This window comes from Lichenostomus cassidix, chromosome 21 (assembly GCF_008360975.1).
Source record: "Lichenostomus cassidix isolate B80296 chromosome 21, HeHo_3.0, whole genome shotgun sequence".
Classification (NCBI taxonomy): Eukaryota; Metazoa; Chordata; class Aves; order Passeriformes; family Meliphagidae; genus Lichenostomus; species Lichenostomus cassidix.
Genome location: NC_139501.1, coordinates 4975263 through 5220580, shown reverse-complemented (window position 1 = coordinate 5220580; position 245318 = coordinate 4975263). Strand labels below are relative to the sequence as shown.

At 44.7% G+C, this 245318-nt stretch overlaps 6 protein-coding genes and 1 long non-coding RNA gene across 15 annotated transcripts; 4 read left to right on the top strand and 3 right to left on the bottom strand.

Moving 5' to 3' along the window:
- Positions 1 to 7608: 7608 nt before the first annotated feature.
- SRM (spermidine synthase) lies at positions 7609 to 13656 on the bottom strand. Its single transcript, XM_085079871.1, has 8 exons — positions 13378 to 13656; positions 13130 to 13250; positions 12854 to 12946; positions 11546 to 11699; positions 10747 to 10830; positions 10308 to 10453; positions 9339 to 9461; positions 7609 to 8776 (listed from the first exon to the last, which is right to left on the bottom strand). Exons 1-8 carry the CDS (start codon positions 13521 to 13523, stop codon positions 8759 to 8761), a joined length of 885 nt encoding a protein of 294 aa, XP_084935997.1. The 5' UTR covers positions 13524 to 13656; the 3' UTR covers positions 7609 to 8758.
- A 2253-nt stretch (positions 13657 to 15909) lies between these two features.
- EXOSC10 (exosome component 10) lies at positions 15910 to 30553 on the bottom strand. The gene is made up of 25 exons (XM_085079827.1): positions 30248 to 30553; positions 29177 to 29313; positions 28604 to 28727; positions 28016 to 28120; positions 27489 to 27654; positions 26643 to 26754; positions 26292 to 26367; positions 26045 to 26155; positions 25470 to 25613; positions 24959 to 25149; positions 24085 to 24241; positions 23336 to 23484; positions 23024 to 23074; positions 22197 to 22308; positions 21531 to 21581; positions 20937 to 21015; positions 20652 to 20773; positions 20240 to 20335; positions 19536 to 19610; positions 19012 to 19099; positions 18726 to 18799; positions 17968 to 18160; positions 17399 to 17460; positions 16658 to 16731; positions 15910 to 16098 (listed from the first exon to the last, which is right to left on the bottom strand). Exons 1-25 carry the CDS (start codon positions 30536 to 30538, stop codon positions 16068 to 16070), a joined length of 2871 nt encoding a protein of 956 aa, XP_084935953.1. The 5' UTR covers positions 30539 to 30553; the 3' UTR covers positions 15910 to 16067.
- A 1160-nt stretch (positions 30554 to 31713) lies between these two features.
- On the bottom strand, positions 31714 to 94783 carry MTOR (mechanistic target of rapamycin kinase). 4 transcript variants are annotated; one of them, XM_085079974.1, is made up of 60 exons: positions 94639 to 94783; positions 93438 to 93600; positions 92949 to 93057; positions 91424 to 91656; positions 90867 to 91067; positions 90012 to 90146; positions 89317 to 89592; positions 88895 to 89003; positions 87894 to 88080; positions 87594 to 87722; positions 86535 to 86779; positions 86165 to 86380; positions 85316 to 85521; positions 84688 to 84810; positions 84285 to 84374; positions 84105 to 84197; positions 83475 to 83609; positions 83021 to 83150; positions 82580 to 82830; positions 81678 to 81719; positions 80492 to 80578; positions 79726 to 79893; positions 78794 to 78906; positions 78191 to 78353; positions 77843 to 77935; positions 77027 to 77173; positions 76092 to 76234; positions 75357 to 75519; positions 75083 to 75228; positions 59406 to 59481; positions 57386 to 57525; positions 54916 to 55016; positions 53957 to 54072; positions 52540 to 52617; positions 52051 to 52158; positions 49904 to 50029; positions 49147 to 49278; positions 48740 to 48781; positions 46170 to 46285; positions 44789 to 44906; positions 43804 to 44010; positions 43227 to 43327; positions 42835 to 42931; positions 42096 to 42194; positions 41417 to 41539; positions 40575 to 40757; positions 39843 to 39977; positions 39388 to 39562; positions 39034 to 39169; positions 38226 to 38373; positions 37448 to 37570; positions 36916 to 36998; positions 35889 to 35961; positions 35314 to 35388; positions 34713 to 34848; positions 34346 to 34411; positions 34123 to 34203; positions 33752 to 33832; positions 33226 to 33331; positions 31714 to 32729 (listed from the first exon to the last, which is right to left on the bottom strand). In XM_085079974.1, exons 2-60 carry the CDS (start codon positions 93555 to 93557, stop codon positions 32714 to 32716), a joined length of 7650 nt encoding a protein of 2549 aa, XP_084936100.1. In that variant the 5' UTR covers positions 93558 to 93600; positions 94639 to 94783; the 3' UTR covers positions 31714 to 32713. The 4 variants fall into 4 exon arrangements, with proteins under 4 accessions (XP_084936100.1, XP_084936101.1, XP_084936102.1 ...); XM_085079975.1 differs by lacking the exon at positions 48740 to 48781; XM_085079976.1 differs by lacking the exon at positions 81678 to 81719.
- Positions 67934 to 74278, top strand: ANGPTL7 (angiopoietin like 7). Of its 2 annotated transcripts, none has more exons than XM_085080044.1 (5): positions 67934 to 68481; positions 70219 to 70319; positions 70645 to 70839; positions 71614 to 71812; positions 72750 to 74278. In XM_085080044.1, the coding sequence occupies exons 1-5, from the start codon at positions 68103 to 68105 to the stop codon at positions 72917 to 72919; spliced, it is 1044 nt and encodes a 347-aa protein (XP_084936170.1). In that variant the 5' UTR covers positions 67934 to 68102; the 3' UTR covers positions 72920 to 74278. The 2 variants fall into 2 exon arrangements, with proteins under 2 accessions (XP_084936170.1, XP_084936168.1); XM_085080042.1 differs by having other exon boundaries at positions 70216 to 70319.
- Positions 94784 to 94964: 181 nt separating the features above from the next.
- UBIAD1 (UbiA prenyltransferase domain containing 1) lies at positions 94965 to 101177 on the top strand. 2 transcript variants are annotated; one of them, XM_085079983.1, is made up of 3 exons: positions 94965 to 95941; positions 96092 to 96644; positions 97532 to 101177. In XM_085079983.1, the coding sequence occupies exons 2-3, from the start codon at positions 96122 to 96124 to the stop codon at positions 98017 to 98019; spliced, it is 1011 nt and encodes a 336-aa protein (XP_084936109.1). In that variant the 5' UTR covers positions 94965 to 95941; positions 96092 to 96121; the 3' UTR covers positions 98020 to 101177. The 2 variants fall into 2 exon arrangements, with proteins under 2 accessions (XP_084936109.1, XP_084936108.1); XM_085079982.1 differs by having other exon boundaries at positions 94966 to 95862.
- A 24015-nt stretch (positions 101178 to 125192) lies between these two features.
- Positions 125193 to 151883, top strand: LOC146428342 (uncharacterized). Its single transcript, XR_014856134.1, has 3 exons — positions 125193 to 125315; positions 151198 to 151270; positions 151845 to 151883. It is a non-coding gene; the product is annotated as an uncharacterized LOC146428342 (long non-coding RNA).
- A 34216-nt stretch (positions 151884 to 186099) lies between these two features.
- Positions 186100 to 221686, top strand: DISP3 (dispatched RND transporter family member 3). 4 transcript variants are annotated; one of them, XM_085079980.1, is made up of 21 exons: positions 186100 to 186446; positions 203040 to 203964; positions 205155 to 205374; positions 206839 to 206975; positions 207374 to 207508; positions 207737 to 207897; positions 208404 to 208543; positions 209279 to 209424; positions 210853 to 211014; positions 211389 to 211550; positions 211979 to 212101; positions 212694 to 212830; positions 213744 to 213925; positions 214348 to 214478; positions 214601 to 214776; positions 215458 to 215584; positions 216386 to 216531; positions 216845 to 217004; positions 217648 to 217761; positions 218735 to 218901; positions 219558 to 221686. In XM_085079980.1, the coding sequence occupies exons 2-21, from the start codon at positions 203049 to 203051 to the stop codon at positions 219918 to 219920; spliced, it is 4005 nt and encodes a 1334-aa protein (XP_084936106.1). In that variant the 5' UTR covers positions 186100 to 186446; positions 203040 to 203048; the 3' UTR covers positions 219921 to 221686. The 4 variants fall into 4 exon arrangements, with proteins under 4 accessions (XP_084936106.1, XP_084936105.1, XP_084936104.1 ...); XM_085079979.1 differs by lacking the exon at positions 186100 to 186446 and adding an exon at positions 193167 to 193270 and having other exon boundaries at positions 214604 to 214776; XM_085079978.1 differs by lacking the exon at positions 186100 to 186446 and adding an exon at positions 193167 to 193270.
- The last annotated feature ends 23632 nt before the right edge of the window (positions 221687 to 245318 follow it).

The following is a 245318-nucleotide window of genomic DNA, read 5'->3' as shown; positions in this document are numbered from 1 at the left end:
CTTCTAATCACTACTCTTTATTTTGCTAGCTTTAATATAGCTACCTTGATATCATGCACTGTTTTATGTTAAGGTATAATCTACTAATATATTTTTTAAAATTTAGTCCTGGGTAGTAAGTAACTCTGATTAAGATCTCTCATCTGTTATCTCCTGTCTGTTTAATAAATAAATTATTTTATAAGTAGACCTGATCTGCCATCCTTAGAACTTGCAGGCCAGGGTGATTTCTAAAATGTAAACTGTTGCCCTGTGGACAAGCATCATTCTTCAGAGCATGCACTGTGGAGGAAAATGGGATTGCCTCCTAAAACTCTGAATATCCAAGGACTGCTCCCAGATGAAGCTACCAGGGCTGTTGGGTCTGGATGGCCTTGGCCTCCCAGGGGCTGAAATGCTTCTCACACACTGAAATGCTTCTCACACACATTGAAAAGCCTCTAACACACACTGAAATGCTTCTCATACTGAAATTCCAAGTTTTCCTTCCTGTGGAAAAGAACCATCCTGTGCAGCCAAGAGCTTGTGGCCAAAACTGGGATTGTGCCTCCTGAAACTGCAACCAGCTGAGGATTGCTCCCAGTGAAAAAATTACATATCTGGCTGGCAATTGCCTCCCAACAGCCTTGCAGAGACATTGGTGCACATGGCTTTGCTTCCTTTGGAAAATCATCATAATTTTCGGCCCATTGCACAAAGGGGGATTTCACCTCCTAAAATGGTGAATATCCAAGGACTCCTCCCAGAAAAATCCTGCCAGGACCAGCAGTTCTAGCTGGCCTTGTCCTCCCAGGGCCACCTCTCAGCCACCAACACACCAAGGTGCAAAGCTTTCCCTCCTATGCAAAAGAGCCACCTTGCCCAGCCAGGCACCCAGGGGAAAAAGTGGGCTTGCACCTCCTAAAATTCCAAACATCCAAGGATTGCTCCCAGATGAAAACATCCAGGACCAATAGGTCTGGCTGGTGTTGGCCTCCTGGGATCCTCAAGCAATTTGGGCACAGGGCTTTCCTTCCTGTCCAAAAGAGCCTTCCACCTCCTGTGGCCTAAAGCAGGATCCTCTTCCAAAGTTCTGTACATGCCAGGATTGTTCCCAGAAGAAAGCTGCCAGGATCAGTGCAGCTGGCTGGCCTTGGTTTCCTGGAGGTCACTTCTCAGCTGCCCCTGAGACAACAGGACATCAGGTTTTCCTTCCTGCGGAAAAGTGATGTCCTTTGCAGCTTGGGATCCTGCATCCCCAAGCTGGGATGGGCTGAGGATTGCTCTCTGAGGGACACTGCCAGAAACAAGGGGCTCTGCCTGTGGGACTCTGTGGTGCCAGGAATCATTTCCTGTGGAAAAGAGCTGTTCTTCTTGTCCAGATGCTCATGGCCAAAATTGGGATGCCAGGATGGCATCCACTGTCACCTCCTTGTGAGCTGCAGAGGCTGAGCTGAGATCTCATAATCTCATCTCATCTCATCTCATCTCATCTCATCTCATCTCAATCTCATCTCATCACCAGCCCTTCCTCCAGAATCACTCACCCCATAGCAAGTCCTTCCCTGACCCCAACAACAAATGACAGCCAAAAGGTAAATTGTTATCCTAATTTAGCACCAAAAAAATAACCACAGAGAGGTGACTTGGCCTGGGGATGCTGTGGCAGAGCTAAGAACAGAAGGCAGAAAAACCTGTTTGTTAGTTCTACCTCTCACCAGCATTACAGCTCCTGGAAGCAGCATAATGGAAATTTGCCTGCAAATAATCCAGGTCCTATTGCCAGGTATGTCACCTTGGATGCTCTTGAGGGAAAAGATGCTATCAATGCCATGCATACTGTAAAGGAAATGCTAGAATCTGTCACTGGAAGGTAGAAAAAAACCTTTTCTGAGTCACAGAGCCTTGTGGGGACAAATGACATTCTATTAATTTATAGATGTAAATTTACCTTAGAAAACTGTGCAAACCTCATTGTTTCTTCCCCTTTCCCTGCACCATACCCAGATTAAACTTTAGCTGTTTCCTTTTAAACTGATCATGCTGGTTTATCAGTGTCACTGTGTTAATCCTGTGTGATATTTTGTCAAACACTTCCCACTCTGGGGCTGAGAAAAAGCCCTGAAGCACCTGGTGCTTCACAGGAGCAGACAAACCACAGGGATGTACCAAATAACCCACAGCCAGTTGTCTTCTTTGCCAATATTCTTATTACAGAATATTGTAAAATGCCTGAAAAGTGTCGCAAAGAAAGCTATTTGCTTCAGGAGAGGGAAAAGTGGGAGAAGGGAAAATGGAGAAAGTACACCTGGTTGCTCAAGAGGAGCAAAGGGCAGCTGCCCAGGGGTGTGGGATGTGCCTGGGTGAGTCCCACTCTGGGGTGTGAGGCAGGAATTCCCCTCGTGGTCCCACTGGCCCCAAAGCAGGCAGGCAGCTCTCCATGCTGGGCTCCATCTGCTCCACCTAAACTGCTTGTTCCACAAACACAGCTTTGTGTGCCACTTGCTGATGGAATTGGATGTTTTTTGTAGTGTTCCATGCGGCCAACAGGGTCACCAGTGGGAAATGCTCCTACCAGAAAGGGGAGGATGTGCTGAGCCAGAAATCAGCTTTTAGGGAGAGCAGGCTGCTGTGAATATGTTCTGGCATTAAAGGGCAGTGATAAAATAACTGTTACCTTGAGAGCAGGGTGACTTTGGAGAGTTTCTGCACAGGTTCAGCCTGTGGCTCTGCTGACAAGCACAGCACAGCCAAAACCTGCATGTCTGGCCTGGGTGAGGCTCTGAGCTGTTCACTCTTCCCAGCTGGGACTGAACAGGGTCACATCAGAGCACTTCCATTCCAGTGCCCACAGGAGGAATGGATCTCTAAATCCAGACAAATTCCCCCTGAGTTCTGCTACAGCTTCCCTCAATATCAGGCACCTCTTTTCCAGATTCCTCCATACTCCCTAGTGCCTTTCCCTTTCCTCACATTCCCTCTGCTGCTTCCTCTAGCATAGTTTATCCTCCAGCCTCTTTGCAGCTGCTGCTGACCAGCTCCAGATATAGCACCATCTCCTTCTCCAAAAGGAAAATAACTCTCTGGTGATAACACTTGCTTTGTTTTGTAATCAGATAGAGTTCAATATATATCACCAGCATTGTTCTTCATTGCTACTATTCCTATTCCGTCTGCATTCACTCTCTGACCTTTAAGAAGACCTCTTTTTTTTTCTTCTTCTTTTTTTTTTCTTTTGCTAACCCTTGAATGCTTATAACCCTGTACAGGAAATGGTAAAGGTCTTCCCTTGGATCAATAACCATTTCTGGTTATTCTTTCCCCTTACCACTTTCTCTGCTATCTGACTCACCCCTTTGGGAATCATGTTCCTTGATGCTCTCCTGCCCTCAGCTGCACATGGCCTGAGTGGATTTTTGGCACTTCACACTGAGGGCAAATCTCTCTGAAATCACCTGTGAGCACAGCCATGGGAACCTGGGGTGGAATTGCTCCAAAAGGAATTTCTGCATACAGGAACCAGAAAAGGCTAGTTTTTGTCTCCCAGCTAGCATGGCTGCAGCAGAGATGCAGAGTGGGTTCAGAAGTACAGCAGAATAAACTTCCACAATCGTTTGAGAGAACCTCCATCATTTTGTGATGAAAGCTGTGCATAAAACATGCAGGAGAGGTTTTATCATCCAAGAAAGAGCCCCCTGACCTCTCCTCAGTGTGTCTGTGCAGCAGCAAAGGCTGCAGGGACACAGAGCTGTCACTTTGTCACCAAATGCCACATTAAGGAATGAGATAACATCTCAATTGCTCTCCTCTACAGCCTGGATATTTGCTGTCTTTTGCCTGTTTATTTCCTGCTCTGGGTTCAGGTCAGCATGTCTGGAAGCACCTAGCAGAACCACCCCAGGCTTCCAGAAGTTTCTGGTTCCCAAAAGCACTTGGCTGCAGCTGGAGGAAGAGGCGAAACACCTTCCTGCCACTGGAACCTTTGCTCTCTGCCCTCGAGTCACAAAGGCAAAGGCAATAAATAAAGCAGCAGTTAGCTGAGAGTTGTGAGTCTTCCTGGAAGGGGAAATCAATTTGTTCATAGGCTTGAAACTGCAGCTCTGCCTCTACTCTACTCTGCTCCCCAGGAAGAGTACAACAGCAGGTGGCTGGTTTAGCCATGGCTTTCCATTGGCACCAACCTGACAAACCCAGGGGAGAGAAGGCAGGAGATTCATCCCTGCTCAGAGCAGGAGGAGGAGGAGGAAGGACCACAGGGATGCTGCTATCATAGCATTCATGACCACCAGCCTGTCATGGCTCTCTGGGGAGGGGGAGTTGTGTTCCCTTCTCTGTCTGCCAACCCCAAAGGGACTGCAGAAGGATGAGGGGAGGGCAAGAAAAATGCTTCAGTGGTTTGCTCAAAGCCTTTTGTTGTCTGACTGCATGCAAAGGTGAACATATCGGTTATTCCACCAAAAATCTTCCTCAAAAATATCTACTCACTATGAAACACTTCTACTTAAAAATATGTGTTTTCCACTAAAACATTTTGCCTGGCTCCAAGCAGGAGGCATTTCAGGCTGAGCAGTCTGGGGTTGTTATCTACTGCCATGCACTGACCTCTGTTATACCAGATCTGTCCCACTGGTGGCAAGACTGGCTGGACAAGAGCTGGACAGAAATGCTCCTTTACCATTTGGATAACCTGAGGGATTCCTCATGCTCTACACGTTGTGGGAATTCCAGAGCTCACCAGGGACCTGTGAGACTGTCAGCATACAGAAGGCACTGCTTGGCTGGGAGAGCCTCAATCAGGAACTGCAGACACTGTGGGGCTCTAGTTACTCCTCTCCTACAGCTTAAGGAGGCAAAACATGCAGGGAAATCACATAAATCACATACATCACCTTGTTCCTAACCCTGGCAAACAAAATTAGCTTTGTTTAGTGAATTCCTTGCTGGAGGTGCCAACTGTGGGTTGCTGCAGCAGCCCTTAAGGACCAAGGAGAAACCTCCTGTGGGGTCCCTGTGGGGTCCCTGCCTGGGCAGCCCTTGGCACTTCAAGCCCCATTAGCCATGAAGCTGCTGTCCTTGATCTGCACTGAGATCCCTAACATTTGTAATAACACCCCATCCTTATCTGCCTCACACATCTCAGTGCTCTAACTGCAATCCCCTGGCTCCAGTTCCCCATCCTTTGCATGTGTTAAAAGCACTGAACTCCATCCTACACGAGTAGAAAAGAACATTCCCCAGACTTCTCAGTATTTAACTTGGTTAGGTTGCTCATCCTACTTTGTAACAGCATTTCCTCTGGCTCCTCTGCCAGACCCAAGCTGTCATTTCATGTTGTCCACACTTTTCCCTCTTCTTCCCCCATCATTTTAACAAGGGAAACTTTCCTCTCCCTGAACCTGGTTTAATTAAAAAGAACTTTTTAATACTTTTTTGACTGCTTGCTTGCTGAGACTGCTGTTCTGATGAAAGATGAATGTCATTCTTCAGCAGCTCTTGCTCCAGCCATGCTCCATCAATAATCCAGCCAGCCTTCAATAACATTAGCTCTGGGTGAATACAACACTCATGCCAATTAACTGACTGAAAAGGCTCAAGAGACACAGGCAAGAGGTTTAATTTTTTTGAAACTCTTTTCTGAGCTCCTAAAAATTGAGTCCAATGAATAAAGCCCAGAGCAGTGTGACACAGCTCAGAAAGTGCCAAGAGACTTGAGCAATGGATGTGCTAAAGCCCATCAGGCTCCATTCCCCTGCTTGTCTCCACCTGCTTTGACATTATTGTACACTAGCTGGGACAAAGCCTCTCCCTGCTCATCCACTCCTGGCTTAATCAGATGCTGGAACACGACTGCAGCATGTCTAGACAAACATCACCTTTGTGACTCTCTGCCTGTGAACAGCCTTGCTCAGCTAGCCTCAGGCAAAAGGCAGCTAAAAGTCTGAAAAAGGTTGCTCAGGTGTTTTAGTTGCCCACCTGGAGAGACTGCAAAAGTCACTTTGAAGTGGTTGGTGCTCAGTTCTACATGAGACCCTGCAGTTCCCTCCTGCTGAGCATTTCCCAAATTTCCAGTGTCTCTTCAACCCCCAGAGTCCTTGGTCACCACATCCTGCAACTCAACAGCTCAGAGCCAAATTTGGGGATGATCAGTCTGTAGCCACAACTGCCTTGCAGGTGCCAAACACCATCCCAGCAGCTCTCAGAGCTGTGGCAGTGCTCAGCACAGGGGGATTTGTTAGTCCTGAAGCTCAGAGCTGCTCAGGTGGAATGAGCTATAGCTGCACAACTCCCTGCTCCCTCTCCTGCTGCATTCATTCAATGAGTGCTTCATTCAGGCACTGATCTCTGTCTTCTCACGTTGAAGGCACTGAAGTATTTGGAACTGTCTGGAGAACAGTGACTTGGAACCATTCAAAAAAAGTGTATACAGGGCCCTGTGGACAGAGTACGTGTGACCTGGATGGGAAACAGTCTTGTCTTCCTGCTTTCATCACTGGCCACTTGCTGAACTCACACTTTTGGAGAGCTGAATGAGAAGGAATAATTAGCTGTGTGGAAGCCAACAGGTTTGAGGAAGCTCTTTCCCTCCTGGGCATTGCTGTACTCACCCTGGGTGGGTGAAAGGCTTGAACTTGTTACTAGTTGGCTGCTGCTCTAGACCTTCCTGGACTACAGTCCTGGTCTGGATTCCCATTCCAGGGGAAAGTGCCACAGCTAGCTCTCTGCCAAGGATGAAGGGCTGAGTGAGGTTCAGGTCCCACAGGAATCAAACAGGAGGAACTAGAACCAACCCCCATTACTGCTCTGCTCCTTATAAAAATACAAGAGTTGAGCAATGAAAATGCCTCATTAGCCCAAACTAATTGGTAGCTGTGTGAGAAACACATTTAATTGTCACCCAGACTGTTCAAACAGGTGTTATCTGCTCAGCAGAAAAATGCAGAGATCTACACTCAGCTGTGCAGCTCAGCAATGCTTTGCAAACCCTTGGGACCACAAAGGAACTGTAGAGATCCTGGTGGCAGAAGGGACAGTGGGAAAGAACTTTCTCCTCAAAGCCCGGAGAAAGCAGAGCACTGACCTCACAGATCTCTGCTGGGCACAGTGGCTGACCAGCTACAGTCTGCAGGATCACTGTTATGGCAAAGCTCAACCCCAACCTTTGCTAAACTCTGCTTTTTCCAGTTCTCTTACCAAACCGAAAAGCCTCTCAGAAGCAGCATTTTTGTCTTCTTCTGATGCCACCTAGTGCTTTCCCCAGCCTGCTCAGCTGCAGCTCAGTGGTTCAGCCCTCAGAGCTGCTCTGCCACCACCATGGAGATGGGCAGCTGGGAAACCACCTGGAAAACTGTACCAGAGGCACCATTTGGACTGGAGAATAGCTTGGACAGCAGGTAGTGAGTCTGCAGCACAGAGGAGCTATTGGACAGCTAAGCTAAAATACAAAACATGTATTGTATGTTGCAATTGCAATGGCATCACTCTTCAGAGCTTACTTTTGATGGGAACTTGTCATCCCAAAAGTGAGAGAGGCAGTCAGACCAACCAGAGTGCAGCTGGAAGCACAGCAAACCTTCAGCATGTCTGTTTTCCCTCCCCACTCTCCCCAAAGAACTCTGACCCACACTGCTGTCACCTTAACCAGAGCCAAGTGTTTAATCGAGTGCAAGGGAGTGACAATGGCACAGTGCTGGTTGATCCCCACTGTGCTGGGGTGTGGAGTCTTCAAACAGAAGTGAAGAAGTGGAGGCAGATCCATCTTACAGAGTACAATGAAAAACAACTTATGCATCTGGAGGCAGCATTAGGAATAATGATGTCTCCTAAGGATTTGCAAATACCCAGGCCTGAGGCACCTCAGCATGACTGAGATGAGAGATTTTGTCAGCACAACTGACTCCCCAACATCACTACTGAACAGCAGGCAATGGAGCTAAGGTTTGTTTTTTATACATATATATTTATATTTTTATATATATATATATAAAGCGCCTATCACCATATTGATAAACATTCTCTGGAACCACTCTGAGGGCAGAGGTAAGGACAGGAGTCAGCCTGTTGGTACCTCAGCACTTCTGTTTCTAACCAATTAAAAAAAAAATTAACAATCAGGAAAAAAAAAAAAAAAAAGCCACAAGACTGCTGCCAGCCTGCCTGGCTGGTGTTTAATACTGCTACTCCATCAGGGTTGGAGGGAGACCTACTGTGAATGGCAACAGTTTGCACTGTGACTTCTCCAGCTGTGCTGCAGAGCAGGGCAGAGTCACAGCAGGGCAGTGGGACACAAAAAGGCTCAGACCTGTCACCAGTCAGAATGTCTCAGCAGCAGAGAGCTCCACAGGGAGAGAGTGAGCTAGCTGAGCACAAAGCTCTCTCTCTGTGCTTAAGGCTGAGTCAGGAACCCTCTGGACTCTTCCCAGACCACCAGACAGAAATATGTGTCAGTTATAAATATATCAGGTCAGTCAGGGGTAGGAGGAATGGTTGGGATGGGAGAATTTAGAATGGCTGCAGGGAGGGGAGGAAGGAAAAAGACATCTTACGTTTCCAGCACTGGAAAGAACAGTTTTGACCTCACGCAATAAGTCACTGGACCTGTTCAATAGTCTGATCTGGCTTATGCCCCATCATGTTTAACACATCAGAGGGAATGTTGGCTGGCCAAGGGTTAAACAATCCCACACAGTGGAGAGCAAATCCACAGTCTGCTGAGAAGGTCCCAACCACACCACTGACGATCTCAGGGTCCAACTTGAAGGAAGGAAGCAGCTTTTCAGTCTCACACATCACTCAGGGCCTGCAGAGAGCCAAAGAAAGTGTCAGGATGGAGCTGCCAGAGCTCTACCAGTCCCCAGCAGAAACATGAATCACCTCTGCAACAGTTATGGCGTTTGCCTTCATCCCTATGACACTCTAAGGAGGTTTTTTCTGGAACCTGCAGTTGCAGCCCAGTGGGGAGATGATGGAATAATGCAGAAATGCAGACTATCCTTCAAGAAGCATAGATTGAACTGTGCTGGAGCATCCTTTCTTTACCCTCTGGTCTGCGCTAGAAACCACAACCACATCTTATCTCAGACTTTTGGAGCTTTTTAGTGGGAAACACCAGTTCTGCAGGCTGTTGGGCCTGGCTTTGGGAGGTGAAGGAGTGATCTGTCATCAAGGCACAGGACATCAGCCCAGAGCACAGCTCCTAAATGAACTCCAGTCTTCCCTGACTGACTCATACTCTGCTCTGTCATACAAATCTCTGTCCTGCTCTGACTTGCCCACAGAAGTCTCTGGGGCTGCAGGAAACCCTCAGTCCTGTCTACTCCCACTCATGCTTGAGGCAGGAGCTGTGGCCCAACCTGGCTTACCTTCCGTGCAAACTCTGGCAGAACGAATGCTGCTCGGTGAACATCAGAGTTGTAGTATTTCAGATTCCTCTCCTCTACTTGCTGCTGGGAGAGCTGCTGCACAGGCTCCCGGAAATTTGTGTTCTGTGAAAACAAAGCCAGGTAGCTCTGAGAATCTGTGACAGGAGCCCAAGGCTGTGTGACAGGCAGGCACCCTGACGTGTGGCAGAGAACTGAGAGGATTCACAGGAAAACAAGTAACTTTCTGTTCCAGCATGAGGTCAAAGGTTCTGTGCAGCCCCAGTGCCAAGGGCTGGGTTATGCTCTGGAGCTCCTGTGAGCAGCTCTTGTGCACAGATGGCAGTGCATGAGGTCACACTGCATGAGCCATGGGCCAGATGAGGCTGGGACAGTGCCTGAGCATCCAAGCAGCAAGGCTCTGCTCTTGAAAGGAGGATCCATGTTTGTGTTGAGTTTGGAGCAGAGCATGCTGCCAGCACCCCAATTAATCAATGCTGGCACCCCAAACCCATCTGACAGTCACAATGAAGCAGACTGGGGAAACAGCAAACTTCAGTGGTCTGACAGAGTTACCAGCCCACATCCTAACACCAGCTCTCCTTGGAGGCCTCTGTGAGCAGATGATCACCAGCCACAGGCTGATTCTCAGCACTTTCTAACAGTCAGCATCAATAAGCCAAAGCCTTGATGTGCTCTGGAAATTGCTAGTGCCTTCCTCCCTTCTGAGTTTTTTGCACTAGACAGATAATTATGACCATTTCTACAGCAACTAGTCAGTTCTGCACTTCACTCAGCACTGAGCAGGCTGTATTGCAGCTCTGGGGCTCTGGGCTGGCAGATCCAACACCCATCAAGAATCCTGAGGCCCCACAGCTGGCAGAGCTCAGTGCCACAGCAAGGCACAGCCTCAGGCTGTCTGCAGGTGCTTCTAGGGAATGGAAAAGAGCACTTGAGGTGCCTGAGACTCACCGGGTTCTTGCTGCAGAGCATGAAGCCAATCTGCCCACTGGGGTAGGTGGGGATGGTGCAATAGGCATATTCCACCACTGGGAACAGAGACTTGCAGAACTGACGCATCTCCTTAATGAGATCCAGGTGCAGCCACTGGCACTCACCTGCAGGGAGAAGGGAAATCCAGGAGCTGAGAGCTGCCCTTCTCCTCTGCACAGAACTGGGCCAGGCTCACAGTGGCTCTGTCTCAACCTGTGCAGCTCATGTGGTGTCAAACACAAAACCCTCATGCCAGTTTTGCTAAGCCCAGGCCAGCAATTAGTGAGCTGACACAGATCAAAACCACTGCTTTACCTGGGAGATGATTGTTTTATTCCCTGCATCACATCTCCCCAAGAAGAGTCCCCTCTGTGCTTCACACTTGGCATCAGCCTCTGCCCAGGGGCAGCACCCTCACCTTGGCAGCACAGAATCCCATCTTCTCTCAGGGCTGTCTTCATCAGCTGGTAGTAAGATTCTTTGAACAAACTTTCTGCAGGACCTGGGAGAGAGGTGAGTAAAGAAAAGTTTTGACCCTGGGTGAACCCCAGCCTGCATCTAGCAGGGCAAAACAGCCATGATTTAAGCTTTGCTAAATAGCAAACCCAGGTCCTCTACCAAACAAAGTCCTAGCAGCTGCCTCTTGCTTCACAGAGCATTTTTTAATCAGAACTCCTGCTCCAAACTGCCTTTTAGAGATGCCTCTCTATGTGTGGACTAGAGCAAGACTGAAGGTGACTCAGGCACTTGTTGGGCTCCTAAAATGAGGTGTCATATCTCCATTTAGTCCCTCTGTACCTCAGTTTTCCCCTTCAGAAATACAGCAGCTTCACCACAGCCATCTTCAGAGCAGAAAAAATGCACCAGCAGTGAGTGAGGCACTGCTCTGTCAGCAGGCCTGGGTGCAAAGCTGCCCTTGCCAGCATGGAGCTGTATCTCCATGGCATTGCTGGAGTCAGGAAACAACTCTGCCAGGAGAAATACCTGCTGGAGTTGAATTTTTGAGGAGAGAAACATAACAGATGGCTTGAAGGCCTGCTAATATAATTTTATGGTTTCCATCCTTCCACTTCCCTCCTCAAAGAACCAAGTCAAGAACAGATTTTTCACTTGAAAGGATCCTGAGCAGGCTGGCATGACTTCCAAGAGGTGGGCAGAAGAAAAAGAACAGAGGTGATGTGTGGAAAGCAGTGCCCTTTTATGGCCAGGATTCTTACCCATGGGGTCAGATGAGTCTGTGATAATCACATCAAAGGCTTCTTGATTTTGCTTCATGAACTCAAAACCATCTCCTACATGCAAGGTCAGCTTAGCACTGGAATACCCCACTGCCATCCCTGGGAGGTATTTTTTAGACACCTGGATCACATCCTGCAAAAAGATAGCACAAGTGAGTCAGAGGGGCTTACAAGAAGCTGCTTCTCTACGGTGCAGTTGCAACTGGAAGAACAGAATAGTGAGTCATTTCCTTCCATACCTTCAGCACAAATCTGACTTGCCAGTGAAATCCACAGGAGCTGCCAGCATCTTCAGCCAGCAAGCTACACTCAGCCCTTTCCCTGGAGCCTCAGGGTTCAGTGACACTGCTGGTCTCTCCATGCCAAACTCAACAAAAACCTGGAGCTTCAAAAGCTCCCTGAGGAACTCAGCAAATATGATTAGAGGTCAGGCTGCTCTGTGCTCCTTCTCCCTACAGGACATCACTTGCATAGGTGATCTCAGCTAAATCAATTTATTTTTCTTTCTAAGTAAAACTATGCCAGCGGGTTTCTGAATGCAAGATGAGAAATATCCCCATCTGTGCACCATAACCATTGTATCAGTCACCCTAGAAGATACAGTTTTCTCTCTAAAATTGCTAGACAGCCACTGCCCCAGGCCCAGCAATTGTACTGAACACTACCAGCTTCTCACAGCTGGCAGAAACAAAAAAACATGCTGGTGTCAGGCAGTGCTTGCTCAAAACCAGGCACGTTTGCCTACTTAGCTGGCAGACAGAGCACACAGCCTCCCATGTGATTCCATTCTTAACAGAGCTTGGCTCTCAGCAAAACTTTCTCAGAAAGTCAAACATCAGAACCAAGTGGCTGAGAGGAGGACTAGTCCATCTATCACAGAAACAAACCCTCACTGCTTATTTCCTGCTTTTGGCTGCAAGAGATTGCTCAACAGAGCAGCCATCCAGGAGCAGTACAGCGATCAGCAGCGAGGCAGAGGGAAATGCAGCACCTCCACAAAGGCAGGGCACTCCTCCAGATCCCGTGCTTGGCCCACGACCGCCTGGAAGGGCCTCAATCGTGTGTGTGTGAAAGAAATCACATGCAAGAGGCAGCCAGCTGCCACGTAGATGACTTCTAAGGCAAAGAGATGGCGCTGTCATTGTCACGCCAGCAGCGCCAGCAGCAAACGCGCCCGGTGCTGGCGGGAGACAGCAGGTGAACCGCAGCTCCGGGGGATGCTGAGCGGTCGGGCTGGTTCTGCCGGAGCCCACCCAGCCCTCCCTCCGCGCGGGGAGCCCCACGCACCTCATCGATCTCGCACTGCACCACGGACTCCACGGTGGGGTGTTTGACCACCTCCCGCAGCACTCCCCCGTCGCCGCCGCCGATGATGAGCACCTGGCGGGGAAGAGGGCAAGGGGCTGTCAGCGGGGCTGCTGGGGCGAGTTCCGCCGGGCGATGGCTGCGGGCCGAGCTGCCCGGGATAGCCGCGGGGCCCACGAGGCTGCCAGCCCGCTCGCCCCGCTCGCCCGGCAGGCCCTGCAGGGTCTGCACACCCCGGGCCGGGCCGGAGCGACTCACCTTGCGGGGGTCGGGGTGGCTGCAGAGGGGCAGGTTGGCGATCATTTCCTGGTAGGAGAACTCGTCCCGCTCCGTGCACTGGATCACCCCGTCCAGGACCAGCACGTTGCCGTACGTGGTGCTGGGCAGAGGGGAAGCGGGCTTGGAGCCGGCCTGGGGCCGCGCTCCCCCGCCCCTCGCCCCGCGCCGCCACCGCATGGCGCTGCCCGGCCCCGCCGCCCCCCGCCGCCCCGGCCCGCCCGCCGCACCTGCGGAAGACGAGGATCTCCTGGTAGCGGGAGCGCTGGTGGTGCAGCAGCTCCTCCACCTGCAGCGACATGGCCTGCCCGGGCCACAGGCGGCACGTCTCGCGGAACCAGCCCTCGTGGATCAGCGCCCTGGCGCCGCGCTCCATGCCGCAGCGAGCGGAGCAGCAGCAGCAGCAGCAGCAGCAGCAGCAGCAGCCGCTCCCGGCCCGCCGGCGCTGCTCTCTCCCGCCGCTCTCCCGCCGCCCCGCCGCCTGACCCCGCCGGCGCGGGAGCCGCGCGCACAGCCCCGCGCGCACAGCCCCGCCCCGCCCGCGAGCAACGCCATTGGCCCGCGCCGCCCGTGACGTCAGAGCACGTGGTGCCGCTGGGGGCGGAGCTGCGCCGCCACGGAGGAAGGGCGCGCCCGAGCCGAGCCGAGTAGAGCCGAGCCGTGCCGTACCGTACCGCAGCACAGCACAGCATCGCAGCACAGCCACAGCCACAGCCACAGCCACAGCCACAGCCACAGCCACAGCCACAGCCACAGCCACAGCCACAGCCTCAGCCACAGCCACAGCCTGGGCTCCGGGGCACCGAGCGCCCCGCACGGCACAGCCCCGCACGGCACAGGGGACCGGCTCCGGGGAAACGGGAAGGCGGATTGGGGTGGTTGTGGTGGGATGAGGAGGGATGGTGTGAGATTGCACGAGGATGACTGGGGGAGCATCTCTCAGGAAAGGCTGAGGCTGTTGGGCCTGTTGTGGCTTGAGAAGAGATGGGTAAGAGGTGATCTCGTTAATGGGTGTAAATATCTGAAGGGGGAATGCTAAGAAAAGAGAACCAGGCTCTGCTTAGTGGTGCCAAGCACTGGGACACCAGGCAATGGGCAGAAGTCCCACCTGGACTTAGGCAGAACTTTCCTGTGCAGGTGACAGAGGACTGGAATGGATTGCCCTGACAGTGTGGAGTCTTTCTCCCTGGACACATTCCAGACCCATCTGGACACAATCCTGTGCCATGTGCTCTAGGATGACCCTGCTTTGGCAGGGAGATTGGACCAGATGACCCACTGTGGTCCCTACCAACCTCACCCCTCCTGTGCTTCTGTGGATGTCACAAAAGCACTCAGTTCTAGTGCTGGTGGGCCCAGGTGAGGACTCAGCAGTGTGACAGAATGTGGTGTGTGCTGTGCCAAGCAGACTTTAGGAGAAATGCACCAAAGTTACACTGAGAATGGTTCTCCAACCAAAGATCTCCAACAACTGCTACACAACAGTGAAACAACCTCACAGTAGGGGACTCCAGTGCTACTTCACGAGCACAACCAAGTGAATAAAACATGTGTAGTTGCTAGTCACTTCCATTAACAACATTTTAAAAACCTATGGCAACTCATAAAGGGAAAACAGAAAAGGATTAAAATTAGGATCATCCTTGAAATGTCACCTGGCTTGGAATTTTAAGCAGAGGATTTAAACCACAGAGATTTTAATATCCCCGGGGCCAATGGAGCTTTTGCTAACTTACTAGTTCTTCAAGTTAAAGAAATAAGAACTGGTAAAGCTGACAAGGAAGGAATTGGCAGCCCCTGCAAATGCACTTGGAGACAATTGCTATTTAACTGCCTCTTTACAAAAACATTCTCCAACATTGAGCCATGCAAGCAGATTTTATAAGCAGAGACTCTGTTCTACCATTACAATGCTGCTTAGTTGGCACTGTTCACACGAAGATACCTAAGGAGGAAAACCCCTCTTCTGTTCCTTCCACTCCCTATTTCCCAGGAACAGGGAGTGAAAACAAACTAAATCTCAAGCCTCCTCGTAGTCTTTGAAAATAAAGCCCTGTTAAAATGTCATGTCCCCTACCTCTCCACAGCAGCATTACCTGTCAGAGGTCTACATTAGAATAAGTCACTGACCCATCAAATACTGATGATACTGTTTCTGACACTCTACAAAGACTTAAGGATAACTCACTGTGGCTATTTAAAACTTGGAGATGTTAGTTTAGCTGTAGAGATTCAGCTACAGCACAGAACCCTTTACCTTTCCTCACGACAACACTGCCAATCCATGTTTTTCCCTTCTGCCTATTACTTTCACTCTGTAACTTAGTGGTGAAACCATTGGTCTCCTATACCTCTTTTTTTTTTTTCCTTAAAATACAATCTTTCCTCTAAAATACACAAACACTGTGAGGTAAACACTCTTTTTCTGTATTGCTTTGTCTTGTAAGAGATGAGCTATGCAGTTCAATTTGTAAGCAAGGTCTATCAAAAAAGACACTCTGGCCTCATTTCCTGCTCTGAACTGCTGCAGTTGGAGTCACATCTACTGCACCTCTGTTATTTCTGTGCTGCTTCTAGAGATGCCAAGAGGTTCCTCCCATACTCCAGTGATGTGCCAGTTCTGCACTTCAGGCAGCTCCAAGAAGTGACAAGTTTAGCCTAATTGTGTTTGAGGACACAGTATAAACTTTAAAAATTATAAACAAAGCAACACTGTATAATTAGAAAAAAAAGCAATGTGAATATAACAAAAATGACATCAATTCAGATATTTTTCCTTTCGGAAAAAAAGGATTTTAATGATTTTAAAAACTTTTCTGTACAAAAACTGATCAACGACCGGTATTTGCTTTCCCATGGTGACAACATTTCTAACTTTTTTTTCATTCAGCAGCAACTCAAACAGGTCCTGTAACAAAGATTATCTCTTTGGCCAGTGGTGTGAGGAACCCCTGCAAAAGAGTTAAAGAAACACTTTAACTCTCGCTCTAAATTCACTCAAGATTGAAAACTGACGATGTGAGAGTGATTTTATCAAGAAAGGGTCGTTAAGGCAGACAGAACCCTTCTCCCTCCTCCAGTGCTGCCCTTAGGCAGTGTTGCTCTTTTATGACTAACAGGCAAGAATCAAATCCTATAAGCTAAACATTAAGTAGCTATTCAGAACACGAATATTCATACTCATCAGTACTGTTATTTCTCCCAAGCTAGGCAGATGTTCTCTCCACTTCCACCTATCTCTGATCAAAGAAAGCAACTCCCACACCCTTTAACACATACTTTTACGTCAGCATTTCAAACCTTCCACCCAGACTCGTCTTTGATTGCATTAATCCTAAATTGTCGGGTTTTTTTCCTTTTTTCTCTTTAAAAAGATGTCAGGCTGTGATACAACCTCTTCCACTAAACATATGCTAAAGCTCCCACAGCAGTAGAGGACAATAGCCAAACTGTGCCCATGGCTCTGGGGCAGGGCTGTGCAAACTGGATGAGAACAGGCTGATAACACACCTTTCAGCTTTCCCCGCCAGGTAGGACATGCTCCGGTTTCCAGACTGTTGAAGTTTGTTAGCTCCAGCAAACTTCTGCACAAACAAATAAACAAACAAATAAAACACTACCACAGTGAGGTTCCTGCCAGGCATATTCCATGAGATTCATGAGCTGCCAGATCTTTCCAACCTCACAGAAATCTGCTCGTTGATGTCTCTGTGCTGATCACAGGCTTCCTTAAGTGTGCATAAAAAGGCAGCACAAAACATTGTGTCTGTTCATCAGCAAGCCATGGTTTGATCGTTAATGGCTTTTTTTCTTCTTTTCAATCTCAATTAGCAATAAGTTAGAAGTCTCTGACTGTTCCTAATAACAGTACTTGGAGAAGAACGTGAGCAACATGCAAACCTGGCATGTCCTGGAACTACTGGAATGCCTGTGATTTTTGAGAATTGAATTGGTACTGGGGATTTGTGGTGGTTTGCTGTGGTCCAAGTGTCATGTTTGTGATGTGTAGAGGTGTTAGGTGTGAGCAACAAGGTGAGAAACAAGAGAGTCTGAAAGGCTCCAAGGAAGAGCCTCCTGAATGGGAAGAGGTATTAATACAAAGCATGAACATGTGATTGAAAGCTGCATCTCTGCAGATGTTAGAGAACATTCTGCAAATGCAGAAAATATCAAGTGCCCTCCCAGAGAGCCCCCAGCTGGGTACATACTGTCACCCACATTTCTGCTCTTCCTTTCTTTCCAAGCCCATACCTTGCCTGTGTAAGCTTGCTTGGCAGGATCAAATTGTGGTGACTGTTTTGATTTGCTGCTTCCTAATGGAGAGAGGAGAGAAGCTGTCACTAACATTTTCTATGAAGAACAATGCATTCCACAGTATTCCTCTGATGATATGGAGGTTTCACTACAGTTTCCTATACTGTAAAATCCAGAACAATCTTTTAAGGGCAGGAGATGTTTTTGAATAGGTGCTTTTTTACAAACGAGTCAAATCTCCTTTGCTTCCTAGATTCTGGGTCCAATTACACAGAGAGAGGAAAGAAACAAAATCCAAATCCACAACCCACTCAGCCAATGGCTTCAGGGTTTTGTTTCCCAGTCAGAAAAGGGATACCTAAGTATCCCTCAAGTCAATAGGGATACTAAAGTATCCCTCAAGGTACAATCCTCAAGTCAGTTTCTTCAATTATTTCCCCACTGTAAGGTAAGATCATTGTAACAGTCTGTACTGCACTGACACCCACACTCGTGCAGCCTCCTCAAAGCTCAGCTGCCAACGTTCTCCACAGCATGCAGCACTCTAGCAAGGGATCAGATCTTACCTGCAAACACTTTGAAGTTGGAATTGCTGTAATCAAAGGGGGTAAACTGCTTCGGTGCTTCCAGCTCCTCTGGTTGCTGATGGTTTTTCTGCCGTTTCTTTTCTTGTGGTGGCAACTCTGCTCCTGTTTCTGCTCCTGTTTCTGCTCCTGTTTCACTTGTGTCTCTCTCCCTCTTCCTATTAGCTTGTTCCTGCTGTGAAAGCAACCCAGAAAAAAGGGTAAGTTGGAGAAAGGAGAATGAAACATTGCAGAGGCACCAGTGTGCAGATTAACTGCCCAGAGCCCCAGTGACTGCTCTTGCCTTTGGCAATAATAGCACGGGGAGAAAGCTCTGTGCTCTTCCTGGGGCCTAAACTGCTATTTTTTTTTCTCCTCACTGTAGGGACTTTCATGAAAAGCCATGCTGTCATTTCACAGGATACAGGAAGGCTGATATCTGCCATGGCCCCATTGGCATATTTGGGGGGGACCTATGCAGAACAACTAAGGAACCTCAAAGAAAGTGAGGAGCAGAGGTGCATCGGTGGAAAACATTCCCTACTGAGCCCATTCAGGGATGTGACAATGTGCACAGCACAATTAACAAGGGTTTGCTGTTACACCTGGGGCAGCACCACAGAAAGACCACTATCAAAACCCTGTCATTCAGCTATTTTCCTGAATATATATATTCCGTTACAGGGCTCAGAGTTTCATTCTGAACTATGTTCTAGCAGTCAAGGTGAGCAATGGCTGGAAGGAGGAATTCAATGACATACCATGGCTTGCTGACGAACAGATACAATGTTCTCTGTTGCCTTTTTATGTAACTTCTCTGCCTGGACACGAGCAGCTATGGAGACAAACAAGCATTACTGTAAAAAGTAGGAGTAAGTTAGCCAGGGGCTTAGAAAAAGCAACAAAGCAACTTGTATCAAACTAACTAGGGTAAAATGTTAACAAATAATGTCATTCATCAGGAAATCCATCATCTACAGGAAGCAACCTATGTGCCTCGGGAAAAGCATGCTGGCAGACACATGAGGAAGGGAGGAATGGCTGTACCTGATTGCTGGGCTGCTTTCTTATTGGTTTCGTTCTTGGACTTCTTCTGTCCTGGTGCCTGACTCATCAACTTCCATCGATTGCTGATCTGCAGTGAAAAAATATTACCTGGAAACACCTTCTTTAAAGTTTTATGGCAAGATGTTTTTTATAAACTTGCTAACACATGCTGGTCTTCATTAAGAGTATAATAGATCAAATTGGACTGTAAAAGAGATTAAGATCTGCTGCACCAGGTGAAGTAAAACCAAATGCTTTAAAAGTTCTGAGCTACAAACAAGCCTTGAGAACAAATGCACATACTTCAGTAGAGTTTTCAGCTTTGACAGACAGGGACTATACAGCAGAATGCTCCAATCCCTGGTTCTTCAAAGGATATGAATGTCACAGAAACATGTTAAGTTTCTCAAGAAGTATCCAAGGATAAAAATAAAAATCTATAGTGCTGAGGCTCCTGATGGAAAACAAACTACTTATTTGTTTCTTTTGTACTACTTGGCAGGAAATTTTAGCACCAGTCTTACTTCATAAATTTTTGATGATGGGTCAAACTTTGCAGATTGTGAGACATAGGCAGAATTCTCCTCAGGAGGTAGAAACTGTAGAGAGGAAAATAATTTTGCTTTAAACACAGCACATGACATTTAGCTCATTGCTAAAATGCTACTTGTTGTAAATCAGTGAGTTCATTTGAAGAAGGATTCTACAGATAGAACACCTTGTGGATATAAGAAGTTACCGCAGCTATGGCCAAGAGAAAAAAAAACAACTAAAAGCCCCTCCCCACAAAACCAAAACACCCCCAACAAACCATCAACCACATACCAGAAAAAGTTTTGATATTATTTTCTAGTAATTTACCACTCCAAATGTGTAACAGTATTCGACTGTTCTTCTGATTCATTAAAAGAGTAAAATTAGCTCATTAACCCTAGCTGTAAAGTACAGATAAAAATGTGATGCAAACCTGAAAAACCTAAAACTAGCTTAAAAAAACCTAGTGAAAGGTCTGTTTATGTAGAAAGACCATATGTAGACTTATATCCAAGAAATATTTAAATTGTTCTGGAAACAAGTCCACACACGTGTCTTTGCAAGAAGGACAATCCCTTGATTCCAGTCAGAGAGCAGCAGCTGATGCTCTATCAAGCTCTTCAAGCCTAGAAAACTAGCTCAGAGCATCCTCTGCACTCAGTAGTTTTTGAGTACCACTATTGGGAGCTTTTACCATTTTAAATGGATTTTCAAAGGACTCCATTATTAGCTGAGCTTTCCGCTGTGCAGTGGTTAAAGTCTTCTTATTTCCTTCATTTTCATCACATTCCTTAAAAGAAAGAAAGAGAAAAAAAAAGAAATATTAACACTAATATTCTTCTGGTTTGGTTACTGCCATTTCATGCCATGCTGCTTCTCACCCTGAAATCCCACTGACAGCAGTGACCCTTCAGAGATATGTAAATTAACCTGCTGGTCTCCTAGCCCCTTTGTCTTAATTAGGCCATTTGCCTGACAGAAATCAGTACCACTGCATTGCATTCCCACCTTATTATTTCTTTCAACACTTCCACACAGTTTTATCAGATTATTAAGTCTGTTTTCTAATAATTCAATACTGACACTGTCACAAACAAACTGCTTACACTGAATATGCTGACAGTGGCAGTAGCAACAAGACATGTTGACTCTGGCTGACTTCCTTGAATATCCATTGTCCTCTCGCTGTCTGAAAAGAGACAAGCATCTTCCAAAACTGGTGCAGGGTCTGCATGAGAAGGAGACAAAATTTTTATTAGATTCTTGTATGTTTTACTGCTCTTTTGTGTCACAACATTTCCCTGAAAAGTTTTTCAGGACTGCTTATTTCCCCCATGTCAAAGCCCCATCACTGCAGTATTAGCACAGCTTTTAGGTTAACTCTAAATTACCCAAGGCAGAGTTATTCTGAAAATCATCCGTAGGAATCCGTGAGCTGTCATGTGGTCCAAAGAGAGCATTCTCCAGCTTCTGCAGAGAGATTCAAATGACAAACACCATTAATACCTTACAGCTATGAATCAATTATTTTCACATACTGCAGGGACACTTTAATGACAATTCCAAAAAAAGGGATGAAATTCAGAGATGGAATATTCTTAGAATCTGGCATCAAAAGGCTACCTGTGCAAACACCTATGGGCTAATGAGATGCTTTACTTCATACATATGACAAGAGAGAACAAGTCAGCCTTAGAAACTCATCTGAAACCTCTTTTCTTAAAGCTCAGCCAATATATTCTAACATACATGAAACTGTCCAGCAGCCAGAGGGTTTGCTGATGAAACCTTAAGTGCTGCTTTATGGTGGTTTGTAAAATACCAATTTACAGCTCGTAATATTATGAGTCTAGCACAAAAAAGTACCATTAAGCTAAAGCAGAGAGACTTGTAAAATGGATTAGAGCAATTTACTACCAAGTAAAATTTTGCTACATTTGTTTCCAAGTTTAAGACACTAGGTAAAAATATTATGCAAACAGTACCTCAGGGTTGGGTAAAGGTGCTTTCTTCTTGGCTGCCAAAGTAGTCTCTGACTAGAATGGGAGAGAAAGGTAAGTCACTTAAAAGCCAATCTTCTAGGCTGGCCAACCTATCAATGTTTTCAACACATTTATTACAAGCTAGCAGGTTAATAAAATTACTTTTTCTCCTGCAATATTTGCACTTGGCTGTCCATTTAAACACTTCAGACAGAAAGGGCACATTCTTGCTCACAGACTTTTTTTCACTACAGGAGGAAAGCTGTATTAGGATCAACACGCTGATGACATATTTTAACTAACGAACTTCTTACACCTAGGCTGGTTTTTTTTGCCTCACCATAGCTGTAAACAATTATGAGTCCATTTACATGGCCAGCAAATTCCACAAGGTGCAGTTCTTCCTCACACAGGCAAATGTGATATTTAGTATAAGACAGACAATTCTGTTCAAGCAGTGTCTGTTTGTTTACTGCTCCAGTTTTCCAGGAGACTACACTGTGTGTAAACCATCACATAGCAGACTGGCAAGAAATTGGAACACATCTTTCTGCTCTACTACAGAACACTACATTCAGTGCTCAAAAAAGCAAACTTCAGCATACACATCATCACATTCAGTTCCAGGGCCTGGCTTAGGGAATCCTGTGTGGTATGAGCAACTCTCACCTTGACAAGAGGCATCTCCCTGGCCTGCTGAATGAGCAGATGTAATTCATTGATCTGCTGGCGAACAAGTGGTGGGACAGGGTTACAGCAAGCAATGATACCCTGGAATTCTCTGAAGAGAGAGGAGGAAAATTCAGTGTAAGGTATTTATAGTGAAATATTGGGTATTTGCATTCAAAGGATGTGCAACTGGATATGACCACTGTCCTGACTGTGACAGAGCACGACAAGTCAGATTAATGTCTTGTGATGAAATTCTGCACCAGGTTTGTGCAGATGAGGAGTCAGCTCTCCTCTCACTTAATTTTTCTGTGCTCTGTCTGTCCTCATAATCATTTCATTCAGTATTCACCTATGAAAGCTGAGCCCAGCAGTGGACCTGCCTTCAAAGATGCATTTTTGTTATTCTCAAGTACGGATGTTAGATGATGAGAGCCAAATGTTTGAGGAAAATGTTGTATAAATTTGGTGTTTTAAGGGATCTGTCCCTTGCCCTCCCCACCCCTTTAGGAACTGCAAAAAAATTCAAATAAATTCTGGGGGAAGTCACCCCTCTCTTGCTCTGTAAAAGTGATGGAATCTCAGGGGGAATGTGTGACATAGAGCAATGCAAAGGAATGTGGTTTATTAGTGCAAAAAAATCCAAGTCTGGAGCCCTCTGAAGCAGTGCTGCTACTTGTATGCTACTTCCAAACTGAACAACTATAGAGAAAAGCAGTACTGACAGCTGGAAGGAAGGGACCAACTGCAGAAGTAATTACATACTAGGAAGTGACTTGCTGGATATTAAAATCAAGTAAGACTCCTTCAGGGTGAACAAAACTTACTTGGGCAGCTCCTCTGCAATCTTCAACAGCATATGATTTGGCAGCACATATCTACAACACAAGGAGGTGGTGTGAATGTAACAGAATGTTAAAAACATTTAAAAACACCTTCAAAGTATACAACTCTGCACCAATTACAAGGTCTGAGAAGATGGAATCAGTAGAAAAGAAACATAACAGGACTTCTGTGTAACAAGCAGCCTGAGGTAGTACAGTAATTTCTACAGGTAACAAGGCAGTCCCATCTCAGGGGTGGAAATGAAGAGATTTATTGAAGTATTAAGACAGTGTCCACAAAAAAAGACTTCCTACCCTGTGCTCTCGTCCTCTTGACGTGCTAGCTTGTCTCTCCATGCAAACAGCAGCCTGAATGCTGCCAGCTGCTGAGTGTCAAGGTGTTTTTTCTGCCTCCTGTAGAGATCAAGGTAGGATTCATCTGTAAAGAGGGGCTTGATGTATTTCTGGACAAGAAAAAAAGAAGCACTTGTGAGCTGTTTTGTGTCTCTCAGACTGAATCTCACACAGACATCAGGGGACTGAATACACTCTGGTACAATCTGTCTTGAGCTTTTTATCCTAAACTATTGGTAGGAACCTATTCCTGAAAAACATACATCTCATCCATTGCTAGGGGAAATCCATCCTCATTAAATCTGGGAGCAGCTTTACTATCTTCAAACTTCTCTACATTACACAAAGCCTACTTTCATAGACAGTGTTCTCCATAGGCACAATACAGTTGTCTCAGAACGCAACTCCAGTGAGGCCTTGAACTTCTAGGACCATCCAGCAGAACTGGAAATGTAACATCTTAGAAAACACGCATCTCAATGTATTATGAAGACAAGGAATACTAGCATTCAAAAAAGAGCAGGAAGGCATCTGAATCCAAGGACCTTAGCTAGTGAAACAAGGGATTGCACATGACTGAGTCAAGAGTTTATACAGCTAGTTTCAGACACACAAAAAGGAAGAGACGTAGAATAGGCAAAGGATCTTCTTTCCTAATGCCATAATCAAATAATGGGATTATTTGATAATTAAATCAGGTGAAGCTTTACCTTCAGGCAGATGTCCCTGCTGCGCTGCCACACAACCTGCAGCTGTGTGGGCTGCTCATTCCCTCTCTCCCACAGCAACTCCCTCAGTTTATCATAGATGTAGAGCAAGTAGTGAGTGTCATCACGGGCATAGCGGACCATTTCTTCTGGCAAAGGGCTAGAAAAAGAGCCACAATTATACTAACACATTTCAGTTCTCTCGCCAACCTGTTGCTTTCCTCTTGCAAGGCATATTAGGGCAACTGCATGTGAGGTATGCTAAGAACTAACATGGAAATTCTGTTTTCTTACTGAAGGATTGGTTGGGCAACAGCAGTAAAATGCTGTGCACTCTCCAACTCAGATTCCTGTTCATGTGCCAGAGAGCAGGACTGTCATGTAGCTGTCACACAGCAGAACTGCTTGCTATGGTATTTGTTATAGCTCTCTTCTTTCTGCAGAGCCTACAAAAGCAGACTTGGGATCTCTTTGGTGTGCAGGCTTTTAGTTTAATCTGCACAACTGCATAGCCAAGCTCACTGCTCCAACACCATCTGCTCTACCTTGCAGAGGTGACTAAATGTTTTTGTGGGGACATTAGAGGAGCAAATACTGTCTCCAAAACACTGCAGTGGTTAAGAACTGCTCCTAAGAAGTGGACTCCCAGGAGATTTTCATTACTTCATTTTTTCAGATCTTTCCAAAAAGAATTAATTTTCTAAAAAACACTGGGAAATCTAACACTCAAAAACTTCAGGCACAGCCAGATAAACGCTGTGCTCATTCACTTTGAGACTAACCTATAACTATGTGTCCTGCAAGCAGAAGCTCTAGCAATGCAAACAAGGAGAAGTGCTACCTTGCAGCTCCAGCCCATTTAGGGGTCAATTTTTACCGTATCCTCCAGTCAGCCAGCTGGTACTTCTTGTCAGCATCTACACTGCAATACAGCTTTAGCAAGTGGTCCAAAGAATGTCTGCCAAGATTGAGGAGACGAGCAGCTTGGTGAGTATCAAACACATTCACCAAGTACAGACCAAAGTCTCTTTGTAGCCATTCCACGTCTGAATCAGCACCATGAACGACCTTGAAAAGCATAAAAATTTGGGAATGATATGAAGAACACTTCTACTCCAGGCTGGTAGTGCTGTGCTTTCATATTCATGTGTTTAGGACCAGATTTCTTTTCTCTGGTTTTTACTGTTAAGTGTAGAACTACTAAATGAGTGCACCTGGCAAGTAATTCACCACTAATATCAAGGAAACAGGGCCCTGAACAAATGATAGTGAAAGCAGAATCAAGTGACCAAGACAGAGCACACAGCATGATTTTAACTATATTAAAGCTTAAAATAAACCAATAATGTTAATTAAAAAAAACAAATCTGGTGAATTTGGCAGCTGACCTTGACAATTGCAGGGTCTGTGAAGGTCTCATTGAGGATGTTCATGTCACTGCGCAGCTCCAGTGTGTCAATAATGAAATCTTCTGTTCGGGTGGAAATCTGCATCAGACATGTCAAGCCGAGGAAACTCCTGTAGGAATGGTGCTGAAAACAGGGAAGAGAGATGAAAGCTAGGATTCATTACAGAAAAGATACGATAAAATAAACAGCATCCCAAGTGAGGGAAGAGAGAACAAGGACTTCTTTGAGAAAAAAGACAACTGGATGAGCAAACTTTCTCTTTGCAGTCACTGAGGTGACATAAAAAACCCTTAGGATTAATTGAAAAAAGATCAAATTCACAAAGAATTGTGCAGCATGTCCTGCCATTGGAAAACTTTTAATACTGACACAGTTTAAATCAACCTTATAGATAATATCTGACAGATCAGGGGTCAGGAACTATCTTTTTATGTCAGGGAGTGCAAAAACCAGGATAAACCACAAAAAACCCCTAGAAGAATATAATGGTCTCCTAGCTCCTAAAAGTACATGTGTACTTTTAAACTTTTAAACAGAAAAGGCAATTTGATTACCTCTAAGTCCAAGGCAAATTCTTTACAAGTCATAAGTTTTTCATTTAGTTCTACCAACTCATCCAGCGTGGTGATAAAATGACAGGGTGTTTCCTCAATGGGCCTGTACATCTGGCAGAGCAAATGAATTAGGCATGATATGTTCACTGTCAATTCCCATCCCAACCTCCACCCTCAAACCCAAAATTTGTCAAGTATGGCTGCAAATGTACTGCAGCTGTAGTTTAAAATTAACGTGGGCACCAACCTGGAGCTCAGGCTTCTTGAGAACTTCATCTGGTGGAGAAAAATGCTCCAGTTCATACTGGTAAGGGTGAGCAAACCTGTGGATATTAGGAAGAGACAAGCACAGACTAAATTCCAGTCCTCTTTATGAGGACAGAGCACAGAGGCTTTGAGAGCTGCGGTAGTTTCCCTATTCTGTCTCTTTTTAAGCAGAGGTTTAACGCAACTGCAGAGGTCTAAAGCAAATCGCACACAACGTAGTGTGGACACAAACACATGCAGAACTGTTATACATGATGAGCATCAGCACAATCCGACCACACAGGTTCACCCAGGGGACTCCAAGCACCTTGCTGTCAGGTTTGTTTCTTACATGTCTTGCTCAGTTTTCTGTGTCCTCTGCTGATGTATGAAGTCTGCCAAAGCAGCTGGCACATCCAAGTCCTCAGGGCGCTCCTTTCGCTGCCGTCCACTTTTTGTGAGGGCTGAACAACCAATATGGAATAACTGGACTGGGTCCCCCACATAATATGTTCTCAGCCTACTACTATCTTCCCCTCCACCCACCACAAGGTTCTATGAAGTATCAAAAATCTTAAAAATTTAGTGCTGCTGCTTTTGCTGTCATTTTGTGCCTCAAATAACAACTCAGTTACTTGGCTGTTATTATGCAAGACACAAGGTTGTTTTGCTCAAAAGCTGGGATGGAGATTGAAAAATCTTCAGAAAAATTTTTCAATCATTCCCGGTTACTGAAAGTACAACTAGCTCAGTACAAAATACAGAGGAACTGGCAGCAGCAGAGTATGTTACTGAGACAGGGTACTAGCAGCACTGATAAAGCACTAAAAACAAAGGTAGGTCTCTCCACACACCTGGTGCAGCTCACTCATCTGAAAGAATATCTGTACAGCCAGCTTGACTAGTCAAGACTTCCCATGCAAAAGTGACTCTCATGTATGTTCAAGGTGGTAAAAAGCAGCAGCAGATTATCTGTTTGGAACAGATTATTTGCTGTATACCAGCAAGAAGATACTGTATGCTGACCTACCCTGACATCACACATATGGAAACAACAGTGTCACCGAGATCACTACACTCAAATGTCCAGCATCTCCTGCTAGTTGTTTTTAGAGTCAATGATTTCTCCTCTAGACTGTGAGGACTGGTTTGTGTCAAATACTCACAACAAACTACCCAACAAAAATAAATCCCTTACCTTCAGGCAGAGGCTTCAAAGCATTTGGTTTGATAAAAAGTTTAGGTACAAAAGGAGTGTTGGAATTATCAATCTTTTCACGAAACTTAAGCTGTGGTCGAGAAATATTCTTGGCATGAAGTAGTCGGAATGTTTCAGACTGAGCTCTCTTGTGGAATTCTCCTGCCTATTAAAAAACCCACAGGTAAAACCAACATGACTTATCAGGCATTCAGAGCTTCTTTTACTCAGTCTGATTCAACATTCAGAGAAGAGTTATACTCCACATGTAAAACTGAGTCACGATTTTCAGTGAGGAGTGAAAGTGTTCGGACTCAAGATCCTGAATTCATAAGCCCAAGAAAGGTTGTTGAGCACATGAAACTGAAATGGCAATTGAAAGCACATAGATTTCAGAATCAAGTTTGAATCAATAGGAAAAAGAAAAAAAGAGAGAGGTACGTAGAATGTGTGAAAAAACATAAGAGCACATTTAACTACTCAACTCCACTGGAGAACAGCTGAGCTAACACAGCAAACTTACTCACCTTACGGTTCCAGCTGGAAACAATCATCTGTGGGGGCTGCAACCCAGCTGGCAGGACTGGCTGCTGGTTTCTGTTCACTCCTGATGCTTCATCCAATAAAATACTCTAAAATCCAGAAAAATAATGGGAAAGACCTGTTAAATTACCACACTCAGACACTCTAGTCAGACTGAGTAAAGAAAGTCATGCAGGTAGGTATTTCCAAAACCATCTCCCCCAAATTCTGTGCAACACAAGACAGACAAACATGGGATGAGTATGTTGAACATCAGGAGTGGGAAGAGTTTCTTCAGAGAAGCACTGTAAAAATGTACAAATGTTCTCAGGCTGTGAGGATTTTATGTCAAACCGCATTTAGTTTCCCCACACATCACATATTACCTTCCCTCCCTTAGACCCACCTGCCTTTGCTGCTGCAATCTCTGGCCTAGCATATGGAAGGGTTTTTAAAATAAAAAGGGAATACATCAGATTGAGGAAATAGTGACTAATTGTGAAAACACTACCACTAAAGTTCTTGCAGTGAAAAAGAAAACTTGTGGCAAATGAACACTTTATAAGAACCACATCCAGAAATACTTTGCTTACCACTCTTTCAAGAATGACGTCATTGGAGTCAACCAGCATATCAAACTTATCTTCCAGCCCTGTCACTTTGCTGGAATCTTTCATGAGGCTCCGGCAGCCATGGTACTGCATCACCTGGCTCATGCTTGCAAGAGAACAGCACAGCTGTCAGCAATCTGAAAGCAGGCAATCTGAACACTGAAACATCCAATTCTCTTTGACTTTCTACACTTTAAAGTCTGAAAATAAACTAAATTATAGATATTGCCACATGAGCAGTACATAGAAAAAGCACCTATACAGTATTAAGTGTTAGAATTAGCTTCTCACAAACATGACTTTTAAAATGGACAGCCTAATGTATTCAGTATCAGGTGCTCCTCTCTACAAAGCTCTTCATGGCAATCATTATGAAAGGCCCTCTTTAAGCTTATCACTTCAGATACCAAGCGCTAAAAAAGCAGCTAGAATCAGGTGTGTGAAATAAACCACCTTTTTACCCATGGCAAATCTGGAGTTGCCAAAAAGGGGGCTACCTTCTGGTTTGGACTGAGAGCTACTAGCAACAGCCCAGAGATGCAAAAGGAGCCTTACCAGTGGAGCAGGCGGTCGCCCTGTGTGTTGCAGTATGCGCGGAAACCAGGGAAGCTGCAGTAGAAATCATACTCGTCGCCAGGCTGGGGGAGCCCATTAGATGCCTTTGTTGCAGCCACCACTGTGCCCAGAGCGTACTGTGCAGGAATTAACAGCATTTTGTCAGTATTTTATTCCTCTTTACCCAGGATACTCTTTGATAGAAATGCATTTGTCTGGCTGGTTGGAACTGCATGGTTCCAATGTGTGGTGTTGTGGGGCTTTTCACCGGGAGTAACTTAACACAGCTCATTTAGACAGCTTTAAATGATCAAAGTCTAAAAACTAGATTTGTAACTCAGTCTATGATTACAGATTTGACCTGAAGTTGGGGAGGTTTATGTTGCATATCAGGAAAAGGTTCTTCCCCCAGAGGGTGCTGGGGCACTGCCCAGGCTCCCCAGGGAATGGTCATGGCCCCAAGGCTGCCAGAGCTCCAGGAGTGTTTGGACAATGCTCTGAGGCACAAGGTGGGACTGTTGGGGTGTCTGTGCAGGGCCAGCAGCTGGACTCGATGATCCTTATGGGAGCCTTCCAGCTCAGAATATTCTACAATTCTAAATCACCAGCAACGCAGATAATTACTTTATTACTTCAACAAAATACCCCAAATCCCTGCAACGCTTCCTACTTGAGACGTGGCAGCCTCTCTAGAAGCAGCATCGTGCACAGGTAAAACACACGGGGGCCAACGCTGCCATTTATAAGGGCAGGGACAATTCTCATCGCGACAGGCCCTCAGGAGGTCCCGATTCATTGGCATTCCCAGGAATCCCCGGTGGCTGACAGGGCCAGGGCCCGACTCAGGCCGCTAACAGGCCCCGATACACCTCTCTGGACCCCGCACCCGCCGGCCCAGCCCACACCCTCCCTCCCGCACTGAGGGACACCCCGCGGGTGTCACCAGCTCGGGCTGGGGTCCCCACGCAGCCCCCGCGGGGCAGAACTACAGCTCCCGGCATGGCCCGAGCGCACACGGCACGCCGGGAGCGGTAGTGCCCGCCTCGCCCCCCCGCCGCTCCCCGACCGCACCTTGACGAAGGCTTCGGGGTTGTCGAAGCCGGGCACGGCTGACATCGCGCTGCTTCCCGCGGCCTCCATGAACATCCTGGAGGTGCCCGGCTGCGCATCCCAGCTCTCCTCAGGGGCGGCAGCCGCCATGTTGATGCGCGGCGCTGTCGCGAGGATCGCGCGCTGCTGCGAGAGCGGAGAGCTGGCGGCGGGAAGGGCGGGGAGAGCGGCGGGGAGCGCGGGCGCCCCTAGCGGCAGGACAGGGCGGGACAAGGGCTGTGAGGGGTGGGAGGCTCTGAGGAGAGCCCTCATGGCCAGCCGGCTGGGCTGCAGGGCGGGGCAAGCCCTGTGTGCGATGGGAGGCTCTGAGGAGAGCCCTCATGGTCACCCGGCTGCGCTTCGGTGCGATACCACCCTAGTGTGCAATGGGAGGCTCTGAGGAGAGCCCTCATGGCCAGCCGGCTGGGCTGCAGGGCGGGACAAGCCCTGTGTGCGATGGGAGGCTCTGAGGAGAGCCCTCATGGCCACCCGGCTGGGCTGCAGGGCGGGACAAGCCCTGTGTGCGATGGGAGGCTCTGAGGAGAGCCCTGACGGCCACCCGGCTGCGCTTCGGGGCGGCACAGCCGGCCTTTCCCCCACAAACACGCACCAGGCGGATCTACAGAATCACAGAAGAGCCTGAGAGGGAAGGGACCCAGAGGGATGGCTGAGTCCCACTGCTGGCCCTGCACAGACACCCCAACAATGCTACCTTATGCCTCAAAGCACTGTCCAAACGCTCCTGGAGCTGTGGCAGCTTTGGGCCATGACCATTCCCTGGGGAGCCTGGGCAGTGCTCAGCCACCCTCTGGGGGAAGGTTTCTTCATATCCAGCCTCAAACTCCCCTGACACAACTCCAGCTGTCTCCTGGGGTCCTGTCCATGGTCACCACTGAGGAAAGATCAATGCGTGCCCCTCCTCTTCCCCTGAAGATCAGTTTGCCCCTCAGTCTCCTCCAGGCTGTGCCTTAAGCACTCCTCTTCACCTCCACGCTCTTCACCATCTTTGTGTCCCTCCTTTGGACACTCTCTAGCAGCTTAATAATCTTACACTGTGGTACCCAGACCCTTTGACAGGCACACCAGTGCCCAGCAAAGGGCTAGGCCAATACCCAAATTCATAATTGCCACCTCCCCATTTCCTATTTTTGGAGTGCAGCACTTGCACAATCATGCTGTGACCCTGAGCCCAAGGAAGCTGATTTCTTATCACACAGATGACATCACATCTCCTGGAAACAAAAATTTACAGGTTGTACAGTCATGGTTTTTTCATACAACTGACAGACTTCATTCGGCTGCTATCAGAAGGGAAGTAAAGCCAACCACCTGGACTGATGCACAAGAAGACAAATCAATGGCAACACGAACCTTAAAAAAAATTGTAATCTGCTTCCCTGTCCCTGCCTAAGAAAGACTTTGGAAAAAACAGGAACACAGCCAAAGTGTTTACATTTTGATGTAATTTATTGGCACAAAAATATTCAAATACAACATGGCATCTAAACATGGCTACTCTGTTGTATTTTGTGCATTGTTTTTAATATTTTTAATTCATAAATCATAACTTTATCTTCAACCTCATGTTTAATAACCATTATTTTCTGTTTCAAGTTACAACCAGTTCTCCCCCCAGTCTGCCTCCTGTGCCAAACCCTAACTTTCCCTAATTACTTCCCAATACTGCTTTTTAACCCAGACACTGCAGGAAGCTCCCAAATGGTATTTATCTGTACCCTGCATGCAGTCTGCCACCAATCACTCTGCACAGAGGCACCCTAACTTTGCTCAGCTCAAGGTCTTCAAAATCTTGGATGTGCTCAAAACCCTGATCTAGTCAGAAACACAAATCCTGAACTAGCGTCATGAGCAGATAGACAATTTCCAATTTTGGGACAGGAATCAAGTTTGAAAACAAGGTACAGGAGGAAACAATGGTAAAGTTCTACTTCTCATTCTTTCCAGTTATGCAACTCCCCCCAAACCTAAATGAAGCCTCCTGCACTGAGCTCACTGCACCCACATCAACAGGAATGACCAGGGCAAGAATTAATCTGCAAGTTACTTAGTTACCTTGACCAAGGCGTCGGGGCTGTCGAAGCTTAGTTACTTACATTGCAAAGTAAGTGAAAACCCGTATAGTTATTTTTAATGGATCTCCAGTTCCCCAAAGACCAAGTGGAACCATAGACATCTGTGGTACAATCAGTCTTCACTGTCCTGGAAACCCAAATCAAGTGTTGTGTTTCAGACAGCTTGATTTTCCAACAGCAGCTATACATTGGCTTACACCAACTTTTAATATACAATAACTCTTTTCATTTACATTTAAAAATATTTGACAAAGGCTGTATTTCAGTCCAACGTTCAGTTTGTGTTTGTAGAAGAGCAAGTTTGGAGTGAAAAAGCCTCCAGAATAAAAGGCTGTGCATACTCTGGAATCTTCTGTTACCAGAAAGGACACCTGAAGAAAATAAATATATTGTGTTAATGTTGAGTTGGATGTAGTTTCCCAAAGATAACGCTGAGAAGGGCTGAGATTCCATACAGACTAGGCACCATTTTAGCACAGGAAAAGCTGCCAGGTGATCCCCATGCTCCTTTACAATTTTTAAACATTAGCAGGAAAGAGATCTATTTCCTTAAGCATAGTTCAAAGTTAGCTAGCTCTCAAAATGACACTAAATCATCTTTCTTTGGTTCTTCACTGTAACTGAAAGCAATGATCACCACATTCCTTATTTGAAACACTTAAAATGTAAAATCCCTGTCACTACTTGTAACAGCAACTTTCCTCAAGGAGTCTATGGCATCAGCATGGGCTTTCAAAATCAGAGCAGATGCAGTATGTGGTAAGACTCCTACAAATAACTAACTACACAAGTGAGGTTCTCTTTAGCAGTTCCCTGCTCAGACTATTCCAGAAGAGTTTTGCCACGTTAGCTGAATGACAAACTCACCATCCAATGTAGCACTGGCACAGGTTCTCATGAGAAGTTGCTTGTTTAATGAGCAGCTCTACTTGTGTGGGTACATCGAGAGTTTCATCATGAGAGAAGTCTCGACCTTTGAAATTAAAGGATGAAAAAATCCATTAAAGGAGTCACAAATCCTGGTCCTAATCCCTTCAAGTATATTATCTGGCAGGTGGGGAGTAATTTCTTACAGACTTTAAAAGTGTAAAGTTTTGCAACTAAATGCTGCAAATTATGAAGCCAGGACAGTAGAAGCTCAACTTCCACTAACAAGCTGAGACATGCAAATTATTAAGTCTTCGTAGTTACAAACACCTCTGTACTTTTCAAATCACATTTGTATCTAAACGCAGGCACAGTACTTAGGTTTTCAACAAAAACAGGAAAATGGCCTCATCCACTTAATGAGAGTATGTTAAATTCAAGGATTAACACAAAATACAAATACTAAGGACAGTGCTGATCTATCAGATTTTATGTTTCTTTTATATAAACATAACCACATGCTCACCAGTGAGCTTATCTCGAACTCTGTTGATGATTTGAATTGCCTTCTTGTTTAGAGCTTCTGGCTTCACCAGCCCATCTCCTACTGAAAGACAGAAATAGACACAGAATTAGGACTTCATCTGAACAATTAAAGCCTTTGTACTGTTGTTAGATGTGCCCTTTCCAAATACCATTTTGAGAGCAAACCTAGATGCATTTTCTATAGATACATCTCTTTTTGTTGGAGTTGAGAACACAGGTAATTATATTCCTCTTTTATGCTGACAAGAGGCTGTATCTGTCCCATCTTATATAATTGCATTTGGATCATGATGAAATTTTCTGATCTAAGAACAGTTTCTGGATCAGTATAGAAACAACAATGAAACTTACTGAAGGAATGGATGGATTCAGGCACTGTGGTCCCAGTTTTTTTATGGGCTGTCTCACCCAATTCCACACTGTCCAACATTTCTATTGAAGAAAATATGAAAACACAAAAGCATAAATGTGAAGCTGAAAAGCAGCTGAAATATTCTTCTGGAAACATTAGCACAACTGTTAATCAGCTAATTTTAAAAGCATATTTGTGGCGTCTCCCATCTTTTCTACTCACCTACTGACTGACTGGCTGAGTAGGAATCTGTTCTTGTTCGTGAGCGCTTATTGCCCTTTGTATTTGCTGCAAGAAAACAAGGAGTTGAAAAACATAAACTAGAGTTTCAGAGCAAATTTGTCCACAAACAATACAGGTTTGGCTGCCCTTCTCCTTCTCTAGATTTGATGTCACCTGAAAATAATTTCCATCTCCTGATCACTGCTGTAATTTTATATTAAAATCCCTAAAACCATGTGCACACAGAAATAGCACATGCAAATGAACAGTTTAATCAGATTGTTTGAAAACAGGCATTGGACTTCAGCCTTCTTGATTTCTGATCTGAATACTCTCTTGTTGTCACTATTTTATCAGAATCACTTACTGTCCATCAACCTCCAGTTCAATAAGGGATCATACACAAAGGCTTCCAGCACAGCCATGACACTGTCCTTGTGTTCCCTCAGTACTTCCATCACCGTGTGACAGGTGATTCTGTAGTTCCCATCAAGGCCTGTCACCTTTGGAAGGAAAAGAAGTCAATCAACCACTGCTTTGGTCACTCTGCAGCTCTAACCCCAACATTCAGGGAGCAGGAAGTAGCTTTGAAATGGAGTTCACTGTGCTTTGTTCATTAGGAGAACAAGACAGACATTAATTACAAACTAAGAACCTCTCTTCTCCATGAAGATGATCTTTGTGAAGTGCCAAGCAAGTGACTGTGTCTGGTTGATAGAAACAGCTATTTGAAATGGGGAAACTAAGGAAGGCCTAAGAAATTGGAGGAATTTCAGGGTAGTTTATTCTCTAGCTAAAAAGTCCTTTTCCACTGTAATGTACCACAAATATCACAGGAGCTATTTTAACTCACAGAAAATTAGGCTGAAATACTAACACCTCTGGTTCTTACAACAAAAAATACAAGAAAAACTGAGAAATGGTTGCCATTTTCCCTAGGAACAGTCTCCTCCAGAGGGGATGCTTACCTCCATAGCATTTGTCAGCATCCTTGTTAACCTAAATGGAATCTTCTCAGGGAACTTTTCTCTTGTCATTGCAACCTAAACACACAGTGATGGAGAAGGTGTAAATTAATAGCTAATTACTCTTTAAAAGTTACTAAGTACTGGGATCTTTTTGCTACAATCTTAAAGATTTTATTCCAAATAGGAAATAACGTCACAGCTTTATGTTCCTCAGTTTTCCCAAATTATTGGGAGAAGCTAGATGATTAACTTGATAACAAAGGGAAAACTCAAGCATGTGCCCAGCAACACAGACTGCCTATCAGCAGCTTAAATTGTTCCAAGAAATTTCATGGAAGTGATGTTAGCACTTCTTTGCTTGTTCCAGTGGTCAGCTAATCCCCAAGACATGTTTTTGAGATAAAGTGTCTATTATTTTCATCATGCCTGTAGGTAAAAGGAAGGTCAAAAGAGAGCCAAAGGGTTTGCCCAGGATCAGACTCCAAGGTCAGTTTGTCCTGGCTTACAGATTAATTTCTGTTCCACCAGAAAATGTGAAATTACTAAAAATTTCATATCCAAATATGAAGACTTACCTCAAAACAGTCCCCAAAGTCGATATGCAGAATCTTTCCACTCAGCCTGTCTAACATCAGATTGGAAGGGTGTCTTTGGTGAAGGAGTGGGAGAAAAAACAGACCATGGGTGACAGAGCATTACAAAAACCCAGACTCAATCACAGCAGCTCCAGTCTGAAAAGATATTTATCTTCATGATCAAGAACAGCCAGTTACAGCTTGCTTGTCTGAGATGTTCAATCTCAGGATGAACAGGAAACCTTCCAGACACTGCATTTGTCACATTACTTTTGTAATTATCTCTCAGAAGTTAGACCTTCTCACCTTGGAAGATAAATAACCTCCTGGACCAAAACAATCAGTACATTTCTTGGATATGAATGTTTATGAATGTTTATTTTTCAGTTAGCATAAGTTTTTCTGCTTGTTTTATGCTTTTTCATTTTTTTCAGTATAGAAAAATGTAATGCATTATGCTACACAGGAAGTAACACAAGTTCTTTTACCACCAACAGAGAAGAAAATCAGTCCAGACTAGCAAAACTACAGTGCTGTATTCATGCTTATGTCTTCCAATTTTGTTTCAATTCAATTTTCAAAAGTTTATAATTTCATGTTAGGGACTTTTAAGTTCAGCAGTAAGAACCCTTGTTATTGAAACATTTAAGGGTTTAGCTGTTTTTTGCATTACAGAATTTAAATCTAATATACATTGCCTTTAAAAGTGCTTTGGAAGTTATATTGTTAATAAAATGGATGGAGAAAGATTTACCATTCTGTGAAAGGGCAAAATTAGAACTTATGGTCCTTGATGTAGTTTCATGTGTATTCATTTCAAAAAGGAAGAAAGTCTAATTTGTACTCAGGATTCACAAACTCTGCATATCATGCCTGCAGTGCTGAGAATAACAGCAGCACAATTAGGAGCTGAAAGATGTAATCACTACAGCTCAGCAGTAACCACAATGGAAGATGTTATCACAAGAATGAACTCATAGCCCTTCACAGTCTGTGCTTTTAAATAAACCTTTACAGCTTTACTTACCTGTCCCCAAGGCCCAAAATGTACCCAACCATTGACATCACAGCTAGTGAACGAGTGTAATTCGTTCTTCTGTCAAACCACACCTACAAGTGGAGACAAAATAGAAAAAGCTAGATAGGCATGTTGCATGTTTCAGATTATATTTTAATTTATCCATTAATCATTTGCATTTCACACAAAGCAGAACTGTGATATCCTTAGGCTCAGTATTCCATAAGTTTGAGGGGATTCAAACATCCTGTGTCCTTAGAATTAGATGTCTAAGTCATTAAGAGAAAATATTCTGAGGCTTCTGCTTTTCTCTCCCTTGCAGAGTATATGGAGACTGAAATCTCCAGTCTTGTGCTTTGCACTTCACTTGGGCTCTGAGCCTTGTAAGGCCCCTTGTGTGGGGAAAATGTGTGGATAAATGTGTGATACATGTTCTGCAGAGATTCAGCTGGTTTAGGATGAATAAACTACATCTCTCACTCATTCTGCAGGGAAGATAATTACACATTCTGCTGTTTGCCAGTACCTGTGCTGAACTCACCTCTGAGCTTGGACTTTTCAACCACAGCAGTTTGGCAAGGTCATCCCCAGCTGTGTTATTGACAGCATGTTCAAATACCTCTACTTTCTGCATCAGGGTCAGGTGGTCATAGTCTGGAGCCATCTACAATTCAGAAGTGACATTCAGCAAATTAAAAAGCCACCCCCAGTAGCCTCTGTGAGAAACACAGTAATCATAAATAATTTCATATCAAGTTTATACTTGAATTATTTGTAGACTGAGCAGTTTCAAACACAGTGAGATGATCACACAACAGTGAGGAATTATTTTTAAATGAGATAGCACATGATTTAGTATCCAGAAAATCAGTAGCCCACAGCTCTATTTAGCTAAAAATCTGCAAAGGTAAGTACTTTTCAGAAACCATTATCTATATAATTCTTCTGGGCTGGCACATGCTTTCCTTTTTGGTAGGGAATTGCAAATTTTCTAGTAGTGTTCAGTTTCTCCAGTCTGTCTAATTTTGGCCCTGCTGCTTAGACCCAATGTTTGCAATGCCAGCAGCACAGCACCTTGTATGAGGCACACCACAGTTAAACAAAATTCCAAACACATATCAGTCACCAGATGGCAACAACTCGTGGTCACTGCTAAAACTGGAAAGGAGAAACAAAAAAACATATGGCAAGCTATAACCCTTATCTAATATTTTTTATTAATTGTAACAATCAGAAAAGATGCAGAGGAAGAAGCCTGGCACTATTTTCTTCCATCAAGACATTGGTTTACCAAAACCTGGGCCAGCTTTGCCCCTTACCCTCAGCATGATGCGATGCTCAATGTTGAGCAGGATCTTCTTCTTCTCTCTGTAGTCTCGGATGAGTGCATGCAGGGTGTCACAGTGGGGCACCCAGCCAATGAGGCCTGAATTTGTAGACAGTGGAATAACAGCATATCTCTGGATGCTGTGGGAAAAATGGAGAATCAGAGCTCGAATTGTTGTATATTGTGAATTACTAGATTTTGAGATGCTTGAAACAACTACTGTTAAATCTGATTCTGGTCCAAATTGTCTTATCAATAGTTGTTCTGCTTGTCTTTTCAAACAGACTTAAATATCCACTTGTAGAGATTGCTGCCAGATGATCCACAGACAAACTCAAAGTTTATGTGGTTTTCACTGAACAGCTGCCTTCAGAAGGTACATGTGATAATCTGTTATTTGCATATGATATTTGATGTGTTCTTGCTTGAAAGACACTGTGCAGAATTGCACTCAGTGACTCTTCACCAAGCTATTTAGTGACTATAATAAAAAAATCCTTGGCAAAACCCCATTCTCAGGCTCCTAAGGCAGCAATCAAGGTATCTTGAAATAGGGGTTGCTTCAAAGACCATAACAATTTACAAGATGGGACTTCAATTAAAAAAACCCAAAGAAACAACCTCCTCAGACACATTTCCTCCATGTCTGAATTCTAGGAATGCTATTTTTCTTTTCATTGAACTTAGTTCCAAGATTTGCCATTTCTTCACAAACCAGCTGCTTGTGCCAAGGTTTATTTGCAAAGCTGCACCCATGCAAGAAGTCACAAGCACTTCCAGTGATTACTCAGAGCACTCACCTGAGGTTTTTACGAAGAGAAGTTGGGTCATTTGCTAGCAGAGTGTTGACCAACCCAAACAGCTGCATCACTCTTTCATCTTGGCGAAGGTCTTCGTGACCTTTCAGAAGGAATACAAACTCATGCCCATTGCTGCCTGCAAAAGAATTAGTGCACAGGAGTTTATTCTCATTAAACAAACAGACAAGAGTAAATACACCCAAAAACTGGAAAGTGTGGCAGTCAGACTGACTAAGAAAAATCTCACTTGAAAGGAAACATTGGAGAGGTTTTACCAGGTAAATATGTAGTTTGACCTAAGAGCAACAACTGTTTAAATACTGGAATAGCTAAGTGAAAAGTGCTCTCTCTTACCCATTAGTGTCAATTTCCTGGGCCGCTGCTTGGAGGTGATGACCTGCAGAGAGGGTGCGATGGACTGAATCCGTATGATGGGCTGGTTGGGATCATATGTTCCTGGCACTGCCAGCTCCAGATCCCGGCACATTAGGAGTTTGGGTGACACATACTGGAGTTCCAAAGAAGTGAGCTACCAAAACAAAAAGAAATACAACCCCTTAGAACTTCAGTTCAATCTCACAGAAGCATCTGAAGAGTTCATGCGGTCAAAGGACATAAAACAGTTCAGGCAGTGATTTCAGGTACTTGTAGGAAGTGCTGCATAAAGACCAAATTTGCAGCAAACCCTATGTGGTTATTTCCAGAATACTTAAGTTTCATGTTTTGAATAACCAGAAAACATAAAGCAAAGGTTGGTATTGACAATTTACACAGTAAGACCCACAAAAGAACTGAATCTTCCCCCTCACCTGTGGCAGCTGCTTTGAGATACGTCGGAACACGTGGTAATAGAGATCCCACGCCTGAGTTAGGTCTTTGACATTTCCTGATTTCATGTACTTCCTGCACCACTCTTGAGCTTCCATAAGATCTCTGCCATAGGCCTAGGGAGGAAAACAACAGAGAAAAGAATTTCAACAGACTGCAGTGTAACAGGTGGAGACCACTTAACACCTACAAAGAGCATCAGAGGCTCTTTTCAAATTGCACTACAAATACTTGATCTCACATTTTTATAGCAGATCAGAATTAAAGATCCAGAAATTCCTGGATCCAAGATCCACACTGAATTTATCAAACAACATTGCTTGCAAGTAGATGTCATTATAGGAGGCAACTGAATGCTTAGAATCACCCTTTACCAGTAGGCTCACAAGCTCAGTTAATTCTCTGTTATCCGTGCTTACTGTAAGCAAAGCAGAATAATCAACTGCAAAGCACTAGTTGTTTTCAGGTCCCTATCAGACACCCTGCCAATACAAGACTCCAGGGCAATCTGGACTACCATGGCCACTTAGAGTCACCAAAAGTGACACAAAGCTGAAGATAAACATCATAGAGCTGAAGATAAATAATGAAATCTGCAGCTAATACAACGAGTCCAAAGAGATTCACTCTTTGTGTTAGATGGCAAAGGCTCTTGTAACACATCTGGGCAGGTGGCTGTCCTGCAGAACAGCCTCTTGGCCATCTGCTGATACCTGATTGAAGGATGTCTCCTTTAGAGTCTGAGGCCCACGCTCCATCATTGCATGAAGTGGTTCCAGCACCTCAAACATTCCCTTGACATTTCTTTCTCCAAAATACAGACGAGATGCTTCTTCCAGCCCTTCGTGCCACATCTCGTGCCATAGGATGGCCACACGGATTAGCTCTTCACTCACCTGTTTTAGAGCAGAAAAAAAAATTAAATGCCCCCAAAAAAATCCTGCAACTGTGTCTTGACTTAAAAATGCAAAACTACTTTCTTCTCTAATGTTATGAAGTATTTGTTCCTGGCAGCCAGAGGGAGCCACAAGAAGTACCACAGTGATGGCACATTTTTTTCTGCAAGAAGCCGACCAGGCTTTTCTCACCTTATTTGTTACCTTTGATATTTTCTATATGCTTGTGTAGCTTGGCCTGAAGGCATTATTTTCTGCTTATTCATAAAAATCTTTACTAAATTAATTGAATTACTTTTTTCAGGCTATGCTCAGTAAGTTTTGTTTCTACTCTCCATTAAGCAAAAACACCTCTTTATGGAACAAAGATTTTTTATGCATTTCTTCTCTAAGTTTATTCATTAGGAAACACAAAAACTCAGTGTGTGAATTATTTTTAAATTAAAGCATTCTCTTGAAATTACACTATATACTGTATATATACACTATATATACTATATATATGTGTACACACACTAAATACTGTAACTTCTACCAGTTGAAAATACCCCAAATTAATTGTACTTGAACAGAATCAACAGTGAATAGCCACTTTGTGTTGTTATAACTGATTTACAGTTATCTAACATAAAACACTTAATGGTACACTGAGCACTCACCATCATTGCCTGCTGCACCAGAGTGTTGCTGTGCTCACACATGTTTTTCAAGATCTTATTTGCAGCGTTGTGTCGAGCAGTAGTTGTAGATTTAGAAGCCACAGTCAAAGGATAAATCAAAGCCTGCAAGGGACAGCAATTAGTAATACTTTAGAACCACAAAGAAGAGCTACATAAATTTAAATAATTAGCAAAGCATTAACAAACAGCAGCCTTAGGGATAAACAAGAGGAAGCAAGCTTGCTTCTGGAAAGTAGTGATATGAGTTTGTTACTGAAAGTTTTCTGTTCCAAAAGGCTTTCAAGACTTTTAATTCACTGAGTAGCAGAATGAAGAACAAAAATGGGTCTTAGGATTTTGTGATATTCCACACTGTAGAAAGAAATTTAGATAAAACCTGTGAGGTAGGTTCTTAGTAGTCACTTAAAGACATTTCAGGTGATTTGCACTACTCAGTAGACATAAAACTGCACGAGACAAAGAGTTCTTCCCAGGCTGCACGGCTCATTCACCTCTTCCTGTTTTTATGTGAACAGTGCTGAGGCAAAAGCAGCAGCAGCACAAATAGTCCCCATCCTCACTGTGATGTGAATTCCCACACAGCCATCTGGACTTGGAGCAATGGCACCCAGGAAAGGCACCTGACACCAGGGAAACTGCTCCTCTGAGCTACACTCACCTGGGGATGGTAGCGCCCAATGTCTGTGAGCAGCTGATGGATCAGACGTCCCACCAGAGGCCTAGGGGTGTCAATTCTGGCAATGAGCTGAGGGATAACCTAGCAGTGAGGATAAGGAAAATAAACATCTCTCTTATCTTATGTGGTCAGTGCAGCAGCTGTTCTGCCCTCTCCTACAGACCTCACAGCCTCTAAAGGGGGCAGGGAAGCCCAGCACTCGTTTTTGAGATGGTCAGAGGGTAACACAAGGTTCCAAACAGAAATGTACAACAGCTCAATGAGATCACAAGTGTTCTGTGCAGAACTGTTACAGGATTCTGCTATGGAAAGATGCATCTTGAAGTATAATGCTTAAATAGGAAATAAAGTATTTTTTAATTTAATTACAAGAGTCATTCTACAAGGCAACCCTGAAACAGACTGTGAACTACATCAGAGGAGGACAGTGGTGTTTTATACTTGATCACTACTGAATGCACATCATCTTTAATTTAAGAATTTTTATTCTTTCTCATTAATATGCACTAATTTGCATATAAATACAGAAACATTTCTCATTTTTCTGTTCAAGATGCTTGTTAAATCAGTTACAGACTACTACTATAGTAATGCAATGAGATAAACTCTCAGCGTTTATCTACAAGAGATTGTTTAGCAAAGGATCATCATGGATATTATGCAGCAAATCCCCAAACTATCCCCAGAACTGGGATTTCTCCTAGCCCTTTGTGTTCCTTACCTGCAGCCAAGTGTCTATTTGGATTGCCTTGACTCCTTCTACCAAAGCCTCATTCACATCAGGCCAGTGACCATAGTCAAACCACAGAGTAAGGACTCTGAAAAAGAGAAATACTTCTGTTGGGAACAAACAAACAAATGAACACACAACAAAAAAACCCCAAAAACCCAAAACCAGAAACCCACCAACCAAAAAACCAAGACTCATTTACAAGCAATTTTTCTTCCCAGAACCCTCAGATAGCAGGGATAATCCATCTATAACAAAAATTAGCCTGCACTGAACATTCACTTAATTCAACCATAACAAAAAAGCAGAAATGTGTTCTACCTATTCTGAAACCTCATGTTCTTACCAGCTGGATTTCATTTACTGTGTGCTTTATTGTGTACCTTAGAGTGTCCTGTAGGTTGTTTCCTCGAGACAGAGAGATGGACCGGAAGAAACCCTGGACAGCAGGGACTGTGTACATCAAGAGGGTCTTGGATAAATCCTTTTGGAATGAAAATTGCTGCATTAGTTCTATGTAAGCACATCAGCCCACACGAATCCTAAACTCAACAAGGCGTGAGAGGAAGAAATATGTGGAAATATAGACCCAATCCCCACTGTAGCTGATTTCTGCTCATACTCTTCCCAGGACATGTTGCTCCTGGAATTTATGTTTTGCTTGACTACACTGAGGTCATTCAGCCTGGCAGGGAAAACACTGTGGTTTTATACTTTTTGTTTGCAAAGCTACAGACAGCAAAGCAGCCTAAAAATTACCATCTTGCTATAACTGGTAAATGAAAGAGATTACAGCCTTCCATGAAGGGTTTAAGCAGCAGAACTCATCAATGCACTGCATCACCTCAGCCTCTGCTTTATGTCACAGCTAATACTTATTAATTAAACCCATAACATCTTCCTGTGTCTAAAAGCAGTAAGTACCAATCTCTCAGCATGAAGAGGGAGGAAGGAGGATACCTCAGTGACTTTTTTCTGCACAGGGGAGGGGATGGGGCTGTTCTCAGTGCTCTCTGCATCGCTCTCACTGTTGCTGCCCTCGGTGTTGGCGCTGGTGATGCTTGCTCCACTGGCATGGCGGAGTTTCTTCTTCTCATCTCTGGCCTGGTTTTGGTGTTTATAGTGAAGCACTGCTTCAAAGTTCATCACTGCCCAGGCATGCCAGGCCTGCCAACAGGGGAGAACAGAAGTCAGAAGGATGATGACTCCTTTCTGCAACATGCACTTTCTAATTGTTACAGATAATCCAACCTTTCAGTGTCTGCAGACAATAGCAGTATCACCCTGCAGACAACACAATGCTTGGATTTCTCTGCTTGTAATTTGAACTTTATTACTACTGTATTTAGTATCTTAAATAATATCATGTTGAGTTCCTGGCCAGGAACTCCCTGTTGAATATATTAAAGCAACTAAGCTCTGTACCAAAAATTAAATGAAATTTGCATATACCTTAATTTTTCAAAGGCTAAAGTGGAAATTAGTATATTAGCACTCGGGCATGTGTAATGGGAAAAAATACATGAGATGGCTGCCCCAGATAAGATCTGGCACCAAATATTAATTGAAATATCACAACTCTGAAATCAAAGGCTCTTTGGAGAATTAACAAGGCTACTTTCCTGGTTCAAGTATACTAACTGAGAACAAGTTAAATTTTTCCATTTTCTTTCTCCTTCATTGCTGACAGGAGACAGACTCAAAAGCAAGACCAGAAACAGAAATTGTGGCCTAGTTTTACCAACCAGTTAAAATTCTAAACAAGAACACCCAAGCATGGTTGCCTTGGACCACTTTCTCTGTTTTTTGGTTTTTTTTTGTTTTGTTTTTTTAATCCTACTGGCAGTAACAAGGCAGACAGTTATAGGAGATCTTCCAATGAACATCTTCCTTTGCTGCAGTATGGGATTTGATCAAATTGATCAGGAAATTTTCCTGCAATGACCTTGTACCAGTTGCGATCATGCTCCGTTGCAGCACTGTAGTATTGCAGCACTTTGGGGATGGTGCTCTCATTGATGCCTTGCAGGTTCAGCTGCCACTCCCCCAGCTTCAGGAAACACCTGGTTAAGCAAAGGGATTATTGAGTCAAAACCTAAAATGAAAACAAAGCCTCTGGATTAAAAGGCTAACTTATTATCTGGAGTCTGAGAGATATTCCATGTGGTGAACCCAGTCAGGAAGCTTCTCCTGCAGGATGGATCCAAAAATCAAAATACCTCTATCTTGCTTGTAGTGTGGAACTAACTAGCTGAAGGTTTAATTTAAGAGGAAAGGTGGGGATCAAACTTGGTTCCTCATTTATACAAATTATAAAATAAATGTAAGAAGTAGGTAATAGCAACATCTAAATACTGCATCAGTCTGTGCTGATAAAATACAGATTTTACACAGTGTAAATGAAATACACAGTGCTGGTGAACTGTACTGAGCACCATATAAATGAGCCTTCTGAGGAGAACACTGACAGACAGACATTGGAAACACAGAGGAACTGTTTTTCCCCCAGCCAGAACCCCATTAAGTCATTCCCTCCTAGAGCAAAGGAAAAACAACACATTTTTACTGCAGCAGGGTGGGGTTGTCAAGGTTTGTGCAAAACTTAATACTTTGTTCCCTCAGCAGGCTTTAAATGCCACAGTTACATGGCTGTCCTTTCTGTATTTTGAGTTTTCCAGAAAGCATTGTGCAAGACAAACATGGTATGCAAATCATTACTAATTTGTCTTCCATGACAGTCACTGAACAAATAAGACAATGGTGTTACCACATTCCCATCCTCATAAAAGCAAACTGAGTGCATGCCTACCTTCAGAAAAAGCAAACCTTCAATAGAGAGCACTACACAATTTTTAATTTAAACTGAAAAACCAGATATGGCACTTACAGATCCACAGAGAAAAATGGAGATAGGGATTTTAGTGCACCAATATTCTAAGAGACATGCTGGGCACCTCCTGCCCAAAGCAGTCCTGTTGTGCTTGGCAGCCTGGGCACTTCATACAGATGTGCCAGGCATGGGGGGAGGATTTCTTTCCTAGTGACTGAATCTCCTGAAAACCAAAGAAACAGCCATGCTGAGAGCTCTGCCTTCTGCCAGCGAGCCACGGTGCTGGAAAAATACAACCAGAGAGCAGCAACAAACACAAGCTTGTTCAGGCTGATGTGTCCCACTGACACTTACTGCACACTGCATGGCAGATAAGAAATCTCCTGTTCTTTTAATCAAAGCATGAGCTTTGTCTGAGCTGTGTCACCTGCAGGGACCCTGAACCCCAGGAGAGGTGACTCTCAGTGCAGAGCTAACCCCAGGAGGCTATGCTGACCTTGCCATGAGCTTGTGGAGCTCCTGCTTGTGCTGCTGGTCCTCGGTGGCGATGGCATGCTGGGCCTGCTGCTGCATGGTCTGCACAAACTGCTGCATGTGCTGGAATGCATCAATCTGCAAAGGCATGGAGGAGGCAGTGAGTGCCACAGGGCTCCAATGCAGCTTGTCAAGGGAGGGAGACAACGTGGAAATGAATTGTTGTTGGAATGAAAATATATGGTGTTGTGTTCTTTCAAAGCTTTTTAGCCATTGACATCCTTCTAAAGTCACTTTGTGCTTTAAATATGTCCTCTGATCAGGACAATACAGTAACAGACAGGATCACAGATCCACAGAAACCTACCTGCAATATGCTATGACCATAAAAACCAGAAAAGACCATAAGAAACAAACAAAACCCAAGCCAAACCAAACCAAATAAAAAACCCCAAACAAACCAGCCAAACAAAAAACCAACCAACCAACCAAAACCACCAAAAACAAACAAAAAACCCCCAAACCCCAAAAGAAAACAAAAAAACAACAAACCAAAAAAACAACCAAAAAACCCCCCAGAAAACCACCCACCCAAAAACTACCCCACAAAATCAAAAAAACCAAAAACCAAAAAAACCCACCCCAAGATAATTTGAGAAAACAGTGCCTGAAGGAAAACTTGCAGCTTCCTGATCTACCCTCCTAACCTTTCAGCTTTGGCTAGGCTTGAAATATACACCACAGGACATTAACTTTGAGTTGTTTCAAGAAATTAAAGTTTAGTTTTCTCCTAAGGTTACTGAAGAAATACAAATGTGCATTGCTCCTTTGCCACAACATTACATAAGGCAGTAGTGCTAAAGCAACTTGCACTACCAAATTCTGAAGGAAAAAAAAATCTTTTTAAAATTCCTTGGAAAGAATTCTGGAGTAGTAAACCCCAAAATTAACAATTTAAGAAAAAAGTATGCACACTTCACTGGAAAGAATTAAGAGTAAAGCTCCTGCAATTTGCAAGGTCATTTTAGGTTAGGAACTGCAGAATATGCTGTTAGAAACCTGATTTACTCCTGTGCATCTACAGGAATGAGCTATGTTGGAGGCAAGAACCACCTGAGCTCAAAATGCCTCATCTATCCCATTTAAATGTCAGCTTGCACAACTCAGTGGGGAGGAAAAAGGGAATTAGCCCAGGGTGAAATAAAAGAAAATATACTCTTAACATTAACGTGGGGCATTCCACAGCTGGTAACCTAGATAGAAGGGACTGGGGGGAGTAAATAACAGTCTTATAAATAGTAAATAGTTACACCAGACATCTATTAAAAATAGACAAAATATATTGCCAAACAGTATTAGTACAGAATGTTACCTTTTTATTATGTGCCTCTCTCATATCTAGACACACCCAACAATGTGCTCTTCAATTTCTATTAATATTGAAAACTGATGGCCATAAACTGACAGACAGAACATTTCAGACTGAAAGCAGTAAGTTTGCTGGAACAACTGAATTCCTGAGTTTGTATGCAAGCCTTTTTATGGGATATGGCTTAGAATGCAGCTGCTGGCAAAGGTTCTTGTTACAAGAAATGTAATAGGGTTTACTTATCCTTTTTTATCTGTTGTTTAAGAAATGACTGTTGTGGAGCTCTGCAAGTTTCCTTCTAGATGCCAGCTTTTTTCCTGCTGGATTTGCCAAATGCCAAAATGGCAGTACTGAAAACATTTTAGATCAACAAAGCAACCCTGAACTGCTCAGTTAGAAAAAAAAAGGTCATTTCCCATCTATACCAGCCTACACCAGCACCTTATTAATTAGGATACCAAACCAAGTGAACACACAGAGTTATATAAAACTAGACACATCATCAGGTGTAACTATGTATGATTTATCTATTTCAGTATTATTTTTCCCCATCTTCATGAGCTTGACCTATTCTCGCATCAGTAAATGTTACATATGTTCTCCCATCCCCTTAATCTTTGTGCTTTCTCCCATTCTGCTTTCCACCAGTGTCCTGCACCATGTCCATCTATTAATTTCTTGACCACAAGACAAACACCATAAAACACATTTTCCCTCACAGAGATCCCACATACTTCTGGGGTCATTTACTGAAGAAGGTGAGAGACAATTTCACTGTTTTACAGAGCCAACAGAACAGGGCTTCAGCAACAGCTCCTTCTGTCTTTTTAATTCAAATAAAAAATAGTTAGGTCATGGCAATATTCCCACAGCAATGGCTCTGCTTCAGTGCTGGCAATCCCAAAGGCAGAAAAAATAAAAAAGATGTGGCAGAATATGAGGGTAAATGGAGGCTTTAATGTATATTAAAAAAAAAGATAACTGATCCAGTCTGGAGCTTATTGGATTTGATTATGTAAATTCTCCCTGTGTTGCAATGTCAAAAACATTCACCCTGGGCTCTCTGGAGCCAAATTGTTCCCATGACAAAACCCCATGCATTTTTCAGCTGTCTTTCAGTTAGAAATTTCCAATAACCTCTTAGTAAAAGTCAGTTCTGCTCAGCAACTAAGTGAAAACTATTCAGGACACTTCTAAAACCAGTAATAAAGCCCCTTACTTACTTCTTTTAGCATGTCACCTGACCATGGGTACAGTGTAGAGACCTGGCAATCAGAACAGTGGGTAAAAAGTCAAGTACCAAACCTACACAGGACAAAAAAGCTACTATTGACCATTAATCTTGGCTGCATCCTTTGGGTCCCAGCTACTGGTTTAGCAAAAATAATCTTTCCACCTATGAAATAAAATTAGGACCAGGCTTTCTCTGCCTTACGGAGTTTTAAAGAAAAAATAATTTACTTTTTTTTACTATCTGAATACCAATAAAGAATTAAGGAATTAGTTACTCTCTTTTAGGGGGGCTAAAGTAAAACCTCCAGCCTTGCATTTCAGCTGTGAGGAAGATGAAGAGCTACCATGTGTGGCATTGCACAGATCTGAGCAGTGAACAGTTCTGTTTCTGCTGTACCTTCCGGGCACTTTTCCACATGTGCTTCATGTAGGCATAAGTCACTTGGGGATGCACTGTGGGCAGAGGGTGATCCAGCTGCCGAGATGGATCCACTCCCAACAGCAGCACGAGGGTCTTGTGGGCCAAAGCCTGCAGAAAGGGGCAAAGAAAAAGCAGGTTAAAGCAAGCTCATTGTCACCTCCACAGCTTATGTTGCTTCAGAATTGCTCAACACTAAACAAGTACATCTGACCCTCCAGATAGAACACAGCAGTCCCTGGACTCCTGAGAACACCACATGATAAACCATATGTCTCCCTTTGGATCAGAGCATTACACGCTCATTTCAGAAGTCAGTAGAAAGTATAAAGTCTCTGTTTCAAGTATTTGATGATAAATTTTGTGGTGAACATTAAAATAGGACTGTTATGTTCAACAGTAACATCACATTCTAGATTTGACTCCCTGCTCTAGCAGAAAGAGCTAATAACAATCTCCAGTGCTACATAAAAACTTCCAGTTATAGCATGCAATAAAAAATTGGCTCAGGGCCTCACACATATAATAACAGTCCCAAAAAACAACCTTGGCTACAACCAGGAACACTACACTGGTTACAATTTTAGCATTTCAACACTTTCTGACTAGTTTCCTCCTCAGAGGAGAGCCCATCCCACCTGGGCAATGAAAGCATTTAGGAATCAAGGTTGAAGCAGCACAGCAAAGCCAATGAACCAAAAACCTGCTGTAGAGGACAGAGCCTGACAATGCTCACCAGCCTCCCACTCTTGCCACACAAGCTGGCATACTTGAGCCAAGTTCTCATGTCCTCATGGGGGTTCACAACAAGAGATCTGACCATCAGTATTCTCTGCCAGTCCTCCACGATCCGCTGACAGCCCTGGGAGGAAATGGAAGGGAGAATCTGTTACTGTTTGGTCTCCAGTGTGGTGCACAGAGCCTTGATTCAGGATCTGAAGGGACTTCCATCAAGATAAGAGACTCCTGTACCTATAATTCACAGCAGAGCAACTTCAGAACTATTTCTTTAACACTGCAGTGTGTGAAGAAGGTTCAGTTCCTTCCTCTCACAACCTGCAGTTAGCTCAGTGCTTGCAGTCTAACAATATCCTCTAATGGAAAAAGGAGAAAAGCTCCTAAAGCTGAAACAGATCCAAAAATCAGGAAAGCTCTTCATACAATTCCAAAGTGAGTCAAAGTGCCTTCCAAAGTGCCTTCTTAACCTAGTTTTAAAGCCTGTTTTTGGTTCAAATGGTGACAAATCTCGACATGGAGATGGTAGGAAACCAAACTGTTGCAAAGATTATTTTTGTTATTGCCCTTTTACTTTTCCTTGCATGCATTGCTTTCAGAGGCTGGAACCTCTAAACTGGTTTTCTGCCAGAAACTGCAGCTCCAACTGCTGTGCTGCTTGTGCAAGCATTGTCTGGGTCTTGTCTGTCTGATGGGAGAGGTGCAACACTGTCAGCGCAGATTGAGTCTAATATTTCAAATATTCAAGGATGCTACAGAGAAGAAGAACTGTGGAAGGGACAGAGAACAACCAAATCCATGGTGCTTGATATAGTGGCCAAGTACAGGGTAACAGTGATACTCCAAAGTTTCTATTCAGCCAGAGACTAGTCAGTTTTGAGGTAAACAAGAGATTTTCCAAACAGCAAAAAGGACCTCAGCACCAAAACTATTCCTTCCCTTTCTGCTTTTCCCCAAAGTTGAGGAGTGGGAAGTTGGGCAAAGCTTGTTCCCTAACACCCAAATAAACTTCTTCCAATAGGCATTTAAAAATTATTAAAGAACAGCTATAAAATGTTCAGGAACTGTATGTATTGCTTTCAGGACTATAAAAAGCTGTATTCAGACATTACACTTCCTGCCAACTTCAGTCCCTCTACCCCAGTGGAATGGTCCTGAGCTTTTCCAGACAGGAACGCAGATGGGAGACTAAAAGCTTTGTCACAGTTTCCCAAACAGCTAAAAAATATACAGCAGGCTTTCATAAGGTGGCAGATTATAGCAGTCCCAGTGAAGAATGCTGCACAGGAAAAAGTTCTTCCTCCAAGGAGCATTTTACCTTAGTTATGCCTTTTTTTTCTTTTACCCCCTTCTCTTGCAGAAATCACCTCTTTAAACAGTATTCCTGTATGTACAACTGCATCTGAGGATGTTCACTTTCACTGTAGGGGTGCCTTTGCAAGGAAATAGTGTCAAATATTTGTCTGATTTAAATTCCCAGAGGTACTTTGGATTTTTCATGTTTAGAGTAAGAGAGGCACAAACTTCTCTTTCAATACAGGAAAATCAATATTGCTAAAGGTCACTTCTGAAAGGTCAAAGTTAATCATAGCATCATTTGGATTGGAAAAGACTTTTTCTTAAGTCCAACCATAAACCTAACACTGCCAATTCCACCACTAAGCCATGGTCCTTAAGTGTCACCAATCAGCTGGAAATGTTCTTGTAAGAGGTCCAAAAGGAACAGGATAATCTTTTATTTTACAAGCATGTGAATTCTCTGACCAGTTTTCCAGCATTTGGAGAGAATTCACTTTTGAAAATGCAGACAGCCAGGTAAAAAGTTCAAACTAGCCTGATCCAAACCAGTATTTCCAGATGTAACCCAATATTGAGATAAGCAGCCTTGGGGATGTTACCAGTGTCTCTCTTCTGCACACATCTATTTCAAGGTTTAGGTCTCTCTTTCAAAGTGTCATACCAGCAGAGACCTCAGGAACATTAACTTAAAAAAGAAAAAAAAGCCCATAAAACCCCAGGCAAGCAGGACAAGCACAAAGGAGATGGAAAGAGACATGGAAAGATTTGCTGAGCCACCACACTGACTCCAAAGGAAGCTGCTCATGCCAGCCCATCAGCATCTCCATCCTTGACCTTTCCATGCTGTACCTGCAGTCGTTCCCACCAGATCTGGCGGATGATCTCCCGGCGCTCTGGTACAAGTTTATACTGGATAACCTCTTCCAGCTCTGACAGCATCTGGCAGGACACCATAGCCTGAAGGGGAAAAATCACATTCCATCCCAATCACTACAGAACGAATCTGTAATTAAGGAGCAGTATTTTGGCATCAAAATCTTAAGTACATAGGCTGCCCAACAGATAAAGGACCAACTGCTAAACACTGGTACTGAGACGACCTGCTGATTTAAACTCCCTAAATATCAATTCTTATTTCTTTTGAGGGAGATCACTTCCCTTTTAGTTTGTCCCAAAGCTGCTCCTGCAAAGTTATATTTCTTATCTGACAAAAGGCATTTAGCTTGTGAGCCTACACATGTCTTATGCTTGAGACAAGAACTACTTGAAGTTTTATGCAATTTTTAGGGATAGTCTGAAGCAGCAATGAGAGGAAGGAAGGCTGAGAGCTACACTTACCCCATAGGCTCGACTGTAACTCTCTCCTGCCATGGCAGTCAGCTCAGCATCCAGCAGGTCTCTGGCTTTGTCAATGCACTGAAATAGAGCAAGATTTTGGGGCTAAGGTGGTGTGTTTTATCTGGAGTCAGCTGTTGAAACTGCTGTGCAGCTGTTCCACCTCATGGACAAAGCTGGTGTTGTTCCCACTCTCCAACAAGAACCAGGAAAGAATCTTATCAACAGAAAGATTTGACAGGAAAACAGTGTCCAGGGTATAAATAGGGGAAGTCAAGGGACCTTTATTCATCACCTGCACAGTTTGAGGCTTGTCTTCCCACAAAATCAAAGTTTGGAGTATTTCTAATCCTACTGTCATTGTAGAGATCAGCATTAACAACATTTGCAGAGAAAAAGTCCACATTTTAGTGCAAGAGAGTTGGTTACAAAAAAGAACCTCAAGAAATGTCTCTTGATACCATACAGTGAAAGAAAATAGCTTTCACTGTTTTACATAACCCAACAGGATTTTGTGAATTTTACAGGACAGTAAATTCCATTTCTCATCCTCAAACTAACACAGGCTCTTCAAGCATGAAATAAATCCTGCTCTAGTTCTACTCATTATATAATCTCTCACCTATAGCTTTTCCTGTTCAAAATGTTAAAGGTTAATCACAGACTCTACCCTTTTGAATGCCTGGTTAATTTTACTGTGCACATCGCCCAAAATTCTATGTATGGGTTTTGACAGCACAGATTGAATTACTCCTTTATCTAAGTTGGCAAGCCAGCACAGAATTCTGAGAAATGGGACTTGAGCTTCCCTTGAAAGTAAATGACATTTTTCACATCTCCAGAGTCACTCTGCAAATCTCCTCTGTGACAAACAAGCATTACCAACACAGCTCTGTTTAACAGACTCATTCCTTGCCTTGCTACCTCAATCTAAGATTTGAGATTTATCAATGCTACTGGAAAAATTACAGTTATTGTACATGATCTATATGAGTCCTTCACTGAAAAAGCTGTAAGAGACAGAAATGCACAAAAATCCATTAGGAATCTTACAGGTATCTCAGGCATTCCTGGCAATTTACAATCAGTGCCTTGTAGAATGGAATATCTGCTGAGATAATCCTTGTGCCCTACCTGTCTAGAAAAGAGGCACTGAAGTAAAAAAAGCCATAAAATGACTAAGGCATTCTTATGCTCTTCAGCACTGGACCAATACTATCTGGATATGCATTCACTGCTATGTTTCTGGAAATACAAGGTAAGATTTATCACCCAGGTCTAACACATCCATGCAAAAAACATTATTGGGCAATTCATAGGTTACAGCCAACTGCTTTAAAACAGCCTGTCTTCCCCTGAAACCCTAGAGCCTAGTACATCTTAAAGCAGGTTTTGGAATGCCAACAAGGAGGATAATTACCTGCTGAGCCAATGAGAACAGGTCCTGATGCAGTGCCAGCACAGCCCTGTAGAAAGCACCATCGTGGGTGTCCCTGGGGATCATGCAGGTGTATTCTTCCATGCTGTCCCACTGACCTGCAGAGACACAGAGACCCTCAGTGACACAACAGCCTTCTCTGCAACGGGAGAACAAAACTATCATGTTGTGCTTAGACATCACTGCCTAGGTCTGAGTGCTGAGTGGTATTTCTGCATTTAAGTCAGCTTTCCAACAGCTTTTCTTTGGCAGGGACACTCTGTTTATGTTTATACATAAACCTTATAAAAATATGGCTTATTATGCTATTTATTTATAGTTATAGATAAGAAAAACATAGGCATTTTGATTCTAGACAAATTGTTACCCTTGTGGAAAAGGTTCTTTCATTCTTTTTGATGAAAACGTTAAAATTCTGTTACTTCCAGAACATTTGAATGAATTAGTGCCCTACAAAGCAAAAGATGTTTTTTTCTCAGCAAAGGCTGGCAGGGAGCAAGTGATTCATAAGCTTCTCTAGTAAATATCTCGCTATCAACATAAATTGACATTTGGATTACTATAAATTTATTCCACTTAAGATTGTCTACTCAGCAGACACAACCTCTCAAAATGCCCAACAGATACTGTTCTTGTTTGTAAACAAGAGTCTGCCACAAATCTGAGCAAGTCCATGAATCTCATTGCCAGCCTGAGCTCTGTTCAGTGCAAAGCCAAGCAAAAGGGAGCATTTCAGCAACTGCTCATCTGCTCAGACACTCTGTTACTGGAGACCACTCTGGGAGACTTGATGCAAATGCAGGTTTTCCAAAAGGCTTCAATATGGAATGCTGCTTACTTCATTTCCCAGTGTAAATAATGTGGTTCCTTGATGTTGCTGTTCCTGTATTCTGTAGTTCTGAGCTGAATTAAATCTATCTGTGCACAGGAGGATACATTACCCAGACCCCAGGCAGCAGCAGCAGCCATCCTGGCCATCTTAGCTTGAGTTTCATCATTCACCTGGGTCCACTTTTCACAGCATTGCTGGTGGAGCTGCCCCCTGAGAAGAATCCACAATTTCTGGTCAGCAAAAAGCATCTTCCAAGAGTTCTGCCTCATTAAACAACCACTTCCCACTGGTCAGCCAAGAACAAGCCCCATTGTTCTTTTTACACTGAGTGGAGAACAGGATTTGACTCCTCTGGCCAACTCAACCATGCTAGTCTGACAACAAATATCCTATCATCAGAAAATAATTTTAAGGCACACTTTGTTTGGAAAACACACATTCAAAGAGAATTTTGCATTTGTTCCTCAGCAGCTGTTAATGCCTACTTTACAAACTGGACTGATGATGCCAGGGTACAAATACAGAAAAAAAAAATATTCTCAAGAAAACAAACAACCACCACCAAAAAAAGGATGCTTAAAATTTTTTGCAAGTGTCAGTAGAAGAAACATATGATCTGAATAGCTTGGGCATGGCTCCTACTATCAAGCATTTTGAATTAACACATCAAATCTGAAAACAAAGACTGCAGGATGAATGTTGCTGTAACCTCACATGAAGACTTGCCATGGCAAGATCTCAGGGGGCATCTGAATCTTTCATCTCCAGCGGAGAGGAAGCATCAGGATTTTTTATATTATTTCCTTCAAATCAACTGTGAATGCTCCACTAATCAAACCAATTACTGTGGGTGTTGCAGTTCCAGGATTTCTTAGGCTGGATACTCTGTAGCAGTGAAACAGCTGCCAACTGTGAAGCAGAATTACTTACCTTCCCTACTGTCATCCTCTCCCCTCCCAGAAAGGAAGACGAGTTAGTCAAACAGAACCAATGGGCTGCTACAGGCAAGATAGTCATTCTGACAGCTTAATGGGCCAGGAGGAAAAAAACCCAAAGGAAATGAAAAACCAAGCCAAACCCAGCAACAGCAGTAAATCAAAACCTCACAGATGCTGATATAGCACTATGGGTCCTACAGGAGTAACTGCATGAGGAGACAAATGGCTAAGAATGTTTTGGCTGTGCTCTCAAAATATCATAAAATATAATTCTATATTATCTGCCTTATCCTGTCAAGCAGACTCCAGCAGCACAAACAGTCAAACTGAGTGCTACTGAAGAGTAACAGCAGCCAAACTATGGAATCCTCAGCCTCAGGATGACATCTCTAGAGTCAGCTGCAAGGCAGCAGACAGCACTTTGAAAAAGTACTTCTGAATTGTAAAATCATCTGCACAGTTGGAATTCAGTTCCACAACAGAATTTGGAGACTCTGATTGCTCTCATCAGTACAGACTATCAATAGATCCATGACATCTCACTCCAACAAAAGAAAATTGTCTGTTGTTGTTCCATAGATTTGTTGCTGATACATGAATAAGTAGGAGGTTCAGAAAGGACACCCTGCACAAATACACATCCTGCAGGAGGGAAAAAGTTTTCAAATCCCTAGTGAGAGCTGCCTACTCCTGGAAAAGCTGACTGAGGAATGCTCAATCAATCTATTTTCCCTCCTGGAAAAGCTGCAGCCTATATGCCTCACTCTCATTCAGAAACAGAAAGGGCAGAAAAATGCTGCCAGAGTCAGGTTTCTCAAGCAGCCCTATTTCTAGCAGTAAAATGACTTTAGTGCAGAGGAATCTCCTTGCTGTGATGCCATCCTGTGGGTTCACTTCAGGACCCAACAGCAGAGAGCTCGTGACAGGCAAAGTTCAGCGGCAAGGCAGGACCTGGATGAACTCACACCTGCCCTGGGGAGAGCTGCACGCCACAGTGAGCAGGGTGCCTTCTGCAATTATCTTCTTGGAATTGAGCAGCAAGAGAAAACAGAAGCCCCCAGTTAGGCAGCAAGCTGGAAGTCACCAGCAGATCACCCTCTCACAAATAGTGACTTGAGTCAAGTTGTGTGTTGGCAACACTTTTGACACAAAGCTTGAAAGACTAAATGTCCATAAAGACAAGGCTTAAGAAATGCTGGAAAAGACTAATAAGGAAAATCTCATCCTTCTACAAGGCATAGGTCTGACACTGAATAAACACAGATCTCTCATGTTTTAATCAGTTTAAAAAAGAGGGTCACAATGAGCTCCGTTTATGACTGTTTCTGACAAGTTCTGCTCAGTTAATGTTTCCTCTATTTACAATGTCTTTTTCTCTTATAAATGGGGTTGACCTGATGGTAAGATTGCAGATTCTCTTCCAGAGAGACCTTACCTCACCAGATGACCAATCCCAAAACGCTTAGAGATGTTATTACCAATTCTGACTTCAATGAACAAAAAGAGATACCACAGAAATATTCACACTATTGTGTAAGCAAGAGTAAATAGGAATTGAGGCAAAAAAATTGCACTTGAGTGACAGCATCCAGGGAAAAGACAAACACAACTTTCCTCAGTCTTCAGGAATTCCCCTCTTACCATTCCCCAAGTGCTTCCAAGCAGCGCATCCTGCCCAGCATCAGCTCAGGGTCATCTTTGTTTGTGTCCATCTTCTTGTCATAGGCCACCAGAGCATCTTCCCATTCATGCAGCTTTTCATACCAGGTAGCTTGAATTTCCTATGGGAAGGGGGGAAAAAAGTAAAAATAAACAGCAGGATTAATATTGATCACTTCATATTAACTACTACAGCTCTTCCTGAAAAATTCTGTGTCTGTGTTGGTCACTTCACCCTTTTTTCATTCTAAATATCCTCACAGAATTCTGTGCTACAAAGAAGAGCCTTGAGCTGGTGTGAAAACTAGAATCCTGGCACTGCTCTACTTGCACAGAAATGAATTCAGGTTTACCAGAGGGATTAATCCAACATCATCCCCTTACTCAGTGCCACTGAAATACCAGCTCAGTAGCTGGTGCTTCCCTTTTTGGAGAAGTGGAGTGAGTGGAATAGGAAAAAAGGTAAATCTGTAATATATTCCACTTCCCATTGTTGCACATGCCTGCATTCAAACATGAAAAACAGCCTTGTGTTCAGGGATGGAGTGACTAACTAGAAAAAACCCCCAGGCTTTGATGTGGCTACTGCTAGGCAGTTATCTAATACAGCAGGTAGTATGAAGTTGGGGTTCACTCACACCCTTCACAAGGCAAGGCTATGGTTTGTACCAAAGCCATTAAAAGTTAGCCAAGCACTGATCCTTTATCAGCTAACACTTTTCTTCAGTCTTTGTTTCTAGATTTTGCTTCTCATTTTCAAGAAATGAAATGCCTAATATATTTCCATCCTTTTCCCTGCCAGTGTTTTTCTGCTCAGTCCTTGGCAGCTCATGTCTTGACAGAGGCTGCAGAACAGATTCTTTTCCCAGACCTCTGGGCAGAGTCACTATAAACCATGCTCTGTATGCCAGGTCTTCCACTTAGCCCTTTAACTTCTCAGCTAAGTCATATTTCAATTAAGTCCCGGAAAACAGAGCTCACAGCTCCTCTTAGTTTCTTTTCACTGCCTACTCTGGCAAGCTGTGTGCTTTGAACTACATTTACTGCTAGAACTATATTGCTGCTGAAGAGTGAAGTCAGAATTAGGTAATGCAGAACTTTGCTCAACCCACCCAAGGAATTATAAGAAGCTGCAAAGATGTTCTGAAGTCTGTACTTCTCCCAGAAAGGATTTATTTTCCAGTCTAGGTCAAAACCACACGTAATCCTACAGCAGAGGACTTCCACCATTTTGTCTTTACTCCCACTTTCTAGCCATTACCACTTCAACAGGGTGATCTACTGTCTTTCCAGGGTTGCCTTCCTTTTCCTAACCCTCCCAAAACACTGCAACAATTACCACTGCAAAATCATCTTTTTACCCATAGAATTGTCAGGAGAGCATGGGTGGTTTGGTCCTTGAACACAAATTAAATTCCTTATAAAATTAAAAAAAAAAAAGGTAAATCATGCTGAGAAAGACACAGAAGAAATACATAATGGGGTTATTTCATTTCAGTGAGCAGTCTAAATTGTAAGGGATTGGTTAATTTGCTAGTCTAAATAATACCTGTGAACACTTTTGAAAGAGACTAGAGGCCTGACTTCCATTAAATCCTTACCTGGAAGGTGTTGATACAGTTTCTCAAATCCTTGAAGCCTAGAACAGGAACTTATTCCCTCCCTTCCCAGCTTATCCTAAATAAGCTTGACTAATGTTGTCAACTTGACTTGTGGCGACATAACTTATGTTGTGAAGTTGCTAGTTGCTCACAGCTGCATTTAGTATCAACAGGAGCTGCAAAATTCTCCTCCAAATCAAGTTCTTGCAGCCAATTTGCTGCAAAGAGCCCACTGAACATCCCTGTAGGCAGCAAGGCCCTTCACTATGAACAATGAAATGCTATAAGCAGAACCTTGATGTGATTGATTGAAAAAACCACACCACCACCCAGCAAAAAACGAACCACAGAAACCATGAAAACACAAGACACGAAGGAGTGAATTATCCAGCAGGACTCACCAGCTCCCCAAAGTGCTTCATGGCATATTCCAGCACCCCAGCAGCTGCTTCTGGCTGTTGGAGTTTGTTGTTAATGCTGGAAAGGCAGAAAAAGAGAGATGATTTAACACAGTTGGCATAGCAGGAGCTGGTACAAGCTTCTAGTAGATCATTCCAAGCTCTATCATTTAGAAAAACCAATAGAACACTCTATTTTTTTTTGTTTAAGACTTCCATATGATCAATTAAACCACATAAGGCACACAATGATTATATATTTGAAAACAACAGGTGCACACCTGTTTCTCTGCACATAATCTCAAGACTTGTTACACAAACCAGAGATTGTGTATGATTATCAGTTCTAAATAACAGCTTGCATAGCAAGAAGAATATTTGACAATAATTTTAAAGGCATGATTTTTCAAACAGCTGCACTTAAGAGCTTTACAATACTAACTTTTTTCCTCCCTTCCTCTTAAACAGGCCACCAACTCCCTTAAAAATCAGAATAGAGATTTCACTGATGCAGCAAACAGTCTATATCATTAAAACAGCTGACAAATGTCACCAGGACATTACATACAAAGTGTGCAACCCTAATTTCAGTTTCACATTTCATCCAAAGCCTCTACATTGGTACCAACCAGCACTGGCACTTTTCTTTTGCTGATTTTCAAGAACACACCAGAAACTTCTCCCATCACAACCAATCCTCAGTCTGTACCTTGCTTTGCAAGGCCAGCTGAATGGGATGAAGCACAAGCAAATAGGCTATTCTTGAGCCTGATTCTCTAGTTCATGATGTACAGCTGTTCTCTTAAATAATTTCTATTTCACATTGGTTTTCTTATCTTACTATCAGAAATTGGGTACTCAGTGATGAGCACTTCTCCTAAACCCCAATTTAATGAGGACATTTTTAATGAAGCTTTTACTATTTTATAAAGCTGTTTATAAACAGCCTCTGGTTCATTGCCCTCCTCTTCCCCTAGTGACACTGGAGAACCAGAAGTGCAAATTGCTCAAAGCAACATCACAACACCTGAGCACCTCCAACACATCCTACAAGCCCAATACTAACGGTAGTTAATGTCTGGAATGTAACAGAATAATTAACAAAACAAAACATGGCAACAGAGCAGTGCAAAGAGACTTTCAGTGGTCTTTGATCAGGACCAGAGCCACAGGCAGCTCTCAGAAATGCTCTTTCATATCTGCCATCATCAGAATGGCTGCATGATTTCCCTCTCGTAAGAGGGCATAAGGGATCAGTAGGAGATAAGAAAATCTAAAGTATTAGAGGGATTAATAAACAGACAAAAAAGGGGGAAATTTTCAAATGAATGCTACATTTCTTCTGTCCCTGGAAACCTCCTGACAAGTAAGGAATCAAGTTCCTAGATACCTAGATATATTCTCAATACCTGGGAAGGTCAAGTGAAATACTTTTGGAAACAGGACCTCAGACTGGGGGAGCTGTATTTAGATTTAGCCAGACTAAAAACACACCATAATCACAGTTCAAGATGACAGACACCCAACAATGGGAAGCACTTGAAACAGCTCCATGTCATTTTTTAACAGGATAGTCAAAGATCTCACCACCTCCAGCCAGCTTCCCAAGGGAAAGCCTGGCAGCAGCCTCATCAAAGTGACAAATGGCTGTCATATTTCATGCCCTGATGACTTAAAGAGCCATTGGCAGCACATAACTTCCAGCATGTCACACAGTTAATTTCTTCCAAGTTATCTTCCTTGTCAACACTTCCTGACAAAACTGGCTGCTAACTTTTATTACCCAACAATTAGCACTGCTCTTCTGTTGATTCTCCCCACTGCACTCAATAACTCCTTTTGTTATAACTAAAATAAACTACTAACTACTTTCTTGTCTGTCCAAAGCAGAATTAAGAGTCTCAAATCTCTTTATGGTTAGGTTTAAGTAAAGGGAAGGAAAAGATGGGGAGGGAAAGGAGAAAGACTTTGATTTATAATAATACAAAGCAGTAGTTGTTAATAATCATACATTACTCTCCTGTAACAAGTGATCTAGAGCCCAGTGAGCAGTGACAGGTAATTTTGTGGACTAGGAGAAGCCTCTGCCTGGGGTATCTCCTGGCAGCTGCTTTTCCCTGTGCTTAGGATGATTTCTGTAAAAGCAGGAAATGCTGTGGCTCCTCAGTCCCAGCCCATTTTGTGTTCACACTATTTTCACCTGATACATTCAAAAAACACCTTTAGAAAATACAACATTCTATGCTTTCCTTCCCTTTCACCTTCCTTCCTTCCTTCCTTCCTTCCTGCCCCTCTCCTTGCAGACCTGAGCAGTCAGTCTGTGCTCAGACAGAATCTTCCAAAATGTCATTACACTCTTAAAATCCCTCCAGAGCTGTTTTCTAGCCACCACACTGGAGATTGAACAAAAATACTGCAGAAAAGCACCCAGGCACTCAGAAAAGGCCCCAAGGCTAATATTTCAGCCAGGCAGAGTTGCCAGGGGTTTTGAGTCACAGTGCTGCTGCTGGAAATCAGGGCAGTTTACTGGATTAGAATCAAGGGGATGGGTTTTTCTCCTTGTAGCTGGAAAAAGATAATTAGAAAATCTCTCTGGATGAAAGGAGGAGGTGGGAAAACATCTCTCAAGATAGAAACAATGCTGTTGGCTAACTTGCCAGACAGTAACTTAAGTCTTTGCAACTAGCAGACATCCTTGCAATTCCTCCTAGTTCAGAATATTAAGTTAAATATTTAAGGAAAAGATCAATTGTTCTCCATGTCCTCTGAGGGAAGAACATATTCATCAGTTCATTTTTGTTAAAAAGCTAGAACAAAACCCCACCACTATCTCCTACTTGAAGGCTTGTCAGCAGGGCACAAAAGAACATTTTTAGGGCATTTAGAATGTTTTAGGTATGGGTTTGGTAGGTCATAGATTACATCTCATCTCTCAGGAAAAGCCCAAGTATTCAGCTCTGCTGCCTGCCTTGGGCTGGCAGAGCCTGGAAGGACTAATGCTCAAGGAAAAGATTTCAAAATTGTATATTTTCAATGCTAAGGTACTTACCTAAAATATTCTGAGGCTAGTTCAACACAGAGCTGTCCTATGCTTGCAAGAAGAGTATTAAAGTGGGAGACCACAGAAATAACAAGATTTCCTACGTAATTTCAACCAGACTTATTATGCTTTGAATTAATGCTGCATGAACTTTAAATGAACTAATTTCAGCTTAATACCCTCCATTTTGTTTCACATTTTATTCAATAAGAAAAAGTGATCAGAAAAAAACAGCAAAACAACTGAAGATGCTTATGCTTTCCCTCTAAATGAGTACAAATCAGTTGCAAAACTAATCCTCATCAATAAAGCTTGGTATGAGTTCAGCCCACCTGGGCTCACTGCATAATTAGATCATGCAGAACAGTATAATTTAAATTTCCCCTCCTGTTTATTAAACAGTATCTGTACTGTAGCTAGAATAATGTCCAACCCTGAGCTATTTGTAGTGGGATATTAAAATGTAAACAAGCCTCCTGATGAAAAACATTTTCCAATTGCTATGTCACTCTATCCCTGCAAGAAGTGATGACCCTTGGCAAACTCCCTAATATAAAAATCTTGGTCAAAAATCTTAAATCTTCGAATTTTATTAGTAGTGAAAGGCTACCTAAGCCTACTGCTTATTAAGATATCAAAATTGTAGGTTTTACATGTACACTGAGCTAGAATCACAAAAAAGGGCAATATTTAAGAGAAATAAATTCCTATTGCTTGTATATTTTAAAGGTTATTTAAACAGAAACCAGACATGAACTGGGAATCAAAACCAACTTTATTGTCTTCAGTGGGAAGAGAACTCAAATGATAGACTTTTCTCCTCCACAAACCCGAGGCATAAATGTCTAATGTTTACTAGAAATGTCCTATTTTACACAGTCCTGGGGGCTTTCCAGTCTTCCATTATCTTTGATATTGACAATACTCTCTGTCACTCAAAATATATTAAATTTTCAGGAGCTCAGAAGCAACCAGACTCTCCCCATCTTCTCATAAAAATTATTAAATGAAAACCCTTTATTTTAAGCCTTTTCAAGCAGTCCCAAACTATTCCACGAGGGAACAACACATTTCCTACTGCCAGAATGCATCCCAAAACATGGCAGAGAAACTTCATTTTTGCAATAAAGCACCTTGTGTGCAGAGTCTATACAAGAAGATAAACTCTTCTTTCTCTCAGTCTCCTCTAGTTTGTTTAAAAAGATTCTCCATGTGAGAGATTTTACCAGCCTCAGTCAAGCTTGTTTTTCCCTCTGAAGAAGTGCTGAGAGCTGCATCTGGGATTGGAAGGCATTTCTACTTTGTGGAGACTTGGGGGAACAGATAATCCCCTGGCAAAAGGAATTGGCTTTGTTGGCCATTTTCCCCAATTCTAGAATTTATTTGTGTTCAGGCATCCCCCAGTCCTTGACTCGAGAAACCTCAGAAAACAACCTACAGTCCCTAAAACAACTCAGCAAACCAATGCATGTCCATCATGCCACTGGAAATTATTCCCATTCCGGGAACAAATCTGTTGGAGAAACTGATACCAGGAAAGAGCTGTTTTTAATAAAGAGTTGAGATGGGTGAGTGATTCCAGCCAGAGCAGCCCCTTCAGCTCCCAACAAGGACACAATTGCTCACAGGCATCCAAACTGCCCAGATTCCCAATCTTGATATAAATGCTTGCAAATCAAATAAAAACATGCATCGGCTTTGAAAGAAAAATCAGCGAAAAATGTCACAATGAATTTCTTAGCCAGCCCTGCTGTTTAGGCTGCAAAAAGTTTTGGATCATCTATTTTTCATTAATCAGAAAGCAGAGAAGAAAATGATTGCTAAGCAAGATATTTAGCAAAAAAAAGGGTGAAACACAGAGGCAGTCTTTGTGCACTGCTTATGCAAAGAGGGGATGCCTCAAATAAAAAAGAAATCACAAAAGACAGCAGGAAGTAGTTTTGTTTCTCATAGAGCCACCTGTGTCCCATAGAACTTCAGAGATTTACAATACAATCCTGACCATAAAGCTGCAGCAGAGTGAATGCTGGAGTATTTATGAGCATCTCCAGAGCCAAAGGTGAACATTTCCACACTTCCTGGGAGGGCAAAGTGATATTTCAGAGCTCTGACCAAGTGTGGACCCTGTGATAGGCCAGCTGAGAGCTGATGGGAGCCTTTGCCATCTCAGCAAGCACCAGGAATGCCAGAATCTAAGCATTTGCCAGATGCATATTAAGGGTTTTGCAATGAATGGCTACCAAATAAATAGCCACAGGGCACTGAGCTTTTCTTCTTGTCTCAGCTTTGCAGACACCTGCCAGAACAGCTTCCCAGAGAAGGCAATCATTTAAACTCACCTCTTTTAATCTGGCCCTCCAGGGACAGGAGATAACTGGTTCTAATCAAGTAATCCTAATATATTTGAATGTAATAACATCAATCAACATTATAAACATATGGCACATACAAACTGAAACCATATTTAGCCTCAGTTCTCACAACCACTTCAGAACAACATCATGAAGGAAGTCAAAAAGGATTTGTCTCATGTTCTTGACTTTAGGATCTTGTGTTTCTAGCTATGATGTACCACAGTATTTCCACATGCTAAATATAATATGAAAACTAGGGTGATGAATTTCAGGCCAAATGATGCTCAATTTCTCCATCAGCATTGGGGAAAAGGAAAGAACAGAACCCACTCAGTAATCATGGAACTCATTTCTCCCCAGCTATTCCCCAAACTATACCTCTTTACAAAAGGTACCAGGATCCTGAATTCAGATCCTAAAAAGAACAGTACAGAGTGGAACAGCTTTTGTCACCTCCAACTACTGACCTACCCTGGCAATGCCTACCACCTGTAGCTATTGCTGCCTCAGTGACCACATTCAGCTCTCCATGAAGGTGGGAAAGACCCACCTTTCAAATACTAATAAAGAAGTCAAATTCCACTGAGGCTGAGATCTCTGCCAAGAGATGTCTCTGCCCAAATCTCCTTTAATGATTTCTCAAAAGTAACGACAGATGGGAAGATTTGTGCTCTTCTCCATTCCTGCATATGTCTGCTGTCACCCTCTTACAGAGAACGAAGTATTCTCTTTTTAAACAGGTAAATCAAAGTACCCAGAAGGAAGATGGCTTGCATACAGATATACAAATTGGGAGTCAAATCCAAAATAAAACCCTGGCTGTCTCATTTCCAATGAAATACTCCACTTTAGAGAAGGGATTCAGAGGCCTTTTTGCAGTGTTTTGTAACATGTGTATTCAACTGGATCTTGGATCCTCCCAAAATTTGTATAAAGAGGGAAAGCATGGAGTTACAAGTGGCTCCTCTCTTCCACATCTGCCCAAGACAGGAGAGTTATGATGAGTGGGAGCAGCAGCAGAATGGATTGAAGTCCTGTGTAACACAATAGGGGAGTTAGCAGGGTGGCTTTTTGGGGCAGAGAAGCAGAGTCTGGCCTGTCCTGTTCTCTGTTCCAACTTTGACAAAAACACGTTTCTCATCACAGGAAGCCGGAGAAGAATTTGCCCCTGGGAATGACAGAAGCTCCAGCTGGAAGAGGGCTCAGACAGGATTAGAGGCAGAACAAAAAGGTCAGCCTTTCATCTGTGTGCAGTGGCACTTTCTGGTCTGAAGTATAAAAAGCAATTTTGCTATGGAAGGTTTCTGGAATGTCCACAACAAAAATTGACTGAAGCCTATGGTCTGCTGTGGAGGTCTCCTCAGTGCTTTTATCAAATTCTACTTGCATGTCTCTGGCAATATCTCAGCTCACCAATCCCACACAGTGGCTTCACCAGCTGACATGACAGACCCAGAGGTTTTCTCTAGAGCACAGAACACAGTCAGTCACCCCCAGACAACTGCTTGTTTGGAGAGCTCTAGTTCTGACCTCCTCCTAAAGACCCCCTCCTTTCTCTAGGAAAATTCAGGTTTATGAGACACCTGTGTTCATATTCCACTCCTGCTGTGCTTTGATCCTTCATCTCCCAAAATCTTTGCATTCTTGTTGGGTCTGTTTTGGTGAAAAACTATTAGCCAGCCCTGGTGCAAATCAGAGGAATAACAAAGCATCAGGCAACAAGTGTACCAGAGCTGAGGAGGGAGAGAAACTGCATCAACAAGCAGTTGTGCTTTCTATTTCTTTAAAGGCAAATATCAGGTCAGCAAGGATTTCCTACTGGCTCCTAATCAAGCAGAAATCCTGCAGCCACTTTGGATCAGTTAGAGAAGCCCAGATGGGACAGTGTGTGTCAGTTGGGTTTGTCTAATGTCCTTTGTTAGAGGTGCAAGATTGGCTTTCTTTTGTTTCCTTGGACATCAAGAAGCTTTCACAGCCTTTATGCAAAGAGCATGAAGCATTTAATCTTTTATTTCATCTTATTTCTGCCCATTATCACAATCAGAAGTTTTGCAGGAAGATGCAAGAACCCACATGTTAGGCAATTACAGAGCAGCTGGCCTGGGGAGAAACAACTTATTCTGAAGGATCTAGAACTAAGACCTCTTGTAAAAGGCTGCACCTTTCTTGAAATGGTTTTATTTGGGGATCAAACTGCTATAATAAAATTCTGTACTGTTGAGAGACATAAAAGAGGAGAGGAAGTTGTTATCTCAACCATCTGGGACTGGATCAATACTCTGAAGGTCTAAAAATTTAAAGTTTACTCTAAAATCTGCTCTTTATGTAACTACGAATGTTTAATCACTCACAGATTTTCCTCTCAAAATCTTATTAATAAACTGGCCTCCATAACACTGGAGTTAGATCATATTGTCTGTAAAAACAACAACCTTGCATCAGTTGTAGGTAGACTCTCACCATTACTTAGTGTCCTTTCACTAGCCCTCTATGAATAAACAGAAGAATGGATTTTTATTTACATATTCTGCAGGTTTCATTCCATCCCAGATACCCCATCTCTAAAAAAAGAGCACAGGATTTTACAACATTAACAGTGCAGAGACCCCAGTATCCAGAGAGAAGAGGATTAGATGCCTAACTAATTAATTTGCTAAAATATTGTCTAAATTAAGAAATACTGCAAGCACAGAGTTACTCCCTACACCTTCTGGGGAATATATTAGTAGGATTTGTAGCAGCCAGGGCTACCTTCTGGGGAGCTGCCTTCCTTGAACTTCTATAAACTCACCCATTTTGAACAGCCTTTTCACATTCTGGATCTCTAACACTCTCATGTTATTAAAGTGCCAGAACTAGTCACCAGGAGGGCTCCAATCCAATAGGCAATAACTGCTGGAAATTCTCTTTTCCTAGCCCTCTCCTACACCCCTTGAGGACACAACTGAGGGAAGCCTCTCCTGCTCTCCCCAACCTTTCCTGGCTGAAACCTGTTCCAGTTTCACCCTGTAAACACCTGACATGAACACAAGAACTGGGAGGGGCCAGCCAGCTCTACATAGTTCCAGGGGGGTGGAGGTAAACAGAAAAATAGTATATAAGATTCTTTTGAGACAGACTTCCCAAAGTGCATAGACTCTGACAGGAGGGGTCTGAAAAAAAGCCACTTCTTCAGGCTCCACCTTCAGAGCCTCACTCCACTGGAAGCAAGGAAGGTACCAGGCTGCTGCAGGGAATTTCATACCTACCCCAGCTGCATTCAGACTGCTGCAGTCAGCTGGAAGGTTTCTGTTGCTGTAAGCAAAAATGCCAGCAAGAGCCACGGTTCAGCTGGCATGGCTCTGCATTGTCACAGTGTCTGTGGCCATCTACCCAGCCCTGCTGCAGAAACCTCCCAAGAGGAGGATGATCAGTGGGAATGCACAGCCCAAACTGCCAGGCTGCTGCGAGGAGATCAAGGAGCTGAAGCTGCAGGTGGCAAACCTGAGCAGAATGCTGCAGGAGCTGAGCAAGAAGCAGGAAGGGGACTGGGTGAACGTGGTGATGCAGGTGATGGAGCTGGAAGGGAGCACCAAGCAGATGGAGTCTCGGCTCATCGACGCCGAGAGCAAATACTCCGAGATGAACAACCAGATAGACATCATGCAGCTGCAGGCAGCTCAGACTGTCACCCAGACCTCAGCTGGTAAGGAGGGAGTCACCAAGCTCCCACATGCACCCCTCAATGCTCAAATAATGCCTAGTTCCTAGTGCTAGCATGTCCTGCTAATGTGGTTGGCAAGGATGCAAACTGAGTATTGACTGCTGCTTAGGCAATGATCCTGAGAAAACTGGTTTGAATTTGTATTTTTATGTCTGTGTCTGTTCTCAGGGAGTACAGAAACTGAACAGGTACTGCTTTTCTACAGTGAAATGCAGTCTGTTCAGTCTAATATTTCATTTTCTGAGCACTACAGTACCAATCCTAAAAGAAAGCTGGCTTTGTAAGGGAATGGCTTTGGCAGCAATAACCTCTGAGTTCACAGTGCTGACAGGAAACTAGAAATTGCTAAAACAATCAGAAATGCTCACCAGGAATTACTGAAGATTTGTAAAGTATCTTTATGACTATCTCTGAGTAAGAAAGAGTGATTAATTATTTTAAGGGTAATTCTTATAAATTCAAGGCTGTAGATGAGGCAAGATACAAACTGGGATATAAGCCTAGCCAGACCACAGTTAAATTCTTCAAAATTCTCTTCCCTGAGGGAAAATTTCACTGCACACAGTGATTGCACAGGCCTGTACTAAATGTGGAATGCAGGTGCATTTTTAGGTCAGCTACCTGTAAAGGCACTTCTACAAGAAAGCATCCTCTTTGTTGACTTTTCTCTTCAAACGAAATTCACTGCAAAGAACTTAAATTGTCTCACTCTGAGACAATTTAGTTTGCCAAAAGACTTCATCTGGATTTTTTTTTAATATTAAGGAAAAGCTTCTCAATCTATTTACTTAATTCTTCTTCTAAAATAATTCCACCTGGTTAGTTTTGACACATCACTATTCACAGGACTTAAAAAAATTACTTCATCTGGATTTTTTTTAATATTAAGGAAAAGCTTCTCAATCTATTTACTTAATTCTTCCTCTAAAATAGGAAGAAACCCTCTAAACCTGGGTAGTTCTGACACATCACTATTTACAGGCCTTAAAAAACAGTCACACCATAACAAGTCTCTTTGAAGGTATAGAAAAAACACTTACACACTGCAGAAACTGCCCAGAAGGTATTTAAGACACATTAAGGTAATACCTCTCACCAGGTAAGAGGCATTTTTGAAAACTGTCAGACAGGATAAAGCTTTGCTTCAGCTCATTTATCCCCCTCAGAATAGCTGTGCATTTTACCATCTTCAAGTCAGTTCCTGCACCAGGCGGAAAAGAGCTTTTCACAGACTGGCTGAGTGCAGCTAAAATGCATTTTCTCTGTGACAGACAGCAATGCAGAAAGGGCTGAACAAACATCCCTCAGCCACAAACTTGGCCAACCTGTTCACACACTCAAAAGAGACACCTGGCAGCAGCTTGGCCACCCCACTAGAGAAGTCTTAATTACTTATTTATATTACTTTATTACTTAAATGTATTATATCTTCCAGCACAGACACACAGTGGCAATGTGAAGAGAAAGCAGAGATGTCCTTTTGCATAGCAGAGGTTAAAAAAAAATTAAAATAAGAATTAATAAAAATCACAAAATCTCAGTGTTATGCCACCTTTTGCCAATGCATAAACTACTTAAAAGGTCTTTTCAGGAAAACATTTGACTTGTGGAAAGTGGTCTTCATTACACCTTGTACCACAAACTAAATTTTGCAGAAACCACCTTAACAGGAGAGTTCTTGCTATTTAGATTCTCACTTTCTGGTTCTGATTCAAGTAGATGCTGTTTATGACTGCTCATCCCTTTACCAGAGGAACTACCGAATTTCTGGTGTTTACAAGCTACCTCCTGATGAATTTTTGGGAATTCCAGATCTGGAGGTAAGGATGTTAAGTACACAATGTATATTATATGTCTGTTAAAGTATAATCAAGGAATACTTATCTACAGAGGTGAAATGAGCACACACTAAATTTTGCTACCCCACACTTGTCATCAGCATCTTTATGTAAGCAAACTTCAAGGAAGGAAAGAGTGTAAGATAGAAAATAGAAAAAGGGTTTATCTAATAATATTTTGCCACAGGTTTTAAACAAAATAGAAATTTCTTCAAGTTGTGAAACCTGGAATGATATCTTGTGTTAAGAGGACTGAACCTTCCCAAGTCTACTGCCAAGTAACCACTGCCTTTTTTCCCTGTTCCAGGTGTTCTGTGACATGGAGACAGATGGAGGTGGCTGGACTATCATCCAAAGACGTAAAGTTGGTTTGACATCTTTCAATAGGGACTGGAAACAATACAGGGAAGGATTTGGCAATATTAGGGGAGATTTTTGGCTGGGAAATGAAAATATCTACCGACTTTCCAGACGCCCCACTGTTCTGCGAGTGGAGTTGGAGGTAATTAATATGCTCTTAATTGCAGCAGCAAAAGGCTTTTTGTACAAAGTGATTCCCCAGTACCAGATACCATCTCCTAACTCTGTAGGAAGCCCAAAGAATTTGCATGCTTTAATTACAGAAGGAAGCAGGATCAAGCATGGGATGCATTCAAGCACAGACAGAAGAGTGTCCTTCCCTGTGCAAAGTCAGTGACACAACCTTCTGTCTGCACACAGATTGTGTCTTCAGAGTGCTTGGGGTTCTAGGAAATCCTGCAGAAGCCAGTGCAGACAGAGATCAAATTGCTGACCATCTCAGATTTAAAAATTCAAAAGAGATGTCCCATAAATTTTTCAAGTCTCTGAGTCTTTTTGTTTTGCAGCACTTCTTTTCAGCCTGGGCACAAGAGTTTGCATTGAATTACCCTTAATTTCTTCAGTCTGCTAAAGGTTTGGGTTTGACTTAGACTAATTTATAGCTGGCACAATAGCTTTGAGGGATGGGATATGTATAAACTGAAAGGCTTTATATCTAAAAGTCACTGTTTCAGGTGAAAAAAAATTACTTGAGGCTACTGACACAAGGATATTGAATGCAAGAGCTGCACATCAGGTTTCCTACATATTGTACAATACCAGTGTAGGTAATATGCTTTGCTCTGGGAAGGTCCTTTGCCTTAACAGAGCAGTTTCTGCAGTCTGAGACAGTAAAAATGTGTATATAACCCTGTATGTTGGAGTCTTTTCATAACCATTCTGACAGAACTGATTTCTTCTCCCCTGTTCTGGGCAGGACTGGGAAGGTAACACACGCTTTGCCCAATACCGGCAATTCACCCTGAGCAATGAAATCAACAGCTACAGGCTGTTTGTGGGGAATTACACTGGGAACACAGGCAGAGATTCCCTGAGGTACCACAACAACACAGCCTTCAGCACGAAGGACAAGGACAATGACAAGTGTGTGGATGACTGTGCTCAGTTCCGGAAAGGTAAAACACACAAACCCCTTCCTGTGCCGAGAGCTGCTTGGGTTGTTGTAGAGAGGCAAATACTCCTCTTTCCATGCAAATAGTAACATCTGCATGGCAAATCAAGGGAAAGGTGACCAATTCTGGAAAATACACTTAATGTGGGGAATATGGCAGTTAAAGCTGATTTATAAAGAGCCAGACTGTGTGTTACAGACATTGGTATTCTTAAATAACTTGGTATTATGCACTATGCACAGTTCCCAGCCCTAATATTATAGTATCTGCCAGACTATCTCACATGCTGATGCAATACAGTGATACAGGAAGTTTTTCCTTAATATCTACCAGGTTGGTTTTTTTCTTATATTTTTGTAAGTTTTCAAGTCTTACTATTAGGCACCTGTAATTCTTCTTCTGTATTCACCTCCACATTCAACCTGACTTGTGATCTTTATTCCTACCCTATTGCAAGCCCCTAATGAGGTTACTCTCTTCATTTAATTTAGTATCTTTATTTTAATTCTGTCAAAGATAATTACCTTCATTATGTCTTGCTCTTTAATTTTCCCATTGTGTCCCACACAACACACAAATAAAACTGTTGATCTCAGTCTCAGTAAATACTCACAGAGTTCAGGGACTTTTTAAACACCTTAAGATGCTCTAGTGAATTATCCAAATTCATTTCCTATGCTAATTTACTGAGTCAGAGTCAAAGACATGTCAAGGAAATATTCTAAGAGAAGTGAACAACTAATTGAAAAGCTACTAGACTAATTTGACTGTAGAACTGTAAGTTCTTAAATATCTATGTTAAGATTTGAATTTACCTGCAACCCCAGGGAATGCATTTAACCCCATTGAATGCTCTGTTCTGCTCACTGTCCTCCAGCAAAAGCAGTAATCATTGATACAAATGACTCACCAGGAATCTATTGATTTGTTTCCTGGCAAGGTGGCTATTGGTACAACTGCTGCACAGACTCCAACCTGAATGGGGTTTACTACCGCAAAGGAGAACACACCAAGAACATGGATGGCATCACCTGGTATGGCTGGCATGGATCCACCTACTCACTCAAGAGAGTGGAGATGAAGATCAGACCAGAGGATTTCAAACCATAGAAGGAGTCAGTGTTTGATTGCACAGCTGCATGATGCCAACACACAAAGGTGGGCAATGAACAGCCAAATCACTTCTCATTTCATCCAATACATGCACCAGCCACGTGCTGGTGATGTACTGCCACACCAGCCACAGCCACCAGTGTTAGCAGGGCTCAGGCTGATCTCCTCCTCTTCAGGCTCTTTCCAAAGGGAAAAATATTGTGTTAGAATAGGTTAGAACTGAATGCACTTATAGCACCTTCAGAGAACCTACGGGTGTGTTTTCACTAGCAGTGTGACTAGTGGGTTGCCTTAGTATTATTAACCAGATAGGCAGGGACTGAAAAGCAAAAGCCTCTTGGCTGCCTTTCCTGCAGTGCTGAGCAAGCACTGCTGAGCAACTCCTTTCTAGAGGGACTCAAATCACAATTTATAGACTCATTTCAAGCCAGAGGAATTAATCACAAGTGTCCCTGATGCACCTTTCTTCAGTGTATACTAAGTGGCTTACTTTCCCACCGAGGAAAGAACAAAGCTTAAAGGAGTTGCATTAATTAGCATTATCCAGATTCTTCCCTGAAGTTTTACTGCCACCTCCTGCTGCTGCCTCAAATAATCCCCACTGAAAGCTGCCCTAACACACAGTAATGCTGGAGGAGGATTTGTCCCATGTGCCCTCTGGTGTTTATTTCTATCCACACAGATCACCTAAATGCTGATAAACTAGAAAAGCAACTTTCTGGGCTGTCCCCAAATTATGTTCAGGTTAGAAAACTAACATGCTGTATATCAGTAAGGCAGAGAGTGAATAGCAGGTTAGTCAAAAAAGTCCAGACTCAGCCAAAAAACTCAACTCCAACACTTAAAACCAATATATTCATGAGCAGAACACTAGTACACACCAGAGAATCCCTAAGTGCCAAAAGCTGTTTTAACATAAGGGAATGTTTGCTAGCACAGCACACTGAGGAATATCAAAATCTGTTTTGAAAACTATCCCAGTTGGAAGTTATCTAGAGATGATCTGTCAAAAATAGCACATTTCTCCCTTATGTAAAAGAGTGTTAAAGATAACAGTTAAAAAGGAATGAGACTCCTCCTATAGCTGTACCATTGTTTGAATACATTGGAAAAGATCATTAATATTTCTGTTTTTATTCACCTTGAAGAGAGTTTGAATCTAGATTAGATTGTTCAGTCTTATGTGAAATGGAAGATAAAGGTGTCTTGGGAATTACCTTACATATGTTCAACTATTCATACTGCAAATTTCAACTGTGTGGAACTATAGCTGGAACTATTTTAACTGTGGTCTATAAAATGGATTTTTAAAGGTTTCTAAAACTTTTCCTTTCTAATAAATTGTTTCATTTTTAAGCGTGCTTTACGTCAATTCTTTGCTCCTTAACTTGCTTTTTGATACACAAAGAAACAACTGCACGAGCAACTGAGACCAAGAAAAATACACTGAATTTTCTATTTTCCTCAATAACATGAGGCAGAACAAAGGGTGAAAGAATAAAAGAGGAGAAAAAAATCAGAAAATGCAATTCCAAGGAGGAATAGGAGGGCTGAAAAATTCACTGCATGAAGAAAAAGTTCTGATTTTGCTCAACCAAAAATCAATTTGTTCATCTCAAATGGCTGAGCTAACGTTTCTGTGATATGGAACAGAGATTCATATTTTAAAACATGTAATTTAGCACCAAATCCTGTGCAGTTATTTCAGGCTAACATCTGTGTTGCCAACAAAGCTCAGAAACAACACATACTTTAGAATCATCTTCTATTTGACGTATAAGCAATGAGACCTATCTAAGCTAAATCAGCAGAATGTGATAAGAAATTTTAATTAAGAACTTCCAAGTTTTCAAACTGATTTATATGCAGATGTAGAAATCTGTTTCATTTAACCTGCAGCCATTTCATAGTGAACTTGAAGGGTGAGAGGCAGAAATCAGAATTTTTTCCTGCACTTCTCCCCACAAAACTTCCCTGGGTTTCTATCACAGCTCTAACCACACAGGAGAAGGACAGAACTCAGCAGTTAAAAGTGCATATTTGCAAGTAGTTTAACAACATCTTGTGACAGACAGTGAAATCCAAAGAATTGCCTGGATTAATCCTAGTGGTACCTTAAATTGTAGCTACTGCAAGAAATCTCACCAGTTGTGGTCCTACCTGATGAGCGACTCTAGAATAGCTGGGGTGGGACCCTTTTGAAACTCCAGCTCTTTGTAGTGAAGGGCCTTGGCATATGCTCGACATTTGGCAGCTCTTTCCCCCAGAAGGACAATGCCATTGTCATCTCTCAAAGGCAGTGGGCCCTGGGAAGGAGCACACATCAAAATTATTGTGTTACAAAGTAGTACAAAGTAGTCACAAACATGTCACACCTCTTCCACGGAGGAGCCACCAGCCAGAACTAGAAGGAGCTGCACAACAGCATCTCTACCTTGTCACTGTGCTCCATGAATTCTGCCAAGTTCAGTAGAGTCTGAGTGACTTCTGCGATATCCTGAGAAGTCAGGGCCAACTCAATGCTTCTGATCAGCTCATCCTGCTGGTCTTCATTCAGTTCAGACCAGCATGAAACAAAAGCAGCGTTGAAAAGGTCTCTGGGGAGGAACATGAAAGAGTGAGAGGTGGGGATTCATGAGAAAAAGTCTGTTTGACAGTGGGCTTGCCTTCTTATTCAGAGAAAGAGAGCTATAAACTACACTTACATGCCTACCTGCAATAAATAGTGATTAGTTTTTACAAAGCTAACTTCTGTGAAACCTTAATTTAAAATATATAGAATAGGCTGGTATACTACAATAATAGAAATACTGTACTATCATATGCTATCAAAGCAAAAAAAGCACTGCAGCTTATTGCACTCAGAGGCATTTTTATTCCTCACAGTAAATACTCATAACTATTTCATACTCTGCTGTTTTTCCAGCTTCACTTCTGTGCCTTATTTCTAGACTAATATTCAGAATTCCAATGAAAGATTTTGTGCACATCGTGGAGCAGCCAATTGGGAAGGGTGGAAATGAAATCAAGCTGTTGGCTCTTTGATTTATCCCAAAGCAGGAACTATTTCTATGAAACCTAAGAGCTTCTAAGTAACTTTTTTTTTTCCTTATAATATCTGGCTTGCATCTTCCACTTCAAGTGAGATAGAAAACCAGAAATACCATACCGAGCCATGGGATTATAGGCCTGAGCTAAAGCCCAACAGGAGCGCAGGGATGGTGAGGAGGAATCTTTCAGCAGCTCCAAACTCAGTCTCCTTAACCACTCCAACCAGTCATCCTTGGAAACTCTTCTTGCTGCTCCCCAGGCCTGCAGGACAAAGCAAGACAATTCACCTACCAAACAAAGCACTAGCCAAGAGCAGAAGAAATCCATCAGCAGGCAGCTTTACTTTACAGCTCCAAACCACCTGCTGAGAATCCCTTTTCAATTTCCTGAAATCCATTACCTTGAGCAGATAATCTGCAGTACTTGAGTCTCATTTCTAAGAAATCTTCCCTAAATGTATTCCTGTCATGACATGGCAAGTATTTAACACGAATAATCCTTTCTCTACAAAAATAGATGTAGAGCTGAAGCCACTGTTGAAATATCAGTTTAAAAATGCTTAGTGCATTTAGAATTACATTTTTAAGTCCAGCATTTTCAAACCAATTCATCCCATTACTGAACTGAGTGCTACATGCATGTACTGTTCAAACTAGCCAGTGCTTAGCTATTAAATTCTGCCTTCAAGATAATATAAAACTAAGATATAAGAGGAGCAAAAATATGAAAAAAGACAGAGATTCTGAAATAGATATCTCTAATAGGAAGAGAGTCTTCATTGTGATCTAGAAAGTCTTGCTCATACCTAACAAGCAAGTGTAAAGATTACTTCACAGCCATTAACAATCTGATGGTTCAAGGTCTCCTATCTTCTAAGTTGCTCAGCACCTTCTAATTTTAAAGCCTCAGACACTGCTTTGACCTCAGTTTTGTACAGCACAGAAAAACAACATAAATAAATGTAGTTCAATTGCACCAGACAAACGCCTTCAGTGTGACACATCAGCTCCTCCCTTCAGCAGCAAATCCATGCTGTGAGGGCTCCAGTCTCACCTTCTGCAGGTTGATGGTGCTCACGTGTAATTTCTTCATGGGACCTGTTTCCACAGGACCACTGGCCAAAGTTTCTCCCTGGTTGCTTCTCAACATTCGATGCTGATAAATCAGGGGATCCTCCTCTTCATCAGCAAGAGTGTAACCCTGCAAGAATTGGTTTACAGTGAAGATCACACCCACCCATACAGAGGCAATTCTCTACAAGCCAAACAGATGATAAAGTCAGAGCACTTGCAGCAAAATCTGTGAGGCAAACAAGCATGTTTCATTGTAATGATTACACCTTATAAGCCAGGGAACTCTAAACGATATCCCTTTGCTACTCAAGGTAACTGTTAAGAACTCTCAGCTCTTAGTATAAAAAGCCAAAATAATATACAAGAAAGCACTCTTGCCTATTTGACTTGCTAGCTGCTTGTTCCACACATACTGTAAACCAGTTACTAAATTTTTAAAATGTAAGATATTCTACAGAAAATACTGAGATAACAAGGTCTCCTCAAGTCCTGAAACTGTGGAAAAAATAGGATAAATCCACATTTAAGAACTACCAAGAAAACAGTCATGACACTGGCTACAAGTCTATGTTCTTGCCTAGAACTTGCTGTGATCTTTCTATAGGAAATATTTAATACCAGTAGACAAAAATTTTCCCAGTGCAATCCCGAAGTTTCCTTAAAAAGCTGCACTTAACACAGAAACAGAGCAACAACCATTCCTCATTGTGTAACTCCAAGTGAAGCTTCCACCTATGTCTGTTTTAACATGACAACACCCCAAAAAGTGCAAACAACTACATACTTGTCAACTTACCTTTACAATTCTGCAGATGAGAACATCATAGCGCTGATGGTTAATTCTGTGTCGCACCAGGACTTTGTTCACCATCGGGATAAAAATCTGGTACTGTACAAGGGAATGCATCAGAAACTTGTTACTCAGTGGCACCCAGAGCAGTAAAACTCCATCACATTGTTTCATTGATAAGAAACCAATTCTGACAGTTTGCTTTCAGTAACTATCAATTCCAGAAACAACAAAGAGAAGCAAAATCAGTTCTCTTGAAAATCTGAGAGTACATTACAAAACTTCAGCTTTAAAGCCTTGATCTTTGGGAGAATCACTCCTTCTGTGAGCTTTCAAGCCAAAGAACAATATTACCTTCTTTCCCAGCTGGAACACCAAAGAGGAGAGGGTGTCCATGGCAGTTGTTCTTAGCTCAGGGCTCTGATCTAGTGTTCGTACAATGGGATGAATAATTCTTGATGCATAATCTGTGAAATCCAGGGACTCTGTCAAGCGGTCCACTGTTTCTAGAGCAGCTCTAAAGGCAGAGCAAAAAGAGGGAAGGATATATCTTACAGAATGTTTAGAAGGAAGAAATAAGACTGAAAAATATTTAAGTGCTCAGTCCTCCTGGGATTAATAATAACAGGAAAAACAGGCCACCAGAACTCTGTTAATGCAGCTAGTACTTGCAGGACAGTTTGCAAGTGACAAAAATACTGGCAGGCAAGAATCAGAAATATGTTAAAACATTTTAAAAACTCCAAGAAACAAACAAACAACAACAACAACAAAAAAAATCAACCAAGAACCCAGTGCTGCAATGTCCAAACAAAAATAACCTTCCACAATGATTTAACACCGAAAAGCTGAGGAAGGGACTAAGTGCTAACTCATTATAAACGTTCAGCCAGTGCAGAACTTGCATATCACAGGTAAAACTGCAAAAAGAGAGACTGCAAAGCCAGCAGCACTTACTTGCGAGCCACCACTGGAACATCTGGGGCATCAAATAGCTTTACAATGGGAGGTAGTAACAAATGAAGGTAGTCATCCAGGTTAGCTCCAAAGAGCTGGATGGCATTAAGTAGCTGGAGAGAAAAATCACAGAACAGTAGAATGTCAAGGGGCTTGAATGGATCTTAAAGATCATCTAGTCACAACTGCCCTGCCATGAGGGGACAATCCCCCTAGTCACAACTCCCCCAGCCTTTGACTAGACCAGGTTGCTCAAGGCCATATCCAACCTGACCTTGAACACTGCCAAGGCTGGGGCATCCCTAACTTCCGTGGGCAACCTGTTCCAGTGTCTCATTACCTCACAGTAAAGAATTTCTTCCTAATATCTAACCTAAATTTCCCCTCTTTCAATTTGTACCTGTTACTCCTTTTCCTGTCACTACAGTTCCTGATAAAGAGTCTCTCTCTGGCTGCCCTGTAGCCCCTTTCATATACTGGGTCTCCACACAACCTCTTCTCCAGGTTGAACAGCCCCAACTTTCTCAGCCTGTCTTCATAGATGCTCCAGTCCTCTCATCAACTTTGTGGCCTCGTCAGGACCTCCTCCAACCATGTGCTTCTTATGCTGATGACACCAGAACTGCACACAGTGCTCCAGGTGTGTTCTCACAAGAGCACAGTAGAGGGAGAGAATCACATCCTTCAACCAAAACGACCTACTGTGCCTCAGTCATGGATGAGATCCATTTTAAACAAGTCAATATCCTCTCAAAAGTTGCTTCAACCCTGTACTTTAGACAACTGTGTGCATCACTTCACACCAAGCCTGAACTGCACCCATCCCCTGTGATTGTGCAACATGCAGGCAATATGCTGAGCATGGCACACTGGGAACACAGCTGGAACACAGCTGGTGCCCAAACCAAGGCAGCTGCTGCAGTCCCACTCACCTTCACAGAAACAATGCGACCCTGACTGTTGTCATGCATGAAAACCCGTAACATGTGAGGGATGAGCTGAGGCAGGTAGAGCTTGAATTCACCTCCTAGAGCTACCACAATCTGCTCAATAAGTAGGATAATTGTGCTCTGTATGGAGTTGTTCATAACCCAGAAGTCCTGCAGAAGAAAGGATAAAAGGGAAAAAAATATCCAGCAGTTCTTCAGCTGAGCTGTAACAATTACAAGAAAAGCAAGCTGGAGGAGACAGTCTGTAGATGAATTCAAGATTGCAGGGAAGGACTATAATTTCTGTTTTTAAAACTCTCTGCACTTCCAGTATATTTATAGTTGTTGAAAACAACCTCTGGACAACTGATTTTTTTCTTAATCCTTATACAAATTTGCAAACATTTAGTGAAAATGAAGTGAAATGACACCTATTTATGAACTCCAGACATCTCTTGCTGAAACTATGTTTCTGAAAGAGGTAAGTGAACAAAATCCAAATGCTGAAAAGAACTCAGTCACCATCAGAACCTGGAGCTACACTCACTGCAGTAATAACCAATAATGTATAATTGTGACTTCAAATTACATGGTATTTCAAAATACAATTATTACTTCAAATATAGAAACTTCAATTATTACTTCAAATATAAGTGCAATTCTGCACTTCATATGAACTTACAAAGTAACTGATACTTTTGATAATGTATTTGATAAACACTGTCCACCTTTCTGTGACAGTAAAGTAGTGGCTTAAAGATGTACTCACTCTCATCAGAGTGACAATTTCATCCATATAGGGCCGAATATGACTTCTCACAAAGGACACCAACATTCCTAGCTGCTGGAACAGGAACTGGAAGGAAGAAATGTGTAATCATCAGTGTAGCTTATCCAAATAGCAAAGCCACTGGGTGAAGAGTTTCACACACAATTGCAAGCTCATTTACCAAACAAGCAGCATGCATAACTCCTATGTGCGCAAAATCTGGGGCTAAATTCTTGGCAGCTTCAGCTCAGCAGTTTGGGTTGGTAGGGTTTTGTGGGTTTTAGGTTTTTGGTTAATTCTTGTTGTTGCTCTTGTTCTTCAAGAGGGGAGTGGGGAAGAAAAGTGGTTTTGGGTTTATTGATTGGGTTTCCTCCCTGCTTTCATGAAAAAACTTTGTACTCAAAGCCTCAGACAGTCAAGCACACAAACAGGGGTTTATAAAGTGCCAGCAAATCTGTAGTGTCAGAACAGACTTGCAAGCACAGACACCACAATTACGGAGCATTGTAATTTAGGTTTGAAGGAAGCTTCCAAAAATTTAGCCCCTAGTCTTTTCCCCCTGCCTGAAAACCAAACCGACACACATTTTAAGATACTCTTTCTGTTCTCTTTCCCATCCTCACCAAGATATATGGGTGAAAAGTTACTGGGGAATGCAGTTAGGTCCTTGCCAGAAACAGCACAATTTTTTAAAAGATGGTTGATTGCACCATCTCTCCTTCACCACCAAGAAGAATTTTGACTTAGACAATTTTATTTGGATATACTATGACAGTTTTGAAATTCCTTTTGCCACAATACAATCTTAAACATTCAATTGTGACAATGAATTTATTCTTTAAATTGGTATGAAATCGTGTGGGCTAAATTGCTTTGATGTAGATAGTATATGATAACTTACATTTTCCTGGTTTTTCTAGAGAAAATAGACTAAATTTCATTTCTTCAGGCAGTTTTTGAAGACTACAGTGACAAAATACAACACAGAGCTCATAAAAAGAGGTAACACCTTTGTGAGAACTAAATAAGAAATATTCTCAGTTTCTTTAGTGAGAGCAGCAAACATACATTTACCAAAAATGAACTCTGAGCTCCCATACTGTGCCTATTTTTTGGTGTAGTGAGAGAATGCTTACATACAGGACAAGGACCTTCCTCTTTTAGGCTTTATGTCACGCATACCCACCTCAGCTCTTCTCCCCAGTACACTTTCACCATCTTCTTTTACCTGAAAATTTTTAAACAGAGTGTGCACAACTGCATAGCTTTGAAGCAAGTTAGATCAGTCAGGTCTAGGAGCTCAGCCAACCCAGACGTGAGATGTTTTCCTTTCAATCTGAGTAGCAGTTCAGGCTGGGAGAAAACAGCAGTTCTATAGCAAAGATTCTGCTAAGGGAGCACCCATCCCACCTGTGAAACCTATAAAACAGCAGCAGTAAGGAGAAAAAACTGCCCTTCACACCCCAGAGCATTCGGCTGCCTGAAGAAAAGCCTTGGCAAACAGCAGCCATCTCTGGTTTAGTGAACCTTAAGCTCGTCATCATCTTCACACAATTCTCATTTCCTTCTAAAACTGTAACTGAAGTGGGAAGGAAGAGAAAGCACTGCTGTGGAATCACTACCCACGCTGCTCTAAATATTAGCAGACTGTATCAAATTGAGTTTTCCTTCTCAGAGATGAGCCAAAGTACATGGTTGCACCACAAATTTGAAGAATCTACCCCTATTATTTAATAACACTGTTTGCCACAGAGTGTTAACACAGGGATCACTGAAAGCTCTGGAAGCTGCACAGGTGTTTTCCTGAACAAGAACAGCTTGATGAAAACACAGAATCAAATACTGGCCTTCCGAGGATTATGCTCAGAAGCAGCTGTTTCAATAAAAAGCAGAAAAATTGTTTGCATTGGACATTCCAGCAAATGCTCACAGGAGGGAAAAAGCAAAGCTGAACCTCACTTCTGCAGCATGCTTGGCAGCAACACATAGCACAGCAATGCCCAAAGACAGTCACACTCTTTTCAAGGAAATCAATTCTTCATTTCAGACAGTGGAACAGGAAGGAGGAGCTGTCCCTGGCACACTCACCTCTCGGATGGCACCATCACAAACCCGTATTACATTCAGGAACGTTGGCATGACCTGGGGCAGGAACTGCACACACTTCAGTCCAAGGGATTTGAAGATAAAGGTGATTGCCTGAACTACCATAGTGTGGTGTTGGGACAAGGATTGGTCTCGGAAAATTCTCATCAGTGCCACCATGGAGACAGCTGGATAGAACTCATCCAGAGGGAGGTTCCCCATGTTCACCAACATCTCACTGGTGCTGTAGTCAGCTAGGAGAAAGAAGGCAGTGTCATGAGCTAGGTATTAAATGGTCTTGAATATGGGTTCAGGAACAGCTGAGTGTAGGTTGAAAAGCTGTACACTAATCATATTTTAAGAGGAGACAAGCTGGTAACAAAACAGTCAAGATCTGTTTGGAGATCACAAAGCTATCTATCTGAAAGGAACTGAAATGCTTACAAGAATCCTGGCTGGATTTGGACTCAGAGAGGCTAACAGCTGAAGCATCTCGTGATTGATCAATCATGCCAATGTTCACTTTGTGTTTGTAAGGATCCAAAGCACCCAGCAGCCCTAGCACACGAATAGCCTGAAAAGACAGACACAAAATTCACCAGAACTTCATCACTAAGGCAAAGGACAACACATGAACCCCCATATTTGAAAAGATCCTGATGATATAAGAGGGAAAGTCTGGAACTAAAGTGACTGCCTGGAAAAAACAGTGCTTTCCATTCAGCTGCTGAAGGCATCACTGACTCAACACATGCACCCTCTTAATTCTGCTTATTGTATTTGGCTCAGCCACAACAATGATCTCTCCCTCCCTGCCTCAAATCTATGCAGGCACATTTATTTGGCAGCTCTCTCTTCCCAAAAAGCTTTTCTAAGTGTGATAGTTTCAGGTTCATACCTCTCTGCGAGTGCCCTGGTTTTGCTCAGTCTTCAGGAAGTTCAGCAGCACCTCCAGCAAAGTTGGGTACTTCCTGTATGGTTCTACCACATAACCAGTGCTAGCCACGAGCTGCCCCAGTGTCCAAAGAGCCACCTACCAAGATAAAGCCCAGAGAAGATTAGTTTTGACCAGGGAATTTGTTATGCCCTCTGACACATCAGTCATTCAACTTCTGTAAATTTTCTTTGAGCATTTTAGGATCACACTACAAACCACAGTGCATGGTTGGAAATCCTCCACAAAGAACATTTTTCAGTAAGCAATAGTAAAGAAGTAATAATCAGCAGTATCTTGGGCTGCCACAACTGCTCTCACTCAGAGGTATAATTCAAATAAGCATTCAATTCAGTGAGTCAAAGCCTTCCAATCAAAATAGCTTTTTTTTCCTTCTTCATTTTCCTCTAACAGCTCTGTACTATGTCACAACAGGCACTGCAATCCTTCGCCTGTGTGCCCTAAGTGCAACTCTATTAGAGAGACTTGAGTGATTTAAAGGTTCATTGTAGCAGCTGGGATGGGACATGTGGATATTTTGTCACAGCTCTGGTCACAGCTGCTGTCAAGTTCAGCGCAATTGTAAACACTTACTTGTCTTTTAGCCAGCAGGGAGGAGTCCTGTAGCATGTCCATAATTATAATGAAGAGCTCATCCACCCATTTCCTCATCTCCAGCCCACTGACCTATTGAAAGATAAAAATTCATCCTTCATCTAGCATTGCCAGAACCTTAACAAGCATGGCAAAGAGGTAGCTGCAGTATATCCCTACCTGTGCAAGCTCCCCTATGGTAGCCAGGACATTGTTAATCACACCTGGATTGGGATCTGGATCAGGATCTTTCAGTTTCACAATCAGTGCCTGGTGGGTGACAGTGGGACAAATTAGAATGTGTTTAAAGAGTACTCAAAATTATCTTTCCTTTTGTTTACACCTGAAATTGACCCCACAATGCATCATAGTGAGCATTTCAACAGTAAAAGAAACTTGGGTGTCACAAACTTTATGCAAATCTGGAATTAAAGTCACCTACATGGGTTACTGTGGGTAACATCCACACCAATCTGTTTTTTTCCTGCTATGATGAAGCAAAAGAACTGCAGCTCCTGAGGGTCATGTAACCATTTGCTGTGTCATCTCATTCCAAAGTCACCAGGAAATGCAGAGACTCTACCTTAAGGATAGGCTCCATGTAAGGACGGATGAGGCGTGGAGCGTTAGAAACGAGGTGACCCAACATCCTGGCACTTTGCTCTTTAATTCTGCCAACACCACTGTGCTCCAGCTCTGTTAGGATCTGCACAAGAGACAATGGAAGAAAGCAAACTGGGAAGATAAAGGTAGGTAAAAATTCTTTGCATTTCCTTCTGTCACAACTCAGCACTTGTAAAGGCTGTTCTACATTTCACTCTGCTTTCGTTTATTCTAAATTAAACTAAAATTAATTAGCATGAAAGGGAATGGATGGCTTCAAAATCTTCTGTGTTGATGAAGAGGTACCATGCATTCACCTAAAAGCATCACAGAATATTCTTCCTCAACAGAGATGGAAAGCACTCTGGCATGATGACTAGGGGTGAAACAACTGCTCTCCTTCCCTTCCAATACATCCATAGAGCTTCGGCCCAAATATCACTAGAAAGACTTGCTGAAACCCACTAAGCTGGGCAATAACTATTTTCCAAAAGAGATTGATTCCCCCACTCTCCATGCATTTACAGCTAGATAGCCCAGTTCTGTACCACCACCTTAGTCTCAATATCAACTGCTCTGTTTTCCCTGCAGACAGCTCTCCTCCTTACCTGGATTAACATCTTGCGCAGGAAAGGCATGACAAAGGCAGGGTTCATGCTGCTCAGACGCCCCACAGTGCAGATGGCCAACTCTCGGATTTCAAACACTTGATCATTCAAGGCCACAAAAAGAGCTTGCAAGTTTTCAGCCTGGGCAAGGTGAGCATCAAACCGCTCATCCAGGGAAGCCAACACGCAGAAACGTATGTCAGGGTCTGCAAGAACACGTTTATTTCTCTTTAAATGCACTGAATTCCTGTTCCTCTTTTTGCCTCTGTTCACAGAACAGCCTCAAAAATTCTTCACAAGAGCTTCCCCAGAGCAAGACATAGTATCAGTGTTTCACACACAAAACCAGGATGTGTCAGCCCAGAAATCTCTTGTGCCATTGTACCACCAGGTGCCCCAATAACCAGGTCAGTACACTGCCAACCTCTTGCACCTACAAGTGTCACTTTTGGATGCTATGTGGCAACCTGAGATGAGTTCAACTGAAAGAGTAAAAAAATCAACTAAGAAGATTCAACAAGAAAGACCAATTCCTTCCCAAACTACAAAATTGAATGCCAAGACCGAGAACAGCAGCACAAGGGGTCTCAGGGCTCTGCTTCGTTCAAAGGATTCCCAAGGGCACAGTTGGAGCATTCTTCACTAGTGTTCTACTAAAACCTCAGAAACCAAGATGTGGAAAAAGAAATTGGGAGACTTTTTTAGCATTTACCAAGAATGACAGCTTAGTTTAGTGGCAAATACGTCCCAATTCTATTAAAAATTCCATTTCTATTCTTAATATCATCACCTGCTCACACGATAAAATTAGCATGTAGGAGAACCCTTTCCTCTGAACCCCACACTAACCTGGGTCAGTTATTCCAACCACAAGCAGTTTGCTGAGAACATCAGCCACGACCTGCACTGCTGTCTGACTGACCACATGGGCATGGCCACTGATCAGGTGGATGGAGGGTGTGAGCAAACGAGAGCAAGTCCGGGCTGCTTCCATGCGGATCTCCTTGTGCTCGCTGTTCAGGAAGTGGTCTGCGCAGTGCCGAACAAACTGAGTCAGGGAGTGGCCTGGACAGAGGAAGATGGGGAGTCAAACACAGGTTTACACCTCAATTACCAGTTTTACTTTGAAGAACATGCTCCCAGAATTTCCTTGCTGCTTGTACTCCACTCCAATGCACCAATAACCCATTTGGCCCCCTGCTTCCTTATTTCATCTTACCTTCAAACTCAAAGCTACCAAGTGTGCGAAGGGCAAGAGTGATGCTGCCCACATCACTGGCCTCTGGGATGTTGGTGAGGCTGGGGGAGGCCAGCTGGTGGGCAAGGCCTTTTGGCATGCCTGGATGTCGCAGAGGCTTGTGCATCAGAACAAGAGAGAGCATTTTCAGCAGCCCATCCTGGATATCCTTCTTCAGCTGTGGGATCTGACGGCTCAAGTCGTACAGCACAGCTGTTAGAGCAGGGCTGAGGGCAAGGAGGAAGCAAAAATCATTAGAAAAGAAACAATGATGTGCATATTTCACTTTTTTATTTATGCCTTTGCCAATCAGAATGTAATTGTGGGTGTTTGCACATGACAGCAACACCTGCCAGCAGAGCACAGGGTCCCTGTGTGAACTGAGGCACAACTGACCTTGCTGTATAAACCTGGTGAGCAAAGTCCTAGGACTGCTGCACACATCACTACATTAGGCAGTATTGCTATAATGCTGTTACAAATCTAAATGACTTCTTATGCTTCTGTTTTTTAAATGTAAGAGCAACTAAATTCACTTCCAGGTGGCAATATTAATATAATTTAAACAGCCTTGTGCTACCTGAAAATTTTCTCCACACCTTTCCATACTAACAACTTCCTTAATTCCTCCAATAGGAACTGTCAGTTCCACAGGTGAAAGAAGCCAGGAGCAAATATTTAGCACTTCATCTCTCCTTCCCTGCCAGTTTGATATGGCACAAGTCTGCTGGCTGTCAGATGCTTTCAAAAATTTTGCAGGTTGCTGCCAAATGTGTTTGAATACTAGAAAATAAAGGAGGCTGATTTTGAACTTGGTGTTCTACAAAAAGATTTCTTTACCGAGATATGAATGCTCTTAAATAATTTAACAGACACATTAACAGTTAAAACATACCATTCTACTGAAACAGCTATACTGATCTTCTGAAAGATCAGTTAAAAGCAATAATCTTCCTTCTCAATCTGAAAACTTTGAAGGTCTCACTCTGTGTGGTCAACAATGCCATCCTGTGGCTAACAGGAAAATATATTAATGCTTACCTCAGGCCCACAGCCAGCATGGGCTCCAAAAGCTCTTTGATGTCCTGCTGAATACTGGGGCCCATGGCTCGTGCCAACATACTAATGCAGGTGAAGACTGTGGCATCAACCTGCACAGACTTCTGCCTCCTGGAAAGGGACCACAGAATTACAAGGAGTTGCTACTTTTCAAACATCTTTCCTCATCCTACTTCTGTGTTATCAGTCTTCTGATTTTAATACAAGAATTTGATCCCACACTACAAAAAATATATAAAGAGCAGGTGTTTCTATTTCTTCCTCTAATTTTCACACACTTACTTGTGGGCAAAGTCCTTTGGGGGAAGAGCTGCTTTTATGATTTCAAGGACTTTTGGCAGGTAAGCTTGAAATTCAGACCTCACAGCCACAGAAAGCAAACCCAAGGCCTGGAAGGCTGCTGTTCGCTCCTTCTCCTTCTTCACACAACTGAGAACATGATTCATGGTGTCTGGAAGATACTGATCAGCTGCCCACAGGAGAAAACAATACAGATATTAGAATTCATTTAGGCTTATATGGTTGCATAAATTTGCAACTAAACCTTTACAAGTGTAAAACGAGAAAACAGACACAGTCATATTAAATTTGCTGACATGATCAGTGGCAAACGTGTCATCATATAATAAAAATTTCAAACTACAGAAGGCTTTGTTTTTAAAAAGAAAAATCACCAGAATAGAAGAGCTATAAAAAACCCCCTCTCCAACAAGTTTTATACACATATAAGATCCAAGCCTCTTGGTTTCATAGTGATTGATTGGAAATTTGGAATAATTAACAGAAAGATTGTTCCAACCCACTAAGAGCAGCTTGGTGACTTGTCTACAACTCTGATAGTCTCTTAAACTTGCTTGATACATCAATTAAACTGCTTTAAAGCTGGCAGGTATTTCCTAGCACATGCAAGAGAGAAAAAGGAAGGGAACTCTAATGATATTCGGGATATACTGAGTCAGAGCAAGAGACAATTCTCCTCTAAGTCTGACATACTGAGGAGAAAACATGAAAAGGAGGTTTTTATGTCTTATGGTATTGATCACCAAATCAGACAATAGGTTTCAATCCATTTTCTTCATCAGAGCAACATTTTGGCATCAGCTATCAAGTCACACTTATTCAGAAAACAAGACTGTCCTCCCACAGGGGAATGTGCTCATCTCACAAGCACCACATTGGGTGTGCTGCACTGCTTGCACAAGTTCATTTGGACCAAAGAGAGCTGGATAACTTCCAGCCCATATTCAGCAGCATTTCTAACATCCAGCCATCTGTTTTGTCACCTGTGAATGCTGAAGGACGGAAAGCTGCCAACCGCGGGAGCAGATTGAGAACTGTCATCTGGATCAAAGAATTTTTGCTGGTTCTGCACTTGAGAACCCACTGGCAGACCTAGAAGGAAATAGATTAGGCTTTGAAGGATAGCCATTGGCAGTAATGCACCAATGTTTATTACCTGTGTGCTTTTAGGCACATTCTACTGACATTTGACTTTAGAGTCCATCAGAGAGATGGATAATTAAGACTGCTTCCAAAGGAAGTAAATCACTTGCCCCAAGACAGACAATGACAAAGCCACAATACATGTAATTATAGAGATTTGAATGCTCAGTTCAATACTAGGCAGTATTGCCTGCTAGTATAATTCCTCTGCAAGAACAGATGTTGAGAACATTGGCAGACAAGCTGAAGAACAAACACTTACCTGATCAAATTTCTCTTCCATTAGATCCCTGCAGCAGCGACTTTCAACCAAAGTAGACTTTGCTGGGACAGGTGAGGTTGCAAACCCCATAATTCCTTGGTGAGCACTGTACCCCAGCAGACCAGCCAAAGCATTTGACTGAGAGGGCTGAAGAGACTGAAAGCTGGTGAAGGGAGTGATGTGGCGAGGCTTGGTACTGAAGCCCATCAGGTCTTTGCAGTACTTGTCATGCACAAGCTGCTGCTGAGTGATCTCTTCCATCTCCTCTCTAAGGCGCTGGACAAAGTAGAGAAGCATTAAAAAAATTAAAAGTTCCTGAATAAGATACTCCCAGTAAAGTGCTAACCAAATGTTCTGAATTGCATCCTGTATAATCGATATCCAAATGGCTGTAAAACATCAACTGAGTAAAATACAGCAAAAATATCTGGGTGTCTAACATGCAACAGAGTCCTCATTCCATAGAAAAATATTTTTCATTGTAATTAATGCAGTTAACAGCCTTTTCATCAGAGCTTAATACCTCCTCAGCCCAAACTTGTGTCTGTTATTTCTCTGACACACTTCAATGCTCTGACTCCATGTTCAGATGAGTTTTCCACCCAACAACCCCACTGCAAACACTATGGGGTATTTCCACAGACTGCAGAGCTGCTATACCATTCCCATAATCCCCACCTTGTTTCTTGGCTCACCTCTCCCTCCATACTGCTGATTCTCACGAGCTCATTGAGGATCAGTAAGGCACCATGGATTCGATCATCACGGTTCATTCCTTTCTCTTTGGCCAAAGTCTCATCAAAGCCCTTCTCAGCCTCTTCATATGTATGCTTGAGGGAAAAGAAAAAAAATCTCAGTGATAATGCAGAAACAAAGCCTGTGGAAATGAAGTAGTACTTCCAGTCAAGAGTTACTGATGTTCTGAATTTTCCAAGAGTAGCCAAAAACCTCAATTGAGTAATAACAGAAGTATAACACACCAAAATTCTGATTAAACCAAAAGCTGTGGACTCTGCTGCAAACCATTTCCAACAGCACTAATCAAACAGCATGGTATCAGCTTCATCAATATCTGCAGCACTTATTTGACTACAAGAAATGCAAGTTCATGACATTTGACTGCACTGTCCAAAACTTACTTGATATCACAAAGCTTGAATTCATGTGACAATGGCAGCAAAGAGAAGACAAAAGAATTCTTGCCTTTCTCACTTAGGTTTTATCTACACTAATAAAACCATCTACTAGTAAGAGATGACGCTAGATAACTGCATGGCTGCAAAACTAGGTCAAGTTCAACAGCTGAAGATGAGGTGCAGATAGAACAGTGGATTCTTGAAGGACTTAAGTCTTGCTTACTTTTACAGTAGTAGGCTAAAGGAACTGCACACTTTGGAAGCCACCATATTTTCAACCCTTTCAAGGAGAGACGGTTTTTTACTGACAAAGGCAACACAGGTTCTTAGCCTAGCCAGCTCTTCTGAAAACTGGCACTTCATCATCTACATTGCATTATGAGGAGCTGCTTCAAAACAAAGTTACTTTCTTACTCTGTACCACTGGGGCTTCTGCATCTCTTTTGGCTCCCGTTGCGTGGTGAGGATAAGGCAGGCTCTTAAGGCAGAGACAGCTCCCTCTCGGATGGCCTGCTTGGGATCCCACACAGCTACAAAGATGTTGTCAAAGAATGGCTGCACTTGTTGGAAGAAGAATGTAGGCACGCTGATTGCCAGCTCACGCAGAACAAGAACCTGAAGATGGGGAGGGAAAAAGTACAAATCTGGAAGATGAGCACACAGAGACAAACCTCATAACTTTCACAGTGTAATACCATTTGTTTAGACTGTTGGTGTCTGTGAGCTGCTTCCATCCCCACACTCTGACAATTCCTAGCATAACAGTGTCTCCATCTTCATTAGTCACTAATGGGGCTAATGGACAAGCAATGAAGCAGCACTGTCTGCCATCAGAGCATTACAGGTTCTCAGACATGGACTGGCAGCCATTCCCACCCCGACCAAAGCTTTTCTGCAGATTTCTGTGCATATTTCCTACCACTGTTCACTACTCCCAACTACCCCATGCCAACAGAAAAGGGATCACTTACAGCTGCATGTCTACGACCTTCATTCCTGTCAGCTCCCAGCCACTCCAGAGCTCTTTTCACCTCAAATTCCACATACTCAGCTGTGAAGGTGTCCCCAGCCATTGCAAGCCGCCCGATAGCCTTGGAAGCCATCTCCATCACCACAGGGTCATTGGATGGCAAGAGGTTCCTCAGGTAGTTGGCAAACCTGCCAATACGGGTGGCATTGCCTCCTTCAACACCGATAAGGCTTGCTGCAGAGAAAGGGAACAATGCTGCAGTTCTCCCCAGGAGTCAGTGAGGCAGACAGTAGGTAATCTCTGGATGAGAGCTAATATTCCCTGCATGGTCCTTAAAGATTCCCATTAAGTCCTCCTAAATTGCAAATCCACAGGAAAAAAAAAATCAAGCAATAGGAAAGGGCCATCATTCTTTTGAGCTTGAACTTTTTAAGTGAGAGGGAAAATGCATCTGGAAGCCTCATAGACTTTCCCCATTTTTAGTTTTAAAAGAGAAAAAAATAATTCACCCTGTGATCACAGACCCATTCCTAATAGAAAGGCATCCATCCACATGCAACTTTTATGGCTGGTCCACCTCACAAGAAAAGTCAAAGACCAAATGGACCAAGGAAATATTCTCTTCCTCAGCCTGAGAGACAGTCTCTCCTGGCCAAGGTGGAGACACTTCATCAGGCAGCAGCATGGCAAAAGCTTTCACTGCCAGTGCCTGGGTTGTACCTGCTCTGTAGATAAAGAAGCCATCAGTGTCCAGGGTTGTTAAGCTGGCACCTTTCAACAGCACTAAATTTACAGAAACAATTTGAAAGTGATACTGTCAGCTTAATATCTGATATTATCAACAATGATTTCTCTAAGGGATTTACACTGCCTTCAAATACATTGGGATTGGATGATTATGTCTATGAGCCTAAACTATAAACATCTCTTTGGTTATTAAAAAGTAACTGCTACAATACAGGCCACTTGCTTGGAAGGCAAAGTATTTTTGCAAGCTGACTTCCCTAAGACTGGGGATGCAGGCAGCTCTGCAATCTCACTGCAAACACACAGCCAGAGCCTCTGATGGAGAGGCTGACCAGAATCAAAGCAGAAGCTATGTGAGCCCCTCCTGGGGATGGAAGCTCTGTTATGGAGCCAGGTAAATATAAATAACAAGCACCAATCTCAGCAGATGGAAGAGAGTTGAGAAAGTCAGCCCACCCTGATACATTTAAATGGGCAGCACAAAGTGTTCTCAGCTGAGCTCCAGAACAGAATTTTCACATGCTCAGCATTCACATTTGATGCTCGACTCCCAGAAGAGCTCAGGGCCCATTAAGGATCAGGTTTTCAGCCACTCACAGCAGCTCCTCTGCTGACACTTCACACAGATTTTCAAAGCCCAGCAACTACAACACACCCAGTGTATTGAGCAGTCAGACATCAGGCCTCAAATATAAAAGCTCATTCCTTTTGAAAATCTGTCCCTAAAGATACTTGCATGAAGAAAAAACTCACCAGAGGCACTACACACTTCCACTCACCTATAGCCAGAATGCCACCCTTCCTTTCATTTGCATCAGAGCTAGAGACCAGCTCAAATATGTGATGGTTCAGCTGATCATAAAACCTGGTAGATTCTTCCTGACTCATCTGTAAAAGCAAAAAGTTCAAATCAGCTGTCAGCATTCTCTCCCTCTGCCCTGCCCCAAAACCTCCATAAAGACAATGCTTCTTATGCCATTTAAACAGAAAGAAATTAAATCAACCATACATTACGAACACAGAATAGCTTCTCTCACTTGCCCTATATGTGGTAAGTTTATTTATTCTGGCACTTGAGTACCAGTTTGTGTCATCAACTCACCTCTCCCACATGCCAGGGGGCAGAGATAAGCTCCCTGCTGTGCCCCAGCTCCTCTCTAAGAGCAGCTTCCATATCCCAAAACTCTCCATTGCCAATGCACCCAGCCCATCCATACCCTACACTCACACAATCCACAAGGATAAACATTCCCATTTGCAGCACTCACCTCACGCAGCTCCATGGTGACATAATGCTGCAAGTCCTTGGCAGCTTTGGCCCTTGTCTCTTCGCTGCGACTCTTCAAGCCATTGGCAAACTGCTGGAGAATGGACACAGTGCCCGACATGGTGGTAGTGCACTGGCCTCGGGGGCATCAAGTCCTGTAAATCCTTCAGAGAGACACATTTTTTAGTGCTTGAATTGAAATCTCTCAGCTTCTTTCTTAAGGCTGTCCCTCCTGATTCTTTCCAAAATACACATGAAGATGCTGGGTCAGTACACCATAAAATTACAAGTAATGACTATATTCCTTAGGCTTTACACTCCATGATAAAATTGTATCAACACATATCACATAGCTTGACCCCCAGCCTATTTGCTCTCTAATTCCTCAAATACCAAAATGAGTTGCAGTAGGTCAGGTGCCCTGTGGTGATCTAATCCTAAATCAAGGGTCATGCAACAGCTGAAAAGAGCAGGGTCAAACTAGGGTTTGCAATTACCTATAATAAGTAAGCACAATCATTCCCAGGATTGTATTGCTACAAGTTTCTCCACAGACACCTCAGTGTTACACCAACACAAGGGAGACTCAGCACCCAGGGCCTGGCAAGTGTTACATCCTCCAGCAGATATTTAGAGATGGGAAGTCCAGTTATAGCAACACCAGTCATTGCAACAGGGGGTTTCCTAGCATAACACATCAACAAACTTTCTCAGGAGCCTTTCTTTACGTCAAAACCATTCCAGATGCTTGACGTCCCTCCCGATATTCAGATTACATAAGACCAAACCAAGCACTGACACTATAAATTCAAGTGCTTCTCCCCAGATATTCCACACACGGTCAGAGATATCCAGCGGGACCGTAGGTGAGGTGGCTGCTGGCAGGAGCCAGGAGAGGCTCCCCCGGATCAAGGAGCAGCGAGGGGTGCTGCTGCCCATCGCCCCAGCCCGCTGTCCTGCCGGGGATTCCCTGAGGGCCGCAGACCCGGCGGGCAGGACCGGCAGGCCCGATCCGGGGGTGGGGGGGCTCCGCAGGCCGGGAGGGAGGGAGGGCTGAGGCGGGGAAAGGCAGGCACGGCCGGCGGGGCCGCAGGCGGCAGCGCCGCGCGGCTGGGGGCTCGGGCAGGCCGGGCCGGGCGGGCAGCGGGAGGCGAAGGGAAGGGAAGGCGATGATGATGGGAGGCACCGCCGCTCTCACTCACCCGCCGCCGCCCCGGCCGCCGCCGGCTCCCCTGCTCCGGGCCCCGCGACCGCCCCGCTGCCGCGCCTGCCGCGCCGGCCAGACGCCGCTGGCCAATAGGCTCCCGGGAACGCCGTGATCGACATCACCGCTAACCAATAGAAAAAGAGGAAAGGGAAGAAACGCCCAAAGCTCCGCCCCTTCCCCGAGGAACCGCAAGGACAGTCTTCTTCCGACCAATCACCAAGGCAATCATTCCTGAGTGGCGGCAGGCCTGACCAATGAGATGGCTGGGCTTGCTGAGTAGGCCCGCCTTCCCGATGCCGGCTTCCGCCCTTCCGTGAGGCGCCGGCTGTGGCGGGCTGTGCATGGGGATGGGGCAGAGCAACCGGCAGCGTCTGCCTGGGCCTGTGCGGAGCGTTCCGCCCTGTCCGCAGGGCATCCTGCTCTCTGAACTGGGGAGACATGGATTTGACGGATGGACCACTCGGTGGATAAAGGACTAGCTGGAGAGCCGCACGTAAAGAGTTGCCGTCAGCGGCTCGTTTCCCACACGGGGAGCAGGGACCAGTGGTGTCACTCAGGGGTGAAACTGGGGTTGATTAGTGTTCAGCAACTTTGTCGGCGACACAGGCAAAGGGATTGAGGCACCCTCAGCAACTGACACCGAGCTGTGTGGTGCTGTCACACGGCGGAGCTACGAGATGGGACTGCTAGAGCATCTCCTCCGTGGCAGAAGAGATTGTGTGGAAATCTCAGAGCAGCCTTGCAGTATCTGGAAGGGCCTACAAGGAGGCCGAGGAGGGACTCTTCATCACGAATTGTAGTGACAGACAAGGGAGAACGAGCTCAGACTGAAAGAGGAAATTCAGTTTATATGTTGGGAAAATGTGAGGGTGGTGAGGTCCTGGCAGAGGTTGTTCAGAGAAGCTGTGGCTGTCCCATCCGTGGAATTGTCCAAGGCCAGGTTGGATGAGGCAGCCTTGGCTAGTGGAAGGTGTCCCTGCTATGGCAGGAGTAAAAACTGATGAGTTTTAATTTTACTGTCCTTCCCAGCGCGAACCATGCTGGGGCTGTGCGCGCCGTGCGCATGCGCGCAGTGAGCAGGGCGCTGCCGCTCGCGCTGTGCTCCGCTGAAATGTGTCCGGCTGCCCGCGACAGCACCAGGGCGGGCTGTGGCCGCGCCGGGCTCCGGACACTCCGCGGCCGCTATGACGTGAATCGTGCTGCTGGTGTGCGCTGCGAGGTGACCCCTCGTCGCCGCGCGTGACGCCGTGGGCCGCTTAATTTTCCTTTTAATTGATAACAGCGGGAGGTGCCGGCGGGTGCGGAACCCCTGGCGCAGGGCCGCGGGGGTGGCTGGCGGCCGGGCAATGGCGGCGCTCCCGCCTCGCCCTCAGGCCGCCATGGCGGCGGCGCTGCCCGCTCCCCCCGCGCCCCGCGGCTCTGCTAACGCGCGGCCCTTCCCCTTCTAGGTGCTGCTGCTGCGACACGGCGGGCCGAGCATGGGGCCGGCAGACCCGGTGCAGAAGATCAACATCAGCGCCGAGAGCCCCCGCGGCGGCGAGAGGAACGGCAGCGGCGCAGCGCCGGCGGGTGTCGATGGAGCCTCCGGCGGCAGCTGGAGACACAAGTGTGCGGCCTACGTGCTGGCGCTGCGGCCCTGGAGCTTCAGCGCCTCGCTGACCCCCGTGGCGCTGGGCAGCGCGCTGGCCTACCGAGCGGAGGGAACGCTCGACCCCGGGCTGCTGCTGGGGAGCGCCGTGACCGTCCTGGCTGTGCACGGCGCCGGCAACTTGGTGAATACCTACTATGATTTCTCCAAAGGCATCGATCACAAGAAGAGTGATGACAGGACTTTGGTGGACCAGATTTTGGAGCCGCAGGATGTAGTCCGGTTTGGAGTCTTCCTGTACACCGTGGGCTGTATCTTTGCTGCTGGGCTCTACGCTGTCTCCACGCTCAAGCTGGAGCATCTCGCCTTGATTTACTTTGGAGGTCTTTCCAGCTCCTTCCTGTATACCGGAGGTAAGTGCTGCATCCCGTTTGTTGTGAATCTGAATGGAGATGTGATGGAATCGGCTGAATTGTCAAATGTTTCTGGAAGACACACGTGATCTATCTAGTGCACTGCCGTAAAATATTTGTGGTATTTCCTGAAGTGTTGGTACTTAAACTTGTATTCTTTGCCATTGAATGTTGTGGGAAGAGTCGTACTGAGATTTTCAGTTGGATAATAGTGTTGAAGCATTATTATTTACATATATAACTTTGAATGCTTATTAAAACTATTGCTGAATCTTTTTGTGATGTTTATCTCATCTTGTTTAGCAGTGTATCTAATGACATCTTTTCTTGCCTTTGGAGGGAATGTTACTTATTGTTATTCTTTAGATAGAGCTTCACTGTGAATGCTGAACAGTTTGTGATTTTTCTTAAGACAAGGATATTTTAATGTCTTCATGTGTTGGATAGATACAAACATCATTACTAGGAGAAGAAAAAGCAATTTAGTTTCAGATTGTCTGACTTTCAGTTATGTGGGTTTCCCTGAAAGAGTCTTGTCAGTTTTGCATTTTGTTCCGAGCATTTTCTAGATTTCTTCAGGATCAGGTTCTAGTAAGCATGAAACGTATCTTATTTCTACAGGTTTCTGTAGAATTAGGTACTTCTAGATGGGTATTAAAACCTGGCCCTTAATTTCTGTTACATTGTTTGTCTGGAGAAATCTGCAAACTGCTTTTCCTTTGTTATGTTTGAAAAGAGAGATAATATGTTTCTTGTCCATAGCTGTGTGTCCATTGGTTGTTTTGCAGTATTGTTGTGGGAAAGGGCTGAACTGTTCTGTCATCCATTCTCTTGTGTCACTTGAGCAGTTTGATGATGCTTGACTTTATCCTTGTGTCTTGCCACAGGAATTGGATTTAAATACGTCGCGCTTGGCGATGTGGTGATCCTGATCACCTTTGGGCCCCTGGCTGTCATGTTTGCCCACGCAGTGCAGGTCGGGTACCTGTCTGTGTCACCCCTGCTCTACGCTGTCCCTCTGGCCCTCAGCACTGAGGCCATCCTGCACAGCAACAACACCCGCGACATGGAGTCGGACCGGCAGGCGGGAATTGTCACCTTGGCCATCCTCATCGGCCCCACCTTCTCCTACATCCTCTACACTGTGCTGCTCTTCTTGCCCTACCTGATCTTCTGTGTGCTGGCCACACGCTATACCATCAGCATGGCGTTGCCACTGCTCACCATCCCCATGGCCTTTTCCCTGGAAAGACAATTCCGGAGTCAGAGCTTCAGCAAAATTCCTCAGCGGACAGCCAAACTCAATCTCCTGCTGGGGCTTTTCTACGTTTTTGGCATTACACTGGCACCAGCTGGTGCTCTGCCCAAACTGTGATAGCAGCTGTAGAGTGTCAGGCCTCAAAATTCACTGTTCATGCCAATTAACAGTGGATGTTATGAGTAAATGACCTGTTATGGACAGTGAGAAGAATGGAAAGACCACCTTGCACTCCTGATAGTGAATGTTATGACTTCTGGTCTTGGATAGCTTGTACAACAGACTTCAAAAAAGTGTATTGTCAGTTTTTCAAAAGGGATGAACTGTATGGCTTTGCTTTGAGGAGCAAGGTGACATGAGGTCAAGGAAAATTTTTTCACTGTCAGTTCAATGAAAGATAGAGCCTCCAACCACACTCTCCATTCACTTCACAAGCACAATGATAGCTCTTACCATGGTGAAGGAGTCCAGTGGCTCTCATATGGGAATCAGAAAACACTGCCAAATGTTTAGCATCACAACAATGTAGATGCCCTTACTTCACTCCCTTGTAAGCATAGTTCATCTGTTGTATGTTTTAATTTTTTTGTTTTTCCTAGCCAAATTTTAAGCTTTTATTTCCAAGCCCCCTGAAATGTACTAGATGCTGATTCATGAGCTATTGCTTCTGCTTGTTCCATATAGTCTAGAAATTTCAAAGTTACAAACCTCTGTGGGTTGTGGTGCTAAAATGGAGCACATTTAGCCCACTGCACAAACTTTAACCCCCAAGCAGTAAATCTGTATTCTGCTACAAGCACTGAAGCTGTAAATGCAAACCATGCAACTGGAAAGCCCTCAATGGGTAGAAAAACAAGTGGTTTCCGTTTTTGTATTTGCTTAGAATTTACTCTCTGAAAGGACAGTTTTTGAGTTAATGGGAAGCTGACAGAGTGCCAGATTCCTGTGAATAGCTGTGGATTAATAGATACATAGGTGAAAGAACCAATTCATTATTTTAAAAAATATTTATGTTTTTTCATTTGTTTTTTCTCTGTTTATTTAGAGGCCCACAGTATTGTAGTGAAATGTTTTATAAGAAGCCCAGTTCAGCAAAGAAGAAAGATATAGTGTTAGAAAATGCAAATCTGGATTGTTGCATTGCCTCTACATAAAAATTAGGTCTGGAAACAGGAAGAAACCAATGTTGTTGACAAGGTTTTTCTTAATAAAATCCAGAGTTTGTGTCACTGAATCACAAGTAAGTGATCTCTGAAGGGAAGTTCCCCACCTCTTCCCTCTATACCTTACAGTGTTGCTTTGTTTTCTCCTGCAGATCTTGCCACTTGCTGTTCTTGTGGCCCTCTGGAGAGCTGATGGTTTCAGCAGTTATGTAGCTGTGTGAAAAACATGCCAAACATAATGGGGAAAACGTGTGCCTTCCAGTGCAAAAATGGCTTTTATCCATACCATAATACTGAGTGGCAACTGAATTCGGTGTTATTTAGTACCTGTATGCAGGTTTTGGTGAAAAGCTTCTTTGCAGGAGCTGTGAGAAGCTCAGAGGAATTGTCAGAGGTGTTGAGCTGGAGCTGCTGGTGCCAAGTCACAGCTTTGCTTTGGAACAAGTGGGTGAACCACTGTATGAAGGGCTTTTACACACAAGCAATAAGCTAGCAATAAACTCCCATGGTGTTACCCTGCCTCTGTCACAGGTGAGTTATGCCCTCGTGGTGTTCATCTGAAAGAGCCACTTGTCTCATCAGTGGTTTGTACTGGCAGCAGTACAGCTGGGTTGATGGTACCAGGTTACATGGATCAGCTATTTAGAGATTGTTTTCACAGCTTCATGTTATGCAGTGTTACATCTGAGCTGAAATTTATAAGAAGGAGTCTTTGCACGCCTATTTAATGAGGCACAGTTTCATCTGTTATTTATTAAAATGGGCAAATCATCTCTCTGATCTGGCTAGGGGCAGGACAAGAAGAGATAGAGTTCTGCAACTGCTTTCTACAGCAAAATCTTTGTTTAGATTAAAAACACAAAGAGAAAATGCAAAAGTTCAGCTCAGGTGAATGGAGGGAGATACCCAGAAGATTTTGGAAAATTTTTTCTACACAGATATACACAACTGAGTTTCTACTGTTACTTCTTTGTAACAGTATTCTTCTACAGAATGAAGAAGAGCTTGGCTCCAAAACCCATTTCACACTTCTGCAAACCAAAAGCTTTTGTAGGGATAAGGGCTGAGCTGACACATCTGTTAACCTTGCAGTTGGGGATACACAGTTTTATTGGGTAATCCTGCCCTTTGTAGCAGCTGTGTGCTTCATTTCAGTGATAGCTTGGTTCTGAATAGCTTTCAGTTTCAAAGAATGGTTAGTTATCTTTTCTCTACTTCTTTTACAAAAACTAGAGTACTTCAGCTAAATTCCTTACAGTAACTTGGCTTGTATCTTTGATAATTGTAATTGTAATGATGGGAAGATCATTGGTGGCATAGAGTATGTAAATCTTACTGTATTTTGGTTGCCCTTTCCTGGGTAGGATGTCTACTTAGGGCTGGAAAGGACCAGTGCTTTTTGTTACTGAGAGGAAACAGCTCATTAGTACAAAAATATATGTGTGGAACAATTTCTGAGGCAGGGAGGATTCTAAGTGTTTAAGTACTAAAAATGAGATGACACTGTGGAAATTCCTTACAAGCAGATGCTCCAATTCCCTCTCTTTGAAAAACAGTATCATTCCAGGTTCTTAAGGATATTAGTAATAACTAACACATTCTTCACCATAGCTGTGAGGAAGTAATTTAACTTCTCTGTGTCTCAGCAAGCAGCTGATTTTTGCCTACCTCACAGGGATGTTGAGCTGACATCATTGTCATAGAGAGCTTTGAAAGTAAAAAGTGCTTTATCTCTGTGTGCTTTCCAAAAAGCTTGTTAGTACTAGGAAACATTTTAGGTATGAACTAACATAAAGGCTGACTTAACCCATGTAATTAGGCCAAAATAATCTTCACATACAATCCTTGAGTAATAAGTGAGGTTCATTTATTGGTTTGCTTTGTGGTGAAGATGCTGAGTCTCCTCCTACCCCTGTTCTCCCTGTCCCATGCTACTTTTCATGAATATAAACTTTAGAAACTTCTTTCAGGTCTCTCTTGATGAGCTGTGTTGCAGTGTGATGAGTTTGCACTGGTAGTTGAACAGATCTGTAGCCCATCTGTTAATGTGTCCTAAAGCACCTCCTGGCCTTTCTTCTTACCCAATAAACTGTCTGAATGTTACTCTGTTAATTATGCCGTGTTTGATTCTTTTCTATTAGTCAAGTTGTATTTTTGCACATGGATTAAAACATGGCCACTAAAGAAAGAGGATCTTCATCTGCCATGTTTAAGTGCCTGAAAAATCATACTTTTTTTGTGTAAAAGTCCTTTCATGAATCACATATTCCTGTCCTTCCCTATCACAAGGCAAAGAGTTCTGTAGCAGTGATCATCTCCTACTAATGGCAGACTTAAAATAGTTCCAGTGTGTTCATCAATGTGCAGAATTTTCTCTGATGCAGTTTTCTGTGCCATGTACTGCTCAGCTTTTCTAAGGAGGTTTCAGCTGAACTTTAGTATCTTTAATAAAGATGAACTTTTTCATCCTCACCAGTGTGTTCTGCCAATTTTCCAGTGCCATGTCACTACTCCACAGAACTGTGCAGAGTGCCTCCCATGTGTGTTGTAAATGAGCCTAAAGCATGGTTTGAAATTTTCCTGCCTTGGCCAGTGGTGCAGTGTGTTCCGCAAATGCATTTGGGCATAATTACAAAGGATAAAATGCAGATAACATAACATCAATACGTGGTCTGATCCCAAATCAGGAAGCTGCATTTCCGAGTGTCTGCAGATGGCAGAGTTGCTCTTCCATTGCTGCTGCAGTGCCTTTTCTCTATAGGAACCCACGAGCTGGGTTTGCAATGGTTTTTTTAGTGTTTGGTTTTATCTCACTGGGTCTCCTCTGGTTCTCCTTCTGGAACTTGGAAGATAAATGTCTGCAAGTGAATTTCTATTGTGCATATTATGACTGGACAGGTATGTGTTGTGCATATTTATATTGTGCATATTATGACCTGGCCTAGGCAGGTACTGGCAGAAACAGGCATTTGAAGAAAGCTAGTCAGCTCTTAAATTATAAAGCTTTTGTCGATGGCTTAACAAGCTTTCTGGTCAGATGCTGAGGACTGAGCTTTCACCAGAGCACAGGCAAGCTGTGCATGAGGGGCAGTGCACTCGTGGGGGGAAGAATGCAGTGTCTGCACACTATGTGTGACTCTTCAGTCAATTGCTTTTAACACATCTTGAATCCCCAGTGGAAAATCTTAATGCTTTTATAGTGTTTTTGGGAGCTTGGACTCTATTCTCACTATTGCTTGGGTGAGTAGACTGAGTCACTGCTGCTTATTCAAGGTGATGCTCTTTGGAGGAGAGTTCTGCTTTCCAGTCTGAAACCTTAATAACTTGGCCTTTCCCCTCACATCTTGCTTTGTCTGGTCACTGGTAGATTATTTTTATTTGAATCACCTTCAGTCGCTTTATACTTTGATTTTGAGCCTGCTTAATTACGTGTTTAAGGAAGGAAATGCTGTGCTGGGTTCTTAAGGCTATTTTTCATTTTAAGGTGGAGTTAAATGTCCAACCAAGATAAAATCAATGGCTCTCAGCATTGCCTAAAAATGTGTAAGTTTCAGTAAAGCTCAGCAGGGCTGGCTTATTGCAGCTGTATGTGTAAAGGAAACATTCTCAGTGCTGGGCAGGATCATGCCCATGTTTTATTGTTTGAAACAAGGTCTTTGTGCTTTTCTGAACTCAGAGTAAGACCCAAAATGAACAAATTTGTCAAGGGATTTTTTTTTTACACTGTCTTCTGATGATAACTCTCAATGCTGTCAATGTTTATTCTTGCTACATCATGAGGAAAACCCATGTTCTAATCCAGATGTTTCACCAGGATTTGTCTGCTTGACAAAAACTTGAAGCACATAGTTAAGCATTCCTTTGGGGTCAGAGAGAGTGTGACTTGCTCCAACATTTATCTCCCTAATCTGCAGGAACAGTGGGTTATCAGCCAAGTTTATCCATTCCCTCGGAAAGAATCTTGTGTTTGCACATCTTTTCCAGGCTTCATGCACACACTATCCTGAGTGAGGAGTTCACACCAGAGTTCACAACCTCTCCAAGGGTTTTTTAAAAGCAGAGCAAATCTGAACAAACTATAACCCCTGTCTGTCCACTTCTTAATTCCCATTGGCTTGCCAGGACCTGAGTGATTTGAAGAATTAAAAATCTATGGCACCATCATGCTACTTCATCATGAAACAGCAAGGAGGAGAAGCTGCTCCTTAATGAGATGGCTGTGTCAATAACAGATCAAGATGAACATGCTGGCTGACAGATGTGTCACAGGTGGTTTGTCAGGAAGCAAGGAAAGCAGTGAGAACCTCGCTAAAACACTGGATCTGAAATGCTGTTCTAGGGGCTTGAAAGTGTAGAGAGTGCTTAGAAACAAGAGGTTAGGTTCTGCCTCCCCCAGTCTGCCTCCTGGTTGGCACCTTTCAGATGTCTTGTCCTAGGCTAGGGTAGCACTGGGCAGCTCTGCCAGTCTGGCAGTGATTTTAGGTGCTAATTGAGGTGGGAGATCCTGGCAGCTGATCTTTGTTCTAGTGCTAGGTCCATGACCAGTTTGGCAATTTTAATAAAGCCTAGAGTCTTTAGGATGGACAGAATGGAAAGTTCTTTTAGGGAGTGGTTTGGTTTGTGTGCCCTGTCACTGATGTAGTACAAAGAGTAAAGATGATGCATGCTTTTAGGTGTGCCAGCAAGCCAAAAAACAAAGCCTGTGCCCCAAATAAGCTGGTAAGGGAATAAACCAAATGCTGGTTTGATATAAGGGGCAAATCCAGGCGATTTACATTTCATGCAGTGTTTGTAAATACATCTGCACAAATCACTGTGCTGTGGGAAATGAGCAGTTTCTCAGACTTTGACCTAATGGAAAGAGAGTCTAATAAACCATCTTCCCAGTCTCGTTAGCCATTCTCCCAAGGGTTGATGAAATTACTTCAGAGAGAGTATAAATTACTTTCTGTATGACATGAGGCCACAGTATGCCCCAGCTGAGTCATATTTTAACCTGTGGGGGATAACTCTACTGCTGTATAAACCTTAGATCCAGTCAATATAAATAAAGGAGAGTTTGGGAATAACATGCTAGGGATTCATGTGCTTTTGGGTGTGTGTGTTAGTGTGTGTTCTAGAGCTCATTAAAGGCTTAAGAATATACTTGGTGCTGTGCTGTGTGATGCCATTCTTCTTTCTGAAATTAGTCCTTAAGTAGAATTTAATTAGCCACCAAGAAACACAAAGCTGCCTCCCCAGTGATGTGCTGTAGGCTTTCTGTAAAGCTCCTTTCTGAATGAATCCTCTGCAGCATCTCTGCTTCTTCAAACCTTTGTAGCTGAGGTTTCCAGGAAAAGGTGAAACAACGTTTGCACATGGGGAGAGGAGGATTAAAGGCAAAAATCGAGAAGGGAGTTGGAGAGGACAGCTATATGATTATGGACTGCAGAAGCTGAAATCCTGGTTACTTTACGTCAAAAGATTTTTCTTTTTTTACCACCAGCTTACATGGCAGGAATCACCTGCTATTCTGTGAGCAGCAGTGGGCCTCTGTCCTCCTTTCAGCAGTGATAGACTGGATTTTAAAATCTATATCCTAATTTACCTAGTTTTCAAGGTCATTGGATCCCAGGATTTTAACTTGCTCAAATGCAAGGGAAAGGATGAGCTGGGGAAGCTGAATCTAAACTACTCCAGGTGTAGTTGTAGTTCTGTCAGTATCCCTGCATAAGATGTGGATACACAGAAACTCAGGTGTTATAGAGGAAAAAAAAATCTTATATGTAGGGAATTTTAGCTGTGTTATACAGTGCTGCTTTATCCAGAGGTATTCAGCATTTTCACAAAGCTGGTTGTGTGGTTCTTAGACTAAAGAGCCTGGGATTTGGAGAAGGGAGATGACTTGGCTCAGTGCATGAATTTCACATCTGCCTCTGAGACTGCAAGTCCTCTGCATCTGCCTACTGTCCTTCTCCTTGTCTTCTGAAGAGCTATATCCTGGGAAATCCTTAAACAGGAAATTGGTCTGTTTCCAGTGTCTCTGTATAGGAATATTCAATTTTAAAGATTGTTCATGGCCAGAAACAGCCATTCCTAAATTCCTATCACAGAGGAGTGTTGGGCTAAGAAGGGTTGAATGCAAAGTACAATGTGCTCACATGAGTGATTCCCACTAAGAGTTAACTCATCTCCAGATGGTGAAGAAACAAATCCAAGTAATTTAGGAGCCCTGCATGTCTCCTGAGGATTGAGACATAAAAAGGAGAATATCAAGCTCTCTAGCAAGCTGACTCACAGGAGGGAAAAGAAATGGTTGTTTTCTAGAGATCCATATGTTTTTTGTGTGTGAGAGAGAATGTGTGTTGCATTCTGACTTGTCTAAAAAAGCATCTTCTGGAGGAAAAGTTTAAGGGAAGAAATGTTTTCCTCGTTTACTAAAGTAAGGCTTTGTACTTTCTAGGGGAAATGGAATGTGATGTAGATTTTTTCTCTTACTTAAAACCTCACCATTCTAGTCACCATTCTCCTGCTAACACTTCTGGGGGAAAATCTGAAATCCTGTGAATCCTGTCTGTGTATGGGGGAAGGGACAGGGAATAGTTTGAGCTGCAGGGAGGTAATGCAGTAGAAATGTCTGTGCTGCAATGGGAATAGTGAAAATGGACTGTTCAATTTTCATCTGCCAAACAAGAACTTCAACAGTAAAATTGACCCAAACTCTCAGGCTATGGAGGTGCATACAGAAATGTGGGATTTGGAACTTGTGTTAAGATGTTTGTCTGAAATAAATGTCATAAAATGCCTTGAAGCTGTGGCTGACACTGATGGAAAGGGTCACCATCAATACAAGTGTGCCAATCCAGTCAGAAACTGCCTTCTGGGGCAGGAGTGCTGTTCACAATACTAGCTCAGGCATTTGTAAAATGTCAGTGGCCAAGCACAGCCTGTGCTCCATTTTTCTGTCCATGACATGAGCCAGTTGTCCAAAGAGACTGTGGTGTTCCATGGCTTCAGCAGGCATTGCTTCCCCTTTCCTGGGGTGACAGGGGAAGAGAAGAACACTTGAGTGCTGGGAGCTTTGAGCTCTACATGTGATACCTGTCTGTGAAGGATGCAAGCAGCTGTGTTCTTGTGGTAATGAATTGGAAGGAGTCATTTATAATGACAAAGCTGATGTGGGTGGGCACAGGAATAAAGATGAAGGCAATGCCTGGTGAAAATCTGAAGTTCTTTCAATGCATTTCCAGAGCCCATTCCTGTCTGCAGTTTCACAGGTGACACCTGAATCAGAGATGGAAATGAAATAGTTTCATTATCGAGTCCTTACCCTTCAATTTGCTATAAATTGTTCCAGTCACTGCCAAGTGAGTGACAGTGAAGAGAATCCCCAGGCTTGCTGCCTGGGCTGTGAATTTAGCTTCAGTCAGAGCTCACCATGCACGTCCTGGATGGGCAGAACAGCCTGGCTGTGTGGTTACCAGGCAGGACTGAAGTGAGCTGGAAGAGCTGCATGTGGGGAATGTGGAATATGGCTGAAAGGATCTGACAGAGCTCTGTACAGCCTGGCAGAGCTGCTGGGATGTGTTGGAGTCCTGGTGACAAGGGAGCTGGCAGGAGCCTGCTGTGCTCCCCTCTGATCCCTGGTACCTCCCAGCATCACTGCTGGCCCTGGCCTTTGTCCTTTGTCTGCAGTGGTGTTGCAGCTTCTGTCTTATTGCCTCACCAATTGGGATTCTGTGCTAGGGCTATAAAAATCTGTTCCATTCTGAATTCTGCCATAAAACTTGTTACACACGAATGGATGTATTTACCAGGCTGCATAGAGAATTAAGCTCAGCCCTTGATGAAGGAGAAAGTCTTGGTTTCTGACAGTTTTTTGCTTTTTTTAAGTTCCAGTATAACCTTAAAAAGTCTCCATAATTTTATTTTGCAAGCTGTTAGCATAATTAGAAAAAACTGCACACCTTTGTGGTCTGCAGTGAAGTGAAAAAAAAAGACAACAAAATGTCATCCCTGAGTTAGCACTGGTATGTGAGAGGATTCAGACAAGATCCCTGGCTGCTCAAAAAGTCTAATTAAGAACTTACAAAATCATCTGGGTGCAACAAGCCTTACCCATATTAACCAATTAATGGGTTTGATTTATCTTCAGAAACTACAAGGGTTGAATTTTCTTTCTGCAATGCTCCATATGCTGACACAGTCACTTTAGGTACCTGGAAGGTGACATAGGTTTGCCTGATTTTGCGTAATCTTTATTCTTCTCTTGACACCATTCTTTGCCTAGTGCCTCATTCAGAAAGGAGCAGTTCCTTGAGCACGCTTTCCTTTCCAGAGACACATTCCTTCTCCTTATTCAATAGCAGAGTCTTTGCATGAAACATTCAGTGCTTGTTGGTAGCACTAATTGTACTAAGAACACACCAGGTGTGATCTGGACTGTGACCTTAATGAGTTTTTGTGAGGTGATGCTTCACACATCAGTGCTGATTTTAGCTCCTGATTTTTTGTTTTGGTGGTTTTTTGGTGCTGATGGTGGTGATGGTTGTTTTTGTTGTTTTTGTTGTTGTTTAGGACGAGATTTAAGCCCACTGGTAGTTCCTGTTAGCTCCCTACAGAGAAGGGCATAGTGTGTTTTGTTCTGTGTTTTGTTCTGCATTTGTGAAGATGTTTTACAAGAGGTTGATCCCACTGTATTTACAAGCTCCTCTGTGCTGTAGCCAAACACTTCACAGTCCTTAAGAGATTATTTTGTGATTTAATATGGGTTCTCTATAAAGAAGGGAGCACCTCCCCTTCCTCCATGCTTTCCTGCTAATGGTATTGCCTTTCACTGCCAGAGCCTTGAGGAAAAGCTGCCAACACAGAGCAATGCTGCTCAGCCAAGGTGGGCAGCCAGGTCTGGGCTGCAGAGGTTGTACCCAGCCCTGTCTAGACAGGAACAGACTCTTCCATATGAGCTATCCCACCCGCAACCTTTGGCAAAAGGATTTTATCATCCTTTGTGTTTGTGGATGTTGTGAGGTGTTGTTTTACAGTACCTGGGAGAAACCTGTTCCCACCTCGTTCCTCCAGTGGGAACACAAGACAGAGCTGGTCTACCAGAGCCTGACTTCCTTGTACCTGCAACATCTTTATTTTTTCCCTGTGATGATTTACAAGTTGCTACCTTGCAGGCAATGCAGAAGCCTGTGCTGCATCATGTCATAAAAGACTAATTGGGCACCTTCTGTCCCAGCACAGTAAACTGAGATCATGACCTTTCAGGGATTAGGAATCCAATTATCTGGAGAAACAGTTCCCAGACTGAAATACCCTTCTAACCTCTTATTGCTTAGTATTCTAAATCGGTACCGTCTTTCTGTACTGGAAATTTCAAAAGTCACCTAATAAAAAAGATTGGAATTACCCTTAAACAGCTTCCATAAAGGTTATTATTACCTAGTGATAATTCCATCTCTGAGCCTGTTTTGAGTACTTTCTGGATCCAGATGAGCCAAAGAGGAATAATGATTTTAAAAGATTACACTTATTTGCAGGCTCTCTAGGGTGAGGCAGAGAGCTTGTGCGACTAACTGCATTTCAGAAGTTTGAATTTGCTTCTTCCAAGAAGCAAGCACCCTATGAATTGTTTTTAAAGCAACACAGAGGTGTGCTTTGCTTTTGTGTGCAAGACAGAAAATATTAACACAACAGGCAATGCTGGATCAGTTGTTGAATCAGTTGTTCCTTAACCTGGCCACTGCTGGTTCTCTGTAGGATACTGTGGTACATAGTGGGAAGTTTACCACCAAAGGAGTTAGGAACATACAGAGTTTGTTTTTGTCTGGGATTTGAGTCCAGAGGTTGCTAGGAGTGTTGGTTTTACTAGTTTTATGTGTTGAAGTCCATAAATATATACTGGGACCCAGGTGGGACAGATGAGATGTGACTAAGTTCTTAGATGATTGATAATGAGCAGGGACTGGAAAATCAATTGTGTTAATTCCTGGCTTGTCACTGGGACGGAGAATTAATGAGAAAATCCCTCTAACTTAATGGCATTTGCACATTATACAGACTGTGATAAAATGGTCTTCAGGCACTGCTTGGCATCACAATTATGGGATTATTGTAGGTCTAGAGGCAGAAACAAAAATCCACAAGCACAAAAACTCCTTTCACAAACAGCCACCAAGCAAAGACACAGACTAGCGAAGAGACCTGAAGAGAAAACAAAGAGGCATCATCTTTTGCTACTTGTACTGTGCATTTGGGAACATATGGTAGGGGTTGTGGCATTGGTGTGTGATGGTTGATACTGTGAGTGGTGCTGTGCTACTGAGAAACACTCCATCCCATGGGAATCCATCCCTCCAGGGGTCTTACAGCACTCTGTAGGCAACAGGGAGGCCACTTGTCTTACACTGCAGTGGTTTCTAGGAAGCTGTTGAAAACACCTGAAAGATTTTAGTCCCCATCTTCCTCTGAGCTCAGGAATGGCTGGCAGTTACGCCCACTGAGCAGGAAGTTTGTGCCAGCCCAGCAGCAGTGTTGTGGCACAGAGGGTGACCCAGTGGTGCCAACTTCCCTGGGCTGAGCTGCCAAAAAGCCAGGCAGGGAAGCAGCAGATGGCCAATGGACCTCTGGAGCAATTTGTGATGCTGTCAGTAACTCCTCTGCAGAGCTGAGCACACATGTACCTATTTGGACGAGTGGGGAATGTTGGTCTTGATCATGACTGACAGAAAAGTGGATTCATCCCTGCAGCTGCCTCCTGTCTGCCAGGAGTTCATCCAGCTGAGACAGCAGCAGTGTAATTGATGGTGTATTACTGAGTAAGTCATCCATAAACCTTGTGTACTCAGAACACCTGCATCCCTCTTGCTTGTCTTGTCAACCTTCCTGTCCTTGCTGTTGTACTTCACATGCCCTCCCATTCTCCAGTCTGCATTGAGGTATGCTGAGTGCTTAAAATCCCAGAAGCTCCCAGGGCTGTCAAAAGGGGAGTAAAAGGAGATGCTGTACAGACAGTGACACTAAATTTGTTTAGTGTTTTCTCTTTGAAGATTTGGTGCAGGCTCTTTTCTTTCCATCTCAACGTGTCAAGGTTTTAGTTGTGTTGGAAAAGTTTTGGAAGGGAATGATTAAAAGTTCCCCTTTCTAAAAGGCAGACAACTACAAGGATCAGAGTCAGAGCAATAGGCCAGACCTCAGATGCTCCCAGAGCTGAACTCTGCAGGTTCTTGGGCTGCCTGAACTGCTTCTGTATAGCTACATCTATAGCCTAGAGGTCCCAGTTTGCAAATTTAATTTTTTTAGGAGAGTTCCTACAGGACAGATCCTAGTTATCTCTCCTAGGTTGTGTTATTCTCAGGTTTTCTACAAGAATCTCTAAACTTTCAGTGCATTTCTTTGTATTAGCCAGATCCTATTGCTACCAAGAGATCTTGCTCTAAGGAGCATCTTTCTGCTACAGTCTACTTGGTCAGAAAGCTCCCAGATTTGTCACAGTTTGCAGACTGCTCTAGAAAAGATTCCTGGGCTGTTTTCTCTCTTTGCAGGTTTTGAAATTATAGCTGGGTTGTATGCACTGTGAGACTTGTGTGACAGTGATTGTTTCAGAGATCACATGCTAGACAGATCCAACATGCTGGTGGGCAATGAGCAGGGACAGGCTTTCCAAACCTCTACAGTACCTAATCTGCTATGAGTGTGGGACATACCTTTTTGAGATACAAATTTATTTAAATCTTAATCTTTGTCAAGATTAAGATTTAAATACATTTTTTCACAGTGCTCAGTAAAATCCTAAACTCAGGCAGAGACAACCTGTGCTATGGCAATATTTAAATGCTAGAAAGGAATTACCATAGCACCATGGAGAAAAGCAGCTGAGAGTTCTCAGATTTGATTTCTACCTCATCCATAGCTGAGGCGGAAATTTTTCCATTGTTTCTCTGTATGTTGCCTTACCTGAGAGGAATTGCTAACACTGTAAAACAATATTTCTAGGGTGTGATTATGTTATGCCTGGCAAGAGATTTAAGATTAATTCCTTCCAGCTCTCAAAGCATCCAGGAGAATCTCTCTTAAATGCCAGTATAAATACACCTGTAATACATGGCTTGACTGGCTCTGATGCTCTCTACTGGAGGAGAAGAGCTTGCCTGCATCTTCTCAGCTTCACTACAACTTCCCCCAGAGCCAGCAGGGAAATTCAGGAGTAGTGAGCTGAAGCAGCACACAGTGAATTGGTGTTGCAGATATAAGGACTGGGAAGGGACATTATTTAATGGCCCTTTACTTTTTTTGGTTGTCATAAGATGGGTCTGGAGGTAAGGAGAGCAATTAGGGATCATTCTTTGCCAAAATGCACTGAGGAATCTCTAAACCTAAAGGTTTTGCTGCTGTACTATTCCTGTCACTTGGAATTCCTCACAAAGGAAGCAGCTGCCCAGAGTTGCTTTGAACATATGGCCACAGTGATTTGGATTTTAGGAAGACATGTTGCATTGCCTTCTGAATGTAATTGAATTCAACCCTGACAAAGCCAAATGAGGTGGCCACTGTGGTTGCCAACTGGAATTAAGAACAGAATGCTCTGTGAGGAAAAAGAAAGTGAAATCACAGTGCCTAAATATGCATTTGGATTGCCCCAAACTGGATCACTTGGGTGAGGCAAAGGAATCATGAAGCTGTGAGATCAATCTGTAATTGTGAAAAACGAAGTTTCACTCTCCTGTTAGAATTTTAGGAGTTTAATAAAGGACAATAGGGGACAAAGACAATAAAGCAAAAGTAACAGCACTGGGTGCTTGGCCCTTAGCCAAAAGCACACTGTGACCATAGAGCACCTCCTATACACAGGTTAATTATTGCATCATCCAATGCATATTCATAGACAATTATGCATATTCAAACATTTCTTCAAACTAGTTTACATGTTCCAGGAACCTTTTAGCATGGTCCCTCCTCTGTCTCCCCTTTTTTGAGCGTGCATGGTAGTTTTGTTGAGTCCTGGATCTCCCCTCTGTTCCATGTTTCAGCAGGTGACAGGAGCTGATAGAAATGTCAGAGGCAGGGATCCTTGTCACGCCCACTTTTCAGATGTTATCCAACTAAGCAGGTGGTTTAATTATTGTAAGGTAACTATAAGTATTCTAAAACAACTATGTTAGCTATTTCACCACTATATCTATGTTAGTTGCAAAGACAAATAAAGGCATTTAGTTATTATTATATAACAAAGCCACTTCTGTAAGAATCAACATTATACACATAGCATCCATTTTGGTATTTGTGAAAAGCCAATACTATAATATGTACTTATTGCACCATCCAAGGAGATCATGTGCCTTGTTCCCCAATGCTGCAAGTGAAAACTACACTGATATGTTGTGGGACAGGATTCTCAGCACTGAAAATCTCCAACAGCAAAACTCAGTGCAGATCTATGAGAAGAAGGACAAATGCTATTGAGGGAGAGAAAGACTTGCTCCATATTGAGGTGTAAGAGATAAATTCTAGAAGCAGCTAGTGGCTAAGGCATTAGTCTGCAGCTCGCAGGCTCATGCTAAATTCTTTGCTCAGTATCTGGTTTTGTGTATAATAGTGGATCACATTTCCTTTTCTGGTCTCCGTTCCTGATCTGTAAAATAGGAATAATGGTTTTCAGCTTGCCAGAGCACTGTCATGACACATCTGTTGATACTGTGAGCTACATAGACACTGTTGGGATGAAAGCTTCTGTCAGTAATGAAAATGGCAGTTTAAATATTTTCCTGGGTGATCTCCCCAGCCCTGGTTCTGGGGAAGCACTTGCTGACAAGGGGCTGAATCAGGACTTCCTTTCTTTTGCTCTGCTCTCGGCTGCAGGGGAATTCTACCTCCTTCTCTTTGGGGCTTAATCACTGGAAATGCTGCAGTGCATGATAAGGCTGTGAAGAAACAGAGATAAAAAAGCAAAAGGATTAATATCTAAAGGGCTCATCCACTGTGTGCTCTGGAGAATCTGCTCAAACTGAAGCCTCTTGGAGAAGCTGTATATATCTCTATATTAGTTCTGACAAGAACATCTCTGTATCTCTATTACTGAGGTTCAGCAGCTGTGCTCCTGGACCCTGGACAGCATTTACTTTCTTCAGACCATGGCCTGGAGGGAACATTGAAGATATGGCATGGAAAGCTGGAAGCTTAGACTGAAAATCTAGGTCGTAAGCAATAGAGTATATTTTATAGGGTTAACCTTGTTTTATTTTTTTGGGAAATCATGACAAGATTTCCTTTGATTTGTTGTTTGTTTTCTTTTGAAAAGATCTTAAATATTGTGGACTGACAATGAGCCTGTCTTGTGACACAATGCAGGCAGCTCCACCATGCCAGCTCTCCTTTGGGAAGTGAGTAGGACTTAGCCCAAGCACTGCATCTCAGCTCTGACAGTCTGCAGGAGGGAAGCCTCTGGTCTGCCAAGCATGGAGTTTGTAGTTAATCATTGAGAGAATTCCTTGACATTAATAGGAAAAATTGCTTAGGAATTGAGAATGAGTGGTGAGAAGGGAAAACGAGAGCATGAAATGGGTTCAGGAAGAAAATCTTGTGTTAAAGAATAGTCAATAGTCAAATCTCAGCATTCTTTTTGCTGCACAGGAGTTATACTTGGATGAGTCCTCAATTCAGCCTGAACTGAATGCTGAACTGAATGCTGTCAGTGCATCAGTAAGTAATTTGTGGTGGTAATAGTCCTGAATTTACTTTCAGGAAAAGCTACCTTTGCTTAATTCTTCAAGGGCTGGAGAACTTGTAGAAATTCATTATCTGGTTTCAGAGGTTCCCTTCATCCAACTCGACTGCTGTCTTAACAAAGGATTGATATGTCATCTGCCTGGCTTCTAACTTAGGATGGGAAAATGGAAAATGATGAATATGATGGAGTAGAAAAACGTGATGTTCATCTTTGTGAAGCAGATATTAAAATCCTTCAACAAAAAAGAATCTGTGCTTCAAAAGTCTGAGCTGGCTGAGGGTTGATGAAATGTAACAATAGGAATAAGGGGAAGGTTTATTAGCAATATTCCAGCAACTCAGAGTAGCTGAATAACTCATAAATCTTTCATGAATTTTACAAAAATGAGGGATGAAATCCTAAACACTGTAGAGAGATATACAGAGAGATATATTTCTTTTGCCTGCTAATATCTTGGTAAATTATTGTCTCTTGAAATTAAGAAACTCTCTGGTTTGGGTTTATACTATTTTTCTGGAGTCTAAGAATCTATTGACCACTTTGTCTCAGAGTACTGTGATCTCCCTCCATAGAATGAATGGGGAGGGAGAACAATTTGAATACTAAACAACAGATTTGGCTGTGAAATTGTTATTCTGAAATGAAAATGGGATAAAGCAGGTAAATTGCATTGCACTCCAATTTACTGTGGAACCTCTGTGATTTCAGCTTGCAGTAAGTAATGTGTTTTGTATCCCTTATTCCCTGCTGATGTCCCAGTAAATGCCTCCAGGAAGCCAAATTTGCCTCCCAAAAAGGGAGAGAGTGAGGGACAGCAGCTGGAGCAAATCTAAATGTGCATTTCTCTTTCTGTCTGCATTCCTATGTTACAGTTGTCATTGCAAGGGGGTCTGAACCAGATCTCCCAGCAGTCTGTGCTCAGAACTGAGTCCCCAATGGGGTCCTGACCAAAAAGAGGACAGGCAATGATGCAGGACAGGATAACTCCCTGGAAACCACAGGCTGAGGGTTTAGTGGAGAAAGGCCATTGAAGAAAAGAGGTTAGTTGGAGATTTGCAGTCCTACGGAAAGTTCTGTCTTGATCCAAGAAACTGTATTTCATCCCCTCCTGGGAACCTGATCCTCCTGGATATTCAGAGCTTTGCCTGGGACTCCAAAAGTGTGTCAGCCTCAAAGCCAGCTTCCTAGGAGTGTGTGGGGGACAAGTGATCAAAAGTCAGCATGAAATGCAATACAGCAGCCCTGTGGCACCACAGTTTGAGAACTTCCACCAAATCCTGGTCACACTGGAACTGTCCTCTCCTCATGGTGCTGTGCTTTCCACATCAGTGTTGCATGCAGTTATGGAGTCAGAAATGCAGGGGAAAAAGCTGCTTTATTCTTCTGTGACATCTTTTTATTGGCCTCTGATGTTCAATTTTAACAAGTTCTGATGGAAAAATCTGTGCTGGCAGCAGGGGAAGCCTGAGTGCTCTGCTGCTGCAGATGATGAGAAATCAGTTTCTCTCAGGCTGCTCAGTCAGTGTGGTTAAACCAAATCTGCAAGATCCTTCCTGCAGCACCAGGAGAGCAGCCTGTTCTGTGTGTGACTGCTGGAAAGGCACTGCTCCAAAAGGATTAGCTCCTGGCAGATGTAGCAGGAAGCTGGGATAGGAGAAATGTCTCATTGCAGCTGCCAGGACCTGTCTGTGATGGATATGGAGGCTGCTGGGCCTTGTTGCCCCATTTTCCTCTTGCCTTCTGCCTGGCTCACACAGCAGCTCTTGCAGTTACAGATCTCCTGAAGGAAATTCCAATAGGCAGAAAGGCATTTTATCCTGGTGCTGTTCAATCCCAGCTCCCTTGTTTCCAGCACTAAATACCTTGCAGGCACTGTGAAGATTGGCTGGAGATCAGGATCCAGTTACACACTAGATGGAGCTCAAAACATAAGAAGTACTTAACTTAGAAGAGCCAAATGCTATTATTGACTAAACTGGTTGGTTTAGAAGGGGTTGGTGTGTGAGAGTGGCAAATTAACATGTGGGGAAAAGATGGAATGTGAAGTGAATGGAGCGTGGAGGGTACTGAAGGATGGGGATGAGGAAGCACAAAGCTGAGAGGTGTTACTTTGGGGTTGCAATTCAGTGAGACACTGAGGATCTGCTGGATCACATCTTTCTGGGCAGTTTGGGCACCTGTCCTAAGAGCATGTTGTGGGACTATTTCTGGTAAAAACAACTGCTGCAGGACGATGACATCTCATACAGCACAGGTGTATGTGAGCACATTGTCTCTTCAAGCACATGCCCATCACAGAATAAATAGACAAATAGTTATGTTTGCATCAGTTTATTTTGGCCTTTCTTACTCCAGGCAAGTTGTCTCACTGATATCACTGGGAGGAACATACTTTCTTTATGAGAGAGGCATCCAGATTGATTCCTTTGTGTCCACTTTCTGTAACATTCACATCATCCAATCATACTAGGCAGGAGGAAAAGTGTTATATTCAATTTCTGTCAGTATCAACATCAGAATCAATCAGAGAACTCATCATTTGTCAAGTCACGGAGCAAAAATAATTCCAAATGACAATTGTAACTAAGCAACCTAGCGTGACAAGTGAGAAGGAATGAAAAAGAAATTAGTGAAACATTTTACTAACTGATTTCAAGTAACAAATCTGTCAGGGGGAAAAAAAAAATCTCCCTCTCTCCGGAGACATTCTGCAAAAGAAGGAAGAGAAACTTGCTGAAAGTTTTTTGTTGTGATTTGAATGGCTGGTAAATTCTTTGTGGCAGGGATCATCAGGGGCCTCATTTTCTATCAAGCACATGGACTGCTCTCTGCCATTGTGAGTATGCATAAAAATACATTCAAACCAATAAAAATGCACTACAGCCAGATTAAGGTATTGCACAAATATCTTAGCATGTCTAGAGTCTCAGTATTACATGTTAGGGGTTGGCATAAGGCACTTGCATCATGATAAATATTTAGCAAAATCTCCACTCACTTCTGAATGGATAGATCTTTCATGCTTGGTAATCACATTATGAATGCACTTCCAACATACACAATGATGGAATGTTGATGTGAGCAGCACCAGGACAATTGTGCTGATGAACTCCTCACAAAACCTTGCCCATGCCTTGGGATATGTGACTGGAGTTGGCTTCACATTTGAATAATACTATCTTTTCTAGATATAAATCAAGATGGAAACCTCGTGGGCCAAAATCACTTTTGCCATGCTTGAAATTACTCAAGAAGAATCATACTAAGGATGAATTTGTTCTTTTCTGCTATCTCTCAGCATCCCAGGGGCTTTAAAGCCAGCATGGGAGAGATGGTGTTTGTTGCTGCCCTCATATCTCTTTGAAGTTGGCATCTTTCTTATGCCTTGGGCATTAGCATCCTCCTCCACAGCCAGACAGTGACAGCAGCAGCATGTAGTGCCTGTCGTGTCATTCTTTAGTTTCTGTAGCTGGGTATAATGACTAACTCTGTTACCATATCACTGACACAGAGCGTTCCTAATTATGATGATTAATGGCTTTAATTTACTTCGAAAGAATAATGTGCAATAATTCCATTGTCAAAGCTGAAAATCTGGAGTTCCAGCTTCAGATCCTGTCAGTACTGTTGTTACAAACCCTTTTGTGCAAGGCAAAAATCATTCAGAGATATTATTTCCCATGTTTTAGAATACAAGCTGCCTTGGGAATTTTCCACTGATAAGCCTGCTTTGCCTTGAAAAAAGCTTTTAGGAAAAATCCTGCCTTACTTGTTCTTTACTGTGCAGAAAATTTTCTGTAATGATGCTTTTATAAACAGAAAGAAATATTTATTACCTGTTGTGTGGAAGTAAAGGAGTCTGCTGGCTTTTTTTTGTAGTGGTAGGTGAGAGACAGCTGTTGGTGGTAAGGAATATGAATGGTATTGGTTCATTTGAGGCTAGACAGGCCCTGCAGTGCTGTTTTCTGTCTCCCAGGCTACCTGGGACTGCCTGGTGCAGCTCTGCCTGTCTCCTAAGCTTGAAGGAGCAAGATTGGAAGGAACTGCTCACACCAGGGGAGTTTCATGCTATCCTTGTTGATGTGCAGTTTGAAAAAATCATAGCAATTGCTTGCAGTGTCAAAGTCTCTAAGGAAGGTTTGGGCTCCAGCTGAGCTGTCTCAAAGGTGGTATAACCCCTGTACACCTCATACCTCTCTAGGACAACCTGGCTGCTTTTCCAGTTTCTTCTCACTACCTAGGTTTGGCTGGCTGTGATTTTCATCCACCAGTCAAGTTTCTTAGATCAGCAATCAGCTCTTTGCTCAGTGAACAAGGCAGAAGAGGTCAGACACAATGCAGCATTGTCTGTGATTCAGGAATCTTTACGTCTTTGTTGATTTAATTATGTCTTCTTGTGAGCAAGAAACATTCGCCAGAGGTAAAACAATAAAAAAAATTCCCCATTTCCTTTCCCAGCTGTCATTCTGAGATCCTGGAACTCTGTGCTCACAGCAGCTATAAATAAGCTGTGCTAAAGCTCTAGTGACTGTTGTGAACTAGTGAGTCACACAGTCGACTCAGTTTTAATCTGTGTATCTCTGCTTCTTCCCATTACTTACCCAGGATCACATTTTGTGATCTATGCTCATGGCAGTACTTTGCATCAGTCTGGCAAAGAAATAGCTCACATGTCCACAGCACTGTCTGTCAAGCCTTAATGATGCAGAAGCACTAACAAATTAATTGTTCTGTGATTGAGGGGAAACCAAGGCAGGGAAAGGTTATCCAAGGCTTCCCAACTGATTGTTGACAGTGCAGCTTTCTAGCTGAAACCTTGTCTAATCTGTGCTGCACATGACAGAGGTGTTTGACCTTTCTTCCAAAATCTCCTTGTAAGCTGCTGTCCAGAGCAGTTGCCCTTTAATATTGATGCACATGAAGGTCACAGTTGCTTGATCATGCTCCTTGATAGGAGGATGGTATTTTTCAGGTACACTTGAGGAAGGAAAACAGAGTTATTAAAAATATTTAGCAAGGAGTTGTCAAAAATGTGTGATTTTCCCAGTCAAGTCTCACTGAAGCCTATACTCAGATTTTTCTGGCTTCAACAGGAGTTGTATGAAGCTGTTGTGCTGCCAGCTGTGGTGTGGTGAGGTGCTTAATGCATTTAAATAGGTTACATTTCTCCCCACTTTCTGCCCATTGATGGACTAGTACCAGAGGCTTGTTGAAGTGAAAGCTGTGTATGAGAAATAAGCAAAAAATTGTGTCTGTTGTCCTCTGTCCAACTTTTTCTCTGTTTTTAGGTGAAGTCTCTGAGGTGTTGATACAGAAGAGACACAGTGCAGCAGGGCTCTGGTTTAATTTGAGATCCTTAAGAATGCTGTAATATCCAAGGGGATATTTCGTGGCAGAAAAGAGGAAGATGTTGAACTCTATGTGATTACCTTCTGGCTCAGCTTTTATTCAAGTATCCGTTAGTTTCCCCTCAAATGAGGCAGAATCTTCACCACCATTTCCCTTATGCTCCACTGAAAGAGTTAATAGATAATGTTCCTGTTTATAGCCCTGCCAGGATATTTTTAATTACCTGCATTGTTTTATTGCATAACAGTGATATTTGCTCCATTAGGCTATTGGCATCTTTGCAGGAAGCAAACAAACCTACTGGCATCCATCAGGCTGAGTAATTACAGGGAGTTTGTTTATTTTTTACAGGTTTCCTGATCAATACTGGCATTAGCTTTGCAGCCTGGGCTCCAAGCCTGGCTGCTCATGCAGCCAGCTTATCCTGCTGCCTTAGCAGTCAGCTTTTTGGGAGATGATGAGGGTTTGATCATCCTGTAAAAACAGGAGTGGGAGAGATAAATGCTGTAGGATCATTCCCAAGAGTCTAAGCACAGGCAATGAATGCCCAGACTGTGCCCTGATCTCTTCCTGTAGAATTTTGCAGCTCATGGAATGTAAACTTTTGAACCACAGGGAGCTGGGAGGTGCCTTTTTCTGGTTGTGTTTATTGGTATCTGTGGGTTTCTATTCAGTGAAGCCTCCTGGGTTGGATGTGTTTCATGTTTATCCCCCATTATAGGATGGGTCCACTCTCCCAGCTCCTGCCTTTCAGGAGCTTCTTTCTTTCTTCTATGTTTAGAAGAAAAAACCTGAAAAATCAGAGCCCAAGTGTATTCCCCTTCATCTTCTCAGCTCCACATGCTCAATTATACTTGTCCAAATCAGGTGTGAAATTTTGCCTAGCAGAAGGGAAGCTTTTTGTATTGCAGTAGCAATAAGGTGCAAAGTGGGAACAGCCTAATCCAAGGCATGGACACAACGTCACTCTGTTTTTCAATCCTTGCAGTGCATTGCTGGGGATTTGTCCCAGCCAGCCATCTGTAGAAGTGAAACACTTCAATGACAGACCAAATGCATCCTTAGGAGAGGAAGAAATAAGACATCATCATGGTAGAAGTGGCATCTCAGGCATTTGCACTCCTTTCATGACTTGTTCATACAAATGCTCCAGTGGGACACTGCTGGGTTGGGGAGACTTGTGGAAGCAGAAAACCCTATTCAGAAGGAGATGGAAGAAGCTAGGGACAGCAGAAAGTTCTGACTCCTTTTCCAGTGAGGGTAGAAAGGGAAAGAAAGGACCAGACATTGAACTAAGTGGTTTCCTTGGTAGAAAGAAACAACTTCTGTGTGCAGAGACAAAACCTCCTCCATCTGTGCTAGAATTTAATTGGCAGGTCTTGGTAAAGTGTAAGGACTGTGCAGCCTGACCCTCAGCTGGAAAGTGTTCGTTAAAGGAGAGCTCAGTGTCATCCCTGTTTGAGCAGAGATGTGGTACAGCCTAACAACAATGATTGCCTGCAGAGAAAGGAAGATGCAGTGAGCTCTGAAAGGAGGTGGGCAGACCTAGCAAGGATGGCAAAAGAGGAGAATAATTCACATAAATGGCAGTGCTTTAACCCTCATTTCCGAGGCGTGATGAGGTCGATGCCCTGATACAAGAGCATGTCTGTGGAGATAACTACAAAAAGTCATATATTTCCCCTCTCAGGCTGCCTCCTTTCCTCCCCACACTGAGAGCCTGTGGGAAGTGGAACAAAGCCTTATGTGCTGCCTTGCTGTTGATCTGAAAAGTGCTGTGTCTTGGAAAATTAGAGCAAAGGTTCATAAATGAATCCAGAAGGTGCAGGGACCCAGCTTGAAGGCTGATTGGTATGCAGTCCTGGTGCAAAGTGCCTGAGAAAAAACTTATTAATTTCTCCTTCCACAAAGAGCAAGAGTGCGACAGTAATCACAGTATCGAGTCATAAAAATAAAAAAAACTCCATTGAAAATAGATGTTGAGACTCTGGAGGGATCAGCAGGGGAAGATTGTATTAAGATAAAGTAGATTATAATACTGGTGGACATTAAAGGTTGTCATTGTATGGTAAATCACATCAGGAAGTCACAATAACTGCTCTTTACACAGTCACGGATAGAACTCTCTGATATAGCACTTGATTTATTCTCTCCTTGTTACACCTAACAAACAAACATGTAGGTAGAAAGAGGAGAGGAAGAAGGGAGAGGCTTGCCAGCTAGACTAGATTTCTGAGCTGTGGTTTTGGGGAAGGTGGGTGGGACTGCTGTGGAGCCAGAGACATCCTTCCCCTCCCCTTCTGCCACATGCTGGGGCTCTCTGCATTGTCCTGCATTGCAAAGCATGGATTGAAACTTTCCCCAAAACACTTCTCTCCTGTGGGGTAGCAGCAGTGATCTGAGCAGGATCCACATGGTTCTGGAGCTGTGTGTCCCACAGGGAGCATCTTGTGCTCCCCTTGCTGATGGAAGCTGCCTGCTGTGCTCCTTCACTGCAGACTGTCTCAGCAGCATCCCCAGTCCCAAATATGTGCACATCCAGCCTGGAACATTCCCCAACCCAATCCACAGCATCCCAAAAGTGTCCCAAGCACTCATACCTACCTCTCAGCAGTCCAAGCACTTTCAAAACTCGCCCTCTCCCTTCTCTGCCCAGAGTAAATTGCCAAAATCTCTTTATTCTTTGCTTAGCAGTTACAACCCAGGAACAAGGCAAGAACACATTTAAATCTGCCAGACATCTCCTGATGGTATTTTACACATCACATAGCCTGAGCAAAGTCCTTTCGCTGTGGGAAGTGTGTTGGGAAATGGGCAAGACAAGGACTACTGTCTCTCTCCTCCCTGGCCAATGCTTCATGTGCATCTTCCCAGGAGTGTGACCCAATTCTGTCTCAGAAATGGATTAAACTAACGCCAAAAATCACCCTATTCCCATTTTGCAGCTGAGTGCTTTCAAACTCCTGCCTGTCATAGTTCTGTATCCTTGACAGATATGCAGTTGAAAGTCACTTTGTATTCTGCCCCAGATCTAAAGTGTTTACCAGATAGCCTTACCAGCAAGAGCTGGGAAAAATCACAGACAGGTCCTGTGATTTCCTTTTGTACAGACACTACTGGCACCTGCAAAAAGGTCTTTTGCTAGTGCAGCTTGTGTGGCTTTTGCAGGTGGTTTAACAGTAGCAGCACTGAATTTCTCCTAACCATCAGAGTTAGGTTTGGTTTGGAAAGCTGTATGGAAGCCATATCTCTCCACCTTTGCTAAACTTGCACAAATGTATCTTTTATAAGATATATGTGCTAATAAAGGTGCTTCTGCAACTAATATGTATGTTTTTTCTGGTCTTTGCAGCCTTCTCTCTCTACTTCCAGGTGAAGAGTCAGTATGCTGCTTTCATTAGTGTTTCTGAGTATTACAATCCTGAGAAATGAAGCCAAAGGCATATAAAGCATAATAAGCTTTTGCTGAGATGAATGTTAGCTTGTGTAGATTAACTGAGTTGTTTCCCCGCCTAATATGCACATTTAGAAACAATTTCAGAGTGTGAAAACATTTAAAAGGCTAATCTCAAGCTGAGGGAAGTGTGTTCATTTATAGAATAAGAAAGCCAGGATTGACCAGGTAAGAGGTGAACTGAGTTAATTCTGAATCTTCTGGTTCAGCTGCATTGTTCTGTTTGTTAAAGTATTTCTGATCCTTTGCCCATTGTGCTGCTTTATGAGCTCTCATGTGGTGGAGGGAGAAGAGAAATAAGACTCAACTTTCCTAAAAAATGTCAAGGGAAAAATGAGAAGAAAAAAATGAAAGCTGAAAACCAGCCAAAGAGCTGGAATGAGGGTAGAATAGCAGGCTGCACATTGCAAACAAGCACTGTGATTATACTGCATGATTTCAGCTAACTTACTAAGGCATGGTTTCCCAAAGGGCAGCCTGGATTCACCCAAGTGCTGAGCTGTGCTCAAAATCTGAATCTGTTTGCATGTTTTGCCAAAGTCATATTGCCCCTCCTGTTAAAAGCAGAAGAATGTTAGGGAAAACCTGACTCTCAGTTTGCTCTGATACTTCTTTTCCCAAATATTGAAGTAGGTGCCTTTTGCTGGTACAGAGGTTTTTGGAAGTAATTTGAAGCTTCATGCACAAGCACTCAGAGGAGTCAGCATGAACAGCTACACACTTCTGTGCTCTTTAATTGAAACTGTTCTATATGACTTGTGTGGTCAATAGCAAAGGAATAACTGCTCAAGCCAGTGAATTTTTATCAAAATTTTATGTCCACTACAGAAAAACTCAGTAAACAGCTCTGAATAATGACTCCAGTTCTGGAAACTCTTGTTTTCCATCATGGTAGAATCACAACTTGTATATATTTATCCTTATACCACTCTGGGAAATTTGACAGGGCCAAGAAGTTGCATCTGATTATACACAGGAAGCTAAAGAGGTGACTTGATCACAGTCTGTAAGTACAAGGAAAAGATTTCTGATAATAGAAAACTCATTAATCTAGCAGACAGTGGCCACAGGGAGATCCAGTGCCTGGCAGCTGAATAGCTGCAAATCTGACCCATGCTGGGAATAATATCTAAACAAGGAGATCATTGGGCACTGGAGCAATTTCCCTCTGATTGTGGTGGATTGTGTCTAAATATGAGTCTTTGAGTCAGCCTGAGGGTCCTTCCAAAAAATGTGTGATCTCTTAGATGGCCTGGCTTGCTGAAGGAACTCAGTGGTTTTTGTCTGGAATAGCTGGGAGCCTTGCTTGTGCTTCCACATCCCTTCTACCTTTTTCTGCCATTCTACAGGCTGTATAGAGGGACGGTGGCTAACATCCCACAGTGTCCCTAAAATCAGTGGTGGGTTGGTCATCAGCATCAGAGGCATCAGGATTTTACTCCTTGTTTTATTGGTGAGTTTGGTTCCTCCAGCCTTGGTCCATTGCAGGAGAGCTGTGCCTCGTGCTCTTCTGCTGGCTGGGCAGGACTGCTCTTCACCCATCTGAAAACCATTTCTGAGTTTGCAGCTAATGACACTCTTTCCATGCAGCTGCAGTGTGTCCCTAACTGGACTCTGGCTATCCATTACAGTTCTGTTTCTCTATTAATATTTTTATTAGAAACAGCAGAGAGGCCTCAGGTCAAAACCCCAGGACAAGAAGAGTTATGATCTAGAATAGAACATCCAGAAGTGTTTTGTTTGAAGTTTCCCTGACAAAACTGAGCTCTGTGTGCTTTCCTGACATTGGGAAGCTGAAGAAACTGTTTAGTCTACTCATCTCTTCCTGCTTCATGTAAACTATTTTCCAGCTCTCTGAGCATTCTGTCTTGCTTCCTTTAGACAGATTCCTACATGATTTTCAAAGGAAATTTCCCTCTGAATCTTGTGCCAGACCTGTATTGCTCACATGCTGGGAAGTATAGCATACCCAGCCTGAAACTGCATATGCAAACACAATCATGAGGCTGTGTGTTTGAGGCCTTAGTTCCATCATCTGTTGTCAGAAGCCTAATGAGCTGTGTTATTAAATGCTCTACATTGTTACCTTGTGCTGGTGACAAACGTGGCCAGCGGGCAAAGAGGAGTTCAGCTTCCCAATGGGATTGATTTCTCCTGTGCTCACAAATCTGGATTGCATGGCTGACAGGGAGTTGGTTCTGCACTTTCGTGACTTCAGTGACTACCCAGAGCCTCATCCCACCCAGGGAAGGCAAACCTGACTACAAAACTTGCTACTAACTAGGCAAAGAGCTCAGCACATCTGTCTCAGAGGTAATGTATCCTCTATGTTTTGAATCCAACCTAAGAGCTCCCCAAGGTGGTGAATTTCCCTGAAGATGTCCCCTTGCTCAGCCCAGGCTCCTGCTCTGTTAGACGCTGAGAGGTTCTTACTTCCCACAGTGTGGTTCAGGTAGGGAACATGGGCAGTGGAGAGGTGGAGAAACAAAGCTGTGCACTGCCTTGCTTGTCCATTTTCTCTCACCTTGGGTGGTTATTCCAGCCCAGCTGTTGCATGTTAAATTGTTAAGCTGCAGTTCCTTACATGTCTGAATGGCAGGTGTGCTGCAGGCAGTAACTGCAAACCTGAGGCTGATGAGGTGCTCACAGTAACACCCAAGCACCTACCTGATTACTGCAGCCCTCCTGAGAGGAACTAGCCATGAAAGGGACATGTCAGAGCCTGCTCCAAGGGCAGGAGGTAGGAGTTAGCACTTGGAAACAAAACTGAGTTGGCCTCATTACTGAGTAGCCAGTTTTTGATAACTCCCATTCTTTCTGGCTCTGAGGGAAGGACTCAGTGTCCAAGTATTTCTAAGTCTTTTAAGGCCAGTTTTGATTTAGGAGAGAGGAGCAGGAAATAACAGCAGTCTGAGAGACAGGTAATGCCATTATGATGATATAAAACTAACAACAGGCACATCCTGAGTGACAGAATGAGGCTGAACTGTGTCTGGAGTGTGGCAGAATGGTACCTAACTTTCCATTTGCCTCCCTTGCCTCATGGTGGGATGTGCTGGAGGGAGCTGGAGCACCAGCAAGGGGTTGACAGGGCTGTGAAGGAAATAAATGTACCTGTACAGAGTGCTGCCCCCGTGGATGGCTGGCTATTAATAACGGTAATAACACATGCCAGGATGTGGAAGAAACATCTTTTGTAAAGTGCTGATCACTGCCACTATCTGGGGTAGAAACAAATTGGAAAAAACCCGCTTTCATTATTTTATAACACACAGTAATGCCACTTTTGTATTTTTCATTGCGTTTCATTGTGTTTAAATTTTGTGTGTGGGAGAGCTGTTTGTTTTTATAAAGGCCAGGCTGCAGATTGGCAGCTAAATTGGGGTGCTGTGGGAGGTAGGATGCTCAGCAGCCCCAGACAGCCATCACCAGAGTTAGCCAGAACAGAAAGGTCACAGAAACTTGCTGCTCTGGAGTTTTATCCACTGAGACATGTAATGGTCAACTTGTCCTCCCTCTGCCCCAGTTACACTGCAAAAGGAACAATTTGGAATGCAGCCCAAATCCCACTGGAACTATGGGGATGCAGATGGCAAGGAAAGCTGAAGGGGATTTCCTCCTCTCCTTCTGCCATACTAAATAGATATGATACAAAGAGAAAAACTTTCCCTATTCGTAGGAAGTAGGGGCAGGGGAAGAGAGATGAGCAGAATTTAGGCAATTCTTGGACCAAAATCTGTCCAAATTTTCTGCTGTTCTGCTGAAAGTGAGTTGCCTGCAAGATCAAGGGATGTCTGTCCCTGGGATTAAAGCACATGTGGACTCAATGAATTGCCTGATAATCCTAAGCATGTTGCACTGCTCTCTGCTCTGCCCTTTAACTCTACCACGGGTGAAGAGTACCCTAACAGCATGTTACAGGTATGTTACATGTATGTTACAGGTATGAGATGGCAAAGAACATGCCAAGCAACTTCTTAAGGTTTCAGGTCTCTTTTCCTCTCCCAGGCAGCAGCTGAAATGGCTCTGCTTTTTCCTGCTGTGCTTCACCCACCAGAACTCCCCTTACCTGTGTTATCTGTGTGGTCATAAAGAAATAGCAGTAAGAGACAAAAAAGAGGGAGTTTTTCCTTTTTCTGGGGCTGAGACACAAAGCTCTATGTGTGGTTTTCTCTTTTCTCTCTCCTTTTTTAACTCTTCTATTTTAAATGAGATGCACAATGCAAGGAGAAAAATCAAATTTAACTAGAAAGCCCTTCCTCCCCTCTGCCTTTCCGGCCTGGGAAGTGCAATCATCCCCGCTTTGATGCAAGAATGAATTCAGCAGCATGCATTTTTAAGTTATTATTTATTTAAAATGAGAGGAGATTACTTTCAGTTCAGTGCCAATTTCTAACTCAGTGAGAACAGCAAGGGGAGGAAATAAACCAGCAGCACTTTCAGAGGCAGCACCACATATATATATGTGTGTGAATATCCATAGCTGATAGAGGGGTTGGGTTCTGACCCTCATCCCCATCTCTCTTGCACCTACTGAGTCTTACCCACCTTGTGATGTACAAATATATTTGTTGTCTCTACTTGCAGCTTCTGAATCCTTTTGTTTGTTTGATATTTGTTTTTTTGCTAAATTTTCTGCTGTTCTGAGAGGTCCCAACACATCCTCCATCTTTCTCAAGGTTTGGGAGAATATGCTTAACCTGTAATCAGCATGACTCAAAATAACAACACTGTCTGTCCATGAAGCAAAAAGAAATAATGTGCCTTGTTCTGCTGCTCTCTATTCAAAGATAAATTGCTTTTCTTTCCTCTAAGAGCAGAAGCTCTCTTCTTTACTTTACCCCTCTCCCTGGTATCTAACACAAATTTAGGAGAAATCACATTCTCTGGTTTTTTTTATGGAGTTTGAGATGGAGAGGAGTTGTGTTACTGGGGAACCTGAAGTGTCTTTTATCATTGAGCTGTGGACCAAAAACATACAGCAAGAGCATGTATGCTCTGTATTCATACTGGCACTGCAGAGAGGAGTGTCTGTCTGCATCTTCTGCAGTTCTGCCATACCTGGAGGTTCCAGATCTCAGTCTCTGTGTTTTCCCCTTCTCTTGTGTTTGCTGACCTGCTGCACATGTATTTTTCTGAACTTGGGTGTCTCTATGGGCTTGGTGTAAGATCCTGTGTGGTTTTGTGTCCTTGTTGGTCTGGGATGCTCATATCTGTGAGTCTGAATTCTTTGGAGGAACAGCTTGGCTCCTGCTGAGGTGCCAGCTTTAGGTCAGAGTACCAACTCCAGAGCTGTACAGCCACATGCTGCAGCTTGTTTTATATTTCTTGAGCTCTAGGGCATCACCTTTCTCCTCTGCAGTAGAGCTAGGCTGGATTCCTTCTGCCAGTGGCAGTTCCTGAACAAAAAAATGTCCTTGCCTTCAAAACCATGCAGTTGTCATACCTGGAAGTGAGTAATACCTACCTCAAAGCTAGCAAATGGGAAAACAATTTTTGAATACTGCTGACACTGGAAAGCCCTGCTCAGCTGTGTGAGGCATTGTAATTTGTGGCTTTGAAGCAGGACCACCTCAGTTTCCAAAAACTCAAAAAAATATGTCTCTCATCTTGCTTTACTTCCATGGCTTTGAAGCTCTGAGGAATCCTGGGTGGATTGTTTACTCCCTGCTCACTCCATCTCCATCTTTTCCCTTTGTTTCTCCTTCCGCCTCTGCAAAGGTGTCACCATGATGAAGCTCTTGATGGATTCCTGGGTGACTCTCAGCCACTGCTGATGGATTGCTGTGCTTTTTGCTGCATGTTCCAGCTGTCTGTGCAGTTCACTCTGCTGGACTGACAGGGTCTATACATTATTCTTGGAAGGAAAGGTGCTCTGAGAGCTCTGGCCCCATTTGGGATGTGCTCATGTGACACAGCCTCACATACACCACTTGGACAGATTGGGGAGGATGGGGATCTCAGATGTGACTGCCAGGCTCTCATATGCCCCAATTTGGATTTGAGAGGGCTAGGTTAGAAGGATTGGGAACTTGCTGTTTGTCCTGCTGCTGTTTCCTTTCTGTGCACGGAATTTAAAAGGAAGGAGCTGTGATCTGAAGAAATTGTGGAGGAGAATTGGGCCAGCAGCTGATGTGTCATGCAGACACCTGTGGAACCTTTTCACAGAAAATGTGGATAGCAAGCAGGGAAAGGGAAGAGCTGGATGGTGCTGCTACCTTTTGCTTAGTCCTCCCTTTGCCTTTTCTTTGTGTGAAATAGAGGGAGCTGAAAATCACAGTGAAGAAGGAGCCTTGGGGGAAAGAAAAAGGGAATCCTAGCAAGGCAAGCAGGTCAAGCTGCACATTTGACTATCCCAGAATGCAAGAGATGCTCAATCATTGCCTGTGTCAGGAATTAGCCAAGGATGTCCCTGGGAGCCTCTGCAGCAGAGGCACTTCATCCTCCTGGTTCTCCATGGTGATGTCACAGACACCACTAGTTTTTCCTGTAAAGCATCTGAACATCTTCCTTGCAAATCCTGAAGTTATTTAATGGAAATTCCCTGGTTTCTTTACCTCTGGGTCTCAGGAGGGTAATGCCAGCCTCACTCTTTAACCACCACACCAGCTGTGGTCTTGTGCACATCTGGAGTTGTCCCCAACAATTGGGGGTCACCATTTTCCACAGGGTGGCAGCAGCATGCTTTCAATTTCCATGCTGAGGGATCCCACTTGGGTGCTTCTCTGTCAAGGTTCTGGCTGAGATAAAACCTGAGAAGAGAAATGTATCTAGAAGGGAGAGAAGGAATTTGCACACACTCCATGCAAGCAGCATACATCCCCATATGACAATGCTGAGAGACAGCAGGCAGAGCTACAATTCAGGATATTCTCCCTTCTTTCCAATGCAGCATGAACTTGCTTTCCACATTAACCCTAGTGGTTTGTTCCACCCTGCACAGAAAGCCCTCGGGGTGGGAGAGAGTTTCTCAGGGCTTGAAATTGTGAAATGACAGCTGAAATTTTTATTTTTATGTCTGGGTTTGAAATGATGGTGAAAATTCTCAACAAAAATACCTCATGAATATTCAATTACAGTGCCAGCAACACTTTGCAGTCATGGATTATTTATATATGAAATAACCAAAGCTTCATAAATAATAAAATAGCAGCAATCTCTGCTGTGTTTTACACTCCCCATATCCAGCATGGGGGTGGGGAGGATGTGTTTTTGTAGCATGTTTATGTGCTGTGTCAGCCCCTTGCAGGCTGGGAGCACTTGGGAGTACAGAGGCAGCAGAACAGTGTGCAGGTGAGGTGTAGATGTGCACAAAGAAATATCTCCTCTGCTCCAATCCTTGTGGGTTCCCCTGGCTGCAGAGAATTTATGGTGTAGCATGAAGCATATCTGGTTTTGAAGGCAGAGGAGGATGTGCAGAGGGAGGAAACTTTCAGACAGGACATGTTGCATTGCAAATATCAAGCATTTGGCTGCCTTTGGTGTGGTGTAGCTTCCTAGCAGCTGTGTGGCCATAAAATATGGGATATTTCCATATGGACTGCTGTCACTAGCAGGACATCAAGTGGTTTAAGGAAAGCAAGTTAAGTCTCATTTCTCAGACTTGGCCCTAACTGATCTGTGCTCAGTGGTTTCAAATCATCCCAAAAGCTCCTCGTTGGCAGAGCTAATGATTCCCTCTTGGGAAAGGCTCAGGTTGTGGGCACAGGTAGAGGACAGAGCATTCCTCTAGCCAGAGCAGCACCCACTTGCAGCTTCTCTCATTTTAGTAAAGCTTAATGTTTACTTGCTTTAATTCCCAGGATAAATCTCTCCTTCCCATTTCCCAGCTGAACAATGGGCATGTTCTCTGCAGCTTGTTATACCAGAAACAAGCGTGATTCTGGGTAATGGATAATGGAGCTCTTCTCCAGCCCAACCCCACTGTTCAGTCAATAATAAAGCAGAATAACACTCATTTCCTTATCACCAGGCAGCAACATGAGCACCTGAGCTTTGCAGGCTTCACTGCTCTCAGGAGAAAGGTTCTTCTGCCCAGATGCCTTTGCTGGGGAATTGTTCATTCCCCAATCTATGGGGATAAACAGAATCAATTGGGGAATTGTTCATTCCCCAATCCTAAAGGGATGAACAGAATTAATTGGGGAATTGTTCATTCCCCAATCCTAAAGGGATGAACAGAATTAATTGGGGAATTGTTCATTCCCCAATCCCATGGGGATGAACACAACTGAGCCCTCCATTCCCCACGATCTTCCCTCCTTTCCTGAAGATTTATGCTGAAGTCCTTCTCCCTGTTGCTCCCACTGGGAAGGACTAACTGCCAAATCACTGAGGGATGATTCATCACTCCAGTTTGGTGGCAGCATATTTATCCCCCCACCAGCCCACCCTGCAAGAGAAAAGAGATAAATTGCTGTCATCTCTTTTTATGGAACATATAATCAGGTGGTAGCATGGAGCGTTGCCTCGGCTCAAAGTCATTCAGGATGAATTATTCATTCCCTTAAAATGTCTTAAAAAGAAAGGGAAACGGTCTCCCTGTCACAGCATCTCTTCCTGGCATAGCTCTGGGTGGGCTTTGGTTAAGGAATGTTTGGCATGGGGTATGGAGAGTTCCCCACCAGGTCCCAGGAGCTTCTGCAGCTCTGATGGCTGACAAAGCTCTTCTGCAGTGTTCCCAGGGGAGATGAATCCCCCTGTTCGAGGTTTGGGATCCAAATGTTTGGGATCCAATTGTTAAATGTTTCTCAGCATCCTCCTGAGGGTTTGTCAAGGGGGCTTGGAGTGCTCTAGGCCTTTCTGGGCTGGATCTTTGCACATTTTACCTCCTCTTTAAGGTTCTCTTTGATTATCCCCAGGGGAAAACCTGTCCCTTGAAAGTTTTCCCCTCCCCAAAGAAAACCTGCAGTAAGCTCAAGAAGGCCATGGTTCTCTGAGAAAAAAGACTGGGATTTTTTTTTTTTTTTTTTTTTTTTTTTTTTTTTTTTTTTTTTTTTTTTTTTTTTTTTTTTTTTTTGGGTTCTTCTCTGTCAAGGTTCTGGCTGGGATTAAACCTGAAAAGAGAAATGTTTCCAGAAGGGACAGAAGGCATTTGCAGAGACTCCATGCAGGCAGCATACATCCCCACATGAAGCATCCTGACGATGTTAAAAGACAGCAGGCAGAGCTACAATTCAGGATAGTCCCCCTTCCTTCCATTGCAGCATGAACTTGCCTTCCATATTAAAATTTTTCAAAATGAGCTTTTCTGAAGGAGCCTGTGTTGGTTTTTGGCAGTGGAGGGGCACAGAGTGGCTTCTCTGAGAAGCTGCTAGAAGCTTCCACCATGTCTGGCAGAGCCAATCCCTGATTTTGTTAGTAATAAACTCACTTTGTACCTCTAAGTTGAGAGTGTTTTGCCCTTTAAATTCTGTCCATTAAATTCTAATGTCCTTGTTTTGGGTTCCTCAGTTGGAACTAACCAAAGCTTTGACTATTTTTTTCCTAAACCATCATATATAGTAAAAGGTTTTCTTGAAGAAAAAGTTTATATAAAAGCCCTGGAAGAGCAACCAGCAGATTGGAAGCATGGCTGAGGCTGCTGAGTCACTGGAGAGGAATTCTACATCTCCCATGGACCAGGCTTTTTACTGAGGTTTACTTGTCTTGCCAAAATTTTTACCCAAGACTCTCTCAGTATTTTTAGCACTTTGCTGAAAAATATGTTGTTTTTTTTTTTACCCACTGGAAAATGGCTTTTACTTGAAAATTTCCTAGAAAATATTAGTCATTGACAAATATGGACTTTTCATGATTCTCCATCTGGTTATTTGGAGTAATAATCAGTTTTTTATATTTACCAGAACAGAACTTTTCAGGGTTTTGTTTGTGTATTGAAAAATACTGATTGTGATTCTGTGCAAAGTTTTGAAAGAACTGTAAATCAGCTTTTTACATTTCCCTTCTCAGCTAGCAAGGATGAAGAAAAATGCTCCTTATACAGAGAAAAATCCTCTGTATCCATTTTCTCCATGTAACTGTTTTGATACTCATCTTCTTCCAGAGAAATTATATTGGGAACCAGAAGTTGCTGGGAGGAAAAAATCTTCTGTATCATTATCACTTGGAGCAAGAAGAGAAAAAGAATATATGTATATTCCAGTGGCTTTCAGGTAGGAGATGCAGCACAGGTGTTTCTGGGATTGCATTGTGGTTTGCTTTGTGCTGTTCATTCTTTTGGGGGAGCAGCTATTTTTTATTTGCTTTCCACTCATGTATCCTCACTTTAAATCCAATAATAGGAAAAAATTTTTCTTTCTGCTAAGAGCAAGGCCACGTGTCTGAGCTCCACTCAGGAGGCTGCAGAACTAGGGCAGTTCCCCTTCACCACACAGGTAATTCAATTTACAAGGAGTTTGCAGGGAAATGGCCAATGAAACACGAACTTGTTACGTCAATGGAGAAATTAGTTCTCAAAAAAAGCACTGCTGGAAGAAGTAGGGAAGGAAAAATGAGCAAAATGCAGTGAGAAGGGTTGTAAACACATTAAGCTGGGCTTCTTCAGTATCTGGAGCTGCCTCTGCTATAAATTGTATTGATTAAGAAACTTCTTTGAGCTACCTGCTGCTATCAGTTAATTTCCACTTACTGCTTCCTTTACCTGTTGGGCAGTTGATGATCTGACAGAACTGAAACCCAAAGTCTTCTTAACCTAGAGCTCCTCAGAGCTGGAAAACAGAAGAAAGTAATTTCCACTACAGAAAGAAGAAAGAAGAAAAAGCTTCTAACAAGAAATTTGGGGGAAAAAAAAAAGAAAAAATAATAATAAAAAAGCAAAGTCTAGCTTCTTTTTTCCAAATTGAGATCTCCAGAATCAGAGCAGCCCACATGATTTTCTTGGCTACAATCCAGTAAAATGAAAATGAACATTCAAGTTGTTGAAGAGGCTTTGGAAACCTCAATCTAAGCTTTAAAAAGTCCATTTACTTTCTCACTGCCCTGACTTCAGGTCATCTTGGGCTCTTGACTTCACTAACTGCTTTAAAACTACAGTGAATTTCTCACCTCTGTTATCCTATAGGAGTTTGTTTTTTTCTCTGACCCTCGTAAATCCCATTTTTCCCCTTCTTGCACAAAACCAGACAGGCAGAGATGCAGGGCAGGGTGTGGATTGTTCAGAAAATGTGCCCCTGGTGTGTCCTGCAGCACCATCACCTCAGGCTGCTGTCAGTTTTTCTGTGCTAAGCAAAATTGGCTGGATGATAAATGCTGAAAGAAACCTGATTTTACAGGAAATAGTTTTGGGAATCTGTGAGCTTTGTCTGCACAAGGCTGTTGATGTGACACCAATTGGCTTTGTGTTCTTAATGTGACACCATTGGTCCCAATGTTGGCATGTGGTGTGGAGGATCAGTTGAAGAACCAGTGATTTTGTTCAAAGGTTGCCCATTTCTATAGTGTTTTCTGTGAATTTGGCATGATTTGATCTTCTGGAGATCCTAGAGGAACGACATGGCACAAGCAATTTTGTTGTGCTGAGAAGTCAATTCCAGTCTTTCACAGCTGCAGTGAAAAGCTTGAACATTTGACCCAGGCATGCTTAGAAAAGTTTCCTGTTTTCTAAGCCAGTCTCAGGAGTTATAAAGTGTTTGACTTAGATTTGAATTCAAGAGACTTCAAGCAGCTCTAAAAACCAGGCTGTCAGCAGTACCTGTGTGTGTTGAGTGATCTCAGTGCCACTGATTCCACAAAGAGACAGGGAGATCTGAGTGCTTTCCAGAAGCAAATCCCTCAAACACATTTATCAGTAGGTGCGGCGGCTACTTCTGAAGTCATGACCAGAAGTGCTTTAAATGCCACAGGAAAGTTCATTCAGTGGGGAGAAGGGCTGTTTTGAGTAACACAGGAGATGAATTTGGGCTTCTGGAAGTCGACTCAAGCGAGGGGACGAGATGAGGTCTCTTCAGCTTTATTTGGGGTTACATAGGGGATAGGAGAGTTTGGAGAGACATCTGAAGAGCCCAGAACAAAGGCTCTGCAACAGGTTATAAGGGTACATAACTGGGTGGGTTTACAAGTTTTCAGAACAAATAGAAAAGTGAATACAAGTAATTTACAGTCTAAATTTACCAATGTCTAAACACTGAGATATGCAGGCGTCGAGTGGTTGGGGAGAGATAACAGCTCATACTATCTGTAATACTTTTCTGGGAGGTTGCTGGGATAATCCATTTCTTCTTCACTTTCTTCTGGCACTTCTCCCATTTCATCCCAATCCTCCACATTCTCAAGGGCACTGAGTTCTATCTCAGCTGCTTGGGCCGTAACAAGTAGGATCCTGAACTGCTGGCCAGGTTGGAAAGATCAGGGTTTTTACTGACTATACAAATGCTGGTGTCATTGGCACTTTGGATGATGCTTCAAGAGCTGGAAAATGTGGTGTTAATGCTCTGTGCCTGACTGCAGCAGTGCCCTGGCAGAGCAGACTTCTCAGGGCATTTTTACTTTCAGGGCACTGATTTGAATTTCCTGTGTTGTGACCATGGTTCAATATGGTGCAAAGGCACTAGCAGTCCTTCCAAAATTCTCCTTTTAGCTGGATACGTGGGTCTTTACATTTTTCCTTGTCTTGTGCTATTTTCTACTGAAGAGAGAGCTGCATTGTATTTACATGAACAAAATGAGACTTTTTAATGTAAAAAGCTTAACATGACTGTATTTTGCAAAGAGACATTTGACATGTTAAAAAAAAAGGCAGTCTTATTCTGGGGTTATGGTAATTTATTTTCACTTGTTAAGAGTGCAATATGAACTTGTTAATTTGATAGTGTTATGAGTGTTATCTTTCCATTTTAAATTGTGACAAATTCACCCCCAGGCATCTCACAGCTACTGCTCAACATCTTTCAATCTTGAAAAGTCATTGTGGAAAAGGAGATTTGAATCAGATCTGCCTGGTGCAAAATTAATCACTCTTTGTACATGAACTAAAGGAATTTGCTGACGTCCTTGATGAGCAAAGCACAGGTATGGACTATGTCCCTGATTAATATCTCTGAATCTGCCTGTCAGGGAGCAGTGCAATTCTCATGTGTAACTGAGAATTCTGCCACAGGTCTTCTGCCAGTTCATCTGCCTGGGGTGTGTATCTCCCAACTGCCATATTCAAATTGTAATGCCTCTAACAAGTCCTGAAATTACTGCCATGGGCTGAATTCCTTTGACCTTCTCTGTGATGGTCAGAGGAGGAGAAAGAAAATTCTGTTTGGATTCATTCCCTCTGCCAACACAGCCAGGCAGCCAGAATGTAAATAAATGCTGCCTACCTGGCAGGTGCAGCAAGGTTAGATTTGCATAAAGGGGACAATGTGAATTTCTCCTGTTTGTTGTCACCTCTTCTCTCCAACTGGGAATTCTAAGGCAGAGATATATGTCAGCTGGAAATAGCACTTCAGTGTCAGCAGTTAATCTCTTCCTGCTATGTCCCTTTGTGCTGCTCTTCACCACATGGATCAGCCAATCTCCCCTTCTGTGAAACTCTCATTACTGGCTTTACTGTTATTGCTTTGCTTACAGTCTTGATTTTCTTTTTATGTCTTCTGTATGTAAATTAAACTCTTCTCATCTGGTAAGTCACTGCTGAAATGGTTGTGCTGAAACAGCCTGCCACTGGTTTCACTCCCTGAATGGTTCAGTGTGTCCCTGCCCTCTGTTCCTGAGCCTGCATGGGTGAGGAATCTCAGAGACTCTCTGTTGTTGGGTTCATCACACAGCAATCTTGCTCAGGAACTGTTGGCTAATGGGGATGCTGCTGCTGAAAAGAATGAACATCTCATGAGTGGTTCCAGGTTTTCAAGTCTTTGGTTTGGACACTCCAGGATCTGCTGCTGGTGCACTCTGTTACACATTAGGATGGAATGGTGGAAAACGCTCAGTGATAGCAGGAACTCCCATTCCTGCTTCCCCACTTCCTCTGTTTTTAAGTTCCCCTGGCTGTTAGTACCCTGTTAGGAGCCAGAGGTCTGTTTAATGACTCTTTTGTCCATTACCATCTCTCTGATATTTTTTCAAGTTTCCCTCACTTATTCTGACTGTTCTTGGTAATCTGCTCTAGCTCTGGTTATCTTTCCTTCTTCATCTTCTCCTCCCTCTTCTCTTTCACTCACACATATCATTGCTCTACAGCAAACCTGCAGCTCAATTCAGATCCACCCTTATCTCTGTAATGTGAACAGCCTACATTGCTTTGTTTGTACCAAAGACACCTTTAAGTGTTCCTTGATTCAGCCTGACTCAGGCACAGCAGCTCTTCTCACTGCTTCCAAGGAGATTTAACCCATTCCAATGCCATCTCCCTTCTGCTTTGCCCATGTGCTACAGTGATCCTGTTTTCTACAGGAAACAGTTTTCTGCCTCTGTCTGCTCTCAGAAAAATCCCCAACTCCCTATGACTTGTTTCCTGGCTGGTCTAAACCAGACTCTTCTTCACCCTTGGAATAAATTGTGCAATTGTTTTGGTATTTCTCCAAGACCAGTTTAGCCCCTTTCTGTTGGCCTGAGGTGGAGGATGGCTTTCTGCTCTGTCTCCCCTTCTGTGATGTGTTAAAAATAACGTTGGTTCAGGCAGCCTCTCCAGGGCTGCTGCTGCTGCTTGCAGTAAGAGGGAGGAGATGAAAGAAATAGATCAGTAATTTGGTTCTAAATCACTTCCCCAACAAAGCCAGTGCTGAAGGTCACTTGTAATGAAGCTGTCGTATGGGTAAAGCCTCACAATCAGGCAGAGGAAAAGGAAAATGAGGCTGGAGATGAGTTCATGGCAATCTTGATTCAATTTCATTGAGGTGCAGGTGTTTGGATTGGAGTCTGGGATATTAACAGGAAGGTCAGGACAGAGAAACTGCTTGTGTGGAGTTTCTCTGCTGTGCTACAAAAGACTGCAAAAGAGCCCTTTGGTTGTGCTCAGCCCTGGCTGTATGGAAACCTGAGAGAAAGGTCACTTTGTGTGGGAAGGGGGAGATTGTGTCCTGCCTGAAAAGAGTCTGGGCATGGATTCACATCCTCTCAGAATTGCAGGATGGAGCTTTGAAGTTCCAGCTTGGAGAATCCAGATTCCTCCTCACAGCAGTGTGTTAGTGTGCAGAAAACCAGCTCTGATTTGCAGGAAAACTAGTGAATAGGGTTTCTTAATAAAAACCATTATAAATTGTTAAAAATGCCTTTTAAAAAATAATTTAGAATTTATGCTGTCAAAAAAAGAAATTAATTTACAAAAAAAAAAAAAAGTAAAAACATTGTGCTGGTTTGAAAGTAAACCAGTGAGAGAAATGAACCCCACACAAATACCTTGAGAGAGATTTCAAGCTGGAGCTGCAATTTAATAGAATTAACATCAGAGGTGAAGAAATCAGAGTCTAATAGGAAACTGAATACTAACAACTACGCAACTTGGGGCCAATGGGTTTTTTGTGGTATTTCTATCTTGTTCCAGGATGTAAATTATTGTTTGTCAAGTTTGACATTCTCTGGCTTCCATCTCAGGCTAGCAGCTTCTGGCTGTGGGCTGCCTACAGCTTTGGTGTCCTGATTAAATTTGTTGCCTCTTTTTAGAATTATTTCCCCTGGGGTTTCCCAGAAAAGCAGGGGAGTAGAGAGGAGTGGGAGTGAGGAAAGGAAAAACAAACAAGGCTCCCCTCCAATGCAGAGCCTTGAGAGTTACAGAGATGTTCCAGGGAGTGTGATGGGATGATCAGTCCTCCTGGTGGCCCTGCAGGGAGCATCATAATAACTGCTCATTGAAATCCATAAGAGGAGGTGTGAAATTCAGTGTGAAAGTATTTCCTGTTGGTGTCCCTGGATCTAACCCTGCTCCTCTCACCCACCACCTCAGATTTCTTGTGATCTCTGGAGAAGCCAGATCCCCAGCCCAAAGAGCATTATTTTAACTTGGCACTTAGCCCTTAACTCAGGGTGATGATTATACTGGCAGTGGTGGGAAGAGGAAAAGTGCATTTGTTGGGTTTACAGTGCCTGCTGTGCTTTTCATAATGGAAGTTCATTGGAAAAAGACTTCAGGAAAGAGAAACAGGAAGTCAATACCTTTCCTCTCTGGAGAGGCTGTTTGGATTGTGAGAGATTTCCATAGCTAAGTTCAGAAGGAGCTTTTGGAACTGCTAGTAAGGGGAATTTCATAGCATAACCACGGATTTCAGGAGGTATCCCCAACAAACAGTGGTGTATCTTTTGGGTGAAGTGTTCTTTGGGGAGAGCTTGGGCCACTGATGATGAAAAGGCATCAGTCATCCTTCAGAGCACTGTTTGAAAGTGAAAAACTGCATGAGGAGCCAATCATGTTGAGCTAGACTTCTAAATATCTGCCAGGGCTTTTAGGAATGAAGCCTAAAAGTAAAGTCTTGAGGATGTTTGTCATGGGTGATGCTATCATGTGTCTGTGCTTTGGACATCACAAAGCCAGCATCCTCAGAGAGCTTATTATCCCAACTCCTTGAACAACTGGCCACTCCCAGAGGGCTGCATGGAGGATAATCTAACAAGGAGCTGCTTGCTAGAGCTTTTCTGCTCTAACCCTCTGCCTCTTTGTGCAGCTCTGGACGTGTGGCCTTTGTTTGGCTAATGAAGGTGTCAGGGGCTTTGAAAGCTCAGGAAGCTCCTGGTGCTCATTACCAACCTCCTGCAGCAGCAGCCTCACTTAAATATCTGTTCTTTCATAAGAAACAAAAGGGTCAATGCAAAGTAATTTCACAGGGAAAACAGCACAGGTAATTAGACTTGACTAAACCTTTTGATGAGTGACTACACTGCAATCTGCTTTCCCAAGGATTGTGTTCATACCCTGGTGCAGCTCCAGACCCACATACAGCAGATTTGTCCTGTGGAAATGTATTTGCAATATGTACAGCTGATATGCACTATCATGCAAGAAATATTATTCTTGGTCATAACACTACATAACATTGCCCATGTGTGTAAGTGGTGATGCACACACATAACAGAGGTTTGGAAATTGTAAATAGTTAGTAACTCCCGTGCATTTTCTGCTTGTATTTGTAATTGCTTGTGTTTTCTGCAGTTTCAAAAGATGCTGGAGCCAAAAATGTTTGTTTGTTTGCTGGAATTTTCCATCAACACTCCTCTGTCCTAAGGGGTTTTTTAATTTTATTTATTTATTTATTTATTGTCACACTTGTGGATGACAATGCCTTTGTCAGCATCCCAAAAAAGCTTGTCAATGTAGTGGACAAATGTATAAACCTCTGAGATCTAACTTTGCATGTTCAGATAAACAATTGTCCTCAAAGCCTACTTCAGACTGGTGTTGTCTGGTGTTGCCCTGTAGCACAGCAGTGAAAATGGATCTCTTCCAATATTTTTTTTTTTAATCTGAATTTCTCCTGCAGAGGTTTTGTATTAGAAAATCCTGTCCTTGGTTGCAGTCTCATCTGTTAAACAATACACCTTGACGTCACCTATCCTCAGTCAAGCTGTGGTCAGTTGTTTCCTGCCAGAACACATAACTGGGCTGGGGAGCAAAGAGCAACTGTGGGATACAAAACCAACTCTCCATGGGACTCTTTACAAAGGTTTCTCACAGCAAGAGCTGATCACGTTCCCCTGAGCAACACAGATATTTAGAAAGGAGGTTTGAATTTCCATGGCAACAGGATTCTGCTGACTCTCCTAGTCTGTCACTCTCCAGATCTGTCTATCACCCCTGGTGCTCTGAGTTTCAAGGCCAACAATGTGTGATGGACAGAGGCTGTGCTGGGGTCAGACATCCTGGTCGAGGGAATGCACTGCAAACACACTGCACAGAGGCACTGAGGAGTTCAGATGGTGCTGGGGAATCCTCCAGCCTGGCTCACACATCAGTTACAACAGGATTTTCCTGGTTAAGCCATTATCTAGTTACTAGGAAGCTCAGAGGCATCATGTCACAGTGGGATTGTGACCTTGTCTAAGTCCTCTTGGCACCGAAACTGTGGGAAAAGCAAAAACTCTCCAACAACATTTTTAACGTCAGAGAGTCAAGGCATTACTTTATTATTTGGCCAGGATATTGTTCTGGCCAGGATGTGCCACAGAAATCATCTCATCCACACATAAGTGTGGATGTGCAGAGAGAATCATCATTCCGTGACACATGGATTTTACAACATTTCCCTCTAACTTTATACTGTAAAAATCCATAGAACTTCATTGGTTCATTGGTCTAAAGTTGCATAGCCTTTAGTATTTGGTTTTTGATTGGATCTGGATTTCTTTGCCTCTGATGCTAATTAGGTCTTCATTCCTTGGTTTCTTATCAGTCTTTTCTGGACTGGATGTCTCCAACAAACTGGTATGTTTTCTAACACTCTTATCTGAAAAGCTAAATTTTTTATGCACACCAGGTTATTAAATCTCACAGAGAAACTGAGGCAGCCCTAGGCAGTAGCTACTTTTACAGAAAATGCCAGAGCTAGGAGCAGGATGTAGTTGTTGTTTCCTTTATTCCCCCACCTCATCATGAGGAGCTATCACCTCTTATGGAAATGGGAAAGTAGAAGGTTATTTCTTGAATCACTTCTCAGAAGGAAAAAACCTTTCATGTGCACATACTCAAAAGAGAATGGAATATTGCTATAGTGGAATAAAGGAGAGTAGATATGGACAAATGAGAGGGAAGAGAATTGTGTGCCCAGAGATAAGGGTGAGGTGGGCTGAGGTGTTTTGTATTTCTGATGATTTCTGTATTTCTGGTGATTGAAGCAGTGGAGGAGGGCAAGAGCATCAACAGTGCTGTGAGGCTGAGTGTAAACTCAGAGGGAAAGGAAAGGTTCTTTTGTGGAGTTTGTCTGGAGTTCAGTGTAAGCTCAAAGGCTGGCATGAAGTTTGTTTCCCATGTATTTCCCATGATCTGCAGGAAAAACATGGGTAACCTGGAGGAAAATATTTACTGAAAGGGCTGTGCATTGCTGGAGCCAGAACTGGGGCAGAGAGGCTCTTTAAGGGGTTCTGTGATGATCCTGGAGATCTTTGCCAAGCTGCCCAGAAATGTCTCCTTTTGACATGTATACAAGCAGCCTGTTTTTCTGTTGTCAGAGAAGCCACTCCATGTGGCAAGCTGGGCTGGGAGGAGGAGCTGAAGGAGAAGGATCACCATCCAATTCAATGACCTATTCCATCCGGTGGGAACATCCTGGTGTGGCTGTGCTGCAAAACCAAAGGCTGGCAGGCAGAGCATCAGCCTCAACTGAGGGGAAAAAACCATCTGTGTCCCTCTTGGGACATGACAAACACTGTGACTGAGATAACCAATGAAGATATCACTGCTGTGTGCAAATGGGAGAGAGAGGAGAGGAGTGGAGAGAGCTGCATCCCCTTGGAGATTTGGGTTATCCTTGGTGAGCTGGTGTGCAGGGAGGCTGAGCAGCTGGGGGCTGGCAGGCAGCATGTGCCTCTGCTGAGCAAGTATGTTTATCTCTGGAGCTCTCAGAGATGTTTACGGCTCAGGAAGGGTGTAAATCTCATTGGATTCAAGTCCTTGGTGGGTAATTATTCCCTCCTTCTCCTGTCTCCTCTCCCCATGCCCTCCTGCCCTGTACATGAGGCGCTATTCACAGGCTATAAATGGATGCAGTGCTATGCCTAATGTGGAGAGACACCTTATAATCAGGTGAGGCACAGAGTGGGAGGTGAGGCACTGGGTGGGAGGCAGCTTGCCAGTTCCTGCTCCCTCCCACTGTAGTCAGTCCCTGAGCCTTCTATCATACTCATCTGTGGGAAGCTCATTTCTTCCATTTCCCCTTAAAATGACTTGTAGCCTATAAAGCCTGGAGCAGGGCAGCTGCGTGCTCAGAATCCTAAGGTGCTGTTCCTGACAGGAGAGGGTGGCAGGATGCAGGGAGGGAGTCTGTGCCACTCTAATTCCACATCAGGACTCTGGTTTGGCTCTTGCAGCTTATGAGGCTATCAAAGCTCTCACTTAATTACAACCCTAGCAATCAATCTTTCTTCCTATTCATTATGCTCCCAGCCAGGGTTAGCAGTATTTTTATTCTTGAGGCCTCAGGAGAATTTTCGACTTGTAAGAAATCACAGCCAACCCACAGTAACTGGTATGGGTTGTGTCTGCAGGACTGCATTCCTGCCCCATGGCTGCAGGAAAAGTGTGGGGCAGTAAATCTGGGGACATCTGGCCTTGTGAGGTTTGGTTTGGTTTTGCAGGTTCATTGAAAGGTCCCTGTGGCCAGAGAGGCAGATTTTTTGCTTTGCCTCGACTGACCATGACCAGCTGAATTGACAGAGCATGGCAGAGGCAGTTAGTTGTTCCAAGGCATTACAAGAGGGCTGAGCTGAGTGTAACACACCAAGTCATTATGGCATTATCTCTTCATTACCCACCAAGTGCTGCTGGAGCTGGGGAGGAGCACAGGGAGAAAGACAGAGAGGAGGGAAGCGGCTCATTAACTGCCCAAAGGAATCAGGCTGAACATCTCTTTTTCTCACAAGAGGCTCTGTCAGCACCCAAAAAGGACAAGTCTATTAGGCATTAGGCTTGTAACCTGCACAGATCCCTACCCCTGCACCAACTATCACACATGCAGTGCACATCTTGGATGCTCCCATACTGCAGGAACAATCATCTTCCCTTCCATCACTGTCACTTAAATTTAGAAACACACGTACCAGAACATGCTCTGTATCTACAGTCCAGCTCATCTGCTCTATAGGCACTGTTTGCAGCCACATCCAACTCAGTTACATCTAACAATCCCACCCTCCTAACAGAAACTAGGCACAGTGATTGGACCAAGCTTGCTCCCTCTGGACAGGGAGTTGAGTCTCCTCTGTGCTCACACTGTGCATCCCAGTGCATTCTGTCCCCTCAGCTGTGAAATCTGCTCCTATGTGCATGCATTCACAAATATGTTCTTGCCTTTCCCTTCCTTCCAGTGATCCTTTTTCCTGGTTCCCATGAGTTCTGCTGGCATGCACTGTGGCTCCTGCAGGTTTTCCCCCACCAGGCCCTTGCAGCAAACACAAGGACTGGCAGGCTGGGCTGGCACCAGGTCTAGGTGACCTTTCTTGAATAAGACCCCTTTCTTGGGAGCAGAAATAACATGCAAGCTGCATGTTTTTCTGGATGAAATGTGGGAAACATTCCCAGTGGTCTCTCAGCTCTCCCAACAGCTGCTGAACTCTGCCTGCACTGACTTTGCAGCACTCCTTATCCCTGCTGCCCTTCCTTTTTGGGCATGGATCAGGAAACCATTAACTTGTTTACTCTATGCAAGCCCCAGCCTCACAGACATCTTGCTGGACAATATATCAACAAAAAGCATTTGGCAAGATTTATGGAGCTGTTGCCAACTGTGGACTGTGGAAAGTAAAAAATCTCCTTTCTTAGGTAATAAAATATAAAACGGGACCCAATTTCTCTCCAGGGTAGGAATCATTATGTTTGACAATGCTGTAAAACACATGGTGCTACAGCATGGGGGTGAGAGGCAGAGTTAAAGCTGCCTTTGGAAAGCTCATTCATTGCAAAGCTGGGATGTGTGAGTCATTGCAAAATAACACAGGAAGGGTCTGGAGTGGAGAAGGTCTCCCTTCAGCCTTTCTCTTCTCTGAAAGGACTGGAAATCCCTTTACAAGCTTTGCACAGATTTTCTGAAACTGATTTTAAATTCATTCCACTAAATTGGAGCAAGTACCATGGGTGTACACAGCACGACTGGTTTGCTCCTTTATTAAATCAGTTTAGCTTAATTGGCTTACAGAATGGTTAACCTGATGAAGGACTTTTCACTTGTTCAACAGCACCAATTAGAAATCAGGCCTGATAAACCTGAATCCTCCTTGTGCCAGAAACTCTGGGCTTTGTACAAAGACTGTCAAAGGGGGAAAATAAATAACAGCTCTGAGATGATGAATTTCCCCTTCTGTGTCTGCCTGTTTATCCTTTGCTTTGTCTACCCCAATTATTTTGCTGGTCTGTATGCACTGTGCATCTCTGGCAATGTTACCATAGTGAAAGGCTGGCTACACGATTTTGATTTAAGTTACACTATTCTAGGGAAGACCTATATTTCTAAAATCTGTCTGAGGCAAGGGAAAGAGGAGGTGTTATGTCAGGCAGGAATAGAAAATGAAGGAGAGCTGAGAGATGTAGCTGTAGGGCTCAGCCATTCCCCTGGGTGCTGAAGGTGGGGGAAAAAGGTGTTTGTATGATTGAGGAACAAAGGCACATGATCCCCTTGGATGGTCTGAAGAAAATCTCTTTATTTGCAAGAAACCAAGCCTTTTATACTCTCCATTTAGGTGGGCTAGGCATGGATTGGCTGTGCACATTGTCAATCACCATCCCATCCAGTCACCATGCACTGTCCACACACCTCGCTGACCAATCACTGCCTGATGCAGGAGGTGTCCTTTTGTGCCCAAGAGTGAACAGAAAGGATCAAGATCTGAACAGTAAGGCTTTTATCTATCTCCCACAGGTGTTCACAGCAGTGTCTTAGTTTGAAAGACAGGTGTTTGCCAAGGAAGGCAGGAGCCTCCCTGAGAATAGAGAATATGACCCACCCTTCCCTCTGAATAATTATAACTTTGAAATCAAGGGGTTTTCAGGCAAATGACGTGGGAAAAAGGAATAACAGTTCTTTACTACCATTTATAACAAGGCAATAATTCAGAAACAATGACTTAAACTGATAAAGTCAGAATACAACCTGCCACCCTCTCAGTCAGGGTGATGGTGGCAGTCCAGCTACATGGTGGCTGCAGTCCCGTTGGAGTGATGGATGTGGTCTTGTTGAAATGCTGATCCTGCAGAAAGGTCTGGTTTGTCTCTGGAGGTCCAATGGTGACTCTTGAGCTCTTTTTCTCTGGGAGTCCAGTGGAAATCCCCTGCTCCAGTGTTCCAGAGTCTCAGTTTATATGCAGGTGGGAATGTTCAGTTCCTCCCCTCTGGTCAGAGCATCTCACCATGGGATGATGTAATCTTATGAGTCATTCCTGGAGACCTTGATGGTCTCTTAGCAGAGATATCCCCCCTGAGGGTGATAAAGAGCACTGCCCCACCTGTTTGTAACAGCTTATGAAGATGGTAATAGAACATCTACTTTTGGTTACACCTTCTATGTAACTACAACAACCAGAAATACAGTGCAAAGAGCATTATCTCCTCCCCTGTGCTCACAGAGCATGTGTGCTCAGCAAAGCTGTGTCTGCCCACTGGGAGAAGCATCTTTTAACTTCATGTCAACATTTGCAATTCTTAATGCAATCAGATTGCCTCAGGACTGAAATCCTCTGTGTTTCAGGAAATTCAGTGTAAATGTAAAAGGCAGTGAGATCACCTTAGGCCAAGACAGGAGGGGCTTTTGGTTTACCTTGGCTTACCTTGTATGAGCAGAAGAGAGAACATTCCAATGAGTAGCTCCTTTGACTGTATTAGTGGATACAGGTGTTTACTTGATTTGGGACGCTGTAATCACTGACAGCTCCCAACAGCAAAGTAACCAAATTTTGAACAATTTCTATTCTGGATTGATGGTTTTGGTTACCACCATTAGATGGCCAAGATTCCTCTGCTCCTCAGCAGTGCACATTATTGTTAGCTTTTTCTTTTTCCAGTTGTTTCCTTCTTTGATGAATAACTTATTTTAATGAAATACTCTTAGGTTCTGCTTATCTGGTGTAAATGTTTTGTATCCAACTAGAATATAATTTATACCAATATTGAACATACCATATAAGCCTGTAGTACACATCTCACTATGTCCTAATAAGTCTCTAAAATATGGACTATATGTGCTAAATTTTCACATGGTCACAAGCTAAGAACAGACTATTTGAAGGAGATAAGCATTCCCTAGATACCTCAAATGCTGCTGTTTGGGAATTCTGATCCATGTAGTGATGAACTGCATCTCCCCACTACAGTCTCCCCTTGTTTCTGCCCTGCTCCTTCCTCAGTCTGTGCTTTGCAGATCACAGACACTTTGGTAAACATGCAACAAGATCAGTCCCCACTGGCTCTGAAACATTTTCACATTTTCCTACAGCAGCTGCTACAGAATAGGTAAGTGTATTACATAAGGCATTGACTGCCAGTCAAAGGCAGTGTGTGAAAGACAAAGCAAAGAACCCTTAAAAACAAAGGAAAAAGAGGTGAAAGGACCACACTGAGGGCTGTAGCTTCTTGTTGGACAAAAACTGGTTTTAGTGTAGAATCCTTTTATTTCCCCTGGTTCCCCTTATCCTCTCCCACATGGTATCTCCCTCTCTGATAAGGAACCTGCTCTGGGGTTTATTCTTTACTATGCAAGCTTGTCATGTCTGTGTTTAATGAAGTTTAATTATCTTCTGAGATTCAATGAATAATTATAAATCTCTTCAAGATGCAATCACAAGGACTTCATGGTTCATTAACAGTGGGAAATCAATTGTAATTCACCTAATCCCTCTCTCCTGACCAGCCATATGCTTGTCGCTCCTGTGCACCTTGTTGTTCCTCCCTCGTTTCAACACCAGGGAATACATTAATCTATTTTTCTATCAAACAAGGTATACTTTAGGGTAGGGGTGAAGAATGGTGGAATGCAGGATGTGGAAGCTTAGACAGCAATGTCAGATAAGCCTACCAGTGAGCTCTGTGTCATGCTGAGGATGCTTTGGAGGTGTCAGGAGGTCCAGAGTTCTCAGTTTGGAGATGCTCACCTCTGAGAGTGCAGTGTCCCCCGGATGGAAATTGTCTGACTGTGTACATCTTGTTCTCCTCTCGATCTGGTCTTCAACTTGAACTCAAGTTACAGATTTCCCTGTTGAAAACCTCCTGAGATCTGTGAACCTTTGCACTATTTGAAAAGTAAGGTCTGAAGGTTTATTTTTGTTGGGACTGAAAAAGCTGGAGATGTCAGCCCTGGCGCAGGAAGCTGCTCAGTGCTATCTTTAACTTTCCAAACGGCAGGCAGCATGTAAAACCAGCTGCACAATCATCCTGGAGTGACCTTTCTGACTGAAATCTTTAACCTTTCTGCACAGTTATAGATACAAGTTTTTACCGAATGCAGAAGAGATGGTTGTTTTAATTTTTTTTCATAAAGGTTAAAAGATTGAAAAATAAAAGAGAAAGTGAGATAGAGAAAGAGGGATGGAAATTAATGCAGTTGAGTTGCAGTTTCCAGCAGCCCCAGGAGAGCTCTGCAATGAAGATGACATTTCCATACAATTGACATTTCCAGGCTGGAGCAACTTTCTGATTTGCAGCTGCTCGTGTGCAGAGACCATCATGAAGAGGATCATTAGTTTCTCATATTCATCAAATGGGATTTCATTTTCCCCCATCCCCACATTCCCCACATCTCCTCCCCAGCACTGGCACAAGCTCTGAACTCTGCCTTTCCTTCACCTTCTGTAGAGGTGATCTTTGCCACACCTCCTGATTTTTCAGCTCTCTGTGGAGGATAGTGGAAATGAGAACTTGCTTTTTGCTGGAAAGAGGGATGAGAACAATGGCTCTTGTGATTTCAGCTTCCAGTTTTGGGAGTGAGTTGTTTTGTGTTTTTCCATTTATTTGTATGTTTGCTGTTTGTATTTGTGTGGGGAGCTCTTCTTGGCAGAAGCTGCTCTACAGCACTACAAGAACTCCTGGCAGAGCAAGGCTTTGTGGCTTTCAGGGTCTGCAGGCTTGTAATCATCTTCCAGCATCTTACACACAAGTCCTTCATGGGTGGTGCTTCCTCCTGGCCACAGGTTGCTGTGGAACAGAGCAGCTTGTCTTCCAGATTGTAGAATTCTTTCCAAAGTGCATGTACCAAACTGGAGATGAATGCTCCATGACACTTCATCACTTTCAATCTGCTTGATTCAATTTGGATGAGTAGAATACACATCTTCAGCTGAATTACTCCTCTTCAATAAATATGTTGCTGCAGTAATCAATTGGCACGTAATTAACAAACAATAGCTATCTTATAAAATCAAAATGAAATGCAAATCCATCTGGATTTGTTTAGATCTACGGTGATGAGTTCTTTGCTTCCCTTTCAGCCATTGCTCCTCTCAAGCAGGAGCTGCTGCCCTGCTGTCAGTGGGTACAATTATTGACCTGCTGCCCTCCAGGGCAGTGTTGAGCTCATGTTTCATGTGTGCCTCGAGCCTGCACAAGTCACTGTGGGCCAAGCTGGATCAATTCAGGTGGCAGCTGGCAGCCACGAGGCACAAGAGATTTTATTAACCCTCTAATCCTGGAGCTTCCCTCCAGGGGCACTTCAGAAAGCACAGAGGGCAAGGCCAACCCTTTCTATCCCCTCCTTGCCACCAACTCTGTGTCTTCTGTCTTTCCCTGAAGCCATGGCTGTTCCCAGCCTTTGTCCCAATCCATCTTTGTGCTGAGTTAGTGCAGCTGCATCATCTCCCTGCACTGCAGGCACAGCTGCTCTGTGAGTAACTCTGTCCTGTCAGTGTCCTCCCTTCACTACCTGGCTGGGAGCCCTGAGGGAAGGAGGGAGGGAGGGAGGGAGGGAGGGATGGATGGATGGATGGATGGATGGATGGATGGATGGATGGATGGATGGATGGATGGATGGATGGGAGCAAGCTTGAAATGCCAGCAACTGGCTTTGGCAGCAGTCAGACAATGTTATTGTCCTGTTCAGCTGTACTGCAAAATTGGATGTTGAATTAGATAACACAGAGGTAGAGACAACATCTAAGTCACAGTTGCCCTGCATTGCCATGTAACATTGATATGCAGTGATCAGTTTCTGCTGAGAAGTGGTTGTGTTCAGTGGTGAATGAGCTGATATTTACCTGGTGCCATCTGGGGCATTGAAACAACACTTGAGACACTTGAATTGGTTTCTGACTTGGCCAGTAATCTTCTCTAACACCTTTAGCAAGTAATTTAATCTCTCTGTACTTTCATTTTCCTGTTTGTAAATGCCTATAATGACACACACTTTCTGCTGAAAAAGCTTCAATATCCTTTGCTGAAAAGAGCTGTGTTCTCTTTAATATCGTGTAGTTTGATAGCTTGCTAGAAAAAAAAAAAGACACTACAGATGCGATTATTAGATACAAGTTTGATAAGTGTTGACAGATTGTTATTAGCATGAGAGGCACTGGAAAGCATTGCTTGCAGAGTTTGACCATCAGGGGTAAATTCCTTCCTGTAAATGTACCACCCAAATCTTACTTGAAGCATGGGTTACCTTTTGACCCTGCTTACACTGAGAGACTTGATGACTGACAGAGAACTTAATCATTTAAGAGAGAAGCTGCAGATTGAAGTGGCATGCTGGTAGATAACTGTGCTCCAGTTACACAAAATAACAGGAAGAATTTGATGAGTGGTCTTCCTGTTGTCTTAAATGTGTCTAGAAAAGGCTACTCCTGTAAAACTTAATTGCCTCTGAATTTCTTTCAGAGCAGAGATAGACATTCATAGAATGACAGAAATACTTAAATATCCTTTAGAGAAGAAGTGTCAAGCAAAATGGAAACTTCTGCCTTAAATTTCCAGACTAGGCTCTCCAGACTATTCACACAGTTTTTAATGAACTGATGGTTCTGTTTTTGACATCTTTCAGGTGCAAGGTAAATTAGTCAAGAGAACATCTCAGGTATTTCACTATTTCTGGCCATACCAGAAGTGGGTGTAGTTTTCCATGTATGAAGGTAAAAAGAGAGAGGGAGAGATGACCTTCCTTCCCCATAATTTGATAACACTTTGGAATATTTCCCACCAAGGAGAATGGCTGCTTGTCTCATTTCTTTCTTGCTTTTTAGCTGCTTTCACCATTTTTAGCAGGGTGAGGTAAGTGTAGCACAGTCTCACTCTCAGAGGTGACAGTTCACACCTGCTTGGCACTGTTACACACTGTAGGAACAAGGTGAAGAGCCTACAAGGGCAGTGCCTGGCAGAAGTTTGCTCTACATCCTGAAAATTCCCTGTCCTGGAGGCTCCATCCTGCTCCTCTGTGGGGGATAGGAATCAGGGATGGCTTGTGTGACAAGGAGGAGCTGCTGTCTGGGAATCATCTCTATTACAAAGCCATCAGATCTGTGTGTGAAATAGCAGCAGATCAATTGTTTCATAAATAATTAATGCATTCCCCTCCCCTTGGGCAACTCCAAATCTATAGCTCAGGAATTAGATACCACAGCTCAGCTCTGTTCAGATATTTGTGTTTCTCACGGCGCTGCACATGCTATTGGGAACATCATCCACTGCAGAGATCTCCTTGTCTTGTGTTGGAATCCCTGGCAATTAACTTCTCTGTGAAATGGAGCATCTCCTCCTGTAGCTGCTGGAGAATTCTGGTTTGAGCTGTTTAAATGGATGAATCACCAGCTTGCCCCCTCAAATCCTGCAGCTGTCTCATGTTCTCCCCTTTTGCCCAGAACTGTCACACTCAGTGTGTCACCTGTGTAGGATGAGAGAACAAGAGATGCTTCAGATCACCACCAGTGCCGTTGAGATCAGAATCAGATCCTCTGTGGTGTGCTTTGCAGAGCTTTAAATGCTTTGCAGAACTTTAAAAGGGAACAAAGGCTGGTCTGTCCTTCTTTGCAGAGTGATGGGCAGTGCCAGAGCTGGGCTTGAGCTCTCTGTGGGTTTCTGTGTCTTTCAGTGGAACATCAGGACTCTCCAGATGTGCATCCAGTGAACAACTTTTCCCAGGCTATAACAATTCTGATATCACAGTAAGGAAAAATAAGGTTTTCTTTCAATTTCTGATCGTAAACAACCTGCTCCTGGAAGTGGTGCTGGGATGAGAACAGATGAGCAGCATAAAACAGATTTATGCAGCATAAAACAGCAGCCCTGCAGTGTGGCCCAGTGGGTTGTGTGGTTCTGGGGAATTCCAGTGGGGCTCTCTCTGCTGTAAGGACTGTTAGATTAAAGGGAAACGAGGACATTCAAAAACTTAGTCTGAGTTACTACAGCTTTCTAATCTTCTAATATCCTGAAATACTGTTGCAAACTATCTGGGCACTGGACAGAAAGAAAACAGACTCTTAAAATTTCTAAGGCTTAAAGGAATATTATCATTATTTTATTTATTATTAGCAGTCACTGCAAACACTAATTAGCAGCCTCCAAGGGGAATCTGCTAGCTGTGCATCCTGCTGGGCTTGATATCTACTGCACTCATTTTGTGTTTAGGTTGATGTTTTAATTAAACTGCCCCCTAATTATTTTAATCAGCTTTTAAATAATAACTTTCCATGGAACCACTCAGATCAGCAACTAATTGGCTCCCTTCTGTTTACACAGGTCTGGCTGGCTCAGACAAATGTGGCAATGGAATGGCAGGTGGGTTTGGGAAGGGACTGCACTGCCTTTCATCCCCTGTGCTGCTGCTGTGTTTGCCTTCAGGAAAATGAGTCACCTGCAGGGGTGAGATGGAGATGGCTGTGCTGGCAAGTGCTTCACCATTTATTCATGTGCTGTGCAGGATGAGGGTACTCTGTGCTCATGTTTTAATGAGTTACTCCAGCTTCTGATCACTGGCCCAATGGCAAACTATTCTGTTTCTGTGTTCACACAGTTTGGAGTCATTCAATAATAATAATCAAATAAACAATGGACCTTGATCCTGGCTGACCCAGGGTCAGTCCTTGGCACAGACAGTGGCACTGATAATGTGTGCAGTGGTGTTACAATCTGGTTTAAACACAGAAAAGCAGAGGAACCTAAGTCTCTGTGAATGAAATGGATCAAACCCAGAAAGGTTAAAAATATACCCAAAAGAGGTGATCAAAACCAAACGAGGTTAGATGTTGATTTTGATTTAATAGTAAAAGAGGCAAAAGGGGGGGGGGGGGGGGGGGGGGGGGGGGGGGGGGGGGGGGGGGGGGGGGGGGGGGGGGGGGGGGGGGGGGAAGGAAGGAAGGAAGGAAGGAAGGAAGGAAGGAAGGAAGGAAGGAAGGAAGGAAGGAAGGAAGGAAGGAAGGAAGGAAGGAAGGAAGGAAGGAAGGAAGGAAGGAAGGAAGGAAGGAAGGAAGGAAGGAAGGAAGGAAGGAAGGAAGGAAGGAAGGAAGGAAGGAAGGAAGGAAGGAAGTGTTCATGGGGTGCTAGGGGGACAGGGAGAGAGTGACAGGAGTTAGATGGAAATGATGAAGGTTAGATGAAGGCTAGATGTGGTTTCCTGTAGCTAGAATGAGAATGGACAGGACTGAGAGCACCAATTTGCCTGTCCTCAGGCCATCAGCAAACCTGGGGCAGTGATCACTGCTGGCCAACTAGAACTATTGCCTGCAAGGCTTTCCCTTCATTCCTATTCCCCTGACTCACCTGGCATTGCTCCAAAGATCTCTGCTGCCAGAGGATGCTGAGTGGAACACATTCCTGGAGATAAGTGATTCTTCCCCCTTGAGGAATTTGCATTCAGCAATCCTCATCTACTCTTATTAATGTTCATGTCACAAGGCAAAATAAAGGCCTCGTGTTCTACATTTCCAAACAGCAGAGTTTTGCCTGCCTTGTAGGAGAAGCCTCATTTTGCCATAATCACCATCTGTTTTCAAATAATCTGTCTGCAAGTCAGGCTTGGTTTTGGTTAAAACAGAAGACTTGCTGATTTTCTAGAAATCCTTTCCTCTGTGTAAAGGCAGCACTGTTTCATGTCATAATTGTGACAGGTTTAACTTCTGCAGCTGTACTTTCATGCTTTACATCCTGTATGTGATTTTTCTAACCTGTGGTTGTTAGAGCTCTGGAAATGGGGGAGCAGGGAAACAAAGGCCATGTGTAGCTAGTGCTTATGTGAATGGTGTCCCTGACCTTCTCTTTTGGATGCATTGGCATCATTTGGCAGCCTCTGTGACATTGTCCCTCCCTTTCAGCTTCCCATCCAGGCTCAGTGTGGATTAATGCAGTGGTAATGTGGGTTTTAAGCTCCTTGCATGCACATCTGTGGCTGTAATTGTCAGTTAAAATTTGCTATTGCAATAATATAAAGACCCTTGAAGGTATAAAAAAACTACAGTTGGAGCTAGGGAGCTGGTTTATATTGACTTTAATTCCAAGACTGGAAGAAGAATATGTTTTGGTTGGGTTTTTTTGGGTTTTTTTGCCATTTGAGCAAAGCCTTTATGCACCAGAAAAGAGAAGCAGGCAGAGAGAGATACAAAGATTGATGGATGAACCAGAGGGAAGTGAGGAGGATGCATAGAAAACAGAGTGGTGAAAAGGATGGTTTCAATTCTATATTAACAGACTTTAAGTTGCTTCTTCTAAGGGCACCTTCCCAATTCCAGAGCAGTGCAGATGTGAGCACAATGGCCCTTCAGCATTTTGCTGGCACCTGAGGGGAGCTTGTGGGGCTTGTTTAACATCACACACAGATGTCTGATGTCTGATGAGAGAACTACCCATTTTGGCATGCAAGCAAGAAAATGAATCACTTGCCAGGATGAGCTTTGTTCCCCCTTTGTGCATCTTCAGCAGAGAGGAGTCAGACATGTCTTTTTCAATGGGGTCTTTTTGCCAAGGAAATAGGAAACATGAGGTTTTGATCTCACCCTGGTGAGCTGTCCCTGCTGATCCCAGAGCTCAGAGCATTGCCCAGAGCTGGCAGCTGAGAGCTAGGGTACATTTCTTTATTTTGAGTAGAACAGGACTCAAGAGTAAGTTTTGCACTGAAATTACTGAACATTTTGGGCCCATTTTCAATAGCCTGGGGGTTTCACCTCTCTGAAAGGCACCCTTTTAGCTAACCACAGGCTCTTGCACTCTGTCTGGCTGAAATGCTGCACACTGCCCTGCCTGTGTTAGATGACTGCAGGATTTTGGGTCTGATAGCATCTCAAAATAGCCCAGATCATACCTTCTTCCTTTTTATCAAAAAAGGCCACGTTGTTATTCTCAAGATCTGTTGATTTGAATGTTCAGTGTGAATAATACTGCAGCATCAGCTGCACCCCACGATTTCCTTCCCTCTCTCCCTGTCCCTCTCTATTTTAACTCTTGCTGTGGCTGGAAGGCAGAACATGCTGAGAACCTCATTTTTTTAAGACAAAACCCTCACATTTTCCCTCCTTTTCCAGGGAGGCCAACAGAACTGAATTACAGTGTTCAACTCCCACACCTTTATTTAAGACAAGCTGTGCTTATTTTCTCCTTTAATCAGTTTGAGCTACTAACACCACAGTATGGAAACTGTGGGACTTTGTGCTTGGACAGGAGTCAATTATTGAGCTAAAACACAAATGAACTTTGCCATGAACACAAAGCTTCTGAGAGCTCAGGAGAGCCAGGTGTTCTGTAATGCTCTGCTGTCCTGGAATGATGGATGCAGAGAAGGCTCCCTGGATTTTGCTGTAATGGAGAAATGGGTCTTTGGGGGATAGTTTGATCCCTTTACAGCTTTAATGTTAGCAGAACTTACTCATTTTGGCCTGTTACACTCCTTGTGAAACTCAGCTTTGCTGTTAAAGTGTTTTAACTGAGGAAAAATGGAGGAAGGAAAAAAATGGATTTTCATGGTTACATAATTTTCTCTTCAAACAAACAAACAAACAAACAAACAAACTGTTTTCCATCTGGCAGGATTTATGGGGCTACTTAATCTGGACCAATCACAATCTCTAAAATGCAGCTTCCTGGGAGCTGTTTTGTTGTAATACCTAAAGTTTACAGAATTGGCACAGCCAGCCTGGGACCCTCAGAGAATCATATCACCCCAGTCCTTTCAGCTGAGGAAAGCAGCTTGTTTCTTTCTGTGACATTCTCCCACTCTTTCAGCTTCCCTTGATTACTGTTTTCTTTAAATTATCTCCTTAAAATTCTTCCAGCCAATCTCCCAGACCTCCCAGCTGACACATCTATCTTATGCTGCTCTTCTCCTCTTTCATAAAAATTCACACAGAGCATGTGAAGCACTTCACACTTTTTTTTTTTTTGCTAATAAAGACCATGGAGGGATGTTAAATGAATAGAAACCACCCTACAAGAAGATGGCTTGACAAAGATTATACAGTCATATTCTTTCTTTGATTCATAAGCTCAACTCCCTGTCTGGCACTGATTTAAAGCTTGGTATTTCTAAGAAGCACAGGAATTAAATAGAAATAGAAATAGAAATAGAAATAGAAATAGATTTGTGGTTTGCTGGTGAAGTTTGCACCAACACTGCCACCAGCTCAGCTTCAAACCATGCAGTGTCTTTCTGTGTTTTTATTTTTCTCGTAGTGAAAAACCAATGCCATATTGCCTTTTACTTCCTTCTCTCATGGTAATCCCTTCTCTCAAGTATTTCTGGTATTTTATTCAGTTCACTTAGAAAGCTGTGGCATCCAGAGCTGTTCTAAAAGTTGAACTACTGTGGAGATGATTGGGTAATATCTTGCAGGTTTTTTATCTTTTATTTAGGACTCCAGGGTGAAGCATCTGCTGTTTCCTCTGCCATGTTCTTGGCTCTTCATTTGCTTTATTAATTAAATATTTCTTTCTTTACTTTGCCATTCCAGATTTTTAGTTGTCTCTCACATCTAGAGGAACTGAGAGAAACATTTGATTCATTACCTCCTGCATATGCTGTTTCTTGAGGAATTCCTTCTGCAAGTGCCAGGCTGCTTTGGTCCTTTGTTGAGTAGCCATTTCTGAGGAGTTTTATATTTATTCTATGAGCCAAAGGCAATTATTTATTCAACTGAAAAAAAAAAAAAAAGCAGCTGGGAAGCTTTATTTGTGCTTGTTTTTTCCATCTCAAATCTGCAGTTGTTAAAAATCTGCTGTATGAGTATTTAACAATCATTTTTTCCCTCGTGCTTGCCTATTTATGAGAGGAAAAATAGCCTCTGATTGCATGGTGGAGCTGATTAGTTAAACAAATGCTCTGCAAGCCTCAGCCATACTGGAGCTTTCCACACTGACCTCATATCCTATTTCTCTGCACATAACACACATCAGAATAGTCTATATTCACAGTTGCCATAAACTGGCACAGCAAGTGCTGCTGATTTATGCCACCTAAAGGTGTATTTACCCTGCTAATAATGATGGATCTTGTCAAAACTCCTGATGCCAGTAGCAGAGCAGATTGTAATGAGAACAAGATGGGCTGGGATCAATAGCATTTTGATTCCCTTAGGTCTACAGTCCTGAAGCAAGCACATTTTTTTTCCATTATTATTCTTTCAGAACTGTGGCCAGCAGCCAGAGTGGTTCCATGTGCTGCACTGAGCTCTCTGAGGTATCAAGCTGTGTCTCCTGGTTACTGACAATGGGTTTGAGTCTCTGGTGGGACTTTATAAATTCACTGCAGGCCTGAAAAGTGGAGAAAAGACTCCCTGAATACATTTTCCTAATTCAGAAATGCAATAGAGTCCCAAGCAACAACAGAAAACCAGATTCTGCCTAGTCCTAACAAAGTTTTGCCTTTCCCAAATCCCTGGGGATGCAGTGTTCTCATTATCATCCCCCAAGTAATGGTAGCGTGGAAAATTGTGACTGGGTGAGGGGGATGCTCTTGTGTTCTCACAGAGGAGACAAATACAGAGTGAGCAGGCAGGAGGTGCAATACTGCCATCCTCGACTGCTGCAGCCTGTAGACACATCTTTAAAAGATATTCCAAAGGAAGGTAATTGGATAATCCTGTCAAGAACCTATATAGCCAAATATATTGTATGCAAGGAGCTGAAGAAGTAATATACCCTGAAAACCAAGTGTTCCCCTTTCTACCATTGAAACAACTTGTAAAGTCCAATTCCATAAAAATCTAAACAGAACTAAACTAAGGAGAATCATTTTGATGAAAGGGCTCTTCATCCAAAGCACTTTGGGTAGGATAAAGGGTTTGTCTAATCTGAAGTCTCATATAGTAATGATTAGGTAGATTGCTTAGTAATGATTAGATACCTTGCTTATTTTGGCTTGCTGCTGAAGCCAAGTGTGTAGTTTTATTGAATGTATCATTTTACTTTTGTGTTGCCTTAATATTCACAATACCATTCTTTCCACTGGTGTTCTTTCAATCACCCCTGTCAGCTGGCAGGACAAGTGACTGAAACAGCCCTGGATTTCAGTTTTCCTTTCTGCAGGCTTAAAGGTGCTCATATTTTCTTTGGAACGAAGGGATTTCATTTCTTGAAACTGTAAACACTCTGTCCTTCCCTTTAGAGATTATGGTGTCCACTTTCCTGATTGGAATTCTTGATTTTATGTTCAGTCTTAGTGTACATAGGAGTAACTCCACCACAAGTGCTGGAGGCAACATCTTTTGTACCTGGCCTTGTATCCCTATTTTCTGCTGGGGTTGGTAGCATTTAGGCACTGATATTTATTTGAAAAAAAAAAGTCATAAAATGAATACACAAGTAAAAGTGTGGAGAGAGGGTTGGGAATTGCATGGAAGAAGCAGAAAGAAGGAGACATGAGAAATGCAGTGGAAAATGGAAGTGACAGGATGGGGCACTAGGTGATGCAGGTGGGAATTCCTTTCATATCACATCAGAAAAAGTTCTGTCCCAAAACTCCTTCCTCAGGGATTGTTGCATTAAAACTATGTCTTGCTAATCATTCCCAGGGGAATCCTGTCAGCAAAAGGCATGTTGTAGGATAAAGTCAAAAGACCTAAATCAATAGATGTGAATATCAAATGCACATAAGAGATAGAAAAAGGCTTTAAATTTTTCTGGAGCTAGGAGATGAGCATGGGAGAGCAGGACAAGGGAGAGCAGCACAGCCAGCACTGTGCTCTCACTGTGTGTCAGATGTCAGCTGTCAAGGGAGGTGACAGCCTGATAGATTGTCACCTGCACTGACACACTAATCAGATCTGCTTATTATGTGGGATTTTGTTTAATGATGTGCTGCTTTTTTTCTGTTTTCCAGAACCTGAGAGCTGGTCTAGATTCTGATCTCTGTTAGATGCTGCTAGTGGTTTCCACTGAAATTGAAATGCCTCTTGAATCTCATCATAAGATTTGGCTCTAACTCCATTGGTCTCACTGCAGCTGCTCCTCTCTGACTGCAGTTGGAAGGATTCTGTACACAAATGGCACAAATGCTTGCAAGACCAGGAAATGCTCCCAGAACCTGGGGATGGCACTCATGTGGCCTTAAGTTAGTGTAACTTAGCAGTTTGAAGAATCCATTATTTTTTCTTCTCTTTTGTTCTTTCTCCTCCACGAAGTTGAAGAAAGGCTTAACTGCAATGCTGACCACTAATCCAGAATATATTATCTATATCTTTGCTTCATTCAAGACTTCAATCTTGTTTCATTATTTTAAGCTCGCTCAGCTCGTTGTTCTAGTGTGTTTCTTTTTGTGTGTGAATTTAGCCCTCCAGAAGTATCAGCAAATATTTCTGCACACCTACAGAGTCAATTCACAGTGAATATAGCCTTAGCTAGGTCTTGGCTCTGTCCTGGGAAGATGTTCTGCAGCAGGAAGGATTCAAGGTTTATACCTTACCCATCCCCATTTAGCATCTCCAGGTACTAGCTGCAGCTGGGATTCCACAAGCATTGTAAAAGATCAGTACATTTTTGGTTCTTCTGGCAGGACAGGTTTGATTTTTGCTCTGTGTTACAGATGGCTGTGTTTCAGTTGGATTAGCCCATGTCCAGAGCTCAGACTTTAGGCCAGTTTACTTTTTTATGGCAGTTTACACACTGCCTAGGGGAGGACAAGCAGTACCTGATCCAGAATAAAGTCAGAGCAGGGTGGATAGATAGAGTACACATTCCTTGGGATGTTTTGTCCAGGACTGTCCTCCAGCTGGGACAATACAGAATTTGAACAGAAGGGACTTTGTGGAAGATACCTGGGAAGGGAGAAGGAGACTAAGTTTAAAACAGGCAGAAAGAACCAAAGACAAAGAAGTAAGCAAGACCTAATCCTGTATTTTACTGAGTTCTCTTTAAGAAGCAATGATAGCAGTATTTATATCATGTTTTACTATTTTCACTCTGCACTTACAGACAGGATTAGGATGGAGCCAGAAACGTTCAGCACCATGCTGGACCTGACCCTGGTGTAAAGGCACAGCTCAAGGTCTGTGAAGAGTCAGGATCTGTGGACAGGCAGGAAATCTATTCTACCATTAATCAATCCTGATCCATGACCTCTTACCAAACATCAGCAAAAATCCCTTCCTGTCTCCCAAAAAGCCCAAAGCCATTTTGCAGAAGTGGAAACAGAGGCAGGGAGGGAGGAAGGCTCTGTGTTCCAAACCAGGCTATCCATTTTGGATTACTGTTTTCCTCCCAAAACATGCACCAGGTTTCTGTGAGATCCTGAATGTTGCCAGAAGAGTAAAAACAGAACCCAGGAGACCAGATTTCCTGAACAGGGGTGCAGTGTCCACCCCAAAGCAGCTGAAGGTATGATCCTTCCACTGAAGGCAGAGAGGAATCTGCTGCTGGAATGTCAGCTGAAATAGTTCATGGAAGAAAATGTTCACCTAACCCTTAATTATTTAGAAGCAGAGTTAATTTTGCAGCTCCTCTGGCAGGTTTTTGGTCATTAGGGCACTGGCAATGAGTCTTTCCCAGCGATCCAGCTATTGATCAGTCTCTGAAGGCTGTCACTGGCAGCTTGGAGAGAGCTGTTTCTCAGGGCAGAAACTGAGCAAGGCAAAATTTAGCCATGCTCTTAAACTTTCCTTTGCTTTCTCTCCTCCCCCTTGTCTCAGAGAGATGATAAAAACAAAGATATGTAAACTCAAAAAGAAAGAATAATGGCTTCATCCTGCTGAGGGACTGCATTTGGAGATTTTAGCTAGTTTTCATCCTAAGTGCTGCTGACTTGAGGAAATTCTTTTGATCATCTAAGCCTTGGCTGGAGAAAATTGCCAAATCCCTTTAGATTCCTTGGGATTTACAACAGATGCTGAATGAAAGATTTATCTGTGGCCCCCAGGCCTCCATGGGCATCCAGAGCTCTGCTCTCCCCAAAGGGCAGCACTAGAGGAATCATCTTTAATCTGTCATCTATTGTGCTGAGGTCTGAGAAGGTGTGGGGATCACCTGATCCTACCCAGGGCACAAGGGTAATTTCGAATTATCAAGGAGGTCTTGAACAGAGAAGATCTTCCCTAGAGGGTCAGGGTAGCTGAAAAAGAAATGAGGTCTAGGCAACACTCTGTAAGATTTGTTTGCATTTCTTTCTTTTTTTTTCTCCTCCTGTCCACACTTTTGACATCACACAAAGGTTTGGGAGTAGTGGGAATAACTTATATGTTATTAATATTTGTAATCAGTGGCCAGGCTAACCCAGCCTTTTGAATTCATCTCCATTTCATGCCCTCTTTCCACTTTCTGTGCCTTGACTTTTCTGCTCTATTTGTCTGAAACGAGCAGACATGGAGTGAAATAACTTACAGCCTCTCTCTCCCTGCTTCAAGCTTAAGACCTAGAGGGAGAGTAGAGCATTACTGTGTTTGGCTCACAGTCTGTGGCTCCACTGCAGTGCAGCCTTTCCCTTTCAAGTGCCCAGAATGCTTCTCTCCCATTCCAAACCTATCAGGAATTCATCACCACCCTGCTTTCCTGCTCTTGCTATCCCTGTGCTTTCTACACTTTTTCTCCAATCTGCCAGCTGGTGAATGCTCCCTGGGAATTCCAGCAGGGGACAAGACTTCACACAGGGAGCCCAGATGTGATGAGTGAACTAGCAGTTATTCACTTCCTCACTCATAGCCACAGGGCTGCTGGGAAGCCAGCAGGATCCTTGCTCAGCCTCCACGGAGTGAGCAAACAGGCTGCCAGGAGAAAAGGACAGTGGCATTCCATCTGCTGAGGCTTTTCCCCCTGGGATGGAGCTGCAGCTTGCATTGCAGTGGTAAAATAGACACACAACATCCCTGAGCTGCCCTGAAATGAGATACTGGTGTTGCTGCTGCTGAGGTTCTGCTGGTGAAGGAGGAGGGAGCTCTGCCTGGAGTCAGGCAGCAGTGAGGATTCACCTCATGCTGGGACTGCAGGAAGAACACCCACCGAGTGTGTCTCCTGTGCTCTTTGCTGGTGGAGAAATTGTTCTGACTCTAAAAGCTTCCAACTGGTACAGCTCATTCTTCCTGCTTAGCTCAATGTGTTTTCAAACACAAGGCTGGAATTTAGCGGATGGTAATTACACTTTGACATTAATATTTAAACCACAAACACAGTTAGCACACTAATACCATCCCCAAAGGCTACTGCTCATTTAAGTTTCACCCTTATGAGACTTAATTATTGGCAGGGATGAATCCTAAAAGGCAAGAAATATTACAGCTCAAAGACTAAACATTCCCTTGATTGTTAGAGCTACAGGATTTGGGCACAGAATATGCAAAGGGCCTTGGCTATAATGGTAACACTAACACTGTTACCAAAATCCACTGAGTTTTTAAATCCTAATTTTAAATAGCTACTGAGATTTATTTGCAATTACAATTACACAGAGGTGTCAGCATTTAGTTAGTTTAGCTGAAGAATAACTTTGCAAAACTCAGCTGTCATTACCTGTTGGACTGAAAACACAGCAATATTTTCAGGTCTGACCCAAGGCAGCATCAGAACTCCCTAGTTTGAGGTGCTGGGAATAGCAATTGTCTGATGCTTCAGGCCTGTTGCTTGACTATTCTTCAGTCTATTTCTCCACACTAACCTCTTTATAGACCTTTTATGAGGAAGAACCCTGGGATCACACATTCTCAGATCAATTTGTGCAGCTGCAGCGAAGCTCCCAGGAGATGAAGAGCTAACCAGCCATTTCGGGTGCTTTGTGGCATTCTGAATCACACCTTGTTGTGTGCAACACAGCAGAGCAATCTGTCACAGAAACACTAGTAGTAAAGTTGGATTTTCTGTTGGTGCAACTCCAGAAGCATCAAGAAACTGAGCTGTGAAGGGAGTTTAGCTAAACACCACTGCTTTTGATCCTCAGTCAGAAAACCAAGACTGTTCAATTACCCTCCAGTCTCTGAGATAACAGCAGCACCCTGGGGGAGAGAACAGCAAACTGGAGCAGGGAGGAAGAATTCTTTGTGTCTACATTGTCTCTACATTGTCCCTTTGTCCCTACACTGATGGGAATTCCTGGCAGACACCACCCAGCAGTGTATGCCAAATATTGTGGAGCAGCCAGGCTGCTGCTGATCAAATGTCATCACAGGGGATGTATGAACTCAACCAAGCTGCACCCTGAAAGTCAGGAAGTGTCAGAGAGCTTTCTGGATCAACAGTCAGGATTTCTGGTCCTTTGCAGGCTTCAGATGAAGGCCAAAATCAGAGCCAAATCAGGTGCAGATTAGAGGCTGCAATAGTCTGTCCTGCTGCATTAAAGGAGTCTCTGTGGTTAGAGTGCTTCACTGGTTCATGGCTGAGTGGATCAGGATCAGGATCAGGCCATGAGTACAGAGGTGACTCTCCTTCAGTTCTCCTGCAGCCTCACTTTGCTGAGGATCTCCCCATTTTTGTTTAGAGTGGAACAGATAATTGACTAAAATCACCAATTCCACCTGGCTTAACAACAGCTGCTGCAAAATGGCTTTTTTCCAGTCTTCTGAAATGAAGTAATGGATTTCCAAAGGTCTGATGAGAGCTGAAGCCAGATTTAAATTTGCCACCTTCTGTTTGGAATTGGACCTTGGACAATGCTGCACTGGACCCAAGCTCACTCCAAAATTTTACAAGTCTTTTCAAGCCTCAGGCTCAGCCTGGAGTGAATTTCAAATCTGATGCTCTAAGTATGTAATCTCCTATTTCAAGACGTCATTATTGCCATTTTGCATTGTTCAGATAAAAATCACAGCCAGAAAAGTGAATTCTGTTCTTCCTTCTGCCTCCTTCCCCCTTTTTCTCAGTTTCTGTGCTGTGCTAGCTACTTACTAATGAAGTCATATGTGGTGGGAAACCCAGACCTCATGGAAAGAGAGAAATTGTTTGACATGCATCTTTAGATTAATTACTAGTTTCTTTAATGTCTCAGGGCCTTTAATGAAGGGTGGTGCAGACTCTCCCACTGGTGTCCAAGGCAAGTCTGCTGCCATCTGCTCCCTCAGCCTAAAACTAATGAGTGCATTAACTTCACAGGGAGATTCATAAACTTCCACTGCCCGAGGATGGAAGGCTTGATGTTTAAAGAGTAACCTCCAGAGATTGCTTCAGCCAACTGCGCTCCATTTCATTTAGAAAAACCCATCAGAAGGTTCCCATTAGTCACAAAAAGGTGTGTGGTTTTTCCAGGGGTGATGGCTGTGGTGTAGTAGATTAAATCCATCATTTCCACTGCTCAGGAAGCAGGGCTGGGAAGCTCACTCTGACCACTCTGGCAGATGATTTAAAAAATATTAAATGCAGGCACAGTGGGTGAAGTCTGTGTCACTCTGCACAAATGTGATGTCTGCAGGATGCTGGAGCTCCAGTGGCTATTTGCATTTTGGTGTAAATGATGACCCAATGAGCAGTGAAACTGGGAGGGTAAAAAAGACTCACAGGATCAGAAACAGCACCAGAGGTTGAAGGTCCTCCATTCTGCCCCTGCACTGCATTGATTTCACCATATCCTTTAGTCAAATTAGATTTATCCTCCCTTTGGGTGTCTAACTGCTCTCTATTTACATGCAAGTGCCATGTTTTAAATGAGAAGCCTTGATTTGTGGAAGGAAGTGCTGACATTCAATCTGCATTTATATTCACAGGCAAGCAGGCTGTGGACTCAGACATGCACTGACAGAGTCACTGAAGCCCCCACAGAGTGCCACCAAGAGCCTGAATCACTGGTGTGTTTACCCCATAAATTCACGATTTAAATGCAGATTCATGACTCAGTCACTTTGCCTTTAGCCCACGTAGTCTGGAGAGGTGAGTTGCTCACTGCTGTGTCTGGGTTGGATGTCCAGCTGCCTTCACCTCATGTCTCAAGTGAATACTGACCTGAACCATTTTTATACATTTTTTTCTCACTTTAAAACACCAAGCCTCACCATTTTCCAAGCAGATCTTTGGGGCTGTAGCCATGTGGCTGCCCTTAAACACAACAGCATTCACATACACATTTATCCTTACATTCACATTTATCCTGAATCATCCTGGGCTGCAGCTATCAGAAACCATTCTGCTTTTTGGCTGCTGCCAATCAGAGAAGTGTAGGGAATTTTCCTGTTGTGCTGTCTGGTGAAATGCTATGCTGTGTGAAGTACCTCCTCCTTCACCCAGGGAGAAGGCTGAATCTGCTCCCTGGTGCCCTAAAAGATAAGGAAGGAGTTGGGGTCAGATGGGTGATTGCTAAAATGAGAAATATGCTAAGTGCTCATACTTTTTAGCAGTGGAGGTTTATGTACAGTGAGTTGAATGAAATTAAAAAGTGATAGAAAGGGAGAGAAAGGGAGAGAAAGTGAGAGAAAGGGAGGTCTGTTGTTGCTGGTGCTGTACCTGCTGTGATTGTAGAGGGTTTGAAATCAAGCACTTTGCACTAATGCAAAGAACCACATAGCAGAGGCAACTTGCCCTGCAAAATCTTTATTTTCTGCAATACACAACTTTCTGAGCATGGTCTCCTGGTCTGTTATTTGTTGACCAACTGGGTGTCAACAGATGTCTGGGGAGCATTTTGGGAATATTTGAGATGGTCCTGACCCAACGGTGGCAATGCAGGAGTCTTGACAAGGACCCAGCCTACAAAAATGAAAATGATACAGCATGGTTTTAAAGCTTGGTTTCTAAGAGACATGGTGCATTTTGAGGGGCAGAGGTTAGTTTTTTCCCCTCAGATGAGTGTGCCTAGTGCTTTAAAGAAACTACTGAGCATTTTCCAAGGCTCACTTCTGTATGTGGCTGAGAGGTGCCCTGGGAATACTGATGATCAGACCAGCTCAACAAAAGCCCAGTTCTGTCACAGCACCTGACTCTATTTGAGCAGTTAGATTTGTTGTGACATCAAATCCTATTGATGACTCTGAGAGAGACTTGTCAAGAGATAATAAAGAATAAAAGTGGAAGAGCGTTCATCTGCAATTACCTTAGATGCTTTTAGTAACAAAAGAATGAATAATTTTGCATGCAAGTCAATCTACACAGAGATTAATTTGGCCTACAGCTATATTTTTTTTGTCAGTTCTCTGTACATTTTTCTTTTCAAAGCCTGTTTTTCTGCTCACTATGTGCAAAGAGAGATTGACCATGACACAGAATGAGCATGGTAGCTTTATGAGTAGCCTGACATGGCCTGTTTATCCTTTCATTTCAAAAATAGATCTATCTCATTCTCCTTCTGTAATTCCCTCCTTTACTTGCTTTTTTTTCCCTCTTCTTGAAAATTGTAATAGCAAAATTGAATGGGAGCTGAGCTCTCCTTGGTAAATTGTAGCCCAGGAGTGAGCTTTCTGTGCAAAGACATGAAAAAGAAAAAAAACCTCAGAGAGAAGGAAATAGGGACTTAAGATGGAAGTGCTGATATGACCTTAACTCCAGTGTCATCCACATCAATGCTTTAATTTATTCAATCAATTGCAGGGCCCTTAGGCTGGGAAAGGATAACTCTGGGATATTAAATCTGTCCCTCTCTTCAATCTGTCACCGGTGTGTCAGAATACATTGATTCTTCCAGTCCTGCTTTTATTAACTGTCTCCTCCACGTGGCCTCTCAGTCTGTCACACACTAACCTGCAAGTGCTTGCTGAGTTCAAGACCTCTGGAAAACCTCTGGATTCTCTGCTGACCCCACATTTCCTCACTGTCAGAGCAGATGGAATGATCTGCTGTTACTGTGTGTCATTCACACCACACTCCTGGGGATTGCCATGGAACACTAGATGGAATCCTGTTTTGTCCTCTCACAGCCTGAGTGCATCACAAAAATGTACCATAAAAACATTACCACACCTGTGCTGGAAGTCCTGTGGCATGGAAAGGGTGGCCTGAGGGATCCAGATCCTCCCAGATCCCTCACTGATGGCTGGTTAAACTGCATTTCCATTCTTGCAGATGGTATTTCCATTTCCACCTCCTGGGGCAATCTGTCAGGCAAGTGGTGGCCAAGGGCAGAAGGAGTTGTTCTCTGTGCAAATAGCTTGGAGCTGAAGGGCTGGCATTTTCCAGCTGGACTGAAGAGTCAAAGCACCTAAAAGCTGGCCTGACTGTCTCTAAACTAACAGTATTATTTGCTAAATTCATCCCTCCTACAGTATGGATTGAAGTCCTTTTTAACAGCTAAGGTTACTTGTAAGCATCCTGTGGATCCAAATCTGTCAGTGGTTGGTGTCACTGGTTCTGTTGGATGTCTGGGCCAAAGCTGGACATATTTACAGCTCTGCACAGCTTTGCCTCAGTGATTACAGACCCCCACCAGCACTGTGAAGCACACAGATAGGAACATTAAAGCTGGAAGCAGCATTTTGATCACCAGCCTGGCCTTCTGCCTTACCCAAGCTCAGGACTCTGAGCCAGGCTGCCTGTCTTCTCAGTTTGGACTGACTTATTAACTTTGGTTTTAGAAAATGACAGAGCTGGGAAATCTACAAAGTGTCTTTTGCACAAGTTGAAATGAATCTGATCAATCAGAGAAGTAAATTGCCCTGGAGCTCAGCAGAGAGTGGGAGCTCCATGTGCTGCACACCCCCAGCCACAGCATGGCTGAGAGGCTGAGAAAGTCCTGCCTAAAACCCATTGCCACCATCCTTCACCTGGCTCTGGTACCCCTGCAGGATTTGGAAAGAGGTTGTTTAATGTTCCCATCTTTGCCTTCCCAGCTGCAGAATCCCAATCCACTTGCAGCTTTGAAAATATCAACCTTTTGACTATACTATACTATACTATACTAATTATACTATCTTATACTATACTATATTATATTATCCACAGGTTGTGGTTTGCCCCTGGCCAAATGCCAGGCACCTAGGACATCTGCTTGCTCTGCTCTCCCCTGCCACAGCTGGGCAGAGGAGAGGGAAAAATAAAGTTGACACAAAAAGGGTTCATGAGTGAGATAAGGATTGGGAGAATAATCTCCAAGGACAAAGCAGGCTCATCGTAAAGCTGCAAAGTGAGTTTATTACTGGCAGAGTCAGAGGAGGATAATGAGATGTAAAATAAGCCCTTGAGACACCATTCTTGCTCCCAACCCCTCTCTGCTTCCCACCAGCAGCTCAGGGGGACAGGGATGGGGGTTTGGTCAGTTCAGCACCAGAATCTTCTTCTTATGGAGGGAAGTCCTTCCCTTGCTTTGCCATGGGGTTTCTCCCACAGGAGATTGATTTCTTCTGAAATCTCTTATCACAGAGGCATCACCAACATAATTCGAATTGGCCCAGCCTTGGCCAGCAGCATGTCCATCATCTTCAGACCATCAGAGATTGGCTCTGCTGGACAGGGTGGAAGCTTCCAGAAGCTTCTCACAGGAGCCATCCCTGTGAGATACCATACCAAAAACTGGGCCAAGCAAAACCAACACAGCACAGCTCCAGAGTGCTCTAGACAATGTCCAAATACTTTAATGACTGCAAAGCTGGGCACTGGCAGGGGGTGGCTTTGAAAAGCAATGAATTTCTACCTTTACTGAGAAGCCTCTCTTGTACAGATAGGTACATTTCCCCTCTGTAGTCTGAGTAACTGAGACACCTCTCTCTCTTGATTTATTTGCCCATAAAATGCCAGGTGGTTTTGGAACTGTTTCTTTCCCCTGTAGTATGAGCAAATATTGAGCAGCAAATCCTCACCTTAATTTCATTAATTATCTGCTAGGGCTGGAAGCCTCTGAAATAATGTCTGCTTTTAATAGAGACCTCACAAGCAAAATAAGCTCCCAGTGCCTCCACTCCTTTCAAAGCTCTTTTTCTCCTTTTACTTTGAATCTGGTTTTAATTCACCTTCACTTTCCAAAGACTTTCAGGCTTCTTTGTTCTCATCTGAGATGGAGAAGAATAGGTAATTGTGTTTCATTACCACGTGCAATCCATGTGCAGTAAGTTTCTCACTCCCACAAATAAACAATGAAATAAAGTCCCTAATTCATCCAAGTGATTTTTCTTTTTAGTGCCTGCATGCTTAGTTACTCACTGTGTCTCTTAGGTTGGAAAGGAAGAAACCATCTTGCTGTTCTGTAGATATCCCAGCAGGAATAATACTGAGTGAGAAAAGGAAGTGGAAATGAAACAGCTGGTGAAAGTCTTCCCAAATTATCCTATTCAGGATGCAGACTCCTATTAGCTGAAGTTCTGGCCAGGGATCCTAAAGCAGCTGAGAAATCAAGATTTCTCTTTTCCTAGCAAGGTCTCTACTGCCTGGGATTCTTCTGAAGGTGAATCTCACTTTGATAATCTGGGCTAGCCCTGATGTGTTCTGCTACTCCTGACTTCCCTCCTGCTGCTGCAGCAGCACAGGGGCTGAGAGGAAATTGTCAAAATAAAAAGGCTCCCAATTGTTTCATTCAAAATTAAATATTCATGGCCTGGAGGATGGTGCTGAGTGTCCAGATCTCCTCCAGCTTACTGATAGAAACACCCAAATACCCAACTATATTTATAATATATTTATATATAATTTCTGTTGCATTATTCCCCAGTCTAGGAACAGTGCTCTGTATTTACAGGCATTTTTGGGTAGGCATAGGAGGCTGTTCAAGGCACTGCCAGGTTTCCAGATCTTGAAGTTGGTGGCTATCACAGCAAATCAATCTCTTGCACATAAAATATCATTATGAACAGGGAACACATTTCTTATCCAGTCAGTCTTTCTTCTGGGACAAGCTGGCTGATTAGAAATTCCAGGAAAATTAAATACATCTTGCAGAAGATAGATCGATGTGCTTGTTTATGGGGAAGAGCAGAGTATGGGCTGTGTGCAGGTAGGAAGGGCTGACAGCTGCTATCAAATGCTTTCCAAATAAAAAGAAGAGTTTGCAGGGAAGGATCTGTGAGAAGAGGGATGAGGGAGCCAGAGAAAGGAAGGAAAGAAGGTTTAATTGAGCAAATTTTCTTATGATCACTCCTCAGAGCAGTGTGTGATATGAATGAAGATGTCACAGATTGGTGTGTTAGTGAATTTTAAATGGGAAGAATCATTTTAAGACAAGATTTCAGTCACTGTGAACATAGAGAGCACAACCATTTGCAGAGCACTTGTAAATACTTAAAATATGCAGAAGAAGGAGAGTTGGTCAGGATAGTAATCCCAGCACTGGAAGAATTCAACTTGCCATGGAAAAATCACCTAGAAGACTCCCAGAATAATTAGGTGCTGTCTCTCATCTTCATTCCCAAATATATTTGCTGCCTGGACTTTTTTATCTGAATTTCATTTCCCATCCATGTAAAAGGGGATATTAGCAGAGAGCCTTTGGAGAGTAAATATTTCAGGCATCCAGCAAGTCCACAAACACCCTGACTGGAAGGGCTGTCAGCACTGGGGGCACAAATAAGTGAGGAGGTCGTGGTGACTATAAGGGCAGATAAATAGAGAGAAGCAGCCAGGCAAACAAATCCCTCTGTGCTGCCTGGTTTGCTTCTGTAACTTATCACAGGTTCACTGTGGCAAGTAATTTTCTGGATTTCTGCTCTCCTTGGGAAACGAGCCTGTGGTTTGGGACCCAGACATCGTCACACTGACATTTAAAAGCAGCAGTGAAGTTGGGTATTTGCTTGGTTGGAAATTCCTTCCAAACCTGCTGACTCTTCTCAAGTTAAAAAGGAGAATTGCAGCAATTGTTGCAATCAACTAGTAGCAGCATAGATTTCTGAAGAAGAAATCTGAAGATTTCCCCTCTCTGAAGATTCTCCCTTCATTGCAGAAGGGAACAGCACAGGTTCAGGTGGAAAAATAAGAGCTAACATCTGTTTCTAGGCCCCAAATTGAATTCCTAGTTAGGTCATCTCTGTGTCTCCTAATCATGTGTGACATTAAACACTTATTCGATGAAACTCTATTCTTTGCACTAATTATTAAGCATGAAAAATTGATATTGAGCGAGGCCACTGAGCCAAGGCAATTCAATAACTAGCAGGGAGGAGAGATTATTTCGATGAAATAAGTTTGCTTGAGCCAGATGGAGTTCCCAGGATGCACTGAGACAATATGACACATGAAATTGTCCTCTGGCTGGTGTGACAGCTCTAACTGTGCTATTAAAAAGCCATCAATGAGCTGGAGTGAGGTGCTGCAAGAAAGGACACAATGAGGGGGAAATTGAGGGTGTTTTAGGCAAAATGTAGGTGAATATAAAATTCAGCAAGGCATGGCTGGGACTCCTGGGATACCTCTCCAACCCTCAGTGACTGAGACCAAAGAGAACTGCTGTGTTTTTGCAGGATCCCCAGGCAGATGTTGTGTGACCAGGCTAGTGAATTTCTAGCTAAAAGACCTGTGCATCCCACCTCCCAGTTTAAGAAGAAAATGCTTTGTGTTTATGCTGGGAAAAAATACCCAAATTAATCAGTCTGCCCTTCTCCTCCTCCTTTTCTCTCCTCTCAGATTTGCTCCTTTCCCTTCCATTTCTTAATTTCATTCTTGTTCTATATGTTCTTTCCTCTCCATAAATAACTTGACCCTGAGAGGTCCAGTTGGGAACCAGAGCTGCTTGGAACCAAGACCACTGTGTCCTTATTTTTTCCTCAGTACTTCATGAATCCTGTGCCTCTCTGTCCTAAGGTGCAGCTAACAGCATCGTTAGGGAAGGAAATGCCATCCCTTAACAGGCTGGGTGGTATATGACATCCAATTATCCAAACAGAATATAATGTAATTTCACCCATGGGCACTGCTGAAAAGAACGAATTTCCTCTGAGTGTGATGGATGAGGCTACCTCTGCTATCTCTGTTTGCTGAGCCTCCTGCTTCATTCCCAGCTTCCCAGCAAATCTCTAAAGCTCAGAAGACACTGGAGCACAGCACGTTTCACAGCTGAGGAACCAAGATAAACCAGAGACACAGCGGCTTGTTGTTTAAATCCCAGAGCAAACAGAGGCAAATTAATGGGTCTATCTATATTCCTCCCTTTCAATCTTCTGTTTGTCTTTTCCTTTCTTGTTTTCTCTCCTCTTTTCCTTTGTTCTCTTCCTTCTTTGTTTCTCGTTATGATAAACATGATTCTTGGCACAATGGCATTTAGCCTTTGAGGCTTTGCTTTATGTCAGGGGGATGGCTAAGGGCAAGACAGCCCAGTTCAGGGGATTTAGCAACTTGGGTTTGACCTGTTTTTCCCAGGGATGAGGCGCTGCTCAGGAAGGAGGACAGAGCTGTCTCAAGATGGGTCCTGTTTGCAGGACACTGAGTGTGAAACTGCCTTGACCAATGCTGTGTCTCCTCTCAGGCATTCCCGAGGCTGGCACTGTCTCTGCATGCCACTAACTGGCTGGTAAAGAGGCACAGATGCATCTCTGCCCTGCAGCAGGTTATTGGTGTGGTTTTTTAATTTTGAAGGTTTGGAAGTGGATGAGAATCTTTTTGCAGCACTGGTGGGAGATTGAAGAAAGGCTGTGCAGGGGTGAAAGGAGTACCCAGCACCACCTTGCACAGGCAGGAAAGATGAAAGGAAAAGTTCTGTTAACCTTTCTGGGCTGGGCTGTGATGAGCCTTTAATTGCAGGATCACACACAAGCTCCTGCATCATGGACTACAACAAACAGCATGGCTGCAAACTCCAGCTGTATTCAACTAAGTCACTGCCTTCATGTTGATTTAAAAGAGGTGACTGTGAAGCTTGTTTAAAAGTGCATCCAATGGAAAATGACAGCAAATGGTGCTGAAAGCAACTGTGCAGATCCCAAAGGTCTAAATTTAAGGGAAACCCCTTTCCTATGGGAACAGCATGGAGAGGATTGAGGAGAGCCAGGTCTGCCAGCCCTTTTGATGTTTCCCTTCTCTCCTCCTCTGCCTTTCTCCTTCTGTTTAAGGTAAACACCAACCAGTTGCTCGAGGCATCCTTGGCCCTCTGAAGTGGTGGTGCCTATTTGATCTGCTATTTGAAAGGCCAGTTTGGCATGTGAACATCTTTCCTGCTTCCTTGCTGTGTCTTTGTCAGAGGTATAATTTGAGACTAATTAGTTCTCAGCTCTCAGGCCTCACAAAGGAGCATCAGCACCTGGTAGACTCTGTTTGCTGAAGCCTTTATGAAATGGGAGCACATTGCTCTTTCATCTTATTGTAGAAATAATTAGAATAACTTAGCCCAAATCCCCTGGGATGCAGTTTGTGTTTAAAACACAAACCCTGCAGTGCCTGGCTACCTTGGCAGGCAGTACAGAAGAGCTGGAGGGGCCAAGACCTCTTGCCTGTGGATGCTGCCAGCATTTCCTCTGTATCCCTGAGGGCTCCAATCCTTTCTAATCCAACCCCTCTAATCCTTTCCTGTGTGTCAGAGCTGTGTCTCTCCCAGAGATCAGTTGAAAAGAGGAGTGACATTTGGCTTGGAAGAGGCGAGATGGATGACAGATTGTGTGTGTGAATGCAGAAGGTCCTCTAATGATCCTTCCAGCTTTGAGGTCTGGTTCATGGAACATTCCCTGGTCTGGGGGACATGCCATCCCCTTCTCTGTGTGCTTCTGGGTCACCCCAGGTGCTCTGCACACCAGAGAAGCTCACACAGGTGTGCTTAGTGCACCCTGAGCTCTGGAGGTTCTCAGCATCTTTAAGGAGTTCAACAATAAAGGTGACACACCTGAGAAAGGAGTGGTCAATAGGCAACTCAGTTTAACCATTGAGAGACAGAGTATGGGAATTGTAAAACCCAGAAAAACAGGATTCCCTTAATCTTATCAAGACGAGGGACAAGAATCTGTTTGAAGGCAGCACAGAAATCACTGAATCATCCCATGAAGGACAGTGCATGCTCCAGAGAGAAAGGTGAAAGTGCATTGTGATGAAGACTATTGGGACCTTCATCCAGGAGGGGTTCTTGGGGATCTCCAAAGACCACCAGGACACACAGAGCATGCATGGTGCACATGCTAATGATATTAATGACTTCTGAGAAATGATTTGTATAACCACTGCTATCCTGGGGAATGTGATGGATATTCATGAATTTTACCTATAACATTGTATTTGGAAGTGCAGGTGTGTGTGTGTTTGGAGGAGTGAATCCCCCACACCTGGTGCACCCAATAAAGCAAATACTCACTTCTCTGACTTTGTCCCTGAAGTGTCTCTGGGCTCACTTGGGGTGAATCAACCTCAGTAAAGTGATTGTGCATATTGCAAGCCTGAATCCCATTTATGTCCATAAAGATCAAGATCTTTGAGATATCTCCTTTCTTTCAATGTGACATCTGTCACAAACAGACAGTTAGTGAAATGTTGTACATCTATGGGATTTCAACCAGTAGCACAACTCCCTCACGCAGAATCCATTGCTGAGTTGGGTGTTAATTTCCCTGCTTCTAATGTATGTGCACATTAGGGTTGAGTTACAGTTGCTGTGGGAACTATAACTTTGAATTTTATGATTCAAAGCAACAAAAAAAGAGAGTATATTTATATGCTTTATTTTGCTTATGAATCAACATGGTAATATTGATGTAATGGGAGAAGAAAGAGAAACAAACTTCTAAACAGGAAGCATAGCATCAAATGCTGGTCTGTTTATTTTCCCTTCTGTAATGTTCCTCTAATGGGCAAAATCCCCACTATAAAGAAAAAATAACAAAACTACAAAGCAGACAAAAGGGGGAAAAGAAAGCCACAGATAACTGAGTTGTTAAATTAAGTTGTTGAGAGAGAAAATGTTTGCACTCACCAGACATAGGTCACCACATGCCAGAAACCTTGGAGTAAAACTAGGCAATAACTTGAGATACTGAGATTGGCAACTCCAGGACTTAGAGTGGACAATTCAAGTCACATTTCTGCTTTTCAGAGGAGTTGTGGTGATGTAGAGAAACAAAACAGACACTGAAAAGCACATGGGGGAGACCTAAAAGCTGTTTATGGTGTCTCTGCCACTGCCCTGGGGGAGCTCAGAGGTTTGTGGATTTAAAGCAGGAAGGTTTGTTCCTCACAGACTCAGGAGAACTGGGAAATGTTCATGTGAGGCTCGAGCAGAAGACTGCATTGCACTGTTTTTCAGTGTCTCAGAATGAGGATTCTGGTTTTGGTCTCATACTGGTATTAAGTCAGAGGGAACTTTCTTGAAGTTAATGGTGATAGATGGAATAAATCAGGAGTAATGGGGGAGAACCAGGCTGTGTAGTGCTCTACACAGAGAAACACTCTCCAGCAGTGGCCAGTACTGTTTCCTAGTCATGAGTTAATATGATGTAGGATCTAAATCACACTCTGTGTATACCCAGTGCCTTTCCAGCATGGCTACTTCTGATGAAGCCACCAAGTTCTGTCTTTTCAATTTATCTCTAATTTTAAAAAATGCAAACCTGTTCCCTCTCCCAGCCTAGAGCTCCTCTTTCACTGGTCACGTTGCCTACTGTGATTTAATTTGTTATTGATTTTTGCTGAGGTGGTGTCCATAGCAGAAGTGGAGCAGCCCAAATCACAAATCACTAATGAAAATTGTGACCAGCCTCTTATCAGCCTGCAAAGATGATGATTAAAAATGACTGGGAAGGCAAAATCAATCTGGCCCTTTCACAAAGTTGTTTGGGTGTACAAAAACAAAAAGCAAATATTAAAATCAGATTCTTTCAAAAGCTTCAGCTGCTCTCCTGTGTGACAGAAATAGCTTCGTTTCCTAAACACAGAGCAGAGATTTATTTCCTCAGCAGTGATGGCTGAGGAGGAGTCACTCTAGTGTGTCAGATAGATAATGTGAGTTTCTAACATTATTTTGCATTTCCAAAGTTCACAAAAGTCTTAACAGCCTTCAGGACTATAAATCTAGAGAGCAGGTTAGAGATTTAACATTTTAGATGCTGGATGGCTGCTGTGGGAGAGATTTTAACTCTGGTGCATCAGTGGATTCCTGAGAGATGTGTTTCCCTGCTTGGCTGGGCTGAAAGCACTCAGAGCACTCCCTGGAGCTCCCTGCAGCTCCTTGCTCTCACCACAGCACCAACTCCAACCTCCTGCTGGGGTCAAGCATGGTTTCAGTGATGTATCCACAGGGCTGCTGTTCTCCTAGGAGCACAGCACGTGGGTATTGGTAGATGGAGCCTCAGAGAAACCTTGGGAAACCTTGGGAAGATGGAACCTCAGAGAAACCTTGGGGAGATGGAACCTCAGAGAAACCTTGAAGAATCAGCACACATGGGCACTAAGTGACACACCTGGTGCAGCCCAGTGTCTCACTCAGCACTGTCAGGATCAACTGGTCTGAATCCATCAGGCTCACTGGCACTGCAGTGACCACACTGATCTGCACCATGACAATGGCAATGGTGATCTCAGATGGAGTTGGGGCATTGCTGACCATGAAAAATATTTCTCATTCAGCTCATGTGGATGATGAGCTGCAGGGGAAGAAGTCCAGCAAGATCTCTGCATCTTCTCTTATATAAGGCATGAGGGAGCTTTGGGAAGGCCTTTTCTGTTCTTCCCTGTCAAATGTGCTAGTTCTGCATTTCCATTACATCAATTATGTGCACTGCAAATATTTGATTTCAGGGAAACGTGAAAGGAAAGGAAACTACTCCTCCCTGTCTCAGGGTGGGCTGGATGTGTGTTGGAGTAAAGGAGACAAGCAGAGAGCTGGGGAAGCAGCTTTTATGGCTTGTGGATGAAATGGCATGAATATGTACAAGACTCTAATTGGCTCCCACAGAGTAACCAAGGGGCCTGAAGGCCCAGGTGTCTTGGCTAATTGTTGTAGACAATTAATAACTCAGATTCTGCTAATTCCACATCGTGCTGTGCAGCTCATTACAGGAGCAGAGAGTGAGATTCTCTGCACAAGTGGCTCGGAGATATGGAGTGTTGGGGGATCCAGGCTCAGGGGCAGAGAAGGTCACAGCTGGGCTGGCAGCACTGCTGGCTCAAAGGGCAGCAAAATCACAGCCACAGCACAGGACAGGGACACAGGGACAGTCTGTCAGCTCAGCCTCTGCCTGAGATCTGCAGTCACACAAGGGAGAGCTCTCACCCCCTTGCTCCTCTCTGGAAACTGGATAATGACTCTGTGGGTTTAGGAAAGCCTAACCACACCTTTGTCCTGTGACCCAGCTTACATACAGACTTTTCTTGTGGTAACATGAATCCCATTAGCCAAAACCATCTTTTGACCCACTGTGTCCATCCACAGGGATATCCTGCAAACTGTGCTGGTGGCATGTGACTTCCTGAAGGCCACTTGATAATTTGCCACAAACCACAAGTCTCCTTGAGAGCAAACACCAGGAATTTACCAGTAATTTCCAGGAGGGGATGTGGCAGCTGCCCAGCTCTGTGTTGCAGAGCCTTGAACAGACACAGGCAGTTTGTGGGAGGGCTTGTGCTGCCATCAGCCATGCTCTGCATGCTGTGGGAACGCTGGCATCTGTCTCCAGCCAGACTGTTTTATGAGTGCTCTGAGAAGTGATGGACCCTGCTTTTCAGAGCCTAATAAAGCTCACTTCTGCTGGGTTTAATGCACTTGTCACAGCAGCATCCATCAGAGGCAAATAGCACCTGAGAGAGCACAGCTCCCTGGTGCTTGAGCACCCAAAAAATGGATGGTGCTCTGAGCTGAGATTTTGAAGGCAGCATGGATCACTTTTCATCTAGAAGCAACTGATTTTTTTATGGAGTTCCAACAATCTCCTCCATTAGCTGCCTCTCCCTTGCCTTTCCTGCAGCATTCAGGTAGTTGGACTTGCAGGGCTTGTAACTGCACAATGTCAGTGGCACTTTCTGTTTCCTATTCCTATTTCAACTTTCTCCTTTTTCTTTCTGTTAATAAATGTAAAGAAGTTCCTTCTCTGCAACTTTTTCTATCCATCATGCAGAAGTTCTGCAGCAGAGATTATGGGCACCAGTCCTATGCTGTAGAACTGATTTTCTAAAACTTCTGTTGTACTATTTTTAATTCCCTCACCTGTTTCCTTCACACTTTTTCTCTTGTGTATTCTCCTTCCTATACCCACGTATTTCCCTGCTTTTTCACTTTGCTTCCTTTTCTTTTGGACAGCCTGATCATGGCAGAAGAGGTTCTGCAATACCACAGTCCTGTCTCTGTGGGCTGCAAGGGTTCAGTGTCCCAGAACCTGATGCTTGGATTAAAAAGGGGATTCTAGAAGGGATCTTAGCTGCTCTGCTCTGGGTCAGGGTCATGTGAGCTGCACAGGATTCTTATAGACATCCAAATAACTGCAATTCTAAAATAGAACTGCAGGGAAAAATAGGAAATTATTATAAATGAATGAATGTGGCAGGCTGCTGAGGGCACTGGTGGAACTTTAATCTTAGGGCTTTATTAGAGTAAACACATCCATGCCACCCACCAGCTCTGGCCAATTCTCCCTGCTTTGCCATCTGTTGCAGGATGGCTGAATGAAGGAAATTTCCATAATTTGCACAATGTCCTCATGCAAAGCACAGCAGGAAGGCTGCTGGTAGTTTTTGGTCTTATGGCTCTGAGGAGACAGAGCTGGACTTTCACTACAGGGAAGAGGCCAAACCACTTCCCATATAACTCTTTTTCTTTGGAGTTTCAGAAGTTTTGAAGTTTTCCAGAATTTTGTGAAATGGTCCTCATTTTTTCCCAGGGACAATGCATTTCCAAAGCATCCCATGGACTGCAGCTTCAACAAAACAATTCTCTGCCAGCACCTGAGGCAGTCAGGGAAGCAAAACAAACAAGTAAAACCCAAGCCACACACACTGCTTGAGCTTAATGCAAATAAATCACAGAAGTATTAAGTTCAGCTTTAAATCTCTCTCTCCATCTTCCTGTCTTTCAGGCTGTTTCTTGCCCAAGAATATTTTATCAATCTGTCAATCTGGCTTTATGTACTGTTTCTCTTTTTCTTGGCTGTCTTGTCTGTGCTTCCCTGCTTATACTTCTCACTTTGCCTTTATTCTAATAACACCATGTTGGTAAATAGGGACACACCAATAAATGCAACTGCAAAAGGTATTTCTCCAGCCCCATCTCCCAGGGGACACTTTTTTCCATCTTGAGGCACCAGAGGCTGTTTTATAGATGTTTTTAATTCTCAGCTGTAGCCTCCACCCTGGAGGCAGCACAGCTGGATTGTCCTCATGCTGCTGTGGCTGCATCCTACAGCTTCCCACTCAAACACAAACCCACTGACTGTGCCTTGAGGGGCTCTGGTGAGGCAGTGAAGCTCTTCTGAAGGGTTCCTGAAGGTTCTTCTGAGGGAAGAGCTGCTCTGTCAGAGCATGAAGCCACTGGCTTTGTCAAAAGGCAACCACCTCCCTGGGCTGCTCAGACATGAGGCGTTAAACACACGATTTCCTCAATGGTATGGCAAAGACACGTTTGTTGGGGAAGATGAAATAGGAAAGCCTTATAGATATGATTACCTTGCAAAAGATGCTGAGAATATGGAAAATATGAGCGAGATGGAAATGAAGACAAGGTTCGAGTTGTAGAGTAACTAAAAACAATGGTGTAGCCACAGAAGGTAATCCCTCCTCTTGATAGAACAATGCCCTCTGCCCAGGCAAGTCCAAAGGTCAGAGCAGACCCTACCTGCCTGGTAGAAATCCCAAAAAGCAGGGTTTTTTAAGGTTTGAAACATGACCCTGTATGGTAATGTGATGATTCTTATAGGTTGTATGTAAATGCTGTAGAGTTTGTAGCTTGTCTTAGATTGGTTAAACGGAATTAGAATATTCAACAGAGAAGGTGATTTATTGCATTGTAAACAGCAAATCACTCTCTTTTACTCTCTTTTACTCTCTCCTTTCTGCTCTCTCTCTCTCTTTTCTCTGGCCTGCTCTGGGCTGTGTCTTGCAGCCCAGCAGGCCTCTCATGCTCTTTCGCAATAAACCCTCACGTTCTAAAACTCATCTTTAGAGATCTTTTGTTCCTATTTTTATCCCCATAATTAAACCCCACGGAGTCCTTCCTTACACACGTTATTGCAAAAATCCAGGGTTCTTAAACTGTTGGTTTGTTATGAGTTTCCATAGTTGTGAGGCACAACAAATGTGCTAAATCAACACTACAGACCAAGATAGGAACAGCATCAGGTGTGACCAACCACAGCCCCACAGTGTGAGCATTTATTGGTTCTAATAATTGCTTTACAAAAATGTAACTTATTTTTCATCTCTAGTTTAGTTGAGTCATTGCCAGAATGCTTTTTTAGGACTGTTCCAAAGGAACAGAAGTGAGCAAGGATTTTACAAGGGCAGCAAACCCTCACTTTGCCCCACAACACAGACACACTCATGGCTCCTTTTCTTGCTCCTTTAGAGAGAACCTCTCCAGCTGTTGGTTTCCTCACCCACAGGTAGATCAGCCTTTCTCCCACACCACCAGTTTAACCAGGCTGATGTTCAGATGAAAAACCCTGCAGAAGGCAAAATACAAAGCCTGAGCATAGATGGAGGGTTTTGAGCTCCACTGCTGAAAGCAGCACAAGTTTTTATTCTCTTTTGCCATTTAAGGCAGAATGCTTGTCTTGGCTCTGTGGAAGGACTGAGAGATTAAAGGAATATTTAGCTGCTTAACTTCCCAATAGCTGTTTGGAGATAACTCTGGGTGTGTGGGGACAAAAGACTAATTTGCCAAGCAGCTACCATGTGGCTAGCACAGGCTTTTCCCATGAGAATTCTTTTTGTGTTTTATAAATAAAGATAAAGTTTGGATGTTATTGGAACAGTGTCCCAAGATCTGGACAGTGCAGGCCTGGCCAATCAGGCCTAGGGGGAGGTTTCTGGCCAACCAATCTGGGTGACCTTTGAAAACTCTATATATATGATGAAATCAAAACAATAAAGGTCTTTCCTTCTTGCCACTGAGAACTGACTTCTTTACTCTGCTAGCTGCTCAACAGCGACACTACCATATAGAACTCCCTGCCCCAGAGTCTTTGAATATTCAGGTAATGAATCATATGCACATTGCTAGGAACTGACCAACCCTTCTGAGGTCAAAATGGAACAGGATTGATGTGGAACAGCTATGAATTTCGTTCATCATTTCCCAAAACAGGTAATTTTTTTCCCCACAGAGATAACATCAACAGGACAAATACAATTTGAAAGACATCTTCTCTTGCATTAATCATGAGGCTATAATGTGCACTGCAATTTGCTATGTGCACAATGGACTATTTCCCACAAATGGTTCAGGGCAGAACAGTGGATTTTGAGGAATCCTTTTGCTTGCAAGCACTTTCTGGCCTAGAACTTTCCTAGGAATTGTTTGTTTTATAGGAATTTTTTGCTTTCTGGTAATTTTCTGACCTGGAATCACTTCTGCAAGGTCTCCTGGTTCTGCAATAATTGAAGAGATTGGTAACATTTCCAAAGTGGTAGTGGGTATGCACTTATCCTTCAGTGAATGGGTTAATTTGAGTTCCTGTCCTCCTCCTTATTTTCCTGATTCTTACTCTGTTCTGCCTTCCTGGAGCAGACATTTCTCCCACCTGATTTTCAGATGCACTTTTTTACTGCTGCTACCAATATGCAAAATCTTCTGATTGTCCCTACTGCCTATCTGGTGGAGAAGGAGTCAAAAATGATGCTTTGCTTAAGCACATTTTAATTGCTTCAAAAAGTAATATCTGAAACTCTAAATATTTCAGCTTAAACTAATATATTTTTGTTCCAGTCAGTGCTTCTTAAAGATTTGTGTTTCCAGTGAAGACCTGAAATGTTCTGCTGGTAAAGAAGAGCATTTTTTGGAGAAGTTTTTATGTAAATAGGAATATTTACATATCTGAAAATAAATGGCCAAGTTTTAAAAAGCCTTGAGAACTCTCAAATTGTGTTACATGTAATGGCAGCTTCAGGTTTGATGCTTCGAGGTTTAAATATTGATTTTAAAACCTATCTTTTGGCTTCTGGATTTGAACTTTTTGGGGTTTTATTACTGGAATGACCTGACTTTTCCTCAGTGTGACTGCTTCAATACATGTTCCCCCTTTGAGCTCTTGCCTTCATCAGAGAGATAATTTCTGAAATGCATCAAAAGACTCTGAGCTATTTCTACCTGTGACCCACAGCAGCTGAGGGGACCTGAAACTTGTGCTACATGAAGGTCAGGCAGTGCTGGGGCATTTCTGCCTGTGAAAATGCAGCCAGAGAGCTCAGCTAACAGCTCTCACTCCATGGTGCTGATGGGGAGCTCAGGGGGCTGGGAGTGGAATATGGCACTCTTTGCCTCACCAGCTAATATTCTCTCTGGTGAGCAATAAGTGAAGGCTAATGCTGGCTGACTGGGATTTTTGGCCTCCTTGATGTGACCTTGGTGGAGTGAACTCAGTTTCTAAATGCCAGGTTCAGCAGTTTTCCTTCAGGGCAATCCTTGGGAGCAAGAGTGGCTGGATGTGGAGGAGCAGGGATGTGCAGGCTGTGGGTGCAGAGCACAGCTTTTGAAGGGTCAAGTTTAGAAATCACCAATTAACCCTTCTGAGCTCACTAACACTGGGGGCTGAGAGATAACAGTGAACAAATAAATGGCACCACAAATGCCTCCCACTACCCAGCTGTACAGAAGGCTAGGGGAAAGCTAAAGTGGAGATAACCAGAGTGATTTATTCAAGATCCAGAGTGAATCCTGGAAGCCCAGGAATAGAGGAATCCACAAGACTGTGATGTGCCACAGACTGTTCCCCCTCTATAGATTGTTATTATTTACATTTATACCCTTAATAATTCAAAGGAAATCTGTCTATATTAAAACTTCACTTCTGATGTCTCCCCTTCTATGTTCAACTCTACTATGGTCTGTTTGGTAAAGTCTGTTTAGGGACAACTCTTTGACTGGAGGGCAGAGAAAATGGAATTAGGTGCTCTACAGGTGGACATGAATAAGAAGTTGAAGAATTGATTACAGAGAGGTTTCTCAGATGCTGGGGCTCCAGGAGGGGACCAGCTCTGTAGAGATACACAAGGGAGACACAAGGCCAAAAATAAATGATGGAATAGGGATAGGAAACAGAGAAGGAAAGGTTGAGCAGTATCTGCCCATCAAGAACAGGGCAACACTACCCCGGTTCATGAAGCTCTGCAAATCTCACACTCATTGCAATACAGTAAAGCTCTCCTGCATGGGTTTGGGCTTTTGGATATTTTCTAAAACGTCTCTCAGAAACCCAAGGCTGATTTGCATTTTAAAACCACCAGTTACAGCTCAGGGAAATGCTATTTGGTAGTTCCCAGAGCTCAGGAGTAAATATTATCTCCCAGTTTTTCTCTCCCAGGTTTTTTTTGTTTTGTTTTTTTTTTTGCCTGAAATACATTTTTGTCCAAACTGCACAATGCTTATTGCTAATGTTTGTGTCATGAATATTCATGACATCCTGGGGCTTCAAGACTCCAGGGGGAACACTGCAGTCCTGCTACTGCTACACTCCACAGGCACAGGGCAGAGGCAGCAGGGTGAGAAGGCTTGTTTGGCTGGGCTGGGAGCTGTGGGCTACTAATGCACTCTGGAAGCCTTTGGGGAACGCTGGTGAAACTCCATTAAACAGTGCTCTGAAGGCCTTTCCAGCAAATAACTTCCATAAAACCATTAGCTTCCCATAATTGCGAGGAAAAAGCCTCACACACAGCAGGGCTTTAGGACACTCTGTCTTCTCTTTACATCTGTTTCTTTCTCTCTGGGAATCTGCAGAAGGACCTCTCTTTCCCAGCAAGCTTCAGGACATTTCCTGCCCTCAAAACTGTAGGTTTTGTCTGTCAGCAGTGGTGATTTAGGTTTCCAATTTATGCAGAAGAGCCCTCCTCTCACGCCTGCCCAAGCAGGGCAGTGTGGGCTGCAGCTGCTGGCAGGGCTGGGACTTGTTTCCCTTCTCCTGATGTTTCCCTTCCCAGCTCACTGCTGTTCAGATGGTGCCATCTGGCTCTCACAAAATACATGAGAAATGTGAGCCAGTAAAGGAGGGGGCTGGCTGGCTGTGTGCCTTCACCTCTGCTCTTTGGGGACATGATTGTTTCTGCAGCTGGGAGATGTTTAACATAATCTTTGAGCACTAGTGTTGCTGAGTAAGAAATAATAGGCTGGCAATTTGAAATCAGGCCTGAATCAGTGGTTACTAGAAGCTGTTTTGCTTGGGCAGGTCGGGGCTGAGGTTTATAAAAACACACAACACACAGAAATAGATTGTGATGTGGCTTTGTTAGTTTTATGGACAATTAGGAAATGTCCCTTTCTGAGCAGGTTGTCAAGCAGGTTGTTTGGGTTCAGAAAGATGAGAAAAAAGGTCTCAGTTCTATGAAAGGAAGACAGAAAAAAAGAGCTGAAGGAAGTTTCTAAAATGAGCATTATTTTCCCTACTCCACATTCTTTTCATCTGAAAATATGCTTTATTTGCAGCTCTGCATCCTTCAGGGATTGTCCCCAGGAGCTGAGGTGGGTGTTGGATGCACCTGGAGATCCTCCTGGGACACTTTGCTGGCAGCTGATGAAAAAGAACCTCTCTGGTTAGGGGATATTGCCCTTTCTCTCCACTTTGTTAACCTCACAGCCTTCTCTTGAGCCCCTTTTCCATGTGCCCACAGTCCCACTGCATGTCACCCTTCAACCCAGGTGTTTCCCACTCCAGGCACACAGACATCTCCATGTACACGAGCCCTGGCAGCCCTGTGTGTGTTCATGTAGTGATATTTAATGTTGAATGTGGCAGCCTGAGTGTCTCTGTGTGACAGGGAAAGGCATAATCTTCACATTGTAGGTGGTAGCACAGCGAGAGAGAATTCAGCTAAGGGCTAGTGTAGCTCTGTGGGGTGTGTGAAGGGAGGTGGTGTGGTTTTATGCTCTCAGAAAACCATGAACAAGTTTTAAAAGCTGAAGCTGTCAAGTTGATTTGCACGGAGAGGAGATGGGGATGGTTTGTGTGTGTGCAGCTGTGCCAGCAGCACTCTGAGGCTGCTCACTCCTGTGTGAATCATCACCCAACCTGGGGTGCTCTGTGCCAGAGGCAGGGGAAGCTCACAGGGTGTGTGTCTGTCTGCTCCTGGAAGGCTGGCAGAGTCACAAAGGCTGCTGAGAGCTGTGTCACTGTCTGAATGCTGGGATGCAGTGCTGGCTGGTAACTCCTGCAGTCTGCTGGGCTCTGCTGAGTGACTGATTGACTGAGCACTGTCCCTGCATCAGCGTGGGCTGTGCTTGCACCAGCAAAGTTAGGAAATGCAATTTTTCCCTTTATTGTACCCTTGCAGTTTCCAACAGAATTGCTAACCCCACGCTGTTACCTTGTCTGCAGAGATCTTTAGCACTGGCAGAAGTGCACAAAACTGGTGGAATGCATTTTTACTTCAGAAGCCTCATTAAATTTGCATTCCTTGGAGCCTCACAAGGAAGATGATGGTCTGGCTTTGTCTGCATAACTTTCTGTACACTTTGGGTGATACATCAGAAGAGTTTTTGACACAGCCTGCTTGGAGACACACTCAGGTGATTGGCCTGCTTTACTGTGCTGCTTTCTATTTCTTATTGACTTGCCCAATCTATCTGAAAATAGATATTTTTCCTAAGTTCCATCAACACTCAAGTGAGAATATAGGGCAAAACAAGCTTAGGCTACATGACAGAGGCAATGTAGCCTGATTAAAAGCCATTCCCACCAGGTAGTTGTTGAGCCATTTACTAACACAATCCTGCTCTTGCAGGAATCCACATTACAGCAACAGGTCACTCCAGCAAACGGGCCAGGGATGGGGGGAATATTGCTCTCTCTCTGCCTCCAAAGCCAAAGTGAGTCAGAAGAGCACAAAATAAGTTCATGCAAGACCACTGTATCCAGCACAGTAATTAGAGACAGTCTGTCAACACCCAGCAAAGCCCCTGTACTCAGAGATGTCTTTATCATGGATGGGACTCGTTCAACTCCTGAAAGCCAAAGCAAGGGCAAGGCAAGCTAGATGACCAGCTGTGCAGAATGCCTTGCTGCACGAGAGGCAAGCATGAATCTATCAAAGATTTTCTCTACCACCCTAATTAGTAAGTCTTGCTGCCTCCCATTTAATGACTCCTACTTAATTCAGGAATTGTTGCCACATACTTCTGCCACTTAATGCATACAGATGTCTCTTGTATAGAGCATTTATCTAGCAGTGAGTGAACCAGCGAGTGCTCACGATGAGTCCTTCCCTGGCTCTCACACGGGCTGGACCAGCAGCTCCGGCTAGGTGCTGCAAAACTTTGGGGCACTTTCTGTCCCAGGACGCGGCAGGTCCCAGGGAGGTGGCAGCGCCCACCCGACAGAGCCCAGCTGCCAACCCCAGCCCGCAGTCTGGCACACGAGGCATTCCCAGAAACACCTGTAAAGCAAGCGCTCCCTCGGGGGCGGGCAGGGCAGTCCCGGCTGGCTGCGCATCCCGGAGGGACCGCGGGCACCACAGCTCCTGCCTCCCGCTCCGCTCGCTGCCCTCTCCGCGGCGGGGCTGCCCGGCACCGGGAGCCGTTCCCAGGCACCGGGAGCCGTTCCTAGGCACCGGGAGCCCTGTGCCGGGCTGCCTTCCCCCGGGGCCGGCGGGGCGGGGGCCGCGCACGGGACAGATTTATAGCGCGGCTTACAGCGCGGCCGCAGCGCCGCCCGCAGCCCGGCGGGGCGGCGGCAGCCCCGGAGCTCCGCAGCTCCGCACCGCTCGGCTCCGCTCCGCTCCGCTCCGCTCCGCTCCGTTCCGCGGCACGGCGGGCACGGCTGCCAGTCGCTCTCCCGCCGCCCTTCCGCCCCCGGAGCCGGCGGGCCGTGACGGCAGCAGCGGCGGCGCTCGGCGGAGCGGCAGCAGCAGGCGGCGGGGCCGGGTGAGCGCCGAGCGGTACCGGTGTCGCCGCTGTGGCCAGCGCTGCAGCGAGCCCCGCTAGCGCAGCGAGCATCGGTGCCGCGGGATCCGGAGCTGCCCGGCATCGCTGCCAGCCCGCGGCTGCTGCCGCCCGGCCGGGCGGAGGTGAGTGATGCTCGGGGGCTCCGGGGGTTTGGGGGTCTGGGGGCACAGCCGTCTGTCGCGTTGCCATCCCCGCCTGCCCTCCGCGCTCGGCTCTGCCGGGGGGTGGCCAGGGGGGCTGTTGGGCTCCCGGGTCCCGCAGTGATTAGGGACAGCGCTTGCGACCGCTCCGCGATTCACCTTTTTTTTGTTTTTCTAAGCCCTGCGCTTCCCCTTCTCTCTCTCCCCCCCACCCCCCCTTCTTTTCCCCCCGGGAATCTAACAGCTAAATCCCTCAGTTGTGTGTTTAGCCAACTCTCCCTGGAAGCTCTGGATAGTTCATGAATATGCACAGGGAGAGCTTTTCCCGGGAGGCTGCCTTTATAATGAGCTGATTGAGCTGCGCCTGCAGCAGGGCTGTTCTCCTGGGGGAAAAGTTGGGCGCCAGAACTGAGCAGCTCTGTGTCCCCGGCTGCACGGAGCCTTGGCCGGCTTCCCTGAGGAGGAGCAGAGTCAGTGGGATATTCGCTGTGCTCGGTGGTGTTAGCAGGTCCAGCCAGGCAGGATTTTCATCTGCTGTGTGTCCAAAAGATGTGAAGAGCATCATGTACCTAGCAGACATAAGGAAACCTTCCCGTTTTATGCTGGCTTGTGCAGAAATGGACTTTTCCTGTCTAAAACCCCACACCACTTAATAAGGACATTTCATTGCTTAGCAACAGTCCCAACTCAGCTTGGTCCTGAGCTTTTGCCATTCCAGGTGGTCTCCAAAGATGTGCCAGCAAAACAGCTGCTGTCCTGCAGAAAATGAGCTCTCCTGCCTTTTTTTCTATTTGGTGATGTGATATCCAAGTCAGAAGAGCAGGGCTGGTTGCTACTGCCCAAGTATTTAAGAGCACTTGAGAGAGAATGGGTGCTGAGTGGAACTGAGCAACTCCAGGCCAGAGTGAGCTCTGTGAGGTCCCTCAGGCATGTGAGGACCTTGCAGGTGCTTTGCTGCTGCATCCTGTGTCACCTGCACCTTTGTTTTGTGCTCAGGCACAGCAGCATGCTGGTTAACAGCCTTCGCTTATGCAATTATCAGGATAGCATTTTGACAGCTGTGCAGGGTCTGCTAGGGTTTAATGTAATATGCAAGCAAATAAATTCCTTTAAAACGAGGCTGATGCATGTCCTAGTCTGCTGCTGCAAGACAGACTGCAGTTAAGTGGGGTGAGGACTTGTGTGTTGGGAGAAAAGTACTTTTACAATTTTAATGACAATAAACACACAGACTTTCTGCTCACCAAGCCATATCCTGGTACACATAAAATCAGCTACCCTGGAAACTCAGGCTTTTAAAAACAATTTCCACATGAAAATTTGTGTAAGCTTTTGAAACTAGCTGTCTATTCTCATCAGAACAACTTTGCTTGAGGACAATATTTTCCCTCCTTCTCCCCAGTAACCTTGTGAAGTGTTGATAAAGATATTATCCACAGCATCAGCTTCCTTTGATTGCTCTTTTAAGACTGTGTGTCTAGATGGAAACCTAGCAACACAACAAGTGTATTGAAGGGAGACGTTTTAATAGCTACACTTCTTTTATCACCCTAGATGTATCTTTGGAGGTTAGACTCATCAAACTAGTGTCTTTACCCCTTGGAGCCTTATAACTTGATTCCCTAAGCCTGGAATAAAACAGAACTGAGCTAGTGAAAAATACAACAAAGATGGAATGGAAATGCTAAATATGATAAAAGATCCATTCTTCCTTTCTTCCTGCTGCCCCTGTGAATACCTGCAGTATTGCCATGGGGAGGATACTCCTCTACAGAGACAGAATGCTTGTCTAACAGGAAACTGATTGAAGGGGAAACTACCCATCAGCATTTGTGTCTGTTTCCCCTGGAGGCACAAGGGACAAATGGCCCAGAGCAGTGTGTGACAGTGTAGTGTGTGAGAACCAGGCTGGCATTAGGGAAACATCAGCATCATCCAGTCTCCAACTGCCCATGGTGGGGAAGATTGTGATTCAGTTTCTGCAATGTACAGGGCAAATTCATCCTCAGGGACAGGAAAAAACCCACAAACCACAACCCCAAACACGAGCTGAAGTCACTGATGCTCTATCCAGATTTCCCCCACTGGCTATAGTGTAGTGGTTTTGGCTATATTGATAAATGCCCTTGGCGTGCATAGTCTCCTTCCCATAGACTAGAGCACTTACAGAGTCAAGGTGACAATATCTGACTGGCTCTGTGTAATTTGGGGCCCCAGAAATGAGGGATTTCACACTGGTGAAATTGCTGTTAGTTTTCAGATGTCTGGGGAAAATGTGTTTGCTAGGTGCTAAAAATTCTCTCAATACCTAGCATGTCCTTGGCTGTGCCTCCCAAGATCTTGTGCTTTTTCAGCATTAATGAATTAAACATCACAAATGCCTTTGTCAGACCAACAGAAGAAGCAGTTAAGTTACAGGAGAACTCTGACCCCTTCTGTATCTGTCATTTCTGAGCTGCAAATGAAGTGTTGTTAACAAGCTGCGTTTTGCAAGAGTTTATGGGGTGGCAGTGATGTGTGTGTGTGGAATCAAATCATGGGATGGGATGGGTGATTCTGGTTTGACACAGGGAGAGGGGATGCATATGGTGTTAACATTTTGCATCCAGAAAAACCACAGCACATGTGAAATCCTCTTGTGGTGCCACTGCTCCGAGATAAGTGCTGCTTATACAAAGCCTTGCCTGTTGGGTATGAGTACTTAATAAGTAAGCTTGAGTGAAACTGGAGAGGGATAGAAGTTCATACCCTGCTGCATATGGAAAATCTGGATAAGCTGTGATTTTTATCTCTGAAGTTTGAACTGTTCCTTCTGTGGGTCCCAGGGCCTCTGGGTGATGCTGCTGTGGTCTCTCTGCATGCCAACAAGCAGTAAATCCTGGCAGGACTCTCTTCAGCACGAAGTATTTAGCATACCATTGGTTTAATCCTCTAATCTTATCAAGCACTGACATAAATGAGAGCTGAACAGATTAGTTCATTCTAAAAAATCAAATCCCATTATATTTCTCAATGCAGTGCAAAAGATTTTTCCTTTTACTTACCTGATTGGCTTTTTTTTTTAAATCCATTGTTTGTTTAGAGGTATCAGACTATAGATTTGGGCCAGTGGTGAAAGGTACAGGTAATCAGCTCTCCTGTGATGGGAGTTTATCTGTGGTTTGAACAGCCAGAGGGGATTTCAGGATCAGAGCCAGCAGTGTTGTCTGGGAGGCTGGAGCTTGGCAGAGGAAGGAGTTTCTGCTGAGTGCTTTTACCTCCTCAGTGACAGAGTCCTGTCCACTTTTTATTGCTTTTGTGCCACTCAAGAGGAGTAAGAGGAGCAGAAGATGTCCTTTGCCTTCTTCCTTTCCACTCACCTTGCACGCTCTCTCTCTCTCTCTCTCTCTCTCTCTCTCTCTCTCCTCCCAAGGTGTGTGTGAAAACTGTCGTTTGGCTCAGTGAATGTGTGGCCAGGGACCTGGCAATGTGTTTTCAGACCTCATGATGAAGTTGAGCAATGAAATATTAGTTTCTAGAACTCCCTTAATCTCCCCCCCTGTGATACTGCAGAACAGGCTATCTCTTTCAATGATTGATTCCACGCAGATTTACCTGAGTTCATTCCTCTTGTTGTAGCTTTAGCAGGGTGAATTTGCTCTCAGGTCTGTCCTTTGCTAAGGGCTGGATTCTGCCTCCTCTCCTCTTTCAGAGCAGCTCCTCATTTCATGAACAGCTCTGCTGCCTTCAGTGAGAGTGTTAAAGAGGAAGGTGCTGTAGTGCTGTGACTCACACTAATGCAAGTCATTTTAAAGGACAGATTAAGCGCAGTGTGAGTATGGATTGCAGTGTCTGGCCCTTAATGAATAATTCAGGAGTATAGAGTAGACAGGGTAAGAGTTAAGTGCTTAATCCAGCTCTAGGTGAAGTCAGCAAAAGATTTTCCATTGACCCCAGTCCAGGATATGTTTCAGCAAAGCTTAACTATGTGAGAGTTTGTAAATTGTCCCATTGATGGCAGTGTGCTTCAGGCATGAGCTACAACAACTGTCTGCATTAGCACCCAGCTGAATGTTATTTATGACCCTCCTGCCTGTTGTAATGTCATTAACTGTCCTCTGCAGCACCTAACAGAAGCTTTCTGAGGTCTCAGCACACTTTTATAGTGTTGAAAACCAGAAAGGATTGATCACTGGAGTGCCACACATTAACAGAAGAAAATACAGACAGAAAAAGCTTGGCAAAACAAGCTTCAAAGGTTTAATTTTGGTTGCTTGGAGCCAGGTGTGGTTCCCTCCTTCTGCAGGAACAAGGCAATTGCCTGTGACAGTAGGGATCCCACCAGGGATGGACACTCAGCCTTTCCCAGCTCAGCAGTTCATTTCTGCCTGCTCTGCCAGTAGCTGAGTGTGACCCACCTTGCTGGGGTGAACTGATCCCCCAGGGGCTGGAGCTGCTCCTGGAGCACCTGCTGTGGAATGGCAGAGCAGTTGTGCTGCTGGGAAGCAGAGGATGCTCTGCAGCTGCAGCTCTTGTTTTCAGCTATTTGTCTGCAGCAACTGGGAATCTTCTCCTTCCAGCTGCTGCACAGGGATTTACTTTCCCATAAAGGTACAGTTCAGCACAGCCACTAGCAGTTCTGATTTTTTTTTCATGATGGCAGTATGATTGAATTTGGAGGGCAGGGCATCTCCTCTTTCTGGTTGTAATTCAGCATATAAAACTTCCAGCATAACCTGTGCCTTTGCTCTGAGCCTGTGGGTTCTGGCAGTGCCACAGGCTTTGCTCTCCCCTCAGCAGAGCAGGGCACACAGGCTGTCTCCTGCACTGAAATTAGGGATACCTAACCCTTTTTTCCTGTTTTTTGAGTTCTCTTTCCTTGCTGCTAGAAGAGGTTTGGGGGACAAGGCTGGGATACTTTCCCTGCCATCTGCCTTAAGGCAGCAGGCTTGAAAGTTGGCACAGTCACTGCCTGATCTTTGCCAAGCTCTGTTAATACAGAACAGCTCCTCCTGAATAGAAGGCAGTTCATGGTACAGAAATAGTGGAGAAGGGGGAGAGGCCAATGTGTTTAAAGGGGTTGAAAGAGTCACTGGCAGTCATCTGATTCTTAAACTGCTGCTAGCCTTGACTGTGCTGCTTTATGGGGGGAGAGTGAGGGCTGAGCTGCATTTTTCTGCCTCAGTTTGAGGGTGGGGATGCTGCTGCTTCTGGGCCCTGGTTCTGCAGCTGCATCTCCCCACAGTCATGTCAGTGAGGTCACTTTGGATTTGTTACTGGGAATGTTACCTGGGAGCTGCTAACTACATGGAAAAGCTTATTTGGGTTTCAGGGCATCCTGTCTGATGCTGCCACAGGCTTTCTTCCCATCTTACTTCTGCATAGCAGAAATCTCTTCTACTTGAACTAAGATTAGGCTTCTGGGGGATCTCTAGTTTCATTCTGAGCTCACTTGGCTGATGTTGGGCTAGCAAGTCACAGAGTCCCTGTGTCACTGTTAGCTGGAGTTCAGGTGCCACTGCTGCTCCTCAGGTGGCAGCTAAAGCTGAGTGATGTTAGCTGTGACCTGCTTGATCTGTGTTTAGCTTCTGTGAAAGTCAGCAAAAGGAATAGCTGAATTCCATCAGAGCTGAAGCTTGGCTGTGGAACCTTCTTAATTCATGTGTGAACTTGCATATCATCCAATCCATTTCCCTAGAGGAATAAGGATTTGGATCTGATAGGTGTTTGCAAAGGGTTTATCATATATATGATGCACAAAGTGCTCTTTGCTCCTAGGGGGATGTTGAATTGTTTCCTGGCTCTGTGTTACACCCAGGAGCTGAGAATGAACTGCTTTTGAGCTGTATTAAAGTATTTGCAGCCAATTTGGGAAAAAAGCCCACAAAACAATACCTAACCCTTCTGCTGCTTGGGGTACCTCTGTGCATGCAGTACACTTGATTCCCTGAATCCAACAATTCTCTGTTCCTCCTTTTAACAGGGGAAATGAATTCCTGGAGAAGATGGGGCTGCAGACTCAGATTTGAACTACAGCCCAATGGGGCATTTTAAATATATCTGAGAATATATAAGTCCTACTTATAAATCAAACCTGGCCAAATCCTCTGTCTTTATATTTCCACTGCCACCTCTTTCCCTCCACCTCCCCCCTGCACACCCTCCCACTTGCTCTCCAGCTAAAACTCAGGCACCAGGTTTAATCTCCAAGCCAATTTTTATAGCTGAGTTGAAATGGGAAGGTAGACAGACCCACAAGGGCTTGAAAATTACTCAGTAACACAATGGGCTCCATTTAAACTGGGACTCTGGACAATATAGACATCAGCTTGTTTTGAAAGCTGAATTTATTTTGCTGGAAAGCTCAGGCTACTTCTTGGACTGTGCTGAAAGCTGCTCCTTCCGGTGCTTCCTGCCAACAATTGCAATTTACAGCCTCTGGCCATGGCAGGCTGGGCTTCTTCAGGTCCCACAGAGCACCTTGGACTTGCCTGAGTGTCAAATCTCTGGATGTGCTGCTCAGTGGAGTGTCTCACAACCTGATGGATATGCTGCAAGCCATTTCTTTCCCCATTCAAACTGAATTTTTTGTCCAAGGCTATTCATCTCTTCTCTCTCCCCCCATCCTAGCATCTCAGCTCTGTCCCTTCACCCAGGGCTCAGGGATGGGCAGCAAGTGCTGAGCTGTGATCTGTGGTGCTCTTTGGTTCATTTCATGCTTGTCTCTGGTGTCAGTGCAGTGCACAGAGCATGGCAGAAAAGCTGCAGCATCACAGGGAGCTATAAAACACCAGCCTATGACAACTGGAAACAAGAGATATCAGCAGGTAAATGTTTCATCCCCTGTGGCACTGCTTAAGCCAAAGAAGCAAAGCTTCATTGCTGTCAGTGTGCAGTCTGGAGCCAATTCCTTGGTGCAGGTTTCCTCACAGTGACTGCAGAGTTCATAGCATGGGTTTGTGTGTAAGTGGCACAGGAAAGCATCTGGCCTTGTTTAGATTCCAATAACACAGAGCTCTACTCTAAGTAGCAGACAGATAGATTTTAATGATGTTTCCTTCACAGAGCTCTTGCAGTTCCTTGTATTTCTGATGTGTTGTGGGGGAGATCATTTCTTTTGGATCCAAATCTTGGCTTTCATGCAGCCAAATTCATTCTGCATGTACACCACCTGCCTACATGCTCATTCATTTGGTTCTGTTGTGGATCCTGGTGCTGTTTGCATTTCCATTTCTCTGGCTGGTTTGGGAAGTGCCTGCAGTGCTTTTCCTCTCATACTCAGCCAGCAGCCTGGTTGCTATTGAAGGTTTCCAGAGGTCCAGACAGAGTTCCACATGTGTATGGGGCAGCAGAGTGAGTCCCTTTGAAAATCAGTTTACAAATGTCTGTGCAGAAATAGCCAGTGTTTACTTGTGAAGGGGAATCCCATGAGGCTTTGGAACAAGGTATGTTGTGAAAGGATGGGAGCCTCAGACCCCAAAATATGACAGCAGTCCAGAGCAGATACTCTGCTTTGCCCCAGGAAAGCTAGAAAAACTAACAGCACAGCCACAGTCCCAAATATTTCCTTAATTTTTGTGTTTTAACTGCACGACTTGGTCCTAAGAGCACAAATCAAGTGTGGGATGCAGTAGGAAACTGGGAACAGCCACCTGAAATGCTCTGATCCTTTGCCAGGTGGCAATTTTGTCCCTTTGGGTTGGCTGATTGCCACTCACGAGCAGCTCCTGTGCAGCTCCAATGGCTGGGAATTTTTGGTATTAAAGTCTAGATTCTAAGTTCTAGAAAGGGAATAAGGACAAGGGTGATGTTTGCCTCTTTCTGAGCTGCTTCAGATGCTGGGAGGGAGGAGAAGAGAACAGAGAGGAGGGACATTGCTGCTATCTCAGCTCAGTCCTGGTGGCCTAAATCTGTATCCTAGAGACACAGCAGCTTCACTGGCAGCTTCTGGGAGCTCTTGCAAGCAACATTTCCCTGCCTTGCACAGGGACTAACAGGAACCAGCTCACAGTGTCTCTTGTTTGTATTAGGAAGTCTCCTGGGCTCTCTGTGAGATGAATGTGTCATTAAAGCCTGTTTGTTTATTCTGAGACCCTTCCCCCTCCTCTGCTGATGGTCTGCAGGACTGTGCTCACTGAGCTGTGGTCATATTTAATGTGAGTTTCTGCATGGCTGCTGCAGCTGGCAGGGAGCTTTAAGTCCTTGTTCTGGCAGGGGATCTGCCAACCTGCTGCTCAGGCACTGAGGGAGCTTCATCTCCACATCTTCCCCTCCAGAAGTTTTCCTTTTGTTCTGAAAAACCTTGTTCTTGCCCGGGTGCTGCTCTGGAGCAGTGAGCTGTGTGCCACTAGAGGCTCTCCAGCCTCTGGGTGTTGCACATTTGCTTCCAGATCTCTCACTGATTCTTGGAAGATGAAATAGCAGAGCTAATTAATCTAATTCCACAAGCACTGGGTTTTCCTGGGAGGAGCAGGTAGCTGCCTCTGTTAGAAAGAGAGAGAAGTGTGGGAGGCAGGAAAGCCATACCTGCCTAGATCCCAGTTTTCAGGCTGCTGAGAGCCAAACAGCTACAAGCTGCTCTGAGAGTCCCTCCTGATCCAGCAGTGAGTTTTCCATGGATCACTAAAGCCTGGTTTGCTGTAGTTATTCTCTCTCAGTTGTAGTGACTCTCAGGATGAATTCCCCCCAAGATTCACCCTCAGATTCTCAGGAATGAAAGACTATGTCAGTGCCACAGATGAGCTCAGCATGGAGCTGGATTGGTGCAGGAGTATTTCAGAATTCCTGCTTCTCCCTCATTTGGGAGAGAGCTACAGATCACTCACTCCTCCCTCATGCTGGTGTGTGGAAAGCCCTGCTGAAAAAGTGAATGGGACTGAAATACAGTGTGTCCTCATCACAGATTGCAGCCTTTCAGCCTTTCTGTTCCAAATCTGGCATTTCCTGATGTCAGTCAATTGTGGCAGTGAAAAATAAGACCATTAGATCTCAATGGGTATCACCTGGAGTGAGACACTGACCTGCAGGACTCACATGTGCAGATGGAGCTTTGTTCCTGTTCCTCCCCTTTCTGGAAGGTCAGAGCACAATGAGCAGAGCTGGCTCAGTCCCCTCTTCAGGTGGAGCACTTTTAACATATTTTAAACTTATTGTACCTTGTATGTTGGAATTGTAAGAAGTGGAGCTGAAACAGCTGCCTGTGCTGTGGTTGGTGAGAAGGCCTGGCAGCACAGGTTGGAATTCCTTCCTTTCCTCTCCAATTGCTGCCCACAGAACCACAGTCAGCAAAGCCTCCTCTGCACAAACTGCTGCTTGAGCTGCTGAGGAACAGCTCAGATGGAGGGTGAGGAAGTTCTCCTCCTCCCTCTCAGTGATGGACTAGCAGCTTCTGTGGCTGCTGTGCAGAGGAGCCTTTAGCAGAGGGTGTTCTGCTCAGTGCCAGAAGCAGTGTGCAACCAGCAGGGTTTTGCTGGGGAGCTGCAGATGGATGAGGCTGCACAGCCAGCCCTTGTCTGTCCTTCCTCCCCCTGCAAGGGTGGCTGTGGGGAGAGGGGACAGACTCTGCTGGGAATCCTGCAGTGCCAGTGGTTAACATAAACTGGGCACAGGGTGGAATAATAAATGACTGGTAGGTGCTGACAGCAGGACCTGGCTTTCCTTGTCATGGTGACAGTGGTGTGTAAAGCTGGAGTGTATCTATAAAAGAGCAGCACACAGGCTTTGGGGATGGCAGTGTATTCCACTGGCTTGGGAACTGATGATTCCCTCTGTGGCCTGAAATTCCTTCCTGGAGTGATGCTTCTTGGGATAGTTAATGCAAGACCCTCGTTTGTGGCAGCTATCTGTATTTAATGATCTGGAAAGGCTTTGCTCTGAGCTCAGGTGCTTTGGGGTAGGTGCTGGAGTGTGGGAATCCACATCCCTTTGACAGGGCTGTTCCTTTGGGCCCCTGGCAGGTCAGATCCAGGGTGCTTTTGAAATCTCTCAAGGCACCCAAAGGCACCCAGCTGACCCAGAAGCCCTCCCTTTACTTAGCAACAGCAAGTTGCTGGGGCTCAGACAAAATCTAAGTCATTTCTGCAGTGGTAAGTCATGTCTGAAGCATATCAGAGCCTCAGCTTGCTTGGTGTCAGTGCAGAAACCTGGAAGTGCCACATGCCTGAGTGACAGCAGAGCTTATCAGCAGCATAAGCAAGTAACTTGAGTAGTTAACATGGCACAGGGCAGCAATGCATGTTTCATGAGATTATAGCCAAGAAGCTGCTTCTGACACCTACAATTACTAGTTACAATAGCCAGGAGCAAATTATTTTATCAGGAAATTAATTTTCTTTGGCAGTGACGTGCATGCTAATGAAGTGCTCATGCAGTTGTACCTCTGCAGCAATCCTGGGATGTCAGGGCACTGAACATGCATGGCTTGTTATCAACAAATCCTAGTGACCTTTGCATTTGAAAAGTACCAGTTTCAGTACTTTAAAGCATGTATTTTGGGGCAGTTTGTTGGGTTCTTTTTGGTAGCATAGATGGTGTGAAATTGGCCCTCATTGTGGAGGTTGGATATCCCTCACCAGCATAAAGGTGGCATTGCACAGTGCTGGTTCTGTCTGATGATAGAGCTCAAATTAAACTCACAGAACACAGCAGGGTTTGTGGTTTGCTGCACTCAGCCCCCATCTTTGCCCCCAAAGAGATTTGGTCTCTTGTGTATCCAACTAGGCACCCAAAATAAGTGTCTCCTTCTTCCTCCATCTCCTGAGCTCCAGCATCTGCCAGACTACACCACCCCCTCCTTCTCAGAGATGCTGGGAGAAGATTCACTTCAGCCCTGTTTGCTCAGCCCTCAGACTCTGTCGTGACAGGCAGTGTTGAAAAGCTCACGAGGAAATTAATAATTCTGCCTGTGAGGCAGGCATGAGCGGTGTGCAGGGAATGAGGCATGAGACCACAGGCTGAATGATGAGGAGAGAGCAGGGTAGTGAATAACTGCTGGGTTTGGGGAGATCATCCATCTCATGCACTGGAGGAAGCCAGAATCCTTGCTTTGGACACTGGGCTTGGAAGCAAAACTGCACTGCAGAGCATTTACAGAAGAGACAAAAATTAAGGATGCTGTGTCAGCCCTGAATTTGGCATTTCCTGACTGGTGAGTGCTTGACTTTGCAGCTAATCCTTCCACCCTGTTTTTGGCATGCAATTATGAGTAGATCTAATCAGTGCTTGTCAGAGCCTGGAATAGCAGGTGGGTGCAGGCAGGAGATCCTCGATGTTGTAGGCTGAGTGCTCCTGGCAGTCTTTGTCCAGTCTGAAAGCTGGAAGAGAGGTGGTAGAATCATGTAGGCTGGAAAAGATCACTGAATCTGATCATTTAAGATCGTTAATGCTTCTGTTTCCAGCTGCTCTTATCTTAGCCAGGGTGTAAAAGTTCCTGTAAGGGGAAAGAGGGATGGAACAGCAGTGGAAGTGAACACCTCACTGAGAGGTGATGGTGAAAATGCCTGTGCTTGATTTGATAAAGCTTGAGATCAGATAATCCTCTTTCCTATATACAGCCCTGTCTGTTGTCCTGCTTTTTGTGGGCAAGTGGAATTACAGACTGTAGAGCTTTAATTTCTGTATTTTAAAAATAATTTTGTTGAACTTTTTCCCAGCAAACACATATTTGTATCATTACACTGTAATTCCAATAGCTCTGTGCTGCTGGAGCATTCTGATGCCATGCTGATCTACAAAGTGCCTGGGATCTGGCAGGGTTTTTGTGCATCTTACCAAAGGATTTAAAGCAAGTGGAAAGGGAAATCAAAAGCACAGAGAAAGAAAACAGATTAAAGCCTTGTTGCTGCGTTGTGCTTGCAACTGGAAAGGTGAACCTGCTTAACTAATACTGGTGGAGTTAGGCAGATCAGACAGTGCTTTTGAGCAGCATGAGCATCTCTGGGCTCATATCCCACTGCAACAGGCTCTGGCTGGGTTGTATCCTCAGGTGCAGCTTCTGCTCCATGGCTGAATTAAGGCAATGTTCTGAGAAGCACTTTAGGAGATTCAGGGTCAGGTGTCCATGGCCTGCTTCACTTTTCCAGGAGTGCAAGGGTTATGAAGTCAGACTTCTAGTTAGAGGGAAATCATATCTAATTCTCCCTACTCTTGCTTAACAACTCACAGTTGTTAGTGGTCTGTACTGGGAAAGGGATTCCATGCATTTGATGACAGCTGTGTTGAAAAGGAAGAAGAGTGACCTGACAAAGCCCTTCTTGGTTGTGTTTAGAATTAGACTGCTGGGTCAGCCTCAGTGCTTTGGGTGCAGAGCAAGGCTGTGGTGCTGCCCTGGTGTCCCTGTGGAGCTCTGCTCTAGTGTTCTACATCAATAACACCCTGCAGCTGTTCTGCATGGCCAGAGCTGTGTGCAGCTCTGTGGCACAGAGATGTGCCTTTCAGCAGGACCTGGGTGCTCCTAGGATGATTTGGAAGCACAAAGGCTGTTTCTCTCCCTCTTAGAGGAACTTTATGTAGCTAACAAAGAGGCTTACAGCTGCCTTTGGTAGAAACTCCAGGAGATTTCAGGAATACAAATAGGAGCACAAAACTGCTAGCTCTGCTCTGCAAGCTCTGCTCATGGGAGAAACCAGTGTGAAGTTTAATTATTTTGTCAATGAGAATCTCCTACATTACAGAAATTGTCTTTCCCTCCCTTCTAGTCTTGTGCTTTCTTTCCTTTTTTCTTCCTAGCTTGCTGCTGCACAAGGCTCCCTTTTTCCTGTAGGAAGGAGCAACTGGGTAATTGAAATGGAACACTAGTGAGGATTTTTTAATCTGAAAGTCATCATTAATTAGTCGGGTCGGGTGTAATTAGCTTCCTGATCTGTCACTGCTTCTCTCCAACTTGCCAATGACTTTCTTCTATCCTAGATGTCACTGAAAAGGATCTGTCATGGGTGTTTTTCCTGGTTAAGGTGCAAGTGAATTACAATCCCTGTGGGGCTGTTGGGGTTTGAGCTGAATCCCACCTGCAGGAAGCCTGTTTGCTTTGCAAAGGGCAGAGGGAAGCCCAGGAAATCAAAATGCCTACCCAAACCAGCTGAATCAGTGCATCTTCTCTAAAGAGACAGACCCAGGGCTCTAAGCAGTGCTCTTGTTCTCTGCCTCTTTCAGCCTGGCCCAGGCTAAGCTTGTGAAAGTTAGAGAGATTTAGTGAAGGCTGCAGGATTAAATTCTCTGTGTATATCCTGGGGTTGAAAAAGTAACTGGAACATGATTCAGTGCTGGAAGTCCCTGGGTAGTATCAGAAGTGATGGAGGGAAAACAAGCTCAGCCCCCAAGTAGAATTCAAGCAGAAAAAATGCATTTCAATCCCCTCCTGGCTGATTTAAGGGTTTATCTCCCCCACCAATCCGTTTGCCGAATTTTGGGTTGGATAAGCTTTCATCCTGACCCAGGCAGCATCTGAGGAAGGTAGCAAAGCCAGATGAGTTCCAAGGGCAATGCTAAGTGTGTCGTGTCTGGGTTTGGAGGTGAATCATGTGGTGAACTCTCTCCTGAAGGAGGTTCAGAGCTGTGGATGAAGGATGCAGGCACATGCTTATTCCACATGCAGAGGGACACTGGCACTGCTGGGGACAGCCCAGCTGCCACCCACCCTGCCCTTGCCTCTGTCCCAGACCAAATCTTCATCCTTCCCTGACTCAGCTCTCATGTGAGTATATACAGGGGCTTCTCCAGAAACTGCTGTGAATCAGACAAGATTCTCACACCAGTGCCAGAATTTGTGCTGGTCTGCAGCTGGAGTGTGACACATGTTTGTCACCAGACACTGTAGGTGCTCCTGTATTACAGACTGGGGTTTGCACCTTCACAGAGGGAGATGCCTGAGGTCTGATGCCATCCTTGACCTGAGGGTTTAGCTCAGCTCTTGGTTAAGAAAGGAGATGGTGTGATCCCTTTTCTGCTGCCTTATTGTTATCTCTCTCTCTCTCATTTCCCTTTCTTGAGACATGCAGGCTATTCAGTTTCAGGATGAGAATCTTTTCCCTCCTTCTCAGTAACTCAATAAAATGGGAAATTATTATGGCTCTTTACATCTCCTTCTAAAGAGAGAATACATGTACTTGTTCAGGTCTCATAGTAACTCCATTCTGTTGAAGGAGAGCTCAGGCCAGTGGGAGAAGAGTCAGGGGAGGCAACTGCAGGTAAATACCAACCTGCCCAGGTGGGATGAGTGGGGTTTGCAGGGTTTGCTGAATTCCCTGCAGCACCAGTTTGCACTGGTGTGAGCTGGAGTTGTAGCCTGGCTGTCCCTTAGAGGCTGAAGGGTGACAGTGGCTGTCAGCTGAGTGATGCACAGGGGTCACACACCAGCCTGTGTGTGCTGAGGATGCCTGGCAAGGGTGAGCAGTGTGGGGTGAGCTGTGAGCTGGGGCTGACACAGTGCTTTGGGCATGCCTTGTCAGCCTGGATGGGATCATGGCTGAGTTTGGGAGTGTAGAGTGTGGGAGAGAAGGCAGAACTGTGGGAAGAATCTTCCAGGAGAGGATAAATTTGCAGATTCAGAGACTTGGGAAGGTCATGACACAAGCAAGGCTCTGCAAGCAGCAACACCAGAGCACGTGTGTCTGTGTTCCCACACAGCTGAGCAGTGCCTGCAGTCAGTCCAGTGCCTGTCCTGGGCAGCATAATTTGTTTGCTCCTGGCTCTGCCCCACTGCCAAGGCTCACACAGTGATCCATGTATGCTCAGGGAAACTTTCAGGCACTCCCTGGCTGTTCAGGATTATGCATCCTGGATATTAAAGAAATCTCAATGGAGTCTAAAACCAGCTAGATTACTCCTGACCTTTCCAGAGGCTTGAAAAGAGACATTCATCCCCTGCTTTGCTTTCCTCTTGCATGTGAAGGGGGCAATAACACAGAAGAGTTTTGTGAGCTCTCCTCTCTTCACCCAATTTCTCAGTCTCCTGAGGGTTGGAGGGCTGGCAGGAGAGGGGCTGTGGCCATCTGCCAGCAGTGGTACCTCTGTTTTTGCACTGAGACGGCAAAACAGGAGGCTCACATGTGCCTAACACAAATCCTAGCTGAGGTGGGTGAGGCACTGCAGGAGACTAACCAGGGTGAGGGGCTGAGAGAGTCTCTGCTCTCACACTGACAGGAAGGGTAGGATGTTTTAAACAAGATCAGTTTGAACATTCCTGCTCTCCTTGGCATGGGCAGGAGCAGGGGGCTGGCTGTTCTCCACAGGTTCTGGGATGAGGGGAGCACTCTGCCCAGACATGCAGAGATGCTGTCCAGACCAGACTGAATCCCATGGGAGCTGGCACTGCTCACTGAAGAAAAGCCACTGGCATCACTCAGGCTGAGCAGAGCCAGAGAGGCTGCTGTGACCCTTGCTGCTTTGCACAGTGCTCCTCTGCCAGGGAGCATTTTTGTCCCATTGCTTTCCCTCTTGGTCTGAGTTCATGCAGCTCCCAGCCCTTCTGAGGACTTGGAGTTAAGAGGTGCTGGTGATTTATCTTCCTGCTGATATAAGACCTGTTAAAATAGAAACACTGGTTAGGAGCAAAGCTGGTAAATTGCTTCTGGCCTGTGTGTAAATTGCTTTCAACTCCCAAGGTCAGGAAACGAACTGAACTTGTTCATTCATTCAGTGACAGGGACTACTGGCTTTGCTGCCTGGAGCCAGAGAAGGGAGTGACACAGGGTCTGGGCTTTGCTCTCGGGGAATCCTGTGGATCCCTGGCTTGGGAGGCTGCTGTGAGACACCCAGGGAACCTGGGAAACCCCTGCTAAAGAGAGAGAGCACTTCCCAGGGATTATCCCTTTCTTTCCTGGCCAAGTGTTGGCTGATCAGGGAGGGTTTCCTCCTTCATCCCATGAAAGCAGTAATTGCTTTTTCTTCTTGGTTGTTCTGTAGGAATGGAAAAGATGCATTCTGTTAACAATATCCTGCAGGAGTGGAAGGAAAGCAGGTTGTTCAGCCCTTTCCCTTCCCAGGCTGTTGGTGGATATCCCTTCAGGGACTGGAGCAGGGTCACAGTGAGTTCTCAGAGGGTTTGCTGTGTGCAAAGGTGTGTCTGCAGGTGTGTGTGCTCCTGGCTCTGGGTGCACACATGCATGCTTTGTGGGAAAGATGAACACTGCTGCAAATAGCTGTATTTAGGGGAAATCTATTGTCAGCTCTAAGGAGAGGAAGATCTGCTCTCTTGCATTTTGCACCTGGTAGCACAAGCCATTCCTGGGTGTGAGGACAAGGTTAGCTAATTAAATGTTCCTGTTGCTGCAGTGTGAGCAACATCCTGTGAATCCCTACAGTCTCCATGCCTGGTGCTCCTGGAGCCATGCAGAGCTCTCCTGTGCCACATCTCTGGGCTCTGGGACTGTCACTTGAACTTTTCCCTCTCTGCTTCCTCAGGCAGGCAGAGTGTGGGATATTAAGGCTCTTCTTTCAGTGGCTGTGGCAGATCTGTGGGGTTTGGAAGGAGTGATGCTTTGCTCCTGAGGGAACTGGAGTGTGCCTCCCTCCCAGCTCTGCTGCTGTCACTGGATTCATGGCTGTGCCTGTGACAGCACTGCTGGCCCTGCTGACTGCTCCTTCCCTACCTGTGTGCAGGTGCTGGACATGGACACAGAGGATGACCCCTTGTTACAGGACGCCTGGCTGGAGGAGGAAGATGAAGATGTAGCCTTCAGCTCCCGGAAGAGGCAAGAGGGTGCTGTGTTGTGTGGGAAAAGCCCCTGCAGAGTGAGGCCCCTGTGTGTCACCCTGCCTGTCTCTGGCTTCTGGAACATTGTTGGCTGGGTGTTTACCAACCCATACTGTGCTGGCTTCATACTTTTCCTGGGCTGTGCCATCCCTGCTGTGCTTGCTGTTGTCATGTTCCTCCACTACCCAGCCCTGGACATCGACATCTCCTACAATGCCTTTGAGATCCGCAACCACGAGTCCTCGCAGCGCTTCGACGCCCTCGCCTTGGCCCTCAAATCCCAGTTTGGCTCGTGGGGGAGGAACCGCCGGGACCTGGCTGACTTCACCTCAGAAACCCTGCAGAGGCTCATCTTTGAGCAGCTCCAGCAGCTTCACCTCAACGCTTCCCACCTCGGGGTCAAGCGCAGCTCCCTGCAGAGCAGGACGAGCTCCCCGCAGCCCCAGAGCAGCCTGAGCCCAGGAAACCAAACTGCCAGGGTCAGGAGAGGAGTGCCACGCTGGGATTACTCCAGCAGCTACATCAGTGCCAACACTCAGACCCATGCCCACTGGCGCATTGAGCTCATTTTCCTGGCTCGGGGCGACTCTGACAACAACATCTTCACCACGGAGCGCCTGGTCACCATTCACGAGGTCGAGCGCAAGATCATGGATCACCCTCGCTTCAGGGAGTTCTGCTGGAAGCCCCATGAGGTCTTGAAGGACCTGCCTCTGGGTTCTTACTCTTACTGCTCCCCTCCCAGCTCCCTCATGACTTACTTCTTCCCCACGGAGAGAGGAGGGAAGATTTACTATGATGGCATGGGACAAGACCTTGCTGACATCCAAGGTGAGCTCAGGGCTGTGGGCAAGGGCTGGCATGGTCAGGGAATGCCTTTCCTCAGATGGGCAGCTGAGAGGGGTGACTGCCTTGGATGGAGAGGAAGATGCTGCTGGGCTGTGCCTTGAGGAATTGTCTTTGCTGCACCAAGGTCCCTTTTCAACCCTGCAGCTCCAGTCACAGGTCACACAGACCCTACAGGGACAAGTGAGGGAGTGTCCTGCATGGTACAGATGTCTTCTCCTGACCCTTGTCCCCTGTAGGTGGCTGTGGTTAACTAGAGCAGTGTCAGGGCTTGAGCAGACAGTAGGGATGAGTTTCCCTGCACTGCAGAGCAGATTAAAGAGGGCTGCTCTGGCAGCTTGTGTGTCACCAGCTGGAAAGGCTCCTAGGAGAGGAGGAGAAAGGCCCTGCCTCTTCTTCCCAGCTCTGCCCTGTACTGTGTACATCTAGTGGAACAGAGGCTCTGGGTGGTGACAAAGAGGTGACTCATGAGGAGGCTGTGGGTGTGATGTGGCTGTGGGCTGCACTCTCCATCTGTCTCCTGAGCCAGGCTGCAGAGAGGAGAGCAGAGAGGAGAGCAGTCCAGGAGCCATGCGGGGAGCAAGTAAAGAATTAACTCTCTCTGTTCCAGTAACAGTTCTGCTACCAAGACAGGAAAGAGCATAGTTTCTGGTCTTTCTGGTACAAATTTAGGGAACTGGGTTTTGGGACTAGAAAGGCAGTGTCCAGTCAGAAACGCTGAGTGCCTCTATCTCTACCTCCCTCACACCATCAGATGGCAGAGGTACCAGGTCACAGCAGAGCCAGGACTCCTCTTCCATAGGCATAGTTTAGTTCTTGTCTTCCAAGTGTAATGGAGAAAATATTGTCCCAGGAGAAGGAAGAGCATCCAACAGTGGGAGTATTGGTTGGGATGCTGTTGGCTGGGGGTGCAGTGGTTCAGGTCAGTCAGGTGGCAGATGTGTCCCTGGTGTGGAACTGCATGTTGACAAGCAGTCACAGGGCAGAAGCAGGATGTGAGACTTTGCAATGCACATTTCCCTGACCCTCCTTGCTCTCTGGAAGGCAGCAGCAGTCAGCATCGCTCTGATGAAGGACAGGAAGACTCCCCATTTCCCTTTGGCAGATTAGAACCTGTGCCTTGCCAAGACAATCCAACAAGTGCCTAACAAAAGTGGCTCTGCTTTCTCCTGCAGGGTCCCTGGAGCTGGCCATGACCCACCCCGAATTCTACTGGTATGTGGATGAGGGTTTGTCTGCAGAGAACATGAAGAGCTCCCTGCTGCGGAGTGAGATCCTCTTTGGGGCACCTCTGCCCAACTACTACTCGGTGGAGGATCGCTGGGAGGAGCAGCGCAGAAAGTTCCAGAACTTTGTCATCACCTATGTGGCCATGCTGGCCAAGCAGTCCACCAGGTGAGGATGGGAGAGCATAAGAACAGGGAAGGGCAGAGTGTGGAATGGACCTTCAGGGTGCAAAAGCTCTGCCTTAAGGTTCACAGCAGGGCAGGTGTGCCTGTTCCACTCAGATATATATGTTCCATTTGGCATCACCAGGAAGGCACCAGGCACAGAAAGTCTGGCATGCCAGCTTGGACTACTGGTCAGTCTTGAATGGTGGTCATGGCATAATGCTCCAGGTGAAGGAGAAAAAGCATCTCCATTGAAACTGGGCTCAGGCATGGAGCTGTGAAGGAGGGTGGGGAGCATATGGCAGAAAAGCCAGAAAATTCCCCTTTAATGTCATTTCCTGCTGCAGCAATATGCCAGAGACACCAAGAGAGACAATGAATGGGGGCAAAGTTTGAATCTCATGCCTGCCTTTCCACTGAGCCCTTGTCTGGCACTGGCTCTGTTTGATTCCATCTCACAAATCCAGTTCCACTGGCTCAAGCAGAGCTGCTTTCCTGCTCTGAATTTGACCACCACTGGTCTGATGCAGGGGATGAAACCATCTTTACTCAAGGCCACTCAACCCGTGGATCCAATTCTGCTTTTGCTTTTTTGTACAGAGAGGTGGGGAGGAGAGTTTCAGGGCAGGATAAGTTTCAGGAAGTGCAATCTTTTTTCACCACCAGCTCTGTATGATGTAGTTGAACAGAGCTTTGCTCAGTGCTTGTGAGAGAGAGGTGATAAAATAGAGCTAAAAGGGCCAAAAGAGCATCCCAGTGCCCAGGCAGCTGACAGAAGGCAGTAGTCCTAGTCTCTGTACCTTCCTAGACTCTCTAGCAGGTTCCTACTGCCCTGAGTCTCAAGAGCTCCCAGAATGAAGGAGTGCTGATCTTCAGAAGCAGGTTGGAATGCAGGCAGCCACGAAGCATTCTGAGCAATGGGCTGGCAGAGCAGGTTGTGATTTTGATAAGCCAGAAGGGAACTGGGGCCAAGGCTCAGTTCCAAACTCAGATCCCGGATAGCCTCCTATGGTGCAGCATTATTGTAGTCCTGGTTAAATTACGTTGGATTACTTCCACTCAGAGCTGCTTCCAGAAGCAGAAGCTGGTAAATCATATGGTTCCTGATAAGCTCACTCTGCCTGCATCTGCTGTGCTAATATAATAAGTAATGATTAGGATTCCAGATGGAATTGGCTTTGAAGGCTTCAGGAACTGTCTGTCAGTGCCTAAGACCCACCATGCACTGGAGGAATTTTAAAAATATTAGACCTGCTCTTTACTTTTCTCCTTCCCTGTGTGAATTTCACCTCCAGCAGCAACTTTGTTCAACCTGCTCTCACTATTCTGAGCTGTTTCTACAGAGAACTGCCAGGTTATTAGAGCAGTGACCTCCTCTGGCTCTGGAGGAGACACTGTGCTTTAAACCACCTGGCTCTGCTCCTTTTGCACTCAACTATTCCTCTTCTTTCATCCCTTCTCACCCTAGCAAAGTCCAGGTGCTGTACGGAGGGACAGATTTGTTTGACTATGAAGTGAGGAGGACTTTCAACAACGACATGTTGCTGGCCTTCATCAGCAGCAGCTGCATAGCTGTCTTGGTCTACATCCTCACCTCCTGCTCAGGTAGGCTGGAGTCACTGCTGCCCTGCTCTAACACAAATCCAGATGTCTCTCTGAGTCTGTGCAAGCTGTGGGACAGGTTCTGATGCCCTGGCAGCATGCACAAGGGCAAGCCAGTCTGATTCTCCAGAGCAGAGATTTGGCAGGGTGGGCAGGGTGAGGGAAAGACTCACAGGAGATCAGGAATAAGATGCAAATTCCCATCCTGCTACTGCTGGCATAAAGCTGCTGCATGAGCCTCATGGGAAGGAGTCTGCAAGCAGTACTCACACAGCCCTGAGCTGTTCTCTGTCACCAACACACTCATGGGAACCAGGATCCCAACAGGGCGGGTGGGAGGTGTCTGTTCTCCTGGGGGTGCCCAGAAATACTATTTTTTCTGTGTTTCTTTTCTGCTGTAGTGTTCCTGTCCTTCTTTGGCATTGCCAGCATTGGGCTAAGCTGCCTGGTGGCTCTGTTCCTGTACCATGTCGTGTTTGGGATCCAATATCTGGGTATCCTCAATGGTGTGGCTGCCTTTGTCATCGTGGGCATTGGTAAGCATGTCTTTATTCAAAGCCTGCCTTTGCTGCCTTGCCCTGCCTCCTGCCTGCAGCAGAGAAGGTGATGGTGGGAAATGCAGATTGAATTTTCAGGCCCTTTTGAGGGGACTTATAAGTTTTACCTATAGACCTGTAAGTGTAATATTTTCAGGTCAAATGCCAAGGGGGAAATGAGATTTTTTTCTTTGAGCAGAATATCAACATCTCTGCTGTGTTTTCCAGGGGTTGATGATGTGTTTGTTTTCATCAACACCTACCGCCAAGCCACCCACCTGAAGGACCTGCGGCTGCGAATGATCCACACCATCCAGACAGCAGGGAAAGCCACCTTCTTCACCTCCCTGACCACTGCTGCAGCCTATGCTGCCAACATCTTCTCTCAGGTACCCTGAGCCTTGGGGATTGGGGTTTCCATTTCTGCCAGAGGGGCTGATAGCTCAGGAACCTGCTGAACCCATCTGTCCTCTCCTTCAGCACAGTGGGCTGCCAGACCTGCTTCTCACAGGGCTGTCTGTAAGGTAGAGGGTTAGCAGCCAAGGAAATGCTTCTGTGCCACTGATCTAACAGGATCCAGTGGCCACCAGGCTGTCTCAGTGCTTTACCTGCAGGCTTTGCTATCATGGCTGAGGTCAGAGTGTGAATTGACCTCAATTGTATGCAATTGTATGTGTGTGCACAGGTGCCTTCCATGAGCCAGACCCTGCAATGTCAGTCAATCCTCTTGGTTAAATCCTATGGAATATTGGACCATTTGTGTCCTCAGAGCACTCAATGCTCAGCTAAACCTTCAATTTACTCAGGTTCCTCAAGACATCTCTTCCTTGCCTCCTGTCTCTCCAGCAATCCTGCTGCAGTTGATACCAACCCTGTGTTCTCTCTCTTCATGTAGATCCCAGCTGTGCATGACTTTGGACTCTTCATGTCCCTGATTGTGTCCTGCTGCTGGGTAGCTGTGCTCTTCACCATGCCAGCTGCTCTGGGAATATGGACCCTTTATGTGTCCCCACTGGAGAGCTCCTGCCAAGCCAGGTGAGCCCTGCAGCCTGTGGGTGGGAAGGTGTGGGATTTGCAGTCAAGGAGGTGTGCAAATTCTTTCCCCATCATCTCAGTTTATCCTCATTCCCCTCAGGCAGCTTGGCTTTGGCTCTGACAGCAGGGAAATGTAAGTTCTGCCATTCCAAATTGGAGCAAAATGGAAAGGTCAAGTTGCAGTCTCATTCTCTCTGCTGTGTGCACAGGTGCTTTCCATGAGCCAGACTCTGCAAAGTCAGTCAATCCTCTTGGTTAAATCCTGTGGAATATTGGACCATTTGTGTCCTCAGAGCACTTAATGCACAGCTAAACCTTCAAGCTGTGGAGACACAAACCCTGCAAGGCAGGCAGATCACCATTGCTCCTGCCTGTGAGCACAAGCAGGATGTAGAGATTTGTGTTTGAAAGTCAGCACATTTCCTCTCCCCCTGCTCTTTAACACTGCAGATGACCTGGCCTGTTTTTATTCACTAGCAGGGACATGAACTGCTGAAATTCCCATCACTCAGCACCCAGTGTCCATGGCTCAGCCCTACCCTGTGTGTCCAGCCTAGCTCCTTCCCTCTCAGCCCTTAGCAATAGAATTTGCTCCTGGCCCTGCCTGCTGTCTTTCCAAGTAATTTCAGCAGGTTGTTGCTGCTCTCCTTGCCACTGAAGGAGCCCACTGGTGACTCTTCACAGGGTTTGTGGCTTAAAACTCTTGCCTTTGTCTCCTTTCCTGTTCCCATCCAGCTGTAGTCAGAAGTGCACCAGGAAGAGTGCCTTGCACCTGGCTGAAGATCTCTTCATTTCCCAAGAGGTCACCTCCAGAGCAGGCAGAGAGACCCTTCCCTACCTCGATGATGACATCCCACTGCTCAGCGTGGAGGAGGAGCCTGGTATGTGTGTGCTGTGTGGTGCCTGCAGGGGATCACACTGCCCTCTTTATCCTGCAGTTCTCCCTGCTCCTTGCCTCAGTTCCCAAATTGTGAGCTGGAGGTGGTGCTGTCATGGGAAGTTGTAGGAGACAGAACTCAGTATTCCTTCTAAGTTGCTTTGAGATCTTCAGTGGGTGTCAATACATGCTTTCTAACTACTTTGCTAATTCTCTTGGGTCTACCATGGTCTGCTTTCTGTCTGGAATACTGATTGTGAGATGGATGTAGCCAGGAAACATGTAATTCATAACACCAGGACAGCTCACCTTGGAGTAAAGTTTTCCACTCTTCCCTGCCATTGGGAGCATTTGGGAATTCCTGCATTTGGGAAGCAGGAGAAAGAACACTGTTTTTCTCCAGCATCACCCCCCTAGAGCAGCTCCTCCATCATGGCGTGAAGAGGGCAGTGACTTGCCTGAGATCACATAAGCAATCTAGATAAAAAGCCCAGAAATTCCCTATCTATTATTAGGATTAGGAGATAATCCTTCCAGCCCTGATCCCAAGAAAAAGGTGCTTACAGAGTCATGCTCTCTTGTACTTGGCTTTTAAAACTTGCTGGAATCTCTTCTTTTAAGACCCCCAACAGCAGTGGTCTGGGCAGTGAGCATCTTCCAGGCCTAGAAAAACTGGAACTGGAGGTAACTGGATCATTTCCATGGCATGCAGAGCCCTTTCCTTGCTGCAGAGTGGGCTCTGAGATGCCTTTGACAGGCAGGCAGAGAAGCTCTGGCTCTGTGCTGCAAGAATTCTTAGTATGCCACAGCCAGACACAGTGATAATGTGTGGAAATAATCCCTCCCTTGCCTGCAAACAGCAGGATGTTTCCCCCCAGGGCCCTTGGGTGTCAGGGAACTGTGAAGAAGCAAAGCAGCTTGTTCCAGCTGGTGACCAAGCATGGTTTGTAGGTTGGCTGTACAGTGTGCTGGGCATGCTTGATCTCACTGCTGCAGTTCCCTTGGCATCCCTGAGCTGGAGAGAAGAGGATCAGGAAGAGCCAGGCTGCAGTCAGGAACAGATCAGCTGTGTGTGATTAGCAGTAAGATGTATTTAGTGGGACAGGGACAAGTTCTGCTTGGCCCAAGGAGCATGCAGTGTCCCTGTGACCATATGGAGAGTGTTTGTGGGATTTGGTGGAGGAAGGAATAGCCTGAAGCACAGATTTTTGACTGAGCTATGGCTTTACAAGTGTAGCTGTTTCATGGCAGTGACTTGACAAGGAGGCTTCTTGTAACATCCTCTGAGTCACTGCCTCTGCCTGGCTCTGACTCCATCTCTTCAGCTTGAGTGAGTTGTACAGCACCTTGCAGAAGATTTGATAAAGGAGGGCAGACAGCTCTGAGAGACACTCATAACACTGAGGCTGCTTTTGATTTCTCTCTGTTCTAGTTTCCCTGGAAATAGGGGATGTCCCCTTGGTGTCTGTGATACCAGAAAATCTGCAGCTCTCTGCAGAGAAGAGCAACCGAGGTCACTTCATAACTCACCTGCAGGAGCTGCTGGAACACTGGGTGCTGTGGTCTGCAGTGAAGAGCAGATGGGTGATTGTGGGTAAGGAAAGAGGCAGGTATTCCATCTACATGGATTTCAGAGGGTTTGACATTTCAATCTGTCGCCAAGCCTTGATTATTAGTGACAAGAGGTGGGAAGAGGGACATGGTAAGTGTCTTCTAACACAGCAGAAGAGTGCTCCCAGAACAGTCAGTCCCTAAGGGACTTTTCCATCCCTCTCTTTTCACTCAGATCTAAAGTGGCAAATCCTGATGGAGTTTTTCCCAGGCATGGGGCTTATTACAAGAAGGTCCAGCTGCCAGTGTGCTGGCTTTTTACCAACTGAAAATACCATCTTTCTACCACATGCTTGCTCTCTGAGCATGCCTGAAGTGCATCTAGGGTCCCACACTCACCCAGGTTTCTCCTTGCAGGGCTCTTTCTCCTTGTTTTGCTCCTGTCCATATTCTTTGCCAGTCGCCTCCACCCAGCCAGCCGAGCTCCAGTCTTGTTCCGGCCAGACACGAACATCCAGGTGCTGCTGGACCTGAAATACAACCTGAGTGCTGAGGGCATCTCCTGTGTCACCTGCTCAGGTGAGAACACTGCTCCCCAAACCACAGTGGGTGCAGCTCAGCCATGGACTAGAGGAGCTGAAATGTGAGGCAGACACCTATAATATTCAAATATCTCACTGGACATTGGATGGACCCTGTGGAAGGGAGGCATACACTGGGAGTGGGGATGGTTGAGTTGCCTGTAGGAGTGGAGTTTTTAGAAAAGTATTTCCTGCTTTAGCCAGGAACTGCCTGAGTATTTCTGCTGGAGCAATCACTTCACAGACCATGAAAACTGACTGCTTTTACTCAAAGTGTTGCTCTCATGTCAGAGCCCAGCCCAGGGTCTGTGGCATTGTGTTGCCTGCCCAGGGTTTGGTGCTCAGCAGCAATCTGGTGTGCACAGGGCTGGTAGGTCTTTTCTCATGCCATCCACTCTTTCCTCCCTGACTAACCTTGTGGGACAGGTTTGTTTCAGGAAAAGCCCCACAGTCTGCAGAACAACATCCGAACTTCCTTGGAGAAGAAGAAGAGGGGCTCGGGGTCACCTTGGGGAAGCAAAGGCAGCATGAGTGATGCAGGGCAGCAAGGTGAGTGGGGCATGATGACTCTGTCACACCAGGGCCCAAGGATCCACTGGGGCAGAAACTAAACCACATCCTGTCTGAATAGCTGGTGGGGAATAATTCTCTTCACAGCCTAGCCCACTGAGCCTGGTGCTGGATGTGTGGGGTATCTCTAGAATCCCCCTTTCCCTGAATGCCTACTGCTCTTTAGGACATGATCCTATAACCCAGGTGGCAGTACAGTCTAGTGCCATATCCCTCTGATCTGAGTGCAGGACTAGGAACTCTGAGCTTTTACATCCCAGTCCTGTTCACAATCTCATTGGCAGGTCACAAGGAGAGTAAATTCAGCCTGTTTTGTGGGGGATTTGGAGGATAACAGAGTTATTGGGCCAGATCCCAAGGTGACATGAATCAATAAGCCATCAGGAATTACTGCAGCTCAGGATGTATTTGTGGCAGCCTTTGAAAGGTGTGCTGTGCTGCCAGGTGGAGGCTTTGCCTGCCATCCCAGAGCACACAGCAGACCACAAGAACCCTGCTTTGCTCTGCCCATGTCTGTAGGATTTGCTGACTGAGAAGTGCCACCAAACCTCATGCCCTCTGTTTTCTTCAGATCTCCAGGGGACTGTGTACATCTCCAAGTCCAGGAGCAAGGGAAGACCAGCCATCTACAGATTCTCACTCAATGCCAGTGTCCCTGCGCCCTGGCAGATGGTGTCACCGGGGGACGGGGAGGTGCCTTCATTCCAGGTGAGTCAGTCCAGGAGGCTGGATCCCTCTGTCAAGAGTGCAGCACTCAGCAGGTGAGCACAAGAGCCTCCTCCTGTCTCTCCACGGGGTCCTGTGTAGCTCTGGGTGACATTTTCAGGGCACTGCAGTAGGGTGGTTAACACAGAAGGCATTGTGCTTGGCAAGATGATACCTTGGAGTGCCACAAGACTTACCTGTTGCTGTTGTGAGGTGACTGTCAGTGATGGGAGCAGAGCTGTAATTTATTATTAACAGCATCTCACAAAGCAGTTTTCATCCTAAGGATCTCAAAGCTTTTACACATTAATGAATGAAGAGCCTCACATGATCACTGTGAAGTAGGCAAATGTTATTCCCAACTCACAGATAAATGAGGAGGATGGGAATTAAATTACATTCTGAAATTTGTGCAATGGATAAAAGACACCTTTTCCCTGAAGGAAGAGCAGATCTGAAGTGGTGACAGGGTCTTGCATCCATCTCCTTGATGGGAAAAATTGGACTCCAGAGAAAATCTGTGGCTTGCCAAAGCTCCATACAAACAAAATCGAATGGAATGTATTTACCATGGATGCTTTCCTAGGAGGGAGCTAAGCCCACAGCCTAGAAGGAGTTAAAGTATAAAGGATTACCACATCTGGACATTTATTTACAGGGTATCAGTGTCAGGCTTAAGGTGATGACAACTCAAATACTCAGATGGGTCACTGGGAGCAGGGGTGCTGAGGTGCCCATCCCACACTGGCCATTGCTGGAAAGGGGCAGGCTGGGGGGCTGGCTGGGGCTGTACCTGTGCTGCTCATTCTGTGTGGCTGTGCCAGTGCTCAGGGAGGAGGGGAGAGTGTGATGCTGATGTGCAACAGGCTGCAACCCCGTGGAGTTAAGTATCTGTTTTCATTAATCCATTGCTCAGGTGTATAGAGTGCCTTTCGGTAACTTCACCAGGAAGCTGACAGCTTGTGTGTCCACAGTAGGGCTGCTTAAGCAGACGAGCCCCAGGAAGTGGATGATGACCACCTTGTCCTGTGACACCAAGAAGGGCTGGAAGTTTGACTTCAGTTTCTACGTGGCCTCCAAGGAGCAGCAGCGAACACGGTAACTTTCCAAACCCACTCAGGACCAGGCAGATGTGAGATGCCAAATGGCCAGTGCTAGCCCTGCCCTCAATCAGTGACATCCATGGCCCTAGAATCTGCTTTGCTGGACAAATGCCCCATCTCTGCAGTCACTTTGCAGGCCCATAGCATCATTAATGTGCCAAAGGCTTGAGAGGTTCAGGACTGTGACTGGGGGCTTCTTTGGGTGGCAGAAAGATGTTGCTGATCTGATTCTTGCCCTTACCCACCTGAACTCTTGGGCTGAACAGGCAGCACAGAATATGGACTGGCTAGAGATACAGGCCTGGAGATGTTCACCTTTCCCTTCTGTCCCTGAGAATGTCTGTTTTGTGTAACACTTTGCATGCATCATCTTCTCTACCTGTGAATCCCCCATAACCGATTTTCTTTGCTGCACAGGAAACTGTATTTTGCCCAGTCACACAAACCTCCTTACCATGGCCGAGTGTGTGTGGCACCTCCAGGCTGTCTGCTCAGCTCCAGCCCAGATGGACCCACCAAAGGCATCCTCTATGTTCCCAGTGAGAAAGGTAAGCTGATGAAACCCTTTTCAAACACACCAAGATCCAGACAGTCACACTTTTATTGCCATCTAATGCAACCAACCTTTATTCTTCTGTTTTATTTATTTATTCAACCTTTTATTTGACAGCAGCACCCAAAGCAAAGCTGTCAGCCACCTCTGGATTCAACCCCTGCATGAACACAGGCTGTGGGAAGCCAGCTGTGAGGCCACTGGTGGACACTGGAGCCATGGTGTTTGTGGTGTTTGGGATCCGAGGGGTTAATCGCACGAGGCGCCCAGACAACCACGTCATTGGAGACATGGTACACATGGCCTGGCATGATGGGAGTGAGGGATGGGCTCTCTGGAGGGTGTTAGTTAATTAGTTAATGCCCACAGCAGTCTGGACAGATGGGAGGGCAGAGGTGGTGGCATTGTGATCAGCCAGTACAGCTCTGTTGTAGCAAATTGACAAAATCATGGAGATCAGGAAGTCCTTGCTGAGAAAAATACTTCAGAATTGTCAGAAAATCCCTCTGAGTGCAATATATAACCTTCTAATTTTGAGTCTAAATCTGGCTTTCTTGAGGATTTTGGAAACAAACACATCTTGAGCTCGGTACAAAATCTCACTATGAATTTCAGACTGAGGAAACTGATCTTTTTCTGTAATATATATCTTGTTATGATGTATTAACAGGAAAAAATAAAAACCAGTTACTCCAGGGAAAGGTTACTAAATGTGACTTTTCCAGAAGCAGCTAATCTCTGAGATCTGATACCTTGACACATGGCAGTCTTCTAGAAAAATTATGCTTAGCTTGGCTTTCTGGTTTCTCCCTGCCCTTTGATTTGGGGGTACTGTGCAGAATCAGCTCTTGCCTGTTTCCTCTGAAGGGGCAGTGACAAGAGCAGGCAGTGGGGTGGGCAGGAAGCTGGAGTTGCCTTTTGTTGTGTTTGTGCCTCACGTGTGGTGCTCTTGTCATTGTGTCTCCTTGTGAAAGGGCAGCGTTATCTACGATGACAGCTTTGACCTCTTCAAAGAGATTGGCAACCTGTGCCGCCTCTGCAAAGCCATTGCCAGCAACTCTGAGCTGGTGAAGCCTGGAGGGGCTCAGTGTTTGCCCTCTGGTAGGTTGAGTTAACTCCTCTGCAGCTCTGCCTGTGCTTGGGCTGGGCTCTTCAACAGCAAACTGATAGGGTGACTGCTTCCTGCTGTCTCCTGTTCTTCCCAAGGTAGCTTGACCCTTCTAGGATGTGTCATTGGTTGTGCTTTTTGGGACAGAAAGAAAAAAAGATGGTCTATTTAATGCCAAAGACACTGGGTGTATTCTTTGGGATTTAATCCAGGAAGATAACAATTAAGTTTGTTCTTTCCAGTCCTGGGAATTTCTTGAGATACAATCTTTTGATTCAGTAAATATCCCCTTAGTAGCTCCTGAATAATGATGAAATCACAGCTGATCTCATTGCAGTGAGGCTCCTCACTGTCTCTGTGGCTTTGCACACCTGCCCAGTGACCATCTCTCCCAACTTCAGAGGTCACAGGGCTGTGGAGCTGAGCCTAGGGTGTATATTTTGGTTTCAATCCAAAAGCCAGTTTCATGCCTGGAGCAAATCCTGCCAGTCCAGGCAGACAGCTGTCAGCACTTGCTCTTTGTGCTGCTTCCTGACAGCTGGGGACAAACAGCAGTGGCAGTGTCCTGTCCCATGCTGGTGGCACAGAGTGTCCTTTGAAGCAGCTGAGACCTCAAGGGCTTTGGCAAAACCAGAGTGGCAAGGGGAAGCAGCTGCTGTCAAATGGGGCCTGCTGTTCTCTTGGGGCTCTCATTTTGGGTTGCTGGTTGGGGTTTTTCATCCCCTTGCTCAAGGTGTTTCCTTTCCCTGTTCTGTGCTCCATCCCTTGCTCTTTCTTTCTTTCTTTCTCTCCAGGTTACAGCATCTCCTCCTTTCTACAGATGTTGCACCCTGAGTGCAAGAACATCCCTGAGCCCAACCTGCTGCCTGGACAGCTCTCTCACGGGGCAGTGGGGGTGAAGGATGGGAAGGTGCAGTGGATCTCCATGGCATTTGAATCGGTGAGCATCACCTGGTGACATTGTCATTCTGGTGACAGTTTTGTCTTGTGACTTCTGGGGGTTTAGCTCTGCTCTTTCAGCACTGGCCACTTTCACTTGCAGCCATAATTTAGTGTTTGTTGAAGACATGCCTGCACTCACAAATTGTTAGATGTGGCTCTTTATGCCACAATTAGCTCAGGCAAAAAGCTGGTGGCAGATTTGCCCAAATGCCACTGCCAGTTCTGCCTGGTTAGCTTGCTGTGCCCTTTCCCTAGCCATGCCCACCCTGCCCAAAGAGCAGGACACAAGGGATGTGTTCATCTCCTTACAGACAACCTACAAGGGGAAATCATCCTTCCAGACTTACGCTGACTATCTGAAATGGGAGACATTCCTGCAGCAGCAGCTCCAGCTCTTCCCAGAAGGCTCTGCTCTCCGCCATGGTTTCCAGACCTGTGAGCACTGGAAGCAGATTTTCATGGAGATTATAGGTGAGTGGCTGCTGTGTTTCTCTCCCTGGGGAACCCATGCTCTCTGATATATCTCCACAGCACACTCCATCCCATATGGTGGCCATGGGTTATACCTGCTGTCCCTTGCCACTGCTGTGCAAACTCCTAAAGCCTGTTCCTGCCCTAAGCAATGTGTATTGTCAAAATCTAGGCAAAGCCCAAGGGCAGAGATGAGGGACTCAGCCCTGCTGATGTGGGATTCAAGAAACTGATCAGCTGTGGCTAGCACAGGTCTTTCCCATAAGAATTTTTCCTGTGTTTTATAAACACAGATAAAGTTTGGATGTTATTAAAACAATGTCTCGAGAGTTGGACAGTTCAGGCCTGGCCAATCAGGCCTAGGGGGAGGTTTCTGACTGACCAATCTGAGTGACCTCTGAAAAGTCTATATAAGATGGAATTAAATAATAAAAGCTCTTCTGGATGCCATCTTTTGAACCCGGGTTTTCTTACTCTGCTAGCGGCTCAACAGCGACAATCACCTTCTTTCCACTCTCCTCTTCCCCTTCCCATCTCCCCCAGTGTGACTCCATGCCTGCCTTGTTGCCAGCAGGAGCACAGTACCTTTCTCATCCCAGCTGTCACCTTCCAGGACTCAAATCATCTGGCTGTTTTCTTCCAGGAGTGCAGAGTGCCCTGTATGGTCTTGTCCTCTCTCTGGTCATCTGTGTGGCTGCTGTGGCAGTGTTCACCACACACATCCTCCTCCTGCTGCCAGTGCTGCTCAGCATCTTAGGTAAAAACGCTAATTCCAACGTGTCAGCCTTTCACTTTTCCTGAAATTGGTGGGTTGTGGCACTGCTGAGTCTCTGGTGGTTTGAACTGAATGGCTCATATTCTGTGTAAACCTTTTTGGCTTTCCAGGAGAGCAGACTGGCTAAATGAACAGAAGAAACACTCAACAAATGCACAGGAACCTCATTGGGAAAGTAGATTTGTGTGTCTAATTCCCAGTGTGTTTTATCTACAAAATCCCTTCTTATTTGTTTAAATAAGGGTTTTAGCTACACAAATGCCATCCCTACCTGTTATGTATAATAATGTGATTAAGTCCCACATGCTCTGAATAACAATTGCACTACTTTCCAAGAACCTGCAGCATGGCTGCTGTTTCCAAGCAGTGGGAGATGTTAAAAGCTAAGTATTTTAGCAGTTTTGTTAGTATTTGAAGCAAATTTGTAAATAGTTTCCTCTCCCTGGCTGGTGATTTGAGGATATTGTGGTCTAAGCGTGTTGCTAAACTCAGTTTAAAAATGAGATCTATCATTTTGAAACCACTTAGTCTCCCACACATGACTCACAAACAAACAGCACTCCTGCCTTCAAAAAGTTTGCTCAGCCTGTGTGTAAATCCAGCAGGCAAAACAACAGCCTCACTTCCCTGAGGTGCTTGTTGTGCTCACAGGGACACCTGTCTGGGCTTGAATTTAGCAAGAGTTAGTCTAGATTGGCATCAGTCTGTCAGTTTGCCTGATATTTAACTGGGTGTTCCACTGGCCCCAGCAGGTCTGATCACCTTAAGGAATGGTTCCTGTGGTGAGGGAAGTGTTTGTCTCTGTGGCAGGGTGAGTGAGTTCAGCATTCAGGCTGGCTGGCACACAGACCTGCAGGTGTGATCCCAAATTCCGCAGGGACTGACCTGTATCAGTAGGTCTGGGCAGCAGTCCCAGAGTCCTTTACATTTTCCTAACTCCACCTTCCTCACACAGGGGTTGTCTGCCTCGTGGTGACCATCATGTACTGGTCAGGCTGGGAAATGGGAGCTGTGGAAGCAATTTCCCTCTCCATCCTCGTTGGCTCCTCTGTTGATTACTGTGTGCACTTGGTGGAAGGTTACCTGCTGGCAGGGGAGAACCTGCCACTCCAGCAGGCAGAGGTGAGCTCTGTTCTTCCTGCAGCCTTGCTATCATTCCTCTTGTGCCCTCCCTGCCCCTCAGCTGTGATGAGAACCCACCATGGGCAAGGGACAATGTGTCCTGTCACCCTCAGAGCATCCCTGGGGGATTTGCTGCTTGTCCAGACTGTGAGCTGAGTACAGTAAACCCAGCTGAGAGTCCCAACTGCATGGTTGTCCCTTTCTTGCTGGCCACAGCTGTGTCCAAAGCCCTTTTCATGTCCAAGTGAAGACAGTCTGTGCTGGAACAGCTCCATACTAATTCTGTAACCTCTGAAAATTGCTTTGCTGGACTTCCAGCTCGTCTCCAGTGTTGTTAACATCTTTTGTCTCTTTGGGAAGATGGAGACCACATTAGCCTGGGATCTCTGATGCCAGCTGTAGTGTCTGCATGCAGTGCTTGTGTTGTGTAGGCCTGCAATGAGTCTGATGTGGTGGGAAGGAGGAAAATCCAGCACCCTCTGCTGGGTTTTAACCCTGTGGCTCTTTGCTCAGTGTGCTCAGAGTGGCACTCAGGCAGCCTCTTCATCCTGAACTGGGATTCTGTGAGCTAAGCCACCCTCTCAAAGCCTGAAACAGCAGTGTAGGATTGTGTACCAGTGTAGGATTGTTGTGCTAACCCTGCTGTCCCTTCCCAGGACCCCACGGCGTGCAGGCAGTGGAGGACAATGGAAGCAGTGCGGCACGTGGGAGTGGCAATCGTCTCCAGCGCTGTCACCACTGTGATTGCCACCATCCCCCTGTTCTTCTGCATCATCGCCCCCTTTGCCAAGTTTGGGAAGATCGTGGCTCTCAACACGGGCGTGTCCATCGTGTACACACTGACTGTGAGCACAGCCCTGCTCAGCATCATGGCTCCTGGCACCTTCACCCGCAGCAGGACTTCCTGCCTCAAGGCTGGGCTGGGGGTGCTCCTGGCTGCCCTGCTGGGTCTCTGCATCTGCCTGGCCCTGCTCAAGAGTGGATTTAAAATCCCCCTCCCCAACGGGACAGCTGTGTAGAGCCCAGGCCAAGAGCCACATGCTCTGTCCTCTTGCTCCCTTTTTTTCTTTTCTTTTTAAAGAATATTTTTTGTAAGAAAAAGAAGAGGAAAAAAATATCCCATTTTTCCAGAAGTTTTTCAACTCCAGATGCACTTTATTTTCTAATGAGTTTTGCTCTAAACTTGTATTTATTTTGGGTAGTGATGGATGGATGATGGACAGTGAGGGCTGCCCAGGGAATACCTCAGCCCATGAGTAGGAGAGGAGGAGGTCTCCTTCTCTCAGTTTCTTTCTGCTTTCTTTTTTTCTTTTCTTGTTCTTTTAATTTATTTTTAACAAACAGAGCTTTCTGGAACCACGAAGCTAAAAGGGGGAGAATTTGGGAAGGCCATCTGATCCTTTCAAAAACCCTTCCCTGTGTCCTTCCCCTCTCCTTGTCCAGGATCAGCAGTGCAACAATGACTCCTGAGGTGATGTCCAACTCCCACACCAAGCCTGTGCCTCGATACTTGAGCCTTCAAGAGCAGCAGTGAGCTGCTGGACAGCTGGGGAACAGCATTGTCTGGATCCCTTTGCCAGACCAGCAGTGAATTCTGCAGCAGCTCTCATGGGTGTCATTTTGGGATCCAAACTAGAGCTGTTGGGTGGCACCACCTGCAGGGAGCTGTTTTTATCATTTGGGGAGGGTGTTGGGACACGTGAAGGGACAATCCCTCCTCTGTGAAGGGACAGTGCACCTTGTCCTGGGCTGCCATGTGTCTGAACAGCCATCAGCAAGCAGACAGTGCCCTCAGCAGCCTGCCCTCCTCTCCCCCATCTCAGCAGTGAGGCCAAGGCAGTTTCAGAGCTGAGTCCCCTGGTCACCACCCCAGGCACTGCCTCTGCTCTTCCTGCTGGAGAGAAAACAGAACCTTGAGCTCCCTGCAGAGCTCTTGGGTCACAGCAGTCAGACCTGAGGACAAGGTAACCCTGTGGCCAGGTGGAGCCCAAACCTCACAGCATCCTCTGTGGCAGCTCAGAACCACCCTCCTGTGTGGAGCCATGAGGGCAGCAGAGCTGCAGCTGCTGTCTGCTCGGAGCAGATGGTTTATATTAAAGTAAAATGAAATCGCAAACTGGTGCCATTAACAAGTACATTTTAAGCACCGCTGATTCGATCATATTTTGAAAATTGAAATAGCTAAATGTGCATTGATAAACAGCACAGCTGGTCCTCAGCAGAAGGGAGGGTCAGGCCCACTGGGAGATGCATTAACCATTATTTACAAGGGTGACAAATCGAGTAATGGGGCCAGGAAGCAGCCTGACTCCATTTCTTTTACAGATTCCATGTCCTGCTGGCTTTGTGTTCTCTGTCTGGATCAATCCCTCCTTTAAAGATGAAAATTCCAGGAAATGCATCCCCATTGTGGGGCTGTGCTGCTGAGAGACTGAGCTGCTTCTGCTTGGCTCAGTGCATCCCTGCTCTGATCCCTGCCAGTCTTACACCTCCACATCCTGTCATCCCTGTGAAACTGGATCAAATCCTTGTTTCTCAAGTAGGTTCCCTAAGGTTCCCCAAGCTGGAGAGAGGAGTTCTCATTGCTTCCAGAGCAATCCTGCTGCAGGCAGTGAGGGTGGTGAGAGAATGAGTAGAGCAGACCTGGTTTCTCCTTGCTATCCCATGGTGCAGCTGAGTTTCAGCTTTCTGCAAAGTGTTAAATGTTCCTTGGCAGCTACCTCTAGTCTGCACCAGCTCCTTCCTAAAGAACCCTGTGCCCATGAATAAATGGTTCTGGAAAGGATTTCTGACTGACTATCTTTAAGCTGTGCTGCTTTGATGTCTGCTGTGCACAGCTCAGCCCCATCCCTGACCTGTAAACCCTGCTGTTCCCTATTTCTGTGCTCCAGATTTAGCTCTTGGTGGTGTCCTGAGCACTCCTAAGTGGCAGTGACTGCAGAGGGCAAGAGTGATTTACAGCCCCATGGGACCTGTGTGGCTGTGGGGGAGAGCAGGATATCCCTATGCTGTGGTCAGGAATGCTCTGGTTGGTGGCTTGAGTTGAACTTAGCAAACACTTCCAACCTCCTCTGGATGATTAAAGCTGATGGATATTTCCAGGTCACCAGACAAGAGAATAAGGTGCTGAGGGCACCCCTAGAGAGGAATTTCCTCCTTCTCTAAGTATGAAGAAATGTTTAAATTTTTAAGAAAAGGCACAGGTGTGCTTTGAATCCTGCAAGGTTGAAAGCCTGTTTAAGCCCCTGGTATCCTATGTTTGTGCTCACTAGAAGGAGGCTACATAAAACCCCCACCTCCAGAGTGATTCTGGATTTGTCATGCTGGGAACATTTATTCAGCCGCTCTTGGGAGGCAAAGATTAATTTCAAAGCAGAGGGAAATCTTTTATGTCTCTTGGGTCTGATCTGGCAGTGTCTGATCTGCAGACAAAAATAACAGAGTGCTTAGCACCTGACAGGATTCATCCTGCTTTCTGGAGCAGGTAGAGAAAAGGACAAGCTGTCATTTTTCTCCTCTTTAGCCATCCCAGGCTCCCTCAGTGCAGAAGGACTGGCTGGCTCTAGCAGGAGCAGAACATCACCTTGCCTTCTGTTGTCTAAGGTGATACTGGGAATGCAATGGCTGGAATGATTCAGAAGGAAGAGGGGAGACTGAAATAAGTGCAGGTGATTCCCAAAGGCATCTTGAGGAGATTTTGCCCCTCCAGCAAGGAAACTGAGGCAAGGAGAGGAGGAGGAACTTACAGATGTAGCAGGATGGCAGAAGAGCCAGGAGAGGATCCTAGCTGATGTTTTACGCTGCAAGAACTCACTGGATGTTGTAATCTGAGACTTCAATCAAACACAGTCATGACATTTGTCTTAAAATCTAACTAGGCATTTGCCCCATCACCACTTCACCCTGCACAGCTCTGTGGTCATGGTGGTTTGTGCTTTCTCTGCATGCAGTGGAGTGAAAGACACTTAAATATGGGATCAATCCTTGACAAAACACAACATCCTGATCTCCCCAGGCATCTGTGGAGACAGTGAATGAGGAGCAGATGTGAACATCCATGTCCATGTAGGCAGTGTCATCCTTGTGATTACAGAACACTCATGAAATTACAGAGGTAAGAAAAGGGATGGCTTTATCTGAGCAAGTGGAGGTGGGGCTGACAGTCCTGCTGGGAATTGATGCTCCAAGGCAGATGCTCAGCAATAAAAAGCAAAGTCTCACCTGTCTGGTGCTGTTCCAGGAGCAGATGTTCACCTTCAATCAATTCCTCCCCCATCTCTGCCTAGTGTCTTTCTCTGATGACTCCTCTGTTTCACAGGACATCTCCTGGGCTCTGTTTTGCTGAGCAAGGTTTATCCTTTTCCGTGGTAGTTGTTCATGCCTAAGATGCTCAGAGTCTGGACTGAGTGGCTGGAGAAGTCTCAAGGAGAATTTCTTTAGGCAGAGGAAGCCACAGAGTTAAACAGCTTCACACAAAGCTTTCAGTTTTTGATGTTTCTGAACAGAACACATCAGATCAGCCTTACTTTGAAGAAAATGGTCTCATTTTCCATTTCAAAACAATCTTGGTGCAAATAAAAAGCACACATGAATTTTCAGTTAGCAAAGGAATGTGCCTGTTAACTGCCCACTCCTTTAATTCTAGTAAATCCTGGTTTGAGGGTTAAGCTCTGAAAAGTTACGTTAATATTTCAGGAGAGGGGTCATTCTGGAACTATGCAGTGTCCTACAGCCCTGTCCAAGTCAGGTTTGGAGGAGGAGGGAGGAACATAGTTGATCTGATGTGCAGAGATCAGCATCAGAGAAAGGAAAAGACTCAGGACTCCTCACTCTGTTTGTTTCTTATGTTGTGTTGCCTGTTGAGCTGCTGGGTTTGGGCAACTGGGGCATCAGGTTTGGCCACTGAGCTCAGCTGTTAAGGCTGCAGATTCTGAAAGGAATCAGTGGCTGAGCTGGGCTGTGTTTCTCAATCCCTACTGGATCTGAAAATATGCCAGAGCAAAGGCAGCCTGAGAAATATCCCCAGGGAGAAGGACATGCTGACACTTGGAGAGCTACTGATGGTCCCCAGAGACCCTGGGCTTGCCTTCATTGGAGCAAATTGGGATGTTGCTTTATGTCACAGTGCCTCAGTCTTTCAGTTTGTCCTGCACTGAATTTCTGTGGCAGAGCAGCTTGCCCTTCTGGAAGGTTATAAAAGGCTTTTTATTTAACCCCATGACACATATAAATCCTCCCACACTGTCCACCAAGGAAGCTGTGCAGACTGATTTGCAGCCAGGCAGGACAAATTCACAGTCTCTTGGTTGCTTCCTCCAAAATCACTCCTCACCCCAGATAACGTGTAAGCCATAGTTCACACATATTTCAAAGGCTTCTGCTAACTACTCTGCCCTGGGTTAGTACCCAGAGTCCCAGAGCTGGATGTTTTCAATGCCTGTCTCCTTCCTGAGGGCAGAGGGGTTTGGCTTTTCCTCTCTGCTCCTCCTTTGGGCAGTTGCTGAAGGGAGGTGGGGGGCAGTGAGTGACCAGGACCAGAGGCAGAGCAACAGCCAGATGAGCAGAAAGTTTTGGAGACAGAAGCAGAACAAATGGGAGGGAGGATGGTTCAAAATACGAGGGGAGAAGAGGTTTGAGCACCCCATGGGCAGAGGGAGGGATTGCTATTCCACCACGTTGTGTGCACACCTTAGAGTGTCAGTTCTCAGAGTGATGTAGCACAATTCCTGATGTATGCCTGTCACTTTTGTAAGCTGTCTCCTGCCCTCACTATTTTCAGTGTTCCTTGATTTTTGGAGACTGTTGTAAATAAAAGATTTTGACATTCGCATGTTTGGCTCCCTCACTCCTCACTGACCACGTTACTGTTTGTGTACAGTGCTGATTCACCCCAAGGGAGCCCAGAGACACTTCAGAGACAAAGTCAGAGAAGTGAGTATTTGCTTTATTCAGTGCTCTGGGTGTGGGGGATTCACTCCTCCAAACACACACCTCAGTACCTCCAAAGACACAGTGTTATGGGTAAAATTCATGAATATCCATCACATTCCCCAGGATAGCAGTGGTTATACAAATCATTTCTCAGAAGTCATTAATATCATTAGCATGTGTGCCATGCATGCTTTGTGTGTCCTGGTGGTCTTTGGAGACCCCAAAAACCCCTCCAGGATGAAGGTCCCAGTAGTCTTCATCACAATGCACTTTCACCTTTCTCTCTGGAGCATGCACTGTCCTTCATGGGATGATTCAGTGATTTCTGTGCTGCCTTCAAACAGATTCTTGTCCCTCTTGTTTTGATAAGATTAAGGGAATCCTGTTTTTCTGGGTTTTACAATTCACACATTCTGTCTCTCAATGGTTAACTTGAGTTACCTATTGATTATCCCTTTCTCAATGCTGACAGCAGAGTGGCACTGACAGGATCTGTGTTGTGCAAGGAATGCAGTGGGGATGAGAACACAGAAACAGTTCCAAGGTGCACAGTATTGTCTGCTCCTCCTGCTGAAATCAGGCCTCTTGAAGCCAAATTATCACATCTAGGAGAGATGGCAATCTGGAATAGGCAGTGCAGGAACCCACACAGGTCTGTCTGCTTAAGCAAGAGCTTTAGCCATGGTTTGTGGAAGGTTTTTACTGCTCCATTTCATGCTGTGCTTCCTCCAGTGCATGAGGATTGCCCTGCAGTGACTCCAGGAGGATGGGATTCACCTGCCTGCTCCTGCAGCACTGCAGTTTCCCACATCACACAGTGTCTGGCATGAGCTTCAGGTGGAGGTTTTGTCTGTCTGTCCTGTGCTGCAGCACCCAAGGGCTGTTCTGCATCTGCCAGGACCCTGCTGAGCCAGTGGTGAGAGCAGCAGTGGTGCAGGAGGAAGAACCCCAAAGCCACTCATCTGGGTGTGCTCAGACTGTACCCAGCAACAACACTGCTGGGAAGGGCAGCAAGAACCTCCCATCATCTCCAGCCCTCATTCCTATGATGAGGCCAAAGTTTCTGGTGAAACCTCTGTCCTTAAATACCAGGAAGGCTCAGCTTGACATGCACAAAACATGCAATATCCACAGGAAGGAGGAATGTGTTTCCTTTAATGAGAAGGTGGGGATTGCAGGGAGGGGAGGATTTATGCTCAGCCTTGCTGCTGGGAGACTGCCAAGGCTGGGAATGGGTTGGTGTTGGTTACAAACTCAGTCCTTTGCCCCAAGAGGAGGTGTGACAGACACTCCCTGGCACTCAAGCACAGAGCTGGGGACTACAGAGGAGGCACAGATTGCCCTTCACAGGACTGTGGGATCACCTGGCAGTGGTGAGTGCCCAGGGCTGCCAAACCTGGGGATGAGGGCAAGGAATGGGGTCAGACAGCTGCAGGCGTGGCAGAGATGGGCAGGGTTTGCACAGCTCTTCAGAAAATGGCTGTTTGGGAAGGGGAAGGAGCTCAGAGGGGGATTACACAGGGTGACTGTGACTCGGTATTCATTTCAAGCCTGCAGAGGAGGGAAAGAATTGTGTTTCCATCTGGGGAAGCTGCTGGCTCAGCCTGTGCTAATGCTGACAGTCCACACTCCAAATCCTGCTGCCTACTACCAGCAGAGCCCATCTCTCCTTCCAAGTGAGTGAGTCTGGTGTGAAGTCTTCATCAGCACACAGGGAATTCCCCCTGGTCTACTGTCAGCCTCTGGCACTGTAAGGTTTCCAGATCAGAGACACCCAAATAAGCATTAATTTTGTCCTCCTCAGGTTATTGTGTGCTACTGGAGAAGCCTGCCAGTGCTCTCCCAGAAAACTTTATCTCTGCTGTCTGTTTTGCTGAGGTCATTTCTAATAAAGCTAACTATAGAAAATCAGATTCAGCTTGCTCCCAGTGCATGGAGACAAGGAAGGTTTTTCCTCCAGCACTGCTACTCTGAGCCCATTTCTCCCAGCTGACTCTGACAACAAACTCCATCTGCAAGATAGATTTTGGGGACACTGGGATGGTAGCTGTGCTGTGGCAGCTCCCAGCAAGGTTAACTGGATGCAGAGGGACATGTGGGACAGAGCTGGGGTGGCTTGGCAGGCAGAGCCACCCTCCCTGCCCTGTTTGAAGGGTGTCAGTGGCTGCAGCACTGGCTGGGAGTTTCTCCAGGAGCCTGGCTGGGGAAGGCTGGTGGTGACCAGCTGCTGACCTCGTGTGCACTTGCAGCCTGCTGTCCCATTTATTAGCAGTTAAAATGTGCTGTCTCTGCTCCAAATGGAGTGTTTACAGCACTGACACGAACAGCTGTCCCAGTCAGCCAGCTCATAACAAATGGGAGCTGTGGCTGGAGTGTTGTTTTGCTGCAAGGGGGTAATACATCTTATTACTAAACAATGAAGGTCGTGATGGATGGTGACAAGTCAGTTTGCTGTCTTGCTCGATGATCACACTGAAAAATAAACATAAAACCGAAGATGTTTCAAGGGAGCTCCTTGCATTGTGCTTGGGAAGAGACAACACTGAGGTTCTCTGGTGTCTTATCTGCATCAGGCTATTGGTTATGCTGCCTCCTCTCCAGGAAGGATGTGTTAGCTGGGAAAGAAAATTTGGGATAGAGAGAGGAGGATTTGCTGGTCACAAGCTGCTTCTTCCCTGGGAACACTGCAGAGGTCTTGTCCTGGTAATGTCTGATTATAGGACAGTGTGGGCTGAGCTGTGCTGATTTGATCCAGCCTGGAGCAGGGCTGTGTTGTTGTGGGAGTTTCCAGTTTGAATTCAGGGCAAGGGGAGACTGGGAACTACAGGAAGCCATGGAGGAAAATGATGATTTCTGTGAGGACAAGGACCTCCTGAGGGCCAGGGATGACATCCTGCTGCTTCAAGTGACTTGTGTGGAGGACTGTAAGGCACAGCCTCTCAGAGCAGAAAGCTAGAGCAAATGAAATGCTTGTTTAATGCCAGCACAAAATTAGAGGAAACACGTTTGGTGGCAAGGAGGTGAGTTGGTCTGATCAGCCACCTCATCAGTACAGCTGCAGTGACAAACTCAACCCCATGCAGGTGTTTTACCCACAGCTCAATCACTGCTGACACACCGATGGGGTTTTGGGCTGAAGGAGCTGCAGAGGGAGGAGTTTGGGCTGGCTAAGGATGGTGTGTGACTCACTGATCTCCCCAGTGTCTTCACCCACACACCATTCCCCTCCTGTTCCCAAGAGCAGCCAGTACAAGGACTGCTGGGTTTTCTTATCAGCTCTCACCCACCCTAAGGGTGTTTGCTTTTAAACGGGAACTTTGACATGACCAGAACGGGTGGTGCTGTGATTTCACACCGGAATAAACACATCCAGAGCACAAGTGGGACAGGTAGAACAGCTCCATGGCAACCAGCATCTCCTCTGTTCGGGCAGGTGTGGCACTGAGGGCTGCTGCAGGTGTGCAAGTGGCACGGGCAGGGTTGGGAAACAATTAAAGTTCATTTACACTACTGGCATATCAGCAGGCAAGAAGAATTCTGACTGAATTAGTTTTACTGAAGGATTGGGCAATAGGGCCAGCATTCATCTGGAAAAAGAAAACAGCAGAAAAGTGTGTTTTTCTTTGAGCACACTTGCATTAATCATCTGTCCTGCCTGCACATGGCAGGGATCTGCTGGGGGAGAGCAGCAGAGGGGCTTGGCTGCCCTGCAGAAGGATATTCCCAGCCCTGCACTCTGCTGTGGGGATGAATGGCAGTGGTGGAAGGATGAACTCTCAATTGGAAGCTGTGAAAGCAAACAACAAAGCAGCTCTGTTTTGGTGTGTTTGTGGATTTTGTTGGCAGTACATATTTGTGGAGTAGATGAAGGACAAGGAAGCTTTTAAAAACCCCAGTCCTCTTTTTCCCCAACACATTCTCCCTGCTCTGTGCTTATATTTAGTATCTATTTAGCAGAGAGGAGGTGAGGGCTGTCTGGGAAGGGGGTTTGTTGAGAGAGGATGGGTTTGTAATCCAGACAGATTCAAAGACTAACTTCAATAGAGCATTAATGGAAGAGGGAAGCTTTGAGCTTGCAGCTTTCTATTTTGGAAAAAAAAAAATAAAAAGCTTTCTGTGCATGCCAGCTGCTGCTGGAGTGCAGGGGTGGTTGGTTCCTGCTCAGAGAAGCTTTCATTGATGTATCCCTACTGGTTGGGGGAATTTTTGGTCAAGTCTTAAAAAGGTCCAGGGATTGTCTGGGCACAGGATGGAAGTTCCTCAGGTTCATTTGCTCTTTGGGTCATTTGCTCTTTGGCCTGATTTCTTTGCATTCGTATTTTTGCCAGTAAATACTGATATTTTAAAATTTCAGTCATGTCGTCTGGTTACCACAGAGTAGAGAAATTGCATGGACTTGACTTTCTGTGGGTGGCTGTGGATGGTGTGTGAGAAATTGCCAAGCAGCTGTCTGGGCTAGGAGGGAAATTCAGGACCTGGCATGAGACATCAAGATCACAGATCCAGCAGGAGTGAGAGACTGAAATTAGGAGTTAGATGATGAGATAATTAACGTCTGTCCACGTGATACTACAAGAAAATTATCTGAAGAAGTCTCTGCACTCCTGTGCTAGTAGTAGATAGGAGAAGTTAGTCTCTAATAGCTCCACATCAGCAAAGAAATCCCAATGTTGTCCCTGGACACAAACTTTGACAATCATTTCCTGCAAATGCTTTGGCCAGTGAGGCTGTGGCTCAAATATTTGCTGAGATGGGTTCTTAGCTCAGCCTGTGCCTGGCTGAATCCTTGCCAGGAGGGATGAGGATGATGGCAGAGGTGACCTGGGCTGCTGGTGGTTTCTGCACTCAGAGGAATTTTGCTTCTGAAAAATGCAAATGTGGTTGGAACCAATTTTGTTGAAGGACATGAACAGACACTCAAAGGACTTTTTTTCAATCTCCCCATGACTTCTCCTTCTCTAATTGCTAGGATGAATGCATAAAACCTTATACTGAAGTTTTCACAAGAGCTGGTTTACTCATTTTACTCTTTTTCTTGGCATAAAAGTTGTCTTATTGAGCAGGTTTTAATGTTTGCCCACCAAGAGACATGGATTATAAAGCTTTAGAAATAACTTGCATCTGGAAAAGCCAATTATTAAAACAAAACTTCTGATGTCATTTTCTCATAAATTAACAATTTCCAGATAATTTACAGTGCTCATGTCATTAGGCAAATGGACTTTAAATTGATTTCAGATTAGTGGGTTAATGATTTCCCACAGGTACCTTTTTAAGGGGCAGCAAATGCAAGGGGTTTTTTTCAGTAAAATGGGAGGTGTGCAGCAATCCACTTGTGTCTCTGTAATTGAGGCAGTAATTGGAGTGGTGGTCACATTCAAGTGCATTATTGAGCTGTAAAAAAAGTGCTGAGTGTCTCCATCCCTGTGGCAAAGGTGGGTAGGAAAGGCTCTGGGAAAGACTTGCAGTCTTTGCATATTTCTTGTATCCTAACTTTCTTTTGGCACACATTAACTCCAGGTGAACCATTAAGGCAGCAGATTGATCCAGTCTGGTTAAATAGCCTTGGAGTTCACAGTACTGTAAAAAAATTCTCAGTTTTTGTTATAGTTGTGAGAGCAGAATATGTCCCCAGATTGATTAAAATTGGGGTGATGATTGCATGGAGTCTGAGACCAGCCTGAGGTGGAGGTGAAATGCTCTTGCTGCTGCTGCAGGAGCCCAGGAGCCACTCTCCACCCTCTTGCCACCACTCTGCTGTCAGCTCTGTGACTTTTTCACTCCTTGTTCTTTTTCTGTTGTTTCACTGTGCCTGCAAAGGTTGTGAATACTTTAAGGGACAGCCTGACTGGCTTGTGATTGTTGGCACAGGGAGTGCAGGTTGGTTGGAGCCCTGAGGTGCCAGCAGGTCAGTGATTGATAGCTCAGCTTGATCAAAGGTCAGTTTTACCAGGAGGTCCAGCCTGGTGTCACACTGGAGCAGCTCCACTGCCTTGGCTGGCATTTCTCTAGGCTGCTGCTGGCATTAATAATTTCCTCCCAACCTAATAATTTACCAGACTGGTGATTTTTACTTAGGAAAGTAGCTTGATGGGGCAGACACCACTCCTAATGTTTTTCCTTCATGGCTAAATTATGCAAAATCTTTTCATTACTGTTGCCTATTTGAAAAGCTTAGCTTCCAGCTTTCTTTGGTCCTCTTTGCCTCATCTGGTTCTTCCTTGTGTAACCAAGCTCACTAACCAGGTAGCCAAAACTCACACCATAGTCCTTCCTACCACTCTCCATGGTGGGAATCTAATCAAATGGTTTTGGGGTGGTCACTGCATCACTGCAGGTGATCCTGGCACCAGTGTGTGCCCTGTACCCCTGCCAAGGTGCTCCTGGCACTTCTCTCCTATGAAGAACAACAGTCTCTGCTTTTCCCACAATCTCCAAAAACCAGCAGTGTGCCTTTTCTGGCTCCTTCACAGCAATGCAATTACCACTGCATGAAAGCCACGGCTGCCCATGCTTTAACAGCATTGCAAATTACACTCATAAATTCAGAGTGCAGCTAATTGTTGTTTTATGGAGTAGATGTTGTTTTGGGGGAAAAAAACCCTTAATCTGTAAACACTCTGATGCCCTGCTGAGCAGAGGGCTATTTATCTTGGGGGAGGAATAGCCTTCCAGAGCAATGTCAGGTGGATCAGCTTTTCAAGGGCATCACATTCCCCTGATGTGGTTCTGGGCAAGGATGATCTGCAAGAGGTTTTTTTTTAATGTGGGGCTTCACCTGCTGCTAGAGTAATATGCCTTGTGATTGCAGTGTGATTAGTTTTTCTGGAGACTCGTCTGGCCTGGCTGAGATCAGGGCTCCCCTGTGCCACCCACTGCCCTTGGGAAGGGGAAGGATGCAGTTGGTTTGAAGGATTACACTCCAAGTGGATGTGACTGGCTGGGGACAGAGGCATCCAGCTCATTCTGCAGGGGAAGTCAGATGCTGGGCAGACTCTGCTTTGTTTACCAAGATCCTGCTGGGTGGCATTTGTCACCATTAGGAGGTGCCATGAGAAGGTGTCTGCTCTTCATCTATCTTGAGCTTATCCTGAGGATTGATGGGAGAGCCAGAAATGAGCTGCTCTGCAGACTTGGCCCAGAGCCCTGATCTTCTGTGGCCTCATCCTGCACATGGGGAAACTGCTGGTGAAGCAGCTCCTCCTGTTTGCTTGGGAGATCTCCAGGTTTCCACTGCTGGAATGACCCTAGTTAGGTTTCAGCTCCCCACATTCAGACCCTGACACTTGTAGGTCAGCCAAAACCTGCCAGTTCTTGTGGCCACAGTCCCAGTGTCAGACACTGCTCCCCTACCCTGCCAGCATCATGCTCTGTGTGCAAATGTAGCCTTTAAAAGGCCACTTTGCTGAGCCCTTCTCTCTATTCCTAATTGGATCATCTGTACTCAACTGTCTTCATCTGTGAAAATGTTAGGAGGGTGAGTTTTCAGCCCTTTTTTCTTAGGATAGTTTATTGTATTTTAATTCTGCTTTCAGTGTGTACTGACTTGGCAGGCTATGTGATTTGCCAGGAGGCAGAGAGTGGGAGGGAGGCTTTATAAATAAAAAACCTGCATCTGTTCCATCTCTCTTCACAACCAGGGGCTGCTCTTCATTGCACCAGGACAAACCTGGGAAGCTTTTCACTGAAATTTCGGGTGGCACCAGCAAGGTGCAGGTGGAGTAGAGGTGAGAATCTGAGTGCATGGAAATTGTCAAGGCTGTGACTCTTGGGGCTCTAAAGAGCCAATGAATGTGTATTTTAATAACTGTAGTCTCTACAGCAAGCACAGTTACTGCTGAATGTGCAGAATGTTAACCTGCAATATAATAGCAGGAAAGGCTGGTTGTAGTAGATCTTGATAGACTAGACTGGGCTTTGCTTTGCTCCAGGAGGTGGTAAGGAGACTTTGGAAGAGGATGATGTCTAATGTAGAATTCAGCAAAAACCAGCTTTTTAAAAGTTCTTGTTTGGCAAGGTAAGAGATAGCTCTAAAAACACTTTCACTGGTTAGACCTACAGAAGGGAATGTCTTTATGCTGAACTGGGACACTGTAATTACAGGTAATAATGCATTGAGCTTTGCTGTCTTGGTTTGAAGGACAGGAGTTTGCCAAGGAAGGCAGGAGCCTCCCTGAGAACAGAGAATATGAACCTACCTTTCCCTCCAAATTATTATAACTTTGAAATACAGGGGTTTTCAGGCACATGATATGGGAAAAAGGAATAGCAGTTCTTTACTAGTATTTATAACAAGGCAATAATACAGAAACTGATAAAGTCACACTACAACCTGCCACCCTGTCACTCAGGGTGATGGTAGCAGTACAGTTACATGGTAGCTGCAGTCCTGTTGGAGTGATGGATGTGGTCTTGTTGAAATGCTGATCCTGCAGAAAGGTCTGGTTTGTCTCTGGAGGTCCAATGGTGACTCTTGAGCTCTTCTCCTCTGGGAATCCAGTGGAAGATGTTCCCCAGTGTTCCAGAGTCTCAGTTTATATGCAGGTGGGAATGTTCAGTTCCTCCCCTCTGGTCAGAGCATCTCACCATGGGATGATGTAATCTTATGAGTCATTCCTGGAGACCTTGATGGTCTATTAGCAGAGATATCCCCCCTGTGGGTGATAAAGAGCACTGCCCCACCTGTTTGTAACAGCTTATGAAGATGGTAATAGAACACATACTTTTGGTTACACCTTCAATGTAACCTAAGATATTTGCAAATGCTCTTTATAATCAAAAAGCTTTTGTCCTTTTCCTTGTAGTGCTGAGGTGAAGCACATAAGGACAGGGAAGTTTTCCCTCCAGTGCATGGAGCCAGCTTTGGAAGCTGTGCTGAAAGTGCTGTTTTTGCCCAAGTCCAGCTCCGGAAAAGGACTTGGATGCTGTAAGGAGCTTTGGTGTAACTGCCAAGGTTGGCATCTGTCCAGTGCTACAGAGAATGTTGCTGTACAGCCAGTCTAAGATCTGATATGGTGCCAAGTGGGGCCTAACTGAAATCAGACCTTTAAGCACATAATCTGCTTTATCAAACTCTGTGTCGCCAGGGGGACTCCTATTATAAAAACTTGTTTAAAGGGGAAAAGTCAGCACAAGCATTTTAAATGCAAGGGTTGAGCCAGGCTTTCATGTAAACAAAGTGCCTTTTCCCTTCAGTGTGTGGAGGCTTGTATGGAGTGCCAGCTTGGCTGACAGCCCTGGAAGAGCTGCTGGTGACTCCTAGGAGGGGAGAGGGAAGGTCTCCCCAGGAGGTGCAGTGCTGTCTCACTGCTGCTGGAGTCTGATCCAGCTTCAGGAGGAGCAGGAGAAAGAGGGATGAGAACAATAGTGGAGCACAGAGGTGCTTTTGGAGTGCAGGCTTGGCTCTGCTGCTGCAGGACCTGAGGTCTGACCTCTTCCTGGAGGAGCTGAGCTGGAGCACCTCAGTTCTGCTGCTGAATCAAGAGTTGCTCTGCCATGGGGTGAAGGAGGCAAAGTTCTATGCTGTGATTGTCAGGCTAGAGCATGTGGTAGTGTGGAAGTTGTAATGCTGGCTCTTGACAATCAGTCAGAATGACCTGAAGGGGAGAAAGATCATCCACTCCAACACCAGCAGTTATTGAAAGGAGTCAGGGGTTTTTTTCTGGTCTTAATGTGAGCTTACTCTGTCACTGTATGCTCAGCTAAGTTTGTATGTAGTCCCTCTTGCTGCTGCACTGGGGCCCCTCAGACTTCTCCGGCCATACCTCTGCAGCTGAAATCTCGGCTGAAATTTATTTAGATTTCCTGGCAAAAGTTTTCAAGTGGAGCACCAGGCTTTGCAGGCAGTGTGTGGGTGAATGTGAGCAAAGCCAGCAAGGTGTTCAAATTCAAGTAGGTCAAAAGTGGGAAAGAGAATTTCACAGGAAGCACTGAGACATGTATCTTAAGTGAATTTGTTCCAAACAGAAGCCCTATCATCTTTTTTTTTCTTTGAAACTCAGGTTTTCTAGAACTGAACCTAAAACATGAATCCCTCCCACCGTGCAGAACCTTCAGTTAAATCAAAAATATACTTTTAGTTTGCATTTTAGCCCTGTTGCCCTCAACAACTAGCATGAATGTGAGTCAAACATTGTGAAAACAAATGAATGCAGTGCTGTGACCTTGGTAATCCTGCAGCCAACCTTTCCACCACCATTCCAGATCTGTGTTGCTTTCACATACATACCCTTGGACATGTGGTGCTTTCTGAGAAGGAGGCCAGTGTTCAAACCCCTCGAGAAGTTTATCTGTAGGAACAAAAGGAGCTTTTCCCATCCCCTGTCACTGCAGTTGCTGCGTGGGAGTGTTACAGTGGTGTGAGGGGAGAGGTAGGGAGAATGTGCTTCTGTGTGATCCCAGAATTGAATTCAGTCTGTGTATCTATGTGCCAAGTGTCATTTTCTTTGCACAGAAGAGAAAGTTCAAGAAATAAGAGGTTTAACTGGAGTCATCAATACAAGAGAAATGCCTCGGGTTGTACCGCTGTAAACAAATTAAGCTGGATGTCTCTCTAAACAGCCAATAGCTCGAAGGCAAGTAAATAAAAACCACTCAGGATGTGACATTTCTTCAAGGGGACCTTAATGTTTTGATTTACCTTCACTGAGGAGCAAAACTTGCGTGCATGAGCATGTTTGTGTGAGCACAGAGCACTGGCTCCAGGCAAAGGGGACTTTGCTGCAGCTGGCTGGTGAGGAGGCTCTGTGCAAATCACTGCTGAGTGATTCTCTGCTTCTGCCTAGCTCCTCCACCTCTGTGCATCCTTCCTGGGGCTGATTGACCCCAAACAGGCCCAGAGACACTTGAGAGACAAAGGCAGAGAAGTATTTGCTTTAATTTGGTGCACCAGGTGTGAGGAGTTCACTCCTCCAAACACACACCTCAGTACCTCCAAAGACACACTGTTATAGGTAAAATTCATGAATATCCATCACATTCCCCAGGATAGCAGTGGTTATACAAATCATTTCTCAGAAGTCATTAATATCATTAGCATGTGCTCCATGCATGCTCTGTGTGTCCTGGTGGTCTTTGGAGATCCCCAAAAACCCCTCCAGGATGAAGGTCCCAGTAGTCTTCATCACAATGCACTTTCACCTTTCTCTCTGGAGCATGCACTGTCCTTCATGGGATGATTCAGTGATTTCTGTGCTGCCTTCAAACAGATTCTTGTCCCTCTTGTCTTGATAAGATTAAGGGAATCCTGTTTTTCTGGGTTTTACAATTCACACATTCTGTCTCTCAATGGTAACTTGAGTTCCCTATTGATTACCCCTTTCTCAGAGTGAGGCACAGATAGGCACAGGAGCTGGAGGGCTGCAAACCATGCTCAGGAGCTCTCAGCCTGCTTTCATCCATGGCAGCACTCTGGTCACCTTGTGGAAAAAGGTTTTGGCTGAGTGTCTGGGGAGGCAGACATGGACAGGATTGCCAGGGCAGTGTCTGCTCAATGAGCAGGGATGGCAAGTGCAGGGAGCTGAAACACCAAGTGCCTCTTTGACATTTCCTTGTCATCCCTCCTCAGGCACTGAAAGTGCTGCTTTATGGCTGTGAACAGCAGGAAGCAGGGGAACCATTTCTCCTTTGATGTTGAAATTACAGGCAACATTTCCAATTAAATTTCTCCCCTTTTTTTTTTTACTAGATGTTGGTTCAGATGTATTAGCCTCTTTATTTTATTACAGCTATTATCTGTTGTTGAGGCTGTGCTAGCGATGCAGAATTTGCTGAAATTTTGGCAGAAAGACTTCAGGAAGCATTGTCTGCTCTTAACCTTTGGGAATGTGTGGGACTCTGCTGTTAGGCATCTTGCCAAAGCCATGGCCATCTTAAAAGCTCTACAAAGGATCTGCAACCCCAGCAAATTCAGCACATCCTGGAAATCCCAGGGCATCTCTACCTACCCCTTGGCTATGGCTTTTATCCTCTCTGTGCAGGTAGAAGGTGTTGGGGCCTCTGGGGAGGATGCACAGGGAAACCCCAGACTCACCCCTGGAATTGCCTCCCAGAAAGAGGAGAATAGACAGAGCTGAACCCAAATATTTCCTAATGGTTTAGGTTTTCATCTGTTTTTTTCTGCTGGCCAGATAAAGGTTTTTTATCATGAGGAGAGATGTTCTTTGTCAGGCTTCTTAATGTCCAAGGCTGTGCAGATAAAATGACAGACCTGGAAAGACAGGCAAGAAGGAGGATGTGTATAGTCAGGCAGAGAGGAGGAGACTGAAGGAGCAGAGGGAGGGAAGTGGAGAAGAGGAGAGAGGTTAGGAGAGGGTAAGTTGTGTCACATTTTTCATTTGTATTACTTGTCTCATTCTTCCAAGCTGTTGTGAATGGGAACAGAGTCAGCAGAAATTTGGTCTCTCGGGAGAAGCATCAGGAGAGAGTGTACAGAAATTTAGCCACATGATTTTTAAATTATTATTTTATTTTACAGTGCACTGTGGCTGGGGTTTAGCTTGGAATAGCTTTTCTGAGACATCTGCAAGGCAAGAGTTGTAGCATTACCCAGAGTGAGCAGGAACTGCACTGGGATCAGCTGCATGGCTTTTGCAGGCTTTACAAGTATATTTACAAGGGATTTTGCTCTGTGCAGAGCTGTGTGGTTAAATCCTCTTCAGCTGCTTTTTGGCTGCTGCTGTTCATGTGAGTTACTTTCTCTTCTGATAGCTTTGGTCCTTGTGTGGCAGGAGAGGAATCCTTTAGCTTCTCAGGGTGCTGAGGGCTAAGGCAGCTGCCTTTGCTGGTTATTCTGAGAAAGGGATAATCAATAGGGAACTCAACCACTGGGAGACAGAATATGTGAATTGTAAAACCTAGAAAAACAGGATTCCCTTAATCTTATCAAGATAAGAGGGACAAGAATCTGTTTGAAGGCAGCACAGAAATCACTGAATCATCCCATGAAGGACAGTGCATGCTCCAGAGAGAAAGGTGAAAGTGCATTGTGATGAAGACTATTGGGACCTTCATCCTGGAGGGGTTTTTGGGGTCTCCAAAGACCACCAGGACACACAGAGCATGCATGGCACACATGCTAATGATATTAATGACTTCTGAGAAATGATTTGTATAACCACTGCTATCCTGGGGAATTGTCGCTGTTGAGCTGCTAGCAGAGAAAGAAGGTCCAGGTTCAAAGTGTGGCATCAAGAAGAAGATTTTATTATTTAATTCCAACTTATATAGACTTTTTAAAGGTCACCCAGATTGGTCAGTTCGAAGCCTCCCCCTAGGCCTGACTGGCCAGGCCTGAACTGTCCATATCTTGAGAAACTGTTTCAACAAACATCCAAACTTTATCTTTGTTTATAAAAACACAGGAAGAAGAGAGAAAGAATTCTCACAGGAAAGGTCTGTGCTAGCCACAGGGAATATTTATGAATTTTACCTATAACATTTGTGTTTCAGGTGTGTGTGTTTGGAGGATTGAATCCCCCACACCTGGTGCACCGAATAAAGCAAATATTCCCTTCTCTGCCTTTGTCTCTGAAGTGTCTCTGGGCTCACTTGTGGTGAATCAATCCTGAAGGCATTTGGCTTGCAGGAAATGAGCTTGGCAGCCTCTCCCTGGAATGCAAACAGCAGTGGAAGTGGTCTGGGTCTGACCTGGGAGAGCTGATCTCCAGCTCCTGGCAGCTCCAGAGGCTGTGGGCTAGGTGGGTATGTAGGAGGACACCTTTTGAGGCTCCTCAACCATTCTCACTCCTCACTGATCCACGGTGAAGGAAATTGAGAGCAGCACTGCTCCCCAGTGACACTGACAGGGCATGAGTGGGACTGTGTGACTTACAGCAGGAGAGGTGTGGAGCTTGAGATGTGAAGTGAGAATTAAATGCAATTTATGAGGGCAGAGATTTAAATGAATCGGTTCATTTATAAAATCAACTTCTGCAGGCTACTCAGCTTTTTGATGTCTCATCAGTATTTAATTGTCTTAACTTGGTCTTAATAGAATTATTAGGTTTTATATCTCTGTAGATCTTGATTTATTTCCCAGCTCTCTATCTATTGGCCTGTGGCAACACTTTTGCTTAGCTTTGATTTGTAGGGGGAGGGAAGTTATTAGACCAGCAAGTTTGTTCTGCATTAGCAAAGGGAACAACTCTTAACCAAATCATCTATGTTTTGTGATGTAAGTTAAATGAAACTATGGCAATACTTACCACACTGGATGTTATCTTGATGGGTTAGTTTTTCTCCTTTCCCATCTTGGAATCACCTTTGTGCCTCAATATTGCATATCTGAGTCTGAGAAAAAAAAAAAAACAACAAAACAACCCTGTTTCAAGCATACCTGTGAAATGAAGTTTTGAGCCAAAGCTGATGACAGGAGGATGAAGTGAGGCAGGAACAGAAATATCTTAAGTTTCATAATTTGTGTTTTTCTGAAAGTATGTTTTAAAACAGAGTCTTTATTTTTGTTCTGTTTGGCACAAACCAGGATTTTGTGGACTTGAACCAAGACAAAATTTCACTTTTCATATCATTCTTGGTCAATTACTAAGTCAAAGAACACAAAAAACTAACTTGCTGAATCAAGTCCTTCCCCAGGTTGCCAAGGTTTTGGCTGAGAAAGGAGAAACTGGCCCTGTATCCTTAGGGATCCTGCTTCAGAGAGGAGGGTGGCCAGCAGCAGATTAGGGAAGGCACCTTGGGACAGCAGTGAATTCAGCTGGAAATGACAGCAGGGGTCAGTGACAGCTCTGTCTGCAGCTGATAAGTAAAAGAACAAGCTCAGAACTGCAGGTCAAGAAACAGCAGCTGTCATTATCATAGAAGCCCTGATAACATAATCCTTTAATAATACCAACATAATAGCAGCAGCTGAGGGCAGGGAGAGAGGGGAGAGCTGGGAAACTTGCATTTGGTGTGGAGTGACAGGAGAGAGGACAGTGTGTGCCCAGGAGGTTTGGGCACAGTGCAGGTTCAGTGGGTCTCTCTGAGCACAGAGGTTGCTTTGCCAGGAAGGATGCATGCCCCAATGATTTTTTCATTGCTGTTGGTTTTAACTTTTTCCCCACTCCAAAGGGAGCAGCAGGACCTGTGCTCCTATTCAAAACAAATGCTGCAGATGCCTGCTGGGAGGAGGAATCCCCTTTGGAGCTGGGGATCTTCATGTTTGAAAACCTTTGCACAGGAGGGTTGTGTCCTCAGGCATGGCAGCTTTTCAGAAGTGGGGAGTTTTTGCAGAGCATTGAAAATAATGCAAGAAGTGTAGCTTGGCTCTGACTGGATACGTTGTCCTTCTGCCCCCACTTAAGAAAATATTGCCCTCCAAATTCAGGCCTGTCTCCCATTATTCATGAGGTCATTACTGTTTAATTTAATCACCTAATGTCAGCTGAATCCCATTTATTCTGCCAGTTCACTAGAGATTTACCTATTTATTTTACATTTCAAATGAATTGCTCATTATTCTGTCATTCTGGGATTTTATTCTGTAATTTATTTCGTGGGCCCTGACAAGTTGAAAATGAGCCCTGGCTCTCTCCTGTCTCGCATGTTAATTGTCAGGTCCATGGTTCAGCTGTTTGCTTGCAGGACTGAGGGACCTGACCTGCTATTCAGGGAGGGAGAGGAGCCAGGCTTTGTAATCCCACAGCTGCTGGTGATTCAGCTCTGACAAGAAGGAAATACTGTTTTGTCTTTTCTCCCTCGCACACCTCTTAAGTCAATGTCAAAGGATAAATTCTCCTGTGCAAATTGCTCCTAAAATACATCAGGGCAAATCAGGGGGTGCTCTGTCCCTCATGGTGTGTGGGCATGGTGTGGGTGTGTGGCTGAAATCCTGAGAGCAAAAGCTGTAAAATAGAAATGTTGCACAGAAACCAACATTTGGGGTATAAATCCCAATCCTCTTTTCATGAGGATTGGGATTTATACCCCAATTTATACCTCAGTGAGGGGCAGTCCTTACATTGGCTATTTCTAGCTGCATTTTTCTCTTCTTTGCTCTTGTTTTTGGCCAGTGTTGGTGCTGGAGAGGACAGAGCAGGGCTCTCTTCCAGCCAGCCACCTCCCAGGCTCCTGTGGTTCCTCTTCACCTGGATGATGTGTGACTTTCTCAGGTAGCTCCAGGGATCCTGTAGGGCCAAACTCTCAGCTCAGCTCCTTGCAGACAGGTTGTTTTGTGTGTTTGACTGTACACCATGATCGTTGTGCAATCTGAGCCTCATCCAGCCTCTTCCTTTTTCCTTTTGCAGAATGCACAACGTTATGGAAAACCAATTTTCTGTCGGGATTAGCTCTTTATCTGCCAATTGAGCAAGCTGTGCTTTTTCTCAGTTGCCCTGTGAGCTGCTGGGACCCTTGGGCTCTGCAATTTGCCCCTTTATTATCCAGCTGAAGAGCAGCTCCTCTGTGCTGGAGAGGAGACTTGTTAAGGAAATTCACAAAAGGCCAAAGACACTGGCATGCACTAGAAAGAGCAGGAGGAGGAATTTGGAGGGTATGGAGGGGAATTTCAATCTTCAGGTTATATTCTTGGTGGAATACAAACTGAGCATGCTCCCAGCTCGATTTGAGCAAATAGCTGGGAAAAAAAAAAAAGTAAAAAATCCATTATGTTTTTCTTTGATGCTTTCCCTGTCGCTGCCACAAATCCCAAGCACATCATTGATTTTCTGCTTTGCCCATCCTGAGATCAGCAGTATGACATTGCTCCTGGGCTGAGTTACTGCCTGCTGCTTCTAGTGAACTTCCCAGGCAGGTTGTGAGAGCTGCATGAAGTAAACTTGTTCGGCTGTTCTTCTGAGATGTTCTGGACACAGTATTTTCCCACCCTACTCAATCAAGGGCATGTTTTGGAAGTCAGTTTTTGCAGGACTAGAAGAAGCTTTCCTGCAGCTGCATCACTGTGCAGTGAGTTTGCTCTGGCTGAGCTCCTGCAGCTCTGCTAGGAAACCTGAGGTGCTTTTAGTAGCTCAGAGTGACTGCAGTGAAACTGCTTCCTTGCCTGCATGTCTGCCCTGCTCAGTCTCTCTTCTGGTGTTCTGACATCCAGGGATCTCTGGGGTGGAGCCTAGTTAAATTTTGGGCTGTTCTTCCCTTTCAAGGTTAAGGTTGAATTCTCTGCTGCTTTGCTGCCAGGGAGGAGTTCTGAGTGTCTGAGTTGGCACCAGTCCTGGGCAGTGCTGAGAAAAGTGCCAGGCTGAGCAGGCTGTCCTGTCCATCCCTGCAGCTTGGCCCTTTGGGGTGTGATGGGAAGGGGTGTTGGATCATCAGCAGGAGTTTGGTGCAGGGTTAGACCTGCCTGGTTGGGTCCTGGCAGAGGAAAGGCTCTGCTGAGCACTCCTGGCTCTGCCTTCAGCCGAGCACGGCGTGATGAATCGAGGTTATTGCTGCAAATGCTCCTTCCACCCATTAACAAGCAGTTAATGGAACAGAAATGCAATAACAATCCCTCAGACTGGCTCCAGAGCTTGGGTGGCACTGTCCCTGCCAAGCAGCATCTCTTGGTTTGTCCTGAGTCTGGGGGAGCAGTGAAGGGGATGAGGAAACCACGAGAATTTTCAGCTGCTCAGGTGTATCTCTGGTAGTCAGGGAGTGCAGCTCTCAATCACTGACAGTTCTGCAGAAAAACACCTATTTTCACCTCATTTTCCCCACGGCTCAGTGTTCCCAGGCAGTTTGGGGAAGGCAAGGAGCAAGCTTTGCTCAGCTCAGTAGGCTGGGCATGGGTTGTGGTGCCTGTTTGATGTTGCAGAGCTCCTTGTGCCTCTTAACTGTAAAAACTCTGCTCCTTTTGAAGCTGCATAAGCAGTGCTATTACTGAGAGTACTAAGTAGAAAATAGAGCTCCTCCAACATCTTCCCTGCTGCTCACACATTGTGAAAACCTTCCTTTCCTTTAAAAAGGAGCAAAGAGCCTTGCTTTGCTGTCAATAGAAGATGCATTTCTCCAGCGAGCAGCATAAATCTATTTAAATACAGGTAATTTGGTGCAGAGGAATTGATTTTGCTATCATGGCATGTTGGATAACAGTAATTTCAGATAATAGTTGTTTTTTTTGTTCTTTTATTTTTTAAACAAAAGACTGTGGGGCAGGTCCAGACTTTGTTCCTGTGCACAGCTGTACAGATGTTTCCCTCCATGTTTTTTGCAGACTGTCTCAGATGGTTGTTCCTATCTGTCCCTCCTGATAGGTTTGGTTTTTCTGTCTCATTTAGCATGAGAAATGCCTGGCTAGTTAGTCCAGCTCCATGCTCTAGAAATGCTCATGGAGCTGACTCGATGTGTCTCCTTTCCTTGGTGTTTGTCAGTCATGGCATTTGCCAGATTTTTGAGGGTAGGGGTAAGATGTGAAGGGAAGGATTGAATTATGGCAGGAAAACCACCAGATTTCTGGGTGTTTGTGTTCAAATTTGGCTTTGTGGCCTGGCTAGTCTGATAATGAATTGATTTCTCTGTGCCTTGGCACAATTTACAGAAACTGTCACTACAAGACACTTGATTTAGTCAATAAAAAATGGGCTGGGAACTTCCAACTGGAATTTAATCATTCCAGCATCACTGGTGACATTTCAAATGCCACATTCCCCATTAACCTGGGGTATCCTGGTCAGCTTGTTCAGCTGCAGTTTGGGGGGAAAGCTCTGCCCTGACACTGCTGTTTGTGGTGGGGAAGGCAAGACTGAGACTGCAGGTCAGGATGGTGCTGCTGCCTCAGCAGATGCACTGCTGGCTCCCTGCTTGTGTCCCACTGTCATGCTGCAAACTTAACCATGGTTGGCAGCAATTAATTAGCACACTAACAACTGTTTTCTGCCAGGAAATTGCAGAGAGCCTGCAGGTCAGGGTGCTCTGCCCTGCTGGTGGGAGGCTGGGGCAGAGATGGGTGACTTTGACCTCAATCTCCAGTATCAGCAGTGCCACCAAAGGTGGGGGAAGAGCTCTCCTTGCTTCTGAGGAAAGATCACCTCTTGCAGAGAGTGCAGCCTGTGGGCAGAGTTGTCAGACATGGGAAGACAAGTGAACTGTCTCTATCCCTTGCTCACATTTTTCAGAAGCACTGCATGGTGAGGCACTTGTCTGAGCTGCAGGTTGGTAGGAATTTAGTGTGTTCCCTGTGTGTGGCCAGTGTGCTGTGTGCACATGGGGTGGTTCTGATCTGTCCAACTGCATCTCAGTTCTGGTGGAAATCCTGTTCAGGCTGAGGTTGGTTTGCACTTGGAGGGAGGAGATAGCTCTGCAGAGTTAGCAGCTGTTCTGCAGTGATGGATCTCCTGCCAAGCCAGGGAATTCTGTGAAAACCTGAGACTCCAGCAGGCTCTGGAGCGTGGGGAAGTCCATGAAAGCACACCTCTCCACCTCCCAGCAGAGCCAAACAGGTTTGAGGCACTGAGATTCTCCCCTTGCTCCATCACCTGGGTAGGGAGCTGTTGCTTCACTATCAGTCATCTCCCTCTGCCCTGGGGCTGCCTGTGTGAGGCTCAGCCCAGACCCTGCTCTCTGCACTGTCACCGGGCATTGTCCCCTTGGCCGCTGTGCCAAGAGGTGTCTCTTCATTGCTCCAGTGGAGCTGAGATGCTGCCAGCTCCTCCTGGGCCTGGAGCAGCAGTTGCTGCCAGCACTGTCTTTCTCCAGAGCCCTTTTTTCTCAGCAGGGCAGATGGCAAACCCATGACCCCCTCTGCTGGCAGTCATCTCCCGGTGAAATGCAATCTCGAGCCGATACAGAATTCATTCGCATCATCAGTGTGAAATGAAGAGGCAAGGGGTTTCCTTGCTTTTCCCATTAAGAATAAATCTGCCCTCTGAGACAGACTCCTTACAGCCTCTAATGAGGCTCCCTGGCTGCAGCAGAGCTCTGCCTGCTCTGCAGGATGAGTCATGCTTGCTGAGCACCCTCTTGTCATGCTGTTCCTGCTGCTTGTAGGGAGATGGTGATGCCTTAAAGCTGGTGAGAATAAGAGGCAGGTACAGCAGTATGGGAAAAAAGGGTAAAACCTTGGTTTTAATGGAATCCTAGGTGCACAGCTTGTCAAAGGTGGAAACACAGAGAGAGCACACACTGTACAATATATGTACAAATTCAGGGACCTCACAAATTAGCATATCTACCTAAAATCCCCCAATAAGAAACTTCACAAATGAAGTAATACTCACCCTATTCCAATTATTCCCCCCAAGTGAGGCTACAGTTTAGTTTACAAAAACATGTTCCAGAGAGGAGGTTCTGTCCAAGGTTGGAGCCTCTAGTTCTGAGATCATATGAATGTTTCATCTTCTCTCTTGAAGAACCCCAAGCTAAGCTAAATATCAGAGTACAAGAGTTATAAACATGTAGGGCTAAGGTACAGGGAGTGTTTGTGAAGAGTACAGGGAAAGGGAAATGGTATTAAAATGTATAAAAAGGGTATAAAAAGAAAAGACAAAAACCATCAGGCATCACTGGGATCCCTGGCTGGGACTGGCAGTATTTCAGCTCTGCTGCTGACACTGGGA

Excerpts from the sequence above, each read along its gene's own strand:
- SRM (XM_085079871.1), bottom strand. The coding sequence starts at position 13,523 with ATGGAGCGCGGCGCCAGGGCGCTGATCCACGAGGGCTGGTTCCGCGAG. Across the intron at positions 11,700-12,853 it reads TGCAGTGCGAGATCGATGAG|GATGTGATCCAGGTGTCTAA; the intron begins GTGCGTGGGGCT and ends ATCTTTTTGCAG. Across the intron at positions 10,831-11,545 it reads AGACTCATCTGACCCCATGG|GTCCTGCAGAAAGTTTGTTC; the intron begins GTAAGAATCCTG and ends CCTCTCTCCCAG.
- EXOSC10 (XM_085079827.1), bottom strand. The coding sequence starts at position 30,538 with ATGAGGGCTCTCCTCAGAGCCTCCCACCCCTCACAGCCCTTGTCCCGC. Across the intron at positions 18,161-18,725 it reads CTGTTCGTCAGCAAGCCATG|CAGGAACAAGCTAATAGGAA; the intron begins GTATGTCATTGA and ends TTGCTTTCACAG. Across the intron at positions 16,732-17,398 it reads AGCAAGCTTACACAGGCAAG|AAGTTTGCTGGAGCTAACAA; the intron begins GTATGGGCTTGG and ends TTGTTTGTGCAG.
- ANGPTL7 (XM_085080042.1), top strand. The coding sequence starts at position 68,103 with ATGCCAGCAAGAGCCACGGTTCAGCTGGCATGGCTCTGCATTGTCACA. Across the intron at positions 68,482-70,215 it reads TGTCACCCAGACCTCAGCTG|TAGATGCTGTTTATGACTGC; the intron begins GTAAGGAGGGAG and ends TTCTGATTCAAG. Across the intron at positions 70,320-70,644 it reads TGGGAATTCCAGATCTGGAG|GTGTTCTGTGACATGGAGAC; the intron begins GTAAGGATGTTA and ends TCCCTGTTCCAG.
- MTOR (XM_085079974.1), bottom strand. The coding sequence starts at position 93,557 with ATGTCGGGCACTGTGTCCATTCTCCAGCAGTTTGCCAATGGCTTGAAG. Across the intron at positions 84,375-84,687 it reads ACATGGAGCCTATCCTTAAG|GCACTGATTGTGAAACTGAA; the intron begins GTAGAGTCTCTG and ends GTCACCCACCAG. Across the intron at positions 80,579-81,677 it reads TACTGGGGAGAAGAGCTGAG|TTCCTGTTCCAGCAGCTAGG; the intron begins GTGGGTATGCGT and ends TCTTCCTTCCAG.
- UBIAD1 (XM_085079982.1), top strand. The coding sequence starts at position 95,644 with ATGAGTTTTAATTTTACTGTCCTTCCCAGCGCGAACCATGCTGGGGCT. Across the intron at positions 95,863-96,091 it reads CTGCTGGTGTGCGCTGCGAG|GTGCTGCTGCTGCGACACGG; the intron begins GTGACCCCTCGT and ends TTCCCCTTCTAG. Across the intron at positions 96,645-97,531 it reads CTCCTTCCTGTATACCGGAG|GAATTGGATTTAAATACGTC; the intron begins GTAAGTGCTGCA and ends GTCTTGCCACAG.
- DISP3 (XM_085079978.1), top strand. The coding sequence starts at position 193,241 with ATGACAACTGGAAACAAGAGATATCAGCAG. Across the intron at positions 213,926-214,347 it reads AAGGAGCAGCAGCGAACACG|GAAACTGTATTTTGCCCAGT; the intron begins GTAACTTTCCAA and ends TTTGCTGCACAG. Across the intron at positions 216,532-216,844 it reads TCTCCATGGCATTTGAATCG|ACAACCTACAAGGGGAAATC; the intron begins GTGAGCATCACC and ends ATCTCCTTACAG.